Source organism: Taudactylus pleione, unplaced genomic scaffold (assembly GCF_031769625.1).
Source record: "Taudactylus pleione unplaced genomic scaffold, aTauple2 ptg001005l, whole genome shotgun sequence".
NCBI lineage: Eukaryota > Metazoa > Chordata > Amphibia > Anura > Myobatrachidae > Taudactylus > Taudactylus pleione.
The window spans coordinates 1,384,247-1,672,604 of NW_028285406.1; the positions used below are offsets into that span (position 1 = coordinate 1,384,247).

Here is a 288,358-nt window from a genome sequence, read left to right on the forward strand (position 1 = left end):
GGCTCAGACTGAGAATAGTGCACATGGCAGACAGAGGCGGTGCTCAACCATCCATCCATCACCCGAAGTCATGCACATAGTCATTTCCAAGTTATACTTCTGAGGAAACTGTAACTGCAACTTTTAACAAAATCTGGTTCAATGTTTCTGCTGTTTCTGGTCGCCAATATCAAAATATCAGGTAGGTATATTACTGTAGCTTGTTTGGCCAACTTGGTTTGCTGGAGCAGTAACTCTTCTGGGGTATGATCTCTGATATGTGCTTTTGACCTTACTTAAAACTAAATTTGCCGGCATTTGAAAAGCAGGAAACAAAAAATCTAATACAAACTATGTATAATCTATCTATAATTTACAATAACATAACTTATCGAAAAAGATTTCATTAATTCAAAACAATCATTATCATTAAAGAAAGATGAAAAATAAATAAAAGTAATCATAATTTTCATCTTCCTATGTCTTACTAGTCCCCTGTGGTTGCTAGCTGAACTACATATAGTATTTGCATTAGGGATGTGCAGGCTCAGACCCTTCCAATTTGCATATGCTGTGTTGCTGGATCTTCTCTCATATGCCAGCATCATCCCCCACAGTACATTTCCTCCCTCCTCTTAAATACATGAGAAACAAAGTGACATCTGGATTCAATCTTAACTAATTGCTGTAATATAGCAGAGCTAACACAAGAACTAAGTTACAGTACTTTTAAATTCCTGCGGTCTATCACCTTTTAAGTACAATACAATATACAATAAGACCTAAAAATCCTCTCAATTGTTTAAATATCTTTAGTACAGGCACTTTTTGTATGACTTTTTCCCTTCCCCCCCCTTGGGGTCCAGACACACCCTTTTGGTTAGGTTGGGTTGGAGCTTTGAACCAAAAAAATTGTTTCTGTTTATCTTACTTAATCCTAAACTTTAATATTGATCTGAGTATCTTAACCAAATCAGTTAGAAGCATACAAAAAAAACGTCTGGCATGTTTTAAGTACTGTCAGTGTAATTCTAGTTGCATGCCTGTAAACAAAATTAGTTTCAACATCCTGACATTTCCAAGGGTGATAGTACTTATCAATCCATCAATCCCTTTATCTGTGTCTATTTTAACAGTTTCTCATGATATTCTACAACTGAGGATAATTTCTCTTCCATAACGGGTATATTACCACATTCCCTTACACTCCAGAACTTGGAACATCTGGAGTGGATTATTTGATTTTCTTCTCTTTACATTTAAAGCTTACTTGACCTGCGCAACTGTATTGGCAATATGCATTCCTGGGCTGCTTCTAATTAATTCAGTCCAGTCATATCTAAACAGCCCCTATTCTACCTATATTCTAAGATCTGTAATCATACATCATTCAACAGTTTAAAGAAATCATGAACTGATAAAACATTTTGTTAGGGAAATTTTACATCACTTTTACTATTAATCCCTTCTGCAGCAATCAAAAATAATTACTGTTTCTTTTAGAATTACAATATGGCTCTGCAATCTTTTGATCTCACAAGTTACAGAAAAAATATAGAAAATATCAAACAAAGCATTTTGTTACTAATGCATTCAACATCAATCCTTTTTCCAATGAAAAAATGGCAATTCACTCACACTATCACATTAACCCTTTCAATTCCTGCACAACTTCTCCACAATTCCCTAGTACACCTTCACTACGCACAATCATTTACACACGTCACATCTGATCAATACAATTGTTCCCACAACTCTACTTTCTCAAGTTCACTCGACTCTCTTTTATCACATACACATGGGCGCATTTCATTCAAAAGCAAACATTCTGTTACAGCATGGCACCCATTTTCTGTGACATCCTGCATTCCATTGTCATCAGCAAAGCACCTCTATCACAGCATGCCTTCACAATACAAATGAAATATACATTTTGAGAAGAAAAGAAAAACAAAACAAACAAAACACTAGTTATATAAAATACAACATTCCTCTGCAGTGATAATTAAGTAAGTGGGCATCTGGGGGTCATTTATATACTCTTATTCAAGTTTATTACATTTCTCAATCAGAACTTTCAGTATGTCATCTAGGTTATATTTATTACATAACTCACATCTCATTTTGTGATGTTTAAACAAGTCAGTATCTGGGGTGTCAGCCATTTTAAACATTCATCAAATATCCTGCTTTATGATTCCCATAAAGCTTCTTTATCACCTGAATGTCATAACTCTCAGGCACCGGCTTACTATCGCCATCTTCCAATGCTATAACAGTCCCTCGTATAGCTGAGTCAACGTCCCTTATGACTCAAGTATCAGACCAAATGGCCCTGTGATTATTATTCTCAAGCACAAGAATAATATCATCAAATGTTTATCTATAGGCACATCCACGCACTGACTTTTCCTGCCTCAGTTATTAACACTATTGACTGGATGTAACGTTCCTCCTATTTCTGAACACACTGCCTGACAGGGTCTCTCTCCCTTTCTGTTCTTTCATACACTAATACATGAAAACGCATTTCTGTAAATGTATCCAATCCTTCTCTGATGTACCTTTCTAAATCTAATGGAATTTCATTGCATTCTTTTATTTCATAACAAATCACTGTGTTGGGCCCTCTTCTAAAGTTAAATCAGTGACTAAATCAAAGTTACTCTAAAAACACAATTAGGACAGGTTTGTTACATAACAAACATACAAACAAGACTTTAAACATTTACATATCATTCACTGAATATCTAACAGCAGATTATAACATGTTTAAATAACAACACCTTTAGGGTGACCAATAATTACTCAAGGATTGATTCCAGCAGGACAGAACATCAACTGCAATGGGGACACAGCTACCAGGAGACCAGAACATTTTTGTTTACTCACCTGGGATATTGTCCTGGCAACTCTGTCCCCAGAGCATGATCTCTGTGGGAATCTCCATATTGTGAAATCTTCTCACTAGCTATGGCCAGTGAACTAGTCCTTTATTGGTCACCCTCAGAGTCTTGTTTGCTAAAGGCTACATATAATCATGTGTGTAGAGAAGAAGACACGGGACACAACTGTATGCACCACAAGCATGGATCCATTTTGCCTCTTTCTGTAACAGAATGCGGCCTCTATCTCCACCCCTAATACTAGGGGGCACCCAATCGATCATTTTATATCTAATGCTCGACAAATTGTGTTTAAACTGTAGAAAGTGGCGTGCGACCGGCTGGTCACAGCTCTTGCCATCCAGTGCTGCCCTAATGTTGGAATGATGTAACGCATATGTTCTTTTAACTGGCGTGTCGTCTTCCCTATATATAGCAAACTGCAAGGGCACTTAATGTAATAAATTACAAATTTGCTCGAGCAAGTCAGTGGATGCTTAATTTGAAAAACTTTGCCTGATCTAGGATGGGTGAATTTGTCACCTGTTTCTAAAAAGCTGCACGTCATGCAACCTGTGCATCTATAATTGCCTGGCTTGCGAGTAAGGAAATGAATCGGCTTGTCTATTGAAAAATGCCTAATGTCATTATGTACCACCATATCTCTAATGTTTCTCCCCCATTTGAAGGACGGCAGGATAGAGCATCCCATCACTGATGGGATCTGTTTATCAGTGGCTACTATTGGCCACATAGCCTTAGCCATTTGCATAAGGGGTTTGCTATCTTCCGTATACGTTTGTGTCCAAACTATGTTGTTCTTGTCAAATCTGCTCACTAGCTATGGCCAGTGAATGAGTCCCTTATTGGTCACCCTCTGAGTCTTGTTTGCTAAAGGCTACATATGTTCATGTGTGTAGAGAAGAAGACACGTGACACAACTGTATGCACCACAAGCATCTCCATCTCTCTGCTTTATTTTAACAGAACAGCCCACATTTATAAGTTCCATCTAACACATCTGGTATTCATTATCTGCAGTGAGACTATAGCTCTGTTTAAACATTGGAATCGCATACCTTTCCATATATGTACATATGCTTTTCTGTGCACATATAACAGGGTCTGTACAATAAATTAACTCCATCCTGTCCTGTGCACCCACCCTCCATGCATACATGGCATACAAAATGGATTCTTATTCCAAAATGGCTTCTACATTCTCTAATTTCTTTGGTGAAATGGGTACCAGTGCATCATTACTGCTAACCATCAGTGCACGGTCTATAGCCTTGATAAGAGAGGTGCGGTGGTAACCCCTCGACATGAATTTTAACATCATTTTGTGAATTTGAAATCTAACATCATCAGGATCACTGCAAATTCTCACCACCCTTAGAAATTGGGAAAAAGGCAGGATCGTGGAGGTGACAGCACATGGGTGAGTTATCTGTTATATATTGCACTGTTTTTCATTATAGGTATGTCTTGATAAAAGCATTAAGTTGCTGAAACGTTGACAGCATTTCTGGTTTGACCTAATTTATTTACATCTGCTGCATAAGTCCCATTGAGTGCCCTCTCTCTGTTTTTTACTTACATATATATATATATATATATATATATATATACAGTATATATATTTATAAAGTGCAATGTCAATATAAGGTCTGCGTGCATCGAAACAGCGGCATGGTATCAAAAGAAAAGGACGTGATCACATAATATTATTCACGATACAAATAATACATATATATATATATATATATATATATATATTATAATGGCACAGTTGTGCCCTAATATTAAGGCTGAATCTAAAAAAATGGAAATCTCCATAGAATATTTTGGAGGGGGGCATGGTGATAAAGGTGTTTAAATGGCTACATCTCAAAAGCTATAAGAGGTACCGAGCTGAAATTTGGGAAGGGCGGGTAGAACTGTCATTCGGTGCTGCATCCCAAATTTCAGGGCAAAAAACTAAAGAGATTAGGGAGTAATCTCAAGCTACATCTGTCAGTTTTCTCTGGCATTCTCAGTTGGGACAACTTTTCTGCTGTTCTCTATGGGGGATTTTGGGAAGGTATAAATAATTTAAACTTGGGGTTTGTTTTATTTGGTAGCTGTTGTTCAAAATAAGCACTTTTGGGGTTCAGGTAAATTAGAACATTACAGTTTTAAAATTTTACCTCTAGAATCTGCCTTTGTAGAGATAGGAAGTTTTAACTTGTTGTGCATCCTCAGTAGTACTTTGCAGCATGTGTACTCACTGTGGCTTCATTTAGGTGCACAAAGATAGCTGCTCTGCACGTGATCATGGGGGCCATGAACAGTGGGAAGATAGTCAGAGTTTGCTGTTGCCAGGACCCTGGGGGAGGTAGCGGGCCTTATCAGTGGCTAAGACCCAGGGGGAAGAAAGCAGGCAGCTGTGGCAGCGGTGTGGCTGTTAGCAGCTAAGGTGGGATGAGCAGCAGGATGTCGGGCCTGGGGCAGTAGCCAGCATCAACAGTAGATGCAGGTTTGTGAAACCTGCCTCTGTGTGTAAAAAAACAAAAACAAAATGGCATGCTCCTCCCAAAAGAGCAACCAGCATTGGGCTTTTAGTGACCCAGTGCTGATTGTGCAAAATATGGAGGACAAATGACATAGGGGTCCCCCGTATTAAGCACAACCAGCACCAGGCTAATCAAAACCAGATCTGGTTGCCAGAATACAGGGGACAAACAACATAGGGGTCCCCCGTATTCAGCACTTGGCTCTAATCCAGTCTTGGTTCTGGAAATACAGGGAAAAAAATTAGTAGGATCCCATGTATTTTTCAGAAACAGCAGTGGACTTTTTCTAGTGGGTGGCTGATGCCACAGCCAGGGGAGCCCTTTCACTGGGCCCCCCAGCCAAATCATCAACCCTGACCACTAGTCAGCCCAGACTGGGGATCCCTGGGGAGCTGGGGACCCCCCAATAAAGAGGTCCCCCTCTCCAGGGCACTCCAAGCCTAGGAAGTGGGTGCCGGGTTGATAGTGAAAATGTGGTGTACAAAATAGAAGTTCAATATTGTATTTTGCTGTGTAATTACAGCTTCCACTAAGCCTACCCTCCACCACATGCTTATACTTGGAGAACCACAAGTACCAACATGCAGGGCATTACAGGCCCACTGGTACCTGTAGTTCTACAGCAAAAAAATATTAAAATAAATACAGGACACATACCATACAAAGTAAAAGTTTATTAAATATACATGCACACACACATATACACACATGTACACATTCTCACCTATGTTTCCCTGTAGCTATCAGTCCCCTACTCCAGTAGTTTATCCATAGGGTACTTGTAAATTTTTTTTCCATAGTCACCGTCTCCTATGCATTGATTGGTCCTCTTTGGTCCAAATCAGGCATTCCTTGGCTTGGCAAAACAAAAACTGATCAATGCAGACCCTCTTACATTAGTACTGTTCTAAAAGGACAGTACTAGACAAATGAGTGCTTAGTGGTGGGATTTCACTATGGAAACCCCACCACTGAGTGCTCATTGGCTGAGAGAGGCGAGCCTCCCACCTTTCAGCTAATGAGCAGTTCTCACCGTTGACTTCAAAATTAAGAACCATGATCCAATGGTCGGAATATTTTTAATCCGGAAACCTCTTGGGATTTTTTTATCCCTATAATAATCCAAAAGGGTGACACCGTGCAAATAATAATCCACCTCCTGCTTCTTTAGCAGTTGTGCCGTAAGATGTTCAACAGTTTCCTCACCGGTCGTAGTTTCCAGATTATCCTTGAATAATATATTTTCTGCTTCTACATCAGAGAAGCCAAGTACTTCTCCCAAAGGCAATACGATGTTAGATAGTCCCGCTATATCAATGTTATCCTGTGCCTCCGTCATAACCTCCACCAAATATGATGGGTGGGAGACAACAATGTATAATGAGGTAATAGGATAAAAACCACCGTGACTTAATGTGAAAACAAAAATAGGGTACTTGATAAATAGGAGACAGGTGCCTTGGTAGGACCACCTAAACACAATGAAGTGCAGAGGTAAATACAGAAACCAGCATGCACCCGGTACTCAGTCAATGTCAATAATGCTCCAGTGCCCTTCCAGAGGAGGGAAATGTAGTATGTAGAAAGCGGACGGCACTCGTGGAGACTCAATGCAAAAATGACGATGAAGCAACTGTGCTGAAGGTCAATGTTTCAGTGTATTATCACTTTTATCAAGACATACAGAGAACAAACAATATAACATACCTTAAATACTATTCACCCTGTGTGTCAGCATCGTGCGGCTTGATCCCAACGGGAGTCCCCTGATGTCACATGCGGCGCCTCGGCACTGACGTCACCATTATCCCTGGGGGGGCGTGTCCGCATACAAGTGCACCCATCACCAAGACAACCTAAATAAACAACCTAAATAAACAATGAACATAGAATAGCGGAGCATATACTGGCGGTCTAGAGATAGTGATACAGAATGTGCTTCGGTGGTTGGCAACAAATCCACACAGAGACCCCCTTTAGGGGTACACACTCAGGGCAGAACCGACATACAGGCAGATCCAAAACCCGAAGGGGAGACCAGTGGATGAGGTCGATCAAAAAGAGTCTACAAAAAGAAAATGTAGTGTTTAATCTATCTTCTCTGACCTTGACTGAGGATGAAATTTCGGTCCTCAACAAGGGATTATCCTTTGTCCCATCGCATCCCCCGAATAAGTTCAAAGACATCATTAATCTACACAAATTTACAAGAAAAATTAAACTACGGGAGCACTTTGGGGCCTCTGAGTCTTCTATTTAATCGGCTTGTCCAGTAGTCAAGAAATCTACATTTGACCCTATTTCCAACAATGTTGCCATAAAACATTTCACCAACTGTATTGAGAAGCACATTGAAGGTCTCACTGATAATGTTAAGATTAATCCTATGACTTCCAATATATCGAACCTCTCTGGCAGAGAGAGGCAGGCATTACAAAACCTCAGTGACTATAAGGACTTAGTGATCCATCCAGCTGATAAGGGTGGTGCATTCATGGTTCTTAATACTCTGGATTACAAACAGGAAATTTACAATCAGCTGTCAGATTCTATGGTGTACCAGCAGCTCAGCGGTGATCCTACTTCAGCATTCAAAAAATAACTTGATGACATTCTGCATGTAGCATTATCCAACAATGTGATTTTGAAGAAAATGCATGATGCCCTGATACAGGACTGGCCCAAAATTCCGATCCTCTACACAATACCCAAGTTGCACAAGAATGCTACCACCCCTCCGGGAAGGCCGATCATATCGGCTAGAGACTCCCTATACTATATAGTATCCCAGTATCTTTACTTTTTATTACAGCCTGTTGTGCAGGCTCAAACCACCATATTACGGGACACTACATCTTTTATTCTCCATTTACAATGGCTATCCCCTTTGCCGTCCAAACAATTGATGTGTGTTATTGATGTTGTAAGTCTTTACACTTGTATACCTCATCAACGTGGATTAGAGGCTATCAAACGTATTCTTACCAACAATCCAGCATACACAGGCCCAGATATTTCATTTTTTCTTACTCTTCTAGAACTTACATTATCTAGGAAATATTTTTTCTTTGATAATAAGTTTTTTGTGCAGAGATCTGGCTGTGCGATGGGGTCCTGTGTGGCACCCAGCTTCGCGAATTTATTTATGTGCGAGGTAGAGAGGGATTTATTCTTCTCTGGTTCTGCCACACAGGACTCCAGTGCGGCTTACTTTTGGTACATAGATGATATTTTCATTTTTTGGACGGGTTCAGTGGAGAATTTTGTCGACACCATGTCAGACATCAATACCTGTGATGCAGCCGTTAAATTCACCTTTGAGTATAACTATACCTCCATTAATTTTCTGGATGTGGCTATCAACATTGGTGAGGATCTACAAATTAATACCTCTATTTTTTTCAAAGCCACGGACAGAAACACCTTCTTACGGGCTGAGAGCTTTCATCCACCAGCTCTTAAGAAGGGTCTACCATATTCTCAGTTCCTACGGATCATACGTATCTGTAATGATCCTCAGGATGTGAACTTACAAATTGACAAGATGTCCATGAAGTTCCTCGCTAGAGGATACAATCCTAGGGCCCTTAAGCATGCTAAATTGAAAGCGCTAAGAGTGTCCAGAATGGCAGCTCTTCATTCCACTGCCAAAACAGTGGATAAAAATCAAATGATCTGGGTACAAGAGTTTTCACCCAGGTCAGTGATATTATGTGTAAAGCTAAACAAATGTGGCCCCTGGTTACTGAGGACCCTTCATTGGACATGTTGAAAAATGCCAGAATTGTACCTGCCTTTAAAAGGGGCCGTAATATTAAGGATTATGTGGTACACAACGATGTTTCACAGCATACTGATGCGATGCCTGCACATTTCCTCACTAGGAAACCGGGTAACTATAGATGTACAGGATGCATTACCTGTAGCCATTTAGAAACGGGCAATGTATTCCTGCATCCTCATTCGGGTAAAAAGTTTTATATACGTCATGCAGTCACCTGCACTAGCCGTTATGTGGTCTACTACATAAGGTGCCCATGCGGGCTCCTTTATGTAGGCAAAACTACTCATCAGTTGAAGGAGCGTATGGCTCTCCATCGCTCTAGCATTAGAATAGCCTTGGAAGGCAGACCAATGGACCAACCGGTCGCCAAACATTTTAGGGATTTCAAACATGGGCTGGCAACATTACATTGCAAAATTATAGATTGGATTCCGCCCCATAACAGAGGGGGTGATAGGGGACGTACCATTCTACAGCATGAGTCCAGATGGATACACATCCTGCAGACTCTTAAACCTCTAGGCCTTAATTAAATGAATTCCTACTCGTGTTTTTCTAGACTTTTATGTACTACCCAGTTGGTTTCTACTTATACTGCTTCCAGCAGGTTTACACTATGTGTTTGCACACAGCTCAATTTTATCTGTGACAGTTCGTGTCTCTAGACCGCCAGTACATGCGCCACTATTCTATGTTCATTGTTTATTTAGGTTGTTTATTTAGGTTGTCTTGGTGATGGGTGCACTTGTATGCGGACACGCCCCCCCAGGGATAACGGTGACGTCAGTGCCGTGGCACCGCATGTGACATCAGGGGACTCCCATTGGGATCGAGACGCAAGATGCTGACACACTGGGTGAATAGTATCTAAGGTATGTTATATTGTTTGTTCTCTGTATGTCTTGATAAAAGTGATAATACACTGAAACGTTGACCTTCAGCACAGTTGCTTCATCGTCATTTTTGCATTGAGTCTCCACGAGTGCCGTCCGCTTTCTACATACTACATTTCCCTCCTCTGGAAAGGCACCAGAGCATTATTGACATTGACTGAGTGCCAGGTGCATGCTGGTTTCTATATAAATATATATATACAATAAAAAAGTGTGCCACCCATAGCCAGCCCAGCAGCACCACACTTAAAAAAAACCAAAACTTTATTTCACTTACCATACTCGTCACCCTCCTGTCTGCTCACCTCCGTGGGCTTCAGGTAGGGTCCGATCAGATGCGGTTGAAGCCAGGTGGGCTGGAGTGGGGCTGCGCGGCGTGACCTCTGATGTCACGCCCGCACATAGCCTGCCTGCCTGCCACTGGCCGGAGCAGTGGAGCACTCTGAGCCCAAGTGCTCAGCGCTGTGCAGCTGACTTGCCTGCTGAGGAACACCGCAGTGCCGGACTAAGTAGTAGTGGCAGAGGACAGGGTGTGGGGGACCCCTAGATGTGGGGGCCCCTGGACGATCGCCCCTGTCGCCCTGCCTATAATCCAGCCTTGGGCAAATGTACCACCATTATTGAGAGGAAAGCAGATGCTGCGGTGGGGGACATGCACTGTTTCAGTGGCTCACGTCCGTGGATGCAGTGCAGGTGAAACCTGTGCTGCGTGCAGTGGTGTGATGAGCACATGCAGCGCTGTCATTTGGCAGAGGCAGGGGCTGGTGTGAGAGGGGGACCAGCGTCTGGTTAAGCGCAGCTGCTGCCGTTCAGGTGCCCAGATTGGGGTGGATGTAGATGCATGTGAGTTCAAGGTGGGTTCAAGGTGGGTTCAAGATGGGTAGGTATCTTGGGGTCTCCAACGTGTTTCGGCACAGGTGCCTTCTTCAAGGTGGTGTGAGGTGATCAATGCTTCTGAAGTACTTATGTAGTGAACTTCAGGGGGTGGGGGTGTGGTCAGGTGACTCAAGGGGCCAATGGTGTGTTTGAGAGGTAATGCAGTGCAGGTATGTGCAGGGATTAGCTGAATGGTGATGCGGTTCAGGTGTGTGCAAGGACTAGCTGGAGTGATAAGTGTAATCAGATTAGACCAATGGTGTGTTTGAATGGTAATGCGATACAGCTGTGTGCAGGGACTTGCTGAATGATGATGAGGAGCAGGTGTGTGCAGGGGCTGGTTGGAGTAATGAGTGTAATCAGATTAAACCAATGGTGTTTGAATGGTAATGTGGTGCAGGTGTGTGCAGGGACTTGCTGAATGGTGAATGGTGATGAGGTGCAGGTGTGTGCAGGGACTGGCAGTAGTGATGAGTGTTTTTTTTTGTTGTTGGAGTAATAAGTGTAATCAGATTAAACCAATGGTGTGTTTGAATGGTAATGCAGTGCAGGTGTGTGCAGGGACTTGCTGAATGGTGAATGGTGATGAGGTGCAGGTGTGTGCAGGGACTGGCTGGAGTGATGAGTGTTTTTTATTATTTTTTTATTTTTTAATTTTGCAGTGCAGGTGTGTGCAGGAACTTGCTGAATGCTGATGAGGTTCAGGTGTGTACAGGGGCTGATTGCGTGGTGGTTACTAATGTACAGGTTGGGGTTGGGTGTGTCTTGTGTGTGTGATTGGGATGGGTTATAGTTGTGTGTTGTGAAGTATGATGGTTTTTAGTGTATGGTGTCCTCCTATGGAGTAGCAGTGAAGCAATAACTTTAGTCTTATGTTGGGGTGGTGGTTGGTTCGGGTGTGCATTATTTGGAGATGATTGACTGGATCTCATTGTCTATGTTGAGACCGCAGGGTGTGAAAGTGTCCAGAGTGAATGTCCATTTTAATTCTTCTTTATTGAGTCTTTTGGTTATGTCACGCCCTCTCCAGTTGTGAGTGATGGTCTTGATACCTAGGATACCTAGGAATTCAATGTCCTTGGGGTTACTTTGGTGTTTCTCCAGGAAATGTAGGGGAATGTTGTGGTTTTCTGATTTGTTCCAGAACATCCCAGGGGGCCAATTTAAATGCATAAGACGGAACTATACAAATATCACTGATTACTATAAACAAGGAGAAAAACTCAAACAACAATTCACAGAGAAAAAATACAACACCGACTCACTACAACATACATTACAGATGATAGGGAATGAAGAAAGAGGACCACTACTCACAATAAGAACAAAGAAAAACACATGCAAGACACCATCCCATTCATCACACAATACAACAAAAGTGCAGGACTGGTTAAACACTTCATTCAGAAACACTGGAATCTGCTCCTAAAAGACGAATCACTCACAGACACATTCCCACGACACCCCATGATAATATACAGAAAAGCTCTAGACATCAAAAGCAAATTAGTCTCAAACCACATCCCACTACCTACCCTCAAACAAAAGACCCTTACCAAGCAGCCCGACCACAATTGCTTCTATCATTGAGGCACATGCAGCAATTACTGCACTCTAGATTACAGAAACACAAAACCTACTACCACTTTCACCTCTGCCAAAACGGGTAATACATACAAGATAAAGGAACACATTTTCTGCAACACCAGCCACATAATTTACCTATTAAGATGCACATGCAACCTACAGTACGTAGGCAGAACCGTGAGGCCACTTAAAACAAGATTAGCAGAGCACCTCAGAAGCATCAGAAATAAATCAGAAAACCACAACATTCCCCTACATTTCCTGGAGAAACACCAAACTAACCCCAAGGACATTGAATTCCTAGATATCAAGACCATCACTCACAACTGGAGAGGGGGTGACATAACCAAAAGACTCAATAAAGAAGAATTAAAATGGATATTCACTCTGGACACTTTCACACCCCACAGTCCCAACATAGGTAATGAAATCCAGTCAATCATCTCCAAATAATGCATACCCGAACCAACCACCACCCAAACATAAGACTAAAGTTATTGCTCCACTGCAACTCCATAGGATGACACCATACACCAAAACCATCATACTTCACAACACACAACTATAACCCATCCCAATCACACATACAAGACACACCCAACCCCAGCCTGTACATTAGTAACCACCACACAATCAGCCCCTGCACACACCAGCACCTCATCACCATTCAGCAAGTCCCTGCACACACCTGCACCGCAAAATAAAAAACAAACAAACAAAAAAAAACCACTCATCACTCCAGCCAGTCCCTGCACACACCTGCACCTCATCACCATTCACCATTCAGCAAGTCCCTGCACACTCCTGCACCACATGACCATTCAAACACACCATTGGTTTAATCTGATTACACTCATTACTCCAACCAGTCCCTGCACACACCTGCACCTCATCACCATTCAGCAAATCCCTGCACACACCTGCACCGCATTGCCATTCAAACACACCATTGGCCTAATCTGATTACACTTATCACTCCAGCTAGTCCTTGCACACACCTGCACTGCATCACCATTCAGCAAGTCCCTGCACACACCTGCACTGCATTACCTCTCAAACACACCATTGGCCCCTTGAGTCACCTGACCACACCTCCACCCCCAGAAGTGCACTACATAAGTACCTCAGAAGCATTGATCATCTCACACCACCTTGAAGAAGGCACCTGTGCCAAAATGCGTTGGGAACCCCCAGATACCTACCCATCTTGAACCCATCTGCATCTACATCCACCCCAATCTGGGCACCTGAATGGTAGCAGCTGCGCTTAACCGGAAACTGGTCCCCACTCACACCTGCCCCAGCCTCTGCCAAATGACATTGTTGCACACGCTCATCACACCACCGCACGCAGCACAGGTTTCACCTGCACTGCATCTATGGACGTGAGCCACTGAAACAGTGTATGTCCCCCACCACGGCATCATACTGGACTTTGAGAAGAACTGATCCCACACCAGCGGACCTGGGCACCTATCGGTAGGTCAGCACCCATTCTTCTCACCAGTGCGGGACGCCACAAAGTGGGAGCACCCCTGATCACCTCCAACAGGGCATCCCAGTTCAGAAGTATGTAGAATATAGGTCCAGCAGGGAAGCATGCAGTAGTCAGGACCACATGTCAAGGAGCCCCCTAAAAGGGTTGACCCTACTCCGCAAACTGTGGATATGCCCTGTCACCCCAAATCACCAACAACTGGACAATGTGTGCTGCCATGAACTATCTAAAAGACATTTATCTTCCAGGAGCACTGTGCCTTCTACTGAGCAACTACCACCCTCTATGTGCACATACAGATACAAATAAATGTATTTGTTTCTTCCACCATCCATCCAGCCTCCAGTATTTCTGTTCTACCACAACACATCCACCACAACACACAGCCATCTGCTCCCCCCAACCTCCCCCCGTTTTTTTCCCTCCTCCCTCTTCCCACCAAGACACACACACACAACCAAGGAGCGCACGTACCCTCCAATCTTACCATATTTATCCAATTGTAGGATCAGGTACCCCTACTGTACAGTGCAGCACCATCCACACCTGGACCCCCTCTCTCTCTCTCTCTCTCTCTCTCTACCCCCTCCTTTTTATCTCCTCACACCTTCCCCCCTCCATCATCCAACCCCCTATATCCAACAACACCACCACCACCCCAAAGCGCATCCCAAACCCAGTATTACTGACTATTATTAATCAGAGTACCAAGGATTGCAACATCGACAGTGAGTGGAAACACACCACCAGTTTCACAAACATACCAATACACGATTGTGTACCCAACACAATCATGACTAGATACTTAACACATGGGCCTTTTTGATTTCAGGGCCACCAGATTAGATAGGGCACAACACCTCATACAAGAACTAGAACAGAGGGAATCCCTACAACACAGCAGCAACACTTTCTGCCACACATACCTACACCTGGAAAAGTTATTCACTAGAGAAACAAAAATTTGGTAGTACACACACATCCTACAATGGTACCTTGATCATAACATAATTCCCAAAGGACTCATCATACACAAATCACCCTCCCACAACAACGACAACATATCCTTCATGCAACAATGGAACTCCATCCTGCATGAGTGCTCAAAAAAATGTATCTAACTTATTATCGATACACATAAAACAGAACTACAGCATCTTGACACAAACATTCACAAACTCGACCAATCTCTAGAACCATACAAAGAGGAAATAGAGTTCAGGAAACTCGTTTCCATCATTAGAGACAAACTACACAAAACAGAGGCAAACATCATAGAATGGAAGAAATCCAAAATACTGTGCAACAAAAGCGGTAACACCAACACAGCCTCAGCACCCAAGACACACAGAGAACACACAGAGGCAACCCGAACCAAGAAACAAACACACAAACCCAGGATAAACAACACTAACAAGACACAGACACACCCACTTTCACAGAACATAGAATCCAACACATCTCCCAATGACACACCAATATACAGAAAACTAAAACTCACATACCAACAGTATATGTCCAAAATCCACAAAGTTCACAAAACCCCAGAACACTCTACAAACAAAGACACAGACCCCCTACCAGTATCCAACACAAGTTCAGTACCCGACACCTCATTCAGCATACACAAGATTGAAGATAACGACCAAGACACACAATATGAAAACCTAGCGAGACTCACTGGAACAAGGGTGGATCACCACCATCAGGGGTGACCACACAATCCCCAACCCATCAGACCAAGAGGGCCACCAACCACAACAAACACAGACAACATAACCAAAGAAAAACACCCAAACCAAGAACCATGGTCACTCAATTTTTTAGTCATACCTGCCCACCAACAACACGACACCCAACACAAACACCAGTGAGCAAAAAAAGAAAACTAAACCAATTAGATGAGGATGTAGAGGAAACCCACTACAGGGATTTTCAACCTCAGCGAACATCAACTTTCCAAAGAGGACACATCACTATTCAAGAAAGGACTGAAATTTGCCCCACACAAGGCACTCAACAAATTAAAAATTTACCTAGATGTTCACATATTCGTACGACGCCTAACACTGAAAAAATACTTCATGACACACCCCGCCACCAAACCACCACCCGAACCGGACAACTACAAACACACCATATTGAAGCCACCATCCAAGTTCTACTCCAGCCACTTAAAAGGACACTTATACACACATTCGAAAAACTAGTCATGGACGATATCAATAAAATACCAATGCCAAAGAAAAACCACATCAAAAACCTAACCATAAATGAACAGAAAGCCCTCAAAAGACCACAACAAAACCACAACCTTATAATCAAACCAGCAGACAAGGGTGGAGGCATAGTGCTACTCAACAAAACAGACTACATCAGGGAATCACAGAGACTTCTACAAGATAAACAAACATATGAGACATTAAACAAAGACCCAACCCAGGCATTCCACAATTAACTAAACAGCATATGCAGAACAGGACTCAAAGACGGCATCCTCACAAAACATGAACACGATTTCATACACGACCCACACCCCATCATCCCCGTCTTCTACTACCTCCCCAAAATACATAAAGACATCACAAACCCCCCCAGGTAGACCCATCATATCTGGAATCAATTCCATGACTGCAAACCTGTCACAATACATAGACCATCTATTGCAACCGTACATCAAACAACAACCATCCTACATACAGGACACGACACACATACTCCAAATACTGGAAGGAGTCACTTGGGGTGATGACCACTGGCTTGTAACAAGCGACATCACATCACTATACACCATCATCGACCACACACAAGAATTAAACAGTATACACCATTTCCTAGACAAAGACCCAACACTAAAACCCCGACAGACACAGTTCATCTTGGATAGCATCAACTATATACTAACACACAACTATTTCTGGTTTGACGGCGACTATCACTGACAGAAGACAGGGACCAACATGGAGACTCGATTTGCACCCAGTTATGCCAACCTTTTTATGAGCAGTTGGGAGGAATCCAACATCTGGTCGGGGCATAACTGGGGAGCAAATCTAGTGATCTGGACAAGGTACATAGACGACATATTCTGCATTTGGAAAGGACCCCTAGACACCCTCAAAGATTTTCTTACACACATCAACAACAATGACAGGAATCTTCACTTCACATCCCAATACAGCCAATCCAACAACAATTTCCTCGACTTACACATCTTCATCAAAGAACACAAGAACCACACCAAAACCTATCACAAACAAGTTGACGTAAACAGCTACATGTCGGACAGTGGACACCACCACAATTGGCTCCAGAACATACCAGTGGTCCAATTTAAAAGCATAAGACGGAACTGTACAAATATCACAGATTACTATGAACAAGGAGAAAAAGTCAAACAACAATTCACAGAGAAAAAAAACAACACCGACTCACTACAACACACATTACAGATGATAGGGAATGAAGAAAGAGGACCACTACTCACTTACAACAAGAACAAAGAAAAACACATGCAAGACACCATCCCATTCATCACATAATACAAAGAAAGTGCAGGATTGATTAAACACATCATTCAGAAACACTGGAATCTGCTCCTAAAGGACGAATCACTCACAGACACACTCCCACGATGCCCCATGATAATATACAGAAAAGCTCCAGACATCAAAAGCAAATTAGTCTCAAACCACATCCCACCACCTACCCTCAAACAAATGACCCTTATCAAGCAGCCCGTCCACAATGGCTTCTACCATTGCGGCACATGCAGCAAATACCGCACTCTAGATTACAGAAACACAAAACCTACTACCACTTTCACCTCCGCCAAAACAGGTAATACATACAAGATACAGGAAAACATTTCCCGCAACACCAGCCATGTAGTTTATCTATTAAGATGCACATGCAACCTACAATACGTAGGCAGAACCACGAGGCCACTTAAAACAAGATTAGCAGAGCACTTCAGAAGCATCAAAAACAAATCAGAAAACCACAACATTCCCCTACATTTCCTGGAGAAACACCAAAGTAACCCCAAGGACACACACCTGCACCTCATCACCATTCAGCAAGTCCTTGCACACACCTGCACCGCAAAAAAAAAAAAAGCACTCATCACTCCAGCCAGTCCCTGCACACACCTGCACCTCATCACCATTCACCATTCAGCAAGTCCCTGCACACACCTGAACCTCATCACCATTCAGCAAATCCCTGCACACACCTGCACCTCATCACCATTCACCATTCAGCAAGTCTCTTCACACACCTGCACCACATTACCATTCAAACACACCATTGGTTCAATCTGATTACACTCATTACTCCAACTAGCTCGTGCACACACCTGCACCTCATCACCATTCAGCAAGTCCCTGCACACACCTGCACTGCATTGCCATTCAAACACACCATTGGCCTAATCTGATTACACTTATCACTCCAGCTAGTCCTTGCACACACCTGCATCACCATTCAGCATATCCCTGCACACAACTGCACTGCATTACCTCTCAAACACACCATTGGCCCCTTGAGTCACCTGGCCACACCTCCACCCCCAGAAGTGCACTACATACGCACCTCAGAAGCATTGATCATCTCACACCTCCTTGAAGAAGGCACCTGTGCCAAAATGCATTCGCCCCCAGGTACCTACCCATCTTGAACCCACCTGCATCTACATCCGCCCCAATCTGGGCACCTGAACGGCAGCAGCTGCGCTTAACCGGATGCTGGTCCCCACTCAAACCAGCCCCAGCCTCTGCCAAATGACAGCGCTGCACACGCTCACCACACCACCGCACACAGCACAGGTTTCACCTGCACTGCATCCACGGATGTGAGCCACTGAAACAGTGCACGTCCCCCATCGTGGCATCATACTGATCCCACACCAATGGACCTGGGCACCTACTGGTAGGTCAGCACCCATTCTCCTCACCAGTGAGGGACGCCGCAAAGTGGGAGTACCCCTGATCACCTCCAACAGGGCATCCCAGTTCAGAAGTTTGTCGACCATAGGTCCAGCAGGGAAGCATGCAGTAGTCAGGACCACATGTCAAGGAGCCCCCTAAAAGGGTTGACCCTACTCCGCAAACTGTGGATATGCCCTGTCACCCCAAATCACCAACAACTGGACAATGTGTGCTGCCATGAACTATCTAAAAGACATTTATCTTCCAGGAGCACTGTGCCTTCTACTGACCAACTACCACCCTCTATGTGCACATACAGATACAAATAAACGTTTTTGTTTCTTTCACCACCCATCCAGCCTCCAGTATTTCTGTTCTACCACAACACATCCACCACAACACACAGCCATCTGCTCCCCCCAACCTCCCCCCATTTTTTCCCTCCTCCCTCTCCCCACCAATACACACACACATAACCAGGGAGCGCATGTACCCTCCAATCTTACCATATCTATCCAATAGTAGGATCATGTACCCCTACTGTACGGTGCAACACCATCCATACCTGGACCCCCATCTCTCTTTCTCTCTCTCCCCCCTCCCTCCTTTTTCTGTCCTCACACCTTCCCCCCTCCATCATCCAACCCCCTATATCCCACAACACCACCACCACCCCAAAGCGCATCCCAAACCCAGTATTACAGACTATTTGCTCAATGCACATAAATCTTGTTACTCTGATGGTATTGTTTAGCCAGTTATCTTAAACAAAGAAAATGATGTTTTTTGCAGGTACATTCCTGTAGCAGTGTTTCTTAGTGTACATGCATTAGAAGGAGCTATTCCCCTGTTATTATCTACAGCAGTAACGGCTGGCTGCTAATTGCCGAATACTCTTATCCTCAGTGAACTTTGAGAATAGCTTCTATACCAGTGCTGTTAAGGTAGTGTGTATAAATAGACAAATAATATCCATATAGATGCCTTTGTATAGCAGTATTGAATTGTTTTAAAATTGTTATTGCAGTTGTTATATTTGTAACAAGTTCTGATCGTCTGTAACAATTGTGGCTGGAAGGTTAATAGCAATGCCAGCTGCTGTTATAAAACTTATTTACAATAATCTTATTGATCTATTCATCAGTTTAAGGGATAGTTATTAAATTCTACAATTTTTCCAGTGATGTTTTCGGACGTCATCACATCTGATTGTAACCCAAAACTATTTCCTCCTCCACTTCTCCCTTCTGCCACAGGCACGCAGTCGCCCTCGCTACTACACGTGGCAGTTCAGGAGAAAAAGATCAAAATAATAAAAGTTACATTTTAATGATACGACCAGGGCACCCTGATACTATCCTCTGCTCTTTTTTGAAATTTGCTTTTGTTAGTGGGTAGCACCTCTTCAACCTCTCTAATTATTTATAAGATTCAGGTACAATTAGAGGAGAAGGTCATTTCTACTGGTGCGGTTAAATTCTTTACACATAGTACAAAGTAATATATAAGATAGTATGATGGAGCTGACACCTAGATACCCCTTTATATATACTAACCTGATGCACAGAGTAATATGTAAGATACTATGATGGAGCTGACACCTAGATACCCCTTTATATATACTAACCTGATGCACAGAGTAATATGTAAGATAATACTATGATGGAGCTGTCACCAAGATACCCCTTTATGTATATATATACTAACCTGATGCACAGAGTAATATGTAAGATACTATGATGGAGCTGTCACATAGATACCGCTTTATAAATACTAACCTGATGCACAGAGTAATATGTAAGATACTATGATGAAGCTGACACCTAGATACCCCTTTATATATACTAAAATGATGCACAGAGTAATATGTAATATACTATGATGGAGCTGCCACCTAGATACCCCTTTATATATACTAACCTGATGCACAGAGTAATATGTAAGATACTATGATGGAGCTGCCACCTAGATACCCCTTTAAATATACTAACCTGATGCACAGAGTAATATGTAAGATACTATGATAGAGCTACCACCTAGATACCCCTTTATATATACTAAACTGATGCACATAGTAATATGTTAGATATGATGATGGAGCTGTCACCTAGATACCCCTTTATATATACTAACCTGATGCACAGAGTAATATGTTACATATGATGATGGAGCTGTCACCTAGATACCCCTTTATATATACTAACCTGATGCACAGAGTAATATGTAAGATACTATGATGGAGCTGCCATCTAGATACCCCTTTATATATACTAACCTGATGCACGGAGTAATATGTAATATACTATGATGGAGCTGCCACCTAGATACCCCTTTTTTATATAATAACCTGATGCACAGAGTAATACGTAAGATACTATGATGGAGCTGCCACCTAGATACCCCTTTATATATACTAACCTGATGCACAGAGTAATATGTAAGATACTATGATGGAGCTGTCAACTAGATACCCCTTTATATATACTAACCTGATGCACAGAGTAATATGTAAGATACTATGATGGAGCTGCCACCTAGATACCCCTTTATATATATATATACTAACCTGATGCACAGAGTAATATGTAAGATACTATGATGGATCTGCCACCTAGATACCCCTTCATATATACTAACCTGATGCACATAGTTTTATGTAAGATACTATGATAGAGCTGCCACCTAGATACCCCTTTATATATACTAACCTGATGCACAGAGTAATATGTAAGATACTATGATGCAGCTGTCACCTAGATACCCCTTTATATATACTAACCTGATGCACAGAGTAATATGTAAGATACTATGATGGAGCTGCCACCTAGATACCCCTTTATATATGCTAACCTGATGCACAGAGTGATATGTAAGATACTATGATGGAGAGGTCACCTAGGTACCACTTTATATATACTAACCTGATGCACAGAGTAATATGTAAGATACTATGATGGAGCAGCCACCTAGATACCCCTTCATATATACTAACCTGATGCACAGAGTAATATATGTAAGATACTGTGATAGAGCTGCCACCTAGATACCCCTTTATATATACTAACCTGATGCACAGAGTAATATGTAAGGTACTATGATGGAGATGCCACCTAGATACCACTTTATATAAACTAACCTGATGCACAGAGTAATATGTAAGATACTATGATGGAGCTTCCACCTAGATACCCCTTTATATTTACTAACCTGATGCACAGAGTAATATGTAAGATACTTTGATGGAGCTGCCACCTAGATACCTCTTTATATATATAATAACCTGTTGCACAGACTAATATGTAAGGTACTATGAAGAATCTGCATCCTTCGTACCCCTTTATATATATATACTAACCTGTTGCACAGAGTAATACGTAAGATACTATGAAGAATCTGCCTCCTTCGTACCCTTTTATATAAACTAAAGAAAAAGGAAAGAGTGAGCTCACCTCCTATGGGAGATGGTTGAGAAAATTTAAATCAAATATATTGTTATGATTTTTAATTATACAAATAAAAACAAGACTCATTTTGAATACTTTTATCCATACTGATAAAGAACATTTAGTAAGTTTATACTCATGGACCCACCATACTGATAGAGAGTAAATAGATACAGTTCACATGCTACAACATTACTGATAGAGACTATATAGATGTAGAGAAATAGATATATAGATAGATAGATCCCTTATTACAAACAAAAGAAATATATATATATTTATATATATATATATATAAATTTATATATATATATATATATATATATACACAGTATATATTAGAGATGATCCGAACCCACCCGAATTTTTCAGATCCGAGTCGGGGTTTCCCATCTGACTCGGATCTCAAGCCGTGCTTTCGTCTTCATAATCTATGTTGTATATAAGGGACCACACGGTGGATGCCATTTCATTCCAGGTGTGGAGACTGAACAGGGAGGGTGGGTAGTATAGGGCTGGGAGAGGTGCTGGTGCTGTCTGCTGTGTCCTGGGCTGGTGCACTGCTGATCCATCTGGTGCTGTCACTGCTGTGCTGTCTGCTGTGTCCATCTGGGCTGTTGCTGATCCATCTGGGCTAGTGCTGTGCTGTCTGCTGTGTCCATCAGGGCTGCTGCTGTGCTGTCTGCTGTGTCCATCTGGGCTGGTGCTGTGTTTTCTGCTGCGTCCATCTGGGCTGGTGCTGAACCATCTGGGCTGGTGCTGTGATGTCTGCTGTGTCCATCTGGGCTGTTGCTGATCCATCTGGGCTGCTGCTGTGCTGTCTGCTGTGTCCATCTGGGCTGGTGCTGATCCATCTGGGCTGGTGCTGTGCTGTGTGCTGCGTCCATCTGGGCCCAAATTCTGGACTGTCAAAAAAAAAATATATATTGTCAATTTATTTTCGTTGTGTGTGTGCATGTTAGGCTTAGCCTCACAAGATACAGCAACACAACCTAGTGCTGCCCGAGTCCGTCGTCATCAATCGGTGCTCTGTGCCCTTCTTCTGGACCATAAAAAAACAATATATATATATTGTCAATTTATCTTTTGTGTATGTGTGCATGTTAGGCTTAGCTGCACAAGATACAGCAATGCAACCTTGTGCTGCCCGACTCCAGTCATCATCAATCGGTGCTCTGGGCCCAAATTCTGGACCGTCAAAAAAAATATATATATATGTATTTATTGTCAATTTATCTTCTGTGTGTGTCCGTGTTAGGCTTACCACACAAGATACAGCATCGCAACCTAGTGCTGCCCGACTCCAGTCATCATCAATCGGTGCTCTGGACTCAAATTCTGGACCGGCAAAGAAAAAGAAAAATATTTATTGTCAATTTAGTTTCTGTGTGTGCATGACTGCACGTGTTTGAATTTTGTAACCGCACCTTGGCTACACTATTGGTGCTTATGACACTGCTTCAAGACCGCAGAAAATATGGAGGGCTGTCACATGACAGGAGAAGAGAAGCAGAGGTGAAATGTCATATGTGGTGCACTTTAATTAAAACGTAACTTTTATTAATGTCACAGGCTAATATTAGGAAAGAGGAACAGCGAAAATAGTTTAAAAATTAATAAGTGTGATAAAGAAAGAAAATGAGATTAAAAAATAGAATGCGACATGTGTGTCCTGACCTACTGTGTTATAATAAAGATTGACTGTTACTATTTGTGACTGTGTGTCTAATTGCTTCAGTAGGAACATGTGTTTAAATATCCAATTCAAATTCATGAGAGTGGCACACATAAGTCACATATAATACATTCAATGGTGAATATTTCCAAAATTAAGTCAATTAATTATCAAGTGTGTTAAACGTTGTTTCTGAGGGATGTTAGCATATAATATAATCATGTGTCCACATAAAGAACCCTTATACAGGCTCATTAGTTAATTGTCAGTCCACCTAATAGCATGGCTCATTATGTATTAACACATTACAAGATGTTACCATACTATATAATTACTCCTACAGGGAATTCCTATATGGGCTCATAAATGCCCATTCATCAGATATCGCAGTTCGTTTGTATATCAGCATATTGACATGCCCATATTCATTCATACCATTCTGTTATTTACTATTAGATTTAAATCAACATCTGGGAGTAATTATCCTTATACACCATTAAATTCAGGGTGTATAGAATGTCTAATCAGACACTTTCTGCCAGAATATTATGCACAAGAAATTGTTTATTGGTCACGTTATTTGAATGAAATCACCCTTCAATTAAGTTTACTACTATTCTCAAATTATCCATATGCCAAGGATGTCCTTTGTGTAAGTAAGGCAGCAGCTGTTGCCCATTGATTGAAAAAGCCAAAGCCCATTGTTATCATGCCAGGGCAAAAGACAAAAAAATCCACTTCTCATGTGTGGAATTATTTCAGCCCCAATCCGGACAACAGTTGTCAAGCCATATGTAACCATTGCCAAAAAAGAGTGAGTAGACGGAGGGACCAAAACCACCTAAGAACGTCCTCCTTGTTACATCACTTGGAGCGCATTCATCAAATATCAAAGTGTATATCGCCAAGTTTCAAAACTGAAAACGTAACAAGTCCAGTGTCACCTTCCTGCTCCCTCTCTATGGGATCCAAGCACCTTCGATCTACAACACCAACACCTTTATCATCAACATCCTCATTCGTCATCGGGACTAGTACTGCTGCATCCAATGTTGTTATTCGAAGCATGATTGACTCCTCTCCTATCCATGATTCCTCAGAAGGATCCTTGATGACTATGCCTGGTGCTGCTGCTGTTGCTGTGAATGGATCTTCATCCCAGAAGGGAACCAGGTGGAAGACTACTTGTAGTGTATCCTCCATAAAACAATTAACTGTCAAACAATTGTTTGCAAGGGCAAACAAATATGACAGCAATCACCCATTTGCACAGCAGATTACTGATGCCATAAAAGCCATGCTGGTATTACATGTGCATCCAGTATCCGCCATTACTGCAGTGGATTTTCAACAGTTAATTGAGGTCCTGTGTCCTCACTACCTGATCCCTTCTAGATTCCACTTTGTTAGAACAGCAATTCCTAGTCTGTACAAGGACATTAAAAAACCCTTATTAATGTCCTCAGAAATGCTGTTGTACCCACTGTAAACTTGACCACTGATATGTGGACAAGTGGGACAGAGTAAACTAAGGATTACATGACTGTCACAGACCACTGGGTAGGTGTATTGCCTACAACAGCAACAGCAGCAGCAACATCTACCAAAAGACAGCTGATATAGAGCCAGGCTACTCTTTGTATAACTGGTTTTACTAAGAGGCATACCACTGAGAACCTCTTCGAAAAACTCAGGGAAATCATTGCTAAATGGCTTACCCCACTTGGACTCTCCTCGGGATTTGTTATTTCGGACAATGCCACCAATACTGTGAGAGCATTACATGTGGGCGAATTCCAACACATCCCATGTTTTGCTCACACAAATATTTGGTGGTGCAACATTTTTTTAAAAATGACAGGGGTGTGCAGGAGATGCTCTCCGTGGCCCACAAAATATCCAGACATTTTAGACATTCAGCAATTGCTTGTCGAAGATTGCATTACCAGCAGGTACTGTTAAATTTGCCCTGCCATCAGTTGAAGCAAGAGGTAGTAACTCAGTGGAATTCTACCCTCTATATGCTTCAGTGGATGGAGGAACAGCAAAAGGCGATCCAGGGCTATACAATGGCCAATGACATAGGCCGTGGAGGGGGAATGCACCTTACTCAAGTGCAGTGGATAATAATTTCAGTGTTGTGCAAGGTTCTCAAACCCTTTGAACTTGCCACATGTGAAGTTAGTTCAGACACTGCCAGCTTGAGTCAGGTCATTCCCCTCATCAGACTTTTGCAAAAACAACTGGAGAAACTAAAGGAGGAACTGAAACAGAGCGATTGCACAGGTATGTCAGAATGGTGGATCAAGCCCTTGATTCACTTCACCAGGATCCAAGAGTCGTCAATCTATTGAAATCTGAAAAATATATTTTGGCTGCCATTCTGGATCCTAGGTTTAAGTCCTACCTTGTGAGTTTTTTTCCAACAGATCAAAATCTAAAACTATGCAAAGAGCTGTTGGGAAAAAAATTGTCAACTGTAGCCACATGTGAAATGCCATCATCTCCTTCAGTTTCTGCAGCTGCCAGGAAAAAACTACATTTTCCTTACAGAATGCCTGCTTGTAATGCAGATCATTCACCAAAAAAATGACATCTGGTCGGGCCTGAGAGAACTGCCTACTAGTGACATGTCTTCTACCGTGTCTATGTGTGATATGGTCTCCATTCACAGAATGGTGGAGGACTATTTCAGAGATAATATCCTAATAGGAATATCAGACAGTCCCTTTCAGTACTGGCAGGAAAAAGAAGCAATTTGGAGGCCCATACACAAACTGACTTTGCATTACTTAAGTTGCCCACCCTCCAGTGTGTACTCCGAAAGAGTTTTCAGTGCAGCTGGCAACCTTGTCAGTGATCGGCATAGGAGGTTACTTCCTCAAAATGTGGAAAAGATGATGTTCATTAAAATTAATTACAAATTCCATGAGGAAGACCTCTACCAACAATTATATAAAAAAATTACAGAGATGCCTATGGTAGATTCCAGTGGGGATGAATTAATATTGTGTGAAGAAGAGGATGTACACACTGATGGGGATGACGAGGATGACGAGAACTTGTAATGTAAAGCTAGTTTGAGTATGGGATCATTTTCATTTCCATGTCCAATGCACATTGGCAGCTTGTTTTATGGGATTCCAAACAAACCAATTATTTCAGCCACAATTGGCAGTCCTTATCACTGAAATGATTGGTTTGTTAAACTGTGAATGTCCTGTTTCATATACAACATAAGGGTGAGTGGGAGGGCCCAAGGACTATTCCATCCTGCACCTTTTTCCTTTCCATTATGTGCTGGTTGGGGCATTGCTGGCTGACATTTTAAATTCATGTTATGGTTGGTTTAGGAACCAATGATTTGTTTTTAAATTAATTTATTATCAATTTTACAGCCCGGGGCTGCACTAATTAATTTCTTTTTATTATTATTTATTCAGCCAGGTTCTGCACCCAATGAATTGTTTTTTACTTTTTAAATTAAATTATTACTAATTATTTAGCCTGGGGCTGCACCAATTAATTGTTTTTTATTTAATTTATTATCAATTTACAGCTAGGGGCTGCACTAATGAATTTCTTTTTATTATTAATTATTCAGCCTGGGGCTGCACCTTCTAGTATCAACTATCAATTCTTCAATCCTCAAGGGTATCCCAACCATCATCTTTGCACAGTCATCATCTCTATTAATTACCTTTTGGCCCTTTAACTAGATAATAAAATCAATATTGTAAGCTGTGAGGTGGTCAAAATTGTCTGGAAATGAGTGGAAATAAATGTTATTGAGGTTATTAATACTGTAGGAACAAACAAATGCCCATTTTATGTGATTTTAGCTGTTTGTTTGATTTTTTAAGAAAAAATCCAGATCAAAAACATGAAAACAAAACACGGAGGTGAGGTTTTGGCAAAACAAATCCAGATACAAAACCAGGAGAGATCCAGATCCAACACCAAGACACGGGGGTCGGCGCACATCTCTAATATATATACATATATATATGTATATATATATATATATCAGATATCCCCCTGGATGCAGCACTGCACGCATGAAGAAACACACTGTACACCGGGCTGGTATAAATGTTTCAATTCCTATATTGTTGGCATTTTCATCAGGACATAAAGACATTAACAACGTGTCTTACCTTAAGTACTCACACCAAGTGATCACACAGCTGTCTCACCAGAGTTGGACAACTCACCCACCCGGGGGCGCACACTGCTGATGTCATCATGCCCATGCGTGGGGCATCAGCATAATCAAGTGTACCGTCACCATAGAATCATATAACACTGAACACAATACAATATATCCACATATATGTACCCATTGCCATAGCCTGCGATCGTAGCCATCATATGTTCATATTGGTACAAATTTTAGGACACATAAAGCTATACTGACTGCATCGTATGTTGTGCCCTAATTATGATGATATCTTTTATTTATCTGGTTGCAGATGTCCCTTGCTAGCATCATCTGTAGATATGTATTGTGTTCAGTGTTATATGTTTCTATGGTGATGGTACACTTGGTTACGCTGACACCCCACGCATGGGCGTGATGATGTCAGCAGTGTGCACCGCCGGGTGGGTGAGCGGTCCCGCTCCAGTGAGGCAGCTGTGTGATCACTTGGTGTGAGTACTTAAGGTAAGACGCATTGTTAATGTCTTTATGTCCTGATGAAAATGCCAACAATATAGGCATTGAAACATTGATACCAGCTCGCTGTACAGTATGTTTCTTCAAGCGTGGAGTGCCGCATCCAGAGGGATATCTGTGATAAACTTTATGCAGGCAACCACCTAAGTAATCTTATACCTCCAGAGTGTAGGACTAAGGACCTCATTCAGGGGCGGTCGCAAGAAGTGATCGCTCTCTGAAAGAGGGCGGGTGCTGTTTTTTTTTTGGTGTGCCTCCTGGTCGCAAGCTAAGCTGTGGGTTACTACCCACAGCTTAGCTAGCGACCAGGGTAATGGTCATGATGGTGATCACCATCGCGACCATCAGGGCTTGCGATCAGACCCTAAGGTTGGGTCTGGGCACTCGCAAAGCCCCAGGGAGCTTTCTGCTCTGATGGAGCAGGAAGCTCCCCACTGACATCACTGATGATGTCAGTGCAGCTGCCCACAAAATGGTAGGCGTTATGTTTTGGAACCCCCCTCCGGCCTGCCTACAAAAAGGGGCAAGCTGTCGATCAACATCGACAGCCACCCCTTTTGTAGCAAGCTCCGGAGCGAGAGAGTTTCTCTCTTGCTCTGGGGCTTGCACACACGCAGTGCGGATGCTGCGCATGTGCAGGGTTACCCATCGACACAGTTGCGAGCACAGCAGTGCTTGCGACCAGGTCTGAATGACCCCCTATATGCTCTGTATATATGTATATTTATATATATATATATATATATATATAGAAATGCGATGTCTGTTAGAAAACAGCAACAGGCTGCACTCCACGGACTTTGTAAATAAAGAAAGGTGACTTTATTCAAATAAAGTCACCTTTCTTTATTTACAAAGTCCATGGAGTGCCACCTGTTGCTGTTTTCTAACAGACATCTCATTTCTATACCATTTTAAGGAAGACACCCTGGCATTATTATATTGGAACATCGAGTGCCCCTCTACATGTTTTATATATATATATATATATATATACATATGTATATATATATTATAAGGGCACAGTTGTGCCCTTATATTAAGGCTGCATCTAAAAAAATGGATTTCTCCATAGAGAATTCTGGAGGGGGGGCAGGGTGTTCAAGGGGCTACACCTCAAAAGCTATTAGAGGTACGGATCTGAAATTTGGTATGTACAGGTAGAACTGTCACTGGATGCTGCATGCCAAATTCAGGGCATAAGCATAAAAAATGAGGATTTGGGAGTAATCTAAATCTTCAACTGTCACTTTTTTCTGACAGTCTCAATTAGGACCACTTTTCTGCTGTAGTCTATGGAGTTTTTTTTTACTAGGCAAAACTAAGGGTAGGGGTGGAATTTAGACTTGGGGTTTGTTTTATTAGGTAGCTATTGGGCAAGTGTATTTGCTTTAGGGGTCCAGATAAATTCGAAAGTTACAGTCTTTAAACTATTACCTCAAAAATGCGCCATTGTAGGTAGGACTTTTCAACTTGTTGCGCAGCTGCAGTTGGAGCCTCCAGCAGGTGTAATCATAGTGGCTTCACTTGGGTGCAGCAAGATGGCCACAATTTGTGGGCGGTAGCGGGGTCCGGAACCAGGGGGCAGGAAGCCGGCATTTGCTGCAGCCGGAATGCCGGGGTGAGGGGGTAGGGGTTGGCGGGCTTTAGCTGTGGCCATGAACTGGGGACAGTAATGGGCATTAGCAGTGGTGGTACAGCGGATGTGCGGGCGGTGGTAGTGCAGGTGTTAGGACCCGGGGGAGGTAGCAGCACACAGATGAAGGGTCGGATCTTGAAGATCCATGATACCTGCATCTGTGTTTAAAAAAAAGAAACACAGAAGCATGGGTGGGTCAGTGAGACATGTCTGTACTTCTGTGTTTAAAAAAAAAACAGTGTAAAAAAAAAATGGTGTGGCCCTTCCCCAAAAACCAACCAGCCCCGGGCTATTGAGCCCCAGTACTGGTTGTGCTAAATACAGGGGACAAATGATATAGGGGTCCACCGTATTAAACACAACCAGCACCAGGCTATTCAAAACCTGCCCTGGTTGCCAAAATACGGGGGACGAATGATGTAGGTGTCCCCCGTATTTAGCGCAACCAGCACAGGGCTCTGAGCTGGTCCTGCATATGGCCCCCCCTGTATTTCACAGAACTAGCACGGGACCCTTTCTAGTGGGCTCCATCGTGCGCATGCGCGAGACCCGGATAGCGACATGTAAGCCGTCGCTCCGGGTCTCATACCAAAGGGGGCGTGCTGTCGATGTTGAGTGACAGCACGTCCCCTTTGGTGGGTGGGCTGGGGGCGTGGCTGGCCAGACGGAGGTGTTCCCATTGGAATGCCTACCATCTGGGGCCGGCCCCACTGACATCACAAGTGATGTCAGTGGGAGTGCTTTCGGCTCTGGTAGAGCCGAAAGCACTCTAAGGCTTGTGACAACGAGATCCTACTGCAAGGGTCTCGTCACAAGCCCGATGGTCATGATGGTCTTGACCATCACGACCATCTTCCTGGCCTGTCACTAAAGCTGTGGGTGGTCACCTACAGCTATGCGAGCGGCCAGGAGGCCGCTCTAAAAAAACAGAGGGCCAGCCCTGATTTAGAGCAAGCACTCTGTCAGAGTGTCCGGCTCTGAATCAGGCCCTTTTTCTCTATATAAGCAGTGAATCTTATTGGGCTATCAAGTGCATTGAGAATTGCAATTATGTCAAGAAATTTGACTTCTCTGCCCTTCCAAATCAGGAATAGGTCATCAATAAATCTCTTATAACAAATAATTTTGTCACCAAAGGTACCTAGGATATGTTGCTGTTCATAGTGATACATGTACAGGTTGGTATACGATGGGGCCAGATTAGACCCCATCGACATGCCAGACACCTGAACAAAGTACTCATCACCATAACAGAAATGATTGGACATGAGTACAAGTTCAATTAATTCACATACAAAATCAATAGGTGGCCCCACATGTGTGCTATTTGTAAGGATAGTTCTCACTGCCTCAATGCCTGCTTCATGGGGTATCACAGTGTACAAAGAACTGTCGCTCCCGATCTCGTACCAAAGGGGTCGTGCTGTCAATGTTGAGTGACAGCACATCCCCTTTGGTGGGTGGGGGGCGTGGTTGGCCAGATGGAGGTGTTCCCATGGGAATGCCTACCAACTGGGGCCGGCCCCACTGACATCACAAGTGATGTCAGTTGGAGAGCTTTCGGCTCTGGTAGAGCCGAAAGCACTCTAAGGCTTGTGACAACGAGATCCTACCACAAGGGTCTCGTCGCAAGCCCAATGGTCGTGATGGTCTTGACCATCATGACCATCTTCCTGGCCTCTCACTAACGCTGTGGGTGGTCACCTACAGCTATGTGAGTGGCCAGGAGGCCGCTCTACAAAAACAGAGGGCCGGCCCTGATTTAGAGCAAGCGCTCTGTCAGAGCATCCGGCTCTGAATCAGGCCCTCTTTCTCTATACAAGCAGTGAATCTTATTGGGCTATCAAGTGCATTGAGAATTGCAATTATGTCAAGAAATTTGACTTCTCTGCCCTTCCAAATCAGGAATAGGTCATCAATAAATCTCTTATAACAAATAATTTTGTCACCAAAGGTACCTAGGATATGTTGCTGTTCATAGTGATACATGTACACGTTGGTATACGATGGGGCCAGATTAGACCCCATCGCCATGCCAGTCACCATAACAGAAATGATAGGACATGAGTACAAGTTCAATTAATTCACATACAAAATCAATAGGTGGCTCCACATGTGTGCCATTCGTAAGGAAAGTTCTCACTGCCTCAATGCCTGCTTCATGGGGTATCACAGTGTACAAAGATGCCACGTTCATAGTAATGTCCATTATCTTTCTTATATAATGGCATACAAATATATAAGAAGGATGATGGACAAGGAGGGGAGGGGTAATTGCACATACAGTTTATGCTTCATAATCCCCCTCCTATTTTATATCATTATGGGGTATATGTATTAACTAGCAATATGGGGAAGAAGTGGTTGCCCTATTCACCATAGCAGGGACAGAATTGTCCCTTGCAGCAGGGACTGGCGGCTCCGGGGGCTGCACATGGGATCTCGTGATGCTTTCAAGATCCTGCACATGCCCATTGGAGCCAGCTGGGAGTGAGACACAGTGCATCAGCACTAGGCTGCTGTGCTGTGTGCTCAGGCAGGAATCACTGGAGGAGGGAGTATTCACTCTCCCACTCCAGCAGATGAGATATTCTTGCATCTCATCATTAGTGCTTCATACTTTGCCTTGGTAATGAGGCAAAGGTGGAAGAGTTATAGCAGTACGATCTGTGCTGCTATAATAAATCTGCCCTTATACTCCTTATATGTTTTTAAGACCATCATATTCCTTATATGCATGTTTACCATAAAAATATATAAGAAAGATGATGGGCATCAAAATATATAAAATGATGTGCATTTGGGTAAGGGGGTGATGTGTATAAAATGTATGCACATTTAACATCCTTGCCCATTATCTACCTTAGATATTTTTATGCCATAAAAATATATAAGAAAGATGTTGGTCATGAAACAAATAAAGAGAAGATGGACAATGGGGGTAATATGTATACATTTTATACACATCACCTTATTTTAAAATATGACCGTAGTTCTTCATTTTACTTACTATAAAATAAATGTTCTTGCTTTTTAATACTTAAAGCTGCCACTAGCTGGGGCAGCAGAGAACCAGCTCCCTTTACTGTGACTGACATGGGGTGACATCATGATGCTCGAATATCATGACGTCACATGCATGTTAATCACAGAAAAGGTCAGATGGAGGAGCCAGCGGGGGACTGCTTGTGCAAATGCCACTATGGACCATCATAGCAGTGGGCGCCTAGGACTTAGGACCAGTTCAGGATATTTAACTTGGGTGAGTTGCGACCCCTTGCTGAGATGGGCGTGAGCCAGTCTGGGGTCATGACCCACAGTTTGAGAAATGCTGCACTACACCAAGAAAATTCTCTCTTCTGTTTGTTGCTTACTATTGTATTAGTTGTTATTAATAGCAACGCCCAGTGCACCTATTCCAGCCTTACACCCCTGTATCTATTTCTGTGCAGGCCCAAGGTATGTGCGCTTGCTTAAGAAAGTTTGGCCTCATGCTCAAAAAGTGAGGCTCCCAGGTATATGACATTATGGGGGCATGACTGCATGTTATACCCTGTTCACATAACACTGGGGTCTTGCCCAGGCAGCCCTCAGCCTCTCTGGGTACAGTATGGATGACATGAGCATTTGCACATCTATCACCGCTGCTTGGTGTCACCATCTGAGGACGTGACAATAAAATAGCAGAGCAGCTCTACAATTTTGGTGCGACCCTCTCAGATGGTGTCACCTGGTGCACCCCCTCGTGATGCCACTGGCACCGTTTTATGCCATTATAGTAAAAATTTAGTTTTCAAATAAATAATAATTTCACACAATTTTGGGGTGTCACCATACACATTGTTTATTACATTACACTGGTGCAGAGGATAAGATGTAGATATTTCTCCTATCCAGTCTTTAACAAGATTGATTTATATAAAACACTTGTCACATTCTGAAATTAAAAATGTCCTCACTTGTAAAAATATTGAATTGATGCAATTTAACTTACTTAAAAAACACATTAAACATTCAGGATTGTAGAGTGTCTATTCATGTGATTAATAAGTGTTCTTTTACTACTAAAACAGTTGTGACATTCACAGCATTTATATGGTTTCTCTCCTGTGTGACTCCTCTGATGTGTAACAAGATCTGACTTATGGGAAAAACATTGGCTGCATTCAGAGCATGTAAATGGTTTCTCTCCTGTGTGACTCCTCTGATGAGAAACAAGATTTGATGATTTGGAAAAACACTTGCTACATTCAGAACATGTAAATGGTTTCTCTCCTGTGTGACTCCTCTGATGTATAACAAGATGTGACTTACGGGAAAAACACTTGCTGCAATCAGAACATGTAAATGGTTTTTCTCCTGAGTGACTCCTCTGATGTATAACAAGATGTGACTTACGGGAAAAACACTTGCTGCATTCATAACATGTAAATGGTTTCTCTCCTGTGTGAATCCTCTGATGTGTAACAAGATCTGATGAATTGGAAAAACACCTGCTGCATTCAGAACATGTAAATGGCTTCTCTCCTGTGTGACTCCTCTGATGTATAACAAGATGTGACTTACAGGAAAAACACTTGCTGCATTCATAACATGTAAATGGTTTCTCTCCTGTGTGACTCCTCTGATGTCTAACAAGCACTGACTTATGGGAAAAACATTGGCTGCATTCAGAGCATGTAAATGGTTTCTCTCCTGTGTGACTCCTCTGATGTTTAATAAGATTTGATGAATTGGAAAAACACTTGCTACATTCAGAACATGTAAATGGTTTTTCTCCTGTGTGACTCCTCTGATGTGTAACAAGATCTTGTGAATTGGAAAAACACTTGCTACATTCAGAACATGTAAATGGTTTCTATCCTGTGTGACTCCTCTGATGTGTAATAAGATTTGATGAATTGGAAAAACACTTGCTGCATTCAGAACATGTAAATGGTTTCTCTCCTGTGTGTATCCTCTGATGTATAACAAGATGTGACTTACGGGAAAAACACTTGCTGCATTCAGAACATGTAAATGGTTTCTCTCCTGAGTGACTCCTCTGATGTATAACAAGATGTGACTTATACATAAAGCTTTTGTCACACTCAGAGCACAGATTCGGTTTCTCTCCTATGAGACTCATCATGTATTAGATGAGAAACAAATTATCTGTAAAAGGTTTCTCCTATCCAGAAAATGAGAATAGATTTTGGGAATCCTTTAGAGGTGTAAGAAGAAATAGCGTCTTTAGTTGACTTGATCAGAGAACAATGTCCCTTTACCACTATGTCTTCTAATAGTCTTCGTGGTGTCCTGCTCTTTATTTGTCCTGCAATAAAAAAAATTATATTTAAAATCATGAATGTTACTCAAGTAAAATGACTTTTACAGTAATTGTGTAATTTTATATGCAGAACATCAGATATATTTAAATACACTAAAAAACATGACTTAGCTATTTACGCACCTCTGCACTGACCATAGATGGGTAAAACATGCTACCGATACTGTCACACCTACTGTCTGCTGATGCACCAGGACTGGGCAAGATTATAGTTGGGGAGGATGGGGCCACACACAGCCCACTCTGCACAATCCCTGGATTGAGTGACTTCCAGCAGCATTGCACAGAACTTTCAATTATGAAGGCATCCCCCTTACTCTCCTGCCAGTGGTGAGTCAGCTATGTCACCAATCTACTGGTTATTCTGTTTTGTTTCATGGGTTAAACAAATCAGGACTATGCAGAATATCAATGAGTGTTAACTGCAGGAACCTATATATACCTGAGGAGAATGTGAAATACCAAGAATACGATAAATACTACCTCTACATGTGAGTCTAAGGAGTAAATTTACTAACAATCGAGATTGCTCAAGATGACAATCTCAGGTGATTTAGTCCTTTTATCTATTTCTCAAATTTACTTTTGCTCATCTCAGGTGAGATGTCTCGATCAATTTCATTCAAATCGGGTTAGATAGCAAAATCGACTTAAATCACCATTGGGCCAATTCGGAAGTACTTTTCACCTAAAATATACTTCTCTCAAATTTACCAAGAATCAAGATGAGCTGCGAGATGGTCAGAAACATACACAAATCATTGTAAATAGTTAAAATAGGGGTAATTATTTTAAAAAAAGACATAGGGTCCCCCCCAAAAGCCTAACCACATTGTCTGTAACCCACGTAGAACCAGCCAATGAGCGGCAGCTACATGTAAAGCGTCCACTGATTGGCTAGTGGCCCGGGAGCAATTACAGCTGATTTTGGTCAAATGTCATTTCGTGAGGTGTAAGTACATGTAACAACATATACTTACATCTGTTCAGCATGGTTTGGGTAAGTTGCTTTGTTGTTTTCACAAGACCCTGGATGCGATGGAGAGCAGCGCCAGGATGTAGGTGAGTATAGGATCTTTTTTGCAGGTCCATACACAAGGATTTCTCCTTTGAACAAGTGGACCGAATGGCTAGAACAGGTAAGTATGTGTGATTGAGGTATGTGTGTATTAAACTTGTTCTATCGATGGTGTGTGTTGTGTCTTTATTGAACTATTTATTTTAAAGTGGAAATATGGGTGTCGGTCAGCTACTTTCACTAGTAGTTCCAAATGTGCCAAAGGGCAGGCATGCTGGCACCTGTAAATCCACTGTAAAATACACTTTATTACCCTCATACCCACCACTCAACGGGTGCGTGGAAGAGTCCTGGGCATCAGACCAAGCCTGGGGTGCTCAGGAGAGGGAGGAAACCCTCTTTTTGGTGTACCCATCTCCCCTGAGATCCCCAGCTTGGCCTGACCAGCTTGGGGTGAGAATGCTTTGGCCCTGGAGACCCAGTAATAGGGTCTTCTGGCTGTGGCATTACACCCCGGACAGTTTGGGTCCTGTGCTGTTTTTAAATATAGGGGTACCCCTACGCATTTTTTCCCCTATATTTAAAACCAGGACTGGGCCGGCAGCCAGGTGCTGGTTCCTAAATTACAGTTGAACTCTACTTGTTTTGTTCCCCATAATTTTTGGAACCAGGCCTGGCTGACAAGTCCCGCGCTGATTAGGCATTTGGGGGGGACCCTACATAATTTTTTTAAATTTAATTTAACCTGTTTTTTACAGGTACAAGACACAAGCAGCTTACACATATCTCACTGATTTGTACAGGCTGCTTGCTCAGGACAGTTAGGCAGAAAGAAAACTCTGCAATCTAGGGTGAGTAATCTGCAAAATGTGCAAATCGGGAGAGATAACTCACTCGAGCTTGCTTACAAGTTACCCCCAAAAAATCAACCTAATTCACCATCGCCCAAATGAACTTGGAACAAATCGCCTGTTGGTTAATTTGCAAAATAAAAAGTGAATAAATCACCCAGGTGAGGTACAGTACAGCAAGATTAATCTCTTTGCAAATCAGGACCATCTCGATTCTTAGTAAATTTACCCCTTAAAGTTATAATTGGACCATGTTGATTTAAATGAAATGGCCTGCTATATGGTTCAGACATGCATACTCTATACCTACAGCACAGCACCACACAAACATCATATGTATATATATATATATATATATATATATATATATAAATATATATATATTCTTCTCTTTTGGTTGATGCTATGTTTTCGCTTATAAGGTGTTTATGTGATCTTTCCTTTAAAAGGTTGTATTTTTTCAATTATTAAACCAATTAGGAATAATACAGACACACCTTAACCAGGATTATTTTAGTGCATTTTCAAAGATCACGGTAACAGGATGAAATCCTTGAGTCAGAACCAATAGTATAAGAGTTGTTAAGCACCTATCATTATCTAACTCAAAAGGAACTATATACAAGTGCCAATATTTTTTTACATTAATAACTCCCTCACTCAATAAGAGTTATCCTTTTTAATTTTGAGTGGTTTTCTCTGTTTGTCTGTCCTAATTACTTTATCCATTTAACATTTTTTTAAATAAAAGGGACAATTTCACAATTAATCTTCTACAAAAAGAGTCTTTATCTCATACACAATATGAATATACTAACATTAGGGTCTACCACCAATCTAACAAATATTGATTTTAGTGACAATATACTGTAGAAATTGTAGGTTCTAATACTATCACATAATCTAAATTCCTAACGATTGCGGATGTCAATTTGTCTGTATTTACCCAGAGTAATCTATAAAATTCTATGGGCTCAATCCATATACATGAGATGTACTCGCGGGTGTAAGTCATTGTGACAACTGGCGCCCCATAGGGCTCTGAGCAAAATTATGCAAATTTGTGCTTGGATCGAGCCGTGAGGGGTGCGAGGTGTCATTGATGGTGTATTTAGCACAATTACCCCTTTATATATACAAATCTGATGCACAGAGTAATATGTAAGATAATATGATGGATCTGCCACCTAGATAACTCTTTATATATACTAACTAAACCTAACCGCCCCCCGGTGGTGCCTGGCCCTAACCCTCCCTTCCCCTAGCCTAAACCTAACCCTCCCGGTGGGTGTCTAACCCTAAGACCCTCAGGAGACCCTAAACCTAACCCAACTCACCCCCGTGACTATGAGCTCCCGATGCCCAGCTTACCTTTGTTTGGTATGCCGGGTGCTGGGATTTCAGTGTGGGGCTAATGATTAGTCCAATGTGGGGCTTTCACTGGCAGGAAGCTGGCAGATGACATTTCGACTGCCGCCTTCCAGACTACATCCCATAATAACCTGATGTACAGAGTAATATGTTAGATACTATGACAGATCTGCCACCTAGATACCCCTTTATATATACTAACCTGATACACAGGGTAATATGTAATATACTATGATGGAGCTGCCACCTAGATACTCCTTTATATATACTTACCTGATGAACATAGTAATATGTTAGACACTATGATTGGAGCTGCCACCTGGATACTCCTTTATATATACTAACCTGATGCACAGAGTAATATGTAAGATACTATAAAGGAGCTGCAACGTGTATACCTCTTTATATATACTAGCCTCATGCACAGAGTGGTATCAACAGTAGAATGTCGGCTAGGTATTCATGATAGATTTTGAAATACTGACGCCTATCATAATCCCTACACCGGAATCCAGGACGACATGGGCCAGTACTATGTAATTCCAGTGCACCCATCCTCTTAGCTGGGAGGGGGGAGGGTTAGGTTTAGGGCAGTTAGCGACTTAGCATTAGGTTTATTTGGGGGGAGGTTAGGGTTAGGCATCCCTATGGTGGAAAGTTAGGGTTAGGCACTCCCAGGCAGAGGTTAGAGTTAGGCACCCCCTGGGAGGGTTAGGACTAGGGAGCAGTAAGGGGGGTGATAAGGTAGCCTCAGGGGTAGGTTAGGGTTAGGCACCACTAAGGGAGGCTACAGTACTTTCCTGCTTCTGTCTGTATCTTCATCCTGTCGGGGAGCTGCTGTTGGGATTTGAACCTGTGGCTAAACAGCCACCGGCTTTTCAATCCCATTCCACAAAGAGTAATATGTAAGATACTCTGATGGAATGGTCATTTAGATACCCCTTTATATATACTAACCTGATGTACAGAGTAATATGTAAGATACTATGATGGAGCTGTCACCTAGATACCCCTTTATATATACTAGCCTGATGCACAAAATAATATGTAAGATACTATGATGGAGCTGTCACCTAGATACCTCTTTATATATACTAACCTGATGCACATAGTAATATGTAGGATACTATGATAGAGCTATCACCTAGATGCCCCTTTATATATACTTAACTGATGTGCAGATGAAAATGTAAGATACAATGATGGATTTGCCACCTAGATACCCCTTGATATATACTAGCCTGATGCAAAAAATAATATGTAAGATACTATGATGGAGTGGTCACCTAGATACCCCTCATATATATATATATATATATATATATACAGTATATATAGCCAATAAATAAATATAGTTCACACGCTTCAACATTGCTGGTAGATACTATATTGTTGTAGAGAAATAAATAAATATATAGATAAATAGATCACTTAGTACTGACAAAAGTTATGTATATATATATATATATAGAGAGAGAGAGAGAGAGCAATTGTGTCCGGCACTCCTTAGGGCTAAAAAGGATGTCCGGCATCAGGTGCTTTCCTTAATTACCTATCCCAGGGAAGGAAATGATAATATATGCAGCAGTGGGCAGCACTCACGATGACTTCACAAAGGACACAGCACTCGTGTAGTTATTATCAATGTTTCAGAACCTTTAAGTTAGTTCTTTCCTCAGGATACAATAAGAGTAAAATGAGACAATCTTACCTTTCTTATACTCTCACCCTGTGATCAGCATGCTGGAGCCCGACTATTACCACTTCAGATTCTGTACCTGGAAGTGACATGCACTGAGGGCGGAAGTGTAGTTTCCTGCCCATGCAGTCCACCAAAATAAGAAAGTTAACCCCTTGCAGGCTCACTTCGCTTGCCACACTTTGGGCACGGTGGCATGCTACGCTCGCCACATGGTTATATTACCCCTCTATGCCCACTTGGATGGTAGGGAATGATGTTGAACACTGGCTGATGATGTCATGGTCAATCTACGGAAGGGGATATAGCTGCTTCCCTTCCTGGAATGCAGCAGCTGTGACATCATTAGTGAGACTCCCACCACCATAAAAACTACAAGGCTGCAAGTATGGAAGCCTGGAAGGGTTACAATACATATAAAAAACGGATGTTAGAGCAGTATAGTGCTAACCAATGGTAACAGTGCCATCTAGTGGATATAATCCATCATTACAAGTCTGAAAATACTCTTACTTATAATTACCATATATGACAGCTACAAGTTACTATTATAGCAGTATGGTAGCTACAATTGAAGTCAGATTACCTCCATATTAAACAAATTCAGAGATCATGTTAGGAGAATCTGGATGGATAATATTTAAATAGACGACATAGATAATATACAGTATAGTAGAGAAGGACAAGGATACAGTAGGCAAGGGAACAAAAACCATTAGACATCTTGGTGTTGAATAAACCATATTATAGGAAGCATTGCAGATTCAGTTGCTCATTTAACCCAATCGGTGCCATGGTACCCAGCCTGTATATCCACTTTGTTTCATATCTAAGCTACTCCCTTGATCTATTGCCACCCCTGTATTTTGGGGGGAACAAAATCAATTATTCTATATCTCAAGGAGGATAAGGTATGGTTGGCTTCAAGGAAGTGCTTTGCCATAGGTTGATCACTACTGCCTTTGTTTAGAGCACTACATATTGCACTTCTTTGCAATGCCATGTGCTCCTTAAACATGCATTCTTTCTTTCCAATATAATATTTGCTACAAGGGCACGAAAATACTGGAACATGTCACATAATGGCAAATTTTCAATTTAGAACCTGTTAATGGGTGACAAAATGTGTCTCTACTAATCATATAGCAACAGGTTATACACTAACCCTAACTATATAACTTGTGTTAAGGTGAAACTTTTTAAGTATTGATGATAATGCAACATCTACATAATACTATCTCCAAATATCTGTGTATATATCAATATAGTCTTATGTATAATGTAATTACTGTACCTTACTCTGGAGATTCTTCTGTCTGTCTCTTTCTTACTCCTCCATCCATCCAGCTCTCCAACCAGCAACTAAATCAGCAGCTCTTCCATCAGCTATCAGTAGCCTGATACATCCTATTTATAGTCATTCCTCCCCCATCTCTCTCCATAGTTCCCAGGATGACCAGAAGGAATTCTTACACTGAGAGGTGACACATAAACACAGCAGCTTCCCGTGCCTAGCTCCTTGTCTTGTAAATGAGGTGTAAATATTCCTAAGGTCACTTACTACAATGGGAAATGCTAATTACACATTGGCAGGGGTAACACCTTGCATTCTAATTAGATCATAGCAGCCTCTGGGATCCTGTTATGTCACCAAAGGGATCTTTTGTATAGGCATCACCTATTGTCTGAGAGTTTTAGCAGAAAGATCTTTTCAACATATAAGCAGGAACCTCACAATGAGTTTCTATAAATAATGACCTCAATAGATATATGTATAGTATAAGTCAAAAGTTTGTACAAACTTGAATATTGATGACATTATGATATAAACACTTAATATGAGATTCTTAGACTTACATAAATAGTGAAGGTGTGTCTGTGTACACATTTTTTCAAATGCTCCCCAAGAAGTAGTTTTTATTTAGAACATGAGTAAAATTTAGAGGTGGAAAATGTTGGGCCACAATGATTTAATTGTATCTTATGTTCGTAAATATTACATTGATGTAGAAGTCCATAATACTGTATGTCCAGCACAGCTCACATTAGCACAGATAGACAATCCATAATTATTTTAAGAGATTAAGGTCGGACAATCTGGGAAATTGCAACAACTTTGAAAGTTTCATCAAGTGCAGCAACAAACTCCATAAAGCGCAATCATGTTACAAGTTCCCATGAGAATCACCACAGCAGAGGCAGAAGATACATTTATTAGTGTCACCACCCTTAGAAATCACATATTAATAGCATATTAGATTATAGGCCAAACAAATGCTAAACTAATACTTTTCCACCAAAAGCCCAGGTCTGTCCTTGGATTTTTAAATCAGCATTTTGCTGGGTTGTACCCGGCTTAGACCCTGTTTTCACTGAATCCTCATCCTGGTTTTTTCCCGGGTCGCCTCCATTTCCTCTGAAACCTGGGTAACTCCAACTAAACCTGTGGATGTCATTAAAATTGTCCTTTTTACAGGCCATTTTTAATAACATCCACATTTATTGAATTTTTTAATGACATTCTTTATTGTATATAATTTTTATTTATGTTTTTTATTATTTATTTTAATTATTCTTATTATTTATTATATTGACTATTTATTTTTAATTATTATTATTTATTTAATTTAATGAAATTTTTATGACATCCTTTAATCAGGCATCTCTTCAGTTCTCTGTGTGATTATATCAGCAGAGATACAAATCAAAAAGAGGAAAGCACTCTGTGGTAAATAGATATGGAAGTGTGGTTATTATGTGGATAAGTTTATATATGAGTGTGTGCGATTATGAGCTCTATAAGTGTAATGGTGTGCTCATATTCCAATTCTTCAAATAGTCTAGTATATGTACTTCTTGTACACGTGAGGGGGGTGACTACAGGTGGGCAAAAACTTGAGGCTGGATGTTCAATATGCTCTCATTATAAGAGTCTGTTTATTGTAACTAGAATAAATGAGGTGAGTATAGATGGCCAACCAGTTAATGGATGCAGTCTTGTGCCAAGAGAAGTTAGCAATTGAAGTCTATCTAACTGTATCAGGTGGGCAAAAACTTTAGGCTGGATGTTGTATGAGGAAGATGATGATATAAAGCCGATTCAGGATGCTGTCGGTGCCACCTCCGGTGCAGCTAACGCCACCTCAATAACAAGAAACGCAATATCAGGGTACTTATAGGACACTACGTTGCAGTATCAGGTAGGTGAAATGTACTTAACCAATCAAGGTATCTGCTGGTCTCCATCTCCTCCCTGCGTCTAGGTAGGCTGAGTACGTGTCAGTGAGGGGCCCATTAGGTGCAGCATAAACACTGATGGCTGATGATATGGCTTAATATATCTTGTTTATTTTAAGTATAAGTACAAATGCACAAAACCACACAAACAGGGTGGTTGTCAAAAGCATAAAAACGTATGCAAATTTAGGTAATGTACCAACGCATTTCATCCCTCCTTGGGACTTTTTCAAGGGCAAATCATCCATGCTGTGTCCTTACCTTGTATATATACCTGGCTAATCTGCTAATTATCCCTGAATTGCGGGTTCCATGGTGTGCGCATGCGCATTGCGCGCCTGCGTCTGTCTTGTGCTAGGGGTTGAATGGGCTCCAACAGTAACAGCACTCACATGTCTCCTCCAATGTAAGTCCACAGGAGATGTCCTGGGATCATGCGCTGTCCTGTGCATATCACTGACTGCACGTCTGCAGCGGTGGGCACAGCCATGTTTTGTGTGGTTGTTTAGATGCTAAAATCTATGTGGCCTGTCTTATTAGCAACAGTAACGGTGGCCATTTTGGATAGGTTTATATGTTGAACAGTAGTGTGGAAGTGTCACTTATTGTTAAAGATTTTTAACAATGTACAGTTCCTTTAAAATAAGATTATATATGAAAATTAGAATGGGATAGAGGAAAATAGATAAAAAAAATAAAATGGAATAAAATAAAATAAAAGGTGTATTTGAAATAAAATAAAATAAAATTAAAATAAGAATAAAAATAAAAAAATCTAGCAAAACAAAATTATAGTGACTTTTGTCCTATAGTCTTCTTGTGATCATGATAATGAGAGTACATGGAGGATAAGCTAAATACTCAGTCTAAGGATCTATATTAAGACCTTCGGGTCATAGATCCATCGGCTTACTACATTATCTATTTTCTCTGTTCTATTGCCTCCTCTCCAGTTGTAGTGGATTTTGTCTATGCCCACAAATTTAAGACCTTTCGGATTAGAGTTATATGTGGTTTTAAAGTTTTCTGAGACACTGTGATTTTCAAATCTTTTCAAAATGTTTCTACAATGTTCATAGATCCGTGTTTTCAAGGTTCTTGTTGTGTGTCCTGTGTATTGCAGTCCGCATGGACATTCTAAAAGGTAAATCAAGTTATCACTGTCACAGGATAGGGTCCCTCTGATCTTGAACTCTTTTTTGGTCTGATTGGATACTATCTTACAGGCTGGTCTCATGCTTATATAATATAATTTTGTGCAATTCCCTCACCTTCCGCAGTGGTAAAAACCCTCTCTCATGCTGTTTCCTTCAAAAGTACTCTGTGTGGTTCCCTTGTCATTCTTAAGATAGGTACAGACTAATTTTTTCCTAATATCAGGGGCTTTCCGAAAAACTACGTCTGGTCTATCTTGCAAAAATGTATTGAGGCTTCTATCCATTGTCAGAATGTGCCACCTGTGCTCAACCATGGATATCTCAAATTCTGAACTGTTAGGGAGCCTTGAGGATCGCATTTGAGAACCTCTGGTCTAGTGGGTGGGAGTAAACGATAATTATATGTTTGCTCCCACACACCAAAAATGTCCAAAATGTTTTTTCAAACTAGTTGGGTAAATCAAATATGTTTGATTTTTGCCAACTAATTAAACTAGTGTAGGGGGAAAGTTCCCCCCCGACTGAACAATAAGTGAGAAGACACTGGCCATCAGTGTCTGCCTACTTTTGTTACACTCACCTCTTATAGCTCCTCAGAGTGCCACCAGTACCAATGCTACTGCTGCCTCTCTGTATCCTAGCCTAGTAACCACTAGGATTGATAGAGGGCTAGTGATGTTGGCTCCCATTCCCCCAGGCAAGAGCTGTGTGCTAGCTGCAGGGAGAGAGACAGCAGCATTCCAGGCAGTACTGGCAGTACCTGCACCTTTGATTCTCCCCCCAATACCAGCGGCACCTGCACCTCCAATTCCCACCCCAATACTGGCAGCACCTGCACCTCCGATACCCAGTCTAAAATGGTGGTGCATGCACCTCTAATTCCAACCCCAATACCGGCAGCACCAGCACCTTGGTTTTCTCTCCTACACAATACTAATGACATCTGCACCTTTGATCACAGGAGCAGCAGCAGGTGTCAAGACTAGGGGCAGTGTGTCCAAGAGCCCTTCTCTACGCACCAGCATCTGCAGTAGTGTGGGCAGGGGGGCAGCTTACCTCCTGGTCTTCTACACCCTCCCGAATGACATGGAGGATGTGTGGTGCAGAAAAGTGTTTGTGCTGGTGCTGCGGTACGGAAGGATCAAATGCCAGGCACACATAGCAGCATTGCCTACAGTCCTGCTGCACAGTACCTAGAGCCAGAGAGAGCAACTATAAGAGCTGCAGGTAGGTGCTGACCATGGGACCCCCTTAAAGTGCTGACCTGGGACTTAGTTGCAGAACTTCAGGGATCTAGTTGCCAGTGCAGTCATCTATGAGTTTTAAGATCATGGATTGTGACTATGCGGGAGTGAGCAGTTTTGATGAACATTGCACAGTGTCACCATCCTGCTACAGTACATGTGCAACACTCAGTACTGACATATAGAACCCTCCAGGGCAACTTCATAGAAACTTTAAGATTGTCCACCCTGTGCTACAGGATCAGGGGCATCAGTAGCGGGTCCTACAAACTACATATCCTTATCTCCTGATTTATATGAATGAGCTGTGGCCAAACCTGGCAATACCCCTTTATATTACACTGAGATAAATCCTAAATCATGTTGTTTTCATTGGCTATACATATATATATATATATATATATATATATATATATATATAAAAATATAAATATATATTATAATATATATATATATATATATACACAATCCTACAGGTCCACACTCACTCCATTTCCCTGAACATCTGCTGGGGTGCTGTTCTAAATCCTTGTTGCTAAGGGATCCATACAAATTCATAAGAGTAAGGGATGCACTCACCAGACTTAAAAGTATCAAAAAGTGTTTATTCCAACTTCAAAAGTGTGTATTTAGTACATCGATGTTTCAATGCACCCATGGATCTTTGTCAAGATGTAAAGCCAAAGGCTACCTATGCTTCTAATATACCCCAACCATACAAAGATCCCACCCCTAAGTAAGGTATAAAACCCAACTACAATAAAACAACAGATGCCCAGTCACATAACACAATGTTAAACATCCACATACCAGCTCCACTCCACTGCCACGTGCTGTGCCTTGGTTAGAGTACTCATTCAGAAACTTCCAGCAATGAGTATCCCATCTAGAAATCCAGAAAACCCAGCACTCCATGTAATGTACAGCAAATGCTCTGGTGCACTCCAAGGTTGTAAATTACAGCCACATGTGAGAGGCACTCTGGAGACTTTTCAATAGTAAGTAAAAAACGTCCTTTAATCCTACATTTCGGGTGTTACCCCGTTGTCAGGGTCGAGGAGAATGAGCATATACATAAAACAACATACTTAAATATCCCCCACCAATATCATATATATATATATATATATATATTTATATATATATACTGTATGAGTATATATATATTATATTTTCTTGGACCATTCCAACTTCTACTGTGTTCGGCCACCCTCCCCCTGCACCATCATGGCTCCAGTCCAGTTGATCCATTTTGACTCTCCTCCCCTCATTTGGCAGTGTACCCAGTGTCAATTATATGTATGTACAGGTTGAGTCTCCCATATCCAAATATTCGAAATACGGAATATTCCGAAATACAGATTTTTTTGGGCTTGACTGAGATAATGAAACCTTTGATTTTTGATGGTTCAATGTACACAAACTTTGTCTAAAGCACAAATTATTACAAATATTGTATAAAATTACCTGCAGGCTGTGTGTATATGGTGTATATAACATATACATGCATTATGTGTGTATATTGGGGAGCCATTCCCAAGATATTTCATTATGATATGCACATATTCCAAAATGCGGAATATTCTGTTATCCAAAATACCCCTGGTCCCAAGCATTTTGGTTATGGGAGACTCAACCTATATATATAAATGACCCTCTTTCAGCACCAGAGAATCCTTCTTTTTATATCTATCTGCACATAAAGGTCTGGGAAACCCTGTTTTCTCATTAGGCTGCAGTTATAGGGTAACCTATGACCTCGCCTATACCTATTTATTTTATATACTGTTATGGGATACAGGGAATCAGTGGCTTAGTTGCACCTTGTTACAATATAATGCAGAGTACTGATAATACAATAGAAGGAAGGTACAGTAATACAGCAATAGGAAGGTATGAGGGAAAGAATAAGGAGGGATAAGAGAGATCAGAGAGAAGACCTGTAGGGTGAAACAGGGCAGGATGTAAGGTTCCTATAGAAATATCCACTACACAAATCTCATAGGGCTAATTCAATTAGATGTGAGGTTTGTAACCTGTCATTACAATAGCATGTAATCTCTATCAGCTGCCCCATGACACCCCCCTTGTGGCCCAATCTAACCATGGAATCTTGGTTTTCTCTTCCCAGGCCTGAGGGTCTGCAAACATAAATCCATGAGTCCTGTGTTACTGTGAGTGCGGGATATAGCTGCGCTTACTCGTGGAAGAGAGAGTCACATGTAATTGAATAGACCACATAGCAGAAATCCCAGTACTGAGAGGAGCTGCTGGAAATCTTTACTGGATAAAATGTTCTTTCCTCATTTAGTCCCAGCCCCTGTATGAGAAGAGCAGCTGTATATTATAGAGATCAGCTGCATCATCATCACTTAGACCAGCCCCAATGATTTGTATATCACATTATTATACCTATTTGTCACTTTCCTTACTATATTTTATATTTCACTGATATTTTTTTACTTTAGATAATCTTCCTTTTATGAAAATAAAATAAGTTATATATTAAACCAGTGCACTACGCAAATAAAATTCTCCCTCTAATTAGTTTTATACTATTGTATAATTGGTTATTAATACCACCGCCCAGTGCTCCTATTCCAGCCTGACACCCCTGTATCTATTACTGTGCAGGCACAAGGCATGTGCGCTTGCAGAAGGGGGCGTGGCCTAATGCTCACAGAGTAACACTCCCAGTTTTATGACATTATGGGGACATGATTGCATGTTATACCCCCATTCACATTACTATAAGGTTCTGCCCAGGCAGCCCTCAGCCTCTCTGGGTACAGTGTGGATGACAGAAGCATTCACACATCTATTATCGCTGCTTACTGGTACAATCTAAGGGCGTGACACCAACATAGCAGAGCAGCTCTACTAATTTGGTGTCACCCTCTCAGATGGTATCACCTTATGCACCCCCTAGTGATGCCACTGGCACCGATCTATGTCATTATAGTGAAAAAATAATTTTAAAACAAATTAAAATTTCAGAAACTTTTGGGGGTCTCACCATACACAATTTTTATTACATTACACTGGTGCATATGTCACAATCAGAAATTAAAAATTTCCTCATTTGTAAATATATTGAAGTGATACTATTTAAATTACTTAAGAAACAGATTATACATTCAGGACCTTAGAGTGTCTCCTCATGTGATTAATATGTTCTTTTACATCCGAAACAGTTGTGACATTCAGAGCATTCATATGGTTTCTCTCCTATGTGACTCCTCTGATGTGTAACAAGTTGTGACTTTTGGGAAAAACATTGGCTGCATTTAGAACATGTAAATGGCTTCTCTCCTGTGTGAATCCTCTGATGTGAGATAAGATCTGATTTATATGTAAAGCTTTTGTCTCACTCAGAGCACAGATGTGGTTTCTCTTCTGTGAGACTCATCAAGTATTAGATTAGAAACAAATTAGCTGTAAAAGGTTTCTCTTATCCAGAAAATGAGAATATTTTGGGAATCCTTTAGAGGTGTAAGAAGAAATAGCTTCTTTAGTTGACTTTATCAAAGAACAATGGCCCTCATTCAGAGGTGGTCGCAAGAAGTGAGCGCTCACTCAGAATGAGGGCGGCCACTTGACTTTTCAGTGCCTCCTGCTCGCTAGGTAAGCTGTGGGTTACCACCCACAGCTTTAGTGACCAACCAGGTTGATGGTTGCGTTGGTCAAGACCATCGCGGCCATCAGGGCTTGCGACGAGACCCTAAGGTTGGGTCTCGACAACCGCAAGCCCAAGGGAGCTTCCTGCTCTGATCGAGCTGGAAGCTCCCCACTGACATCACTGCTGATGTCAGTGCAGCCGCCCACAAATGGCATGCGTTCCTTAAAGAACACCTTCATTTGATCAGCCACCCCCCCGGGCCCGCCTACCAAATGGGGCGAGCTGTCGATCAACTTGGACAGCCGCCCCGTTTGTAGCAAGCCCCAGAGTGAGAGAATTTCTCTCTCGCTCCGGGGCTTGTGCACGCGCAGTGCAGCCGCTGCGCATGCGCAGTCCTTAAACATCAACCCGCTTGCGAGTGCTCAGCACTTGCGAGCGGGTCTGAATGAGGGCCAATGTCCCTTTACCAAATAGTCTTCATGGGGATCCTGCTCTTTATTTGTCCTGCAAGAAAAATAGATTATATTTAAAATCATAAATGTTATATGAGAAAAATGACTTTTATAGTTAAAGTGTAATTTTATATACAGAAAATGATATATTTATAAATATACTAAAAAACCATAACTTAGCTATTTACTCACCCCCTGCACTGACCATAGATGGGTAACACATGCTACCAATCCTGTCACACCTACTGTCAGCTGATGCACCAGGACATGGCTGGATTATAGGTGGGGAGGATGGGTCCACACATTGGGGGACCCCACAGAGACACAAATATTGTCCTGACCCAGCCCACTCTACACCATCCCTGGAATGGCTGGCTCCCAGCAACATCACACGTAATTATCAACTACAAAGGCATCTCCCTACTCTCCTGCCAGTGGTGAGTCAGCTATGTCACCAATCTACTGTTTATACTGTTTTGGTTCATGGGCTAAACAAATCAAGACTATGCAGAAGACCAATGATTGTTACCTGCATGAACCTGTATATATCTGAGGAGAGTGTGAAATACCAAGAATCGGATAAATACTACCTCTACATGTGAGTCTTACAATTATAAATGGACTATATTGGTTTAAATGAAATAGCCTGTTATTATGGGTGAGTGGGTTCAGATTTCTGAAATCCGAACCCCCCCCGAGCCCCCCCGATCCGAGGCTGATCCGAGTCAGGCTCGACTTTTCCCACCTGACTCGGATCTGAAATTGAGGCAAAACTTCATCATCCCGCCTTCCGGGTCTCGCGGGTTTTGGATTCTATCTAAGGTACCCGCGTTGGTGCCATTTTCTCACTTGGCTGTGGACAGTGAAGAGGGAGGGTGGGAGTTAGGGCTGGCTGGGCTGTGTAGTGTAGTGTAGCGTAGTGTTGTGCTGTGCTCCGCTGTGCTGCTGTTGTCCATAGGGGCTGTGTCCACTCCTCTAAAGTCCATAGGGGCTGGCTGTGTTGTGCTGTGCTGCTGTTGTCCATAGGGCTGTGGGCCTGATTCAGAGCCGCTCGTAAGCGGCCACTCGTTCGCTCTGAGCGATGTCCGCACATCTGCGCATGTGTATGGGTCGTAATGCGCATGTGCCAACCAGTCAGTGCGGTCGGAAATTGTGTGTTCGCAAAATAGCAAGTGCCTACTAATTTGAGTGACAGGATGAGGCGTTTGTGGGTGGTAACAGGGGAAGGTGCTTGAAAATGGGGAGTGGAGATCCGAACGCAGGCGTGCCAAATGGTCAAAATGGTCGTTTAATGGGTGTGCATAATTAACAAAGCAGCGTCATCGACCACGTCACTTGGTTGTCTCTTAGCCTGAACTGTTCACATGATTGCGGTAGGAAAATCCAACCACAAGCACTGCGAGCAGTTCAGACGCCTTTCGATGTACTCGAATAAATCTAATAAATAGTGGAGATGATGTATGATGCAAATGGCCAGGGGGCGTCTTTACAAAATAGCGAGACTCTATGTCGCTCAGACATAGAGGCGTCAACAGACCGCAAAGAGAGAGCGCTCTATTTAAATATCCGGCACCTTTTTCTGAACGAGTGAGTGCAAATAGTGTCCAGCTCTGAATCAGGCCATGTCCACTCCTCCAAAGTCCATAGGGGCTGGCAGGACTGTGTTGTGCAGTCAGATGTCCATAGGGGCTGTGTCCACTCCATAGGCCTGTGCAATGTCCCAGTCCTAAAGGGGTGCTGTAGTGTTGTCCAGGGGGTGCTCTGTCCATCAGGGGTGCTCCCCCCAAGTGCAAAAAAAAGAAATATTTTTTCTGTGTTTGTGAATTGTGTGCACAGTAGCCACACGTGCATCAACAAAGTAGTGCCAAGCATGCGCCTGTGTCATAAGTAAAGGGCTGGCTGGCTTGACCGTTAAAGGGTGCTGTAACCCCCAAAGTGCACTCCAGACCAAATAAAAAAATATTTTCTGTGTTTGTGAATTGTGTGCACTGTGGCTACACGTGCATCAACAAAGGAGCAGCACCAAGCGTGCGCCTGTATCCCTTAAGCAAAGGGCCAGCTGGCTTGTCCAATAAAGGGTGCTGTAACCCCAAAGTGCACTCCAAAAAAAATAAAAAAATATATTTTTTGTGTTTGTGAATTGTGTGCGCAGTAGCTGCACGTGCATCAACAAAGTAGCGCCAAGCGTGCGCCTGTGTCATAGGTAAAGGGCTGGCTGACTTGACCATTATAGGGTGTAGTAACCCCCAAAGTGCACTCCAAAAAAAATAAAAAAATATATTTTTTTGTGTTTGTGGATTGCATGTGCAGTAGCCGCACGTGCATCAACAAAGTAGCGCCAAGCATGCGCCTGTGTCATAGGTAAAGGGCCAGCTGGCTTAACGTTAAAGGCTGCTGTAACCCCCAAAGTGCACTCCAAAAAAAAAATATATATATTTTTTTGTGTTTGTGAATTGTGCGCGCAGTAACTGCACATGCATCAACAAAGTAGCGCCAAGCGTGTGCCTTTGTCATAGGTAAAGGGCCGGCTGGCTTGACCCTTAAAGGGTGCTGTAACCCCCAAAGTTCACTCCAAATCAAATAAAAAAATATTTTCTGTTTGTGAATTGTGTGCACTGTGGCTGCACGTGCATCAACAAAGGAGCAGCACCAAGCATGCACCTGTGTCCCATATGTAAAGGGCCGGCTGGCTTGTCCATTAAAGGGTGGTGTAACCCTCAAAGTGCGCCCCACAAAAATTTTTAAATTCTCCTTTTTTTTCTGTCTTTGTGAATTGTGTGGGCTGTAGCTGCACCTGCATCCTCAAAGCAGCAGCGACAAGCTTGCATCTGTCTGTTAAAGGGTGGTGTAACCCCCAAAGTGCACTCCAACAAAAATAAAATATTTTCTTCTGTGTTTCTGAATTGTCTGCACTGTACGTGCATCCTCAAAGCAGCAGCACCAAGCGAGCGTCTGTCTGTTAAAGGGTGGTGTAACCCTCAAAGTGCGCTCCACAAAGAATAAAAAATTCTTCTTTTTTTTTCTTTTTTGTGAATTGTGTGGGCTGTAGCTGCACCTGCATCCTCAAAGCAGCAGCGACAAGCATGCGTCTGTCTGTTAAAGGGTGGTGTAACCCCCAAAGTGCACTCCAACAAAAATAAAATACTTTCTTCTGTGCTTGTGAATTGTCTGCTCTGTACATGCATCCTCAAAGCAGCAGCGCCAAGCGTGCGTCTGTCTGTTAAAGGGTGGTGTAACCCTTAAAGTGCGCTCCATAAAGAATAAAAAATTATTTTTTTTTTCTGTCTTTGTGAATTGTGTGGGCTGTAGCTGCACCTGCATCCTTAAAGCAGCAGCGACAAGCGTGCATCTCTGTTAAAGGGTGGTGTAACCCCCAAAGTGCACTCCAACAAAAATAAAATATTTTCTTCTGTGTTTGTGAATTGTCTGCACTGTACGTGCATCCTCAGAGCAGCAGCGACAAGCGTGCGTCTGTCTGTTAAAGGGTGGAGTAACCCTCAAAGTGCACTCCAACAAAAATAAAACATTTTCTTCTGTGTTTGTAAATTGTCTGCACTGTACGTGCATCCTCAAAGCAGCAGCGCCAAGCGTGCGTCTGTCTAATAAAGGGTGGTGTAACCCCCAAAGTGCACTCCAACAAAAATAAAATATTTTCTTCTGTGTTGGTGAATTGTCTGCACTGTACATGCATCCTCAAAGCAGCAGTGCCAAGTGTGTAGCTGTCTGTTAAAGGGTGGTGTAACCCTTAAAGTGCGCTCCATAAAGAATAAAAAATTATTATTTTTTCTCTGTCTTTGTGAATTGTGTGGGCTGTAGCTGCACCTGCATTCTTAAAGCAGCAGCGACAAGCGTGCATCTCTGTTAAAGGGTGGTATAACCCCCAAAGTGCACTCCAACAAAAATAAAATATTTTCTTCTGTGTTTGTGAATTGTCTGCACTGTACGTGCATCCTCAGAGCAGCAGCGACAAGTGTGCGTCTGTCTGTTAAAGGGTGGAGTAACCCTCAAAGTGCACTCCAACAAAAATAAAACATTTTCTTCTGTGTTTGTGAATTGTCTGCACTGTACGTGCATCCTCAAAGCAGCAGCACCAAGCGTGCGTCTGTCTGATAAAGGGTGGTGTAACCCTTAAAGTGCACTCCAACAAAAATAAAATATTTTCTTCTGTGTTGGTGAATTGTCTGCACTGTACATGCATCCTCAAAGCAGCAGTGCCAAGCGTGTATCTGTCTGTTAAAGGGTGGTGTAACCCTTAAAGTGCACTCCAACAAAAATAAAATATTTTCTTCTGTGTTGGTGAATTGTCTGCACTGTACATGCATCCTCAAAGCAGCAGTGCCAAGCGTGTATCTGTCTGTTAAAGGGTGGTGTAACCCTTAAAGTGCGCTCCACAAAGAATAAAAAATTATTTTTTTTTTTCTGTCTTTGTGAATTGTGTGGGCTGTAGCTGCACCTGCATCCTTAAAGCAGCAGCGACAAGTGTGCATCTGTCTGTTAAAGGGTAGTGTAACCCCCAAAGTGCACTCCAACAAAAATAAAATATTTTTTTCTTTGTTTGTGAATTGTCTGCACTGTACGTGCATCCTCAAAGCAGCAGTGCCAAGCATGCGTCTGTCTGTTAAAGGGTGGTGTAACCCTCAAAGTGCGCTCCACAAAGAATAAAAAATTCTTCCTTTTTTTTCTGTCTTTGTGAATTGTGTGGGCTGTAGCTGCACATGCATTAACAAAGGAGCAGCGCCAAGTGTGCGCCTGTGTCCCATAAGTAAAGAGCCAGCTGGCTCATTTCTTAAAGGGTGGTGTAACCCACAAAGTGCACTAGTCTCCAACGAAAATAAAAAAATATTTTCTGTGTTTGTGTGCGCCTTAGCCGCACATATATATCAATATAACATAAATGGAGAACCAAACTTTCTCACATAAAAATATAATAGGGAAAGATCAAGAACCACTTCCTCCTAGTGCTGAAGCTGCTGCCACTAGTCATGACATAGACGATAACATGCCATCAATGTCATCTGCCAAGGCCGATGCCCAATGTGATAGTAGAGGGCACATACAATCCCAAATGACAAAGTTCAAGAAAATTACCTTAAAAAAACATTTAAATCATCTGAAGAGAAACGTAAACTTGCCAATATGCCAATTACGACATGGAGTGGCAAGGAACGGCTAAGGTCTTTCCCTATGTTCATGACTAATGGTTCAGCTTCACATGACGATGGAAGCCCTCCTCCCACTAAAAAAATCAAACGAGTGTAACTGGCAAAAGCACAGCGAAGAACTGTGCATTCTAAGAAGATATCACAAATCCCCAAGGAGAGTCCAAGTGTGGTGGCGGTTGCGATGCCTGACCTTCCCAGCACTGGTTGGGAAGAGGTGGCTCTTTCCACCATTTGCATGCCCCCTGCAAGTGCTGAAAGGAGCACCCACAGCCCACTTGCTGATATGCAAATTGAAGATGTCACTGTTGAAGTACAACAGGATGAGGATACTGGTGTAGCTAGCGCTGAGGAGGAAGTTGGCGAGGAGGATTCTGATGGTGATGTGGTTTGTTTAAATCAGGCTCCAGGGGAGACAGTTGTTGTCTGTGGGATGAAAAAGACCATCACGGTCATGCCTGGGCAGAAGACCAAACATTCCACCTCTTTGGTCTGGCAATATTTCTTTCCAAATCCGGACAACAACTGTCTTGCCATATGTACCATATGTAAAGGTGAAATAAGTAGGGGTAGGGACGTTAACCACCTAGGAACATCCTCCCTTATACGGCACCTGCAGCGCATTCATAAAAAGTTACTGTCAAGTTCAGAAACTTTGGCTAAGACCGTAAGCAATCCAGGGACACCTAAATCCCATTGTCCTGTTGTATCCAAGTGCCTGCAAACCACACCATCATCTCCCTCCTCGTCAATTTCCTCCTTAGTCAGGATCGGAAGTAGTCCTGCAGGCCATGTCACTGGCATGCACAAAAACAGACAAATCTTAGGTGCACAACTCCAAATTATTAATAATATATAAATGCAATAAAATTTTGCAATCAATAGAGGTTTTTAGCATAATCTTGGCCAAGGTTATGGGCCTACCCACCATATCCAGGTAACCTCTGTAGGTTAGGTCCCTACCATACTAAGATTCAAATCCAGAGCACAGGACACCTCCAAACCAGCCCAGCTAAGCTTCCCCAGGGCACCGCCATAGTAAGAAAAGTGCAGTGTGAAAGAGATAGTTAGGAGCAGCTACTGCTGCATATAAAGAATGAAAATAAAAAGTGAGTACATATATAATAAACAAACAGTGAAGGGTTAAAATGTGTTATAAAATAAAAATGTGTTATAATGCGGTGCCCTCAAACAGATCAACAAATGCAATCCAGGGGGACCCACGCCCCAAAAATGAACCAAAGTTGCACTACAGTATATAAAACTTGTAGGACTTACCTAAAATTGTGCCTAATACTAATGTGCATATTCATTACAAGACTCCATGCTTTTAATCCAATAAGGTAGGGGTGCTAATCCAGACTGAGGGTGTCTCCTTTCCCTCAGGTGTGCAATGAAGCACATTAAATGGAGTATATGGGAAAGATTTCTGGACTGCACACCCTGAATATATATATAGTGGGAGGTGCTACCTGATGAGACTAATTGCAGGCACAAAAACAGACAAATCTTAGGTGCACAACTCCAAATTATTAATAATATATAAATGCAATAAAATTTTGCAATCAATAGAGGTTTTTAGCATAATCTTGGCCAAGGTTATGGGCCTACCCACCATATCCAGGTAACCTCTGTAGGGTAGATCCCTACCATACTACAATTCAAATCCAGAGCGCAGGACACCCCCAAACCAGCCCAGCTAAGCTGCCCCCGGGCACCGCCATAGTAAGAAAAGTGCAGTGTGAAAGAGATAGTTAGGAGCAGCTACTTTACAAAATCTTGATACTATCATGTTTTTGCTTCTTAATTTACCTGTTACCCTGAGCTTTATCTATAGATATATGCATGAAGATATATAGATATATAATATATTTATATATATATATATATATATATTTAGCACAAAATGGTTTAATGCTTACATATCTATTTTTGGATTTAACTCTCAGACATATAACAGTGTATAAACCTGAATTAATAGGATTATGATGTAAATTGGTGCTCACCAACGCTATCAGCAAAAGGAAAAATCTTTTTCCTGACGTATATAATATCTTGTTTTAATCATTTTGGCCCCCTGTCTGACTACCACGTTTGATTTACCATAATCAGGAACTAAGAGATTAGACAATATTGATCTCCTTGATTCAAGTCAGTCAGTTTTTTTTATCAACTGGACCTAATTGCGGCCAGAGTTAATGTTTGTTTTTTGTTCTATGTTGTCTTTGTACAGATGTTTTGTTGATATAATATGTAAAATTATTTATATCACTATTATTTTAGTGGCATACCATTTAAAGCTAAATTTTATACTGAATAGGTAGGTTGAGTGCCCCGCAAAAAGAGAGTACTTTTCTTTCTCCTTCCATGTACAAGTTCAATATAACTCTCAAGGGTGCACCTCCAAAAAGAGACTATTATACATATATTTCTTTCACAATCAATTATATTTTGGAACACAACTACCTCCAAACCATATTTTGAGTGTTCACCACCAGTGCTTAGGAAATCCCCAACCCCTTTTCCCTACATGCTTCATGTAGTCATCGGTGTAAGTCATCGTGACAACGAGTGCTCCATAGGGTTCTGAGCAAAATTATGCAAATTTGGGCTTGGAACAGGCCATCAGGGGTGCGAGGTGTCGTTGCTGGCATTTTTAATGCAGTGGCAATGGCAACTCATACCCTTCACAATCAATTGGATTGACCCCTAAAAAGGGCCTGTATCTTAGATACCCCTTGATGGAGCTGCCACATACTGTATATACCTCTTTATATATAAGAATCCTAAAATAAAGAGTAATATGTAAGATACTATGATGGAGCTGCCACCTATATATATATATATATATATATATATATATATATATATATATATTTACATATACTAACCTGATGCACAGAGTAATATGTATTATACTGTGATGGAGCTGCCACATATTTACTGTACCTCTTTATATATAAGAATCCTAAAATAAAGAGTATTATGTAAGATACTATGATGGAGCTGAGACCTATATACCTTATATATATATATATATATATATATATATGTTCAATAATAGTCAGACGTTAGCGCCATCTAGTGTAAATTCTTCAAAAGGTGACTTTAAATAATGTCCAGTCAAAAACAAACTCCTTCTGCAACTCTCAAATCAGGATAGCGTGATATTTAGACACAAAGAGAAAAAAAATAAATTAATGCTGTGATGTACATATATATATATATATATATATATATATATAAATATATATATATATAGTGTCTCCAAGCCAAAGTGCATGTGCCACTTAATGATCTATTGCACCCTATTTCAAACAAGTGCAAATAAGCAAGCAGCATCCACAAAAGTGCAAAAATGCTAAATAAAGTGCTTCACCACAAATAAAGTGCACAGTGTTCAGTGCTATTCTTTGCAACAGGTACCAGTCCAGCAATCAAAAAGAATAAAGTGCATATAGGCATACCAGAGGACTTTCACGATTTTGTCCTTATATTCGCCATGTCACTCAAATGGATTTGCAGGTAAGAAAAGAAATAAGGTACCAATGAGTAGTAAATTTAAAACCACATTTAATAAAAAATAATAGTTACATACATCTAAGAACAGAATGATCAGCATATCTGGTTAGGACCAACAGCAAGAAGATATGGACCACCAACACCAGAGATACCTCAACGCATTTCATCAAGACACCAAATGGCTAGACTTCTTCAGGAGGATGTCTAGATGCAACCTATAGCTTAATTAGGGAGAGTCCAGCATCTTCCCCACTGAGTTGAGAATCATGTGTAGAAGGTCAATTATCATGTGGAACTATCATTCCACATGATAAAAAAACAAGGATATACACCATTTATTAGGAGTCCTATTTACAATATGGAGACGGCCATTTTGCATGTGATTACACTACACGTTTAATGGCTGTAATTCTCATATTATTTTTAATCCAATAATTGGCATGTATAAATATATATAGTGGGCTAAAGTGACATCCAGTTACAATAAAATTACAACAATACAACTAAACTATACCTAAAACCATACATATAATCAACCTAAAAGAGATGTATATATTTACTTTCTAACTACCTCTATACACAATTATACAGATGCTATAAAAATGGAGCGATTTCATATTGTTAGTTTAAACCATTTGGGTTTAAAGTGTTTAAGTTAAAGATCCAAAACATCTCCCTTCTGGATAACTTATTATTCAGATCTCCACCTCTATTCCCCATTTGTACATGTTCAATTGCATAGAACCTCAGGCTACTGGGATCCGCATTATGATTATTCAAAAAATGTCTAGGCACCGCATGATTATCTAGTTTGCTCCTAATACTCCTAACATGTTCTTGCATGCAAATTTTCAGTGGGCACTTAGTTTTGCCCACATACTTTCATCCGTATCCGCACTCTAAAAGATAAACAACATAAGTGGTGTTACAATTCATAAAATCTTGAATTTTAAAAATCTTCGTGTTGTCTATATTAGAAAAAGTACATGATGATGGATGTGCAAATTTACAAATAATACAGTGTCCACATTTGTGGAAACCTCGTATTTTTGTACCAAAAATGCCCTTATTCTCTTTCTTTATAAGTGGTAAGGAGCTAGGTGCTAATATATATTTTAAGTTGCGGGCCCTTCTGAAAACCACCTGAGGTTTGTCCGGTAGAAGCCCTGAAAGAATGGGATCATCCTTCAAGAGGCCCCAATGTTTGTGAATAACTTTTTTAAATTTTTTCTCCTGGTCATTAAATTCTGTAATGAAGAGAACCTGGTCTTTGTTAGACTTGTTTCTACTATTATATTCAAGTAGGGTCTTTCTTTCTAGGTTCTGGGTTTTTTCCACAGCTTGCTTAGTAATTTCATCAGGATAACCTCTATCCACATATCTATTTTTATAAATATCTAGCTGACTCATACAAATATCCTCATTGTTACAGTTACGTTTAACTCTGCAAATTTGAGAAAATGGTATATTATCTTTCCAATGTTTCGCATGACCACTTTTATAATATAATAACTGTTAGAATCTACAGTTTTAACAAAATTCATAGTATTAATTTCATTATTATTCGAGGAAATGTTAAATTTAAAAAATCAATAGAGTCCTTATTAAAATTAGAAGTAAAAGAAAGGTTATATGCATTCTGATTTAAATATATCATAAAATCATTAAAATGCTCTGCAGTACCATCCCAAATTATTAATGGTTAGGAATTTAGATTATGTGATAATATTAGAACCTAAAATTTCTGCAGTATATAGTCACTAAACTTTTTATTTGTTAGATTGATGGTAGACCCTAAAGTCAGTATATTTATATTATGTATGAGATAAAAACTGAAGACTATTTTTTGGGCACTCTCGTAGCCATAGAAAATTAGTTGTGAAAATGTCCCTTTTAGTTGTTTTTTTAAATGGATAAGGTAATTAGGATAAACAAACAAGGAAGCACTCTTATCATTAAAAGGGATAACTCTTAATAAGTGAGGGAGTCATTAAGGTAAAAAAAATATTGGCGCTTGTATATAGTTCTTTATGATAATTCTGACACTATCAGTTCTGACTCAAGGATTTCATCCAATTACCATGATCTTTGAAAATTCTATAAAATTATCCTGGTTAAGGTATGTCTGTATTATTCCTAATTGATTAATGATTGAAATAATAAGTTTTCATGGAAAGATCCACATAATCACCGTCTAATGCTGGGCATACACTATACAATTATCTGTCAGATATCTCAATTGGATTGAGTCCATAGAATCTTATAGATTACTCTGTGCAAAAACAGACAAATTGAAATCCACAATGTTTAGGAATTAAGATTATGTGATAGTATTAGAACCTAAAATTCTGTAATATATAGTTGCTAAAATTAATATTTTTTAGATTGGTGGTAGACCCTAAAGTCAGTATGATTATATTATGTATGATATAAAAACTGAAGACTATTTTTTGGGCACTATCATAGCTCGTAGAAAATTAATTGTGAAAATGTTCCTTTTATTTATTTCTTTTTTAAATGGATAAGGTAATTAGGACAAACAAACAAGAAAGCACTCTTATAATTAAAAGGAATAACTCTTAATAAGTGAGGGAGTTATTAATGTAAAAAATATTGGCGCTTGTATATAGTTCTTTTTGAGTCAGATAATGATAGGTGCTTCATAATTCTGACACTATTAGTTCTGACTCAAGTATTTCAACCTGTTACCGTGATCTTTGAAAATTCAATAAAATGACTCTGGTTAAGGTATGTCTGTATTATTCCTAATTGGTTTAATTGGTTTAATGATTGAAAAAATACAATGTTTACCCCACATGCCTACTGCCACTTAAACTTCAAAAAGCAACAAAATTACAATCATTAAGACTGATGCCTTAATGGGTGTGTTCCTTGCGCAATACAGATATGATATGCCATCACACCCTGTGGTTAATGGCAGATTCAGCACTCTCACAGAATGAGATTGCTGTCACTCACAAAATGGTGGTGCTGCTATTTCACAGAATTGTGTGTTCATTGGAATACACACATGCAGTCTATGCAACTGAGGTTTGAGCAGTTATGTGGCTCCCACATCCCAGTTAGTGCCCACAATCTTCCCATTTGATCACCAAAACAATCTCACTGGCTTCCAACATCCTTCTCACTGCAAACATGTATCTCATTTAGAATACACATTCAGCTCCCTTATTTTTAAAAATATCATACTCTGTCTATGCATGTACACTTTCTTCCCCTATATGCTTCCATGCTGCTATATATTCCCCAATCCCTACTGCTTTGTGGTCTCCCAACTGTGATAGTCTGTGTTCCCTCATCCGCACCAATGTTTTTCCCAAGCCGCATCGCCCTTCATCCGTGCTTTCTCCACAGCCACGTTGCTGTCTCTCTCTCATCTGTGGCACTCTTTCTTCCTCCATCTGCACTACCCTGGTCCCCCAACCGTGCAACTCTGTCTCCCCCCACCACCTGCACCACTCTGTCTTACTCCCCATTCACACATAATCTGTCTTCCCCAATCCCTACTGCTGTGTGGTCTCTGAACTATGGTAGTCTGTGTTCTCTCATCTGCACCAATCTGTCTTTCTCCAACAGAGTGTCAAAAAAATTATGGCCCATGATACAAACTGATAATGATCTTGGACTATAACAGGTTAAATTGATGGCAAGCTACAAAAGGGGTCGTAACCTCAGAGATTACTTAGTCAAAACTAACATCAATAAATCTAAAGATAAACATAAAGTAAACTTTTTAGCGGGTAAAAATAGTTGCCACAAGTGCTCCTGCACTACCTGCAGTTTTAGGATTACAGGAGACGTATTTTATCACCCTCATTCTAGCAAAAAATACTATATTAGGTATAGATTAACCTTGCCCCTCTAAATTTATTGTTTATAAGATCATTTGTCTCTGTGGACTTTCATACATAGGAAAGATGGAGCAGTCCTTTAAGGAATGTATGACAGCCCACAGATCGGCCATTAGAGCAGATATTAACAGTGGGGCTAGCGATCAGCCTATAGCTAGGCACTTTGTGACAGCTAAGCATAATTTAGCATCACTACGCTACAGACTGATAGATAATATACCTAATGATATACGTGGTGGCAATCGTGGCCTTAAACTTTTGCAATTAGAAAGTAGATGTATTCATAGATTAGTTAATAATTATATTAGTGGTGCGCTCTGGGTTTCTAAATGCAACTAATTTGTGGTGATAATCTCTAAATAGTGCGCTCTATAATTGATTGCAATGTCTCTAAAAGTACTCCTATCCATGAATGGGAAATGTCTTCTAACGTATCCACAATGTCCAAATAAACTCTCATGGGACTTGAAATAAAAGTGTCTTAAGAAAAATGTCTTATGCAAATCTGTGGGATGGATGTTCTTTATATGAAGCTTTCCTTAATTCTGTAGGATGGGTGTTCGGTATTGCACGTAACCTCTTCTATCTCCTCTCCACCTCAAAATGTAATGCATATGCACAGTATCAGGAACAGGGTATACGCGATCATGCAGGTAGGTAAGTGATGGATGTACTTACCAAGCGTGAAGTCAGTTCCTGCTGGTATCCCTCGTCCCGGTGCTCAGAGGAAGTATGGTGGAAATGGGGTGATGGTACTTAAGGAGACTGTGTACTTCAGTATAATTAAAGGGTTTTATTATAAAATAATAACATAAGACTCACCAGAGTCTAATATAGCAAAAATGGACATGTAGTATAAGTCCCAATATGTGCACAAATGCATGTATTAATATCAAGTTCGTTGCTAATACAAAAAAGTGGCGTGGCCCAACGCGTTTCATCCAGTTATAATGGACACCTTGAAAAAGAGACAGAATATGCTGCGCTATATAAGAAACTGTTAATAAATAAATAAATAAATAAATGATTGTGCGTGACTACTCCGGGGAAAAGCCCTGTGTCCTGATTCAGCATGCACATGTTGGTATGTATTGTATTTAAGGTGTGAGTTATTTGTAATTTTTAAGCCTGATGACAGTGCTTAATTAAATGAGCACTGAAACGTTGCCTATTACATACCGGGATATTGTCATTATTCAAGAGCCAGGAGTGCTGCAACTTGATGTCGATGTGTGTGTATATATATATATATATATATATTATAAGGCTGAATCGAAGAAAACTGAAATTTCCATGGAGAATTCCAGACAGAGGGTCATGGTGTTTAAGGGCTACACCTCAAAAGCTATAGGAGATACTGAGCTGAAATGTGGCATGGGTGCGTAGAACTGTTGCTCGGTGCTGCATGCCAAATTTCAAGGTAAAAACATAAAAAATGGGGTTTTGGGAGTAATCGAAATTTCTGAATATCAGTTTTTTCTGACACTCTCAGTTAGGAATACTTTTCTGCTTTTCTCTATGGGGGATTATTGGGTAGGCATAACTCAGGGTAGGGGGTGAATTTAGACTTGGGGTTTGTATTATTAGATAACTGTTTTTCCAGAGTAGGGCATTTTGGTCTTCAGGTAATTGAAAAAGTTACAGTTTTTAAATATTACCTCACAAATCCACCATTATAATGATAGAAAGTTTCAATTGCTTATGCAGCCTAAGTAGGAGCCTTCAAGCCTTCAGCAGGTGTACTCACTATGGCTTCACTTGGTTGACAAAGATAGCTGTCCTCTGTGGGCAGAAGCTGGGTGTCGGGGGAAGAAAGCCGGCATTTGCTGTTGGCGGGACCCGGGGAGATGTAGCGGGTGTTAGCTGCACCTGACACTCAGGGGAGACATCAGACAGCAGTGTGGCCATTAGCTGCCTAGGCAAATTGTTTGGCATTAGGCATTAACAAACAAAAGATCTGATTAAATCATTGTGGCTCAACATTTTCCACCTCTAAATTTTACTCATGTTCCAAATAAAAACTACTTGTTGGGGTGCATTTGAAAATAAATGTTTTTTTTAATAAATTTATTTTTAAAATAAATTTGTACATAGGCATATCTTCCCTATTTATGTAAGTCTAAGAAACTCATATTAAGTGTTTATATCACAATGTCTTCAAAATTCAGGTTTATACAAAATTTTGACTTATTTTATACATATATCTATTGATGTTATTATTTCCAGAAACTCATTGAGGTTCCTGCTGATATGTAAAACAGGTCTTTCTGCTGAAACTCTGCTCAGACAATAGGTGACTTCTAAACAAAAGGTCCCTGTAGTGACATAACAGGAGGCAATGATTTCATTAGAATACAAGGTGTTACCCTCTCCTAAGGTGTAATTAGCATTTTCCATTGTAGTAAGTGACCTTCATTACACCTCATTAACAAGACAATGAGCTAGGCACGAGAAGATGCTGAGTTTATGTGTCACCTTTCAGTGTAAGAATTTCTTCTGGTCATCCTGGGAACTATGGAGAGAGATGGGGGAGGAATGACTATAAATAGGATGTATCAGGCTACTGATAGCTGATGGAAGAGCTGCTGGTTTAGTTGCTGGTTGGAGAGCTGGATGGATGGAGGAGTAAGAAAGAGACAGACAGTAGAATCTCCAGAGTAAGGTAATTACATTATATATAGGAATATATTGATACATACAAAGATATTTGTAGATATTACTTTGTAGATGTTGTCTTGTTATCAAAACTTAAAAAGTTTCACCTTACCAATGGTTATATAGTTAGTGTTACTATATTTGTATTTTTAAAATGGTACGGTACTATAAGCTTTATATACTATATTTTTCATTATATATTAAAAAATATTGATTTGCAAATAAAACCTTTAAAATATCCAGATATTACACTGTATATTGTATGATGTCACATTATCCTCTGGGTGACTGATGTTAGATATACATTAACTATTATGAATATTAATAAGTGTAACTTCATAATAAATTAGCAAAAATATTGGTGGACACTTATCATCTGTCACATAATTGGTAGAAGCCAGATATGTAGCTGGAGAAATAATTCAGTTGTTCTATAATCTTACATACAATCTATAATCTTACATACAATCTATAATCTTACATACAATCTAAAATCTTACATACAATCTATAATCTTACATACAATCTATAATCTTACATACAATCTAAAATCTTACATACAATCTATAATCTTACATACAATCTATAATCTTACATACAATCTATAATCTTACATACAAACCTTGTGCTGAACAGTTACTTACATGTAGCCCCAAATTGTGGGATCCTTTGTGTAACATAGCTATACATTCTCTATCAGTGCTAATGTATTATTTGTGTATAATTTATCTATATACAGGGGTGCCGAGGAAGGGGGGGATTGTGTACTTATTTCCTGGACTCAGGCTTGTTAGAGGGGCCTGGGTCTGCCACCACCCCCCCTCCCTTTTACCTATCAACAGCTTATCTCCCCAGCCCAGCACATGCTGCTTTGTGCTTTCTTGCAGTGGGGCCGGGAAGACTGCTGGTGCTGAGTACAGCAGTCACCTCTGTCTGTGTGAAGGTGGTGAATAGCAAACACACTGATCGCACCCTCCCAGTATATGGTCCTGGCTGAGGGGTGCATAGCACCCCATTTTTCCCTGCCCAGCAATCCTTGTTTCCCATTTTTTTCTGAAGGGATGCCACCAGCAATTATCACCTCTCCCCACCCAAATTATCAGGTCCTGATTCTCATCACTGTGGGACCCAGTGTGTACTATATCTATATATATATATATATATATATATTTTTTTTGTCAGTACTGAGAGATCTATCTATCTATCTATCTATCTATCTATCTATCTATCTATCTATCTATCTATCTATCTATCTATCTATCTATCTATCTATCTACATGATCTCTATCCGAACAATTGCAGAATGTGAACTATATCTATTTATTCTCTATCAGTATGGTAGGTCCATGGGTGTAAAATTTCTAATTACTCTTTATCAGTATGTACCATAGTAGTCAACATTTTTCCTGTTTTATTTGTATAATTAAAAATCAAATAATATATTTGATTTAATTATTCTCAACCATTTCCCATAGGAGGTGAGCTCACTCTTTCCTTTTTCTTTGGTATATATAAAGGGGTATGTAGGATCCAGATTCTTCAAAGTATCTTACATATTACTCTGTACATCAGGTTAGTATATATAAAGGGGTATCTAGGTGGCAGCTCCATCATAGTATCTTATATATTACTCTGGGCATCAGGTTAGTATATATAAAGTGATATCTAGGTGACAGCTCCATCATAGTATCTTACATATTACTCTGGGCATCAGGTTGGTATATATAAAGGGGTACCTAGGTGACAGCTCCATCATATGGCAGAATTCAATTGATTTTGTGGCCCGCATCTCCCGTATAATGTGACAGGAGATCGCGGGCCGCTATTCAATTGTGTCAGAATTTCACGCTGATCGCGCCCATAGAGGTCAGGTTTAGCCGCGTAAAGCAGCTAAACCCGACCAAAGTGCTGTGTGCGATCGCGAAAAGTGATGTTTGGGTGCCCAAACATGTCACTTTTCGCACATTTCAGCTCTCATCCCCCAGGGGCTGCGAGCTGAAATGTAGCGCTTGGCAGCTGTTCACGCCCGACAGGAGCAAGAATAGAATAGCTCCGTTGGGCGCGATAGGGGCTGAAGAGATTTGAATTCCGCCCATAGTATCTTACATATTACTCTGGGCATCAGGTTAGTATATATAAAGAGGTATTTAGATGACAGCTCCTTCATAGTATATTACATATTACTCTGTACATCAGGTTAGTATATATAAAGGGGTGTCTAGGTGACAGCTCCATCATAGTATCTTACATATTACTCTGTGCATCAGGTTAGTATATATAAAGAGGTATCTAGGTGACAGCTCCATCATAGTATATTACATTTTACTCTGTAGATCAGGTTAGTATATTTAAAGAGGTATATAGTTGTCAGCTCCATCATAGTATGTTACATATTACTCTGTGCATCATGTTAGTATATATAAAGGGGTATCTAAGCTACAGGCCCTTTATAGGCGTCAATCCAATTGATTGTGAAAGGTGCGAGTTGCTGTTGCCACTGTATTAAATACACCAGCAACGACACCTCGCACCCCTCAAAGCCTGTAACAAGCCAAAATTTGCCTAATTTTGCTCAGAGCCCTATGGAGCACACGTTGTCACGATGATTTGCACTCGTGAGTATATCTCATGTATTTGGATTGAGCCCATAGAATCTTTCAGATTACTCTGTGCAAAAACAGACAAATTGACATCCCCAACGGTTAGGACTTTATATTATGTGATAGTATTAGAACCTACAATTTCTGTATTATATAGTCGCTAAAATCAATATTTGTTAGATTGGTGGTAGACCCTAAAGTCAATATATTCATATTGTGTATGAGAGAAAGTCTAGGTTATTCTCATAGTTGTAGGAAATTAATAGTGAAAATGTCCCTTTTATTTTAATTCTTTTTTAAATGGATAAGGTAATTAGGACAAACAAGCAAAGAAAATGAACTCTTATTATTAAAAGGGATAACTCTTAATGAGTTAGGGAGTTATTAATGTAATTACAAAAAATTGGGTATGTGCGCTCTAATTATCAGAACTAGGTAAAAATTTATAGAAGCAGCTAAATGGTCACTTAACCCTATCAACAACATATAAATAAGTAAGCATGAAGCTAGGACCAACAAGCGCTCACAAACAATCAACTAAATGATACTGTATACAATAAATATGCACGTTGCGGTACCCCACATCAATCAATGTAAACCATTGATGAAATGAATAGGATGTATAAACGAGAATCAATGGTCATATAAAAACATAAATGGTATTTTAATGAGTTGCAGACAGATCAGTCCAACTACATGAATTATCTAATTGAATGTAATGGACTAAGCAAAATAAAATGGATTGCGCTGTATCCACATAGATTAGACAATAAAAAAGCTCCTAAAATAGATCACTATAATGTAGTCCACTATCTTAGTGAAACTGTTAATAGTCTGTATAATAGACGAGCGGTCGTAGTGTTGATTATGAACAAATCTTAGAGTAAAGAGATGGTCAATCTTGTGACTTCAAATAAATACTGTAGTGGTGTATTCCAATCGCTTGGCAAGTGGTTGTAGTAGGCAAAATTTATAGCAGAGTCTTGTAAAAATGATAGTGGACCATATACTTGAAAGTTAAAAGGTAAAGTTAATAGTGATGTGCTAATCCTGATGCACCATGGATGTACCGTGTCCTGTATATTGAGATGAATCAAATAGTATATTGCACAGTACAATGTCAGTCTTGAAGGGCATATGTTGTTAAGATGGTTGGATCTGAGGGGTAGGACTAAAGTAAACCCTGGCTCTGCAGTAGCCAAGGCCCGCACAGACTGCTTCACTGCTGTCCAGATCAGCGCTGGAGGTGACCCGGCAGGAGCGCAGCTTGTCAGCCTGTGATAGACGAGCGAGGAACACTCTCCAACACCCGCCCCGGGATGGTAAGCCCGCTGCCGGAGGGTGAGTGCCTAGGCTCGCTATGTCCCCTGTGTAGGTGATGTTACCAGGAGCGCCTGACACCGCTGCGGCTGAGGGTGCAAGCCTCCACGACAGCAGGGCAGGCGGGACACTGGTCACCTAGAGATGGAGGGGGATGATCTTACCGGCTGAAGCGTGGGTACTGCGCCGCTGGCGGGGATCCTCAATAGTTATCTCCGGCAGCTCGTGGCAGTGTGCGTGCGTTGTAAAGTTCCTTCCTTCTTCCAAATCCCGCAAGAGTTCCACAGGAGTAAAAGTGCAGTGGGCGGTCAATGTGCGTGTCTCCAACGCGTTTCGGCCGATAGTGACGGCCTTTTTCAAGGATGTTGTTCAGTAGTCTTCTCTCTGTATTTGTGTAGTTACAAGCTACTCCTCCAGTCGCCTGATTGGAGGGATCTTGTAGCCAAGCCTCCTGATGATGGTTGTCATGGAGGCATAGAAAACATTTTGTTTAAAGCTGTGCGTGCAGTCAATTACAGTGGAGGGACACAAACAGATGGATTGAACACTGGGTCAGACACTGGAAGGCAAATGAATCCTTATGGACATATGAAGTCCCAAGAAGTCCTTTGTTATTAGATTGTAAATAAATATAAGTATATAACGGAAAATTCTCTTTTTTACACATGAGTTCTTGTGCAAACATGTTCTGCTATTGGCAGTGAATCTATTGGTCCTAGTACACAGAAATGAGCTCAGCTAACATGAAGAATCAGGAAATCTATATACTGGACTTGTAGGGGTATCATAAAACATCATAGAATCTGTCTGTATGGTGTAATATAGGGGTAATTTATACACATATATGGTGAGTTGTATATTAAGTATTATATCTATTCACTTAATGGGTAAAGTGCCTTTGATAATAAATTTAATATTCAATATTTAGTAAAAGGTATCAACTGTAGTGAATTGTTGGGTTTTAGTTTAACCAAGATGATGTAACATAGCAGAATATTAGAGGGGGAGGGGGAATGGCTTGTAGCAAGATCCAACATAAATTCATAAAATAGTCTGGATCTCTAGATCTATATTAAGTCCTAGGGGGGATATCATCTTAAGCTTGATCATCCATTTGATCTCTTCCCTACTTAATTTCTTATTGTAGTCTCCTCCTCTCCAGCTGGGTTTTACTACTTTAATACCTATTAATTATAACTTGGAAGCATCCTTTAGATGTTGTGTTTTAAAATGCAATGACACACTGTGATCTTCAAATCCTTTCAGGATGTTCCTTCTATGTTCCCCTATTCTTTGCTTAAGACTTCTCGTGGTCTTCCCAATGTATTGTTTGCAGCACGGACAGGTAAGAAGATATATTAGACCCCTGGTGTCACAAGTGATCATGTCTTGAATCTTGTTAATGGTACCTGTATTGTTTGACTTGAAGGTCAGGGTAGGTTTCATATTCTGATAATGACATGTTCTGCAATTCAGGCACCTTCCACAATGGAAAAAGCCTTTATTCTTCTCCATAAAAATTGTATTTTGGGTGAAACTTGGTGGTGGTTGGTGATTATGAATCAGTTTCTGCCTGAAATCCGGAGCCTTTTTGAATATAACCATTGGTCTATTCGGTAGAATCGGTGCCAGTGTTTTATCTTTTGTAAGGATATTCCAATGTTTGCGTAAAGTGTGTTTGAAAAAATTGGATGAGGAATTGTATTCGGTAATGAAACACTAGTCAAACATGTCTTTGTTATCAGCCTTTTCCGTATTGTAATTGAGAGGTTTCTCTCTATCTCCATCTAGCACTGTCTGGAATGCTTCTTGCACTGATGTCTTGTTGTAATTGTTTTGAAGAAGTTGTTTTTTTAAAACATTGCCTTGAGAGATGTAGTCTTGCTTGTTGCTGCAATTACATCGCAGCCTGGTAAACTGGCCTTTCGGTGTGCTCATGAGCCATGGGGGATAATGTTCACTGCTGCACAAAATAAAACTGTTGACATCCACCTTCTTCCTGTATGTTTTGGTCTCCAGCTTCTGATCTTTAATAAATATTTCCAGATCCAAGAAGTTAACCTTTTCTTTGCTGTAATCAGCCATGAAGACAAGGTTGTATGTGTTGGTATTAAGATGTTTCAAAAAGCTAATTAGTGAGTCTTCAGATCCTTCCCAGATGAAGATGATGTCATCTATGTAGCGCTTCCATAGTACCAAGTTCGCTCCTGTCACTTCATTGTTCCCGACTGACTCCTCCTCCCAAACACTCATAAAGAGGTTGGCGTAACTAGGAGCGAACTTGGTACCCATCACTGTGCCGTGCTGCTGTAGAATGTAATGGCCCCAAAACCAGAAATAGTCTGTGCGGGCCTTTGCTACTGCAGAGCCAGGGTTTACTTCAGTCCTACCCCTCAGATCCAACCATCTTAACAACATATGCCCTTCAAGACTGACATTGTACTGTGCAATATACTATTTGATTCATCTCAATATACAGGACACGGTACATCCATGGTGCATCAGGAATAGCACATCACTATTAACTTTACCTTTTAACTTTCAAGTATATGGTCCACTATCATTTTTACAAGACTCTGCTATAAATTTTGCCTACTACAACCACTTGCCAAACGATTGGAATACACCACTACAGTATTTATTTGAAGTCACAAGATTGACCATCTCTTTACTCTAAGATTTGTTCATAATCAACACTACAACCACTCGTCTATTATACAGACTATTAAACAGTTTCACTAAGATAGTGGACTACATTATAGTGATCTATTTTAGGAGCTTTTTTATTGTCTAATCTATGTGGATACAGCGCAATCCATTTTATTTTGCTTAGTCCATTACATTCAATTAGATAATTCATGTAGTTGGACTGATCTGTCTGCAACTCATTAAAATACCATTTATGACCATTGATTCTCGTTTATACATCCTATTCATTTCATCAATGGTTTACATTGATTGATGTGGGATACCGCAACGTGCATATTTATTGTATACAGTATCATTTAGTTGATTGTTTGTGAGCGCTTGTTGGTCCTAGCTTCATGCTTACTTATTTATAAGTTATTAATGTAAGAACATATTGGCACTGGTGTATAGTTTCTTTTGAGTCAGATAATGATAGGTGCTTAATAATTCTGACACTATTGGTACTGACACAAGAATTTTATCCTGTTACCGTGATCTTTAAAAATGCAATAACATTATCTTAGTTAAGGTGTGTCTGTAATATTATTATTATAATTGGTTTAATGATTGAAAAAATACAACCTATTAAAGGAAAGATCAACATAAACACCTTCTAAGCGACAATATAGACAGCATCAAATTACATGAGATATAATTGATGCTAGGTGCTGTCACTGGGTGGAGCTGTTTCACAATTTGCAGGAGCATAGAGTCTGCATGTCAGAATCATATAACAGGCTATTTCATTTAAACCAATATAGTCCATTTATAATGATAAGACTCAAAAGTAGAGGTAGTATTTATCCGATTCTTGGTATTTCACATTCTTCTCAGATATATAAAGGTTCATGCAGGTAACAATCACTAGTATTCTGCATAGTCTTGATTTGTTTACCCCCTGAACCAAAACAGTATAACCAGTAAATTGGTGACTCAGCACTGGCAGGAGAGTAGCGGGATGCCTTTTAAGTTTCAAATTCTGGGCGATGTTGCTGGGAGCCAGTCAATCCATTGAAGATGCAGTGTGGGCTGGGTCAGGGCAATATTTGTGTCTGTGTGGGGGCCCCCTATGTGTGGACCCATCCTCCCCAACTATAATATAGCCTCATTCTGATGCATCACCTAACAGAATCAGTAGCATGTGTTACCCATCTATGGTCAGTACAGGCGGTGAGTAAATATCTAAGTTATGTTTTTTAGTGTATTTAAATATATATCATGTTCTGTATATAAAATTACACTATTTCTGTAAAAGTCATTTTACTCGGATAACATTTATGCTTTTAAATATATTTTTTTCTTGCAGAACAAATAAGGAGCAGGATCCCTATGAAGACTATTTGATAAAGGGACATTGTTCTCTCATAAAGCCAACTAAAGATGCTATTTCTTCTTACACCTCTAAAGGATTCCCAAAATCTATTCTCATTTTCTGGATAGGAGAAATCTTTTCCAGCTAATTTGTTTCTCATCTAATACATGATGAGTCTCATAGGAGAGAAAACGCATCTGTGCTCTGAGTGTGACAAAAGCTTTACATATAAATCACATCTTATCTCACATCAGAGGATTCACACAGGAGAGAAACCATTTACATGTTCTGAATGCAGCCAATGTTTTTCCCATATATCATCTCTTGTTACACATCAGAGGATTCACACAGGAGAGAAACCATTTACATGTTCTGAATGCAGCAAGTGTTTTTCCCGTAAGTCATCTCTTATTGTACATCAGAGGAGTCACACAGGAGAGAAACCATTTACATGTTATGAGTGCAGCAAGTGTTTTTCTCAAAAGTCAGATCTTGTTACACATCAGAAGAGTCACACAGGAGAGAAGCCATTTACATGTTCTGAGTGCAGCAAATGTTTTTCCAGTCAGTCAAAGCTTGTTAAACATCAAAGGATTCACACAGGAGAGAAGCCATTTACATGTTCTGAATGCAGCAAATGTTTTTCCCGTAAGTCAGTGCTTGTTGTACATCAAAGGATTCACACTGGAGAGAAACCATTTACATGTTCTGAATGCAGCAAATGTTTTTCCCGTAAGTTAGAGCTTGTTATACATCAGAGGAGTCACACAGTAGAGAAACCACTTACATGTTCTGAATGCAGCAAATGTTTTTCCCATAAGTCAGATCTTGTTATACATCAGAGGAGTCACACAGGAGAGAAACCGCTTACATGTTCTTAATGCAGCAAATGTTTTTCCCGTAAGTCAGAACTTGTTAATATTGGCATATAGCGGTGCCAGTGGCATCCCTAGGGGGGTGCACCAGATGATACCATCTAAGACGGTGACACCAAAATAGCAGTGCTGCTCTGCTATTTTGGTGTCACGGCCTTCGATGGTGTCACAAAGCAGTGATAATAAATGTGTGAATGCTCATGTCTTCCACACTGTACCCATAGAGGCTGAGGGCTGCCTGGGCAAGACCCCAGTGTGATGTGAATGGGGACATAACACACAGTCATGCCCTCATAATGTCATACAACTGAGAGTTTTGCTCTGTGAGCATGAGGCCACGCCCCCTTCTGCAAGCGAACATGCCATGGGCCTGCACAGAAATAGATACAGGGGTGTTAGACTGGAATAAGCACACTGGGCAGAGCTATTAATATCAACTAATACAATAGTATACAATAAACAAGTGAGAGACTTTTCATGGTGTACTGCACTGGTTTAATATAGGGATGTGCAGGCTCGGATAGGTTCGAGTTTGCACGTGGAGTTCGGATTTTTCCCTCCAAAAAAACGTAACTCAGAAAGAGGCAAAACGTCATCTTACATGGACGAACATCATCATTCCTGGACAAAAGTCCAGTCAAAGACTCAAACGTGTGTCCAGTCGTCATCACACCAATGTGTTCCGGCTTTAACTCCGTTTATCACACCTTGATAAACCATCTACCCTTCTAAGTGACATTTTGACATTCTATTATATATATTCCCTGACAAGAGGAGCACTTATCCCTATTCTTTGTTCTGACTATCATGATTTTTTAGGTGTTTGTGTGGTTTACAACGTTGGGAGTTCAGCTGCTTCACACTGGTTTCAGGCACAAATTGGACTTACATATTGTTGTTTAGTGTATATAATGTGTATCACTGGGATGGTCTAATACAATAAAATATAAATACACATACAGTGTATATAATGTGTATATATATATATATATATATATACATAGTGTGTATATATATATATATATATATATACACTAACATAAATATATATGAGTCCATATACTCGACACTAGTACCTAAATAATTGAAAATGTGCCGTTGCCTTCCTCCAAATATATAGAAGTATAGAAGTACTCTAAGGTATAGGCAGCACTCAGGCGTTAAACAGAAATAAAGACATGGAGTCTTTGCGAATTACGGTCAATGTTTCAACTCCTTATTAGAATTTTCATCAGGACAAATAATCAAAAACATTCACTTACCTATATACCCTTCACCAACACCCAGTTGTGCAGTACAACCCCTTTCTCTAGTTCGCCAATCATACTAGAAAAAGGGAACATCTCAGACTCTGAAGAACCTTCCTTTGCTACTACATCAGTAACTTTCTCAAATGGGTCAGGGTGATTTACCTCTGTGCAAAATCGGCTTTCCCACAACTTCCAGAAGTGAGCAAAGTCTCTCCCCAATATTGCATCATACATTAAGCCATGTACCAAACCCACAGACACTATCACGGAACCACATGGTGTTTTGATGTTCACTTCAGCAGTAACATAATACCGAGTATCCCCATGTATGCAGGTCACACCAACAGTTTTCCCCTTATGCTTCAAGGAGTTCAACAGTTCAGCTTTCATAAGTGTAACCAGGCTACCAGAATCTAGCAGAGCCTCTACTTGGTTGCCTTCTACAGTGAGTACACACATGTGCTTATCTGTCTCAGCCTGCCGATCATCAGTACAGGATGGCTGTGCAAAGAAAGACACCCTGCGGTTGACATGAGCAGTATCACAATGCATAGATTCAGAGGTAAGTGAACAATTAGCCGCAATATGGCCAAAACCACCACACAGGAAACATTGAACCACATTAATATCTAGTCTTTTATGGGGTAGGAACCATCCTGACCTGGCTGGCCCATCTCCAGGTTCCACACCCCCAGTCTTGCGTACATTCCACCGCCCATCACCCTTCTCCCCTGGAACAGTCTTACCAGTGTCAATGGGAGTTTGCCAATGCACCATCAGGGCTTGGTGGGGCACACTCATCAGCTCCTCAGCTGCCACATACCTCTCCACCAGTTCGACTAACTGGACTGCGGACTTAGGGTCTGCATGGCTCACCCACTAGCGCAAAGATGCAGGTAGCAATCACAGATACCAGTCCATCATGACTCTTTCCAAGATCTGTGGTCCTGTCAGTGTCTCGGGCTGTAGCCATTTGGTGGTTAGACAGACGAGGTCATGCATCTGTGAGCGTGGAGGCCTTTCCATTTGGAACTCCCAGCAGTGGACTCTTTGGGCACAAACAAATACGGTGACTCTCAAGCAAGTTAGGATCTCCTGTTTAAACTTTACATAGCCCTTTGCATCAGCCAGGTGCAGATCATAGTAGGCCTTTTGTGGTTCTCCAGACAGGAAGGGTGCCGCAAGACTTGCCCACTGTTCCCTGGGTCAACTGTCCCTTTCTGCGATTCTCTCAAATGCCATGAGATAGGCCTCCACATCATCACCCGTGGTCATCTTCTTTAGAAAGTGATTGGCACAGATGGAGTGAGTGTAGGTATGAGGGTCAGTGGAAGCATCTCCAGACCAGGCTACTAGGTGTTGTACTACCTCTTTTAAGGCCTGGCAGGTTTCCTCGAATGTGACTTGTTGTTACCTCTGGGCTGTCTCCAAGGCCAACAGTTTCAGATTGGTGGATTCCTGCTGAGCTCTGGTAGCTTCCTGCTGAAGTCTGTTCGTTTCCTGCTGAGTGGCCGTTGCTTGGAGCAAGACATTAACAATGTCCTCCATGTTGTCTTTAGTTGTGGGTTGGAAGCTGAATCTGGCTTCTCTAAGCATCTGCTGATGCCACCTTTATGGATTTCACAGAACATGAGTTGATACTCCACACAACAAATTGGTGTCTGTCACTTTAAATTTTAAACATATAGCTTTTCCTTTTGCTGCATTCTCCACCAAATGTGATATGGTCGGGATAGGGGTCCCTCTCCTGGGGTAAACAGACTCCCTCTCTACACATGCAGCAGAGGGGAAAACAGTACACCAGTCCGAGGTTCTTGTGTAAGCTGGTCAGAGCCAGACTTTATTGTGCCAGAAAAATATAACAAAACATAAACAAAAGTCCTAGCCCATCTGGGCAATAACTAAACAGTAGGTACCCTCACTACCAGAATGGTAGAGCCTACTGCCCACACCATCAATAACAGCACATGCACAGTACTTACTGGGTTATCATACAGTGTCTCTGGACATGTTATCTTGCATGCCTACTTCCACAGGTGTGAGACACTCTGCCACAAAGAAACCCAGCATATATTAGCCACTTCCAGGTGCAAGCCCTGCTGAGCCTGCTATGAGGCTGAAAGGCCCAAGACCTGGAGTGGCCTGTGGATGGAGCCGTCCCTCTCCACACATCCACACCCCCAGGTCCCAATACGGCTTTTATCAAAAGCCAACACTCAAACCTGTTTGTAAAACAGACTTCTCCTGTAGGCTAAAACACATAGGACAAAAACCTGGGACACACATAGAAACCATTCCACACTTCTCCAGTGCTTCTATTACAATACACATACAGTGCCATCAATGGTAGTGCCTCTTATGCAGACCCAACAGTAGTGGTGCCCATTATGCAGAGCCCCCAGGAGTGGTGCCACTTATGCAGTGCCCCATATGCAATACTCCTTTAGAAATTCCTTTGTAATAGTGACCCCAATAGTAGTGCCCCCAATTTTAATACCGCTAGCAGTATTGCCACCTGAGTATTGCCCCCCAGTAGTAGTGCCCATTGTAATGTCCCCTGAGTAGTGCCCCTAATAGTAATGTCCCCTGAGTAGTGCCCCCAATAGTAATGTCCCCTGAGTAATGCAGAACTTAAAGTGTTAGTAAAGAAGTGGTGGAACTCGCCACCCCCCTCAGTGCAATGTCAATAAATGAAAAGTGTGCTTTGTCTTAATAGAAAGGGGTGTGGTCACATAATAGTATTCCCAATACAAATGATGCCACACAGTAGCACATTACATCACATAGTACTGTCTCTTATTCATGTATGACACACAGCAGTGCACCTTTCATACAATGCCCAAATTTGTGCCCCTTATATAAAATGCCCACAGTATTAGTGCCCCTTATACAATGACACAATAGTAGTACCCCTTATACAATGCCCACAGTAGTATTGCCCCTTATACAATTCCCACAGCAGTAAAGCTCCTTACATATAATGCCCACTGTAGTGTTGCCTCTTACACATAATGCCCACTGTAGTAGCCCCCCTTATGCAGCTCCCTCAGTAGGGGTAGTGCCCCTTATGCAGTTCCCACAGTGGTAGTGCCACCTGTGCAGTGCCCACAGTGGTAGTGCCCTTCATGCAGAGCCCACAGTAGTGGTAGTGCCCCTTATGCAGTGCCCTATTTGTGGTAGTGCCCTTTATGCAGTGCCCACAGTGGTAGAGCCCTTTAAGCAGAGCCTACAGAAGTGGTAGAGCCCCTTAAGCAGTGCCTTTATTAGTGGTGCCCCTTATGCAGTACCCCTAGCAGTGCTAGTGCCCCTTATGCAGAGCCCACAGTAGTGGTGCCCCTTATGCAGAACCCCCCTTATGCAGTATCCCAAGTAGTGGTGTCCCTTATGATGTGCACATATGCAATGTTCCCATTAGTAATCCCTGTGTAATAGTGCCCCCAAATAGTAGTGCCCCTTCTAGTAATGCCCCCTGTAGTAGAGGCCCCCAGTAGTAGTGCCCCCAATAGTAATGCCCTTCTTTATTAAAAACCCCAATAGTAGTGCTGCCTGACTAATGCCCCCAATAGTAATGCCCCCAGTAGTATTGACCCTAGTAATACCCCTTGAGTCAGGGCTAGACTGGGACTCAAAATCAGCCCAGGCATTTGAAGCACACAGGCCCACTTGCTGTGAACTTTATGCACAAAAAACATGTTGGTGGTAGTAAAATGTGGGCTATCACTTTTGGACCCATATATGGTGTACATGGTAGCAATATTCAGTAAAAGTTTACAAGGTTATCTGGTACACATCTAGATTTTATAGCACAAAACAAATGCTGCTTTTTCTTTGACTCTTGCTGCCCAAACAACTCCTACCCCACAATTACAGATGAAGCAGTGTAAGTATGCTGTCACTTGGATGCATTACAGAAAAATCTGCAACAACAATAACAACATTAGCATATCCTTGTTGAGAGATTGATACTTGCGTCATACTAACAGTAGAATTCTGCTGGAATGAAGCACAGAAAATAAAGTCAAGATAAACTGGTCAGGAATTTCCTCTTTTTCTTTTAAATATGAAAACCCCCAACATGTAACAGCTGCCAGTAACTATAAACGGGCCCAATTATCATTGCATATTTGAAGCAAAAACACCAGTTTGAGGGGTTAATTGAAAATATTACGTTTCCCCCAGATGTATGAAGAAGGGACTGCAGCAGATATCTCAGATACCTGCTGTGATCCCTCCATTTCCACTGGCAGCCACTCCCCCCTTAAGTTTCTATGGAGGATGCAATGCTGCCAGAATGCAATGCATTCCAGAGATTTGACCCCGCAGCTATTGCCATCTGAAGATGGTGTTAGCCGCTGTTGCCTATGGGCAATGGTGGCCGCACATTTGCTGTCAGCCGGACTGCACGTTCGCAGAAGCCCCGACAGCACTCCAGGCACATCGCAGGGATGGGCTCCTTTTGGAACCCTTGGCCCTGCAGGTGCCATAAAATACATTCCACCAATATGGTCACATTTTGCAATGCGATCATGGGCAGTAATGTCATGCCCAGATTGCATTGCAAATGTGATCATTCATAATTGGGCCCCTAAGTGATTTGAACCACAGAAAATCAGTGAGAAATATAAAGCACCCAGCTGAGTGATCCAAAGTTCTAAAATCCCAGGGTCTTGGGCATTCCTGTATATAATACCATCGGACCATCTGCCCTGTCAGGAGAGAGTGATTTAACTACCTTCTGAATGCAGACCTGCCACCGATAAGGCAGGCTGATATCTTTGTGAACCCCACTGTGGATCACAGAGGTTTGACTTTGAAGGGAAATCAAACTCATCCTGACTTGCTCTAATATCACAAAACCAGTTAAAAAAAGAGGAGGCTGAGTATGCATGGGTGATCAACATTCCCCAGAAGTGTTATTCCAATTATTAAGTGTTCTACAATGCAGACATAATCACCATCTGCAGAGGTAGTGGGTGGTACTGCGCACCTCTCTCCAGTGTCACCCGCTTCATGTCACCCACTGCCACTAGTGGGTGAAACTAAGCGGATGACATGGGGGAGAGGCAGTGTTTGATAGGCAGTGGGTGATGCTGCTGAGTGGCAGTAGTTGACACAGGAAAGTGGTAGTGGGTGACACTTGGGGGAGGCAGTGGGAGATGCAGGGGACAGGAAGAGTTTGACTGGGAGAGGCAACTGGGTGACAGAGTATGATGGGGAGAGGCAGTGGGTGACAGAGGACAATGGGGGCACCTCCTCCATTGTCACCCAGCCATTCCATGCCCTACCTGGCCTGCTTCTAAAACAGAGGTGCCGCTGAGCTGAGCACCAATCACGTGCTCACTGTGCCGTGGAGGATGGGAACCAGCGGCAGCTATCACTGTGGTGAGAGTGGGCGGGAGGAGAGAATCCAGAGCCAGCCCAGCATATAAATGTGGCACTGGCTGTGGCAGACTAGTAGTAAAAAACATTATAGTACAGAAATGTAATGTAATTTCATTATGGCTGGTGCTAAATGTTGGCTGTTCTCATTTGTGAAGATCAGCTATTTGTGAAGATCAGCTCCCTCTATGATGATCATTGGGTGTCGCTTGGCACTGGTTTGATGATCCATTTGCCCTGTACTCCCTCTTTTTCTAGATGTAGGAAACAATTAGCAAGATATTTTAGTATGTTAATGCCTTTTTCTTGTGTCCTTTTTTTTTGAACAAGGTGGGAGATTTTTCTTTCATATTAAGGGGCATATGTATCAAATCTTGATGTGAGATACAATTGTGAAATATATATCACCAAAAAATCAGCTCCAAACTATCATTTCACATCAATCTTTGATACATATGCCCCCAAATACATTGATCTGTGTTGGTGGAGCTGTGGTGCTCTTAACCAATTCTATATGTCAGTTACACTTAGGAGAAATGGAGAGAGGTGGGGCAAGTCTTGATCTGATCTGGGTGCATATTATGCTAGAACTATGTCATTTTGTAACAATGCAGGTGCTGCATTGCAATGGGGATGCAGTGCAGATGGTAATAGACCAAAGTTTTGCTGTCTTATTTATCCCTTCATGGTATAATAATCCATAACCTAAAGCTGATCGACATTTTCTTTTTAATCAATGTCAGGAATAATAACTATTACAGTCCATTTTCTAGTGTCAAGCCCTAGGCTATGAGTGTGGGGGGGAGGCTGGGCAGTGTGCGTGTGTTTTATTTAAAGAGCACATACAGTATTGTATTACTCATATTATTAGTCATGTTAGGGGGGTGTTATATTTAAAGAGCATATATTTTATCACTCAGCCAGAGTGATAAGACAGGGGCAGGAGGAATATGGGAGACAATGAAGGTGCTGGGTGCAAGCACTGTAGGGGCTCCTCCTCAATTGCCCACAATATATTCACCCCACCAAGGGCTGTAAATATGGAGGATGGGGGGCACCAAATGATAACTTGCCTCTGGGCGTCTGTGGTGAATTTACGCCACTGTTGGGAGATGCAGGGGACAGGAAGAGGCTAACAGGGAGAGGCAGTGGGTGCCATAGAGGATGACAGGGAGAGGCAGTGGGTGACATAGAGGACGACAGGGAGAGGCAGTGGGTGACAGAGGATGATGGGGAGAGACAGAGGAGAGGCAGTGGGTGACAGAGGATGAAGGGGAGAGACAGAGAATGACAGATGATGATGGGAAGTCGCAGTGGGTGACAGAGGATGATGTGAAGAGGAAGTGGGTGACAGGGAGTGAGAGAGAGGCAGTGGGCAATGTCAGGTAGAGGGTGACAGGTAGAGGGTGACAGGGAGAGTGTGACACCGAGAAGAGGCAGAGGGTTACAGGCAAAGGGTGAGTCAGTGGGTGACAGAAAAAGCTAGTGGAAGGTGGTGAGGCAGTGGGTGACAGGGAGAAGGTAACTGGTAGAGGCAGTGGTTGATAAAGGGAGAGGCAAAGGTTGACAGGGAGAAGGTAATGATGAGTGGCAATAAGTGATGGAGGGAGGCAATGGGTGACACCAGGGAGAGGCAGTGAGTGACACCATGAAATGGGTGACAGAGGGGCGGCAGTAGGTAACAGAGAATGATGGTGAAAGGCAGTGTGTGACAGGGAGAGATAGTGGGTGATGCCTGGTAGAGGGTGAAAGGCAGTGGGTGATGGGGAGAGTCTGTGGGTGGTATATAGGAGGGCACTGAGCTAGATGGAAAGGTGGCAGTGAGATGGTGGTGGTAGGGGGACACTATGCTGGAAAAGGCGGTACACTGAACTGAATGAGAGGGGGCACTGACTGGACTGTCTGGGTATTCTTGCTAAGGGGCAGTTAGATGGGACAGTGGGCTGATTGGGGAGCAAAGCGGAGAGACACTGGGCTGGCAGGGTGGGAGTCACTGCAGTGAGGGGTCAGTGAGATAGTGGGGAACACTGGGTTGGATGGGGGGGTCACTGTGGATAGGGAGACTGGGCAGGATGGGAAAGGGCAGAGAGATAAGGTTAGTAGGTGGGAACACTAGGCTGAAAAAGGGGGGTCACTGTGACTGGCTTGGGAGTCCTATGTGGGGGAAGTGAGATGGGTGCAGTGGGATGGTTGGGAGGAAAGGTGGGAGACACTGGGCTTGCAGGATTGGAGACACTGGGATTGGGGGTCAGTAATGGTGGGGAACACTTGGTTGGAGAAGGAGTATACACTGGGATGGGAGCACTAACCTGCTGCTGTTCCATTTCCCCACACTCTGCAGCACCGAGCACTCACATGGAAGCTTCCTGAGCAGCCCTTCTGCTCCAGCCACTGCTGCTGGGATGTGGGAGACTGGATCTCATCTGGTGCGCCCATGGCTTCCTTTCCCTTGTGGTGTGGTACACAGGTTTGTGAAACCCTGCCTACCAATTACAGTGACAGAGGGGAGCTAATGGCATTGATAACCCCTGAGACCCACCCCCGCCGCACATCCACACAATTGGCAGCATCTCATAACGTCATGATGATGCTGCATAATGATGTACCCACACAAAACACTGGGCAGTGTAGCAAGTTGCCAGCTCACAGGAGCTGGCTAAATAGCCTCCAGCTGCACAGATTCACATGACCGCCTGCCGCATCATGACGTAATTACGCAGTGATGCAGCTGTGGTGAATGTAAAAAAACAGGATGGACACCGCAGTGCCAGCGGTAAGCCTCTACTCAGCTGCATCGGACCAATCTGCCCATCGGCCCTTCTGGCATTTTCCAGAAGTGCCCGATGACCAGTCTGGCCCTGCCCCCAATAGTATTGTCCCCCGAGTAATACCCCCAATAGTAGTGCCCCCTGAGTAATGTACCCAGTAGTAGCACCCCCTAAATAATTCCCCCTGTAGTAGTGCCCATGAGTAATGCCCTCAGTAGCAGTGCCCCCTGAGTAATGCCCCCTGTAGTAATGTCCCCTACTGTGAAGCTGCTCACACACAAAAAAACTTACCTTAAGCCCAGCTCCCATGTCCACTGCCATCTGGTCCATCTCACTGCTCCTCAATCTGAACTATGGGAGAGACATCATGATGTCTCTCCCATAGTGCACTGCACACAGCGGGACCTGGAGGCTGGAGCTCATGTGTGAACTACAGCTTTCTGCTGTCACTGGCATTGTGGGGAGGGAGCCGGGTGCCCACTGGTAAAAAAAAATCTAAGGAGAAGTCCAGCAAATGGAGCCCCCCTGTGGCACCGGGGTTGGCTGGGTCCGAGAAGGTGAAACTGGTTCCATCTCCAAATGGAAGTGATGGACCTATTCTGGGCTACTTTAGCCCAGTTTATATATATATATATATATATATATATATTTATATATATATATATATACACACACACACACAGTCTTGAGCTTATGCACATATTTTTACTTGTCATCGCAGGGGAGCTCTTCAATGGAAGTACCAATTCGTAATACTTCTATCAATGTATCCCAATGGAATGAAGGTACTACTCCTTAAATTTGATTTATCTTGCTGTATTCATTTAATGTTCACCACCCAGTATAAAACACCACCGCTGTATAATTTATCCAGCCATCAAAGGTAAATATGGACAGTTCATGTACACATCATGCTACTTATATTGTCTGTCAACTTCGGTCCAAAACAGGTGATTTATGATTTATGGTTCGCCACCTTGGATTTCACATGGTAATACGCATACACAAGGAGTAGAGGCTGTAAGGGAAATTTTTGTTAAACTCCAATTATGAACGTCCACCAATTGATATTGTTTGTGACATCATTTATTGTGTGTTGGAGAACACTCATTTTCAATATGGCGAGTCCTTCTTTGTTCATAATGCTGGGACCATTATGGGTTCAAATTTGGCATCTGTGTACACTAACCTGTACATGACACAATATGAGCGCAAACATATATACACAAAGTATGGACCCAGCAGTCTGGACTACTTCCACTTTATAGATGACATATTGGTCCACTAGCATGGCACTAAGGACCTCTTTCATTAGATGGTTAAGAAGTTAAATATGCTTCAGAGTCCAATCAGGTTCACTAGTAACATACAATCAAAGAATATAGAATTTCTAGATGTTTCTATATTAAATGTCATAAGAAATTAGGGACTACATGATTTTAGAAAGCAACAGATAGAAATACTATCTTATATATGACGAGTCACCACCCCAAGGCCTTAAAGGAAGTTCTTCCTGTGTCACAATTTATCAGAGTCCTGAATAATAACACTAAGAAGGAATTGGCAGAGGTACAGATAAGTGACATGGTACAAAGATTTTTGGCACGTGGTTACTCCAAGAAAGTGACTAATAGATGCTTGAGAAGAGCCCACCATATCCATCAATAGACAAATTGAAAGAGAAAACCTATAGTGGAAGGATAATAATGAGGACCCAGTATAACACCAGGGTCACAAGATTTGCCAAAGCAGTGAAGAAACACTGGCCAATAGTTGGCACTGATGTGGCATTAAATAGTGTGGCAAAGAATCTAATAGTGATTTTCAGAAGGGGTCCAAATTCAAAACAGCTTATATTGAAACCAACTAAAAATTTTCATAAGAAGATGGAAGGTACATGGCTACAAAGGAATACATTAGGATATTTCCGATGTTTAGGTTGTACAAACTGTAGTTGTATGATCCCAGGCAAGGAGTTTGCCCACACACATACAGGGGTCAGAATTAGTATTAAACATTTGCTTACATGTACATCCACCTTTGACATTTATATATTGATGTGCCCATGTGGCCTCAACTATGTGGGTAAGACAGTGAGAAGCTTTCGCGAACGTATGGCCAATAACCTAATGTCCATCAGGCAGGCCATCAGAGATGGCAGAAGTGATAAACCAGTGGCCCGTGACTTTATGCAGATGGAATACCAGACATCAATGTTTAAAAGCATGTTAATTGATCATGTCCAATGCCTAAGAGGGGTGGGGTCTGAGAGACGTTTTTGTTGCAAAAAGAGGCATGATGGATTTTTAATCTGAACACTATTGCCCCAAAGGGGTTGAATGAAAACATAAATTATCAATGCTTTTTGTGATGGGGTTTTCTATCTGGACTGTGCGAATATCGTTTATGCATCTAGTATTTTTGAATTCAATGATGACTTGTATTTGTATTTACATTGTTGAAGTGGTCTTATTAGATCTCTGAAAAATGGTGAATTGATAATTGGGTAATTATCTGTTGCATTTGTGGTTCAGGTTTCTGGGTTTGCAAATATGTGTCTTTTACTATAGTGAATGCTTAATATTTGTTTTTTCATTTTTCATTTATTATGATTGTATTTTTGATGATTCTAGGGATGGGGTTTTGGTCTTTAGTATAGCTCTCCATCTTTCACCAAGAAGTAATTTTTTAGATAAGTCATTTGGGCTTAGTGAATAGCACTTTAAACATAGCTAAGTTGATTGATAGGTGTGTTGACGAAGAACACACGGTTAATACAGAAGGTTGCCATGAACCTGGTGGAACCCAAATTGAGCCACAAGGTCCCAGAAGTAGGCACTGGGGCACATGAAGTAAAAGGAGAGACTGTTCCTGCAAGAATGGTGCTATGCTGGTATATCAATAAATACAAATATATATATATTTATATATATATATATATATATATATATATATATTATATAAATACACAACATGTTCCTTTTTCAAGTGAACAGTATCCCCAAGAAATTTTTCTCCTCCTATTGATGATGAATCGCTCCACTCCCGATACGGTTTACATAGAAGAAATAATACAAACAAACAAAATCCAATGTGTTGTAATTTCTACATATATTAAATAAAGTCCCATATGAAGTGTGGTTTGGTGTATTGGTACTAAACATGTGCGTACCCCACTCACAGTGTAACACAGATTATGCGTATATATAAAGGTTTCTTTGTAGCTCCTGTAATTAGTCATGTGCCTGCACCATCACCCAGCCTTTTGAAAACCAAATCTCGTACTTCACTCACATAAGGGGAGGTCAAAGGAAAGTGTGTAAAGGTATCTTTTAGGGATATGGTGACCTCAATATTGACTGATTCAGCGTACCCCACTCACAATTAGTCGAGCGTTTTCTTTCACATCAAGGTATCTTTACTGGTAGAGACATTTTATAAGCTCCACCGAATATTCCTTGGTGCTCAGGAGCCCTATTCGGAGATAGCCAGGCTGACTGCAGAGGGGGACTGTGGAACCAGTGGTTAACCCTATTGGTCCCTTCCACCGCGGCGATTGGAATATTTCCGGCACCTCACATGACAGGAGCAGTCTCAGGAGACCCTAACGGAGACTATATTTAAAGAAACTGTCTTAGGCTGAGGTGAGCTGGTTGGACCAGACTGGAAATGACACCACGGCCACTCCTGGCCAATTATACACTCTATTCACCTGCATCTTTAATAATACCTGTGCCGCACAGATAGTGAATTATTGGAACATTCCATCTTGACAAAGTCTGATTTGCTGATTTTGTGCATACTGGGTGAGATCATTCCATTTTTATCTTCTAATTTCATTCGGACTAACATATGTTGTATTGAAGGAACTTTCATACCACCCCTATCTTTTTAGCAGCTGGTACCTTAATATAATTATCAGGCTCATTATTACATGTTTGTGTGCACGTATGTTAATCTGTGTTTAATAAATTGTTTTTTGTTGTCTACCAGCGCTAAACTTTCCTTTTTTTTGTACATTGCTTATTTTAGTGGGTTGCAGGTACCAGTTAGGTTGGCAGCTCAGTAGCACAACTTAATTCTCACACTGACTACATTGCGCACCAGTTTTCCATTATTCATGGTGTAGTACTTACCTTAGGTGTCGAGAGGAGGTCAACTTTAGAATTCTGTGGATGAGGTAAAGAAGATATTGCAAAGTGTAATTTATACTATACTGCTAGTTGCATGTTTCATGATGTTTCATGATAAGAGGTCAACGACACATTTAACCTTTCACCATTACTTTAACAAGGGCATTCCAAGGCTGGCCTTATTAAATATACAGTTTAGGTGGAGGCACTTAATTGATATATTAATTATTTAGTAACTAGGGGTTACAAATATATTTGATTTAATGCTCAACCACCTCCCATATGAGGTGAGCTCACTCTTACCATTTTATTTAGTATATATAAAGGGGTACGTAGGAGGCAGATTCTTCATAGTATCTTACATATTACTCTCTGCATCAGGTTAGTATATATAAAGGGTATCTAGGTGGCAGCTCCATCATAGTATATTAAATATTACTCTGTGCATCAGGTTAGTATATATAAAGGGGTATCTAGGTGGCAGCTCCATCATCCATTACATATTACTGTGTGCAGCAGGTTAGATTATATAAAGAGGTATATAGAAGGCAGATCCATCATACTATCTTACATATTACTCTGTACAAAAGGGTAATATATATAAAGAGGTATCTTGGTGGCAGCTCTATCATTGTATCTTACATATTACTCTATACATCAGGTTAGTATATATAAAGGGGTATCTAGGTTGCAGATCCATCACAGTATCTTACATATTACTCTGTGCATCAGGGTAGTATATATCTAGATGACAGCTCCATCATATTACAAATATAATTGATTTAATTCTCAACCACCTCCCATATGAGGTGAGCTCACTCTTTCCATTTCTTTAGTATATATAAAGGGGTAAGTAGGAGGCAGATTCTTCATAGTATCTTACATATTACTCTGTGCATCAGGTTAGTATATATAAAGGGGTATCAAGGTGGCAGCTCCAACATAGTATATTAAATATTACTCTGTGTTTCAGGTTAGTATATCTAAAAGGGTATCTAGGTGGTAGCTCGATCATAGTATATTACATATTACTCTGTGCATCAAGTTAGTATATATAAAGGGGTATCTAGGTGGCAGCTCCATCATAGTATATTACATATTACTGTGTGCAGCAGGTTAGTTTATATAAAGAGGTGTATAGATGGCAGATCCATCATACTGTCTTACATATTGCTCTGTACAAAAGGGTAATATATATAAAGAGGTATCTTGGCGTTGGCTCTATCATTGTATCTTACATATTACTCTATACACCAGGTTAGTATATATAAAGGGGTATCTAGGTGGCAGCTCCATCATAGTTTCTTACATATTACTCTGTGCATCAGGTTAGTATATATAAAGGGGTATCTAAGTGGCAGATTCATCACAATATCTTACATATTACTATGCGCATCAGGTTAGTATATATAAAGGGATATCTAGATGACAGCTCCATCATATTATCTTACATATTACTCTGTGCATCAGGTTAGTATATATAAAGAGGTATTTAGATGACAGCTCCTTCATAGTATATTACATATTACTCTGTACATCAGGTTAGTATATATAAAGGGGTATGTAGATGACAGCTCCATCATAGTATATTACATATTACTCTGTACATCAGGTTAGTATATATAAAGAGGTATCTAGATGACAGCTCCATCATAGTATATTACATATTACTCTGTGCATCAGGTTAGTATATATAAAGGGGTATCTAAGTGGCAGATTCATCACAATATCTTACATATTACTATGCGCATCAGGTTAGTATATATAAAGGGATATCTAGATGACAGCTCCATCATATTATCTTACATATTACTCTGTACATCAGGTTAGTATATATAAAGAGGTATCTAGATGACAGCTCCTTCATAGTATATTACATATTACTGTGTACATCAGGTTAGTATATATAAAGGGGTATCTAGATGACAGCTCCATCATATTATCTTACATATTACTCTGTACATCAGGTTAGTATATATAAAGAGGTATCTAGATGACAGCTCCATCATAGTATATTACATATTACTCTGTACATCAGATTAGTAGTGTATATATAAAGGGATATCTAGGTGGCAGCTCCATCATAGTATATTGAATATTACTCTGTGCATCAGGTTAGTATATCTAAAACGGTGTCTAGGTGGCAGCTCCATCATAGAATATTACATATTACTGTGTGCAGCAGGCTAGTTTATATAAAGAGCTATATAGATGGCAGATCCATCATACTATCTAACATATTACTTTGTACAATAGGGTAATGTATTTAAAGGCGTATCTAGGTGGCAGCTCTATCATTGTATCTTACATATTATTCTGTGCATCAGGTTCGTATATATAAATGAGTAACTAAGCTACAGGCCCATTATAGGGGTCAATAGAATTGATTGTGAAGGGTACATTTTGCCATTGGCAATGCATTAAAAACAACGGCAACAATACCTTGCACCACTCACAGCCCACTGCAAGCCCAAATTTGTATAATTTTGCTTTAAGCCCTATGGGGCGCCCATTGTCATGATGACTTGCACCTGTAAGTACATCTCAATTGGATTGAGCCCATAGAATCTTATAATCAAAAACAGAAAAATTGAAATTCGCAATGGTTAGGAATTATAGGATAATATTAGAACCTAAAATTCTGCAGTATATAGTCACTAAAATTAATATTTGTTAGATTGGTGGTAGACTCTAAAGTTCGTATATTTATATTATGTATGAGATAAAAACTGAAGACTCTTTTTTGGGCACTATCGTAGCTGTAGAAAATTAATTGTGAAAATGTTCCTTTTATTTATTTATTTTTTTAAATGGATAAGGTAATTAGGATAAACAAACAAGAATGCACTTTTATAATTAAAAGAGATAACTCTTAATAAGTGAGGTAGTTATTAATGTAAAAAAATATTGGCGCTTGTATATAGTTCTTTTTGAGTCAGATAATGATAGATGCTTCATAATTCTGACACTATCAGTTCTGACTCAAGGATTTCATCCCGTTACCATGATCTTTGAAAATTCAATAAAATGATCCTGGTTAAGGTATGTCTGTATTATTCCTAATAGGTTTAATGATTGAAAAAATACAATGTTTTCAAGGAAAGATCCACATAATCACCTTCTAATGCTGGGCATACACTATACAATTATCTGTCAGATATCTGTCCTATCTGGCTGGTTGAAAGTAAAACCTGGTAATGTATGTGTGCAAATGAAAATAGACGATTTGCTCACAAACACTTATGAATCTTTGGTGTGGCATAAAATCCCGGCACCACAGGATGTGAGGGTATTAGAGCATCATGCAACTTTTCGGTAATTTGTCCCTTCTCTTTGGCATGGTTAAGAACCTCTTTGAGCTCATTCATAAATATCTTTCTTGGATCTGATGGTAGAGTATGATATACATTGTTTATGTTGCACAGAACTTACTCCTTGGAATATACGTTGTGAGATTATAACTGTGCCATACAATATGTTATAATGTAGTAACATTTGCTCATAGATTAGATAGTAATTGATTATCTTATTATAGATCTTTAAATTAGAGAATTAGCTATTATTATATTATATACATCAGGTTTATGTGTATGTTTGTATTGTCAGATTCTCCTGTTACTATTCATACTGTGGATATTAGAGTAGTCTGTAGTTTTTACTACATGTTGCATTCTATTATAGCTGTCACTATGGTGATGAGTACACTGTGTCATAACTGCGAGTCTTACAGTGATGACCTCATCAAGCTGTGTCTGATCTGAGAGGCAGGTCCCACTCTGGCAGTCAGCATGCTTTCACTGGGTGTAACACAAAAATATAAGGTAATTTGTTCATTGTATTCACTTAATCCTGAAGAAAATGCCTAAATAATGGCATTGAAACATTGATTCACCTGATGCTGCTAGTGTGAGAACTTATTATACCTTGCCTGGAGTGCCACACCAAGAGGGGTATTTATTGACTGTGAGCACCCCGGCCCAGCAAAATTAGTAAGAGAGGGCCGAACACCTATGTATTGTCTCTCTCTCTCTCTCTCTCTCTATATATATATATATATATATATATATATATATATAAAAATGAGATATTACTATTGAACAAATGTCATGAGTTCCTTATGTTCTAGTAAAAGAGTACGTTGTGAAAAATACTTTCTGAAAAATACTTCCTGGAAGTAACATTTGGCTGCAATTTTCCAAAATTCCGTGCGGCAATTGGTTAATTTTGTGCTCAAAATAAGTAATGTGCGTACCAAATATAAATATAAATAAGATTATCTGCTGTCCAACTGATGTTCCGATGGCAACACTTCAGGGGTTTTCCCAGGGGTAAGCTCTCTGTAGTAACCTTAAAATAGGGCTCGAAATTTTTTGACCATAGAAAGTGATATAGTGTAGTAGTTTTCATACAGGGTAGTAGCAACAATGGACAAACATAAATCTGCGTACCAGAAGGTGCATAAAACAATGCATATATGGTGTCACTCCTATGTGTTACAGGTCACAAATGATCCAGCTCCAGATAACACCAAATGGTGGACCTGGGTTCAGTTTAAACAAGGGTGACAGGGCCGAATGATGTTTTTTCTGAGCATATACTATAATCTATATAAATTCTTTGCTAATCTAATTTTCTTTTATATTTTCATCCATTATTGTGTATCTGATGATTTAACATTTTCTAACATTTTTCTATTCTTTAGCGCAGGGGTCTTCAAACTTGGCCCTCCAGCTGCTGTGGAACTACACATCCCAGCATGCACAGCCATAGTTTTAGCATGCTGTTATATAAAAAAGGTGGCAGTGCATGCTGGGATGTGTAGTTCCACAGCAGCTGGAGGGCCAAGTTTGAAGACCCCTGCTTTAGCGGTTCACATTACTATTATTTTTTTTTTTTCATTATGTTTGTTATTTTGAATATTTATATTTCAGGTGACATTCATTTCATGTTTGTTTTTATTTATATTTATTTTTGTTTTGTACATGATTCTCTGTATTTCTGTTTGATTAGTATTTGTTGCTGCTTTAGTATTTACAGAGATTTCTGGCATAGATCCTTTATTATTCTCTGTTTGCTGATGACTACCTGGCTATTTCAGACATAGGGCCTGATTCAGACCCGGTCACAAGAGCTGTGCACTCACAACCGGGTCGATGGTGGGCCAGTGCGCATGCGCATGACGGAGCCTGCTCCATTGTGTGCATGCGCGAGACCTGAATAGCGACGGGCAAGCCGTCACTCCGGGTTTCGCACCAAAGGGGGCATGCTGTCGATGTTGAGTGACAGCACGCCCCCTTTGGTGGGTGGGCCGGAGGGGTGGCTGCCCAGATGGAGGCATTCCCATGTGAACGCCTCCATTTGGGGACAGCCCCACTGACATCACTGTTAGAGCCGAAATCTCTCTGGGGCTTGCAGCAACGAGACCCTACCACAAGGGTCTTGTCGCAAGCCCGATGGTCATGATGGTCTTGACCATCGCGACCATCTTCCTGGATGCTCGCTATAGCTTTGGGTGGTCACCCACAGCTATGCAAGCGGCCAGGAGGCCGTTCTAAATAACCAGAAGGCCGGCCCTGGTTCAGAGCGAGCACTCTATCAGAGCGTCCAGCTATGAATCAGGGCCATAGATCATTGTTTATTTAGGTATCCTAGCAACAAGCTTTGATTAGTTAATTGTATGCACATTCTCTATGTCTCCACATGCTTTCTGACCCTGTTAGGCTTCCTTTATTCTAGTTTCTTGGTGGAGGGTGTCTCACTATTCATTGGGCAGGATCCGGACGTCTGTGCACTCTGGTGTTAGTTCGTATAAAGGTAAGACTGTATTGTATTAATCCAGAGCCAGCCCTAGCCAATTTGGTGCCTTAGGCAATATTTTGGCTGGTGCCCCCTAGCGTATGAATCTATATATATATATATATATTAGGGGTGTGCACCGGCCACTTTTCGTGTTTTGTGTTTTGGTTTTGGATCTGGATCTTTCTTCGTGTTTTGGATCTGGATTGGTTTTGCCAAAACCACCCTTCCGTGTTTTGGGTTCTGGGTTTTGTGTTTTGGATCTGTATTTTTTTGAAAAAAAGCATAAAAACAGCTAAAATCACAGAATTTGTAGGTTTTTCTGCTCCTATGCTATTATTAACCTCAATAATCTTAATTTCCACTCATTTCCAGTCTATTCTGAGCACCTCACACCTCACAATAGTGTTTTTATGTCCAAAAGGTTGCACCGAGGTAGCTGGATGACTATGCTAAGCGACACGAGTGGGCGGCACAAACACGTGACCCATCTAGGCGTGAAACTGCAGTGGCAGACAGGATGGCAGTTTGAAAAACTAGGCCCCAAACTGTACATAATGCAAAGAAAAAAATGAGGTGCAAGATGGAATTGTCCTTGGGCCCTCCCACCCACCCTTATGTTGTATAAACAGGACATGCACACTTTAACAAACCAATCATTTCAGCGCCAGGGTCTGCCACACAACTGTGGCTGAAATGATTGGTTCGTTTGGGCCCCCACAAAACAAGCTGGCAATTAATGTGTCCCTGCACAAACTGGCTCTACGGAGGCAAGATGTCATCCTCATCCTCCTCATCCACCGATTCCTCACCCTCTCCAGTGTGTACATCCTCATCCTCACAAAGTATTAACTCGTCCCCACTTGAATCCACCACCACAGGTCCCTCTGTACCTTCTGGAGGCTGGTCTCCCTGGAAGAGCTGATAATTCATTTTGATGAACATCATCTTCTCCACATTCTGTGGAAGCAACCTCCTACGCCTTTCGCTGACAAGGTTCCCGGCTGCACTAAACACTCTTTCGGAGTACACACTGGAGGGGGGGCAACTCAGGTAAAATAGAGCCAGTTTGTACAGGGGCCTCCAAATTGCCTCTTTTGTCCTGCCAGTACAGGTATGGACTTTCTGACATGCCTACTTGGATGTTGTCACCGATGTAATCCTTCACCATTCTGTCAATGGTGACAGTATCATATGCAGAGACAGTAGACATGTCAGGAATCGTTGCCAGGTCCTTCAGTCCGGACCAGATGTCCAAACTTGGTCCTGCCTGCCCTGCATGACCGCCAGTGGGTTGCTTAGGATACCTAAGTTTTTTCCTGGCAGCCCCAGTTGCGGGAGAAAATGAAGAAGGAGCCATTGACGTGTCACGTTCCTCTTCAGCTGACAGTGTGTTCACCAGCAGGTCTTTTCACCTCTGCAGGCTTGTGTCAGCCGGAAAGAGAGACACCACATAGGCTTTAAACCTAGGATCGAGCACGGTGGGCAAAATGTAGTGGTCTGATTTCAACAGATTGACCTCCCTGGAATCCTGGCAAAGCGAATGAAGGGCTTCATCCACAAGTCCCACATGCCGAGCGGAATCGCTCCATCTTAGCTCCTCCTTCACTTTCTCCAGCTGCTTCTGCAAAAGCCTGATGAGGGGAATGACCTGACTCAAGCTGGCAGTGTCTGAACTGACTTCACGTGTGGCAAGTTCGAAGGGCTGGAGAACCTTGCACAACACGGAAATCATTCTCCACTGCACTTGAGTCAGGTGCATACCCCCTCCTTTGCCTATGTCATAGGTGGATGTATAGGCTTGTATGGCCTTTTGCTGCTCCTCCATCCTCTGAAGCATATAGAGGGTTGAGTTCCACCGCGTCACAACCTCTTGCTTCAGGTGATGGCGGGGCAGGTTCAAGAGTGTTTGCTGGCGCTCCAGTCTTCGGCACGCAGTCGCTGAATGGCAAAAGTGGCCAGAAATTTTTCGGGCCACCCAAAGCATCTCCTGCACGCCCCTGTCGCTTTTCAGAAAATTCTGCACCACCAAGTTTATTGTGTGAGCAAAACATGGGACGTGCTGGAATTTGCCCAGATGTAATGCCCACACAATATTGGTGGCGTTGTCAGATATCACAAATCCCCAGGAGAGTCTAAGTGGGGTAAGCCACTGGGCGATGATTTCCCTCAGTTTCTCTAAGAGGTTGTCGGCGGTGTGCCTCTTACTGAAACCGGTGATACACAGTGTAGCCTGCCTTGTAATGAGCTGGCATTTCTGAGATGCTGCTACTGGTGACGCTGCTGCTGTTGCTGCGTAAGGTGATACATCTACCCAGTGGGCTGTCACAGTCATATAGTCCTTAGTCTGCCCTGTTCCACTTGTCCACATGTCCGTGGTTAAGTGGACATTGTGTATAACGGCATTTTTCAGGACACTGAGGACACCTTTTCTGACGTTTCTGTACAGTCTCGGTATCGCCTGCCTAGTGAAGTGGAATCTAGACGGGATTTGGAACCGGGGACACACTACCTCCATCAATTGTCTAAATCCCACTGCACTAATGGCGGATACCGGACGCATGTCTAACACCAACATAGCAGTCAAGGCCTCAGTTATACGTTTTGCTTCAGGATGACTGCTGTCGTACTTCATCCTCCTCGCTAAGAACTGTTGGAGGGTCAATTGTTTAGTAAAAGTAGTGGTGTTCCTACTTCCTCTCTTGGATGATGAACGACTCCCAGCAGCAGCATCAGCAGCAGCAGCAGCAGGAGGCGTAGCAATGCAGGATCCTCCGAAGGAATCCCGGATAGGAGAGTCAGTCATGTCAGTGACATGGCCTGTAGGACTACTTCCGATCCTGACTAAGGAGGAAATTGATGAGGAGGGAGTTGATGGTGTGGTTTGCAGGTGCTTGGATACAACAGGAGAACTGGATTTAGGTGTCCCTGGACTGCTTACGGTCTTAGCCAAAGTTTCAGAACTTGACAGTAACTTTTTATGAACGCGCTGCAGGTGCCGTATAAGGGAGGATGTTCCTAGGTGGTTAACGTCCCTACCCCTACACCCCTACTTATTTCACCTTTACATATGGTACATATGGCAAGTCAGTTGTTGACCGGATTTGGATAGAAATATTGCCAGACCAAAGAGGTGGAATGTTTGGTCTTCTGCCCAGGCATGACCATGATGGGCTTTTTCATCCCACGGACAACAACTGTCTCCCCCGGAGCCTGATTTAAACAAACCACATCACCATCAGAATCCTCCTCGCCAACTTCCTCCTCAGCGCCAGCTACACCAGTATCCTCATCCTGTTGTACTTCAACAGTGACATCTTCAATTTGCATATCAGCAAGTGGACTGAGGGGGCTCCTTTCAGCACTTGCAGGGGGCGTGCAAATGGTGGAAAGAGCCACCTCTTCCCATCCAGTGCTGGGAAGGTCAGGCATCGCAAACCGCCACCACACTTGGACTCTCGTTGGGGATTTGTGATATCTTCTTAGAATGCACAGTTCTTCACTGTGCTTTTGCCAGCTTAACTCATTTGATTTTTTTAGCGGGAGGAGGGCTTCCATCGTCATGTGAAGCTGAACCACTAGTCATGAACATAGGGAAAGACCTTAGCCGTTCCTTGCCACTCCGTGTCGTAAATGGCATATTGGCAAGTTTACGTTTCTCCTCAGATGATTTAAATGTTTTTTTCAAGGTAATTTTCCTGAACTTTGTCATTTGGGATTGTATGTGCCCTCTACTATGACATTGGGCATCGGCCTTGGCAGACGACGTTGATGGCATGTTATCGTCTATGTTATGACTAGTGGCAGCAGCTTCAGCACTAGGAGGAAGTGGTTCTTGACCTTTCCCTATTTTATTTTTATCGGAGAAAGTTTGGTCCTCCATTTATGTTATATTGATATATACGTGCGGGTAATGCGCACACAAACACAGAAAATAATTTTTTATTTTTGTTGGAGACTAGTGCACTTTGTGGGTTACACCACCCTTTAAGAAATGAGCCAGCCAGCTCTTTACTTATGGGACACAGGCGCACGCTTGGCGCTGCTCCTTTGTTGATGCACGTGCAGCTACAGCCCACACAATTCACAAAGACAGAAAAAAAAAGAATTTTTTATTCTTTGTGGAGCGCACTTTGGGGGTTACACCACCTTTTAACAGACAGAAGCATGCTTGGTGCTGCTGCTTTGAGGATGCACGTACAGTGCAGACAATTCACAAACAGAAGAAAATGTTTTATTTTTGTTGGAGTGCACTTTGGGGGTTACAGTACCCTTTAACGGACAAGCCAGCCGGCCCTTTACTTATGGGACACAGGCGCATGCTTGGCGCTGCTCCTTTGTTGATGCACGTGTAGCCACAGTGCACACAATTCACAAACACAGAAAATATTTTTTTATTTTGTTTGGAGTGCACTTTGAGGGTTACAGCACCATTTAATGGTCAAGCCAGCCGGCCCTTTACTTATGACACAGGCGCACACTTGGCACTACTTTGTTGATGCACGTGCTGCTATAGCGCACACAATTCACAAACACAAAAAAATATTTTTTTATTTTGTTTGGAGTGCCCTTTGGGGGTTACAGCACCCTTTAACGGACAAGCCAGCTGGCCCTTTACTTATGGGACACAGGCGCATGCTTGGCGCTGCTCCTTTGTTGATGCACGTGCAGCCACAGTGCACACAATTCACAAACACAGAAAATATTTTTTTATTTTGTTTGGAGTGCACTTTGGGGGTTACAGCACCCTTTAACGGTCAAGCCAGCCAGCCCTTTACTTATGACACAGGCGCACGCTTGGCACTACTTTGTTGATGCACATGCGGCTACTGTGCACAAAATTCACAAACACAGAAAAAATATATATATTTTTTGTACTTGGGGGGAGCACCCCTGATGGACAGAGCACCCCCTGGACAACACTACAGCACCCCTTTAGGACTGGAACATTGCACAGGACTTTGGAGTGGACACAGCCCCTCTGGACAACTGACGGCACAACACAGTCCAGCCAGCCCCTATGGACTTTGGAGGAGTGGACAGAGCCCCTATGGACAACAGTAGCACAGCACAACACAGCCAGCCCCTATGGACTTTGGAGGAGTGGACACAGCCTCTATGGACAACAGCAGCACAGCACAACACAGCCAGCCCCTATGGACTTTGGAGGCGTGGATACAGCCCTTATGGACAACAGCAGCACAGCACAGCCAGCCCCTATGGACTTTGGAGAAGTGGACACAGCCCCTATGGAAAACAGCAACACAGCACAGCATAGCACAGCATAACACTACACTATACAGCCCAGCCAGCCCTAACTCCCACCCTCCCTCTTCACTGTCCACAGCCGAGTGAGAAAAAGGTGCCAACGCAGGAACCTTATATAGAATCCAAAACCCGCGAGACCTGGAAGGCAGGATGATGACGTTTTGCCTCAATTTCAGTTCCGAGTCAGGCGGGAAAAGTTGAGCCTGACTCGGATCGGCCTCGGATCAGGGGGGCTCGGATTTCAGAAATCCAAACCCGCTCACCCCTAATATAAAGGGGTATCTAGGTGGCAGCTCCATCATAGTATCTTGCATATTACTCTGTGCAGCAGGTTAGTATATATAAAGGGGTATCTAGGTGGCAGCTCCATCATAGTATCTCGCATATTACTCTGTACATCAGGTTAGTATATATAAAGGGGCATCTAGGTGGCAGCTCCATCATAGTATCTTACATATTACTTTGTACATCAGGTTAGTATATATAAAGGGGTATCTAGGTGGCATCTAGGTGGCAGCTCCATCATAGTATCTTACATATTACTCTGTACATCAGGTTAGTATACCTAAAAGGGTATCTAGGAGGCAGCTCCATCATAGTATCTCGCATATTACTCTGTGCAGCAGGTTAGTAAAATCAACTGAAAACTGGCCTATTTGGCCTTGGCGAGATATATAAACACACTGATTCCACAGTTCTTGCAAAATCAGTGTGTTCATGCACGCGAGACCCGAATTAAAGGTGCGGGAACACAAACTTAACGCATCTGTAGGCAGTGCTGCGCATGCGCTGGTTTTACAGATGTAACAGCGCATGCGCAGCACTGTTTCCAGATGCGATAAGGTAGTGTAGGCAGGGAAAAGTATGTATTTCCCGAAAAGCTGTCATCGCAAAAATGACAGCTTTTCGGAATAGATACTTATGGAGAGGTGGAATGATGAATTCCACCTATAATTAGATGGAACTCCATGCGAGTTCTAAACCTAATTATCTCTAGAGAATTTTTAGGTTTAATGAATAGGCCCCTAAGACTCTTTTTGGGCACTCTTGTAGTCGTAGAAAATTATTTGTGAAAATGTGCCTTTATTTAAATAATTTTAAATGGATAAAGTAATTAGGACAAACAAACCGAGGAAAGCACTCTCAAAATTAAAGAGGATAACTCTTATTGAGTGAGGGAGTTATTAATGTAAAAAAATATTGGCGCTTGTATATAGTTCCTGTTGAGTTAGATAATGATAGGTGCTTATAATTCTGACACTATTGTTTCTGACTCACGGATATCATCCTGTTATTGTGATCTTTGACAATTCAATAAAATTATCCTGGTCAAGCGTGTCTATATTATTCCTAATTGGATTAATAATTGAAAAAATACAACCTTTTAAAGGAAAGACACACATAAACACCTTCTAAGCAAAAACATAGATAGCATACACCAAAAGAGAAGAAAATAAATATATATTTATATATGTTAAATAGCATGAGATATAATTGATGCTTGTTCTGTGCTGTGAGTAAAGAGTCTGCATCAGGGGCATTTCTAGAGAGGATGTGGCCCATGTTCAGTCTCCGACATGGGCCCCGTCCTCTCCGTCTGTTGGCCAGCTGCGGACTGAGTGGTGTGCGGCCAGCGCCGCATTTATAGACTGAGGGCACTAGAGTGTGGCCAGAGTCTATAGTGCATACACAGGTCACCGAGAAAATGGTCACACGGCCATTTTCTCTGTACGGTGCATGAGCAAATGATGGGAAATTGGCCAATGCGGCCATTTTCAGTGATTTTTACAGGTGCAGACACCTGAGATTGCAGAGTTTTCTCTCTGCCTAACTCTCCTGAGCAAGCAGCTTGCACAAATCAGAGCGATATTTATAAACTGTGTCTTGTACCAGTAAAGATTGGGTTAAATTAAATTAAAAAAATGACGAAGGATCCCCCCCAAAAGCCTAACCACCCCCGGACTTGTCAGCCAGGCCTGGTTCCAAAAATTTTGGGGGGTTCCACTGTAATTTAGGAACCAATCCTGGTTTTAAATATAGGGAGAATACTGCATAGGGGTACCCCTATATTTAAATCCAGCACCAGACCCAAACCATCCGGGGTATAATGCCACAGCCAAGAAACCCGATTACTGGTTCTCCAGGGCCAAAGCATTCTCACCCCAAGCTGGTCAGGCCAAGGCAGGGATCTCAGGGGTGATGGGGACCCCCACAAGAAGGTGTCTTCCCTCTCCTGAGCACCCCAGGCTTTGTCTGAAGCCCAGGGCTATTCCCGCACCCCTGGAGTGGTGGGTATGGGGGGTAATGAAGTGTAAAATAGAAGGAAACTATTGTATTTTACAGTGGAACTACAAGTGCCAGCGTGCCTGCCCTTTGACACTTGTGGAACTACAAGTGAAACAGGTGTCCAGCACCTGTATCTCCACTGTAAAATAAATAGTTAAAAAAAAGACACAACACACAACATTGATAGTACAATTTTAATACACACATACTTCAATCACACATACTTACCTATACCAGCCATTACGTCTACTTGTCCAAAGTAGAAATCCATGTGTATGGACCTGCAAATAAGATCCTTTACTCACCTACATCCTGACGCTGCTCTCCATAGGATCCAGGGTCTTGTTAAAGCTACAAAGTGACTTATGCAAACCATGCCAAACAGAGGTAAGTATATGTTGTTACATATACTTACGCCTCGCGAAATGACAATTGACCAAAATCAGCTGTAAATTCTTATGGGCAGTTAGCCAATCAGCGGCCGCTTTATGTGTAGTGGCCACTCATTGGCTGGTTCAACATGAGTTCCAGCCAATGTGGTTAGGCTTTTGGGGGTACCCTATGTCTATTTTTTATCAAAAATAGCCCTACTTTAACTATTTACAGGCAGAAACATATACAAATCACAAAGATTTGTGTATGTTTCTGACCATCTCACAGCTTATCTTGATTCCTGGTAAATTTGAGAGATGTATATTTTAGGTGAAAAGTACTTTCAAATTGGCCCAATGGTGATTTAAGTTGATTTTGCTATGTCACCCGATTTGAATGCAATCGATCGAGACATCTCACCTGAGATGGGCAAAAGTAAATATGAGAGATGGAAAAAAAGGACTAAATCACCCGAGATTGTCACCTTGAGCAATCTCGATTGTTAGTAAATGTACTTCTTAGACTAACATGTAGAGGTAGTATTTATTTTATTTTTGGTATTTCATAATCTTTTTTGTTATATATAGGTTCATGCAGGTAACAATCATTGGTATTCTGCATAGTCCTGATTTGCTTAACCCATTAACCAAAACAGTATAACCAGTAGATTGGTGACATAGCTGACTCACCACTGACAGGAGAGTAGGGGGATGCCTTGGTTATTGAAAATTCTGTGCGATGCTTCTGGGAGTCAGTCAATCCTGGGATGGTGCAGAGTGGGCTGGGTCAGGTCAATATTTGTGTCTGTGTGGGGCCCCCCAATATGTGGCTCCATCCTCCGAACCAATAATCCAGCCCTGTCCTGGTAGATCATCTGACAGTAGGTGTGACAGTATCGGTAGCATGTGTTACCCATCTATGGTCAGTGCAGGGTGTTAGTAAATAGCTATGTCATGTTTTTAGTTTATTTAAATATATATCATGTTCTACATATATTATTACACTATTACTGAAAAAAGTCGTTTTATTTGAGTAACATTCATGATTTTAAACATAATCTTGTTTTCTTGCAGGACAAATAAAGAGCACAATTCTCACAAAGACTATTAAAAAACATAGTGGTAAAGGAACATTGTTCTCTGATCAAGCCAACTAAAGACACTATTTCTTCTTACACCTCTAAAGGATTCCCAACATCTATTCTCATTTTCTGAATAGGAGAAACCTTTTACAGTTAATTTGTTGTTCATCAAACACATGATGAGTCTCACAGGAGAGAAACCAAATCTGTGCTCTGAGTGTGACAAATGCTTTACATATAAATCACATCTTATCACACATCAGAGGAGTCACACAGGAGAGAAACCATTTACATGCTGTGAATGCAGCATGTTTTTCCCATAAGAAACATCTTGTTTTACATCAGAGGATTCACACAGGAGAGAAACTGATGACATGTTCTGAATGCAGCCAATGTTTTTCCCGTAAGTCACATCTTGTTATACATCAGAGGAGACACACAGGAGAGAAACCATTTACATGTTCTGAATGTAGCAAGTGTTTTTCCAATTCGTCAGATCTTGTTAAACATCAGAGGAGTCACACTGGAGAGAAACCATTTACATGCTCTGAATGCAGCAAATATTTTCCCCAAAAGTGAAAACTTGTTATATATCAGAGGAGTCACATAGGAGAGAAACCATGTAAATGTTGTGAATGTTGATTCTGTTTTAGTAGTAAAAAATCACTTATTAATCACATGAGGAGACACTCCAAAGCCCTGAATGTATAATTTATTTCTTAAGTAAGTTAAATTGCATCACTACAACATATATACAAGTGAGAACATATTTGTTTTCTGAATGTGTCAATCAGTCCTGTTAAATACTGGATAAGAGAATTATCTACATCTTATCCTCTTCACCAGTGTAATGTAATAAACAATGTGTATGGTTACACCCCCAAAATTGTCTGAAATTATTATTTATTTGAAAAATAATTTTTTACTATATTGGCATAAAGCGGTGCCAGTGGTATCACTAGGGGGTGCGCCAGGTGACACCATCTGAGGGGGTGACACAACAATAGCAGAGCTGCTCTGATGTTTAGCTGTCATGCCCTCAGATGGTGTCACCAAGCAGCAATGATAGATGTGTGAATGCTCATGTCATCCACACTGTTCCCAGAGAGCTGCAAGCAGAAACAGACAAATGCAAATGCACACTCTACCTTGCTGAACCTAAGAATAATAATACTGCTAAATTTCATAAGAGGTTCTTGGTATAATAATGGCCATAATTATGTGCTTGCCCCCCAATTCCAGGTGACCTCTATCAGGCATGACCCTAACACTCCTCCTATGGAACAAATACAAGGCACAGGACCCCCCAGGCCAACAAAGCAAAAGCACCCCATAGCTTGTTTTTAATTAGCAAGGAGTCCTTGCACTCCAGACTGCACATCTAATGAGTTACACTGAGGGTAAGACCTAATATATATATATATATATATATATATATATATGTATATATATGCTGTATGTTAGTTTTGGGACTGGTATTGGGGTGTGGGGCTCTCTGGGCTGGTCTGGCTGGACTGCTTCATGGCGTCACTTATTTCACTTATTTATTTTGTTTTTTATATTTGTAGCACTTTATACACCATTTTTTATAACCTTCTACTTATGTAGGACTTAACACATAGGCTGTCTTAATTATTCTTTAACCCTCACTTCAAATCTCATTCTATTGTGATGCCATGGGTTGGTTCTGCTGGGTTGGCCTGGGGGGTCCCGTGCCCTGTATTTGTTCCGTAGGAGTATTAGGGACCTGCCTCATAGAGGTCACCTGGACGCGGTGGGCAGCCCCATAATTTTGGCCATTATTAAGCCAAGATCCACTTATGCAATTTAGCAGTATTATTATTATTAGGTTCAGCATGTTAGAGTGTGCACTTGCATTTGTCTGTTTCTGCTTGCAGTACTACAAGTCTTAGCAGGTTCCACCTCACATTTTGCTTAGGGTGTGCAATCTAGGGCCCCTCCCCCTATGTGTTCTGTTCCCAGAGAGGCTGTGCAAGACCCCAGTGTGATGTGAATGGGGGTATAACACACTGTCATGCCCCCATAATGTCATACAACTGGGAGCGTCACTTTATGAGCATAAGGTCACACCCCTTCTGCAAGTGCACATGCCTTGGGCCAGCACAGAAAAAGATACAGGTGTGTCAGGCTGGCATAGGCGGACTTGGTGGTGCTAATAATAACAACTAATACAATAGTATACAACAAACAAGAGAGATTTTTCTTGGTTTAGTGCAGCGTTTCTCAAACTGTTGGTCATGGACCATCTAAGCATGGGGTCACAACTCTCCTAAGTTTAATACCCCGGAACAGTCCTGAGTCCTTGGCACCCACTCCTATGATGATCCGCAGCAGTGTTTGCACCAGAAGTCCCCCGCTGGCTCCTCCTACCAACCTACACTGTGATTTTCATGCATGTGACATCACGACATCCAAATGTCATGATGTCCGAGCGTCATGATGTCACCCCGTCTCAGTCCCAGTAAAGGAGCCTTAGTACAGTCTGTGTTACTGTAGTAGTAGGACAAGAACTGGTTCTCTGCTGCCCCAGCTAGTGGCAGCTTTAAGTATTAAAAAACAAGAACATTTATTTTATATTAAATAAAATGGAGAACTATGGTCATAATTTTAAGTAAGGTGATGTGTATAAAATGTCTACATATTACCCCCATTGTCCATTTTCCCTTTATTTGTTTAATGACCAACATCTTTCTTACATATTTTTATTCCATAAAAATATCTAAGGAAGATGATGGGCAAGGAGGGGTAATGTGCATACATTTTATAAACATCACCCCCTTACCTCCATGCCTATAATTTTAAAAATTTTGATGCCCATCATCTTTCTTATATATTTTTATGGCATACAAGCATATAAGAAATATGATGGTCTTAAAAATATATAAGGAGTATAATTGCAGATATATTATAGCAGCACAGATCGTACTGCTATAACTCTTCCTGTTTTGCCTCATTACCGATGTTAATCAGGAAGCACTAATGATGAGATGCAAGAACATCTCATCTCCTGGAGTGGTGGCGTGAAAACTCCCCCCTCCAGTGTTTCTTTCCTGAGTACACAGCACAGCAGCCTAGAGCTGATAGACTGTGTCTCACTCCTGGCTGGCTCCAATGGGTATGTGCAGGATCTTGAAAGCATTCTGTGATCCCATGTGCAGCCCCCGGAGCTGCCAGCCCCCACTGCAAGGGACAGTGCTGTCCCTGCTAAGGTGATAGGGCAACCACTTCTTCCCCATATTGTCAGTTAATCCATGTACCCCATAATGGCATAAAATAGGAGGGGGATTATGAAGCATAAACTGTATGTGTGTATTACCCCCTTCTTGTCCATCATCCTTCTTAGATATATGTATGCCATTATATAAGAAATATAATGGACATAAATAAATATATTGAAGATGATGGGCAATGGGGGGTGATGTACACATACATTTTATGCCTCACCCCCCTTTGCCCATTATCCTTCTTATATATTTGTATGCCATAAAACTACAGAAGGGTGGTACAATAAGTTAGGTAACAAGACCTCTTACATGTGTTATGTTCACTAATTCATTCTAATTTACCACCAGGCCAGAGCAGGTAGGCCACTGTTTCCCTTTATATCCATTAGACTGCTCCTGATATCAATCATACTGTTCCAACATTAGTTGCAAGATGGCAGGGCTGAAGGAACATGGTCAAACATTAAGGTGCATAGTGTGATTAGATTTCTGATTTCTCTAAAAGTCACATCAGAAGCTGAAACTCATCTCCAACTTGTGCACCGTGATAACGTCATGTCACAGAAACAGGTATGGGTTTGGTGCACTACCTTTTATAATGGCAGGACAGATGTTAAAGATGAGCAATGCTGCCGTTGAGAAGTACTGGACCATTCTCCCTAAAGCCCTGACCTTGCACCAAGTGATTTCCATCTCTATGGACCATTGAATAAGCACCTGGGTGGAAGGCACTTTGCAACCAATGGTGAAGTTCTTTAAGCCGTCATGTCCTGGTTTTAGGCATTTTACACTGATTTCTTCTATACCGGGATACAAGCATTGGTACAATTGGAACAAATGCTTAGACAAGTATGGGGACTATGTGGAAAAATAATCTGTACCAAAGCCATATTATTGATTGTATGTATATGAACGAGTTGAATGAATTTATACAATGACAGGTTGTTACCTTATTTACTAACCCACCCTTGTATAAGGAAACATAATATATATATATATATATATATATATATATGTATCAGGAATATGATGTGAAGTCATCCCCCCCATGCCCATCGTCTTCCTTATAAGATGATGGGCGGGGATGAGGTGACACAAAAAAAGGCCAGTGAAATAAAGAGCATTAAATCCAGTTTTTTCTTTGCCAGTTGCACATCAGTGGGTGAAATGGACCATTTTCTTCAAAAGAGAAAGCAGAGCAATGGTGGCGAGTTGGTTGCCAGTAGCAGCAAAATATATGATGCCAGTGATGATTCAAGTAGTAATACAAAGGCAAGAAACCAGAAATATGATCCAAAATATTTGGAATATGGTTTTACTTGGGCTGGCTTGGAGGAAGCACCATGTCCACAGTGTATGGTGTGTGGTGAAGTTCTTGCTAAATAGAGCTTAAAATCATCCAAAATGATCATACACCTACAGACTAAACACAGTTCTCTGCAAATCAAACCGCTTGATTATTTTAAAAGTAAATTAAGGGAACTACACAGCCAAAAAACTGTACTTAAAACAGCAGCTACAGTCAATAAGAAATCACTTGAGGCCTCATTTGTGGTGTCATACTGGATAGCCAAAATGGTTAAATCACAGAACTTTGGAAAAAAAAAATTTCTACTTTGTGCCAAAGAAATGGTTTCTATTATGCTTGGGCAAAGTGCTGCTACTCAGCTTGATTTGATCCCCCTTTCTAATGACACTATTGCTGGGCACATTCACAGCATGGAAATAGACGTGACAGAGCAAATTACCACCAAAATTAAGCAAAGTGCTTTTTTTGCCATTCAGATTGATGAAATGACAGATGTGTTGGGGGCTGCTCAGATGCTGACCTACATAAAATTTTAGAATGATGAAAAACTACATGAGGAATTTCTGTTCTGCCAGCCAACAACAACAACAACAACAACAACAACAACAACAGGGAACAACTTTTTTTCACTTTTGGATGCTTTTGTCACTAGTTCTGGTATGGAATGGCTGCACTGTATTGGAATTTGCAGTGATCGTGCTCGGGCAATGACTGGAAACAACAGCGGGTTAGTGACCAGAGTGCAAGCTGTTGCACCAGAAGCAGCCTGGACTCACTGCATTATACATAAACAAGCCCTAGTTGCAAAAACAAAAATGCCACCTGCTCTAAAACAAGTTCTTGATGAAGCTGTACACACAGTCATTTTCACTAAGAGCAGTTCAACAAGTCTGTTTAGAGTTTTGTGTGAGGAGATGGGAGCTGAGCACCATCAGTTACCTTATCATACAGAAGTACACTGGTTATCACATGGGAAAGGTGGTCATCCATTTGTTTGAGCTTAGGGATGAAGTAAATTTTTTTCTTTCAGACAGAGATTCTCTGCTGGCTGAAAATGTTTTAGATGTCAAGTGGCTTGCTATGCTAGCTTACCTAGCAGACATTTTTCTATGGTTAAATGCACTAAATACCTCCCTCCAAGGATAAAAAATGACAGTTTTTTCATCCACTGACAGGTTGAAAGTTGGATCTAGGAGCTGTCCTTGTGGTTCACTCATGTGGAAAGTGGCAATTGTGAAACATTTCCTTTGTTGGATGACTTTTTGCATGACAATGATCTTCCAAAACATCAGCCATTTCGAGAGCCTTAACCAGCAATTTCATCAGTACTTTCCTTAGAAGGATGGAAAAGCAGAAGGGTGGATTAGGAATCCATTCAGTGCTAAAGCAACTGCAAGTGTTTGTTTGCCACTTTCACTGGATGAAAAATTAATTGACCTCTTCTACGAGACATTGAAGCTGAGATACTCTGAACAACCACTTGCAAACTTCTGGATATCGGTTCAACAGGAATTCCCAGAGCTTTCATCTGCTGCTCTGTAGGTGCTGATGCCCTTCATGTCTACTTACCTTTGTGAAGCTGGATTTTCAGCTTTGACTTTACTGAAAAATACTTACAGATCCCGTCTTGCTGTTAAAGATGACATCTGCCTTTATCTCAGTCACAAAAAGCCCTATTTCAAGGATTTGTGTTCAACACTACAAGTTCACCTATCTCATTAACTAAAACATATATTTTTTTATTATTATATAAATATGTTCTAGTTTTTGAAAAGTGTCATGTTGTTACACATAGACACACCATGCTATTTTATAATTATTTTGTCTGCATTGATCTCTTTATCTTACAGCCTTGATGTTTTTTCTTCATGTATAATTGCCTGATCATTCAAAATAAATAATTATTAGAAAACAGAAAAGTGTCATGTTCTCTCCATATTTCATTATGCCTGGTGTGAAAAATTACAATATCTTCAAAAAAGTCTGCTACTTATAAATATATAGGTGCATTGTTTGGCAATAACTTTCTGGGGTCCTGTAAAAAAATGTTTTGTCAGATGGGGTCCCAGAGCAAAATAGGTTGAGAACCCCTGGTGTACTGCACTGGTTTAATATATAACTTATTGAATTTTCATATACGGAAGATTATCCAAATAAAAAAATATCAGTGAAATATAAAATATAGTAAGGTAAGTGACAAATAGGTTTAAAAATGTGATAGAAAAATCATTGGGGCTGGTACAAGTGATGATGATGCAGCTGATCTCTATAATATACAGCTGCTCTGCTCATGCAGGGGCTGGGACTAGTTGAGGAAAGAACATTTTAACCAGTAAAGATTTCAAGCAGCTCCTCTCAGCACTGGGATTTCTACTCTGTGGTCAATACAATTACATGTGACTCTCTCTTCCATGAGTAAGCGCAGCTACAGTCAGGTGCATAAATATTGGGACATTGACAGAATTTTCTTATTTTGGCCTCTATTCACCACCACAATGGCTTTGAAATGAAACAAACAAGATCTGCTTTAACTGCAGACTTTCAGATTTAATTTGAGGGTAATTACATCCAAATCAGGTGAACGGTGTAGGAATTACAACGGTTTCTATATGTGCCTCAAACTTTTTAACGGGTCAAAAGTAATGGGACAATCTAAACAATCCTAAATCTAACTTTCACTTTTTAATACTTTGTTGCAAATCCATTGCAGGCAATTATAGCCTGAAGTCTGGAACGCATAGACATCACCAGATGCTGGGTTTCATCCCTGGTGATGCTCTGCCAGGCCTCTACTGCAAATGTCTTCAGTTCCTGTTTGTTCTTGGGGCATTTTCCCTTCAGTTTTGTCTTCATCAAGTGAAATGCATGCTCAATCAGATTCAGGTCAGGGGATTGACTTGGCCATTGCATAACATTCCACTTTTTAGCCTTAAAAAACTCCTTGGTTGCTTTTGCAGTATGCTTTGGGTTATTGTCCATCTGCACTGTGAAGCGCCATCCAATGAGTTCTGAAGCATTTGACTGAATATGAGCATATAATATTGCCCGAAACATTTCAGAATTCATTCTGCTGCTTTTGTCAGCAGTCACATTATCAATAAATACAAGGGAACCAGTTCCATTGGCAGCCATACATGCCCATGCCATGACACTACCACCACCATGCTTCACTGATGAGGTGGCATGTTTTGGATCATGAGCAGTTCCTTTCCTTCTCCATACTCTTCTCTTCCCATCACTCTGGTACAAGTTGATCTTTGTCTCATCTGTCCATAGGATGTTGTTCCAGAACTGTAATGGCTTTTTTAGATGTTGTTTGGCAAACTCTAATCTGGTCTTCCTGTTTTTACATCTTGTGGTGAAACCTCTATATTCACTCTTGTGAAGTCTTCTCTTGATTGTTGACTTTGACACATATACTTCTACCTCCTGGAGAGTGTTCTTGATTTGGCCAACTGTTGTGAAGGGGTTTTTCTTCACCAGGGAAATAATTCTTCTGTCATCCACCACAGTTGTTTTCCGTGGTCTTTTGGGTCTTTTAGTGTTGCTGAGCTCTCCGGTGCGTTCTTTCTTTTTTAAGAATGTTCCAAACAGTTGATTTGGCCACACCTAATGTTTTTGCTATCTCTCTGGTGGGTTTGTTTTGATTTTTCAGCCTAATGATGGCTTGCTTCACTGATAGTGACAGCTCTTTGGATCTCATATTAAGAGTCGACAGCAACTGATTCCAAATGCAAATGTCACACCTAGGATCAACTCCAGACCTTTTACCTGCTTAATTGATAATGAAATAATGAGGGAATAGACCTCACCTGTCCATTGTAATTCCTACACCGTTCACCTGATTTGGATGTAATTACCCTCAAATTAAATCTGAAAGTCTGCAGTTAAAGCACATATTTTTTGTTTCATTTCAAAGCCATTGTGGTGGTGAATAGAGGCCAAAATATGAAAATTCTGTCAATGTCCCAATATTTATGCACCTGACTGTATGTGCCACACTCACAGTAACACAAGACTCATGGATTTTGTTTGCATGCACTCAGGTCTGCTTAGATAAATCCAAGAGTCCAGGGTGAAATTGGGCTGTGAGGGGGGTGTTGTGGGGCAGTTGATAGAGATTACATGCTTTTGTAATGGTAGTTCACAAACCTCACATCTAATTAAATTGGCCCTATGTGATTTGTGTTCTTGATATTTCAACAGGAACCTTTACATGCTGCTTTGCATCAGCCTACAGGTCTCCTCTCTGATCTCTCTTATCCCTCCTTTTCCTCATACCTTCCTATTGCTGTCTTACTGTACCTTCCTTCTACTGTATTATGAGTACTCTGCATTATATTGTAAAATGGTGCAACTAAGCCACTGGTTGCCTGTATCCCATAACAGCATATAAAATAAATAGGTATAGGCAGGACCAGAGGTTACCCTATAACTGCAGCCTAAAGAGAAAACAGGGTTTCCCAAACCACTATGTGCAAATCCTTGTGGAGCTGTGTTTTTTTTAAGTCCAGTTGAGTGCCAAGACATGGGATATATATATATATAAATATATATATATATATATATATATATATACATATAAATAAACATACAAATAATTGACACTGGGTGCACTGCCAAATGAGGAGATTTGAAATGGTTCAGCTAGACTGGAGCAGTGATGGTGCAGGGGGAGGGTGGCCAAATGCAGTAGAAGTGAAGAAGTGAAGATGGTCCAATAAAATATAATATATGTACATATATGTATATATGTAAGAATAATAGTCCGGCACTCTCCTATAAAATATCAACAGCCCTGGTGCCACAGTCAACCATGGGTTAAATAAGTAAAAAACAGAGAGAGGGCACTCAATGGGACTTATGCAGCAGATGTAAATAAATTAGGTCAAACCAGAAATGCTGTCAACGTTTCAGCAACTTAATGCTTTTATCAAGACATACCTATAATAAAAAACAGTGCAATATATAACAGATAACTCACCCATGTGCTGTCACCTCCACGATCCCTAGCTGTGGCTCAAGCTGATGACGTCATCTGAGAGGGCCTGGGGGCGTGGTCAGAAAACACCCAGTGCCATCACCATAGCAACCTGACAACAGAGAAGGGAAACTGACTCACAGGATTAACTATGCGATGAACAATCACTGCAATAGTGCTGCTGTAACATAGCTATAAACAATATAGAGCAGACAGTACACAGGGGTGAAGTGTCTATAGATAGTCATCCCCCAGCTGCATATATACAATGTTACACGCATGCTAAAGCATAATGGAAGATAGCCAAAATTGTAAAATACAGTAATAGCATCATTTAAAGTAAACAGCATAATTACAAAAAACATGTCAGAGATAGATTTTCATTCAGACCCAAAGGCTGTACAGTCTGCAAAATATGGATCCATTTTGCCTCTTTCTGTAACAGAATGTGGCCTCTATCTCCACCCCTAATACTAGGGGGCACCCAATCGATCATTTTATATCTAATGCTCGACAAATTGTGTTTAAACTGTAGAAAGTGGCGTGCGACAGGCTGGTCACAGCTCTTGCCATCCAGTGCTGCCCTAATGTTGGAACGATGTAACGCCATACGTTATTTTAACTGGCGTGTCGTCTTCCCTATATATAGCAAACTGCAAGGGCACTTAATGTAATAAATTACAAATTTGCTCGAGCAAGTCAGTGGATGCTTAATTTGAAAAACTTTGCCTGATCTAGGATGGGTGAATTTGTCACCTGTTTCTAAAAAGCTGCACGTCGTGCAACCCGTGCATCTACAATTGCCTGGCTTGCGAGTAAGGAAGTGATTGGTCTATTGAAAAATGACTGTCATTATGTACCACCCTATCTCTAATGTTTCTCCCCCATTTGAAGGACGGCAGGATAGAGCATCCCATCACTGATGGGATCTGTTTATCAGTGACTACTATTGGCCACATAGCCTTAGCCATTTGCATAAGGGGTTTGCTATCATCCGTATACATTTGTGTTCAAACTAAGTTGATCTTGTCAAATCTGCTCACTAGCTATGGCCAGTGAATGAGTCCCTTATTGGTCATCCTCTGAGTCTTGTTTTCTAAAGGCTACATATGTTCATGTGTGTAGAGAAGAAGACACGGGACACAACTGTATGCACCACAAGCATCTCCATCTACCTGCTTTATTTTAACAGAACAGCCCACATTTATAAGTTCCGTCTAACACATCTGGTATTCATTATCTGCAGTGAGACTATAGCTCTGTTTAAACATTGGAATCGCATACCTTACCATATATGTACATATGCTTTTCTGTGCACATATAACAGGGTCTGTACAATGAATTAACTCCATCCTGACCTGTGCACCCACCCTCCATGCATACATGGCATACAAAATGGATTCTTATTCCAAAATGGCTTCTACATATTCCCCCCTTTCGATTCAAATTTTACATACTATTGTCTATCTTGCTTACCTAGCCATAGCCCACCCCCTATGTAGCTGGTCCCTACTTCACACAACAAGTTATCCCTCCTAACGAGGTAGCTGCATGGGGCAGTGCCCATTCAAGACCACATAGGCGATGAGTCCCTCAGTTCCTATAGTCCTGTATCTTCTTTTCATCCGTATTCTTGTAAAAGCCTGCAATTATTTCCATACATTGTTCACATAAGTCTCTGCAAAGCAATGGTTCTCTTGTCTTTCAAATTGCACAAAAGTTCTGGGTATGTCCATGTAGCAGGATCATAGTTGTCTTTGACATTTCTTTAGATGCTTTAAACCTAGAACAGTAATCAAGTGTAAGTATTTTCCTTATTAGTCATATATCTAGCCTGACAATCATGTAGATGACTAGTAATTTCAATCCTTTAGCTATTAACATGAAAATACCTGAAAACTATTCTTCTGTTCCCTTGAACCAACTTGACATATTCAACCATGTAAACTATCCATTACTATCAATATTATACTCTGGATCATTATGTATCTTCCTAAACTGGTCATTCAATTTCTTAACTTTCTCTAAGTGTTCATATATTGGGTCAGATAAATTATCAGCTATATAATTACAGCAAACAGGTCTCACTATTTTACACATACTTCCCTGTGTAGCTGTGAGATACTCAAGGATCAGCCTAAACTGTCCCAAAACCTTCACCTGGAATTTCAATTCATTAGTAATTATTTCAAACACATCAAATATTTCATCTATAACAGTATTAAATAGTCTGGCTAAAGCTTCTATAATGTGACCATTCTTTATACTAGGTCTGGATATTGATAAAACTAGAAACAAAACTATAACAAGAACGAACCATAGTATACAGCACATCCTCACAAGCCTTTGTCTGGCTTAGGGCCTAGTAACATATATAAATTCATAACTTCAAATTACTCCAACTCCCCTTATGTAATGATCTTGCAGTGTGAGGCGAATCCAAATTTTCTTTTTTTGCCACCTTTACAGCCATCGGAGTAGTTAGGAGAACTTGATAAGGACCTTGTAACTGGGTCCTAGGACTTTTCCTTAGATGCTTCTTTATCACGACCCAATAACCTGGTTGCAGTTTGTAGGTGCTGCAATTGAATTGGGATCTAGAACATAAGAAAACACCTGGTGGTTGACTTTGGTTAGTTTCTATTATATATGCATCACATATTGAATCAAGTTACTATGCTCATATTGTAACACTTGTAGGAAATCACATCTTGTTCTAACAGTTTTACTAAATAGTATTCCATAAGCTATCATCCTACGTTTAACACTGGGAAAGTTCTTGACTATCAACCATATTAAAAAATAAACATTCTAACAAACTTTTCATAGTTCAATTTGACGGTATAATTCAGTCTTTACACTCTCATTGCTTTGGGTTCTATTTATTCTCAGATTCTCCAAGATACATTCTAAAAATGTTTTTAATGAAATGTGTACCTTTGTCACTCTCTATTACCTCAAGTACTTTACATGTACGAATTACTTCTGTCATTTATTTTCCTTTTTTCCTATTGTTCCTATTGTTTCTATTGTTTCTATTGTGTTTGCTACCTTGCAAGACCATAGTCAATTTGACAATAGGTCTGAGCACAGAACATACCCAACACTTAACCAACTGTATAAAATTAATCTTTCATTTCTGGAAGGAATAACATCTGTGAGATACTCCTTTCTTTCTTATGCAGCCTAACTGAAGCCTGGGGCTATCCAGTGCTTCTTGGCTATTTTTACCATAGCATCTCTAAACTCATGAGTGCTTCCATGAAGTATTTGGGCTCAGACTGAGATTAGTGCACGTGGCAGACAGAGATGGTGCTCAACCATCCATCCATCACCCGAAGTCATGCACATAGTCATTTCCAAGTTATACTTCTGAGGAACCTGTAACTGCAACTTTTACCAAAATCAGGTTCAAAGTTTCTGCTGTTTCTGGTCGCCAATATCAAAATATCAGGTAGGTATATTACTGTAGCCTGTTTGGCCAACTTGGTTTGCTGGAGCAGTAACTCTTCTGGGGTATGTTCTCTGATATGTGCTTTTGACCTTACTTAAAACTAAATTTGCCGGCATTTGAAAAGCAGCAAACAAAAAATCTAATACAAACTATGTATAATCTATCTAAAATTTACAATAACATAACTTATCGAAAAAGATTTCATTAATTCAAAACAATCATTATCATTAAAGAAAGATGAAAAATAAAAAAAAGTAATCATAATTTTCATCTTCCTGTGTCTCACTTTTCCCCTGTGGTTGCTAGCTGAACTACATATAGTATTTGCATTAGGGATGTGCAGGCTCAGACCCTTCCAATTTGCATATGCTGTGCTGCTGGATCTTCTCTCATATGCCAGCATCATCCCCCACAGTACATTTCCTCCCTCCTCTTGAATACATGAGAAACAAAGTGACATCTGGATTCAATCTTAACTAATTGCTGTAATATAGCAGAGCTAACACAAGAACTAAGTTACAGTACTTTTAAATTCCTGCTGTCTATCAACTTTTAAGTACAATACAACAAGGCTGCTAGGTTTTATATCAAAGTGGGTTTTTTTCTAAGTGGGACTACATGTACAGCATAACTTAAAGAGTTAGTCAGGAGTTCCAACTAGCTATATCCTCTGCGATCAGTGAGGGATGATGATTTGATGGATTTTTCCATTCTTTCATTGCAGGTAATCATATATTTGCACCAGGCATTTATTATAGAAAAACCATTGCTGTCTGGAATTCTCTAACTTGCTAGGTAATCATATATTTGCACCAGGCATCTATTATAGAAAAACCAATGCTGTCTGGAATGCTCTAACTTGCTAGGTAATCATATATTTGCACCAGGCATCTATTATAGAAAAACCAATGCTGTCTGGAATGCTCTAACTTGCTAGGTAATCATATATTTGCACCAGGCATCTATTATAGAAAAACCAATGCTGTCTGGAATTCTCTAACTTGCTAGGTAATCATATATTTGCACCAGGCATCTATTATAGAAAAACCAATGCTGTCTGGAATTCTCTAACTTGCTAGGTAATCATATATTTGCACCAGGCATCTATTATAGAAAAACCAATGCTGTCTGGAATGCTCTAACTTGCTAGGTAATCATATATTTGCACCAGGCATCTATTATAGAAAAACCAATGCTGTCTGGAATTCTCTAACTTGCTAGGTAATCATATATTTGCACCAGGCATCTATTATAGAATAACCAATGCTGTCTGGAATTCTCTAACTTGCTAGGTAATCATATATTAGCACCAGGCATCTATTATAGAAAAACCAATGCTGTCTGGAATTCTCTAACTTGCTAGGTAATGATATATTTGCACCAGGCATCTATTATAGAAAAACCAATGCTGTCTGGAATTCTCTAACTTGCTAGGTAATCATATATTTGCACCAGGCATCTATTATAGAAAAACCAATGCTGTCTGGAATTCTCTAACTTGCTAGGTAAGCATATATTTGTACCAGGCATCTATTATAGAAAAACCAATGCTGTCTGGAATGCTCTAACTTGCTAGGTAATCATATATTTGCACCAGGCATCTATTATAGAAAAACCAATGCTGTCTGGAATGCTCTAACTTGCTAGGTAATCATATATTTGCACCAGGCATCTATTATAGAAAAACCAATGCTGTCTGGAATTCTCTAACTTGCTAGGTAATCATATATTTGCACCAGGCATCTATTATAGAAAAACCAATGCTGTCTGGAATTCTCTAACTTGCTAGGTAATCATATATTTGCACCAGGCATCTATTATAGAAAAACCAATGCTGTCTGGAATTCTCTAACTTGCTAGGTATACTGTCTTTAATTAATATCTGTAAACTCCAGAATAACTTTAAATTTAATTATATAGTCAGATCTTATCTACTAGCTTCATGGGATGCTGTTTTGGCTCTGCTTGTTTGAATTAGACTTTTATGACTTGTATCTGGTGTGGGTGAGGGTATTGAGGGTGGGTGTAATCAGTGACTTCACATGTTATGCTTAACTATATAATCAGTAGGTCACAAGGCTTTAGGCTTGAACAAGGCTGCTAGGTTTTATATCAAAGTGTTTTTTTTTCTAAGTGGGACTACATGTACAGCATAAGTTAAAGAGTTAATCAGGAGTTAAGCAGGAGGAAGACAGGAGGACGACATTTTAAAAGAACTCTCTATAACTTGAAAAAAAACAAAAGATCTTCTGAGCTTCTGGAAACCCTGTTACTCAGCAACCAGCTTCCATTATAACCTGGACACACCTTTTGCCAACACCCTGCTTCAGCATTGCAAGCAACTACCTGCTTACTGAACATTTAATACTATGTTTGCGTTTCTTCTCTGCATTGTTTAAATCATTCCAATACCACTGTCAGTTTATCTTTATACCACTGTAGTGTCTACCATTGTTTCACACCTATACCTTTTTTTTTTAAATATATATATATATATAAATATTCATACTTTATACTAATTCTCAAATCTTGCTACTTTAACAGCTCTATACTCCTTTTTTGGTTATAATATACTATTGTAGTTGTGCCTTTACATCTCCCAGCACTGTTCTTCCTTTTATCTGATTTTGACCTGTGACCTGTACTGCTCCCTCATCTCACACGCATTACTACCACTGACTTTTCCCCCCCCCAACTGCCTCATCTACACGATGTCTCTTTTCTTCTACTCCTCCCTCACTCAGCTGCTACATTATTTTCTCCTCTACCACCAGTTTTCACCTCTTTTCTCCATCCATAGTCCCCTCTACATTCTCCCCCTCCTTCCCCTCCTCTGTCTCTCTTCATCACATATCAGTCTCTCCACTGCATCTCCCACAACTCCAGTATTGTTCACTTCTTTTCCACCATGGTCCTGCTGCACCACCACTAAACCCTGCACCCTCTCTTTTCTCAAAGTTACCTATCCTTTCCCCCCCACACCACACTGAACCTCCACCTTACCCACCACCTGCTGTCATCCTTCCTCATTCAGAAGCCAGCCACATAACCCCACACTCCTTATCCCCCTGCTCTATATCAATATCACCTCCACACTACATCAACCCTAATCATTTCATTCTTCTCTCACCTCTTAACTCTGTCCCTCTCTCCTGTTCCCTCTGGACAGCCAGTTTTGTCTATAATAAACTGGTCCCCGTTCATGAGCACTTCATCTGCAATGCCTTGATTCTCCTTGCCATCACCAAACCCTTGATTTACCCCTCTGACACCACTGCTCCTGCAAAATTCCTCCACCACTTGGCTTCCTGGCTCTTAATCTTCAAATGGGCCCTCAAGACCCATTTCTTCCTCAATGCTTTCCAACACTCATCCTAACCCACTACTCCATGCTCCTTCCTCACTATCTAGCCCATCTGTGTCACACCCTGTTTGTCTGACCCTCCCCTCAGAATGTAAGCTCTCGCGAGCAGGGCCCTCTTTCCTCACGTGCGTCTTCTTGCCTTACTTTTACTTTCATTTAAAATGGCACCTAAAATTGCTTACTGACACCCTGCTGCTTATTTAGGTGTTATGCAGCATTGTTTATAAATCGTGTACTTGTCCTGCATTGTCTGTACTGTTAATAACTGTTGTCTTGTGTGCTCATTTGTTTATGTACTTTGTAAGGCGCTGCGGAACCCTTGTGGCGCCATATAAATAAAGGATAATAATAATAATAATAATAATAATAATACAATATACAATAAGACCTAAAAATCCTCTCAATTGTTTAAATATCTTTAGTACAGGCACTTTTTGTATGTCTTTTTCCCTCCCCCCCTTGGGGTACAGACACACCCTTTTGGTTAGGTTGGGTTGGAGCTTTGAACCAAAAAAATTGTTTCTGTTTATCTTACTCAATCCTAAACTTTAATATTGATCTGAGTATCTTAACCAAATCAGTTAGAAGCATACAAAAAAACGTCTGGCATGTTTTAAGTAGTGTCAGTGTAATTCTAGTTGCATGCCTGTAAGCAAAATTAGTTTCAACATCCTGACATTTCCAAGGGTGATAGTACCTATCAATCCGTGAATCCCTTTATCTGTGTCTATTTTAACAGTTTCTCATGATATTCTACAACTGAGGATAATTTCTCTTCTATAACGGGTATATTACCACATTCCCTTACACTCCAGAACTTGGAACATCTGGAGTGGATTAATTGATTTTCTTCTCTTTACATTTAAAGCTTACTTGACCTGCGCAACTGTATTGGCAATATGCATTCCTGGGCTGCTTGTAATTAATTCAGTCCAGTCATATCTAAACAGCCCCTATTCTACCTATATTCTTAGATCTGTAATCATACATCATTCAACAGTTTAAAGAAATCATGAACTGATAAAACATTTTGTTAGGGAAATTTTACATCACTTCTACTATTAATCCCTTCTGCAGCAATCAAAAATAATTACTGTTTCTTTTAGAATTACAATATGGCTCTGCAATCTTTTAATCTCACAAGTTACAGAAAAAATATAGAAAATATCAAACAAAGCATTTTGTTACTAATGCATTCAACATCAATCCTTTTTCCAATGAAAAAATGTCAATTCACTCACACTATCACATTAACCCTTTCAATTCCTGCACAACTTCTCCACAATTCCCTAGTACACCTTCACTACACACAATCATTTACACACGTCACATCTGATCAACACAATTGTTCCACACAACTCTACTTTCTCAAGTTCACTCAACTCTCTTTTATCACATACACATGGGCCCATTTCATTCACAAGCAAACATTCAGTTACAGCACGGCACCCATTTTCTGTGACATCCTGCATTCCATTGTCATCAGCAAAGCACCTCTATCACAGCATGCCTTCACAATACAAATGAAATATACATTTTGAGAAGAAAAGAAACACAAAACAAACAAAACACTAGTTATATAAAACGCAACATTCCTCTGCAGTGATAATTAAATAAGTGGGCATCTGGGGGTCATTTCTATACTCTTATTCACGTTTATTACATTTCTCAATCAGAACTTTCAGTATGTCATCTAGGTTATATTTATTACATAAATCACATCTCATTTTGTGATGTTTAAACAAGTCAGTATTTGGGGTGTCAGTCATTTTAAACATTCATCAAATATCCTGCTTTATGATTCCCATAAAGCTTCTTTATCACCTGAATGTCATAACTCTCAGGCACCGGCTTACTATCGCCATTTTCCAATGCTATAACAGTCCCTCGTATAGCTGAGTCAAAGTCCCTTATGACTCAAGTATCAGACCAAATGGCCCTGTGATTATTATTCTCATGCACAAGAATAATATCATCAAATGTTTATCTATAGGCACATCCATGCACTGACTTTTCCTGCCTCAGTTATTAACACTATTGAATGGATGTAATGTTCCTCCTATTTCTGAACACACTGCCTGACAGGGTCTCTCTCCCTTTCTGTTCTTTCATACACTAATACATGAAAACACATTTCTGTAAATGTATCCAATCCTTCTCTGATGTACCTTTCTAAATCTAATGGAATTTCATGTCATTCTTTTATTTCATAACAAATCACTGTGTGGGGCCCTCTTCTAAAGTTAAATCAGTGACAAAATCAAAGTTACTCTAAAAACACAATTAGGACAGGTTTGTTACATAACAAACATACAAACAAGACTTTAAACATTTACCTATCATTCACTGAATATATAACAGCAGATTATAACATGTTTAAATAACAACACCTTTAGGGTGACCAATAATTACCCAAGGATTGATTCTAGCAGGACAGAACATCAACTGCAATGGGGACACAGCTACCAGGAGACCAGAACATTTGTGTTTACTCACCCGGGATATTGTCCTGGCAACTCTGTCCCCAGAGCACGATCTCAGTGGGAATCTCCATGTTGTGAAATCTCCTCACTAGCTATGCCCAGTGAACTAGTCCTTTATTGGTCACCATCAGAGTCTTGTTTGCTAAAGGCTACATATAATCATGTGTGTAGAGAAGAAGACATGGGACACAACTGTATGCACCACAAGCATCTCCATCTCTCTGCTTTATTTTAACAAAACAGCCCACATTTATAAGTTCCGTCTAACACATCTGGTATTCATTATCTGCAGTGAGACTATAGCTCTGTTTAAACATTGGAATCGCATACCTTTCCATATATGTACATATGCTTTTCTGTGCACATATAACAGGGTCTGTAGAATGAATTAACTCCATCCTGTCCTGTGCACCCACCCTCCATGCATACATGGCATACAAAATGGATTCTTATTCCAAAATGGCTTCTACATTCTCTAATTTTTTTGGTGAAACGGGTACCAGTGCATCATTATGGCTAACCGTCAGTGCACGGTCTCTAGCCTTGATAAGAGAGGTGCGGTGGTAACCCCTCGACATGAATTTTAACATCATTTTGTGAATTTGAAATCTAACATCATCAGGATCACTGCAAATTCTCACCACCCTTAGAAATTGGGAAAAAGGCAGGATCATAGAGGTGACAGCACATGGGTGAGTTATCTGCTATATATTGCACTGTTTTTTATTATAGGTATGTCTTGATAAAAGCATTAAGTTGCTGAAACATTGACAGCATTTCTGGTTTGACCTAATTTATTTACATCTGCTGCATAAGTCTCATTGAGTGCCCTCTCTCTGTTTTTTACTTACATATATATATATATATATATATATATATATATATACAATATATATAATTATAAAGTGCAATGTCAATAAAAGGACTGCGCACATTGAAACAGCGGTGTGGTATCAAAAGAAAAGGACGTGATCACATAATATTATTCACAATACAAATAATGCATATATATATATATATATAAATATATATATTATAATGGCACAGTTGTGCCCTTATATTAAGGCTGAATCTAAAAAAATGGAAATCTCCATAGAGAATTTTGGAGGGGGGCATGGTGATAAAGGTGCTTAAATGGCTACATATCAAAAGCTATAAGAGGCACCGAGCTGAAATTTGGCAAGGGCGGGTAGAAATGTCATTCGGTGCTGCATCCCAAATTTCAGGGCAAAAAACTAAAGAGATTAGGGAGTAATCTCAAGCTCCATCTGTCAGTTTTCTCTGGCATTCTCAGTTGGGACAACTTTTCTGCTGTTCTCTATTGGGGATTTTGGGAAGGCATAACTCAGGTTAGGGGGCAAACTTAAATTTGGGGTTTGTTTTATTTGGTAGCTGTTGTTCAAAATAAGCACTTTTGGGGTTCAGGTAAATTAGAACATTACAGTTTTAAACTATTACCTCTAGAATCTGCCTTTGTAGAGATAGGAAGTTTTAACTTGTTGTGGAGCCTTAGTTGTACTTTACAGCAGGTGTACTCACTGTGGCTTCATTTGGGTGCACAAAGATAGCTGCTCTGCACATAGTCATGGGGGCCATGAACAGTGGGAAGATAGCCAGAGTTTGCTGTTGCCAGGACCCTGGGGGAGGTAGCGGGCCTTCGCAGTGGCTAAGACCCAGGGGGAAGAAAGCAGGCAGCTGTGGCAGCGGTGTGGCTGTTAGCAGCTAAGGTGGGATGAGCTGCAGGTAGTCGGGCCTGGGGGGGTAGCCAGCATCAACAGCAGATGCAGGTTTGTGAAACCTGCCTCTGTGTTTAAAAAAACAAAAACAAAATGACATGCTCCTCCCAAAAGAGCAACCAGCACCGGGCTTTTAGTGACCCAGTGCTGATTGTGCAAAATATGGAGGAAAAATGACATAGGGGTCCCCCGTATTAAGCACAACCAGCACCAGGCTAATCAAAACCAGATCTGGTTGCCAGAATACGGGGGCCAAACAACATAGGGGTCCCCCGTATTCAGAGCAAACAGCACTTGGCTCTAATCCAGTCTTGGTTCTGTAAATACAGGGAAAAAAATTAGTAGGATCCCATGTTTTTTCAGAAACAGCAGTGGATTTTTTCAAGTGGGTGGCTGATGCCACAGCCAGGGGAGCCCTTTCACTGGGCCCCCCAGCCAAATCATCAACCCTGACCACTAGTCAGCCAAGACTGGGGATCCCTGGGGAGCTGGAGACCCCCCTAATAAAGAGGTCCCCCTCTCCAAGGCACTCCAAGCCTAGGAAGTGGGTGCTGGGTTGATAGTGTAAATGTGTTGTACAAAATAGAAGTTCAATATTGTATTTTGCTGTGTAATTACAGCTTCCAGTAAGCCTACCCTCCACCACATGCTCATACTTGGAGAGCCATAAGTACCAACATGCAGGGCATTACAGGCCCACTGGTACCTGTACTTCTACAGCAAAAAAAATATTAAAATAAATACAGGACACACACCATACAAAGTAAAAGTTTATTAAATATACGTGCACACACATGTACACATTCTCACCTTTGTTTCCCTGTAGCTATTGGTCCCCTTCTCCAGTAGTTTATCCATAGGGTACTTGTAAAAAAATATCCACAGTCACCATCTCCTATGCATTGATTGGTCCTCTTTGGTCCAAATCAGGCATTCCTTGGCTTGGCAAAACAAAAATTGATCAATGCAGACCCTCTTACATTAGTACTGTTCTACAAGGACAGTACTAGATGAATGAGAGCTTAGTGGTGGGATTTCACTATGGAAACCCCACCACTGAGTGCTGATTGGCTGATAGAGGCGAGCCTTCCACCTTTAAGCTAATGAGCAGTTCTCACCGTTGACTTCAAAATTAAGTACCATGATGCACATTTCAAAAATGGCACATTGGTACCATTTTTAAAATTTAAAGATGGCCACCACAAGCCAATCACAGCTCATGACAACATAGCCCTGCCCCCTGAACTGGCATATAAAAAGCCAGCATGAGGCAATGTCAAGCTAGTCCATCAACGGTAATGCAGTGATGAAAAGCAGCGCCTTCCAGGTGAAGTCGCCTTTGAAGTCCTGGGGCAGGCGGCAGTTTTGAAAAACAGCTTTAAGGATGCCGCCCCCAGGTGAAGGTGAAGCATAACTAAACAATAATACAAATGGTGTCTGTTGTTTTATTTTAAATATTTCTTTAACAGAAGTACTATAAGTACCAGCGGGCTATTAATGCCCAACTTGCTGGTACTTGTGGTTCTCCAGGTACCAGCATGTGGGGGAGGCTTGCTGGGACCTGTAGTTCTACTGCAAAAGATAATATTAAACAATTTTTTTTACAACACAGTATACTATCAACCCAGCACCCACTGCCCCAGGGGTGCTAGGGATAGCCTTGGGCTATCAGCCTAAGCCTGGGGTGCCCTGGAGAGGGTGACTCCTTTTTTGGGTGGGACCCCAGCTCTCAAGAGATTCCCAGCCTAGGCTTGGGGGCCCCGGTGAAAGGACTCCCCTGGCTGTGGCATCAGCTCCCTGCTAGAAAAAGTACAGTGCTGGTTCTGGAAAATACAGGTAGACCCTACTCATTTTTTCCCTGTATTTCGAGGACCGGATAAGAGCCCAGTGCTGGTTGCATTGAATACAGGGGATACCTACATCATTTGCTCCCCATATTCTGGCAACCAGGACTGGTTCGGCTTAGCTTGGAGCTGGTTGTACTTAAAACAGAGGACCCCTACGTCATTTGTCCTCTGTATTTTGTACAACCAGCACTGGGTCACTAAAATTCCAGTGCTTGTTGCTCTTTTGTGGTGGGACCATGCCATTTTATTTTATGATACAATATTTTACACACAGATGCAGGCTTCACAAGATTGCATCTGATGCAGGATTTCTCCCCAGGGTCCTACACCATGCCACTCACCCTGCGTTGACCACTAATGGTGGAACAGCTGCCATCTCCACCTGCTTTTTCCCCCTTTGGTCTCAGCCACCTCTAATGCCAGCTACCTCCCCCAGCACAACAAGTTAAAACTTCCTTTCTCTACAATGGCAGATTCTTGAGGTAATATTGTAAAAACTGTAACTTTCTAGGGATACATAGGTGAGTATGTGTACATGTGTGTGCATGTGTGTTTAATAAACTTTTACATTGTATGGTGTGTGTTGTGTGCTTATTTTATTATTTACTTTGCTGCAGAACTACAGGTACCAGTGGGCCCATAATGCCCCACATGCTGGTACTTGTGGTTCTCCATGTACCAGCATGTGGGGAAGGGGAGCCTAGTCCTTTGGTACCCTGAATAGGGGGACTTCTATATTAGGGGGGGTCCCAAGCTTCCCAGGGATCCTCATTCTGGGCTGACTAGCAGTCAGGGTTGATGCTTCAGCTGGGGGGCCTGGTAAAAAAGCTCCCCTTGCTGTGGCATCAAACTTCCACAAGAAAAAGTCTGGTGCTGGTTCTGGAAAATACTGGAGAACCCTACAATAAATTTTTCCCTGTATTTCCAGAACCAGGACCAGCTCAGAGCCCATGAATACATGGGACACCTTCATCATTTGTCCCCCATAATCTGAACCAAGACTGGTTCTGATTAGCCTGGTGCAGATTGTGCTTAAATTGGGGGACCCCTATGTCATTTGTCCTCCATATTTTGCACAATCAGCACTGGGTTACTAAAATCCTAGGGCTGGTTGCTCATTTGGGGGGGCATGCCATTTTGTGTTTGTTATTTTATATATATATATATATATATATATATGTACAGCCAATAAAAACAACATGATTTAAGATTTATCATATTATTATGTAATATCAGGGTTGTATCGCCAGGCTTGGCACCAGCTCATGCATATAAATCAGGAGATAGAGACATGGGGTTTGTAAGACCCACTACTGATTCCCATGATCCTGCAGAACAGGGTGGAGAAGCATAAAGTTGCTATGAAGTTGTCCTGCAGGGTGCTATATGTCAGTACTGAATGTTGCACATGTAGCAGGATGGTGACACTGACACTGTGCAATGTGCTTAAAACCTGCTTACTCCTGCAAAAATTCATGTTCCCATAGGTGACTGCACCAGCAACTAGGTCCCTGGAGTGCTGCAACTCCCGGGTCAGCACTTTAAGAGGGTACCATATTCAGCACCTACCTGCAGCTCTTATAGTTGCTCTCTCAGGATTTAAACACTGTGCAGAAGGATAGGGGACAATGCTGCTGTGGGTGCCTGGTAATTGAACTTTACTACCAGCAGCAACAGCACACATACCTTTCTTCTCCATACATCCTCTATGTCACCTGGGATATTGTAGAAGATCTGGAAGTGAGCTGCCCCACTGCCTACATTATTGCAGATGCTTGTGCCTGGAGAAGGGCTCCAGGACACACGGCGCCTTGTCCTGACACCCGGTGTTGCTCCCATGATTGGACATGCAGGTGCCACTGGTATTTGGTGGGAGAGAAAATGGAGTTGCTGGTGCTGACTATATATACAGAGAGAGAGAGAGAGAGAGAGAGAGTGTTTAGCGGAGAAGGAGGGCACTCACCAAGTAAGGTAGTAGAATAAAATCACATCTTTATTACTTATCTTGATTAAAACATTAGAGTTGTCGTTTCAATCCACCTAGGGACCGTCATCAGGACACAAACATACAGGTCTCTCCACAGTAAATATTTCTACACATGCACACACACTGTATAATATATATATATATATATATATATACATAAATATATATAATAAAATAGTGTGCCACCCACAGCCAGCCCAGCAGCACCACACTTAAAAAAAACCAAAACATTATTTCACTTATCATACTCGTCACCCTCCTGTCTGCTCACCTCCGTGGGCTTCAGGCAGGGTCCGATCAGATGCGGTTGAGGCCAGGTGGGCTGGAGTGGGGCTGCGCGGTGTGACCTCTGATGTCACGCCCGCACATAGCCTGCCTGCCACTGGCCGGAGTAGTGGAGCACTCTGAGCCCTAGTGCTCAGCACTGTGCGGCTGACTTGCCTGCTGAGGAACACCGCAGTGCCGGTCTAAGTAGTAGGGGCAGGGGAAAGGGTGTGGGGGCCCCTGGACGATCGCCCCTGTCGCCCTGCCTATAATCCGGCCTTGGGCAAATGTACCACCAGTATTGAGAGGAAAGCAGATGCTGCGGGGGGGGGACGTGCACTGTTTCAGTGGCTCACGTCCGTGGATGCAGTGCAGGTGAAACCTGTGCTGCATGCGGTGGTGTGATGAGCACATGTAGTGCTGTCATTTGGTAGAGGCTGGGGCTGGGGCTGGTGTGAGAGGGGGACCAGCGTCCGGTTAAGCGTAGCTGCTGCCGTTCAGGTGCCAAGATTGGGGCGGATGTAGATGCAGGTGGGTTCAAGATGGGTAGGTATCTGGGGGTCTCCAATGCATTTCGGCACAGGTGCCTTCTTCATGGTGGTGTGAGATGATCAATGCTTCTGAAGTACCACAACCCACGGTCTCAACATAGACAATGAAATCCAGTCTATCATCTCCAAAAATAATGCACACCCAAACCAACCACCACCCCAACATAAGACTAAAGTTATTGCTCCACTGCAACTCCATAGGATGACACCATACACTAAAAACCATCATACTTCACAACACACAACTATAACCCATCCCAATCACACACATAAGACACACCCAACCCCAACCTGTACATTAGTAACCACCACGCAATCAGCCCCTGCACACACCTGAACCTCATCACCATTCAGCAAGTCCCTGCACACACCTGCACTGCAAAATGAAAAAATAAAAAAATAATAAAAAACACTCATCACTCCAGCCAGTTCCTGCACACACCTGCACCTCATCAGCATTCACCATTCAGCAAGTCCCTGCACACACCTGCACCTCATCACCATTCACCATTCAGCAAGTCCCTGCACACACCTGCACCACATTACCATTCAAACACCATTGGTTTAATCTGATTACACTCATTACTCCAACCAGCCCCTGCACAAACCTGCACCTCATCACCATTCAGCAAGTCCCTGCACACACCTGCACCACATTACCATTCAAACACCATTGGTTTAATCTGATTACACTCATTACTCCAACCAGTCCCTGCACACACCTGCACCTCATCACCATTCAGCAAGTCCCTGCACACACCTGTACCTTATTACCATTCAAACACACCATTGGTCTAATCTGATTACACTTATCACTCCAGCTAGTCCTTGCACACACCTGCACCGCATCACCATTCAGCAAATCCCTGCACACACCTGCACTGCATTACCTCTCAAACACACCATTGGCCCCTTCAGTCACCTGACCACACCTCCACCCCCAGAAGGGCACTACATAAGTACCTCAGAAGCATTGATCATCTCACACCTCCTTGAAGAAGGCACCTGTGCTGAAATGCATTGGGAACCCCCAGATACCTACCCATCTTGAACCCACCTGCATCTACATCCGCCCCAATCTGGGCACCTGAACGGCAGCAGCTGCGCTTAACCGGACACTGGTCCCCACTCACACCAGCCCCAGCCTCTGCCAAACAACATCATTGCACACGCTTATCACACCACCGCATGCAGCACAGGTTTCACCTGCACTGCATCTATGGACATGAGCCACTGAAACAGTGCATGTCCCCCACCACGGCATCATACTGGACTTTGAGAAAAACTGATCCCACACCAGTGGACCTGGGCACCTACCGGTAAGTCAGCACCCATTCTCCTCACCAGTGCAGGACGCCACAAAGTGGGAGCACCCCATATCACCTCCAACAGGGCATCCCATTTCAGAAGTCTATCGAATATAGGTCCAGCAGGGAAGCATGCAGTAGTCAGGACCGCATGTCAAGGAGCCCCCTAAAAGGGTTGACCCTACTCCCCAAACTGTGGATATGCCCTGTCACCTGAAATCACCAACAACTGGGCAGTGTGTGCTGCCATGAACTATCTAAGAGACATTTATCTTCCAGGAGCACTGTGCCTTCTACTGAGCAACTACCACCCTCTATGTGCACATACAGATACAAATAAATGTATTTGTTTCTTCCACCATCCATCCAGCCTCCAGTATTTCTGTTCTACCACAACACATCCACCACAACACACAGCCATCTGCTCCCCCCAACCTCCCCCCGGTTTTTTCCCTCCTCCCTCTCCCCACCAAGACACACACACACAACCAAGGAGCGCACGTACCCTCCAATATTACCATATTTATCCAATAGTAGGATCAGGTACCCCTACTGTACGGTGCAGCACCATCCACACCTGGACCCCCTCTCTCTCTCTCCCCCCTCCCTCCTTTTTATCTCCTCACACCTTCCCCCCTCCATCATCCAACCCCCTATATCCAACAACACCACCACCACCCTGAAGTGCATCCCAAACCCAGTATTACTGACTATTATTAATCAGAGTACCGAGGATTGCAACATCGACAGTGAGTGGAAACACACCACCAGTTACACAAACATACCAATACACGATTGTGTACCCAACACAATCATCACTAGATACTTAACACATGGGCCTTTTTGATTTCAGGGCCACCAGATTAGATAGGGCACAACACCTCATACAAGAACTAGAACAGAGGGAATCCCTACAACACAGCAGCGACACTTTCTGCCACACATACCTACACCTGGAAAAGTTATTCACTTGAGAAACAAAAATTTGGTGGTACACACACATCCTACAATGGTACCTTGATCATAACATAATTCCCAAAGGACTCAACATACACAAATCACCCTCCCACAGCAACGACAACATATCCTTCATGCAACAATGGAACTCCATCCTGCATGAGTGCTCAAAATTTTTTATCTAACTTATTATCGATACACATAAAACAGAACTACAGCATCTCAACACAAACATTCACAAACTCGACCAATCTCTAGAACCATACAAAGAGGAAATAGAGTTCAGGAAACTCGTTTCAATCACTAAAGATAAACTACACAAAACAGAGGCAAACATCATAGAATGGAAGAAATCCAAAATACTGTGCAACAACACAGCCTCAGCACCCAAGACACACAGAGAACACACAGAGGCAACCCGAACCAAGAAACAAACACACAAACCCAGGATAAACAACACTAACAAGACACAGACACACCCACTTTCACAGAACATAGAATCCAACACATCTCCCAATGACACACCAATATACAGAAAACTAAAACTCACATACCAACAGTATATGTCCAAAATCCACAAAGTTCACAAAACACTGGAACACTCTACAAACAAAGACACAGACACCCTACCAGCATCCGACACAAGTTCAGTACCCGACACCTCATTCAGCATATACGAGATTGAAGATAACGACCAAGACACACAATACGAAAACCTAGCGAGACTCACTGGAATAAGGGTGGATCACCACCATCAGGGGCGACCACACAATCCCCAACCCATCAGACCAAGAGGGCCACCAACCACAACAAACACAGACAGCAGACAACATAACCAAAGAAAAACACCCAAACCAAGAACAATGGTCACTCAATTTTTTAGTCATACCTGTCCATCAACAACACGACACCCAACACAAACACCAATGAGCCAAAAAAGAAAACTAAACCAATTAGATGAGGATGTAGAGGAGGACAAAGAGGAAAACCACACCACACACCCCAAATACCCACAATGACACCCACTACAGGGATTTTCAACCTCAGCGAACATCAACTTTCCAAAGAGGACACATCACTATCCAAGAAAGGACTGAAATTTGCCCCACAGAAGCACTCAACAAATTAGAAATTTATCTAGATGTTCACAAATTCGTACGACGCCTAACACTGAAAAAATACTTCATGACACACCCCGCCACCAAACCACCACCCGAACCAGACAACTACAAACACACCATATTGAAGCCACCATCCAAGTTCTACTCCAGCCACTTAAAAGGACACTTATACACACATTCGAAAAACTAGTCATGGACGATATCAATAGAATACCAACACCAAAGAAAAACCACATCAAAAACCTAACCATAAACGAACAGAAAGCCCTCAAAAGACCACAACAAAACCACAACCTTATAATCAAACCAGCAGACAAGGGTGGAGGCACAGTGCTACTCAACAAAACAGACTACATCAGGGAATCACAGAGACTTCTACAAGATAAACATACATATGAAACATTAAACAAAGACCCAACCCAGGCATTCCACAATGAACTAAACAGCATACTCAGAACAGGACTCAAAGACGACATCCTCACAAAACATGAACACGATTTCATACACAACCCACACCCCATCATCCCCGTCTTCTACTACCTCCCCAAAATACATAAAGACATCACAAACCCCCCAGGTAGACCCATCATATCTGGAATCAATTCCATGACTGCAAACCTGTCACAATACATAGACCATCTATTGCAACCGTACATCAAACAACAACCATCCTACATACAGGACATGGCACACATACTCCAAATACTGGAAGGAGTCACTTGGGGTGATGACCACTGTCTTGTAACAAGCAATGTCACATCACTATACACCATCATCGACCACACACAAGGATTAAACAGTATACACCATTTCCTAGACAAAGACCCAACACTAGACCCCCGACAGACACAGGTCATCTTGGATAGCATCAACTATATACTAACACACAACTATTTCTGGTTTGACGGCAACTATCACTGACAGAAGACGGGGACCAACATGGAGACCCGATTTGCACCCAGTTATGCCAACCTTTTTATGAGCAGTTGGGAGGAATCCAACATCTGGTCGGGGCATAACTGGGGAGCAAATCTAGTCCTCTAGACAAGGTACATAGACAACATATTCTGCATTTGGAAAGGACCCCTAGACACCCTCAAAGATTGTCTTACACACATCAACAACAATGACAGGAATCTTCACTCCACATCCCAATACAGCCAATCCAACAACAATTTCCTTAACTTACACATCTTCATCAAAGAACACAAGAACCACACCAAAACCTATCTCAAACAAGTTGACGTAAACAGCTACATTCTGTCATACAGTGGTCACCACCCCAATTGGCTCCAGAACATACCAGTGGTCCAATTTAAATGCATAAGACGGAACTGTACAAATATCACCGATTACTATGAACAAGGAGAAAAAGTCAAACAACAATTCACAGAGAAAAAAACACAACACAGACTCACTACAACATACATTACAGATGATAGGGAATGAAGAAAGAGGACCACTACTCACTTACAACAAGAACAAAGAAAAACACATGCAAGACACCATCCCATTCATCACACAATACAACGAAAGTGCAGGACTGATTAAACACATCATTCAGAAACACTGGAATCTGCTCCTAAAAGACGAATCACTCACAGACACACTCCCACGACGCCCCATGATAATATACAGAAAAGCTCCAGACATCAAAAGCAAATTAGTCTCAAACCACATCCCACCACCTACCCTCAAACAAATGACCCTTACCAAGCAGCCCGTCCGCAATGGCTTCTATCATTGCGGCACATGCAGCAATTACAGCACTCTAGATTACAGAAGCACAAAACCTACTACCACTTTCACCTCCGCCAAAACAGGTAATACATACAAGATACAGGAACACATATCCTGCAACACCAGCCACGTAGTTTACCTATTAAGATGCACATTCAACCTACAGTATGTAGGCAGAACCGTGAGTCCCTGCACACACCTGCACCTCATCACCATTCAGCAAATCCCTACACACACCTGCACCTCATCACCATTCACCATTCAGCAAGTCCCTGCACACACCTGCACCTCATCACCATTCAGCAAGTCCCTGCACACACCTGCACTGCATTACCTCTCAAACACACCATTGGCTCCTTCAGTCACCTGACCACACCTCCACCCCCAGAAGTGCACTACATAAGTACCTCAGAAGCATTGATCATCTCACACCTCCTTGAAGAAGGCACCTGTGCCGAAATGCATTGGGAACCCCCAGATACCTACCCATCTTGAACCCACCTGCATCTACATCCGCCCCAATCTGGGCACCTGAACGGCAGCAGCTGCGCTTAACTGGACACTGGTCCCCACTCACACCAGCCCCAGCCTCTTCCATATGACAGCGCTGCACATGCTCATCACACCACCGCACACACCACAGGTTTCACCTGCACTGCATCCACAGACGTGAGCCACTGAAGCAGTGCACATCCCCCATCGTGGCATCATACTGGACTTTAGAAGAACTGATCCCACACCAATGGACCTGGGCACCTACCGGTAGGTCAGCACCCATTTTCCTCACCAGTGTGGGACGATGCAAAGTGGGAGTACCCCTGATCACCTCCAACAGGGCATCCCAGTTCAGAAGTCTGTCGGCCATAGGTCCAGCAGGGAAGCATGCAGTAGTCAGGACCGCATGTCAAGGAGCCCCCTGAAAGGGTTGACCCTACTCCCCACACTGTGGATACGCCCTGTCACCCAATATCACCAAAAACTGGGCAGTGTGTGCTGCCACGAACCATCTAAGAGCCATTTATCCTCCAGGAGCACTGTGCCTCCTACTGAGCAACTACCACCCTCTATGTGCACACACAGATACAAATAAATGTATTTGTTTCTTCCACCATCCATCCAGCCTCCAGTATTTATGTTCTACCACAACAAATCCACCACAATACACAGCCATCTGCTCCCCCCAACCTCCCCCCATTTTTTCCCTCCTCCCTCTTCCCACCAATACACACACACACAACCAGGGAGCGCACGTACCCTCCAATCTTACCATATCTATCCAATAGTAGGATCAGGTACCCCTACTGTACGGTGCAGCACCATCCACACCTGGACCCCCATCTCTTTCTCTCTCTCTCCCCCCTCCCTCCTTTTTCTGTCCTCACACCTTCCCCCCTCCATCATCCAATCCCCTATATCCCACAACACCACCACCACCACCACCCCGAAGCGAATCCCAAACCCAGTATTACAGACTATTTGCTCAATGCACATAAATCTTGTTACTCTGATGGTATTGTTTAACCAGTTATCTTAAACAAAGAAAATTATGTTTTTTGCAGGTACATTCCTGTAGCAGTGTTCCTTAGTGTACATGCATTAGAAGGAGCTATTCCCCTGTTCTTATCTACAGCAGTCACGGCTGGCTGCTAATTGCCGAAAACTCTTATCCTCAGTGAACTTTGAGAATAGCTTCTATACTAGTGCTGTTAAGGTAGTGTGTATAAAATATAAATAGACAAATAGTATCCATATAGATGCCTTTGTATAGCAGTATTGAATTGTTTTAAAATTGTTATTGCAGTTGTTATATTTGTAACAAGTACTGATCATCTGCTGCTGCAGTGGCTGCTGTTATAAAACTTATTTACAATAATCTTATTGATCTATTCATCAGTTTAAGGGATAGTTATTAAATTCTACAATTTTTCCAGTGATGTTTTCGGACGTCATCACATCTGATTGTTACCCAACACTATATCCTCCTCCACTTCTCCATTCTGCCACAGGCACACAGTCGGACTCGCTACTACACCTGGCAGTTCAGGAGAAAAAGATCAAAATAATAAAAGTTACATTTTAATGATATGACCAGTGCACCCTGATACTATCCTCTGCTCTTTTTTGAAATTTGCTTTTGTTAGTGGGTAGCACCTCTTCAACATCTCTAATTATTTATAAGATTCAGGTACAATTAGAGGAGAAGGTCATTTCTACTGGTGCGGTTATATTCTTTACACATAGTACAGAGAAATATGCAAGATACTATGATGGAGCTGACACCTAGATACCCCTTTATATATACTAACCTGATGCACAGAGAAATATGTAAGATACTATGATGGAGCTGACACATAGATACCCCTTTATATATACTAACCTGATGCACAGAGTAATATGTAAGATACTATGATGGAGCTGACACCTAGGTACACCTTTATATATACTAACCTGATGCACAGAGTAATATGTAAGATACTATGATGGAGCTGACACCTAGATACCACTTTATATATACTAACCTGATGCCCAGAGTAATATGTAAGATACTATGGAGCTGCCACCTAGATACCCCTTTATATACTAACCTGATGCACAGAGTAATATGTAAGATACTATGATGGAGCTGAAACCTAGGTACACCTTTATATATACTAACCTGATGCACAGAGTAATATGTAAGATACTATGACAGAGCTGACACCTAGATACCCCTTTATATATACTAAACTGATGCCCAGAGTAATATGTAAGATAATATGGAGCTGCCACCAAGATACCCCTTTATATATTCTAACCTGATGCACAGAGTAATATGTAAGATACTGTGACGGAGCTGACACCTAGATACCCCTTTATATATACTAACCTGATGCCCAGAGTAATATGTAAGATACTATGGAGCTGCCACCTAGATACCCCTTTATATATTCTAACCTGATGCACAGAGTAATATGTAAGATACTATGATAGAGCTACCACCTAGATACCACTTTAAATATACTAACCTGATGCACACAGTAATAAGTTAGATATGATGATGCAGCTGTCACCTAGATTCCCCTTTATATATACTAACCTGATGCACAGAGTAATATGTAAGATACTATGATGGAGCTGCCATCTAGATACCCCTTTATATATACTAACCTGATGCACAGAGTAATATGTAATATACTATGATGGAGCTGCCACCTAGATACCCCTTTTTTATATAATAACCTGATGCACAGAGCATATGTAAGATACTATGATGGAGCTGTCACCTAGATACCCCTTTATATATACTAACCTGATGCACAGAGTAATATGTAAGATACTATGATGGAGCTGTCACCTAGATACCCCTTTATATATACAACCTGATGCAGAGAGTAATTTGTAAGATACTATGATGGAGAGGTCACCTAGATAACCCTTTATATATACTAACCTGATGCACAGAGTAATATGTAAGATACTATGATGGAGCAGCCACCTAGATACCCTTTCATATATACTAACCTGATGCACAAATATGTAAGATACTATGATGGAGCTGTCACCTAGATACCCCTTTATATATACTAACCTGATGCACAGAGTAATATGTAAGGTACTATGATGGAAAGGTCACCTAGATACCCCTTTATATATACTAACCTGATGCACAGAGTAATATGTAAGATACTATGATGGTGCTGCCACCTAGATACCCCTTCATATATTCTAACCTGATGCACAGAGTAATATGTAAGATACTATGATGGAGCTGCCACCTAGATACCCCTTCATATATACTAACCTGATGCCCAGAGTAATATGTAAGATACTATGATAGAGCTGCCACCTAGATACCCCTTTATATATACTAACCTGATGCCCAGAGTAATATGTAAGATACTATGGAGCTGCCACCTAGATACCCCTTTATATATTCTAACCTGATGCACAGAGTAATATGTAAGATACTATGATAGAGCTACCACCTAGATACCACTTTAAATATACTAACCTGATGCACACAGTAATATGTTAGATATGATGATGGAGCTGTCACCTAGATTCCCCTTTATATATACTAACCTGATGCACAGAGTAATATGTAAGATACTATGATGGTGCTGCCATCTAGATAACCCTTTATATATACTAACCTGATGCACAGAGTAATATGTAATATACTATGATGGAGCTGCCACCTAGATACCCCTTTTTTATATAATAACCTGATGCACAGAGTATATGTAAGATACTATGATGGAGCTGTCACCTAGATACCCGTTTATATATACTAACCTGATGCACAGAGTAATATGTAAGATACTATGATGGAGCTGTCACCTAGATAGCCCTTTATATATACAACCTGATGCAGAGAGTAATTTGTAAGATACTATGATGGAGAGGTCACCTAGATAACCCTTTATATATACTAACCTGATGCACAGAGTAATATGTAAGATACTATGATGGAGCAGCCACCTAGATACCCTTTCATATATACTAACCTGATGCACAGAGTAATATGTAAGATACTATGATAGAGCTGCCACCTAGATACCCCTTTATATATACTAACCTGATGCACAGAGTAATATGTAAGATACTATGATGGAGCTGCCATCTAGATACCCCTTTATATATACTAACCAGATGCACAGAGTAATATGTAATATACTCTGATGGAGCTGCCACCTAGATACCCCTTTTTTATATAATAACCTGATGCACAGAGTAATATGTAAGATACTATGATGGAGCTGTCACCTAGTTACCCTTTTATATATACTAACCTGATGCACAGAGTAATATGTAAGATACTATGATGGAGCTGTCACCTAGATACCCCTTTATATATACTAACCTGATGCACAGAGTAATATGTAAGATACTATGATGGAGCTGCCACCTAGATACCCCTTCATATATTCTAACCTGATGCACAGAGTAATATGTAAGATACTATGATGGAGCTGCCACCTAGATACCCCTTCATATATACTAACCTGATGCACAGAGTAATATGTAAGATACTATGATAGAGCTGCCACCTAGATACCCCTTTATTTATACTAACCTGATGCCCAGAGTAATATGTAAGATACTATGATGGAGCTTGCACCTAGATACCCCTTTATATAAACTAACCTGATGCACAGAGTAATATGTAAGATACTATGATGGAGCTTGCACCTAGATACCCCTTTATATAAACTAACCTGATTCACAGAGTAATATGTAAGATACAATGATAGAGCTGCCACCTAGATACCCCTTTATATATACTAACCTGTTGCACAGAGTAATATGTAAGATACTATGAAGAATCTGCCTCCTACGTACCCTTTTATATATATACTAAAGAAAAAGGAAAAAGTCAGCTCACCTCCTATGGGAGACGGTTGAGAAAATTTAAATCAAATATATTGTTATGATTTTTAATTATACAAATAAAAACAAGACTCATTTTGAATACTTTTATCCATACTGATAAAGAACATTTAGTAAGTTTATACTCATGGACCCACCATACTGATAGAGAGTAAATAGATACAGTTCACATGCTACAACATTACTGATAGAGACTATATAGATGTAGAGAAATAGATATATAGATAGATAGGTAGATCCCTTATTACAAACAAAAGAAAAAAAAAAAAAATATATATATATATACATTTATTTATATATATATATATATATATTTATATATATATATATATATACAGTATATATTAGAGATGATCCGAACCCACCCAAATTTTTCAGATCCGAGTCGGGGTTTCCCATCTGACTCGGATCTCAAGAAGTGCTTTCATCTTTATAATCTATGTTGTATATAAGGGACCACACGGTGGATGCCATTTCATTCTAGGTGTGGAGACTGAACAGGGAGGGTGGGTAGTATAGGGCTTGGAGAGGTGCTGGTGCTGTCTGCTGTGTCCTGGGCTGGTGCACTGCTGATCCATCTGGTGCTGTCACTGCTGTGCTGTCTGCTGTGTCCATCTGGGCTGTTGCTGATCCATGTGGGCTAGTGCTGTGCTGTCTGCTGTGTCCATCTGGGCTGGTGCTGTGCTGTCTGCTGTGTCCATCTGGGCTGGTGCTCTGTTTTCTGCTGCATCCATCTGGCTGGTGCTGAACCATCTGGGCTGGTGCTGTGATGTCTGCTGTGTCCATCTGGGCTGTTGCTGATCCATCTGGGCTGCTGCTGTGCTGTCTGCTGTGTCCATCTGGGCTGGTGCTGATCCATCTGGGCTGGTGCTGTGCTGTCTGCTGCGTCCATCTGGGCCCAAATTCTGGACTGTCAAAAAATATATATATATTGTCAATTTATCTTCGTTGTGTGTGTGCATGTTAGGCTTAGCCTCACAAGATACAGCAACACAACCTAGTGCTGCCTGAGTCCAGTCGTCATCAATCGGTGCTCTGTGCCCAACTTCTGGACCATAAAAAAACAATATATATATATATATTGTCAATTTATCTTTTGTGTCTGTGTGCATGTTAGGCTAAGCTGCGCAAGATACAGCAATGCAACCTAGTGCTGCCCGACTCCAGTCATCATCAATCGGTGCTCTGGGCCCAAATTCTGGACCGTCAAAAAAAAAAAATATATAAGTATTTATTGTCAATTTATCTTCTGTGTGTGTGTCCGTGTTAGGCTTACCACACAAGATACAGCAATGCATCCTAGTGCTTCCCGACTCCAGTCATCATCAATCGGTGCTCTGGACTCAAATTCTGGACCGGCAAATAAAAAGAAAAATATTTATTGTCAATTTAGTTTCTGTGTGTGCACGACTGCACGTGTTTGAATTTTGTAACCGCACCTTGGCTACACTATTGGTGCTTATGACACTGCTTCAAGTCTGTAGAAAATATGGAGGGCTGTCACATGACAGGAGAAGAGAAGCAGAGGTGAAATGTCATATGTGGTGCACTGTAATTAAAACGTAACTTTTATTAATGTCACAGGCTAATACCCTATTAGGAAAGAGGAACAGCGAAAATAGTTTAAAAATTAATAAGTGTGATAAAGAAAGAAAATGAGATTAAAAAATAGAATGCGACATGTGTGTCCTGACCTACTGTGTTATAATAAAGATTGACTGTTACTATTTGTGACTGTGTGTCTAATTGCTTCAGTAGGAACATGTGTTTAAATATCCAATTTAAATTCATGAGAGTGGCACACATAAGTCACATATAATAGATTCAATGGTGAATATTTCCAAAATTAAGTCAATTAATTATCAAGTGTGTTAAACGTTGTTTCTGAGGGATGTTAGCATAAAATATAATCATGTGTCCACATAAAGAACCCTTATATAGGCTCATTAGTTAATTGTCAGTCCACCTAATAGCTTGGCTCATTATGTATTAACACATTACAAGATGTTACCATACTATATAATTACTCCTATAGGGAATTCCTATATGGGCTCATAAATGCCCATTCATCAGATAGCGCAGTTCTTTTGTATATCAGCATATTGACATGCCCATATTCATTCATACAATTCTGTTATTTACTATTAGATTTAAATCAACATCTGGGAGTAATTATCCTTATACACCATTAAATTCAGGGTGTATAGAATGTCTAATCAGACACTTTCTGCCAGAATATTATGCACAAGAAATTGTTTATTGGTCATGTTATTTGAATGAAATCACCCTTCAATTAAGTTTACTACTATTTTCAAATTATCCATATGCCAAGGATGTCCTTTGTGTAAGTAAGGCAACAGCTGTTGCCCATTGATTGAAAAAGCCAAAGCCCATTGTTATCATGCCAGGGCAAAAGACAAAAAAATCCACTTCTCATGTGTGGAATTATTTCAGCCCCAATCCGGACAACAGTTGTCAAGCCATATGTAACCATTGCCAAAAAAGAGTGAGTAGACGGAGGGACCAAAACCACCTAAGAACGTCCTCCTTGTTACATCACTTGGAGCGCATTCATCAAATATCAAAGTGTATATCGCCAAGTTTCAAAACTGAAAATGTAACAAGTCCAGTGTCACCTTCCTGCTCCCTCTCTATGGGATCCAAGCACCTTCGATCTACAACACCAACACCTTTATCATCAACATCCTCATTCGTCATCGGGACTAGTACTGCTGCATCCAATGTTGTTATGCGAAGCATGATTGACTCCTCTCCTATCCATGATTCCTCAGAAGGATCCTTGATGACTATGCCTGGTGCTGCTGCTGTTGCTGTGAATGGATCTTCATCCCAGAAGGGAACCAGGAGGAAGACTAGTAGTGTATCCTCCATAAAACAATTAACTGTCAAACAATTGTTTGCAAGGGCAAACAAATATGACAGCAATCACCCATTTGCACAGCAGATTACTGATGCCATAAAAGCTATGCTGGTATTACATGTGCATCCAGTATCCGCCATTACTGCAGTGGATTTTCAACAGTTAATTGAGGTCATGTGTCCTCACTACCAGATCCCTTCTAGATTCCACTTTGTTAGAACAGCAATTCCTAGTCTGTACAAGGACATTAAAAAACCCTTATTAATGTCCTCAGAAATGCTGTTGTACCCACTGTAAACTTGACCACTGATATGTGGACAAGTGGGACAGAGTAAACTAAGGATTACATGACTGTCACAGACCACTGGGTAGGTGTATTGCCTACAACAGCAACAGCAGCAGCAACATCTACCAAAAGACAGCTGATATAGAGCCAGGCTACTCTTTGTATAACTGGTTTTACTAAGAGGCATACCACTGAGAACCTCTTCGAAAAACTCAGGGAAATCATTGCTAAATGGCTTACCCCACTTGGACTCTCCTCGGGATTTGTTATTTCGGACAATGCCACCAATACTGTGAAAGCATTACATGTGGGCGAATTCCAACACATCCCATGTTTTGCTCACACAAATATTTGGTGGTGCAACATTTTTTTAAAAATGACAGGGGTGTGCAGGAGATGCTCTCCGTGGCCCACAAAATATCCAGACATTTTAGACATTCAGCAATTGCTTGTCGAAGATTGCATTACCAGCAGGTACTGTTAAATTTGCCCTGCCATCAGTTGAAGCAAGAGGTAGTAACTCAGTGGAATTCTACCCTCTATATGCTTCAGTGGATGGAGGAACAGCAAAAGGCGATCCAGGGCTATACAATGGCCAATGACATAGGCCGTGGAGGGGGAATGCACCTTACTCAAGTGCAGTGGATAATAATTTCAGTGTTGTGCAAGGTTCTCAAACCCTTTGAACTTGCCACATGTGAAGTTAGTTCAGACACTGCCAGCTTGAGTCAGGTCATTCCCCTCATCAGACTTTTGCAAAAACAACTGGAGAAACTAAAGGAGGAACTGAAACAGAGCGATTGCACAGGTATGTCAGAATGGTGGATCAAGCCCTTGATTCACTTCACCAGGATCCAAGAGTCGTCAATCTATTGAAATCTGAAAAATATATTTTGGCTGCCATTCTGGATCCTAGGTTTAAGTCCTACCTTGTGAGTTTTTTTCCAACAGATCAAAATCTAAAACTATGCAAAGAGCTGTTGGGAAAAAAATTGTCAACTGTAGCCACATGTGAAATGCCATCATCTCCTTCAGTTTCTGCAGCTGCCAGGAAAAAACTACATTTTCCTTACAGAATGCCTGCTTGTAATGCAGATCATTCACCAAAAAAATGACATCTGGTCGGGCCTGAGAGAACTGCCTACTAGTGACATGTCTTCTACCGTGTCTATGTGTGATATGGTCTCCATTCACAGAATGGTGGAGGACTATTTCAGAGATAATATCCTAATAGGAATATCAGACAGTCCCTTTCAGTACTGGCAGGAAAAAGAAGCAATTTGGAGGCCCATACACAAACTGACTTTGCATTACTTAAGTTGCCCACCCTCCAGTGTGTACTCCGAAAGAGTTTTCAGTGCAGCTGGCAACCTTGTCAGTGATCGGCATAGGAGGTTACTTCCTCAAAATGTGGAAAAGATGATGTTCATTAAAATTAATTACAAATTCCACGAGGAAGACCTCTACCAACAATTATATAAAAAAATTACAGAGATGCCTATGGTAGATTCCAGTGGGGATGAATTAATATTGTGTGAAGAAGAGGATGTACACACTGATGGGGATGACGAGGATGACGAGAACTTGTAATGTAAAGCTAGTTTGAGTATGGGATCATTTTCATTTCCATGTCCAATGCACATTGGCAGCTTGTTTTATGGGATTCCAAACAAACCAATTATTTCAGCCACAATTGGCAGTCCTTGTCACTGAAATGATTGGTTTGTTAAACTGTGAATGTCCTGTTTCATATACAACATAAGGGTGAGTGGGAGGGCCCAAGGACTATTCCATCCTGCACCTTTTTCCTTTCCATTATGTGCTGGTTGGGGCATTGCTGGCTGACATTTTAAATTCATGTTATGGTTGGTTTAGGAACCAATGATTTGTTTTTAAATTAATTTATGATCAATTTTACAGCCCGGGGCTGCACTAATTAATTTCTTTTTATTATTATTTATTCAGCCAGGTTCTGCACCCAATGAATTGTTTTTTACTTTTTAAATTAAATTATTACTAATTATTCAGCCTGGGGCTGCACCAATTAATTGTTTTTTATTTAATTTATTATCGATTTACAGCTAGGGGCTGCACTAATGAATTTCTTTTTATTATTAATTATTCAGCCTGGGGCTGCACCTTCTAGTATCAACTATCAATTCTTCAATCCTCAAGGGTATCCCAACCATCATCTTTGCACAGTCATCATCTCTATTAATTATTACATCAATCAGTTTTGAGCCAGCAAGCTGGATGCAACCTTTTGGCCCTTTAACTAGATAATAAAATCAATATTGTAAGCTGTGAGGTGGTCAAAATTGTCTGGAAATGAGTGGAAATAAATGTTATTGAGGTTATTAATACTGTAGGAACAAACAAATGCCCATTTTATGTGATTTTAGCTGTTTGTTTGATTTTTTAAGAAAAAATCCAGATCAAAAACATGAAAACAAAACACGGAGGTGAGGTTTTGGCAAAACAAATCCAGATGCAAAACCAGGAGAGATCCAGATCCAACACCAAGACACGGGGGTCGGCGCACATCTCTAATATATATTCATATATATGTATATATATATATATATCAGATATCCCCCTGGATGCAGCACTGCACGCATGAAGAAGCACACTGTAAACCGGGCTGGTATAAATGTTTCAATTCCTATATTGTTGGCATTTTCATCAGGACATAAAGACATTAACAACGTGTCTTACCTTAAGTACTCACACCAAGTGATCACACAGCTGTCTCACCAGAGTTGGACAACTCACCCACCCGGGGGCGCACACTGCTGATGTCATCATGCCCATGCGTGGGGCATCAGCATAATCAAGTGTACCGTCACCATAGAATCATATAACACTGAACACAATACAATATATCCACATATATGTACCCATTGCCATAGCCTGCGATCGTAGCCATCATATGTTCATATTGGTACAAATTTTAGGACACATAAAGCTATACTGACTGCATTGTATGTTGTGCCCTAATTATGATGATATCTTTTATTTATCTGGTTGCAGATGTCCCTTGCTAGCACCATCTGTAGATATGTATTGTGTTCAGTGTTATATGTTTCTATGGTGATGGTACACTTGGTTACGCTGACACCCCACGCATGGTCGTGATGATGTCAGCAGTGTGCACCGCCAGGTGGGTGAGCGGTCCCGCTCCAGTGAGGCAGCTGTGTGATCACTTGGTGTGAGTACTTAAGGTAAGATGCATTGTTAATGTCTTTATGTCCTGATGAAAATGCCAACAATATAGGCATTGAAACATTGATATCAGCTCGCTGTACAGTATGTTTCTTCAAGCGTGGAGTGCCGCATCCAGAGGGATATCTGTGATAAACTTTAAGCAGGCAACCACCTAAGTAATCTTATATCTCCAGAGTGTAGGACTAAGGACCTCATTCAGGGGCGGTCGCAAGAAGTGATCGCTCTCTGAAAGAGGGCGGGTGCTGTTTTTTTTTGGTGTGGCCTCCTGGTCACAAGCTAAGCTGTGGGTTACTACCCACAGCTTAGCTAGCGACCAGGGTAATGGTCATGATGGTGATCACCATCGCGACCATCATGGCTTGCGATCAGACCCTAAGGTTGGGTCTGGGAACTCGCAAAGCCCCAGGGAGCTTTCTGCTCTGATGGAGCAGGAAGCTCCCCACTGACATCACTGATGATGTCAGTGCAGCTGCCCACAAAATGGTAGGCGTTAAGTTTTGGAACCCCCCTCCGGCCTGCCTACAAAAAGGGGCAAGCTGTCGATCAACATCGACAGCCACCCCTTTTGTAGCAAGCTCCGGAGCGAGAGAGTTTCTCTCTTGCTCTGGGGCTTGCACACGCGCAGTGCGGACGCTGCGCATGTGCAGGGTTACCCATCGACACAGTTGCGAGCACAGCAGTGCTTGCGACCAGGTCTGAATGACCCCCTATATGCTCTGTATATATGTATATTTATATATATATATATATATATCTATATATATATAGAAATGCGATGTCTGTTAGAAAACAGCAACAGGCTGCACTCCACGGACTTTGTAAATAAAGAAAGGTGACTTTATTCAAATAAAGTCACCTTTCTTTATTTACAAAGTCCGTGGAGTGCCGCCTGTTGCTGTTTTCTAACAGACATCTAATTTCTATACCATTTTAAGGAAGACACCCTGGCATTATTATATTGGAACATTGAGTGCCCCTCTACATGTTTTATATATATATATATATATATATATATATATATATATATACATATGTATATATATATATTATAAGGGCACAGTTGTGCCCTTATATTAAGGCTGCATCTAAAAAAATGGATTTCTCCATAGAGAATTCTGGAGGGGGGGCAGGGTGTTCAAGGGGCTACACCTCAAAAGCTATTAGAGGTACGGATCTGAAATTTGTTATGTACAGGTAGAACTGTCACTGGATGCTGCATGCCAAATTCAGGGCATAAGCATAAAAAATGAGGATTTGGGAGTAATCTAAATCTTCAACTGTCACTTTTTTCTGACAGTCTCAATTAGGACCACTTTTCTGCTGTAGTCTATGGAGTTTTTTTTGGCTAGGCAAAACTAAGGGTAGGGGTGGAATTTAGACTTGGGGTTTGTTTTATTAGGTAGCTATTGTGCAAGTGTATTTGCTTTAGGGGTCCAGGTAAATTCGAAAGTTACAGTCTTTAAACTATTACCTCAAAAATACGCCATTGTAGGTAGGACTTTTCAACTTGTTGCGCAGCCGCAGTTGGAGCCTCCAGCAGGTGTAATCATAGTGGCTTCACTTGGGTGCAGCAAGATGGCCACCATTTGTGGGCGGTAGCGGGGTCCGGAACCAGGGGGCAGGAAGCCGGCATTTGCTGCGGCCGGAATGCCGGGGTGAGGGGGTAGGGGTTGGCGGGCTTTAGCTTTGGCCATGAACTGGGGACAGTAATGGGCATTAGCAGTGGTGGTACAGCGGATGTGCGGGCGGTGGTAGTGCAGGTGTTAGGACCCGGGGGAGGTAGCAGCACACAGATGAAGGGTCGGATCTTGAAGATCCATGATACCTGCATCTGTGTTTAAAAAAAAGAAACACAGAAGCATGGGTGGGTCAGTGAGACATGTCTGTACTTCTGTGTTTAAAAAAAAAACAGTGTAAAAAAAAAATGGTGTGGCCCTTCCCCAAAAACCAACCAGCCCCAGGCTATTGAGCCCCAGTACTGGTTGTGCTAAATACAGGGGACAAATGATATAGGGGTCCACCGTATTAAACACAACCAGCACCAGGCTATTCAAAACCTGCCCTGGTTGCCAAAATACAGGGGACGAATGATGTAGGTGTCCCCCGTATTTAGCGCAACCAGCACAGGGCTCTGAGCTGGTCCTGCATATGGCCCCCCCTGTATTTCACAGAACTAGCACGGGACCCTTTCTAGTGGGCTCCATCGTGCGCATGCGCGAGACCCGGATAGCGACATGTAAGCCGTCGCTCCGGGTCTCATACCAAAGGGGGCGTGCTGTCGATGTTGAGTGACAGCACGTCCCCTTTGGTGGGTGGGCTGGGGGCGTGGCTGGCCAGACGGAGGTGTTCCCATTGGAATGCCTACCGTCTGGGGCCGGCCCCACTGACATCACAAGTGATGTCAGTGGGAGTGCTTTCGGCTCTGGTAGAGCCGAAAGCACTCTAAGGCTTGTGACAACGAGATTCTACCGCAAGGGTCTCGTCACAAGCCCGATGGTCATGATGGTCTTGACCATCACGACCATCTTCCTGGCCTGTCACTAAAGCTGTGGGTGGTCACCTACAGCTATGCGAGCGGCCAGGAGGCCGCTCTAAAAAAACAGAGGGCCGGCCCTGATTTAGAGCAAGTGCTCTGTCAGAGCATCCGGCTCTGAATCAGGCCCTTTTTCTCTATATAAGCAGTGAATCTTATTGGGCTATCAAGTGCATTGAGAATTGCAATTATGTCAAGAAATTTGACTTCTCTGCCCTTCCAAATCAGGAATAGGTCATCAATAAATCTCTTATAACAAATAATTTTGTCACCAAAGGTACCTAGGATATGTTGCTGTTCATAGTGATACATGTACAGGTTGGTATATGATGGGGCCAGATTAGACCCCATCGACATGCCAGACACCTGAACAAAGTACTCATCACCATAACAGAAATGATTGGACATGAGTACAAGTTCAATTAATTCACATACAAAATCAATAGGTGGCCCCACATGTGTGCTATTTGTAAGGATAGTTCTCACTGCCTCAATGCCTGCTTCATGGGGTATCACAGTGTACAAAGAACTGTCGCTCCAGATCTCGTACCAAAGGGGTCGTGCTGTCAATGTTGAGTGACAGCACATCCCCTCTGGTGGGTGGGCGGGGGGCGTGGTTGGCCAGATGGAGGTGTTCCCATGGGAATGCCTACCAACTGGGGCCGGCCCCACTGACATCACAAGTGATGTCAGTTGGAGAGCTTTTGGCTCTGGTAGAGCCGAAAGCACTCTAAGGCTTGTGACAACGAGATCCTACCACAAGGGTCTCGTCACAAGCCCAATGGTCGTGATGGTCTTGACCATCATGACCATCTTCCTGGCCTCTCACTAACGCTGTGGGTGGTCACCTACAGCTATGTGAGTGGCCAGGAGGCCGCTCTACAAAAACAGAGGGCCGGCCCTGATTTAGAGCAAGCGCTCTGTCAGAGCATCCGGCTCTGAATCAGGCCCTCTTTCTCTATACAAGCAGTGAATCTTATTGGGCTATCAAGTGCATTGAGAATTGCAATTATGTCAAGAAATTTGACTTCTCTGCCCTTCCAAATCAGGAATAGGTCATCAATAAATCTCTTATAACAAATAATTTTGTCACCAAAGGTACCTAGGATATGTTGCTGTTCATAGTGATACATGTACAGGTTGGTATACGATGGGGCCAGATTAGACCAGATCGCCATGCCAGTCACCATAACAGAAATGATAGGACATGAGTAGAAGTTCAATTAATTCACATACAAAATCAATAGGTGGCTCCACATGTGTGCCATTCGTAAGGAAAGTTCTCACTGCCTCAATGCCTGCTTCATGGGGTATCACAGTGTACAAAGATGCCATGTTCATAGTAATGTCCATTATCTTTCTTATATAATGGCATACAAATATATAAGAAGGATGATGGACAAGGAGGGGAGGGGTAATTGCACATACAGTTTATGCTTCATAATCCCCCTCCTATTTTATATCATTATGGAGTATATGTATTAACTAGCAATATGGGGAAGAAGTGGTTGCCCTATTCACCATAGCAGGGACAGAATTGTCCCTTGCAGCAGGGACTGGCGGCTCCGGGGGCTGCACATGGGATCTTGTGATGCTTTCAAGATCCTGCACATGCCCATTGGAGCCAGCTGGGAGTGAGACACAGTGCATCAGCACTAGGCTGCTGTGCTGTGTGCTCAGGCAGGAATCACAGGAGGAGGGAGTATTCACTCTCCCACTCCAGCAGATGAGATATTCTTGCATCTCATCATTAGTGCTTCATACTTTGCCTTGGTAATGAGGCAAAGGTGGAAGAGTTATAGCAGTACGATCTGTGCTGCTATAATAAATCTGCCCTTATACTCCTTATATATTTTTAAGACCATCATATTCCTTATATGCATGTTTACCATAAAAATATATAAGAAAGATGATGGGCATCAAAATATATAAAATGATGTGCATTTGGGTAAGGGGGTGATGTGTATAAAATGTATGCACATTTAACATCCTTGCCCATTATCTACCTTAGATATTTTTATGCCATAAAAATATATAAGAAAGATGTTGGTCATGAAACAAATAAAGAGAAGATGGACAATGGGGGTAATATGTATACATTTTATACACATCACCTTATTTTAAAATATGACCGTAGTTCTTCATTTTACTTACTATAAAATAAATGTTCTTGCTTTTTAATACTTAAAGCTGCCACTAGCTGGGGCAGCAGAGAACCAGCTCCCTTTACTGTGACTGACATGGGGTGACATCATGATGCTCGAATATCGTGACGTCACATGCATGTTAATCACAGAAAAGGTCAGATGGAGGAGCCAGCGGGGGACTGCTTGTGCAAATGCCACTATGGACCATCATAGCAGTGGGCGCCTAGGACTTAGGACCAGTTCAGGATATTTAACTTGGGTGAGTTGCGACCCCTTGCTGAGATGGGCGTGAGCCAGTCTGGGGTCATGACCCACAGTTTGAGAAATGCTGCACTACACCAAGAAAATTCTCTCTTCTGTTTGTTGCTTACTATTGTATTAGTTGTTATTAATAGCAACGCCCAGTGCACCTATTCCAGCCTTACACCCCTGTATCTATTTCTGTGCAGGCCCAAGGTATGTGCGCTTGCTTAAGAAAGTTTGGCCTCATGCTCAAAAAGTGAGGCTCCCAGGTATATGACATTATGGGGGCATGACTGCATGTTATACCCTGTTCACATAACACTGGGGTCTTGCCCAGGCAGCCCTCAGCCTCTCTGGGTACAGTATGGATGACATGAGCATTTGCACATCTATCACCGCTGCTTGGTGTCACCATCTGAGGACGTGACAATAAAATAGCAGAGCAGCTCTACAATTTTGGTGTGACCCTCTCAGATGGTGTCACCTGGTGCACCCCCTCGTGATGCCACTGGCACCGTTTTATGCCATTATAGTAAAAATTTAGTTTTCAAATAAATAATAATTTCACACAATTTTGGGGTGTCACCATACACATTGTTTATTACATTACACTGGTGCAGAGGATAAGATGTAGATATTTCTCCTATCCAGTCTTTAACAAGATTGATTTATATAAAACACTTGTCACATTCTGAAATTAAAAATGTCCTCACTTGTAAAAATATTGAATTGATGCAATTTAACTTACTTAAAAAACACATTAAACATTAAGGATTGTAGAGTGTCTATTCATGTGATTAATAAGTGTTCTTTTACTACTAAAACACTTGTGACATTCACAGCATTTATATGATTTCTCTCCTGTGTGACTCCTCTGATGTGTAACAAGATCTGACTTATGGGAAAAACATTGGCTGCATTCAGAGCATGTAAATGGTTTCTCTCCTGTGTGACTCCTCTGATGAGAAACAAGATTTGATGATTTGGAAAAACACTTGCTACATTCAGAACATGTAAATGGTTTCTCTCCTGTGTGACTCCTCTGATGTATAACAAGATGTGACTTACGGGAAAAACACTTGCTGCAATCAGAACATGTAAATGGTTTTTCTCCTGAGTGACTCCTCTGATGTATAACAAGATGTGACTTACGGGAAAAACACTTGCTGCATTCATAACATGTAAATGGTTTCTCTCCTGTGTGAATCCTCTGATGTGTAACAAGATCTGATGAATTGGAAAAACACCTGCTGCATTCAGAACATGTAAATGGCTTCTCTCCTGTGTGACTCCTCTGATGTATAACAAGATGTGACTTACAGGAAAAACACTTGCTGCATTCATAACATGTAAATGGTTTCTCTCCTGTGTGACTCCTCTGATGTCTAACAAGCACTGACTTATGGGAAAAACATTGGCTGCATTCAGAGCATGTAAATGGTTTCTCTCCTGTGTGACTCCTCTGATGAGAAACAAGACTTGATGAATCGGAAAAACACTTGTGACATTCAGAACATGTAAATGGTTTCTCTCCTGTGTGACTCCTCTGATGTTTAATAAGATTTGATGAATTGGAAAAACACTTGCTACATTCAGAACATGTAAATGGTTTTTCTCCTGTGTGACTCCTCTGATGTGTAACAAGATCTTGTGAATTGGAAAAACACTTGCTACATTCAGAACATGTAAATGGTTTCTCTCCTGTGTGACTCCTCTGATGTGTAATAAGATTTGATGAATTGGAAAAACACTTGCTGCATTCAGAACATGTAAATGGTTTCTCTCCTGTGTGTATCCTCTGATGTATAACAAGATGTGACTTACGGGAAAAACACTTGCTGCATTCAGAACATGTAAATGGTTTCTCTCCTGTGTGACTCCTCTGATGTATAACAAGATGTGACTTATACATAAAGCTTTTGTCACACTCAGAGCACAGATTCGGTTTCTCTCCTATGAGACTCATCATGTATTAGATGAGAAACAAATTATCTGTAAAAGGTTTCTCCTATCCAGAAAATGAGAATAGATTTTGGGAATCCTTTAGAGGTGTAAGAAGAAATAGCGTCTTTAGTTGACTTGATCAGAGAACAATGTCCCTTTACCACTATGTCTTCTAATAGTCTTCGTGGTGTCCTGCTCTTTATTTGTCCTGCAATAAAAAAAATTATATTTAAAATCATGAATGTTACTCAAGTAAAATGACTTTTACAGTAATAGTGTAATTTTATATGCAGAACATCAGATATATTTAAATACACTAAAAAACATGACTTAGCTATTTACGCACCTCTGCACTGACCATAGATGGGTAAAACATGCTACCGATACTGTCACACCTACTGTCAGCTGATGCACCAGGACTGGGCAAGATTATAGTTGGGGAGGATGGGGCCACACATTGGGGGCCCCCACACAAACACAAATATTGCCCTGACCCAGCCCACTCTGCACAATCCCTGGATTGAGTGACTTCCAGCAGCATTGCACAGAACTTTCAATTATGAAGGCATCCCCCTTACTCTCCTGCCAGTGGTGAGTCAGCTATGTCACCAATCTACTGGTTATACTGTTTTGGTTCATGTGTTAAACAAATCAATACTATACAGAATATCAATAATTGTTAACTGCATGAACCTATATATATATCTGAGGAGAATGTGAAATACCAAGAAAAGGATAAATACTACCTCTACATGTGAGTCTAATGAGTAAATTTACTAACAATCGAGATTGCTCAAGATGACAATCTCGGGTGATTTAGTTATTTGTTTCCATTTCTCAAATTTACTTTTGCCCATCTCAGGTGAGATGTCTCAATCAATTTCATTCAAATCGGGTGAGATAGCAAAATCGACTTAAATCACCATTGGGCCAATTCGGATGTACTTTTCACCTAAAATATACATCTCTCAAATTTACCAAGAATCAAGATGAGCTGCGAGATGGTCAGAAACATACACAAATCATTGTAAATAGTTAAAATAGGGGTAATTATTTAAAAAAAAGACATAGGGTCCCCCCCAAAAGCCTAACCACATTGTCTGTAACCCACGTAGAACCAGCCAATGAGCGGCAGCTACATGTAAAGCGTCCACTGATTGGCTAGTGGCCCGGGAGCAATTACAGCTGATTTTGGTCAAATGTCATTTCGTGAGGTGTAAGTACATGTAACAACATATACTTACATCTGTTCAGCATGGTTTGGGTAAGTTGCTTTGTTGTTTTCACAAGACCCTGGATGCGACGGAGAGCAGCGCCAGGATGTAGGTGAGTATAGGATCTTTTTAGCAGGTCCATACACAAGGATTTCTCCTTTGAACAAGTGGACCGAATGGCTAGAACAGGTAAGTATGTGTGATTGAGGTATGTGTGTATTAAACTTGTTCTATCGATGGTGTGTGTTGTGTCTTTATTGAACTATTTATTTTAAAGTGGAAATATGGGTGTCGGTCAGCTACTTTCACTAGTAGTTCCAAATGTGCCAAAGGGCAGGCATGCTGGCACCTGTAAATCCACTGTAAAATACACTTTATTACCCTCATACCCACCACTCAACGGGTGCGTGGAAGAGTCCTGGGCATCAGACCAAGCCTGGGGTGCTCAGGAGAGGGAGGAAACCCTCTTTTTGGTGTACCCATCTCCCCTGAGATCCCCAGCTTGGCCTGACCAGCTTGGGGTGAGAATGCTTTGGCCCTGGAGACCCAGTAATAGGGTCTTCTGGCTGTGGCATTACACCCCGGACAGTTTGGGTCCTGTGCTGTTTTTAAATATAGGGGTACCCCTACGCATTTTTTCCAATATATTTAAAACCAGGACTGGGCCGGCAGCCAGGTGCTGGTTCCTAAATTACGGTTGAACTCTACTTGTTTTGTTCCCCATAATTTTTGGAACCAGGCCTGGCTGACAAGTCCCGGGCTGATTAGGCATTTGGGGGGGACCCTACATAATTTTTTTAAATTTAATTTAACCTGTTTTTTACAGGTACAAGACACAAGCAGCTTACACATATCTCACTGATTTGTGCAGGCTGCTTGCTCAGGACAGTTAGGCAGAAAGAAAACTCTGCAATCTAGGGTGAGTAATCTGCAAAATGTGCAAATCGGGAGAGATAACTCACTCGAGCTTGCTTACAAGTTACCCCCAAAAAATCAACCTAATTCACCATCGCCCAAATGAACTTGGAACAAATCGCCTGTTGGTTAATTTGCAAAATAAAAAGTGAATAAATCACCCAGGTGAGGTACAGTACAGCAAGATTAATCTCTTTGCAAATCAGGACCATCTCGATTCTTAGTAAATTTACCCCTTAAAGTTATAATTGGACCATGTTGATTTAAATGAAATGGCCTGCTATATGGTTCAGACATGCATACTCTATACCTACAGCACAGCACCACACAAACATCATATGTATATATATATATATATATATATATATATAAATATATATATATTCTTCTCTTTTGGTTGATGCTATGTTTTCGCTTATAAGGTGTTTATGTGATCTTTCCTTTAAAAGGTTGTATTTTTTCAATTATTAAACCAATTAGGAATAATACAGACACACCTTAACCAGGATTATTTTAGTGCATTTTCAAAGATCACGGTAACAGGATGAAATCCTTGAGTCAGAACCAATAGTATAAGAGTTGTTAAGCACCTATCATTATTTAACTCAAAAGGAACTATATACAAGTGCCAATATTTTTTTACATTAATAACTCCCTCACTCAATAAGAGTTATCCTTTTTAATTTTGAGTGGTTTTCTCTGTTTGTCTGTCCTAATTACTTTATCCATTTAAAAATTTTTTAAATAAAAGGGACAATTTCACAATTAATCTTCTACAAAAAGAGTCTTTATCTCATACACAATATGAATATACTAACATTAGGGTCTACCACCAATCTAACAAATATTGATTTTAGTGACAATATACTGTAGAAATTGTAGGTTCTAATACTATCACATAATCTAAATTCCTAACGATTGCGGATGTCAATTTGTACCCAGAGTAATCTATAAAATTCTATGGGCTCAATCCATATACATGAGATGTACTCGCGGGTGTAAGTCATTGTGACAACTGGCGCCCCATAGGGCTCTGAGCAAAATTATGCAAATTTGTGCTTGGATCGAGCCGTGAGGGGTGCGAGGTGTCATTGATGGTGTATTTAGCACAATTACCCCTTTATATATACAAATCTGATGCACAGAGTAATATGTAAGATAATATGATGGATCTGCCACCTAGATAACTCTTTATATATACTAACTAAACCTAACCTCCCCCCGGTGGTGCCTGGCCCTAACCCTCCCTTCCCCAAGCCTAAACCTAACCCTCCCGGTGGGTGTCTAACCCTAAGACCCTCAGGAGACCCTAAACCTAACCCAACTCACCCCCGTGACTATGAGCTCCCGATGCCCAGCTTACCTTTGTTTGGTATGCCGGGTGCTGGGATTTCAGTGTGGGGCTAATGATTAGTCCCATGTGGGGCTTTCACTGGCAGGAAGCTGGCAGATGACATTTCGACTGCCGCCTTCCAGACTACATCCCATAATAACCTGATGTACAGAGTAATATGTTAGATACTATGACAGATCTGCCACCTAGATACCCCTTTATATATACTAACCTGATACACAGGGTAATATGTAATATACTATGATGGAGCTGCCACCTAGATACTCCTTTATATATACTTACCTGATGAACATAGTAATATGTTAGACACTATGATTGGAGCTGCCACCTGGATACTCCTTTATATATACTAACCTGATGCACAGAGTAATATGTAAGATACTATAAAGGAGCTGCAACGTGTATACCTCTTTATATATACTAGCCTCATGCACAGAGTGGTATCAACAGTAGAATGTCGGCTAGGTATTCATGATAGATTTTGAAATACTGACGCCTATCATAATCCCTACACCGGAATCCAGGACGACATGGGCCAGTACTATGTAATTCCAGTGCACCCATCCTCTTAGCTGGGAGGGGGGAGGGTTAGGTTTAGGGCAGTTAGCGACTTAGCATTAGGTTTATTTGGGGGGAGGTTAGGGTTAGGCATCCCTATGGTGGAAAGTTAGGGTTAGGCACTCCCAGGCAGAGGTTAGAGTTAGGCACCCCCTGGGAGGGTTAGGACTAGGGAGCAGTAAGGGGGGTGATAAGGTAGCCTCAGGGGTAGGTTAGGGTTAGGCACCACTAAGGGAGGCTACAGTACTTTCCTGCTTCTGTCTGTATCTTCATCCTGTCGGGGAGCTGCTGTTGGGATTTGAACCTGTGGCTAAACAGCCACCGGCTTTTCAATCCCATTCCACAAAGAGTAATATGTAAGATACTCTGATGGAATGGTCATTTAGATACCCCTTTATATATACTAACCTGATGTACAGAGTAATATGTAAGATACTATGATGGAGCTGTCACCTAGATACCCCTTTATATATACTAGCCTGATGCACAAAATAATATGTAAGATACTATGATGGAGCTGTCACCTAGATACCTCTTTATATATACTAACCTGATGCACATAGTAATATGTAGGATACTATGATAGAGCTATCACCTAGATGCCCCTTTATATATACTTAACTGATGTGCAGATGAAAATGTAAGATACAATGATGGATCTGCCACCTAGATACCCCTTGATATATACTAACCTGATGCAAAAAATAATATGTAAGATACTATGATGGAGTGGTCACCTAGATACCCCTCATATATATATATATATATATATACAGTATATATAGCCAATAAATAAATATAGTTCACACGCTTCAACATTGCTGGTAGATACTATATTGTTGTAGAGAAATAAATAAATATATAGATAAATAGATCACTTAGTACTGACAAAAGTTATGTATATATATATATATATATATATATATATATATATATATATAGAGAGAGAGAGCAATTGTGTCCGGCACTCCTTAGGGCTAAAAAGGATGTCCGGCATCAGGTGCTTTCCTTAATTACCTATCCCAGGGAAGGAAATGATAATATATGCAGCAGTGGGCAGCACTCACGATGACTTCACAAAGGACACAGCACTCGTGTAGTTATTATCAATGTTTCAGAACCTTTAAGTTAGTTCTTTCCTCAGGATACAATAAGAGTAAAATGAGACAATCTTACCTTTCTTATACTCTCACCCTGTGATCAGCATGCTGGAGCCCGACTATTACCACTTCAGATTCTGTACCTGGAAGTGACATGCACTGAGGGCGGAAGTGTAGTTTCCTGCCCATGCAGTCCACCAAAATAAGAAAGTTAACCCCTTGCGGGCTCACTTCGCTTGCCACACTTTGGGCACGGTGGCATGCTACGCTCGCCACATGGTTATATTACCCCTCTATGCCCACTTGGATGGTAGGGAATGATGTTGAACACTGGCTGATGACGTCATGGTCAATCTACGGAAGGGGATATAGCTGCTTCCCTTCCGGGAATGCAGCAGCTGTGACATCATTAGTGAGACTCCCACCACCATAAAAACTACAAGGCTGCAAGTATGGAAGCCTGGAAGGGTTACAATACATATAAAAAACGGATGTTAGAGCAGTATAGTGCTAACCAATGGTAACAGTGCCATCTAGTGGATATAATCCATCATTACAAGTCTGAAAATACTCTTACTTATAATTACCATATATGACAGCTACAAGTTACTATTATAGCAGTATGGTAGCTACAATTGAAGTCAGATTACCTCCATATTAAACAAATTCAGAGATCATGTTAGGAGAATCTGGATGGATAATATTTAAATAGACGACATAGATAATATACAGTATAGTAGAGAAGGACAAGGATACAGTAGGCAAGGGAACAAAAACCATTAGACATCTTGGTGTTGAATAAACCATATTATAGGAAGCATTGCAGATTCAGTTGCTCATTTAACCCAATTGGTGCCATGGTACCCAGCCTGTATATCCACTTTGTTTCACATCTAAGCTACTCCCTTGATCTATTGCCACCCCTGTATTTTGGGGGGAACAAAATCAATTATTCTATATCTCAAGGAGGTTAAGGTATGGTTGGCTTCAAGGAAGTGCTTTGCCATAGGTTGATCACTACTGCCTTTGTTTAGAGCACTACATATTGCACTTCTTTGCAATGCCATGTGCTCCTTAAACATGCATTCTTTCTTTCCAATATAATATTTGCTACAAGGGCACGAAAATACTGGAACATGTCACATAATGGCAAATTTTCAATTTAGAACCTGTTAATGGGTGACAAAATGTGTCTCTACTAATCATATAGCAACAGGTTATACACTAACCCTAACTATATAACTTGTGTTAAGGTGAAACTTTTTAAGTATTGATGATAATGCAACATCTACATAATACTATCTCCAAATATCTGTGTATATATCAATATAGTCTTATGTATAATGTAATTACTGTACCTTACTCTGGAGATTCTTCTGTCTGTCTCTTTCTTACTCCTCCATCCATCCAGCTCTCCAACCAGCAACTAAATCAGCAGCTCTTCCATCAGCTATCAGTAGCCTGATACATCCTATTTATAGTCATTCCTCCCCCATCTCTCTCCATAGTTCCCAGGATGACCAGAAGGAATTCTTACACTGAGAGGTGACACATAAACACAGCAGCTTCCCGTGCCTAGCTCCTTGTCTTGTAAATGAGGTGTAAATATTCCTAAGGTCACTTACTACAATGGGAAATGCTAATTACACATTGGCAGGGGTAACACCTTGCATTCTAATTAGATCATAGCAGCCTCTGGGATCCTGTTATGTCACCAAAGGGATCTTTTGTATAGGCATCACCTATTGTCTGAGAGTTTTAGCAGAAAGATCTTTTCAACATATAAGCAGGAACCTCACAATGAGTTTCTATAAATAATGACCTCAATAGATATATGTATAGTATAAGTCAAAAGTTTGTACAAACTTGAATATTGATGACATTATGATATAAACACTTAATATGAGATTCTTAGACTTACATAAATAGTGAAGGTGTGTCTGTGTACACATTTTTTCAAATGCTCCCCAACAAGTAGTTTTTATTTAGAACATGAGTAAAATTTAGAGGTGGAAAATGTTGGGCCACAATGATTTAATTGTATCTTATGTTCGTAAATATTACATTGATGTAGAAGTCCATAATACTGTATGTCCAGCACAGCTCACATTAGCACAGATAGACAATCCATAATTATTTTAAGAGATTAAGGTCGGACAATCTGGGAAATTGCAACAACTTTGAAAGTTTCATCAAGTGCAGCAACAAACTCCATAAAGCGCTATCATGTTACAAGTTCCCATGAGAATCACCACAGCAGAGGCAGAAGATACATTTATTAGTGTCACCACCCTTAGAAATCACATATTAATAGCATATTAGATTATAGGCCAAACAAATGCTAAACTAATACTTTTCCACCAAAAGCCCAGGTCTGTCCTTGGATTTTTAAATCAGCATTTTGCTGGGTTGTACCCGGCTTAGACCCTGTTTTCACTGAATCCTCATCCTGGTTTTTTCCCGGGTCGCCTCCATTTCCTCTGAAACCTGGGTAACTCCAACTAAACCTGTGGATGTCATTAAAATTGTCATTTTTACAGGCCATTTTTAATAACATCCACATTTATTGAATTTTTTAATGACATTCTTTATTGTATATAATTTTTATTTATGTTTTTTATTATTTATTTTAATTATTCTTATTATTATTTATTATATTGACTATTTATTTTTAATTATTATTATTTATTTAATTTAATGAAATTTTTATGACATCCTTTAATCAGGCATCTCTTCAGTTCTCTGTGTGATTATATCAGCAGAGATACAAATCAAAAAGAGGAAAGCACTCTGTGGTAAATAGATATGGAAGTGTGGTTATTATGTGGATAAGTTTATATATGAGTGTGTGCGATTATGAGCTCTATAAGTGTAATGGTGTGCTCATATTCCAATTCTTCAAATAGTCTAGTATATGTCCTTCTTGTACACGTGAGGGGGGTGACTACAGGTGGGCAAAAACTTGAGGCTGGATGTTCAATATGCTCTCATTATAAGAGTCTGTTTATTGTAACTAGAATAAATGAGGTGAGTATAGATGGCCAACCAGTTAATGGATGCAGTCTTGTGCCAAGAGAAGTTAGCAATTGAAGTCTATCTAACTGTATCAGGTGGGCAAAAACTTTAGGCTGGATGTTGTATGAGGAAGATGATGATATAAAGCCGATTCAGGATGCTGTCGGTGCCACCTCCGGTGCAGCTAACGCCACCTCAATAACAAGAAACGCAATATCAGGGTACTTATAGGACACTACGTTGCAGTATCAGGTAGGTGAAATGTACTTAACCAATCAAGGTATCTGCTGGTCTCCATCTCCTCCCTGCGTCTAGGTAGGCTGAGTACGTGTCAGTGAGGGGCCCATTAGGTGCAGCATAAACACTGATGGCTGATGATATGGCTTAATATATCTTGTTTATTTTAAGTATAAGTACAAATGCACAAAACCACACAAACAGGGTGGTTGTCAAAAGCATAAAAACGTATGCAAATTTAGGTAATGTACCAACGCATTTCATCCCTCCTTGGGACTTTTTCAAGGGCAAATCATCCATGCTGTGTCCTTACCTTGTATATATACCTGGCTAATCTGCTAATTATCCCTGAATTGCGGGTTCCATGGTGTGCGCATGCGCATTGCGCGCCTGCATCTGTCTTGTGCTAGGGGTTGAATGGGCTCCAACAGTAACAGCACTCACATGTCTCCTCCAATGTAAGTCCACAGGAGATGTCCTGGGATCATGCGCTGTCCTGTGCATATCACTGACTGCACGTCTGCAGCGGTGGGCACAGCCATGTTTTGTGTGGTTGTTTAGATGCTAAAATCTATGTGGCCTGTCTTATTAGCAACAGTAACGGTGGCCATTTTGGATAGGTTTATATGTTGAACTGTAGTGTGGAAGTGTCACTTATTGTTAAAGATTTTTAACAATGTACAGTTCCTTTAAAATAAGATTATATATGAAAATTAGAATGGGATAGAGGAAAATAGATAAAAAAAATAAAATGGAATAAAATAAAATAAAAGGTGTATTTGAAATAAAATAAAATAAAATTAAAATAAGAATAAAAATAAAAAAATCTAGCAAAACAAAATTATAGTGACTTTTGTCCTATAGTCTTCTTGTGATCATGATAATGAGAGTACATGGAGGATAAGCTAAATACTCAGTCTAAGGATCTATATTAAGACCTTCGGGTCATAGATCCATCGGCTTACTACATTATCTATTTTCTCTGTTCTATTGCCTCCTCTCCAGTTGTAGTGGATTTTGTCTATGCCCACAAATTTAAGACCTTTCGGATTAGAGTTATATGTGGTTTTAAAGTTTTCTGAGACACTGTGATTTTCAAATCTTTTCAAAATGTTTCTACAATGTTCATAGATCCGTGTTTTCAAGGTTCTTGTTGTGTGTCCTGTGTATTGCAGTCCGCATGGACATTCTAAAAGGTAAATCAAGTTATCACTGTCACAGGATAGGGTCCCTCTGATCTTGAACTCTTTTTTGGTCTGATTGGATACTATCTTACAGGCTGGTCTCATGCTTATATAATATAATTTTGTGCAATTCCCTCACCTTCCGCAGTGGTAAAAACCCTCTCTCATGCTGTTTCCTTCAAAAGTACTCTGTGTGGTTCCCTTGTCATTCTTAAGATAGGTACAGACTAATTTTTTCCTAATATCAGGGGCTTTCCGAAAAACTACGTCTGGTCTATCTTGCAAAAATGTATTGAGGCTTCTATCCATTGTCAGAATGTGCCACCTGTGCTCAACCATGGATATCTCAAATTCTGAACTGTTAGGGAGCCTTGAGGATCGCATTTGAGAACCTCTGGTCTAGTGGGTGGGAGTAAACGATAATTATATGTTTGCTCCCACACACCAAAAATGTCCAAAATGTTTTTTCAAACTAGTTGGGTAAATCAAATATGTTTGATTTTTGCCAACTAATTAAACTAGTGTAGGGGGAAAGTTCCCCCCCGACTGAACAATAAGTGAGAAGACACTGGCCATCAGTGTCTGCCTACTTTTGTTACACTCACCTCTTATAGCTCCTCAGAGTGCCACCAGTACCAATGCTACTGCTGCCTCTCTGTATCCTAGCCTAGTAACCACTAGGATTGATAGAGGGCTAGTGATGTTGGCTCCCATTCCCCCAGGCAAGAGCTGTGTGCTAGCTGCAGGGAGAGAGACAGCAGCATTCCAGGCAGTACTGGCAGTACCTGCACCTTTGATTCTCCCCCCAATACCAGCGGCACCTGCACCTCCAATTCCCACCCCAATACTGGCAGCACCTGCACCTCCGATACCCAGTCTAAAATGGTGGTGCATGCACCTCTAATTCCAACCCCAATACCGGCAGCACCAGCACCTTGGTTTTCTCTCCTACACAATACTAATGACATCTGCACCTCTGATCACAGGAGCAGCAGCAGGTGTCAAGACTAGGGGCAGTGTGTCCAAGAGCCCTTCTCTACGCACCAGCATCTGCAGTAGTGTGGGCAGGGGGGCAGCTTACCTCCTGGTCTTCTACACCCTCCCGAATGACATGGAGGATGTGTGGTGCAGAAAAGTGTTTGTGCTGGTGCTGCGGTACGGAAGGATCAAATGCCAGGCACACATAGCAGCATTGCCTACAGTCCTGCTGCACAGTACCTAGAGCCAGAGAGAGCAACTATAAGAGCTGCAGGTAGGTGCTGACCATGGGACCCCCTTAAAGTGCTGACCTGGGACTTAGTTGCAGAACTTCAGGGATCTAGTTGCCAGTGCAGTCATCTATGAGTTTTAAGATCATGGATTGTGACTATGCGGGAGTGAGCAGTTTTGATGAACATTGCACAGTGTCACCATCCTGCTACAGTACATGTGCAACACTCAGTACTGACATATAGAACCCTCCAGGGCAACTTCATAGAAACTTTAAGATTGTCCACCCTGTGCTACAGGATCAGGGGCATCAGTAGCGGGTCCTACAAACTACATATCCTTATCTCCTGATTTATATGAATGAGCTGTGGCCAAACCTGGCAATACCCCTTTATATTACACTGAGATAAATCCTAAATCATGTTGTTTTCATTGGCTATACATATATATATATATATATATATAAAAATATAAATATATATTATAATATATATATATATATATATATATATACACAATCCTACAGGTCCACACTCACTCCATTTCCCTGAACATCTGCTGGGGTGCTGTTCTAAATCCTTGTTGCTAAGGGATCCATACAAATTCATAAGAGTAAGGGATGCACTCACCAGACTTAAAAGTATCAAAAAGTGTTTATTCCAACTTCAAAAGTGTGTATTTAGTACATCGATGTTTCAATGCACCCATGGATCTTTGTCAAGATGTAAAGCCAAAGGCTACCTATGCTTCTAATATACCCCAACCATACAAAGATCCCACCCCTAAGTAAGGTATAAAACCCAACTACAATAAAACAACAGATGCCCAGTCACATAACACAATGTTAAACATCCACATACCAGCTCCACTCCACTGCCACGTGCTGTGCCTTGGTTAGAGTACTCATTCAGAAACTTCCAGCAATGAGTATCCCATCTAGAAATCCAGAAAACCCAGCACTCCATGTAATGTACAGCAAATGCTCTGGTGCACTCCAAGGTTGTAAATTACAGCCACATGTGAGAGGCACTCTGGAGACTTTTCAATAGTAAGTAAAAAACGTCCTTTAATCCTACATTTCGGGTGTTACCCCGTTGTCAGGGTCGAGGAGAATGAGCATATACATAAAACAACATACTTAAATATCCCCCACCAATATCATATATATATATATATATATATATATATATATATATTTATATATATATACTGTATGAGTATATATATATTATATTTTCTTGGACCATTCCAACTTCTACTGTGTTCGGCCACCCTCCCCCTGCACCATCATGGCTCCAGTTCAGCTGATCCATTTTGACTCTCCTCCCCTCATTTGGCAGTGTACCCAGTGTCAATTATATGTATGTACAGGTTGAGTCTCCCATATCCAAATATTCGAAATACGGAATATTCCGAAATACGGATTTTTTTGGGCTTGACTGAGATAATGAAACCTTTGATTTTTGATGGTTCAATGTACACAAACTTTGTCTAAAGCACAAATTATTACAAATATTGTATAAAATTACCTGCAGGCTGTGTGTATAAGGTGTATGTAACATATACATGCATTATGTGTGTATATTGGGGAGCCATTCCCAAGATATTTCATTATGATATGCACATATTCCAAAATGCGGAATATTCTGTTATCCAAAATACCCCTGGTCCCAAGCATTTTGGTTATGGGAGACTCAACCTATATATATAAATGACCCTCGTTCAGCACCAGAGAATCCTTCTTTTTATATCTATCTGCACATAAAGGTCTGGGAAACCCTGTTTTCTCATTAGGCTGCAGTTATAGGGTAACCTATGACCTCGCCTATACCTATTTATTTTATATACTGTTATGGGATACAGGGAATCAGTGGCTTAGTTGCACCTTGTTACAATATAATGCAGAGTACTGATAATACAATAGAAGGAAGGTACAGTAATACAGCAATAGGAAGGTATGAGGGAAAGAATAAGGAGGGATAAGAGAGATCAGAGAGGAGACCTGTAGGGTGAAACAGGGCAGGATGTAAGGTTCCTATAGAAAAATCCACTACACAAATCTCATAGGGCTAATTCAATTAGATGTGAGGTTTGTAACCTGTCATTACAATAGCATGTAATCTCTATCAGCTGCCCCATGACACCCCCCTTGTGGCCCAATCTAACCATGGAATCTTGGTTTTCTCTTCCCAGGCCTGAGGGTCTGCAAACATAAATCCATGAGTCCTGTGTTACTGTGAGTGCGGGATATAGCTGCGCTTACTCGTGGAAGAGAGAGTCACATGTAATTGAATAGACCACATAGCAGAAATCCCAGTACTGAGAGGAGCTGCTGGAAATCTTTACTGGATAAAATGTTCTTTCCTCATTTAGTCCCAGCCCCTGTATGAGAAGAGCAGCTGTATATTATAGAGATCAGCTGCATCATCATCACTTAGACCAGCCCCAATGATTTGTATATCACATTATTATACCTATTTGTCACTTTCCTTACTATATTTTATATTTCACTGATATTTTTTTACTTTAGATAATTTTCCTTTTATGAAAATAAAATAAGTTATATATTAAACCAGTGCACTACGCAAATAAAATTCTCCCTCTAATTAGTTTTATACTATTGTATAATTGGTTATTAATACCACCGCCCAGTGCTCCTATTCCAGCCTGACACCCCTGTATCTATTACTGTGCAGGCACAAGGCATGTGCGCTTGCAGAAGGGGGCGTGGCCTAATGCTCACAGAGTAACACTCCCAGTTTTATGACATTATGGGGACATGATTGCATGTTATACCCCCATTCACATTACTATAAGGTTCTGCCCAGGCAGCCCTCAGCCTCTCTGGGTACAGTGTGGATGACAGAAGCATTCACACATCTATTATCGCTGCTTACTGGTACAATCTAAGGGCGTGACACCAACATAGCAGAGCAGCTCTACTAATTTGGTGTCACCCTCTCAGATGGTATCACCTTATGCACCCCCTAGTGATGCCACTGGCACCGATCTATGTCATTATAGTGAAAAAATAATTTTAAAACAAATTAAAATTTCAGAAACTTTTGGGGGTCTCACCATACACAATTTTTATTACATTACACTGGTGCATATGTCACAATCAGAAATTAAAAATTTCCTCATTTGTAAATATATTGAAGTGATACTATTTAAATTACTTAAGAAACAGATTATACATTCAGGACCTTAGAGTGTCTCCTCATGTGATTAATATGTTCTTTTACATCCGAAACAGTTGTGACATTCAGAGCATTCATATGGCTTCTCTCCTATGTGACTCCTCTGATGTGTAACAAGTTGTGACTTTTGGGAAAAACATTGGCTGCATTTAGAACATGTAAATGGCTTCTCTCCTGTGTGAATCCTCTGATGATTAGCAAGATTTGAGATATGGGAAAAACATTGGCTGCATTCAGAACATGTAAATGGTTTCTCTCCTGTGTGAATCCTCTGATGTGAGATAAGATCTGATTTATATGTAAAGCTTTTGTCTCACTCAGAGCACAGATGTGGTTTCTCTTCTGTGAGACTCATCAAGTATTAGATTAGAAACAAATTAGCTGTAAAAGGTTTCTCTTATCCAGAAAATGAGAATATTTTGGGAATCCTTTAGAGGTGTAAGAAGAAATAGCATCTTTAGTTGACTTTATCAAAGAACAATGGCCCTCATTCAGAGGTGGTCGCAAGAAGTGAGCGCTCACTCAGAATGAGGGCGGCCACTTGACTTTTCAGTGCCTCCTGCTCGCTAGGTAAGCTGTGGGTTACCACCCACAGCTTTAGTGACCAACCAGGTTGATGGTTGCGTTGGTCAAGACCATCGCGGCCATCAGGGCTTGCGACGAGACCCTAAGGTTGGGTCTCGACAACCGCAAGCCCAAGGGAGCTTCCTGCTCTGATCGAGCTGGAAGCTCCCCACTGACATCACTGCTGATGTCAGTGCAGCCGCCCACAAATGGCATGCATTCCTTAAGGAACACCTCCAGTTGGTCAGCTACCCCCTCGGGCCCACCTACCAAATGGGGTGAGCCATCGATCAACAAAGACAGCTGGGACGTTTGTAGCGAGCCCCGGAGTGAGAGAATTTCTCTCGCTCCGGGGCTTGCGCATGCGCAGACCTTAAACATCAACCCACTTGCGAGTGCTCAGCACTTGCGAGCGGGTCTGAATGAGGGCCAATGTCCCTTTACCAAATAGTCTTCGTGGGGATCCTGCTCTTTATTTCTCCTGCAAGAAAAATAGATTATATTTAAAATCATAAATGTTATATGAGTAAAATGACTTTTATAGTTATAGTGTAATTTTATATACAGAAAATGATATATTTATAAATATACTAAAAAACCATAACTTAGCTATTTACTCACCCCCTGCACTGACCATAGATGGGTAACACATGCTACCAATCCTGTCACACCTACTGTCAGCTGATGCACCAGGACATGGCTGGATTATAGGTGGGGAGGATGGGTCCACACATTGGGGGACCCCACAGAGACACAAATATTGTCCTGACCCAGCCCACTCTGCACCATCCCTGGAATGGCTGGCTCCCAGCAACATCACACGTAATTATCAACTACAAAGGCATCTCCCTACTCTCCTGCCAGTGGTGAGTCAGCTATGTCACCAATCTACTGTTTATACTGTTTTGGTTCATGGGCTAAACAAATCAAGACTATGCAGAAGACCAATGATTGTTACCTGCATGAACCTGTATATATCTGAGGAGAGTGTGAAATACCAAGAATCGGATAAATACTACCTCTACATGTGAGTCTTACAATTATAAATGGACTATATTGGTTTAAATGAACTAGCCTGTTATTATGGGTGAGTGGGTTCAGATTTCTGAAATCCGAACCCCCCCCGAGCCCCCCCGATCCGAGGCTGATCCGAGTCAGGCTCGACTTTTCCCACCTGACTCGGATCTGAAATTGAGGCAAAACTTCATCATCCCGCCTTCCGGGTCTTGCGGGTTTTGGATTCTATCTAAGGTACCCGCGTTAGTGCCATTTTCTCACTTGGCTGTGGACAGTGAAGAGGGAGGGTGGGAGTTAGGGCTGGCTGGGCTGTGTAGTGTAGTGTAGCGTAGTGTTGTGCTGTGCTCCGCTGTGCTGCTGTTGTCCATAGGGGCTGTGTCCACTCCTCTAAAGTCCATAGGGGCTGGCTGTGTTGTGCTGTGCTGCTGTTGTCCATAGGGCTGTGGGCCTGATTCAGAGCCGCTCGTAAGCGGCCACTCGTTCGCTCTGAGCGATGTCCGCACATTTGCGCATGTGTATGGGTCGTAATGCGCATGTGCCAACCAGTCAGTGCGGTCGGAAATTGTGTGTTCGCAAAATAGCAAGTGCCTACTAATTTGAGTGACAGGATGAGGCGTTTGTGGGTGGTAACAGGGGAAGGTGCTTGAAAATGGGGAGTGGAGATCCGAACGCAGGCGTGCCAAATGGTCAAAATGGTCGTTTAATGGGTGTGCATAATTAACAAAGCAGTGTCATCGACCACGTCACTTGGTTGTCTCTTAGCCTGAACTGTTCGCATGATTGCGGTAGGAAAATCCAACCACAAGCACTGCGAGCAGTTCAGACGCCTTTCGATGTACTCGAATAAATCTAATAAATAGTGGAGATGATGTATGATGCAAATGGCCAGGGGGCGTCTTTACAAAATAGCGAGACTCTATGTCGCTCAGACATAGAGGCGTCAACAGACCGCAAAGAGAGAGCGCTCTATTTAAATATCCGGCACCTTTTTCTGAACGAGCGAGTGCAAATAGTGTCCAACTCTGAATCAGGCCATGTCCACTCCTCCAAAGTCCATAGGGGCTGGCAGGACTGTGTTGTGCAGTCAGATGTCCATAGGGGCTGTGTCCACTCCATAGGCCTGTGCAATGTCCCAGTCCTAAAGGGGTGCTGTAGTGTTGTCCAGGGGGTGCTCTGTCCATCAGGGGTGCTCCCCCCAAGTGCAAAAAAAAGAAATATTTTTTCTGTGTTTGTGAATTGTGTGCACAGTAGCCACACGTGCATCAACAAAGTAGTGCCAAGCATGCGCCTGTGTCATAAGTAAAGGGCCGGCTGGCTTGACCGTTAAAGGGTGCTGTAACCTCCAAAGTGCACTCCAAACCAAATAAAAAAATATTTTCTGTGTTTGTGAATTGTGTGCACTGTGGCTACACGTGCATCAACAAAGGAGCAGCACCAAGCGTGCGCCTGTATCCCTTAAGCAAAGGGCCGGCTGGCTTGTCCAATAAAGGGTGCTGTAACCCCAAAGTGCACTCCAAAAAAAATAAAAAAATATATTTTTTGTGTTTGTGAATTGTGTGCGCAGTAGCTGCACGTGCATCAACAAAGTAGCGCCAAGCATGCGCCTGTGTCATAGGTAAAGGGCCGGCTGACTTGACCATTATAGGGTGTAGTAACCCCCAAAGTGCACTCCAAAAAAAATAAAAAAATATATATTTTTTGTGTTTGTGGATTGCATGTGCAGTAGCCGCACGTGCATCAACAAAGTAGCGCCAAGCATGCGCCTGTGTCATAGGTAAAGGGCCAGCTGGCTTAACGTTAAAGGCTGCTGTAACCCCCAAAGTGCACTCCAAAAAAAAAAAATATATATTTTTTTGTGTTTGTGAATTGTGCGCGCAGTAACTGCACATGCATCAACAAAGTAGCGCCAAGCGTGTGCCTGTGTCATAGGTAAAGGGCCAGCTGGCTTGACCCTTAAAGGGTGCTGTAACCCCCAAAGTTCACTCCAAATCAAATAAAAAAATATTTTCTGTTTGTGAATTGTGTGCACTGTGGCTGCACGTGCATCAACAAAGGAGCAGCGCCAAGCATGCACCTGTGTCCCATATGTAAAGGGCCGGCTGGCTTGTCCATTAAAGGGTGGTGTAACCCTCAAAGTGCGCCCCACAAAAAATTTTAAATTCTCCTTTTTTTTCTGTCTTTGTGAATTGTGTGGGCTGTAGCTGCACCTGCATCCTCAAAGCAGCAGCGACAAGCATGCGTCTGTCTGTTAAAGGGTGGTGTAACCCCCAAAGTGCACTCCAACAAAAATAAAATACTTTCTTCTGTGTTTGTGAATTGTCTGCTCTGTACATGCATCCTCAAAGCAGCAGCGCCAAGCGTGCGTCTGTCTAATAAAGGGTGGTGTAACCCCCAAAGTGCACTCCAACAAAAATAAAATATTTTCTTCTGTGTTGGTGAATTGTCTGCACTGTACATGCATCCTCAAAGCAGCAGTGCCAAGTGTGTATCTGTCTGTTAAAGGGTGGTGTAACCCTTAAAGTGCGCTCCATAAAGAATAAAAAATTATTATTTTTTTTCTGTCTTTGTGAATTGTGTGGGCTGTAGCTGCACCTGCATCCTTAAAGCAGCAGCGACAAGCGTGCATCTCTGTTAAAGGGTGGTGTAACCCCCAAAGTGCACTCCAACAAAAATAAAATATTTTCTTCTGTGTTTGTGAATTGTCTGCACTGTACGTGCATCCTCAGAGCAGCAGCGACAAGCGTGCGTCTGTCTGTTAAAGGGTGGAGTAACCCTCAAAGTGCACTCCAACAAAAATAAAACATTTTCTTCTGTGTTTGTAAATTGTCTGCACTGTACGTGCATCCTCAAAGCAGCAGCGCCAAGCGTGCGTCTGTCTAATAAAGGGTGGTGTAACCCCCAAAGTGCACTCCAACAAAAATAAAATATTTTCTTCTGTGTTGGTGAATTGTCTGCACTGTACATGAATCCTCAAAGCAGCAGTGCCAAGTGTGTATCTGTCTGTTAAAGGGTGGTGTAACCCTTAAAGTGCGCTCCATAAAGAATAAAAAATTATTATTTTTTCTCTGTCTTTGTGAATTGTGTGGGCTGTAGCTGCACCTGCATCCTTAAAGCAGCAGCGACAAGCGTGCATCTCTGTTAAAGGGTGGTATAACCCCCAAAGTGCACTCCAACAAAAATAAAATATTTTCTTCTGTGTTTGTGAATTGTCTGCACTGTACGTGCATCCTCAGAGCAGCAGCGACAAGTGTGCGTCTGTCTGTTAAAGGGTGGAGTAACCCTCAAAGTGCACTCCAACAAAAATAAAACATTTTCTTCTGTGTTTGCGAATTGTCTGCACTGTACGTGCATCCTCAAAGCAGCAGCGCCAAGCGTGCGTCTGTCTGATAAAGGGTGGTGTAACCCTTAAAGTGCACTCCAACAAAAATAAAATATTTTCTTCTGTGTTGGTGAATTGTCTGCACTGTACATGCATCCTCAAAGCAGCAGTGCCAAGCGTGTATCTGTCTGTTAAAGGGTGGTGTAACCCTTAAAGTGCGCTCCACAAAGAATAAAAAATTATTATTTTTTTTCTGTCTTTGTGAATTGTGTGGGCTGTAGCTGCACCTGCATCCTTAAAGCAGCAGCGACAAGTGTGCATCTGTCTGTTAAAGGGTAGTGTAACCCCCAAAGTGCACTCCAACAAAAATAAAATATTTTTTTCTTTGTTTGTGAATTGTCTGCACTGTACGTGCATCCTCAAAGCAGCAGTGCCAAGCATGCGTCTGTCTGTTAAAGGTTGGTGTAACCCTCAAAGTGCGCTCCACAAAGAATAAAAAATTCTTCCTTTTTTTTCTGTCTTTGTGAATTGTGTGGGCTGTAGCTGCACGTGCATTAACAAAGGAGCAGCGCCAAGTGTGCGCCTGTGTCCCATAAGTAAAGAGCCAGCTGGCTCTTTCTTAAAGGGTGGTGTAACCCACAAAGTGCACTAGTCTCCAACGAAAATAAAAAAATATTTTCTGTGTTTGTGTGCTCCTTAGCCGCACATATATATCAATATAACATAAATGGAGAACCAAACTTTCTCACATAAAAATATAATAGGGAAAGATCAAGAACCACTTCCTCCTAGTGCTGAAGCTGCTGCCACTAGTCATGACATAGACGATAACATGCCATCAATGTCATCTGCCAAGGCCGATGCCCAATGTGATAGTAGAGGGCACATACAATCCCAAATGACAAAGTTCAAGAAAATTACCTTAAAAAAACATTTAAATCATCTGAAGAGAAACGTAAACTTGCCAATATGCCAATTACGACATGGAGTGGCAAGGAACGGCTAAGGTCTTTCCCTATGTTCATGACTAGTGGTTCAGCTTCACATGACGATGGAAGCCCTCCTCCCACTAAAAAAATCAAACAAGTGTAACTGGCAAAAGCACAGCGAAGAACTGTGCATTCTAAGAAGATATCACAAATCCCCAAGGAGAGTCCAAGTGTGGTGGCGGTTGCGATGCCTGACCTTCCCAGCACTGGTTGGGAAGAGGTGGCTCTTTCCACCATTTGCACGCCCCCTGCAAGTGCTGAAAGGAGCACCCACAGCCCACTTGCTGATATGCAAATTGAAGATGTCACTGTTGAAGTACAACAGGATGAGGATACTGGTGTAGCTAGCGCTGAGGAGGAAGTTGGCGAGGAGGATTCTGATGGTGATGTGGTTTGTTTAAATCAGGCTCCAGGGGAGACAGTTGTTGTCTGTGGGATGAAAAAGACCATCACGGTCATGCCTGGGCAGAAGACCAAACATTCCACCTCTTTGGTCTGGCAATATTTCTATCCAAATCCGGACAACAACTGTCTTGCCATATGTACCATATGTAAAGGTGAAATAAGTAGGGGTAGGGACGTTAACCACCTAGGAACATCCTCCCTTATACGGCACCTGCAGCGCATTCATAAAAAGTTACTGTCAAGTTCAGAAACTTTGGCTAAGACCGTAAGCAATCCAGGGACACCTAAATCCCATTGTCCTGTTGTATCCAAGTGCCTGCAAACCACACCATCATCTCCCTCCTCGTCAATTTCCTCCTTAGTCAGGATCGGAAGTAGTCCTGCAGGCCATGTCACTGGCATGCACAAAAACAGACAAATCTTAGGTGCACAACTCCAAATTATTAATAATATATAAATGCAATAAAATTTTGCAATCAATAGAGGTTTTTAGCATAATCTTGGCCAAGGTTATGGGCCTACCCACCATATCCAGGTAACCTCTGTAGGTTAGGTCCCTACCATACTAAGATTCAAATCCAGAGCACAGGACACCTCCAAACCAGCCCAGCTAAGCTTCCCCAGGGCACCGCCATAGTAAGAAAAGTGCAGTGTGAAAGAGATAGTTAGGAGCAGCTACTGCTGCATATAAAGAATGAAAATAAAAAGTGAGGTACATATATAATAAACAAACAGTGAAGGGTTAAAATGTGTTATAAAATAAAAATGTGTTATAATGCGGTGCCCTCAAACAGATCAACAAATGCAATCCAGGGGGACCCACGCCCCAAAAATGAACCAAAGTTGCACTACAGTATATAAAACTTGTAGGACTTACCTAAAATTGTGCCTAATACTAATGTGCATATTCATTACAAGACTCCATGCTTTTAATCCAATAAGGTAGGGGTGCTAATCCAGACTGAGGGTGTCTCCTTTCCCTCAGGTGTGCAATGAAGCACATTAAATGGAGTATATGGGAAAGATTTCTGGACTGCACACCCTGAATATATATATAGTGGGAGGTGCTACCTGATGAGACTAATTGCAGGCACAAAAACAGACAAATCTTAGGTGCACAACTCCAAATTATTAATAATATATAAATGCAATAAAATTTTGCAATCAATAGAGGTTTTTAGCATAATCTTGGCCAAGGTTATGGGCCTACCCACCATATCCAGGTAACCTCTGTAGGGTAGATCCCTACCATACTACAATTCAAATCCAGAGCGCAGGACACCCCCAAACCAGCCCAGCTAAGCTGCCCCAGGGCACCGCCATAGTAAGAAAAGTGCAGTGTGAAAGAGATAGTTAGGAGCAGCTACTTTACAAAATCTTGATACTATCATGTTTTTGCTTCTTAATTTACCTGTTACCCTGAGCTTTATCTATAGATATATGCATGAAGATATATAGATATATAATATATATATATATATATATATATATATACATTTAGCACAAAATGGTTTAATGCTTACATATCTATTTTTGGATTTAACTCTCAGACATATAACAGTGTATAAACCTGAATTAATAGGATTATGAAGTAAATTGGTGCTCACCAACGCTATCAGCAAAAGGAAAAATCTTTTTCCTGACGTATATAATATCTTGTTTTAATCATTTTGGCCCCCTGTCTGACTACCACGTTTGATTTACCATAATCAGGAACTAAGAGATTAGACAATATTGATCTCCTTGATTCAAGTCAGTCAGTTTTTTTTATCAACTGGACCTAATTGCGGCCAGAGTTAATGTTTGTTTTTTGTTCTATGTTGTCTTTGTACAGATGTTTTGTTGATATAATATGTAAAATTATTTATATCACTATTATTTTAGTGGCATACCATTTAAAGCTAAATTTTATACTGAATAGGTAGGTTGAGTGCCCCGCAAAAAGAGAGTACTTTTCTTTCTCCTTCCATGTACAAGTTCAATATAACTCTCAAGGGTGCACCTCCAAAAAGAGACTATTATACATATATTTCTTTCACAATCAATTATATTTTGGAACACAACTACCTCCAAACCATATTTTGAGTGTTCACCACCAGTGCTTAGGAAATCCCCAACCCCTTTTCCCTACATGCTTCATGTAGTCATAGGTGTAAGTCATCGTGACAACGAGTGCTCCATAGGGTTCTGAGCAAAATTATGCAAATTTGGGCTTGGAACAGGCCATCAGGGGTGCGAGGTGTCGTTGCTGGCATTTTTAATGCAGTGGCAATGGCAACTCATACCCTTCACAATCAATTGGATTGACCCCTAAAAAGGGCCTGTATCTTAGATACCCCTTTATATATACTAACATGATGCACATATAATATACCATGATGGAGCTGCCACCTATATATATATATATATATATATATATATATACATATACTAACCTGATGCACAGAGTAATATATATATTATGCTATGATGGAGCTGCCACATACTGTATATACCTCTTTATATATAAGAATCCTAAAATAAACAGTAATATGTAAGATACTATGATGGAGCTGCCACCTATATATATATATATATATATATATATATATATTTACATATACTAACCTGATGCACAGAGTAATATGTATTATACTGTGATGGAGCTGCCACATATTTACTGTACCTCTTTATATATAAGAATCCTAAAATAAAGAGTATTATGTAAGATACTATGATGGAGCTGAGACCTATATACCTTATATATATATATATATATATATATATATATATATATGTTCAATAATAGTCAGACGTTAGCGCCATCTAGTGTAAATTCTTCAAAAGGTGACTTTAAATAATGTCCAGTCAAAAACAAACTCCTTCTGCAACTCTCAAATCAGGATAGCGTGATATTTAGACACAAAGAGAAAAAAAATAAATTAATGCTGTGATGTACATATATATATATATATATATATAAATATATATATATAGTGTCTCCAAGCCAAAGTGCATGTGCCACTTGATGATCTATTGCACCCTATTTCAAACAAGTGCAAATAAGCAAGCAGCATCCACAAAAGTGCAAAAATGCAAAATAAAGTGCTTCACCACAAATAAAGTGCACAGTGTTCAGTGCTATTCTTTGCAACAGGTACCAGTCCAGCAATCAAAAAGAATAAAGTGCATATAGGCATACCAGAGGACTTTCACGATTTTGTCCTTATATTCGCCATGTCACTCAAATGGATTTGCAGGTAAGAAAAGAAATAAGGTACCAATGAGTAGTAAATTTAAAATCACATTTAATAAAAAATAATAGTTACATACATCTAAGAACAGAATGATCAGCATATCTGGTTAGGACCAACAGCAAGAGGATATGGACCACCAACACCAGAGATACCTCAACGCATTTCATCAAGACACCAAATGGCCAGACTTCTTCAGGAGGATGTCTAGATGCAACCTATAGCTTAATTAGGGAGAGTCCAGCATCTTCCCCACTGAGTTGAGAATCATGTGTAGAAGGTCAATTATCATGTGGAACTATCATTCCACATGATAAAAAAACAAGGATATACACCATTTATTAGGAGTCCTATTTACAATATGGAGACGGCCATTTTGCATGTGATTACACTACACGTTTAATGGCTGTAATTCTCATATTATTTTTAATCCAATAATTGGCATGTATAAATATATATAGTGGGCTAAAGTGACATCCAGTTACAATAAAATTACAACAATACAACTAAACTATACCTAAAACCATACATATAATCAACCTAAAAGAGATGTATATATTTACTTTCTAACTACCTCTATACACAATTATACAGATGCTATAAAAATGGAGCGATTTCATATTGTTAGTTTAAACCATTTGGGTTTAAAGTGTTTAAGTTAAAGATCCAAAACATCTCCCTTCTGGATAACTTATTATTCAGATCTCCACCTCTATTCCCCATTTGTACATGTTCAATTGCATAGAACCTCAGGCTACTGGGATCCGCATTATGATTATTCAAAAAATGTCTAGGCACCGCATGATTATCTAGTTTGCTCCTAATACTCCTAACATGTTCTTGCATGCAAATTTTCAGTGGGCACTTAGTTTTGCCCACATACTTTCATCCGTATCCGCACTCTAAAAGATAAACAACATAAGTGGTGTTACAATTCATAAAATCTTGAATTTTAAAAATCTTCGTGTTGTCTATATTAGAAAAAGTACATGATGATGGATGTGCAAATTTACAAATAATACAGTGTCCACATTTGTGGAAACCTCGTATTTTTGTACCAAAAATGCCCTTATTCTCTTTCTTTATAATTGGTAAGGAGCTAGGTGCTAATATATATTTTAAGTTGCGGGCCCTTCTGAAAACCACCTGAGGTTTGTCCGGTAGAAGCCCTGAAAGAATGGGATCATCCTTCAAGAGGCCCCAATGTTTGTGAATAACTTTTTTAAATTTTTTCTCCTGGTCATTAAATTCTGTACTGAAGAGAACCTGGTCTTTGTTAGACTTGTTTCTACTATTATATTCAAGTAGGGTCTTTCTTTCTAGGTTCTGGGTTTTTTCCACAGCTTGCTTAGTAATTTCATCAGGATAACCTCTATCCACATATCTATTTTTATAAATATCTAGCTGACTCATACAAATATCCTCATTGTTACAGTTACGTTTAACTCTGCAAATTTGAGAAAATGGTATATTATCTTTCCAATGTTTCGCATGACCACTTTTATAATATAATAACTGTTAGAATCTACAGTTTTAACAAAATTCATAGTATTAATTTCATTATTATTCGAGGAAATGTTAAATCTAAAAAATCAATAGAGTCCTTATTAAAATTAGAAGTAAAAGAAAGGTTATATGCATTCTGATTTAAATATATCATAAAATCATTAAAATGCTCTGCAGTACCATCCCAAATTATTAATGGTTAGGAATTTAGATTATGTGATAATATTAGAACCTAAAATTTCTGCAGTATATAGTCACTAAACTTTTTATTTGTTAGATTGATGGTAGACCCTAAAGTCAGTATATTTATATTATGTATGAGATAAAAACTGAAGACTATTTTTTGGGCACTCTCGTAGCCATAGAAAATTAGTTGTGAAAATGTCCCTTTTAGTTGTTTTTTTAAATGGATAAGGTAATTAGGATAAACAAACAAGGAAGCACTCTTATCATTAAAAGGGATAACTCTTAATAAGTGAGGGAGTCATTAAGGTAAAAAAAATATTGGCGCTTGTATATAGTTCTTTATGATAATTCTGACACTATCAGTTCTGACTCAAGGATTTCATCCAATTACCATGATCTTTGAAAATTCAATAAAATTATCCTGGTTAAGGTATGTCTGTATTATTCCTAATTGATTAATGATTGAAATAATAAGTTTTCATGGAAAGATCCACATAATCACCGTCTAATGCTGGGCATACACTATACAATTATCTGTCAGATATCTCAATTAGATTGAGTCCATAGAATCTTATAGATTACTCTGTGCAAAAACAGACAAATTGAAATCCACAATGTTTAGGAATTAAGATTATGTGATAGTATTAGAACCTAAAATTCTGTAATATATAGTTGCTAAAATTAATATTTTTTAGATTGGTGGTAGACCCTAAAGTCAGTATGATTATATTATGTATGATATAAAAACTGAAGACTATTTTTTGGGCACTATCATAGCTCGTAGAAAATTAATTGTGAAAATGTTCCTTTTATTTATTTATTTTTTAAATGGATAAGGTAATTAGGACAAACAAACAAGAAAGCACTCTTATAATTAAAAGGAATAACTCTTAATAAGTGAGGGAGTTATTAATGTAAAAAATATTGGCGCTTGTATATAGTTCTTTTTGAGTCAGATAATGATAGGTGCTTCATAATTCTGACACTATTAGTTCTGACTCAAGTATTTCAACCTGTTACCGTGATCTTTGAAAATTCAATAAAATGACCCTGGTTAAGGTATGTCTGTATTATTCCTAATTGGTTTAATTGGTTTAATGATTGAAAAAATACAATGTTTACCCCACATGCCTACTGCCACTCAAACTTCAAAAAGCAACAAAATTACAATCATTAAGACTGATGCCTTAATGGGTGTGTTCCTTGCGCAATACAGATATGATATGCCATCACACCCTGTGGTTAATGGCAGATTCAGCACTCTCACAGAATGAGATTGCTGTCACTCACAAAATGGTGGTGCTGCTATTTCACAGAATTGTGTGTTCATTGGAATACACACATGCAGTCTATGCAACTGAGGTTTGAGCAGTTATGTGGCTCCCACATCCCAGTTAGTGCCCACAATCTTCCCATTTGATCACCAAAACAATCTCACTGGCTTCCAACATCCTTCTCACTGCAAACATGTATCTCATTTAGAATACACATTCAGCTCCCTTATTTTTAAAAATATCATACTCTGTCTATGCATGTACACTTTCTTCCCCTATATGCTTCCATGCTGCTATATATTCCCCAATCCCTACTGCTTTGTGGTCTCCCAACTGTGATAGTCTGTGTTCCCTCATCCGCACCAATGTTTTTCCCAAGCCGCATCGCCCTGCATCCGTGCTTTCTCCACAGCCACGTTGCTGTCTCTCTCTCAACTGTGGCACTCTTTCTTCCTCCATCTGCACTACTCTGGTCCCCCAACCGTGCAACTCTGTCTCCCCCCACCACCTGCACCACTCTGTCTTACTCCCCATTCACACATAATCTGTCTTCCCCAATCCCTACTGCTGTGTGGTCTCTGAACTATGGTAGTCTGTGTTCTCTCATCTGCACCAATCTGTCTTTCTCCAACAGAGTGTCAAAAAAATTATGGCCCATGATACAAACTGATAATGATCTTGGACTATAACAGGTTAAATTGATGGCAAGCTACAAAAGGGGTCGTAACCTCAGAGATTACTTAGTCAAAACTAACATCAATAAATCTAAAGATAAACATAAAGTAAACTTTTTAGCGGGTAAAAATAGTTGCCACAAGTGCTCCTGCACTACCTGCAGTTTTAGGATTACAGGAGACGTATTTTATCACCCTCATTCTGGCAAAAAATACTATATTAGGTATAGATTAACCTTGCCCCTCTAAATTTATTGTTTATAAGATCATTTGTCTCTGTGGACTTTCATACATAGGAAAGATGGAGCAGTCCTTTAAGGAATGTATGACAGCCCACAGATCGGCCATTAGAGCAGATATTAACAGTGGGGCTAGCGATCAGCCTATAGCTAGGCACTTTGTGATAGCTAAGCATAATTTAGCATCACTACGCTACAGACTGATAGATAATATACCTAATGATATACGTGGTGGCAATCGTGGCCTTAAACTTTTGCAATTAGAAAGTAGATGTATTCATAGATTAGTTAATAATTATATTAGTGGTGCGCTCTGGGTTTCTAAATGCAACTAATTTGTGGTGATAATCTCTAAATAGTGCGCTCTATAATTGATTGCAATGTCTCTAAAAGTACTCCTATCCCTGAATGGGAAATGTCTTCTAACGTATCCACAATGTCCAAATAAACTCTCGTGGGACTTGAAATAAAAGTGTCTTAAGAAAAATGTCTTATGCAAATCTGTGGGATGGATGTTCTTTATATGATGCTTTCCTTAATTCTGTAGGATGGGTGTTCGGTATTGCACGTAACCTCTTCTATCTCCTCTCCACCTCAAAATGTAATGCATATGCACAGTATCAGGAACAGGGTATACGCGATCATGCAGGTAGGTAAGTGATGGATGTACTTACCAAGGGTGAAGTCAGTTCCTGCTGGTATCCCTCGTCCCGGTGCTCAGAGGAAGTATGGTGGAAATGGGGTGATGGTACTTAAGGAGACTGTGTACTTCAGTATAATTAAAGGGTTTTATTATAAAATAATAACATAAGACTCACCAGAGTCTAATATAGCAAAAATGGACATGTAGTATAAGTCCCAATATGTGCACAAATGCATGTATTAATATCAAGTTCGTTGCTAATACAAAAAAGTGGCGTGGCCCAACGTGTTTCATCCAGTTATAATGGACACCTTGAAAGGCACCGTTGTAATTCCGTTGTAACACCATTGTAATTCCTACACCGTTCACCTGATTTGGATGTAATTACCCTCAAATTAAATCTGAAAGTCTGCAGTTAAAGCACATCTTGTTTGTTTCATTTCAAAGCCATTGTGGTCGTGAATAGAGGCCAAAATATGAAAATTCTGTCAATGTCCCAATATTTATGCACCTGACTGTATATGCCACACTCACAGTAACACAGGACTCATGGATTTTGTTTGCATGCACTCAGGTCTGCTTAGATAAATCCAAGAGTCCATGGTGAAATTGGGCTGTGAGGGGGGTGTTGTGGGGCAGTTGATAGAGATTACATGCTTTTATAATGGTAGTTCACAAACCTCACATCTAATTAAATTGGCCCTTTGAGATTTGTGTTCTGGATATTTCAACAGGAACCTTTACATGCTGCTTTGCATCAGCCTACAGGTTTCCTCTCTGATCTCTCTTATCCCTCCTTATTCTTTCCCTCATACCTTCCTATTGCTGTCTTACTGTACCTTCCTTCTACTGTATTATGAGTACTCTGCATTATATTGTAAAATGGTGCAACTAAGCCACTGGTTGCCTGTATCCCATAACAGCATATAAAATAAATAGGTATAGGCAGGACCAGAGGTTACCCTATAACTGCAGCCTAAAGAGAAAACAGGGTTTCCCAAACCCCTATGTGCAAATCCTTGTGGAGCTGTGCTTTTTTTCAGTCCAGTTGAGTGCCAAGACATGGGATATATATATATATATATATAAACATACAAATAATTGACACTGGGTGCACTGCCAAATGAGGAGATTTGAAATGGTTCAGCTAGACTGGAGCAGTGATGGTGCAGGGGGAGGGTGGCCAAATGCAGTAGAAGTGAAGAAGTGAAGATGGTCCAATAAAATATAATATATGTACATATATAAATATATGTAAGAATAATAGTCCGGCACTCTCCTATAAAATATCAACAGCCCTGGTGACACAGTCAACCATGGGTTAAATAAGTAAAAAACAGAGAGAGGGCACTCAATGGGACTTATGCAGCAGATGTAAATAAATTAGGTCAAACCAGAAATGCTGTCAAAGTTTCAGCAACTTAATGCTTTTATCAAGACATACCTATAATAAAAATAGTGCAATATATAACAGATAACTCACCCATGTGCTGTCACCTCCATGATCCCTAGCTGTGGCTCAAGCTGATGACGTCATCAGAGAGGGCCTGGGGGAATGGTCAGAAAACACCCAGTGCCATCACCATAGCAACCTGACAACAGAGAAGGGAAACTGACTCACAGGATTAACTATGCGATGAACAATCACTGCAATAGTGCTGCTGTAACATAGCTATAAACAATATAGAGCAGACAGTACACAGGGGTGAAGTGTCTATAGATGGTCATCCCCCAGCTGCATATATACAATGTTACACGCATGCTAAAGCATAATGGAAGATAGCCAAAACTTGTAAAATACAGTAAGAGCATAATTTAAAGTAAACAGCATAATTACAAAAAACATGTCAGAGATAGATTTTTATTCAGACCCAAAGGCTGTACAGTCTGCAAAATATGGATCCATTTTGCCTCTTTCTGTAAAAGAATGTGGCCTCTATCTCCACCCCTAATACTAGGGGGCACCCAATCGATCATTTTATATCTAATGCTCGACAAATTGTGTTTAAACTGTAGAAAGTGGTGTGCGACAGGCTGGTCACAGCTCTTGCCATCCAGTGCTGCCCTAATGTTGAAATGATGTAACGCCATACATTATTTTAACTGGCATGTCGTCTTCCCTATATATAGCAAACTGCAAGGGCACTTAATGTAATAAATTACAAATTTGCTCGAGCAAGTCAGTGGATGCTTAATTTGAAAAACTTTGCCTGATCTAGGATGGGTGAATTTGTCATCTGTTTCTAAAAAGCTGCACGTCGTGCAACCCGTGCATCTACAATTGCCTGGCTTGCGAGTAAAGAAATGATTGGTCTATTGAAAAATGACTGTCATTGTGTTCCACCCTATCTCTAATGTTTCTCCCCCATTTGAAGGACGGCAGGATAGAGCATCCCATCACTGATGGGATCTGTTTATCAGTGGCTACTATTGGCCACATAGCCTTAGCCATTTGCATAAGGGGTTTGCTATCATCCGTATACATTTGTGTTCAAACTAAGTTGTTCTTGTCAAATCTGCTCACTAGCTATGGCCAGTGAATGAGTCCCTTATTGGTCACCATCTGAGTCTTGTTTGCTAAAGGCTACATATGTTCATGTGTGTAGAGAAGAAGACATGGGACACAACTGTATGCACCACAAGCATCTCCATCTACCTGCTTTATTTTAACAGAACAGCCCACATTTATAAGTTCCGTCTAACACATCTGGTATTCATTATCTGCATGAGACTATAGCTCTGTTTAAACATTGGAATCGCATATCTTACCATATATGTACATATGCTTTTCTGTGCACATATAACAGGGTCTGTAGAATGAATTAACTCCATCCTGTCCTGTGCACCCACCCTCCATGCATACATGGCATACAAAATGGATTCTTATTCCAAAATGGCTTCTACATATTCCCCCCTTTCGATTCAAATTTTACATACTATTGTCTTTCTAGCTTACCTAGCCATGGCCCACCCCCTATGTAGCTGGTCCCTACTTCACACAACAAGTTATCCCTCCTAACAAGGTAGCTGCATGGGGCAGTGCCCATTCAAGTCCACATAGGCGATGAGTCCCTCAGTTCCTACAGTCCTGTATCTTCTTTTCATCCATATTCTTGTAAAAGCCTGCAAATATTTCCATACATTGTTCACATAAGTGTCTGCAAAGCAATGGTTCTCTTGTCTTTCAAATTGCACAAAAGTTCTGGGTATGTCCGTGTAGCAGGATCATAGTTGTCTTTGACATTTCTTTAGATGCTTTAAACCTAGAACAGTAATCAAGTGTAAGTATTTTCCTTATTAGTCATATATCTAGCCTGACAATCATGTAGATGACTAGTAATTTCAATCCTTTAGCTATTAACATGAAAATACCTGAAAACTATTCTTCTGTTCCCTTGAACCAACTTGACATATTCAACCATGTAAACTATCCATTACTATCAATATTATACTCGATCATTATGTATCTTCCTAAACTGGTCATTCAATTTCTTAACTTTCTCTAAGTGTACATATATTGGGTCAGATAAATTATCAGCTATATAATTACAGCAAACAGGTCTCACTATTTTACACATACTTCCCTGTGTAGCTGTGAGATACTCAAGGATCAGCCTAAACTGTCCCAAAACCTTCACCTGGAATTTCAATTCATTAGTAATTATTTCAAACACATCAAATATTTCATCTATAACAGTATTAAATAGTCTGGCTAAAGCTTCTATAATGTGACCATTCTTTATACTAGGTCTGGATATTGATAAAACTAGAAACAAAACTATAACAAGAATGAACCATAGTATACAGCACATCCTCACAAGCCTTTGTCTGGTTTTGGGCCTAGTAACATATATCAATTCATAACTTCAAATTACTCCAACTCCCCTTATGTAATGATCTTGCAGTGTGAGGCGAATCCAAATTTTCTTTTTTTATTTTGCCACCTTTACTGCCATCGGCGTAGTTAGGAGAACTTGATAAGGACCTTGTAACTGGGTCCTAGGACTTTTCCTTAGATGCTTCTTTATCACGACCCAATCACCTGGTTGCAGTTTGTAGGTGCTGCAATTGAATTGGGATCTAGAACATAAGAAAACACCTGGTGGTTGACTGTGGTTAGTTTCTATTATATATGCATCACATATTGAATCAAGTTACTATGCTCATATTGTAACACTTGTAGGAAAGCACATCTTGTTCTAACAGTTTTACTAAATAGTATTCCATAAGCTATCATCCTACGTTTCATACTGGGAAAGTTCTTGACTAACAACCATATTAAAAAATAAACATTATAACAAACTTTTCATAGTTCAATTTGACTGTATAATTCAGTTTTTACACTCTATCATTGCTTTGGGTCCTATTTATTCTCAGATTCTCCAAGATACATTCTAAAAATGTTTTTAACAAAATGTTTACCTTTGTCATTCTCTATTACCTCAAGTACTTCACATGTATGAATTACTTCTGTCATTTTTTTTCCTTTTTTCGTATTGTTCCTATTGTTTCTATTGTTTCTATTGTGTTTGCTACCTTGCAAGACCATAGTCAATTTGACAACAGGTCTGAGCATAGAACATACCCAACACTTTACCAACTATATAAAATTAATCTTTCATTTCTGTAAGGAATAACATCTGTGAGGTACTCCTTTCTTTCTTCTTCTAGTACTGTGATCACTTTTCCTGGGCTGTGCAACGATTAGGGGTAGGCTTATGCAGCCTAACTGAAGCCTGGGGCTATCCAGTGCTTCTTGGCTATTTTTACCATAGCATCTCTAAACTCATGAGTGCTTCCATGAAGTATTTGGGCTCAGACTGAGAATAGTGCACATGGCAGACAGAGGCGGTGCTCAACCATCCATCCATCACCCGAAGTCATGCACATAGTCATTTCCAAGTTATACTTCTGAGGAAACTGTAACTGCAACTTTTAACAAAATCTGGTTCAATGTTTCTGCTGTTTCTGGTCGCCAATATCAAAATATCAGGTAGGTATATTACTGTAGCTTGTTTGGCCAACTTGGTTTGCTGGAGCAGTAACTCTTCTGGGGTATGATCTCTGATATGTGCTTTTGACCTTACTTAAAACTAAATTTGCCGGCATTTGAAAAGCAGGAAACAAAAAATCTAATACAAACTATGTATAATCTATCTATAATTTACAATAACATAACTTATCGAAAAAGATTTCATTAATTCAAAACAATCATTATCATTAAAGAAAGATGAAAAATAAATAAAAGTAATCATAATTTTCATCTTCCTATGTCTTACTAGTCCCCTGTGGTTGCTAGCTGAACTACATATAGTATTTGCATTAGGGATGTGCAGGCTCAGACCCTTCCAATTTGCATATGCTGTGTTGCTGGATCTTCTCTCATATGCCAGCATCATCCCCCACAGTACATTTCCTCCCTCCTCTTAAATACATGAGAAACAAAGTGACATCTGGATTCAATCTTAACTAATTGCTGTAATATAGCAGAGCTAACACAAGAACTAAGTTACAGTACTTTTAAATTCCTGCGGTCTATCACCTTTTAAGTACAATACAATATACAATAAGACCTAAAAATCCTCTCAATTGTTTAAATATCTTTAGTACAGGCACTTTTTGTATGACTTTTTCCCTTCCCCCCCCTTGGGGTCCAGACACACCCTTTTGGTTAGGTTGGGTTGGAGCTTTGAACCAAAAAAATTGTTTCTGTTTATCTTACTTAATCCTAAACTTTAATATTGATCTGAGTATCTTAACCAAATCAGTTAGAAGCATACAAAAAAAACGTCTGGCATGTTTTAAGTACTGTCAGTGTAATTCTAGTTGCATGCCTGTAAACAAAATTAGTTTCAACATCCTGACATTTCCAAGGGTGATAGTACTTATCAATCCATCAATCCCTTTATCTGTGTCTATTTTAACAGTTTCTCATGATATTCTACAACTGAGGATAATTTCTCTTCCATAACGGGTATATTACCACATTCCCTTACACTCCAGAACTTGGAACATCTGGAGTGGATTATTTGATTTTCTTCTCTTTACATTTAAAGCTTACTTGACCTGCGCAACTGTATTGGCAATATGCATTCCTGGGCTGCTTCTAATTAATTCAGTCCAGTCATATCTAAACAGCCCCTATTCTACCTATATTCTAAGATCTGTAATCATACATCATTCAACAGTTTAAAGAAATCATGAACTGATAAAACATTTTGTTAGGGAAATTTTACATCACTTTTACTATTAATCCCTTCTGCAGCAATCAAAAATAATTACTGTTTCTTTTAGAATTACAATATGGCTCTGCAATCTTTTGATCTCACAAGTTACAGAAAAAATATAGAAAATATCAAACAAAGCATTTTGTTACTAATGCATTCAACATCAATCCTTTTTCCAATGAAAAAATGGCAATTCACTCACACTATCACATTAACCCTTTCAATTCCTGCACAACTTCTCCACAATTCCCTAGTACACCTTCACTACGCACAATCATTTACACACGTCACATCTGATCAATACAATTGTTCCCACAACTCTACTTTCTCAAGTTCACTCGACTCTCTTTTATCACATACACATGGGCGCATTTCATTCAAAAGCAAACATTCTGTTACAGCATGGCACCCATTTTCTGTGACATCCTGCATTCCATTGTCATCAGCAAAGCACCTCTATCACAGCATGCCTTCACAATACAAATGAAATATACATTTTGAGAAGAAAAGAAAAACAAAACAAACAAAACACTAGTTATATAAAAAACAACATTCCTCTGCAGTGATAATTAAGTAAGTGGGCATCTGGGGGTCATTTATATACTCTTATTCAAGTTTATTACATTTCTCAATCAGAACTTTCAGTATGTCATCTAGGTTATATTTATTACATAACTCACATCTCATTTTGTGATGTTTAAACAAGTCAGTATCTGGGGTGTCAGCCATTTTAAACATTCATCAAATATCCTGCTTTATGATTCCCATAAAGCTTCTTTATCACCTGAATGTCATAACTCTCAGGCACCGGCTTACTATCGCCATCTTCCAATGCTATAACAGTCCCTCGTATAGCTGAGTCAACGTCCCTTATGACTCAAGTATCAGACCAAATGGCCCTGTGATTATTATTCTCAAGCACAAGAATAATATCATCAAATGTTTATCTATAGGCACATCCACGCACTGACTTTTCCTGCCTCAGTTATTAACACTATTGACTGGATGTAACGTTCCTCCTATTTCTGAACACACTGCCTGACAGGGTCTCTCTCCCTTTCTGTTCTTTCATACACTAATACATGAAAACGCATTTCTGTAAATGTATCCAATCCTTCTCTGATGTACCTTTCTAAATCTAATGGAATTTCATTGCATTCTTTTATTTCATAACAAATCACTGTGTTGGGCCCTCTTCTAAAGTTAAATCAGTGACTAAATCAAAGTTACTCTAAAAACACAATTAGGACAGGTTTGTTACATAACAAACATACAAACAAGACTTTAAACATTTACATATCATTCACTGAATATCTAACAGCAGATTATAACATGTTTAAATAACAACACCTTTAGGGTGACCAATAATTACTCAAGGATTGATTCCAGCAGGACAGAACATCAACTGCAATGGGGACACAGCTACCAGGAGACCAGAACATTTTTGTTTACTCACCTGGGATATTGTCCTGGCAACTCTGTCCCCAGAGCATGATCTCTGTGGGAATCTCCATATTGTGAAATCTTCTCACTAGCTATGGCCAGTGAACTAGTCCTTTATTGGTCACCCTCAGAGTCTTGTTTGCTAAAGGCTACATATAATCATGTGTGTAGAGAAGAAGACACGGGACACAACTGTATGCACCACAAGCATGGATCCATTTTGCCTCTTTCTGTAACAGAATGCGGCCTCTATCTCCACCCCTAATACTAGGGGGCACCCAATCGATCATTTTATATCTAATGCTCGACAAATTGTGTTTAAACTGTAGAAAGTGGCGTGCGACCGGCTGGTCACAGCTCTTGCCATCCAGTGCTGCCCTAATGTTGGAATGATGTAACGCATATGTTCTTTTAACTGGCGTGTCGTCTTCCCTATATATAGCAAACTGCAAGGGCACTTAATGTAATAAATTACAAATTTGCTCGAGCAAGTCAGTGGATGCTTAATTTGAAAAACTTTGCCTGATCTAGGATGGGTGAATTTGTCACCTGTTTCTAAAAAGCTGCACGTCATGCAACCTGTGCATCTATAATTGCCTGGCTTGCGAGTAAGGAAATGAATCGGCTTGTCTATTGAAAAATGCCTAATGTCATTATGTACCACCATATCTCTAATGTTTCTCCCCCATTTGAAGGACGGCAGGATAGAGCATCCCATCACTGATGGGATCTGTTTATCAGTGGCTACTATTGGCCACATAGCCTTAGCCATTTGCATAAGGGGTTTGCTATCTTCCGTATACGTTTGTGTCCAAACTATGTTGTTCTTGTCAAATCTGCTCACTAGCTATGGCCAGTGAATGAGTCCCTTATTGGTCACCCTCTGAGTCTTGTTTGCTAAAGGCTACATATGTTCATGTGTGTAGAGAAGAAGACACGTGACACAACTGTATGCACCACAAGCATCTCCATCTCTCTGCTTTATTTTAACAGAACAGCCCACATTTATAAGTTCCATCTAACACATCTGGTATTCATTATCTGCAGTGAGACTATAGCTCTGTTTAAACATTGGAATCGCATACCTTTCCATATATGTACATATGCTTTTCTGTGCACATATAACAGGGTCTGTACAATAAATTAACTCCATCCTGTCCTGTGCACCCACCCTCCATGCATACATGGCATACAAAATGGATTCTTATTCCAAAATGGCTTCTACATTCTCTAATTTCTTTGGTGAAATGGGTACCAGTGCATCATTACTGCTAACCATCAGTGCACGGTCTATAGCCTTGATAAGAGAGGTGCGGTGGTAACCCCTCGACATGAATTTTAACATCATTTTGTGAATTTGAAATCTAACATCATCAGGATCACTGCAAATTCTCACCACCCTTAGAAATTGGGAAAAAGGCAGGATCGTGGAGGTGACAGCACATGGGTGAGTTATCTGTTATATATTGCACTGTTTTTCATTATAGGTATGTCTTGATAAAAGCATTAAGTTGCTGAAACGTTGACAGCATTTCTGGTTTGACCTAATTTATTTACATCTGCTGCATAAGTCCCATTGAGTGCCCTCTCTCTGTTTTTTACTTACATATATATATATATATATATATATATATATATATACAGTATATATATTTATAAAGTGCAATGTCAATATAAGGTCTGCGTGCATCGAAACAGCGGCATGGTATCAAAAGAAAAGGACGTGATCACATAATATTATTCACGATACAAATAATACATATATATATATATATATATATATATATATATATATATATATATTATAATGGCACAGTTGTGCCCTAATATTAAGGCTGAATCTAAAAAAATGGAAATCTCCATAGAATATTTTGGAGGGGGGCATGGTGATAAAGGTGTTTAAATGGCTACATCTCAAAAGCTATAAGAGGTACCGAGCTGAAATTTGGGAAGGGCGGGTAGAACTGTCATTCGGTGCTGCATCCCAAATTTCAGGGCAAAAAACTAAAGAGATTAGGGAGTAATCTCAAGCTACATCTGTCAGTTTTCTCTGGCATTCTCAGTTGGGACAACTTTTCTGCTGTTCTCTATGGGGGATTTTGGGAAGGTATAAATAATTTAAACTTGGGGTTTGTTTTATTTGGTAGCTGTTGTTCAAAATAAGCACTTTTGGGGTTCAGGTAAATTAGAACATTACAGTTTTAAAATTTTACCTCTAGAATCTGCCTTTGTAGAGATAGGAAGTTTTAACTTGTTGTGCATCCTCAGTAGTACTTTGCAGCATGTGTACTCACTGTGGCTTCATTTAGGTGCACAAAGATAGCTGCTCTGCACGTGATCATGGGGGCCATGAACAGTGGGAAGATAGTCAGAGTTTGCTGTTGCCAGGACCCTGGGGGAGGTAGCGGGCCTTATCAGTGGCTAAGACCCAGGGGGAAGAAAGCAGGCAGCTGTGGCAGCGGTGTGGCTGTTAGCAGCTAAGGTGGGATGAGCAGCAGGATGTCGGGCCTGGGGCAGTAGCCAGCATCAACAGTAGATGCAGGTTTGTGAAACCTGCCTCTGTGTGTAAAAAAACAAAACAAAATGGCATGCTCCTCCCAAAAGAGCAACCAGCATTGGGCTTTTAGTGACCCAGTGCTGATTGTGCAAAATATGGAGGACAAATGACATAGGGGTCCCCTGTATTAAGCACAACCAGCACCAGGCTAATCAAAACCAGATCTGGTTGCCAGAATACAGGGGACAAACAACATAGGGGTCCCCCGTATTCAGCACTTGGCTCTAATCCAGTCTTGGTTCTGGAAATACAGGGAAAAAAATTAGTAGGATCCCATGTATTTTTCAGAAACAGCAGTGGACTTTTTCTAGTGGGTGGCTGATGCCACAGCCAGGGGAGCCCTTTCACTGGGCCCCCCAGCCAAATCATCAACCCTGACCACTAGTCAGCCCAGACTGGGGATCCCTGGGGAGCTGGGGACCCCCCAATAAAGAGGTCCCCCTCTCCAGGGCACTCCAAGCCTAGGAAGTGGGTGCCGGGTTGATAGTGAAAATGTGGTGTACAAAATAGAAGTTCAATATTGTATTTTGCTGTGTAATTACAGCTTCCACTAAGCCTACCCTCCACCACATGCTTATACTTGGAGAACCACAAGTACCAACATGCAGGGCATTACAGGCCCACTGGTACCTGTAGTTCTACAGCAAAAAAATATTAAAATAAATACAGGACACATACCATACAAAGTAAAAGTTTATTAAATATACATGCACACACACATATACACACATGTACACATTCTCACCTATGTTTCCCTGTAGCTATCAGTCCCCTACTCCAGTAGTTTATCCATAGGGTACTTGTAAATTTTTTTTCCATAGTCACCGTCTCCTATGCATTGATTGGTCCTCTTTGGTCCAAATCAGGCATTCCTTGGCTTGGCAAAACAAAAACTGATCAATGCAGACCCTCTTACATTAGTACTGTTCTAAAAGGACAGTACTAGACAAATGAGTGCTTAGTGGTGGGATTTCACTATGGAAACCCCACCACTGAGTGCTCATTGGCTGAGAGAGGCGAGCCTCCCACCTTTCAGCTAATGAGCAGTTCTCACCGTTGACTTCAAAATTAAGAACCATGATCCAATGGTCGGAATATTTTTAATCCGGAAACCTCTTGGGATTTTTTTATCCCTATAATAATCCAAAAGGGTGACACCGTGCAAATAATAATCCACCTCCTGCTTCTTTAGCAGTTGTGCCGTAAGATGTTCAACAGTTTCCTCACCGGTCGTAGTTTCCAGATTATCCTTGAATAATATATTTTCTGCTTCTACATCAGAGAAGCCAAGTACTTCTCCCAAAGGCAATACGATGTTAGATAGTCCCGCTATATCAATGTTATCCTGTGCCTCCGTCATAACCTCCACCAAATATGATGGGTGGGAGACAACAATGTATAATGAGGTAATAGGATAAAAACCACCGTGACTTAATGTGAAAACAAAAATAGGGTACTTGATAAATAGGAGACAGGTGCCTTGGTAGGACCACCTAAACACAATGAAGTGCAGAGGTAAATACAGAAACCAGCATGCACCCGGTACTCAGTCAATGTCAATAATGCTCCAGTGCCCTTCCAGAGGAGGGAAATGTAGTATGTAGAAAGCGGACGGCACTCGTGGAGACTCAATGCAAAAATGACGATGAAGCAACTGTGCTGAAGGTCAATGTTTCAGTGTATTATCACTTTTATCAAGACATACAGAGAACAAACAATATAACATACCTTAAATACTATTCACCCTGTGTGTCAGCATCGTGCGGCTTGATCCCAACGGGAGTCCCCTGATGTCACATGCGGCGCCTCGGCACTGACGTCACCATTATCCCTGGGGGGGCGTGTCCGCATACAAGTGCACCCATCACCAAGACAACCTAAATAAACAACCTAAATAAACAATGAACATAGAATAGCGGAGCATATACTGGCGGTCTAGAGATAGTGATACAGAATGTGCTTCGGTGGTTGGCAACAAATCCACACAGAGACCCCCTTTAGGGGTACACACTCAGGGCAGAACCGACATACAGGCAGATCCAAAACCCGAAGGGGAGACCAGTGGATGAGGTCGATCAAAAAGAGTCTACAAAAAGAAAATGTAGTGTTTAATCTATCTTCTCTGACCTTGACTGAGGATGAAATTTCGGTCCTCAACAAGGGATTATCCTTTGTCCCATCGCATCCCCCGAATAAGTTCAAAGACATCATTAATCTACACAAATTTACAAGAAAAATTAAACTACGGGAGCACTTTGGGGCCTCTGAGTCTTCTATTTAATCGGCTTGTCCAGTAGTCAAGAAATCTACATTTGACCCTATTTCCAACAATGTTGCCATAAAACATTTCACCAACTGTATTGAGAAGCACATTGAAGGTCTCACTGATAATGTTAAGATTAATCCTATGACTTCCAATATATCGAACCTCTCTGGCAGAGAGAGGCAGGCATTACAAAACCTCAGTGACTATAAGGACTTAGTGATCCATCCAGCTGATAAGGGTGGTGCATTCATGGTTCTTAATACTCTGGATTACAAACAGGAAATTTACAATCAGCTGTCAGATTCTATGGTGTACCAGCAGCTCAGCGGTGATCCTACTTCAGCATTCAAAAAATAACTTGATGACATTCTGCATGTAGCATTATCCAACAATGTGATTTTGAAGAAAATGCATGATGCCCTGATACAGGACTGGCCCAAAATTCCGATCCTCTACACAATACCCAAGTTGCACAAGAATGCTACCACCCCTCCGGGAAGGCCGATCATATCGGCTAGAGACTCCCTATACTATATAGTATCCCAGTATCTTTACTTTTTATTACAGCCTGTTGTGCAGGCTCAAACCACCATATTACGGGACACTACATCTTTTATTCTCCATTTACAACGGCTATCCCCTTTGCCGTCCAAACAATTGATGTGTGTTATTGATGTTGTAAGTCTTTACACTTGTATACCTCATCAACGTGGATTAGAGGCTATCAAACGTATTCTTACCAACAATCCAGCATACACAGGCCCAGATATTTCATTTTTTCTTACTCTTCTAGAACTTACATTATCTAGGAAATATTTTTTCTTTGATAATAAGTTTTTTGTGCAGAGATCTGGCTGTGCGATGGGGTCCTGTGTGGCACCCAGCTTCGCGAATTTATTTATGTGCGAGGTAGAGAGGGATTTATTCTTCTCTGGTTCTGCCACACAGGACTCCAGTGCGGCTTACTTTCGGTACATAGATGATATTTTCATTTTTTGGACGGGTTCAGTGGAGAATTTTGTCGACACCATGTCAGACATCAATACCTGTGATGCAGCCGTTAAATTCACCTTTGAGTATAACTATACCTCCATTAATTTTCTGGATGTGGCTATCAACATTGGTGAGGATCTACAAATTAATACCTCTATTTTTTTCAAAGCCACGGACAGAAACACCTTCTTACGGGCTGAGAGCTTTCATCCACCAGCTCTTAAGAAGGGTCTACCATATTCTCAGTTCCTACGGATCATACGTATCTGTAATGATCCTCAGGATGTGAACTTACAAATTGACAAGATGTCCATGAAGTTCCTCGCTAGAGGATACAATCCTAGGGCCCTTAAGCATGCTAAATTGAAAGCGCTAAGAGTGTCCAGAATGGCAGCTCTTCATTCCACTGCCAAAACAGTGGATAAAAATCAAATGATCTGGGTACAAGAGTTTTCACCCAGGTCAGTGATATTATGTGTAAAGCTAAACAAATGTGGCCCCTGGTTACTGAGGACCCTTCATTGGACATGTTGAAAAATGCCAGAATTGTACCTGCCTTTAAAAGGGGCCGTAATATTAAGGATTATGTGGTACACAACGATGTTTCACAGCATACTGATGCGATGCCTGCACATTTCCTCACTAGGAAACCGGGTAACTATAGATGTACAGGATGCATTACCTGTAGCCATTTAGAAACGGGCAATGTATTCCTGCATCCTCATTCGGGTAAAAAGTTTTATATACGTCATGCAGTCACCTGCACTAGCCGTTATGTGGTCTACTACATAAGGTGCCCATGCGGGCTCCTTTATGTAGGCAAAACTACTCATCAGTTGAAGGAGCGTATGGCTCTCCATCGCTCTAGCATTAGAATAGCCTTGGAAGGCAGACCAATGGACCAACCGGTCGCCAAACATTTTAGGGATTTCAAACATGGGCTGGCAACATTACATTGCAAAATTATAGATTGGATTCCGCCCCATAACAGAGGGGGTGATAGGGGACGTACCATTCTACAGCATGAGTCCAGATGGATACACATCCTGCAGACTCTTAAACCTCTAGGCCTTAATTAAATGAATTCCTACTCGTGTTTTTCTAGACTTTTATGTACTACCCAGTTGGTTTCTACTTATACTGCTTCCAGCAGGTTTACACTATGTGTTTGCACACAGCTCAATTTTATCTGTGACAGTTCGTGTCTCTAGACCGCCAGTACATGCGCCACTATTCTATGTTCATTGTTTATTTAGGTTGTTTATTTAGGTTGTCTTGGTGATGGGTGCACTTGTATGCGGACACACCCCCCCAGGGATAACGGTGACGTCAGTGCCGTGGCACCGCATGTGACATCAGGGGACTCCCATTGGGATCGAGACGCAAGATGCTGACACACTGGGTGAATAGTATCTAAGGTATGTTATATTGTTTGTTCTCTGTATGTCTTGATAAAAGTGATAATACACTGAAACGTTGACCTTCAGCACAGTTGCTTCATCGTCATTTTTGCATTGAGTCTCCACGAGTGCCGTCCGCTTTCTACATACTACATTTCCCTCCTCTGGAAGGGCACCAGAGCATTATTGACATTGACTGAGTGCCAGGTGCATGCTGGTTTCTATATAAATATATATATACAATAAAAAAGTGTGCCACCCATAGCCAGCCCAGCAGCACCACACTTAAAAAAACCCAAAACTTTATTTCACTTACCATACTCGTCACCCTCCTGTCTACTCACCTCCGTGGGCTTCAGGTAGGGTCCGATCAGATGCGGTTGAAGCCAGGTGGGCTGGAGTGGGGCTGCGCGGCGTGACCTCTGATGTCACGCCCGCACATAGCCTGCCTGCCTGCCACTGGCCGGAGCAGTGGAGCACTCTGAGCCCAAGTGCTCAGCTCTGTGCAGCTGACTTGCCTGCTGAGGAACACCGCAGTGCCGGACTAAGTAGTAGTGGCAGAGGACAGGGTGTGGGGGACCCCTAGATGTGGGGGCCCCTGGACGATCGCCCCTGTCGCCCTGCCTATAATCCAGCCTTGGGCAAATGTACCACCATTATTGAGAGGAAAGCAGATGCTGCGGTGGGGGACATGCACTGTTTCAGTGGCTCACGTCCGTGGATGCAGTGCAGGTGAAACCTGTGCTGCGTGCAGTGGTGTGATGAGCACATGCAGCGCTGTCATTTGGCAGAGGCAGGGGCTGGTGTGAGAGGGGGACCAGCGTCTGGTTAAGCGCAGCTGCTGCCGTTCAGGTGCCCAGATTGGGGCGGATGTAGATGCATGTGAGTTCAAGGTGGGTTCAAGGTGGGTTCAAGATGGGTAGGTATCTTGGGGTCTCCAACGTGTTTCGGCACAGGTGCCTTCTTCAAGGTGGTGTGAGGTGATCAATGCTTCTGAAGTACTTATGTAGTGAACTTCAGGGGGTGGGGGTGTGGTCAGGTGACTCAAGGGGCCAATGGTGTGTTTGAGAGGTAATGCAGTGCAGGTATGTGCAGGGATTAGCTGAATGGTGATGCGGTTCAGGTGTGTGCAAGGACTAGCTGGAGTGATAAGTGTAATCAGATTAGACCAATGGTGTGTTTGAATGGTAATGCGATACAGCTGTGTGCAGGGACTTGCTGAATGATGATGAGGAGCAGGTGTGTGCAGGGGCTGGTTGGAGTAATGAGTGTAATCAGATTAAACCAATGGTGTTTGAATGGTAATGTGGTGCAGGTGTGTGCAGGGACTTGCTGAATGGTGAATGGTGATGAGGTGCAGGTGTGTGCAGGGACTGGCAGTAGTGATGAGTGTTTTTTTTTGTTGTTGGAGTAATAAGTGTAATCAGATTAAACCAATGGTGTGTTTGAATGGTAATGCAGTGCAGGTGTGTGCAGGGACTTGCTGAATGGTGAATGGTGATGAGGTGCAGGTGTGTGCAGGGACTGGCTGGAGTGATGAGTGTTTTTTATTATTTTTTTATTTTTTAATTTTGCAGTGCAGGTGTGTGCAGGAACTTGCTGAATGCTGATGAGGTTCAGGTGTGTACAGGGGCTGATTGCGTGGTGGTTACTAATGTACAGGTTGGGGTTGGGTGTGTCTTGTGTGTGTGATTGGGATGGGTTATAGTTGTGTGTTGTGAAGTATGATGGTTTTTAGTGTATGGTGTCCTCCTATGGAGTAGCAGTGAAGCAATAACTTTAGTCTTATGTTGGGGTGGTGGTTGGTTCGGGTGTGCATTATTTGGAGATGATTGACTGGATCTCATTGTCTATGTTGAGACCGCAGGGTGTGAAAGTGTCCAGAGTGAATGTCCATTTTAATTCTTCTTTATTGAGTCTTTTGGTTATGTCACGCCCTCTCCAGTTGTGAGTGATGGTCTTGATACCTAGGATACCTAGGAATTCAATGTCCTTGGGGTTACTTTGGTGTTTCTCCAGGAAATGTAGGGGAATGTTGTGGTTTTCTGATTTGTTCCAGAACATCCCAGGGGGCCAATTTAAATGCATAAGACGGAACTATACAAATATCACTGATTACTATAAACAAGGAGAAAAACTCAAACAACAATTCACAGAGAAAAAATACAACACCGACTCACTACAACATACATTACAGATGATAGGGAATGAAGAAAGAGGACCACTACTCACAATAAGAACAAAGAAAAACACATGCAAGACACCATCCCATTCATCACACAATACAACAAAAGTGCAGGACTGGTTAAACACTTCATTCAGAAACACTGGAATCTGCTCCTAAAAGACGAATCACTCACAGACACATTCCCACGACACCCCATGATAATATACAGAAAAGCTCTAGACATCAAAAGCAAATTAGTCTCAAACCACATCCCACTACCTACCCTCAAACAAAAGACCCTTACCAAGCAGCCCGACCACAATTGCTTCTATCATTGAGGCACATGCAGCAATTACTGCACTCTAGATTACAGAAACACAAAACCTACTACCACTTTCACCTCTGCCAAAACGGGTAATACATACAAGATAAAGGAACACATTTTCTGCAACACCAGCCACATAATTTACCTATTAAGATGCACATGCAACCTACAGTACGTAGGCAGAACCGTGAGGCCACTTAAAACAAGATTAGCAGAGCACCTCAGAAGCATCAGAAATAAATCAGAAAACCACAACATTCCCCTACATTTCCTGGAGAAACACCAAACTAACCCCAAGGACATTGAATTCCTAGATATCAAGACCATCACTCTCAACTGGAGAGGGGGTGACATAACCAAAAGACTCAATAAAGAAGAATTAAAATGGATATTCACTCTGGACACTTTCACACCCCACAGTCCCAACATAGGTAATGAAATCCAGTCAATCATCTCCAAATAATGCATACCCGAACCAACCACCACCCAAACATAAGACTAAAGTTATTGCTCCACTGCAACTCCATAGGATGACACCATACACCAAAACCATCATACTTCACAACACACAACTATAACCCATCCCAATCACACATACAAGACACACCCAACCCAAGCCTGTACATTAGTAACCACCACACAATCAGCCCCTGCACACACCAGCACCTCATCACCATTCAGCAAGTCCCTGCACACACCTGCACCGCAAAATAAAAAACAAACAAACAAAAAAAAACCACTCATCACTCCAGCCAGTCCCTGCACACACCTGCACCTCATCACCATTCACCATTCAGCAAGTCCCTGCACACTCCTGCACCACATGACCATTCAAACACACCATTGGTTTAATCTGATTACACTCATTACTCCAACCAGTCCCTGCACACACCTGCACCTCATCACCATTCAGCAAATCCCTGCACACACCTGCACCGCATTGCCATTCAAACACACCATTGGCCTAATCTGATTACACTTATCACTCCAGCTAGTCCTTGCACACACCTGCACTGCATCACCATTCAGCAAGTCCCTGCACACACCTGCACTGCATTACCTCTCAAACACACCATTGGCCCCTTGAGTCACCTGACCACACCTCCACCCCCAGAAGTGCACTACATAAGTACCTCAGAAGCATTGATCATCTCACACCACCTTGAAGAAGGCACCTGTGCCAAAATGCGTTGGGAACCCCCAGATACCTACCCATCTTGAACCCACCTGCATCTACATCCACCCCAATCTGGGCACCTGAATGGTAGCAGCTGCGCTTAACCGGAAACTGGTCCCCACTCACACCTGCCCCAGCCTCTGCCAAATGACATTGTTGCACACGCTCATCACACCACCGCACGCAGCACAGGTTTCACCTGCACTGCATCTATGGACGTGAGCCACTGAAACAGTGTATGTCCCCCACCACGGCATCATACTGGACTTTGAGAAGAACTGATCCCACACCAGCGGACCTGGGCACCTATCGGTAGGTCAGCACCCATTCTCCTCACCAGTGCGGGACGCCACAAAGTGGGAGCACCCCTGATCACCTCCAACAGGGCATCCCAGTTCAGAAGTATGTAGAATATAGGTCCAGCAGGGAAGCATGCAGTAGTCAGGACCACATGTCAAGGAGCCCCCTAAAAGGGTTGACCCTACTCCGCAAACTGTGGATATGCCCTGTCACCCCAAATCACCAACAACTGGACAATGTGTGCTGCCATGAACTATCTAAAAGACATTTATCTTCCAGGAGCACTGTGCCTTCTACTGAGCAACTACCACCCTCTATGTGCACATACAGATACAAATAAATGTATTTGTTTCTTCCACCATCCATCCAGCCTCCAGTATTTCTGTTCTACCACAACACATCCACCACAACACACAGCCATCTGCTCCCCCCAACCTCCCCCCGTTTTTTTCCCTCCTCCCTCTTCCCACCAAGACACACACACACAACCAAGGAGCGCACGTACCCTCCAATCTTACCATATTTATCCAATTGTAGGATCAGGTACCCCTACTGTACAGTGCAGCACCATCCACACCTGGACCCCCTCTCTCTCTCTCTCTCTCTCTCTCTCTCTACCCCCTCCTTTTTATCTCCTCACACCTTCCCCCCTCCATCATCCAACCCCCTATATCCAACAACACCACCACCACCCCAAAGCGCATCCCAAACCCAGTATTACTGACTATTATTAATCAGAGTACCAAGGATTGCAACATCGACAGTGAGTGGAAACACACCACCAGTTTCACAAACATACCAATACACGATTGTGTACCCAACACAATCATGACTAGATACTTAACACATGGGCCTTTTTGATTTCAGGGCCACCAGATTAGATAGGGCACAACACCTCATACAAGAACTAGAACAGAGGGAATCCCTACAACACAGCAGCAACACTTTCTGCCACACATACCTACACCTGGAAAAGTTATTCACTAGAGAAACAAAAATTTGGTAGTACACACACATCCTACAATGGTACCTTGATCATAACATAATTCCCAAAGGACTCATCATACACAAATCACCCTCCCACAACAACGACAACATATCCTTCATGCAACAATGGAACTCCATCCTGCATGAGTGCTCAAAAAAATGTATCTAACTTATTATCGATACACATAAAACAGAACTACAGCATCTTGACACAAACATTCACAAACTCGACCAATCTCTAGAACCATACAAAGAGGAAATAGAGTTCAGGAAACTCGTTTCCATCATTAGAGACAAACTACACAAAACAGAGGCAAACATCATAGAATGGAAGAAATCCAAAATACTGTGCAACAAAAGCGGTAACACCAACACAGCCTCAGCACCCAAGACACACAGAGAACACACAGAGGCAACCCGAACCAAGAAACAAACACACAAACCCAGGATAAACAACACTAACAAGACACAGACACACCCACTTTCACAGAACATAGAATCCAACACATCTCCCAATGACACACCAATATACAGAAAACTAAAACTCACATACCAACAGTATATGTCCAAAATCCACAAAGTTCACAAAACCCCAGAACACTCTACAAACAAAGACACAGACCCCCTACCAGTATCCAACACAAGTTCAGTACCCGACACCTCATTCAGCATACACAAGATTGAAGATAACGACCAAGACACACAATATGAAAACCTAGCGAGACTCACTGGAACAAGGGTGGATCACCACCATCAGGGGCGACCACACAATCCCCAACCCATCAGACCAAGAGGGCCACCAACCACAACAAACACAGACAACATAACCAAAGAAAAACACCCAAACCAAGAACCATGGTCACTCAATTTTTTAGTCATACCTGCCCACCAACAACACGACACCCAACACAAACACCAGTGAGCCAAAAAAGAAAACTAAACCAATTAGATGAGGATGTAGAGGAAACCCACTACAGGGATTTTCAACCTCAGCGAACATCAACTTTCCAAAGAGGACACATCACTATTCAAGAAAGGACTGAAATTTGCCCCACACAAGGCACTCAACAAATTAAAAATTTACCTAGATGTTCACATATTCGTACGACGCCTAACACTGAAAAAATACTTCATGACACACCCCGCCACCAAACCACCACCCGAACCGGACAACTACAAACACACCATATTGAAGCCACCATCCAAGTTCTACTCCAGCCACTTAAAAGGACACTTATACACACATTCGAAAAACTAGTCATGGACGATATCAATAAAATACCAATGCCAAAGAAAAACCACATCAAAAACCTAACCATAAATGAACAGAAAGCCCTCAAAAGACCACAACAAAACCACAACCTTATAATCAAACCAGCAGACAAGGGTGGAGGCATAGTGCTACTCAACAAAACAGACTACATCAGGGAATCACAGAGACTTCTACAAGATAAACAAACATATGAGACATTAAACAAAGACCCAACCCAGGCATTCCACAATTAACTAAACAGCATATGCAGAACAGGACTCAAAGACGGCATCCTCACAAAACATGAACACGATTTCATACACGACCCACACCCCATCATCCCCGTCTTCTACTACCTCCCCAAAATACATAAAGACATCACAAACCCCCCCAGGTAGACCCATCATATCTGGAATCAATTCCATGACTGCAAACCTGTCACAATACATAGACCATCTATTGCAACCGTACATCAAACAACAACCATCCTACATACAGGACACGACACACATACTCCAAATACTGGAAGGAGTCACTTGGGGTGATGACCACTGGCTTGTAACAAGCGACATCACATCACTATACACCATCATCGACCACACACAAGAATTAAACAGTATACACCATTTCCTAGACAAAGACCCAACACTAAAACCCCGACAGACACAGTTCATCTTGGATAGCATCAACTATATACTAACACACAACTATTTCTGGTTTGACGGTGACTATCACTGACAGAAGACAGGGACCAACATGGAGACTCGATTTGCACCCAGTTATGCCAACCTTTTTATGAGCAGTTGGGAGGAATCCAACATCTGGTTGGGGCATAACTGGGGAGCAAATCTAGTGATCTGGACAAGGTACATAGACGACATATTCTGCATTTGGAAAGGACCCCTAGACACCCTCAAAGATTTTCTTACACACATCAACAACAATGACAGGAATCTTCACTTCACATCCCAATACAGCCAATCCAACAACAATTTCCTCGACTTACACATCTTCATCAAAGAACACAAGAACCACACCAAAACCTATCACAAACAAGTTGACGTAAACAGCTACATGTCGGACAGTGGACACCACCACAATTGGCTCCAGAACATACCAGTGGTCCAATTTAAAAGCATAAGACGGAACTGTACAAATATCACAGATTACTATGAACAAGGAGAAAAAGTCAAACAACAATTCACAGAGAAAAAAAACAACACCGACTCACTACAACACACATTACAGATGATAGGGAATGAAGAAAGAGGACCACTACTCACTTACAACAAGAACAAAGAAAAACACATGCAAGACACCATCCCATTCATCACATAATACAAAGAAAGTGCAGGATTGATTAAACACATCATTCAGAAACACTGGAATCTGCTCCTAAAGGACGAATCACTCACAGACACACTCCCACGATGCCCCATGATAATATACAGAAAAGCTCCAGACATCAAAAGCAAATTAGTCTCAAACCACATCCCACCACCTACCCTCAAACAAATGACCCTTATCAAGCAGCCCGTCCACAATGGCTTCTACCATTGCGGCACATGCAGCAAATACCGCACTCTAGATTACAGAAACACAAAACCTACTACCACTTTCACCTCCGCCAAAACAGGTAATACATACAAGATACAGGAAAACATTTCCCGCAACACCAGCCATGTAGTTTATCTATTAAGATGCACATGCAACCTACAATACGTAGGCAGAACCACGAGGCCACTTAAAACAAGATTAGCAGAGCACTTCAGAAGCATCAAAAACAAATCAGAAAACCACAACATTCCCCTACATTTCCTGGAGAAACACCAAAGTAACCCCAAGGACACACACCTGCACCTCATCACCATTCAGCAAGTCCTTGCACACACCTGCACCGCAAAAAAAAAAAAAGCACTCATCACTCCAGCCAGTCCCTGCACACACCTGCACCTCATCACCATTCACCATTCAGCAAGTCCCTGCACACACCTGAACCTCATCACCATTCAGCAAATCCCTGCACACACCTGCACCTCATCACCATTCACCATTCAGCAAGTCCCTTCACACACCTGCACCACATTACCATTCAAACACACCATTGGTTCAATCTGATTACACTCATTACTCCAACTAGCCCGTGCACACACCTGCACCTCATCACCATTCAGCAAGTCCCTGCACACACCTGCACTGCATTGCCATTCAAACACACCATTGGCCTAATCTGATTACACTTATCACTCCAGCTAGTCCTTGCACACACCTGCATCACCATTCAGCATATCCCTGCACACAACTGCACTGCATTACCTCTCAAACACACCATTGGCCCCTTGAGTCACCTGGCCACACCTCCACCCCCAGAAGTGCACTACATACGCACCTCAGAAGCATTGATCATCTCACACCTCCTTGAAGAAGGCACCTGTGCCAAAATGCATTCGCCCCCAGGTACCTACCCATCTTGAACCCACCTGCATCTACATCCGCCCCAATCTGGGCACCTGAACGGCAGCAGCTGCGCTTAACCGGATGCTGGTCCCCACTCAAACCAGCCCCAGCCTCTGCCAAATGACAGCGCTGCACACGCTCACCACACCACCGCACACAGCACAGGTTTCACCTGCACTGCATCCACGGATGTGAGCCACTGAAACAGTGCACGTCCCCCATTGTGGCATCATACTGATCCCACACCAATGGACCTGGGCACCTACTGGTAGGTCAGCACCCATTCTCCTCACCAGTGTGGGACGCCGCAAAGTGGGAGTACCCCTGATCACCTCCAACAGGGCATCCCAGTTCAGAAGTTTGTCGACCATAGGTCCAGCAGGGAAGCATGCAGTAGTCAGGACCACATGTCAAGGAGCCCCCTAAAAGGGTTGACACTACTCCGCAAACTGTGGATATGCCCTGTCACCCCAAATCACCAACAACTGGACAATGTGTGCTGCCATGAACTATCTAAAAGACATTTATCTTCCAGGAGCACTGTGCCTTCTACTGACCAACTACCACCCTCTATGTGCACATACAGATACAAATAAACGTTTTTGTTTCTTTCACCACCCATCCAGCCTCCAGTATTTCTGTTCTACCACAACACATCCACCACAACACACAGCCATCTGCTCCCCCCAACCTCCCCCCATTTTTTCCCTCCTCCCTCTCCCCACCAATACACACACACATAACCAGGGAGCGCATGTACCCTCCAATCTTACCATATCTATCCAATAGTAGGATCATGTACCCCTACTGTACGGTGCAACACCATCCATACCTGGACCCCCATCTCTCTTTCTCTCTCTCCCCCCTCCCTCCTTTTTCTGTCCTCACACCTTCCCCCCTCCATCATCCAACCCCCTATATCCCACAACACCACCACCACCCCAAAGCGCATCCCAAACCCAGTATTACAGACTATTTGCTCAATGCACATAAATCTTGTTACTCTGATGGTATTGTTTAGCCAGTTATCTTAAACAAAGAAAATGATGTTTTTTGCAGGTACATTCCTGTAGCAGTGTTTCTTAGTGTACATGCATTAGAAGGAGCTATTCCCCTGTTATTATCTACAGCAGTAACGGCTGGCTGCTAATTGCCGAATACTCTTATCCTCAGTGAACTTTGAGAATAGCTTCTATACCAGTGCTGTTAAGGTAGTGTGTATAAATAGACAAATAATATCCATATAGATGCCTTTGTATAGCAGTATTGAATTGTTTTAAAATTGTTATTGCAGTTGTTATATTTGTAACAAGTTCTGATCGTCTGTAACAATTGTGGCTGGAAGGTTAATAGCAATGCCAGCTGCTGTTATAAAACTTATTTACAATAATCTTATTGATCTATTCATCAGTTTAAGGGATAGTTATTAAATTCTACAATTTTTCCAGTGATGTTTTCGGACGTCATCACATCTGATTGTAACCCAAAACTATTTCCTCCTCCACTTCTCCCTTCTGCCACAGGCACGCAGTCGCCCTCGCTACTACACGTGGCAGTTCAGGAGAAAAAGATCAAAATAATAAAAGTTACATTTTAATGATACGACCAGGGCACCCTGATACTATCCTCTGCTCTTTTTTGAAATTTGCTTTTGTTAGTGGGTAGCACCTCTTCAACCTCTCTAATTATTTATAAGATTCAGGTACAATTAGAGGAGAAGGTCATTTCTACTGGTGCGGTTAAATTCTTTACACATAGTACAAAGTAATATATAAGATAGTATGATGGAGCTGACACCTAGATACCCCTTTATATATACTAACCTGATGCACAGAGTAATATGTAAGATACTATGATGGAGCTGACACCTAGATACCCCTTTATATATACTAACCTGATGCACAGAGTAATATGTAAGATAATACTATGATGGAGCTGTCACCAAGATACCCCTTTATGTATATATATACTAACCTGATGCACAGAGTAATATGTAAGATACTATGATGGAGCTGTCACATAGATACCGCTTTATAAATACTAACCTGATGCACAGAGTAATATGTAAGATACTATGATGAAGCTGACACCTAGATACCCCTTTATATATACTAAAATGATGCACAGAGTAATATGTAATATACTATGATGGAGCTGCCACCTAGATACCCCTTTATATATACTAACCTGATGCACAGAGTAATATGTAAGATACTATGATGGAGCTGCCACCTAGATACCCCTTTAAATATACTAACCTGATGCACAGAGTAATATGTAAGATACTATGATAGAGCTACCACCTAGATACCCCTTTATATATACTAAACTGATGCACATAGTAATATGTTAGATATGATGATGGAGCTGTCACCTAGATACCCCTTTATATATACTAACCTGATGCACAGAGTAATATGTTACATATGATGATGGAGCTGTCACCTAGATACCCCTTTATATATACTAACCTGATGCACAGAGTAATATGTAAGATACTATGATGGAGCTGCCATCTAGATACCCCTTTATATATACTAACCTGATGCACGGAGTAATATGTAATATACTATGATGGAGCTGCCACCTAGATACCCCTTTTTTATATAATAACCTGATGCACAGAGTAATACGTAAGATACTATGATGGAGCTGCCACCTAGATACCCCTTTATATATACTAACCTGATGCACAGAGTAATATGTAAGATACTATGATGGAGCTGTCAACTAGATACCCCTTTATATATACTAACCTGATGCACAGAGTAATATGTAAGATACTATGATGGAGCTGCCACCTAGATACCCCTTTATATATATATATACTAACCTGATGCACAGAGTAATATGTAAGATACTATGATGGATCTGCCACCTAGATACCCCTTCATATATACTAACCTGATGCACATAGTTTTATGTAAGATACTATGATAGAGCTGCCACCTAGATACCCCTTTATATATACTAACCTGATGCACAGAGTAATATGTAAGATACTATGATGGAGCTGTCACCTAGATACCCCTTTATATATACTAACCTGATGCACAGAGTAATATGTAAGATACTATGATGGAGCTGCCACCTAGATACCCCTTTATATATGCTAACCTGATGCACAGAGTGATATGTAAGATACTATGATGGAGAGGTCACCTAGGTACCACTTTATATATACTAACCTGATGCACAGAGTAATATGTAAGATACTATGATGGAGCAGCCACCTAGATACCCCTTCATATATACTAACCTGATGCACAGAGTAATATATGTAAGATACTGTGATAGAGCTGCCACCTAGATACCCCTTTATATATACTAACCTGATGCACAGAGTAATATGTAAGGTACTATGATGGAGATGCCACCTAGATACCACTTTATATAAACTAACCTGATGCACAGAGTAATATGTAAGATACTATGATGGAGCTTCCACCTAGATACCCCTTTATATTTACTAACCTGATGCACAGAGTAATATGTAAGATACTTTGATGGAGCTGCCACCTAGATACCTCTTTATATATATAATAACCTGTTGCACAGACTAATATGTAAGGTACTATGAAGAATCTGCATCCTTCGTACCCCTTTATATATATATACTAACCTGTTGCACAGAGTAATACGTAAGATACTATGAAGAATCTGCCTCCTTCGTACCCTTTTATATAAACTAAAGAAAAAGGAAAGAGTGAGCTCACCTCCTATGGGAGATGGTTGAGAAAATTTAAATCAAATATATTGTTATGATTTTTAATTATACAAATAAAAACAAGACTCATTTTGAATACTTTTATCCATACTGATAAAGAACATTTAGTAAGTTTATACTCATGGACCCACCATACTGATAGAGAGTAAATAGATACAGTTCACATGCTACAACATTACTGATAGAGACTATATAGATGTAGAGAAATAGATATATAGATAGATAGATCCCTTATTACAAACAAAAGAAATATATATATATTTATATATATATATATATATAAATTTATATATATATATATATATATATATACACAGTATATATTAGAGATGATCCGAACCCACCCGAATTTTTCAGATCCGAGTCGGGGTTTCCCATCTGACTCGGATCTCAAGCCGTGCTTTCGTCTTCATAATCTATGTTGTATATAAGGGACCACACGGTGGATGCCATTTCATTCCAGGTGTGGAGACTGAACAGGGAGGGTGGGTAGTATAGGGCTGGGAGAGGTGCTGGTGCTGTCTGCTGTGTCCTGGGCTGGTGCACTGCTGATCCATCTGGTGCTGTCACTGCTGTGCTGTCTGCTGTGTCCATCTGGGCTGTTGCTGATCCATCTGGGCTAGTGCTGTGCTGTCTGCTGTGTCCATCAGGGCTGCTGCTGTGCTGTCTGCTGTGTCCATCTGGGCTGGTGCTGTGTTTTCTGCTGCGTCCATCTGGGCTGGTGCTGAACCATCTGGGCTGGTGCTGTGATGTCTGCTGTGTCCATCTGGGCTGTTGCTGATCCATCTGGGCTGCTGCTGTGCTGTCTGCTGTGTCCATCTGGGCTGGTGCTGATCCATCTGGGCTGGTTCTGTGCTGTGTGCTGCGTCCATCTGGGCCCAAATTCTGGACTGTCAAAAAAAAAATATATATTGTCAATTTATTTTCGTTGTGTGTGTGCATGTTAGGCTTAGCCTCACAAGATACAGCAACACAACCTAGTGCTGCCCGAGTCCGTCGTCATCAATCGGTGCTCTGTGCCCTTCTTCTGGACCATAAAAAAACAATATATATATATTGTCAATTTATCTTTTGTGTATGTGTGCATGTTAGGCTTAGCTGCACAAGATACAGCAATGCAACCTTGTGCTGCCCGACTCCAGTCATCATCAATTGGTGCTCTGGGCCCAAATTCTGGACCGTCAAAAAAAAAATATATATATGTATTTATTGTCAATTTATCTTCTGTGTGTGTCCGTGTTAGGCTTACCACACAAGATACAGCATCGCAACCTAGTGCTGCCCGACTCCAGTCATCATCAATCGGTGCTCTGGACTCAAATTCTGGACCGGCAAAGAAAAAGAAAAATATTTATTGTCAATTTAGTTTCTGTGTGTGCATGACTGCACGTGTTTGAATTTTGTAACCGCACCTTGGCTACACTATTGGTGCTTATGACACTGCTTCAAGACCGCAGAAAATATGGAGGGCTGTCACATGACAGGAGAAGAGAAGCAGAGGTGAAATGTCATATGTGGTGCACTTTAATTAAAACGTAACTTTTATTAATGTCACAGGCTAATATTAGGAAAGAGGAACAGCGAAAATAGTTTAAAAATTAATAAGTGTGATAAAGAAAGAAAATGAGATTAAAAAATAGAATGCGACATGTGTGTCCTGACCTACTGTGTTATAATAAAGATTGACTGTTACTATTTGTGACTGTGTGTCTAATTGCTTCAGTAGGAACATGTGTTTAAATATCCAATTCAAATTCATGAGAGTGGCACACATAAGTCACATATAATACATTCAATGGTGAATATTTCCAAAATTAAGTCAATTAATTATCAAGTGTGTTAAACGTTGTTTCTGAGGGATGTTAGCATATAATATAATCATGTGTCCACATAAAGAACCCTTATACAGGCTCATTAGTTAATTGTCAGTCCACCTAATAGCATGGCTCATTATGTATTAACACATTACAAGATGTTACCATACTATATAATTACTCCTATAGGGAATTCCTATATGGGCTCATAAATGCCCATTCATCAGATATCGCAGTTCGTTTGTATATCAGCATATTGACATGCCCATATTCATTCATACCATTCTGTTATTTACTATTAGATTTAAATCAACATCTGGGAGTAATTATCCTTATACACCATTAAATTCAGGGTGTATAGAATGTCTAATCAGACACTTTCTGCCAGAATATTATGCACAAGAAATTGTTTATTGGTCACGTTATTTGAATGAAATCACCCTTCAATTAAGTTTACTACTATTCTCAAATTATCCATATGCCAAGGATGTCCTTTGTGTAAGTAAGGCAGCAGCTGTTGCCCATTGATTGAAAAAGCCAAAGCCCATTGTTATCATGCCAGGGCAAAAGACAAAAAAATCCACTTCTCATGTGTGGAATTATTTCAGCCCCAATCCGGACAACAGTTGTCAAGCCATATGTAACCATTGCCAAAAAAGAGTGAGTAGACGGAGGGACCAAAACCACCTAAGAACGTCCTCCTTGTTACATCACTTGGAGCGCATTCATCAAATATCAAAGTGTATATCGCCAAGTTTCAAAACTGAAAACGTAACAAGTCCAGTGTCACCTTCCTGCTCCCTCTCTATGGGATCCAAGCACCTTCGATCTACAACACCAACACCTTTATCATCAACATCCTCATTCGTCATCGGGACTAGTACTGCTGCATCCAATGTTGTTATTCGAAGCATGATTGACTCCTCTCCTATCCATGATTCCTCAGAAGGATCCTTGATGACTATGCCTGGTGCTGCTGCTGTTGCTGTGAATGGATCTTCATCCCAGAAGGGAACCAGGTGGAAGACTACTTGTAGTGTATCCTCCATAAAACAATTAACTGTCAAACAATTGTTTGCAAGGGCAAACAAATATGACAGCAATCACCCATTTGCACAGCAGATTACTGATGCCATAAAAGCTATGCTGGTATTACATGTGCATCCAGTATCCGCCATTACTGCAGTGGATTTTCAACAGTTAATTGAGGTCCTGTGTCCTCACTACCTGATCCCTTCTAGATTCCACTTTGTTAGAACAGCAATTCCTAGTCTGTACAAGGACATTAAAAAACCCTTATTAATGTCCTCAGAAATGCTGTTGTACCCACTGTAAACTTGACCACTGATATGTGGACAAGTGGGACAGAGTAAACTAAGGATTACATGACTGTCACAGACCACTGGGTAGGTGTATTGCCTACAACAGCAACAGCAGCAGCAACATCTACCAAAAGACAGCTGATATAGAGCCAGGCTACTCTTTGTATAACTGGTTTTACTAAGAGGCATACCACTGAGAACCTCTTCGAAAAACTCAGGGAAATCATTGCTAAATGGCTTACCCCACTTGGACTCTCCTCGGGATTTGTTATTTCGGACAATGCCACCAATACTGTGAGAGCATTACATGTGGGCGAATTCCAACACATCCCATGTTTTGCTCACACAAATATTTGGTGGTGCAACATTTTTTTAAAAATGACAGGGGTGTGCAGGAGATGCTCTCCGTGGCCCACAAAATATCCAGACATTTTAGACATTCAGCAATTGCTTGTCGAAGATTGCATTACCAGCAGGTACTGTTAAATTTGCCCTGCCATCAGTTGAAGCAAGAGGTAGTAACTCAGTGGAATTCTACCCTCTATATGCTTCAGTGGATGGAGGAACAGCAAAAGGCGATCCAGGGCTATACAATGGCCAATGACATAGGCCGTGGAGGGGGAATGCACCTTACTCAAGTGCAGTGGATAATAATTTCAGTGTTGTGCAAGGTTCTCAAACCCTTTGAACTTGCCACATGTGAAGTTAGTTCAGACACTGCCAGCTTGAGTCAGGTCATTCCCCTCATCAGACTTTTGCAAAAACAACTGGAGAAACTAAAGGAGGAACTGAAACAGAGCGATTGCACAGGTATGTCAGAATGGTGGATCAAGCCCTTGATTCACTTCACCAGGATCCAAGAGTCGTCAATCTATTGAAATCTGAAAAATATATTTTGGCTGCCATTCTGGATCCTAGGTTTAAGTCCTACCTTGTGAGTTTTTTTCCAACAGATCAAAATCTAAAACTATGCAAAGAGCTGTTGGGAAAAAAATTGTCAACTGTAGCCACATGTGAAATGCCATCATCTCCTTCAGTTTCTGCAGCTGCCAGGAAAAAACTACATTTTCCTTACAGAATGCCTGCTTGTAATGCAGATCATTCACCAAAAAAATGACATCTGGTCGGGCCTGAGAGAACTGCCTACTAGTGACATGTCTTCTACCGTGTCTATGTGTGATATGGTCTCCATTCACAGAATGGTGGAGGACTATTTCAGAGATAATATCCTAATAGGAATATCAGACAGTCCCTTTCAGTACTGGCAGGAAAAAGAAGCAATTTGGAGGCCCATACACAAACTGACTTTGCATTACTTAAGTTGCCCACCCTCCAGTGTGTACTCCGAAAGAGTTTTCAGTGCAGCTGGCAACCTTGTCAGTGATCGGCATAGGAGGTTACTTCCTCAAAATGTGGAAAAGATGATGTTCATTAAAATTAATTACAAATTCCACGAGGAAGACCTCTACCAACAATTATATAAAAAAATTACAGAGATGCCTATGGTAGATTCCAGTGGGGATGAATTAATATTGTGTGAAGAAGAGGATGTACACACTGATGGGGATGACGAGGATGACGAGAACTTGTAATGTAAAGCTAGTTTGAGTATGGGATCATTTTCATTTCCATGTCCAATGCACATTGGCAGCTTGTTTTATGGGATTCCAAACAAACCAATTATTTCAGCCACAATTGGCAGTCCTTATCACTGAAATGATTGGTTTGTTAAACTGTGAATGTCCTGTTTCATATACAACATAAGGGTGAGTGGGAGGGCCCAAGGACTATTCCATCCTGCACCTTTTTCCTTTCCATTATGTGCTGGTTGGGGCATTGCTGGCTGACATTTTAAATTCATGTTATGGTTGGTTTAGGAACCAATGATTTGTTTTTAAATTAATTTATTATCAATTTTACAGCCCGGGGCTGCACTAATTAATTTCTTTTTATTATTATTTATTCAGCCAGGTTCTGCACCCAATGAATTGTTTTTTACTTTTTAAATTAAATTATTACTAATTATTCAGCCTGGGGCTGCACCAATTAATTGTTTTTTATTTAATTTATTATCAATTTACAGCTAGGGGCTGCACTAATGAATTTCTTTTTATTATTAATTATTCAGCCTGGGGCTGCACCTTCTAGTATCAACTATCAATTCTTCAATCCTCAAGGGTATCCCAACCATCATCTTTGCACAGTCATCATCTCTATTAATTACCTTTTGGCCCTTTAACTAGATAATAAAATCAATATTGTAAGCTGTGAGGTGGTCAAAATTGTCTGGAAATGAGTGGAAATAAATGTTATTGAGGTTATTAATACTGTAGGAACAAACAAATGCCCATTTTATGTGATTTTAGCTGTTTGTTTGATTTTTTAAGAAAAAATCCAGATCAAAAACATGAAAACAAAACACGGAGGTGAGGTTTTGGCAAAACAAATCCAGATACAAAACCAGGAGAGATCCAGATCCAACACCAAGACACGGGGGTCGGCGCACATCTCTAATATATATACATATATATATGTATATATATATATATATCAGATATCCCCCTGGATGCAGCACTGCACGCATGAAGAAACACACTGTACACCGGGCTGGTATAAATGTTTCAATTCCTATATTGTTGGCATTTTCATCAGGACATAAAGACATTAACAACGTGTCTTACCTTAAGTACTCACACCAAGTGATCACACAGCTGTCTCACCAGAGTTGGACAACTCACCCACCCGGGGGCGCACACTGCTGATGTCATCATGCCCATGCGTGGGGCATCAGCATAATCAAGTGTACCGTCACCATAGAATCATATAACACTGAACACAATACAATATATCCACATATATGTACCCATTGCCATAGCCTGCGATCGTAGCCATCATATGTTCATATTGGTACAAATTTTAGGACACATAAAGCTATACTGACTGCATCGTATGTTGTGCCCTAATTATGATGATATCTTTTATTTATCTGGTTGCAGATGTCCCTTGCTAGCACCATCTGTAGATATGTATTGTGTTCAGTGTTATATGTTTCTATGGTGATGGTACACTTGGTTACGCTGACACCCCACGCATGGGCGTGATGATGTCAGCAGTGTGCACCGCCGGGTGGGTGAGCGGTCCCGCTCCAGTGAGGCAGCTGTGTGATCACTTGGTGTGAGTACTTAAGGTAAGACGCATTGTTAATGTCTTTATGTCCTGATGAAAATGCCAACAATATAGGCATTGAAACATTGATACCAGCTCGCTGTACAGTATGTTTCTTCAAGCGTGGAGTGCCGCATCCAGAGGGATATCTGTGATAAACTTTATGCAGGCAACCACCTAAGTAATCTTATACCTCCAGAGTGTAGGACTAAGGACCTCATTCAGGGGCGGTCGCAAGAAGTGATCGCTCTCTGAAAGAGGGCGGGTGCTGTTTTTTTTTTGGTGTGGCCTCCTGGTCGCAAGCTAAGCTGTGGGTTACTACCCACAGCTTAGCTAGCGACCAGGGTAATGGTCATGATGGTGATCACCATCGCGACCATCAGGGCTTGCGATCAGACCCTAAGGTTGGGTCTGGGCACTCGCAAAGCCCCAGGGAGCTTTCTGCTCTGATGGAGCAGGAAGCTCCCCACTGACATCACTGATGATGTCAGTGCAGCTGCCCACAAAATGGTAGGCGTTATGTTTTGGAACCCCCCTCCGGCCTGCCTACAAAAAGGGGCAAGCTGTCGATCAACATCGACAGCCACCCCTTTTGTAGCAAGCTCCGGAGCGAGAGAGTTTCTCTCTTGCTCTGGGGCTTGCACACACGCAGTGCGGATGCTGCGCATGTGCAGGGTTACCCATCGACACAGTTGCGAGCACAGCAGTGCTTGCGACCAGGTCTGAATGACCCCCTATATGCTCTGTATATATGTATATTTATATATATATATATATATATATATATATATAGAAATGCGATGTCTGTTAGAAAACAGCAACAGGCTGCACTCCACGGACTTTGTAAATAAAGAAAGGTGACTTTATTCAAATAAAGTCACCTTTCTTTATTTACAAAGTCCATGGAGTGCCACCTGTTGCTGTTTTCTAACAGACATCTCATTTCTATACCATTTTAAGGAAGACACCCTGGCATTATTATATTGGAACATCGAGTGCCCCTCTACATGTTTATATATATATATATATATATATATATATATACATATGTATATATATATTATAAGGGCACAGTTGTGCCCTTATATTAAGGCTGCATCTAAAAAAATGGATTTCTCCATAGAGAATTCTGGAGGGGGGGCAGGGTGTTCAAGGGGCTACACCTCAAAAGCTATTAGAGGTACGGATCTGAAATTTGGTATGTACAGGTAGAACTGTCACTGGATGCTGCATGCCAAATTCAGGGCATAAGCATAAAAAATGAGGATTTGGGAGTAATCTAAATCTTCAACTGTCACTTTTTTCTGACAGTCTCAATTAGGACCACTTTTCTGCTGTAGTCTATGGAGTTTTTTTTTACTAGGCAAAACTAAGGGTAGGGGTGGAATTTAGACTTGGGGTTTGTTTTATTAGGTAGCTATTGGGCAAGTGTATTTGCTTTAGGGGTCCAGATAAATTCGAAAGTTACAGTCTTTAAACTATTACCTCAAAAATGCGCCATTGTAGGTAGGACTTTTCAACTTGTTGCGCAGCCGCAGTTGGAGCCTCCAGCAGGTGTAATCATAGTGGCTTCACTTGGGTGCAGCAAGATGGCCACAATTTGTGGGCGGTAGCGGGGTCCGGAACCAGGGGGCAGGAAGCCGGCATTTGCTGCAGCCGGAATGCCGGGGTGAGGGGGTAGGGGTTGGCGGGCTTTAGCTGTGGCCATGAACTGGGGACAGTAATGGGCATTAGCAGTGGTGGTACAGCGGATGTGCGGGCGGTGGTAGTGCAGGTGTTAGGACCCGGGGGAGGTAGCAGCACACAGATGAAGGGTCGGATCTTGAAGATCCATGATACCTGCATCTGTGTTTAAAAAAAAGAAACACAGAAGCATGGGTGGGTCAGTGAGACATGTCTGTACTTCTGTGTTTAAAAAAAAAACAGTGTAAAAAAAAAATGGTGTGGCCCTTCCCCAAAAACCAACCAGCCCCGGGCTATTGAGCCCCAGTACTGGTTGTGCTAAATACAGGGGACAAATGATATAGGGGTCCACCGTATTAAACACAACCAGCACCAGGCTATTCAAAACCTGCCCTGGTTGCCAAAATACGGGGGACGAATGATGTAGGTGTCCCCCGTATTTAGCGCAACCAGCACAGGGCTCTGAGCTGGTCCTGCATATGGCCCCCCCTGTATTTCACAGAACTAGCACGGGACCCTTTCTAGTGGGCTCCATCGTGCGCATGCGCGAGACCCGGATAGCGACATGTAAGCCGTCGCTCCGGGTCTCATACCAAAGGGGGCGTGCTGTCGATGTTGAGTGACAGCACGTCCCCTTTGGTGGGTGGGCTGGGGGCGTGGCTGGCCAGACGGAGGTGTTCCCATTGGAATGCCTACCGTCTGGGGCCGGCCCCACTGACATCACAAGTGATGTCAGTGGGAGTGCTTTCAGCTCTGGTAGAGCCGAAAGCACTCTAAGGCTTGTGACAACGAGATCCTACTGCAAGGGTCTCGTCACAAGCCCGATGGTCATGATGGTCTTGACCATCACGACCATCTTCCTGGCCTGTCACTAAAGCTGTGGGTGGTCCCCTACAGCTATGCGAGCGGCCAGGAGGCCGCTCTAAAAAAACAGAGGGCCAGCCCTGATTTAGAGCAAGCACTCTGTCAGAGCGTCCGGCTCTGAATCAGGCCCTTTTTCTCTATATAAGCAGTGAATCTTATTGGGCTATCAAGTGCATTGAGAATTGCAATTATGTCAAGAAATTTGACTTCTCTGCCCTTCCAAATCAGGAATAGGTCATCAATAAATCTCTTATAACAAATAATTTTGTCACCAAAGGTACCTAGGATATGTTGCTGTTCATAGTGATACATGTACAGGTTGGTATACGATGGGGCCAGATTAGACCCCATCGACATGCCAGACACCTGAACAAAGTACTCATCACCATAACAGAAATGATTGGACATGAGTACAAGTTCAATTAATTCACATACAAAATCAATAGGTGGCCCCACATGTGTGCTATTTGTAAGGATAGTTCTCACTGCCTCAATGCCTGCTTCATGGGGTATCACAGTGTACAAAGAACTGTCGCTCCCGATCTCGTACCAAAGGGGTCATGCTGTCAATGTTGAGTGACAGCACATCCCCTTTGGTGGGTGGGTGGGGGGCGTGGTTGGCCAGATGGAGGTGTTCCCATGGGAATGCCTACCAACTGGGGCCGACCCCACTGACATCACAAGTGATGTCAGTTGGAGAGCTTTCGGCTCTGGTAGAGCTGAAAGCACTCTAAGGCTTGTGACAACGAGATCCTACCACAAGGGTCTCGTCGCAAGCCCAATGGTCGTGATGGTCTTGACCATCATGACCATCTTCCTGGCCTCTCACTAACGCTGTGGGTGGTCACCTACAGCTATGTGAGTGGCCAGGAGGCCGCTCTACAAAAACAGAGGGCCGGCCCTGATTTAGAGCAAGCGCTCTGTCAGAGCATCCGGCTCTGAATCAGGCCCTCTTTCTCTATACAAGCAGTGAATCTTATTGGGCTATCAAGTGCATTGAGAATTGCAATTATGTCAAGAAATTTGACTTCTCTGCCCTTCCAAATCAGGAATAGGTCATCAATAAATCTCTTATAACAAATAATTTTGTCACCAAAGGTACCTAGGATATGTTGCTGTTCATAGTGATACATGTACAGGTTGGTATACGATGGGGCCAGATTAGACCAGATCGCCATGCCAGTCACCATAACAGAAATGATAGGACATGAGTACAAGTTCAATTAATTCACATACAAAATCAATAGGTGGCTCCACATGTGTGCCATTCGTAAGGAAAGTTCTCACTGCCTCAATGCCTGCTTCATGGGGTATCACAGTGTACAAAGATGCCACGTTCATAGTAATGTCCATTATCTTTCTTATATAATGGCATACAAATATATAAGAAGGATGATGGACAAGGAGGGGAGGGGTAATTGCACATACAGTTTATGCTTCATAATCCCCCTCCTATTTTATATCATTATGGGGTATATGTATTAACTAGCAATATGGGGAAGAAGTGGTTGCCCTATTCACCATAGCAGGGACAGAATTGTCCCTTGCAGCAGGGACTGGCAGCTCCGGGGGCTGCACATGGGATCTCGTGATGCTTTCAAGATCCTGCACATGCCCATTGGAGCCAGCTGGGAGTGAGACACAGTGCATCAGCACTAGGCTGCTGTGCTGTGTGCTCAGGCAGGAATCACTGGAGGAGGGAGTATTCACTCTCCCACTCCAGCAGATGAGATATTCTTGCATCTCATCATTAGTGCTTCATACTTTGCCTTGGTAATGAGGCAAAGGTGGAAGAGTTATAGCAGTACGATCTGTGCTGCTATAATAAATCTGCCCTTATACTCCTTATATGTTTTTAAGACCATCATATTCCTTATATGCATGTTTACCATAAAAATATATAAGAAAGATGATGGGCATCAAAATATATAAAATGATGTGCATTTGGGTAAGGGGGTGATGTGTATAAAATGTATGCACATTTAACATCCTTGCCCATTATCTACCTTAGATATTTTTATGCCATAAAAATATATAAGAAAGATGTTGGTCATGAAACAAATAAAGAGAAGATGGACAATGGGGGTAATATGTATACATTTTATACACATCACCTTATTTTAAAATATGACCGTAGTTCTTCATTTTACTTACTATAAAATAAATGTTCTTGCTTTTTAATACTTAAAGCTGCCACTAGCTGGGGCAGCAGAGAACCAGCTCCCTTTACTGTGACTGACATGGGGTGACATCATGATGCTCGAATATCATGACGTCACATGCATGTTAATCACAGAAAAGGTCAGATGGAGGAGCCAGCGGGGGACTGCTTGTGCAAATGCCACTATGGACCATCATAGCAGTGGGCGCCTAGGACTTAGGACCAGTTCAGAATATTTAACTTGGGTGAGTTGCGACCCCTTGCTGAGATGGGCGTGAGCCAGTCTGGGGTCATGACCCACAGTTTGAGAAATGCTGCACTACACCAAGAAAATTCTCTCTTCTGTTTGTTGCTTACTATTGTATTAGTTGTTATTAATAGCAACGCCCAGTGCACCTATTCCAGCCTTACACCCCTGTATCTATTTCTGTGCAGGCCCAAGGTATGTGCGCTTGCTTAAGAAAGTTTGGCCTCATGCTCAAAAAGTGAGGCTCCCAGGTATATGACATTATGGGGGCATGACTGCATGTTATACCCTGTTCACATAACACTGGGGTCTTGCCCAGGCAGCCCTCAGCCTCTCTGGGTACAGTATGGATGACATGAGCATTTGCACATCTATCACCGCTGCTTGGTGTCACCATCTGAGGACGTGACAATAAAATAGCAGAGCAGCTCTACAATTTTGGTGCGACCCTCTCAGATGGTGTCACCTGGTGCACCCCCTCGTGATGCCACTGGCACCGTTTTATGCCATTATAGTAAAAATTTAGTTTTCAAATAAATAATAATTTCACACAATTTTGGGGTGTCACCATACACATTGTTTATTACATTACACTGGTGCAGAGGATAAGATGTAGATATTTCTCCTATCCAGTCTTTAACAAGATTGATTTATATAAAACACTTGTCACATTCTGAAATTAAAAATGTCCTCACTTGTAAAAATATTGAATTGATGCAATTTAACTTACTTAAAAAACACATTAAACATTCAGGATTGTAGAGTGTCTATTCATGTGATTAATAAGTGTTCTTTTACTACTAAAACAGTTGTGACATTCACAGCATTTATATGGTTTCTCTCCTGTGTGACTCCTCTGATGTGTAACAAGATCTGACTTATGGGAAAAACATTGGCTGCATTCAGAGCATGTAAATGGTTTCTCTCCTGTGTGACTCCTCTGATGAGAAACAAGATTTGATGATTTGGAAAAACACTTGCTACATTTAGAACATGTAAATGGTTTCTCTCCTGTGTGACTCCTCTGATGTATAACAAGATGTGACTTACGGGAAAAACACTTGCTGCAATCAGAACATGTAAATGGTTTTTCTCCTGAGTGACTCCTCTGATGTATAACAAGATGTGACTTACGGGAAAAACACTTGCTGCATTCATAACATGTAAATGGTTTCTCTCCTGTGTGAATCCTCTGATGTGTAACAAGATCTGATGAATTGGAAAAACACCTGCTGCATTCAGAACATGTAAATGGCTTCTCTCCTGTGTGACTCCTCTGATGTATAACAAGATGTGACTTACAGGAAAAACACTTGCTGCATTCATAACATGTAAATGGTTTCTCTCCTGTGTGACTCCTCTGATGTCTAACAAGCACTGACTTATGGGAAAAACATTGGCTGCATTCAGAGCATGTAAATGGTTTCTCTCCTGTGTGACTCCTCTGATGTTTAATAAGATTTGATGAATTGGAAAAACACTTGCTACATTCAGAACATGTAAATGGTTTTTCTCCTGTGTGACTCCTCTGATGTGTAACAAGATCTTGTGAATTGGAAAAACACTTGCTACATTCAGAACATGTAAATGGTTTCTCTCCTGTGTGACTCCTCTGATGTGTAATAAGATTTGATGAATTGGAAAAACACTTGCTGCATTCAGAACATGTAAATGGTTTCTCTCCTGTGTGTATCCTCTGATGTATAACAAGATGTGACTTACGGGAAAAACACTTGCTGCATTCAGAACATGTAAATGGTTTCTCTCCTGAGTGACTCCTCTGATGTATAACAAGATGTGACTTATACATAAAGCTTTTGTCACACTCAGAGCACAGATTCGGTTTCTCTCCTATGAGACTCATCATGTATTAGATGAGAAACAAATTATCTGTAAAAGGTTTCTCCTATCCAGAAAATGAGAATAGATTTTGGGAATCCTTTAGAGGTGTAAGAAGAAATAGCGTCTTTAGTTGACTTGATCAGAGAACAATGTCCCTTTACCACTATGTCTTCTAATAGTCTTCGTGGTGTCCTGCTCTTTATTTGTCCTGCAATAAAAAAAATTATATTTAAAATCATGAATGTTACTCAAGTAAAATGACTTTTACAGTAATTGTGTAATTTTATATGCAGAACATCAGATATATTTAAATACACTAAAAAACATGACTTAGCTATTTACGCACCTCTGCACTGACCATAGATGGGTAAAACATGCTACCGATACTGTCACACCTACTGTCAGCTGATGCACCAGGACTGGGCAAGATTATAGTTGGGGAGGATGGGGCCACACACAGCCCACTCTGCACAATCCCTGGATTGAGTGACTTCCAGCAGCATTGCACAGAACTTTCAATTATGAAGGCATCCCCCTTACTCTCCTGCCAGTGGTGAGTCAGCTATGTCACCAATCTACTGGTTATTCTGTTTTGTTTCATGGGTTAAACAAATCAGGACTATGCAGAATATCAATGAGTGTTAACTGCAGGAACCTATATATACCTGAGGAGAATGTGAAATACCAAGAATACGATAAATACTACCTCTACATGTGAGTCTAAGGAGTAAATTTACTAACAATCGAGATTGCTCAAGATGACAATCTCAGGTGATTTAGTCCTTTTATCTATTTCTCAAATTTACTTTTGCTCATCTCAGGTGAGATGTCTTGATCAATTTCATTCAAATCGGGTTAGATAGCAAAATCGACTTAAATCACCATTGGGCCAATTCGGAAGTACTTTTCACCTAAAATATACTTCTCTCAAATTTACCAAGAATCAAGATGAGCTGCGAGATGGTCAGAAACATACACAAATCATTGTAAATAGTTAAAATAGGGGTAATTATTTTAAAAAAAGACATAGGGTCCCCCCCAAAAGCCTAACCACATTGTCTGTAACCCACGTAGAACCAGCCAATGAGCGGCAGCTACATGTAAAGCGTCCACTGATTGGCTAGTGGCCCGGGAGCAATTACAGCTGATTTTGGTCAAATGTCATTTCGTGAGGTGTAAGTACATGTAACAACATATACTTACATCTGTTCAGCATGGTTTGGGTAAGTTGCTTTGTTGTTTTCACAAGACCCTGGATGCGATGGAGAGCAGCGCCAGGATGTAGGTGAGTATAGGATCTTTTTTGCAGGTCCATACACATGGATTTCTCCTTTGAACAAGTGGACCGAATGGCTAGAACAGGTAAGTATGTGTGATTGAGGTATGTGTGTATTAAACTTGTTCTATCGATGGTGTGTGTTGTGTCTTTATTGAACTATTTATTTTAAAGTGGAAATATGGGTGTCGGTCACCTACTTTCACTAGTAGTTCCAAATGTGCCAAAGGGCAGGCATGCTGGCACCTGTAAATCCACTGTAAAATACACTTTATTACCCTCATACCCACCACTCAACGGGTGCGTGGAGGAGTCCTGGGCATCAGACCAAGCCTGGGGTGCTCAGGAGAGGGAGGAAACCCTCTTTTTGGTGTACCCATCTCCCCTGAGATCCCCAGCTTGGCCTGACCAGCTTGGGGTGAGAATGCTTTGGCCCTGGAGACCACCAGGGAAAGCAGAAGTGGGTATGCATTTGCAGTACCACAGTTCTTGCTTTTTTCATCTCTGATCCCTACATTTGTCATATCTCTGGCACACACCATTATAATTTCCATGTGATATGGATTCTTATCCTATGCAATCACTTTGATTTTTTCCATAACAGTGTATCAGCGAAAACTTATAAACCACATAACAAACATTACCTTTTATTTCTCCTATACAGATATACCATTTGTGGTCTTATTGTATGAGTGTAATGCTATATCATTATCATTTTGAGATTATGAATACATATTACATCAATATCGATATGACCATTGTATGACAACTCATACTTACCTGTTAATTGGCTATTTTCTTCTATTACTGGAATTTTCATTGGACCAAAATTAATTGGATGTACTTATTGTCTATAGAAGTCTTGAAATATGCTGCATGAATAACTACTTTATATTTGACCAATAGATATGATCATGAAATAATTCTCGTTTTCTATTGCACAATTTATTGATATATTGATCACTCTTTCTATTTATTATGTGTGTTATATTTTTATTTGTACGCAAATAGATATTTATCGAGTGGGTGACTAAATAGGACCCTAGACATCTTCATATTTTTTGCCTATCCATATTGATTTAATCATCAGTACATGGTAATATAATCTATGTTATCCCTAAAGGTAGATCAAGTACTATAGATTATGTAATTTAATGAGATTTATTAATCTCGTATATACACTGGTACAGATCTTACGACAGTAATTACGATCTACCTAACACAGGACATATCAACCTCATGTACATGCCACCACAGATCATACGATCCTGATAGTGATCTGTCTATTATGAGTATCTATGTGTTATATATTTAGTGTATATGTTTGTCTTTAACTCAATTAGTTGTGAATTAGATTTTTTAGCCAAGGCAATTAATTAAAAGTTTATATTTTTTAACATTCTCATTACTGACATTTGTTTTCAAGAGTGCCCCAAAAAAGGCTTATTTGTCTTTTTTCAGTCTTTGCTCTTCTTTGCAAATTCTGTTTCCTATGGTATATGTGTATAGCACAAATTGTTTTGGGTGCACCACCAATAAGAAGTCATCCAGAGTAAAAATCCTTTTTAACTTTGGTGATAGACTTGAATTTGGTTCTATAATTGAGACACCATTATTATCCTTATTACATTAACACCAGTGCGGACTCCATTCCCCCCTTTTTTTGTCCAGTTTATTCTCTGAGTTCCCTCAGATCTGGAGACCAGCACGGTGAAAAAAATAGATTTAATTTGATAATTAATTCTCATTTTGTCTTCTTTACAACCTGTTGTTAAGGTTCTTGCTTCCTTATTTTGCTACCTTTTCAATTTGTGATTTATCTTCTTTGGATTCTGTTTGACTGATCATAACATGACCAGTTTTAACCTAAAAACAGAATTGACCAATAGACGTCGTTTGGAGGATCTAGAAGGAATATTCTCCAAAGAAACTAGTCATATTGAATCCAATTCAGGATGTGAGGATGAGCTAATGCTACTTAGACGTATGCTACAAAAGCAGACTAGGATCAACTGGGATATTGTTAGTCTGGAGAATTATTGTAATCAAAAAATAACCCCAAGAGGTCTCCGTCCTAAGCTCTTTCCAACTTTTGAACTATGCACGGATAACCTACGTAGAGAATGGGAAAATTGCTTACTAAAATGTTCCCATGAATTGATGGGCATTTTAGTCAAACATGATCATCTAGTTTTAGATGAGTGTACAAGGGAGATTGAGAGATTGGGTCAGACTCTAGAGCAATGGGAAAAGAATCCCACCTTTCAGGATTCCTTTAATAAGATCAAGAAGGAACTAGAGGAATATGATAAGACCATAATTGAACGCAAACGTAATAAATTTAATAGGGATAAATGGGACTTCTCATCTGGTAATTTCTTCCGGTGGAATAGATCTTCACGGAGGAAGGACCTTGGTCCCCTTGAACATAGTCCATCCTCTTCAGAAACTGACATCTCAGATGTAGAGGAACACGCTGAATTTAACCCTCACTCTAAAAACTTTCTAGGTCAGAGAAGTGATAGTTTGCTACATTACTCCAATTTTTTAGAGGAAGCCAGGGGTACTCGCGGACGCCCCGCAAATCCAAAAAGAGGCGGGGGTCCAAAAAGAAGAGAAAGATGGGAAACTCAATCACCAAGTCATTATTCGACAAGGATCAACAAGAGATAGGGTCTCCCCCATTATCCCTTAAGATTATTAACCTGTCTGATCACACTCTCAATGACTCCCAAATTGAAGTTCTAAGTAAGGGTCTTTCCTTCTCACCTACCAAACACTTTAATAGATTCAAGTGGGAAACCAATCTCAAATTGTTTGGCAGGAAACTTCTACTAACCAAATTCCACAAGTCCAAATGCGATACCTCAGAAGAAATTGATACCAATACTGTCATTGAGGACACCTCACAATTGGAACAGGAAGCACTTGCAGCTCTAGAAGAACTAGCTCAACAAACTGATCTACCACCAATTTCTGGTAGACCCATATGTAAAAAACGTTCCACCTTTTTCCCTTCAGAGAATATATGTCCGGAGGTGGGTGTCTTTCTTAAATGTGTATCTCGGGACTTTGATAATATTTACAAACAACAGAAATACCAGAAACCACACAATAATCTCAGTCTACAACACCGTCTGGCCCTGGAACAAATTAAGAACTGGAACGATGTGATAATAAAACCGTCTGATAAAGGTGGGAATATCGTTATTTGGCCATTAAAACTTTATTTGAAAGAGGCCAACAAACAACTACAGGATGTTTCCTGTTACACAACCACGTTATTTGATTCCACTGAAAACGTCAAAATTTTATATTCCAGAATCATAGACAAGGCCTTCTACAATGGCATAATTACAAAAATGGAATACGATTACTTGTGGGTTTCACATCCAAAAACTCCAACGTTTTATCTACTCCCCAAAATACACAAAAATTTGGAAAATCCACCGGGTAGACCCATTATGTCAGTTAATGGAGGTCTTCTTGAAAAGGCCAGTTGCTTTCTTGATGTCCATCTGAGACAGCATGTTGTTAGTCTCCCATCCTACACTAGAGACACTACGGATGTCTTACGTAAGATACATGATACGATCTTGGATGACACTCACCTACTTGTTAGCCTGGATGTGGAATCCCTATACACATCCATTATCCATGACTTAGGGATCCATGCAGTGAGGTATTTCCTCAGTATGGAAGGTTTAGGGGACTTCCAGGATTTTCTGTTGGAACTCCTTGAATTCGTACTCCATCATAACTATTTTACCTTTAACAACCGCTTCCATATACAGGTAAGAGGCACCGCTATGGGGGCAGCTTGCGCACCCACGTATGCAAATCTCTTTTTAGGGTGGTGGGAGAGAGAACATGTTTTCCAAGACTGTAATGACACCCATACAAAACATATCATCAATTGGATGCGATACATTGATGACATCCTGATGATTTGGGATGGGACACAGAGTGAACTAGACATGTTTGTCAAGCAGTTGAACACCAATAATATCAATCTGAAATTAACTTACATCAGTAACAGCAACAGTATCGCTTTCTTAGATTTCAGAATTTTTAGAGGAGAGAATGGAAAAATCTGTACTGAACTCTTTAGGAAGGAAACATCTACTAATAGCCTACTTCACAACAGTAGCTCTCATTTCCCTCCCACTATAAAAAACATTCCTAAAGGAGAATTTCTGAGATTGAGACGAAACTGTTTGGATGATAATTCTTTTCAGATTCAGAGTAAAGATCTCATTCTAAGACTTGGCGAACGTGGCTACAGCAAGAGATCCATTAAAAGAGCCAATTTTGAAGTATCCCAGACCAATAGAGAAACCTTGATTTTCGGCAATAAACCCCAGAAAGATGGCACTAAAGCTATCAGATTCATAGGTGACTACTGTAACAGTTGGAAGGAGGCTAGAAATGCACTTCAGAAACATTGGGATATATTATTATCAGATACGGATCTTGCGACAAGTCTAGATACAAAAGTCAACATGAGCTGGCGGAGAGCTCCCAATCTCAAAGATAAACTGGTCAGAAGTCATTTTAATATGTTTCCTAAAAAGATGCCCATGATAGTCGGTAGCCACCCATGTGGCTCCTGTAAAGTATGCTCACACATACTTAACATTGATGCAATCACTGATAAGTTTGGCCACAGCACTAAAATTAAGGATTTCTTTAACTGTAAGACTACCAATGTCATCTATTGCATCACATGCCCTTGCGATATGAAGTACATTGGTATGACCTCGAGAATGATCAAAGTTAGGATCTTAGAGCATTTAGGCAATGTGAGGAATGCTGAAAGGGATATCAGAAAGATGAAGCAACTCACAACAGTGGCCAAGCATTTCTATACTAAACATTCTGGTCGATCGCAGGATTTGAAATTTTTCTGTCTTGAGAGAGTCAAATTAGGCTTGAGAGGTGGAGACCTTAATAAAGCCCTGCAAATGAAGGAAAGTGAATGGATCTTCCGATTGGGATCTCTGATACCGAATGGTCTTAATGAACATATTAATTTTGGAGTATTTCTATCAGAATAACTATTATGTCTACATACCATTTGTCCTCTTCTCTCTTTAAATTTCACTTTCTATTTTTCTCCGAGTATCAACTTTAGACACAATATTATGTACATTTTCAATTCCATATGTTGTATTCATCGCTTGAATGATAAACATTCTCTTTTTCACTCTGTACCCTTTGGTATAGTAATATTACGTGAATTATCAAACTTAAATATAATTTTTCTTCTCGATATTGATTCCATTCTAATATGCATTATGAATACAATTTACAATTTTGTCTTTCCATTTTTTATCTATATCCATTTCATCCTTATTGTTTGTTTGTTTTTTCTTTTCCCGTTTTTCCGTTTTGTGTATGGTGATTTTTTGTGTTGGTTGTTTTGTATATTTTTGTCTTCCCATCGTCTTTGTCTTTTGCCGCTATCTCTTTGATGATGGTCAATTAATTAAATAAAATAATAGTTAAATTTTTTTACCTTTATCTCTTTCGTTGGAGAGGTGGTGGTGGGGGACGGGGATGGTGGGAGGATGGGGATGTGTGGAATGACCGGCATGGAGGTTGTTGCATGTGGGACGGAGGAGCGGGAGAGGAGAGGGTAGGTTAATGATGGGGATGTTAACATTAGAATCGTTTTCTAAATCCACCTTTTTCACCACTATTTCACTTTCCTATTTGTTCACTCATGCTTTTCACACATTGTGAATTTACACCTCCCTATTATATTCGAGGTCAGAATTTCACTTCAGTCGATCCCTCACACACTTTATTTAATCTATAGAATTTATGACTTATTTGTCATTGTATATCTTTCATATTTTTCTATCATAGGATTTCACATCTCCTCCTTACATCTTTATTTCACCTCATCGCACACATGCGATTATATTTTCTTTTCTTTTTCTCTTTCTTTTTCTAATTATACTTACACTTGCTCCGGGGATCCGTTTGTCCCTCTGCCCTGTTACAATTACACTAATGTCACTTTCACTTTCACTATGTTTTTATACTCTGCATTCTTATATCCTATTGCACCTATGATTATCTCCTTATTTATTAATATATCTGTTTGAACCTCTCCATTTTATATCTTGTAATTATATAGACCATATCCCACCATTAGTACTAAATAACCTGCTACTATGATTCCTTCACTCCGCTTTGTTTAATTATGCAAATCGACCCATTTGCCACACCCACTGATCCCTCCAACTATGATGATTGGTATAACACTCGTTTCACTAGGATTGGCTATACCAGCACTCAATCTCCAATACAGCCCGCTGATTGGGCATCCTCCCTTTAACTACCAGGAAGCAAGTACACCATAACGCGATCAGGTGACCAAGCTATACCAGCGAAACGCACGTCCTGAACAGTGCATTAGCACCAGGGTCCTCACACACAGCACATGTAGCTGTGGTTCTTCCTCTACTTCAAGACAGGTACTTCACTATCCATTCAAAGCACTCTCTCATTTGAGTTCCCTGCATGCGACTCCCCCTGCAATGCCCCATGGTAACAGGGGAGAGACACAGCTTTTCCTCAAACAGCAGAAGTGCATAACTTTTATTTCATCTGTGTGTCACACTGTCCCACTCTCTCATCTCTTGTCAGAACTGGACCAGGGAAAGCAGAAGTGGGTATGCGTTTCCAGTACCACAGTTCTTGCTTTTTTCATCTCTGATCCCTACATTTGTCATATCTCTGGCACACACCATTATAATTTCCATGTGATATGGATTTTTATCCTATGCGATCACTTTGATTTTTTCCATAACAGTGTATCAGCGAACACTTATAAACCACATAACAAACGTTACCTTTTATTTCTCCTATACAGATATACCATTTGTGGTCTTATTGTATGAGTGTAATGCTATATCGTTATCATTTTGAGATTATGAATACATATTACATCAATATCGATATGACCATTGTATGACAACTCATACTTACCTGTTAATTGGTTATTTTCTTCTATTACTGGAATTTTCATTGGACCAAAATTAATTGGATGTACTTATTGTCTATAGAAGTCTTGAAATATGCTGCATGAATAACTACTTTATATTTGACCAATAGATATGATCATGAAATAATTCTCGTTTTCTATTGCACAATTTATTGATATATTGATCACTCTTTCTATTTATTATGTGTGTTATATTTTTATTTGTACCCAAATAGATATTTATCGAGTGGGTGACTAAATAGGACCCTAGACATCTTCATATTTTTTGCCTATCCATATTGATTTAATCATCAGTACATGGTAATATAATCTATGTTATCCCTAAAGGTAGATCAAGTACTATAGATTATGTAATTTAATGAGATTTATTAATCTCGTATATACACTGGTACAGATCTTACGACAGTAATTACGATCTACCTAACACAGGACATATCAACCTCATGTACATGCCACCACAGATCATACGATCCTGATTGTGATCTGTCTATTATGAGTATCTATGTGTTATATATTTAGTGTATATGTTTGTCTTTAACTCAATTAGTTGTGAATTAGATTTTTTAGCCAAGGCAATTAATTAAAAGTTTATATTTTTTAACATTCTCATTACTGACATTTGTTTTCAAGAGTGCCCCAAAAAAGGCTTATTTGTCTTTTTTCAGTCTTTGCTCTTCTTTGCAAATTCTGTTTCCTATGGTATATGTGTATAGCACAAATTGTTTTGGGTGCACCACCAATAAGAAGTCATCCAGAGTAAAAATCCTTTTTAACTTTGGTGATAGACTTGAATTTGGTTCTATAATTGAGACACCATTATTATCCTTATTACATTAACACCAGTGCGGACTCCATTCCCCCCTTTTTTTGCCCTGGAGACCCAGTAATAGGGTCTTCTGGCTGTGGCATTACACCCCGGACGGTTTGGGTCCTGTGCTGTTTTTAAATATAGGGGCACCCCTACGCATTTTTTCCAATATATTTAAAACCAGGACTGGGCCGGCAGCCAGGTGCTGGTTCCTAAATTACGGTTGAACTCTACTTGTTTTGTTCCCCATAATTTTTGGAACCAGGCCTGGCTGACAAGTCCCGGGCTGATTAGGCATTTGGGGGGGGACCCTACATAATTTTTTTAAATTTAATTTAACCTGTTTTTTACAGGTACAAGACACAAGCAGCTTACACATATCTCACTGATTTGTACAGGCTGCTTGCTCTGGACAGTTAGGCAGAAAGAAAACTCTGCAATCTAGGGTGAGTAATCTGCAAAATGTGCAAATCGGGAGAGATAACTCACTCGAGCTTGCTTACAAGTTACCCCAAAAAAATCAACCTAATTCACCATCGCCCAAATGAATTTGGAACAAATCGCCTGCTGGTTAATTTGCAAAATAAAAAGTGAATAAATCACCCAGGTGATTAATCTCTTTGCAAATCAGGACCATCTCGATTCTTAGTAAATTTACCCCTTAAAGTTATAATTGAACCATGTTGATTTAAATGAAATGGCCTGCTATATGGTTCAGACAAGCAGACTCTATACCTACAGCACAGCACCACACAAACATCATATGTATATATATATATATATATATATATATATATTCTTCTCTTTTGGTTGATGCTATGTTTTCGCTTATAAGGTGTTTATGTGATCTTTCCTTTAAAAGGTTGTATTTTTTCAATTATTAAACCAATTAGGAATAATACAGACACACCTTAACCAGGATTATTTTAGTGCATTTTCAAAGATCACGGTAACAGGATGAAATCCTTGAGTCAGAACCAATAGTATAAGAGTTGTTAAGCACCTATCATTATCTAACTCAAAAGGAACTATATACTAGCGCCAATATTTTTTTACATTAATAACTCCCACACTCAATAAGAGTTATCCTTTTTAATTTTGAGTGGTTTTCTCTGTTTGTCTGTCCTAATTACTTTATCCATTTAAAAAAATGTTAAATAAAAGGGACAATTTCACAATTAATCTTCAACAAAAAGAGTCTTTATCTCATACACAATATGAATATACTAACAGTAGGGTCTACCACCAATCTAACAAATATTGATTTTAGTGACAATATACTGTAGAAATTGTAGGTTCTAATACTATCACATAATCTAAATTCCTAACGATTGCGGATGTCAATTTGTCTGTATTTACCCAGAGTAATCTATAAAATTCTATGGGCTCAATCCATATACATGAGATGTACTCGCGGGTGTAAGTCATTGTGACAACTGGCGCCCCATAGGGCTCTGAGCAAAATTATGCAAATTTGTGCTTGGATCGAGCCGTGAGGGGTGCGAGGTGTCATTGATGGTGTATTTAGCGCAATTACCCCTTTATATATACAAATCTGATGCACAGAGTAATATGTAAGATAATATGACGGATCTGCCAACTAGATAACTCTTTATATATACTAACTAAACCTAACCTCCCCCCGGTGGTGCCTGGCCCTAACCCTCCCTTCCCTTAGCCTAAACCTAACCCTCCCGGTGGGTGTCTAACCCTAAGACCCTCAGGAGCCCCTAAACCTAACCCAACTCACCCCCGTGACTATGAGCTCCCGATGCCCAGCTTACCTTTGTTTGGTATGCCGGGTGCCGGGATTTCAGTGTGGGGCTAATGATTAGTCCCATGTGGGGCTTTCACTGGCAGGAAGCTGGCAGATGACATTTCGACTGCCGCCTTCCAGACTACATCCCATAATAACCTGATGTACAGAGTAATATGTTAGATACTATGACAGATCTGCCACCTAGATACCCCTTTATATACACTAAACTGATACACAGGGTAATATGTAATATACTATGATGGAGCTGCCACCTAGATACTCCTTTATATATACTTACCTGATGAACATAGTAATATGTTAGACACTATGATGGAGCTGCCACCTGGATACTCCTTTATATTTACTAACCTGATGCACAGAGTAATATGTAAGATACTATAAAGGAGCTGCAACTTGTATACCTCTTTATATATACTAGCCTCATGCACAGAGTGGTATCAACAGTAGAATGTCGGCTAGGGATTCATGATAGACGTTGAAATACTGACGCCTATCATAATCCCAACACCGGAATCCAGGACGACATGGGCCAGTTCTATGTAGTTCCAGTGCACCCATCCTCTTAGCTGGATGGGGGGAGGGTTAGGTTTAGGGCAGTTAGCGGCTTAGCATTAGGTTTATTTGGGGGGAGGTTAGGGTTAGGCATCCCTACGGTGGATAGTTAGGGTTAGGCACCCCCAGGCAGAGGTTAGCATTAGGCACCCCCTGGGAGGGTTAGGACTAGGGAGCAGAAAGGGGGGTGATAAGGTAGCCTCAGGGGTAGGTTAGGGTTAGGCACCACTAAGGAAGGCTACAGTACTTTCCTGCTTCTGTCTGTTTCTTCATCCTGTCGGGGAGCTGCTGTTGGGATTTGAACCTGCGGCTAAACAGCCACTGGCTTTTCAATCCCATTCCACAAAGAGTAATATGTAAGATACTCTGATGGAATGGTCACCTAGATACCCCTTTATATATACTAACCTGATGTACAGAGTAATATGTAAGATACTATGATGGAGCTGTCACCTAGATACCCCTTTATATATACTAACCTGATGCACAAAATAATATGTAAGATACTATGATGGAGCTGTCACCTAGATACCTCTTTATATATACTAACCTGATGCACATAGTAAAATGTAGGAAACTATGATAGAGCTATCACCTAGATGCCCCTTTATATATACTTAACTGATGTGCAGATGAAAATGTAAGATACAATGATGGATCTGCCACCTAGATACCCCTTGATATATACTAACCTGATGCAAAAAATAATATGTAAGATACTATGATGGAGTGGTCACCTAGATACCCCTCATATATATATATATATATATATATATATATATATATATAGTATATATAGCCAATAAATAAATATAGTTCACACGCTTCAACATTGCTGGTAGATACTATATTGTTGTAGAGAAATAAATAAATATATAGATAAATAGATCACTTAGTACTGACAAAAGTTATATATATATATATATATATATATATATATATATATAGAGCAATTGTGTCCGGCACTCCTTAGGGCTAAAAAGGATGTCCGGCATCAGGTGCTTTCCTTAATTACCTATCCCAGGGAAGGAAATGATAATATATGCAGCAGTGGGCAGCACTCACGATGACTTCACAAAGGACACAGCACTCGTGTAGTTATTATCAATGTTTCAGAACCTTTAAGTTAGTTCTTTCCTCAGGATACAATAAGAGTAAAATGAGACAATCTTACCTTTCTTATACTCTCACCCTGTGATCAGCATGCTGGAGCCCGACTATTACCACTTCAGATTCTGTACCTGGAAGTGACATGCACTGAGGGCGGAAGTGTAGTTTCCTGCCCATGCAGTCCACCAAAAAAAGAAAGTTAACCCCTTGCGGGCTCACTTCGCTTGCCACACTTTGGGCACGGTGGCATGCTAGGCTCGCCACATTGTTATATTACCCCTCTATGCCCACTTGGATGGTAGGGAATGATGTTGAACACTGGCTGATGATGTCATGGTCAATCTACAGAAAGGGATATAGCTGCTTCCCTTCCGGGAATGCAGCAGCTGTGACATCATTAGTGAGACACCCACCACCATAAAAACTACAAGGCTGCAAGTATGGAAGCCTGGAAGGGTTACAATACATATAAAAAATGGATGTTAGAGCAGTATAGTGCTAACCAATGGTAACAGTGCCATCTAGTGGATATAATCCATCATTACAAGTCTGAAAATACTCTTACTTATAATTACCATATATGACAGCTACAAGTTACTATTATAGCAGTATGGTAGCTACAATTGAAGTCAGATTACCTCCATATTAAACAAATTCAGAGATCATGTTAGGAGAATCTGGATGGATAATATTTAAATAGACGACATAGATAATATACAGTATAGTAGAGAAGGACAAGGATACAGAAGGCAAGGGAACAAAAACCATTAGACATCTTGGTGTTGAATAAACCATATTATAGGAAGCATTGCAGATTCAGTTGCTCATTTAACCCAATTGGTGCCATGGTACCCAGCCTGTATATCCACTTTGTTTCACATCTAAGCTACTCCCTTGATCTATTGCCACCCCTGTATTTTGGGGGGAACAAAATCAATTATTCTATATCTCAAGGAGGATAAGGTATGGTTGGCTTCAAGGAAGTGCTTTGCCATAGGTTGATCACTACTGCCTTTGTTTAGAGCACTACATATTGCACTTCTTTGCAATGCCATGTGCTCCTTAAACATGCATTCTTTCTTTCCAATATAATATTTGCTACAAGGGCACGAAAATACTGGAACATGTCACATAATGGCAAATTTTCAATTTAGAACCTGTTAATGGGTGATAAAATGTGTCTCTACTAATCATATAGCTACAGGTTATACACTAACCCTAACTATATAACTATTGTTAAGGTGAAACTTTTTAAGTATTGATGATAATGCAACATCTACATAATACTATCTCCAAATATCCGTGTATATATCAATATAGTCTTATGTATAATGTAATTACTGTACCTTACTCTGGAGATTCTTCTGTCTGTCTCTTTCTTACTCCTCCATCCATCCAGCTCTCCAACCAGCAACTAAATCAGCAGCTCTTCCATCAGCTATCAGTAGCCTGATACATCCTATTTATAGTCATTCCTCCCCCATCTCTCTCCATAGTTCCCAGGATGACCAGAAGGAATTCTTACACTGAGAGGTGACACATAAACACAGCAGCTTCCCGTGCCTAGCTCCTTGTCTTGTAAATGAGGTGTAAATATTCCTAAGGTCACTTACTACAATGGGAAATGCTAATTACACATTGGCAGGGGTAACACCTTGCATTCTAATTAGATCATAGCAGCCTCTGGGATCCTGTTATGTCACCAAAGGGATCTTTTGTATAGGCATCACCTATTGTCTGGGAGTTTTAGCAGAAAGATCTTTTCACAATGATTTTCTATAAATAATCACCTCAATAGATATATGTATAGTATAAGTCAAAAGTTTGTACAAACTTGAATATTGATGACATTATGATATAAACACTTAATATGAGATTCTTAGACTTACATAAATAGTGAAGGTGTGTCTGTGTACACATTTTTTCAAATGCTCCCCAACAAGTAGTTTTTATTTAGAACATGAGTAAAATTTAGAGGTGGAAAATGTTGGGCCACAATGATTTAATTGTATCTTATGTTCGTAAATATTACATTGATGTAGAAGTCCATAATACTGTATGTCCAGCACAGCTCACATTAGCACAGATAGACAATCCATAATTATTTTAAGAGATTAAGGTCGGACAATCTGGGAAATTGCAACAACTTTGAAAGTTTCATCAAGTGCAGCAACAAACTCCATAAAGCGCAATCATGTTACAAGTTCCCATGAGAATCACCACAGCAGAGGCAGAATATACATTTATTAGTGTCACCACCCTTAGAAATCACATATTAATTGCATATTAGATTATAGGCCAAACAAATGCTAAACTAATACTTTTCCACCAAAAGCCCAGGTCTGTCCTTGGATTTTTAAATCAGCATTTTGCTGGGTTGTACCCGGCTTAGACCCTGTTTTCACTGAATCCTCATCCTGGTTTTTTCCCGGGTCGCCTCCATTTCCTCTGAAACCTGGGTAACTCCAACTAAACCTGTGGATGTCATTAAAATTGTCCTTTTTACAGGCCATTTTTAATAACATCCACATTTATTGAATTTTTTAATGACATTCTTTATTGTATATAATTTTTATTTATGTTTTTTATTATTTATTTTAATTATTCTTATTATTATTTATTATATTGACTATTTATTTTTAATTATTATTATTTATTTAATTTAATGACATTTTTATGACATCCTTTAATCAGGCATCTCCTCAGTTCTCTGTGTGATTATATCAGCAGAGATACAAATCAAAAAGAGGAAAGCGCTCTGTGGTAAATAGATATGGAAGTGTGGTTATTATGTGGATAAGTTTATATATGAGTGTGTGCGATTATGAGCTCTATAAGTGTAATGGTGTGCTCATATTCCAATTCTTCAAATAGTCTAGTATATGTCCTTCTTGTACACGTGAGGGGGGTGACTACAGGTGGGCAAAAACTTGAGGCTGGATGTTCAATATGCTCTCATTATAAGAGTCTGTTTATTGTAACTAGAATAAATGAGGTGAGTATAGATGGCCAACCAGTTAATGGATGCAGTCTTGTGCCAAGAGAAGTTAGCAATTGAAGTCTATCTAACTGTATCAGGTGGGCAAAAACTTTAGGCTGGATGTTGTATGAGGAAGATGATGATATAAAGCCGATTCAGGATGCTGTCGGTGCCACCTCCGGTGCAGCTAACGCCACCTCAATAACAAGAAACGCAATATCAGGGTACTTATAGGACACTACGTTGCAGTATCAGGTAGGTGAAATGTACTTAACCAATCAAGGTATCTGCTGGTCCATCTCCTCCCTGCGTCTATGTAGGCTGAGTACGTGTCAGTGAGGGGCCCATTAGGTGCAGCATAAACACTGATGGCTGATGATATGGCTTAATATATCTTGTTTATTTTAAGTATAAGTACAAATGCACAAAACCACACAAACAGGGTGGTTGTCAAAAGCATAAAAACATATGCAAATTTAGGTAATGTACCAACGCATTTCATCCCTCCTTGGGACTTTTTCAAGGGCAAATCATCCATGCTGTGTCCTTACCTTGTATATATACCTGGGTAATCTGCTAATTATCCCTGAATTGCGGGTTCCATGGTGTGCGCATGCACATTGCGCGCCTGCGTCTGTCTTGTGCTAGGGGTTGAATGGGCTCCAACAGTAACAGCACTCACATGTCTCCTCCAATGTAAGTCCACAGGAGATGTCCTGGGATCATGCGCTGTCCTGTGCATATCACTGACTGCACGTCTGCAGCGGTGGGCACGGCCATGTTTTGTGTGGTTGTTTAGATGCTAAAATCTATGTGGCCTGTCTTATTAGCAACAGTAACGGTGGCCATTTTGGATAGGTTTATATGTTGAACTGTAGTGTGGAAGTGTCACTTATTGTTAAAGATTTTTAACAATGTACAGTTCCTTTAAAATAAGATTATATATGAAAATTAGAATGGGATAGAGGAAAATAGATAAAAAATATAAAATGGAATAAAATAAAATAAAAGGTGTATTTGAAATAAAATAAAATAAAATTAAAATAAGAATAAAAATAAAAAAATCTAGCAAAACAAAATTATAGTGACTTTTGTCTTATAGTCTTCTTGTGATCATGATAATGAGATAACATGGAGGATAAGCTAAATACTCAGTCTAAGGATCTATATTAAGACCTTCGGGTCATAGATCCATCGGCTTACTACATTATCTATTTTCTCTGTTTTATTGCCTCCTCTCCAGTTGTAGTGGATTTTGTCTATGCCCACAAATTTAAGACCTTTCGGATTAGAGTTATATGTGGTTTTAAAGTTTTCTGAGACACTGTGATTTTCAAATCTTTTCAAAATGTTTCTACAATGTTCATAGATCTGTTTTCAAGGTTCTTGTTGTGTGTCCTGTGTATTGCAGTCCGTATGGACATTCTAAAAGATAAATCAAGTTATCACTGTCACAGGATAGGGTCCCTCTGATCTTGAACTCTTTTTTGGTCTGATTGGATACTATCTTACAGGCTGGTCTCATGCTTATATAATGTAATTTTGTGCAATTCCCTCACCTTCCGCAGTGGTAAAAACCCTCTCTCATGCTGTTTCCTTCAAAAGTACTCTGTGTGGTTCCCTTGTCATTCTAAAGATAGGTACAGACTAATTTTTTCCTAATATCAGGGGCTTTCCGAAAAACTACGTCTGGTCTATCTTGCAAAAATGTATTGAGGCTTCTATCCATTGTCAGAATGTGCCACCTGTGCTCAACCATGGATATCTCAAATTCTGAACTGTTAGGGAGCCTTGAGGATCGCATTTGAGAACCTCTGGTCTAGTGGGTGGGAGTAAACGATAATTATATGTTTGCTCCCACACACACCAAAAATGTCCAAAATGTTTTTTCAAACTAGTTGGGTAAATCAAATATGTTTGATTTTTGCCAACTAATTAAACTAGTGTAGGGGGAAAGTTCCCCCCCGACTGAACAATAAGTGAGAAGACACTGGCCATCAGTGTCTGCCTACTTTTGTTACACTCACCTCTTATAGCTCCTCAGAGTGCCACCAGTACCAATGCTACTGCTGCCTCTCTGTATCCTAGCCTAGTAACCACTAGGATTGATAGAGGGCTAGTGATGTTGGCTCCCATTCCCCCAGGCAAGAGCTGTGTGCTAGCTGCAGGGAGAGAGACAGCAGCATTCCAGGCAGTACTGGCAGTACCTGCACCTTTGATTCTCCCCCCAATACCAGCGGCACCTGCACCTCCAATTCCCACCCCAATACTGGCAGCACCTGCACCTCCGATACCCAGTCTAAAATGGTGGTGCATGCACCTCTAATTCCAACCCCAATACCGGCAGCACCAGCACCTTGGTTTTCTCTCCTACACAATACTAATGACAACTGCACCTCTGATCACAGGAGCAGCAGCAGGTGTCAAGACTAGGGGCAGTGTGTCCAAGAGCCCTTCTCTAGGCACCAGCATCTGCAGTAGTGTGGGCAGGGGGGCAGCTTACCTCCAGGTCATCTACACCCTCCCGAATGACATGGAGGATGTGTGGTGCAGAAAAGTGTTTGTGCTGGTGCTGTGGTACGGAAGGATCAAATGCCAGGCACACATAGCAGCATTGCCTACAGTCCTGCTGCACAGTACCTAGAGACAGAGAGAGCAACTATAAGAGCTGCAGGTAGGTGCTGACCATGGGAGCTCCTTAAAGTGCTGACCTGGGATTTAGTTGCAGAACTTCAGGGATCTAGTTGCCGGTGCAGTCATCTATGAGTTTTAAGATCATGGATTGTGACTATGCGGGAGTGAGCAGTTTTGATGAACATTGCACAGTGTCACCATCCTGCTACAGTACATGTGCAACACTCAGTACTGACATATAGAACCATCCAGGGCAACTTCATAGAAACTTTAAGATTGTCCACCCTGTGCTACAGGATCAGGGGCATCAGTAGCGGGTCCTACAAACTACATATCCTTATCTCCTGATTTATATGAATGAGCTATGGCCAAACCTGGCAATACCCCTTTATATTACACTGATATAAATCCTAAATCATGTTGTTTTTATTGGCTATATATATATATATATATATATATATATATATATATATATATATATAAAAATATAAATATATATTATATTATATATACATATATATATATATATATATATACACACACAATCCTACAGGTCCACACTCACTCCATTTCCCTGAACATCTGCTGGGGTGCTGTTCTAAATCCTTGTTGCTAAGGGATCCATACAAATTCATAAGAGTATTGGATGCACTCACCAGACTTAAAAGTATCAAAAAGTGTTTATTCCAACTTAAAAAGTGTGTATTTAGTACATCGATGTTTCAATGCACCCATGGATCTTTGTCAAGATGTAAAGCCAAAGGCTCCCTATGCTTCTAATATACCCCACCCATACAAAGATCCCACCCCTAAGTAAGGTATAAAACCCACCTACAATAAAACAACAGATGCCCAGTCACATAACACAATGTTAAACATCCACATACCAGCTCCACTCCACTGCCACGTGCTGTGCCTTGGTTAGAGTACTCATTCAGAAACTTCCAGCAATGAGTATCCCATCTAGAAATCCAGAAAACCCAGCACTCCATGTAATGTACAGCAAATGCCCTGGTGCACTCCAAGGTTGTAAATTACAGCCACATGTGAGAGGCACTCTTGAGACTTTTCAATAGTAAGTAAAAAACGTCCTTTAATCCTACATTTCGGGTGTTACCCCGTTGTCAGGGTCGAGGAGAATGAGCATATACATAAAACAACATACTTAAATATCCCCCACCAATATCATATATATATATATATATATTTATATATATATATACTGTATGAGTATATATATATTATATTTTCTTGGACCATCCCAACTTCTACTGTGTTCGGCCACCCTCCCCCTGCACCATCATGGCTCCAGTCCAGCTGATCCATTTTGACTCTCCTCCCCTCATTCGGCAGTGTACCCAGTGTCAATTATATGTATGTACAGGTTGAGTCTCCCATATCCAAATATTCGAAATACGGAATATTCCGAAATACGGATTTTTTTTGGCTTGACTGAGATAATGAAACCTTTGATTTTTGATGGTTCAATGTACACAAACTTTGTCTAAAGCACAAATTATTACAAATATTGTATAAAATTACCTGCAGGCTGTGTGTATAAGGTGTATATAACATATACATGCATTATGTGTGTATATTGGGGAGCCATTCCCAAGATATTTCATTATGATATGCACATATTCCAAAATGCGGAATATTCTGTTATCCAAAATACCCCTGGTCCCAAGCATTTTGGTTATGGGAGACTCAACCTATATATATAAATGACCCTCTTTCAGCACCAGAGAATCCTTCTTTTTATATCTATCTGCACATAAAGGTCTGGGAAACCCTGTTTTCTCATTAGGCTGCAGTTATAGGGTAACCTATGACCTTGCCTATACCTATTTATTTTATATACTGTTATGGGATACAGGGAATCAGTGGCTTAGTTGCACCATGTTACAATATAATGCAGAATACTGATAATACAATAGAAGGAAGGTACAGTAATACAGCAATAGGAAGGTATGAGGGAAAGAATAAGAAGGGATAAGAGAGATCAGAGAGGAGACCTGTAGGGTGAAACAGGGCAGGATGTAAGGTTCCTATAGAAATATCCACTACACAAATCTCATAGGGCTAATTCAATTAGATGTGAGGTTTGTGACCTGTCATTACAATAGCATGTAATCTCTATCAGCTGCCCCATGACACCCCCCTTGTGGCCCAATCTAACCATGGAATCTTGGTTTTCTCTTCCCAGGCCTGAGGGTCTGCAAACATAAATCCATGAGTCCTGTGTTACTGTGAGTGCGGGATATAGCTGCGCTTACTCGTGGATGAGAGAGTCACATGTAATTGAATAGACCACATAGCAGAAATCCCAGTACTGAGAGGAGCTGCTGGAAATCTTTACTGGATAAAATGTTCTTTCCTCATTTAGTCCCAGCCTCTGTATGAGAAGAGCAGCTGTATATTATAGAGATCAGCTGCATCATCATCACTTAGACCAGCCCCAATGATTTGTATATTACATTATTATACCTATTTGTCACTTTCCTTACTATATTTTATATTTCACTGATATTTTTTTACTTTAGATAATCTTCCTTTTATGAAAATAAAATAAGTTATATATTAAACCAGTGCACTACGCAAATAAAATTCTCCCTCTAATTAGTTTTATACTATTGTATAATTGGTTATTAATACCACCGCCCAGTGCTCCTATTCCAGCCTGACACCCCTGTATCTATTCCTGTGCAGGCCAAAGGCATGTGCGCTTGCAGAAGGGGTGTGGCCTAATGCTCACAGAGTAACACTCCCAGTTTTATGACATTATGGGGACATGATTGCATGTTATACCACCATTCACATTACTATAAGGTTCTGGCCAGGCAGCCCTCAGCCTCTCTGGGTGTACAGTGAGGATGACACAAGCATTCGCACATCTATTATCGCTGCTTACTGGTACAATCTAAGGGCATGACACCAAAATAGCAGAGCAGCTCTACTATTTTGGTGTCACCCTCTCAGATGGTATCACCTTATGCACCCCCCCAGAGATGCCACTGGCACCGATCTATGTCATTATAGTGAAAAAATAATTTTCAAACATTAAAATTTCAGAAACTTTTGGGGGTGTCACCATACACAATTTTTATTACATTACACTGGTGCATATGTCACAATCAGAAATTAAAAATTTCCTCATTTGTAAATATATTGAAGTGATACAATTTAAATGACTTAAGAAACACATTATACATTCAGGACCTTAGAGTGTCTCCTCATGTGATTAATATGTTCTTTTACATCTGAAACAGTTGTGACATTCACAGCATTCATATGGCTTCTCTCCTATGTGACTCCTCTGATGTATAATAAGATGTGACTTACAGGAAAAACATCTGCTGCATTCAGAACATGTAAATGGTTTCTCTCCTATGTGACTCCTCTGATGTATAATAAGATATGACTTCTGGGAAAAACACTTGTTGCATTCAGAACATGTAAATGGTTTCTCTCCTGTGTGATTCCTCTGATGTGAGATAAAATGTGATTTATATGTAAAGCTTTTGTCTCACTCAGAGCACAGATGTGGTTTCTCTTCTGTGAGACTCATCAAGTATTAGATTAGAAACAAATTAGCTGTAAAAGGTTTCTCTTATCCAGAAAATTAGAATATTTTGGGAATCCTTTAGAAGTGTAAGAAGAAATAGCGTCTTTAGTTTACTTTATCAAAGAACAATGGCCCTCATTCAGAGGCGGTCGCAAGAAGCGAGTGCTCGCTCAGAATGAGGGCGGCCACTTGACTTTTCAGTGCGGCCTCCTGCTCGCTAGCTAAGCTGTGGGTTACCACCCACAGCTTTATTGACCAACCAGGTTGATGGTTGCGTTGGTCAAGACCATTGCGGCCATCAGGGCTTGCGACGAGACCCTAAGGTTGGGTCTCGACAACCGCAAGCCCAAGGGAGCTTCCTGCTCTGATCGAGCTGGAAGCTCCCCACTGACATCACTGCTGATGTCAGTGCAACCGCCCACAAATGGCATGCATTCCTTAAGGATTACCTCCAGTTGGACAGCCACCCCCCCGGCCCACCTACCAAAGGGGACGAGCCGTCGATCAACATGGACAGCCGGGGCGTTTGTAGCGAGCCCCTGAGTGAGAGAATTTCTCTCGCTCCGGGGCTTGCGCATGCGCAGACCTTAAACATCAACCCGCTTGCGAGTGCTCAGCACTTGCGAGCGGGTCTGAATGAGGGCCAATGTCCCTTTACCAAATAGTCTTCATGGGGATCCTGCTCTTTATTTGTCCTGCAAGAAAAATAGATTATATTTAAAATCATAAATGTTATATGAGTAAAATGACTTTTATAGTTATAGTGTAATTTTTATATACAGAAATGATATATTTTTAAATATACTAAAAAACCATAACTTAGCTATTTACTCACCCCCTGCACTGACCATAGATGGGTAACACATGCTACCAATCCTATCACACCTACTGTCAGCTGATGCACCAGGACATGGCTGGATTAAAGGTGGGGAGGATGGGTCCACACATTGGGGGACCCCACACAGACACAAATATTGTCCTGACCCAGCCCACTCTGCACCATCCCTGGAATGACTGGCTCCCAGCAACATCACACATAATTATCAACTACAAAGGCATCTCCCTACTCTCCTGCCAGTGGTGAGTCAGCTATGTCACCAATCTACTGTTTATACTGTTTTGGTTCATGGGTTAAACAAATCAAGACTATGCAGAATACCAATGATTGTTACCTACATGAACCTGTATATATCTGAGGAGAGTGTGAAATACCAAGAATCGGATAAATACTACCTCTACATGTGAGTCTTACAATTATAAATGGACTATATTGGTTTAAATGAAATAGCCTGTTATTAGGGGTGAGCGGGTTCAGATTTCTGAAATCCGAACCCCCCGAGCCCCCCCGATCCGAGGCCGATCCGAGTCAGGCTCGACTTTTCCCACCTGACTCGGATCTGAAATTGAGGCAAAACATCATCTTCCCGCCTTCCGGATCTCGCGGGTTTTGGAATCTATATAAGGTACCCGCGTCGGAGCCATTTTCTCACTCGGCTGTGGACAGTGAAGAAGGAGGGTGGGAGTTAGGGCTGGCTGGGCTGTGTAGTGTAGTGTAGTGCAGTGTAGTGTTGTGCTCCGCTGTGTTGCTGTTGTTCATAGGGGCTGTGTCCACTCCTCCAAAGTCCATAGGGGCTGGCTGTGTTGTGCTGTGCTGCTGTTGTCCATAGGGCTGTGGGCCTGATTCAGAGCCACTCGTAAGCGGCCGCTCGTTCACTCAGAGCGATGTTCACACATCTGCGCATGTGTATGGGTCATAATGCGCATGTGCCAACCAGTCAGTGCGGTCAGAAATCGTGTGTTCGCAATATAGCGAGTGCCTGCTAATTTGAGAGACAGGATGAGGCGTTTGTGGGTGGTAACAGGGGAAGGTGCTTGAAAATGGGGAGTGGAGATCAGAACGCAGGCATGCCAAACGGTCAAAACAGGCGTTTAATGGGTGTGCATAATTAACAAAGCAGCATCATCGACCACGTCACTTGGTTGTCTCTTAGCCTGAACTGTTCGCATGATTGCGGTAGGAAAATCCAACCACAAGCACTGCGAGCAGTTCAGACGCCTTTCGATGTACTTGATTAATTTAATAAATAGCGGAGATGATGTATGATGCGAATGGCCAGGGGGCATCTTTACAAAATAGCGAACCTCTATGTTGTTCGCTCGCTCAGACATAGAGGCGTCAAAAGACCGCAAAGAGCGAGCGCTCTATTTAAATATCCGGCCCCTTTTTCAGAACGAGTGAATGCAAATAGCGTCCGGCTCTGAATCAGGCAGTGTCCACTCCTCCAAAGTCCATAGGGGCTGGCTGGACTGTGTTGTGCAGTCAGATGTCCATAGGGGCTGTGTCCACTCCAAAGTCCTGTGCAGTGTCCCAGTCCTAAAGGGGTGCTGTAGTGTTGTCCAGGGGGTGCTCTGTCCATCAGGGGTGCTCCCCTCAAGTGCAAAAAAAATTAATATTTTTTCTGTGTTTGTGAATTGTGTGCACAGTAGCCACACGTGCATCAACAAATTAGTGCCAAGCGTGCGCCTGTGTCATAAGTAAAGGGCTGGCTGGCTTGACCGTTAAAGGGTGCTGTAACCCCCAAAGTGCACTTCACCCCAATTAAAAAAATATTTTCTGTGTTTGTGAATTGTGTGAACTGTGGCTACACGTGCATCAACAAAGGAGCAGCACCAAGCGTGCGCCTGTATCCCATAAGCAGAGGGCCTATCCAATAAAGGGTGCAGTAACCCCCAAAGGGCACTCCAAAAAAATAAAAAATTTTTTTTGTGTTTGTGAATTGTGTGCGCAGTAGCCGCACGTGCATCAACAAAGTAGCGCCAAGCATGCACCTGTGTCATAGGTAAAGGGCCAGCTGGCTTGACCGTTAAAGGGTGCTGTAACCCCCAAAGTGCACTCCAAAAAAAATAAAAAAATATATATTTTTGTTTGTGAATTGTGTGCGCAGTAGCTGCACGTGCATCAACAAAGTAACACCAAGCATGCGCCTGTGTCATAGGTAAAGGGCCAGTTGGCTTGACCGTTAAAGGGTGCTGTAACCCCAAAAGTGCACTCCAAACCAAATAAAAAAATATTTTCTGTGTTTGTGAATTGTGTGCACTGTGGCTACACGTTCATCAACAAAGGAGCAGCACCAAGCATGCACCTGTGTCCCATAAGTTAAGAGCCGGCTGGCTTTTCCATTAAATGGTGGTGTAACCCTCAAAGTGCGCTCCACAAAAAATTAAAAATTCTCAATTTTTTTCTGTCTTTGTGAATTGTGTGGGCTGTAGCTGCACCTGCATCCTCAAAGCAGCAGCGACAAGCGTGCATCTGTCTGTTAAAGGGTGGTGTAACCCCCAAAGTGCACTCCAACAAAAATAAAATATTTTCTTCTGTGTTTGTGAATTGTCTGCACTGTACATGCATCCTCAGAGCAGCAGTGCCAAGCGTGCGTCTGTCTGTTAAAGGGTGGTGTAACCCTCAAAGTGCACTCCAACAAAAATAAAACATTTTCTTCTGTGTTTATGAATTGTCTGCACTGTACGTGCATCCTCAAAGCAGCAGTGCCAAGCATGCGTCTGTCTGTTACAGGGTGGTGTAACCCACAAAGTGCACTCCAACAAAAATAAAACATTTTCTTCTGGGTTTGTGAATTGTCTGCTCTGTACGTGCATCCTCAAAGCAGCATGGACATGTGTGCATCTGTCTGTTAAAGGGTGGTGTAACCCCCAAAGTGCACTCCAACAAAAATAAAATATTTTCTTCTGTGTTTGTGAATTGTCTGCACTGTACGTGCATCCTCAAAGCAGCAGCGCCAAGCATGCATCTGTCTGTTAAAGGGTGGTGTAACCCTCAAAGTGCACTCCACAAAGAATAAAAAATTCTTTTTTTTTCTGTCTTTGTGAATTGTGTGGGCTGTAGCTGAACGTGCATCAACAAAGGAGCAGCGCCAAGTGTGCGCCTGTGTCCAAATAAGTAAAGAGCCAACTGGCTCATTTCTTAAAGGGTGGTGTAACCCACAAAGTGCACTAGTCTCCAACAAAAATAAAAAAACATTTTTTGTGTTTGTGTGCGCCTTAGCCGCACATATATATCAATATAACATAAATGGAGGACCAAACTTTCTCACATAAAAATATAATAAGGGAAAGATCAAGAACCACTTCCTCCTAGTGCTGAAGCTGCTTCCACTAGTCATGACATAGACGATAACATGCCATCAATGTCATCTGCCATGGCCGATGCACATACAATCCCAAATGACAAAGTTCAGGAAAATGACCTTAAAAAAACATTTAAATCATCTGAAGAGAAACGTAAACTTGCCAAAATGCCATTTACGACATGGAGTGGCAAGAAACGGCTAAGGTCTTTCCCTATGTTCATGACTAGTGGTTCAGCTTCACATGACGATGGAAGCCCTCCTCCCACTAAAAAAATCAAGAGTGTAACTGGCAAAAGCACAGCGTAGAACTGTGCATTCTAAGAAGATATCACAAATCCCCAAGGAGAGTCCAAGTGTGGTGGCGGTTGCGATGCCTGACCTTCCAAGCACTGGACGGGAAGAGGTGGCTCTTTCCACCATTTGCATGCCCCCTGCAAGTGCTGAAAGGAGCACCCACAGCCCACTTGCTGATATGCAAATTGAAGATGTCACTGTTGAAGTACAACAGGATGAGGATACTTTTGTAGCTAGCGCTGAGGAGGAAGTTGGCGAGGAGGATTCTGATGGTGATGTGGTTTGTTTAAATCAGGCTCCGGGGGAGACAGTTGTTGTCTGTGGGATGAAAAAGCCCATCACGGTCATTCCTGGGCAGAAGACCAAACATTCCACCTCTTTGGTCTGGCAATATTTCTATCCAAATCCGGACAACTGTCTTGCCATATGTACCATATGTAAAGGTGAAATAAGTAGGGGTAGGGACAGTAACCACCTAGGAACATCCTCCCTTATACGGCACCTGCAGCGAGTTCATAAAAAGTTACTATCAATTTCAGAAACTTTGGCTAAGACCATAAGCTGTCCAGGGACACCTAAATCCCATTGTCCTGTTGTATCCAAGTGCCTGCAAACCACACCGTCAAAACCCTCCTCGTCAATTTCCTCCTTAGTCAGGATCGGAAGTAGTCCTGCAGGCCATGCACAAAAACAGACAAATCTTAGGTGCACAACTCCAAATTATTAATAATATATAAATGCAATAAAATTTTGCAATCAATAGAGGTTTTTAGCATAATCTTGGCCAAGGTTATGGGCCTACCCACCATATCCAGGTAACCTCTGTAGGGTAGGTACCTACCATACTATGATTCAAATCCAGAGCACAGGACACCTCCAAACAAGCCCAGCTAAGCTGCCCCAGGGCACCGCCATAGTAAGAAAAGTGCAGTGTGAAAGAGATAGTTAGGAGCAGCTACTTTACAAAATCTTGATACTATCATGTTTTTTGCTTCTTAATTTACCCGTTACCCTGAGATTTATCTATAGATATATGCATGTAGATATATATATATATATATATATATATATATATACACATTTAGCACAAAATGGTTTAATGCTTACATATCTCTATTTTTGGATTTAACTCTCAGACATATAACAGTGTATAAACCTGAATTAGTAGGATTATGATGTAAATTGGTGCTCACCAACGCTATCAGCAAAAGGAAAAATCTTTTTCCTGACGTATATAATATCTTGTTTTAATAATTTTGGCCACCTGTCTGACTACCACGTTTGATTTACCATAATCAGGAACTAAGAGATTAGACAATATTGATCTCCTTGATTCAAGTCAGTCAGTTTTTTTTATCAACTGGACCTAATTGCGGCCAGAGTTAAAGTTTGTTTTTTGTTCTATGTTGTCTTTGTACAGATGTTTTGTTGATATAATATGTAAAATTATTTATATCACTATTATTTTAGTGGCATACCATTTAAAGCTAAATTTTATACTGAATAGGTAGATTGAGTGCGCCGCAAACAGAGAGTACTTTTCTTTCTCCTTCCATGTACAAGTTCAATATAACTCTCAAGGGTGCACCTCCAAAAAGAGACTATTATACATATATTTCTTTCACAATCAATTATATTTTGGAACAAACCTACCTCCAAACCATATTTTGAGTGTTCACCACCAGTGCTTAGGAAATCCCCAACCCCTTTTCTCTACATGCTTCATGTAGTCATAGGTGTAAGTCATCGTGACAACGAGTGCTCCATAGGGTTCTGAGCAAAATTATGCAAATTTGGGCTTGGAACAGGCCATCAGGGGTGCGAGGTGTCGTTGCTGGCATTTTTAATGCAGTGGCAATGGCAACTCGTACCCTTCACAATCAATTGGATTGACCCCTAAAAAGGGCCCGTATCTTAGATACCCCTTTATATATACTAACATGATGCACATGTAATATACCATGATGGAGCTGCCACATATATATATATATATATATATATATATACATATAATAACCTGATGTACAAAGTGATATATATTATACTATGATGGAGCTGCCATATACTGTATATACCTCTTTATATATAAGAATCCTAAAATAAAGAGTAATATGTAAGATACTATGATGGAGCTGCCACCTAAATATATATATATATATATATATATATATATAGATATATATTTACATATACTAACCTGATGCACAGAGTAATATGTATTATACTGTGATGGAGCTGCCACATATTTACTGTACCTCTTTATATATAAGAATCCTAAAATAAAGAGTAATATGTAAGATACTATGATGGAGCTGAGACCTATATACCATATATATATATATTTATATATATATATGTTCAATAATAGTCAGACGTTTGCGCCATCTAGTGTAAATTCTTCAAAAGGTGACTTTAAATAATGTCCAGTCAAAAACAAGCTCCTTCTGCAACTCTCAAATCAGGATAGCGTGATATTTAGACACAAAGAGAAAAAAACATAAATTAATGCTGTGATGTACATATATATATATATATATATATATATATATATATATATAGTGTCTCCAAGCCAAAGTGCATGTGCCACTTGATGATCTATTGCACCCTATTTAAAACACGTGCAATTAAGCAAGCAGCATCCACAAAAGTGCAAAAATGCAAAATAAAGTGCTTCACCACAAATAAAGTGCACAGTGTTCAGTGCAATTCTTTGCAAAAGGTACCAATCCAGCAATCAAAAAGAATAAAGTGCATATAGGCATACCAGAGGACTTTCACGATTTTGTCCTTATATTCGCCATGTCACTCAAATGGATTTGCAGGTAAGAAAAGAAATAAGGTACCAATGAGTAGTAAATTTAAAACCACATTTAATAAAAAATAATAGTTACATACATCTAAGAACAGAATGATCAGCATATCTGGTTAGGACCAACAGCAAGAGGATATGGACCACCAACACCAGAGATACCTGAACGCATTTCATCAAGACACCAAATGGCCAGACTTCTTCAGGAGGATGTCTAGATGCAACCTATAGCCCCCTTATATGCCTGATCAAATTGTACCAATTACCTTAATTAGGGAGAGTCCAGCATCTTCCCCACTGAGTTGAGAATCATGTGTAGAAGGTCAATTATCATGTGGAACTATCATTCCACATGATAAAAAACAAGCATATACACCATTTACTTGGAGTCCTATATACAATATGGAGACAGCCATTTTGCGTGTGATTACACTACACGTTTAAGGGCTGTAATTCTCATATTATTTTTAATCCAATAATTGGCATGTATAAATATATATAGTGGGCTAAAGTGACATCCAGTTACAATAAAATTACAACAATAAACTAAACTATACCTAAAACCATACATATAAGCAACCTAAAAGAGATATATATATATTTACTTTCTAACTACCTTTATACATAATTATACAGATGCTATAAAAATGGAGCGATTTCATATTGTTCATTTAAACTATTTGGGTTTAAAGTGTTTAAGTTAAAGATCCAAAACATCTCCCTTCTGGATAACTTATTATCCAGATCTCCACCTCTATTCCCCATTTGTACATGTTCAATTGCATAGAACCTCAGGCTACTGGGATCTGCATTCTGATTATTTAAAAAAATGTCTAGGCACCGCATGATTATCTAGTTTGCTCCTAATACTCCTAACATGTTCTTCCGTGCAAATTTTCAGTGGGCACTTAGTTTTGCCCACATACTTTCGTCCGTATCCGCACTCTAAAAGATAAACAACATAAGTGGAGTTACAATTCATAAAATCTTGAATTTTAAAAATCTTTGTGTTGTCTATATTAGAAAAAGTACATGATGATGGATGTGCAAATTTACAAATAATACAGTGTCCACATTTGTGGAAACCTCGTATTTTTGTACCAAAAATGCCCTTATTCTCTTTCTTTATAAGTGGTAAGGAGCTAGGTGCTAATATATCTTTTAAGTTGCGGGCCCTTCTGAAAACCACCTGAGGTTTGTCCGGTAGAAGCCCTGAAAGGATGGGATCATCCTTCAAGAGGCCCCAATGTTTGTGAATAACTTTTTAAATTTTTTTCTCCTGGTCATTAAATTCTGTAATGAAGAGAACCTGGTCTTTGTTAGACTTGTTTCTACTATTATATTCAAGTAGGGTCTTTCTTTCTAGGTTCTGAGTTTTTCCCATAGCTTGCTTAGTAATTTCATCAGGATAACCTCTATCCACAAATCTATTTTTATAAATATCTAGCTGACTCATACAAATATCCTCATTGTTACAGTTACGTTTCACTCTGCAAAATTGAGAAAATGGTATATTATCTTTCCAATGTTTCGCATGACCACTTTTATAATATAATAACTGTTAGAATCTACAGTTTTAACAAAATTCATAGTATTAATTTCATTATTATTCGAGGAAATGTTAAATCTAAAAAATCAATAGAGTCCTTATTAAAATTAGAAGTAAAAGAAAGGTTATATTCATTCTGACTTAAATATATCATAAAATCATTAAAATGCTCTGCAGTACCATCCCAAATTATTAATGGTTAGGAATTTAGATTATGTGATAATTTTAGAACCTAAAATTTCTGCAGTATATAGTCGCTAAACTTTTTATTTGTTAGATTGGTGGTAGACCCTAAAGTCAGTATATTTATATTATGTATGAGATAAAAACTGAAGACTATTTTTTGGGCACTCTCGTAGCCATAGAAAATTAATTGTGAAAATGTCCCTTTTAGTTGTTTTTTAAAATGGATAAGGTAATTAGGATAAACAAACAGGGAAGCACTCATATCATTAAAAGGGATAACTCTTAATAAGTGAGGGAGTTATTAATGTAAAAAAAATATTGGTGCTTGTATATAGTTCTTTATGATAATTCTGACACTATCAGTTCTGACTCAAGGATTTCATCCCATTACCATGATTTTTGAAAATTCAATAAAATTATCCTGGTTAAGGTATGTCTGTATTATTCCTAATTGATTTTTGATTGAAAAAATACATTTTCATGGAGAGATCCACATAATCACCATCTAATGCTGGGCATATACTATACAATTATCTGTCAGATATCTCAATTGGATTGGTCCATAGAATCTTATAGATTACTCTGTGCAAAAACACACAAATTGAAATCCGCAATGCTTAGGAATTAAGATTATGTGATAGAATTAGAACCTAAAATTCTGCAATATATAGTTGCTAAAATTAATTTTTGTTAGATTGGTGGTAGACCCTAAAGTCAGTATATTTATATTATGTATGAGATAAAAACTGAAGACTCTTTTTTGGGCACTATCGTAGCTCGTAGAAAATTAATTGTGAAAATGTTCCTTTTATTTATTTATTTTTTAAACGGATAAGGTAATTAGGACAAACAAACAAGAAAGCACTCTTACAATTAAAAGGGATAACTCTTAATAAGTGAGGGAGTTATTAATGTAAAAAATATTGGCGCTTGTATATAGTTCTTTTTGGGTCAGATAATGATAGGTGCTTCATAATTCTGACACTATTAGTTCTGACTCAAGTATTTCAACCTGTTACCGTGATCTTTGAAAATTCAATAAAATGACCCTGGTTAAGGTATGTCTGTATTATTCCTAATTGGTTTAATGATTGAATAAATACAATGTTTACCCCACACGCCTACTGTAATGTAATGTTTACCCCACACTCAAACTTCAAAAAGCAACAAAATTACAATCATTAAGACTGATGCCTTAATGGGTGTGTTCCTTGCGCAATACAGATATGATATGCCATCACACCCTGTGGTTAATGGCAGATTCAGCACTCTCACAGAATGAGATTGCTGTCACTCACAAAATGGTGGTGCTGCTAATTCACAGAATTGTGTGTTCATTGGAATACACACATGCAGTCTATGCAACTGAGGTTTGAGCAGTTATGTGGCTCCCACATCCCAGTCAGTGCCCACAATCTTCCCATTTGATCACCAAAACAATTTCACTGGCTTCCAACATCCTTTTCACTGCATACATTTATCTCATTTAGAATACACATTCAGCTCCCTTATTTTTAAAAATATCATACTCTGTCTATGCATGTACACTTTCTTCCCCTATATGCTTCCATGCTGCTTTATATTCCCCAATCCCTACTGCTTTGTGGTCTCCCAACTGTGATAGTCTGTGTTCCCTCATCCACCCCAATGTATTTCCCAAGCCGCACCGCCCTGCATCTGTGCTTTCTCCACAGCCACGTTGCTGTCTCTCTCTCATCTGTGGAACTCTTTCTTCCTCCATCTGCACTACTCTGGTCCCCCAACCGTGCAACTCTGTCTCCCCCCACCACCTGCACAACTCTGTTTTACTCCCCATTCACACATAATCTGTCTTCCCCAATCCCTACTGCTGTGTGGTCTCTGAACTATGGTAGTCTGTGTTCTCTCATCTGCACCAATCTGTCTTTCTCCAATAGAGTGTCAAAAAAATTATGGTCCATGATACAAACTGATAATGATCTTGGACTATAACAGGTTAAATTGATGGCAAGCTACAAAAGGGGTTGTAACCTCAGAGATTACTTAGTCTAAACTAACATCAATAAACCTAAAGATAAACATAAAGTAAATTTTTTAGCGGGTAAAAATAGTTGCCACAAGTGCTCCTGCACTACCTGCAGTTTTAGGATTACAGGAGACGTATTTTATCACCCTCATTCTGGCAAAAAATACTATATTAGGTATAGATTAACTTGCACCTCTAAATTTATTGTTTATAAGATCATTTGTCTCTGTGGACTTTCATACATAGGAAAGAGAGAGCAGTCCTTTAAGGAACGTATGACAGCCCACAGATCGGCCATTAGCGCAGCTATTAACAGTGGGGCTAGCGATCAGCCTATAGCTAGGCACTTTGTGACAGCTAAGCATAATTTAGCATCACTGCACTACAGACTGATAGATCATATACCTAATGATATACGTGGTGGCAAAACTTTTGCAAGCAGAAAGTAGATGTATTCATAGATTAGGCACCCTTGTTCCCAAGGGCCTGAATGAACAAACAGGTCTTCATCATTTTATATGATATACAGTACTTGCTCATGTTTTGGGCATATACTGTGTTAATCCTTATAGGTTAATATACAACAATGTTCAGTTTATTTGTTTATTTGTATACTTCAAGTGGGTGTGGTGTATATATACCTGGTCATTTCGTATTATAATTATAATTTAGATGATATTACAGAAATAGATGTTATATTGCTATACATACATGCTGTTTGGATATTGTTATGAGTATTTATAATAGCTAATTGTATAGGTTGTGCCTTTTGGTTTAAAATAAATTTGATTATCTATTTAATATAATCATATAATGAGTGTATTTCAACCATATTATCAGTGGCAGTATAGTAATGTTCATATGTGTGATGCTGCTTTGTGTATTATTGTTTTATGTGTTGTCATGGTGATGGGATATTTACATGTGATACATCTCTAGGGATGACGTCACATATTTCCAATCTCTTATCTTTGCTCAAGCCTCTAACCCCAAGCGACTTTTTAATACATTTAAACTGCTTCTTACCCCTCCCTCACCCAAGCCACCTGCTACTATTTGTGCACAAGATCTTGCTTCCTATTTCAAGGACAAGATTGATAATATCTGAAATGAAATGTTATGCTCTTCCTCAGCTAGTGACCTACTCAATTCCCTACCTGAACCCTCTGGCACATTCTCTTCATTTGACCCCACAAATGAAGCTGAAGTATCTACACTCTTCTCATCCTCCTACTCTATTACCTCTCCTCTAGATCCTATACCCTCACAAATTAGTAAAGCTCTGTCTCTTGTGCTCATCCCAACCCTAACTAAAATCTGTAATCTCTCTCTTTCTACTGGCATCTTTCCATTACTGTTCAAGCGTGCAGTGATTACTCCCATTCTGATAAAACAAAATTCTGACCCTAACACTCTCTCAAATTACCGTCCTATCTCCCAGCTCCCATGCCCCTCCAAGCTACTGGAGAGACTTGTCAACACCCACCTCACACACTTTCTTAACACCCACAACTTATTGGACCCACTTCAGTCTGGCTTTCGTTAGCAGCACTCCACAGAGACAGCACTGACTAAGTTAGTAAATGATTTGGTCACTGCCAAGGCTAAAGGTCATTACTCACTCCTAATTCTTCTAGATCTCTCTGCTGCTTATGACACTGTTGACAACTCTCTTCTCATACAAACATTACAATCCCTAGGTCTTAAGGACACAGCTCTTTCTTGGTTCTCTTCCTACCTATCTGATTGCTCTTTTTCTGTTCGTTTTTCTGATTCTGCCTCCTCTTCGCAACCTCTATCAGTTGGAGTACCGCAAGGCTCTATCTTAGGTCCTTTGCTATTCTCAATCTATACCAACTCTCTTGGCAAACTAATCCGCTCTTTTGGATTTTAGTACCATCTGTATGTGGATGATACTCAAATCTACCTATCCTCTCCAGATTTATCACCATCTGTATTGGTCCGTGTCACAGAATGTATTTCTGCCATTTCATCTTGGATGTCATCTCGCTACCTGAAACTTAATATTTCTAAAACAGAATTAATTATATTTCCACCAGCCAATAACAGTTACCAATCTGATCTCTTTATCACTGTTGATAACTCAACAATCCACCCCACCCCACAAGCTCGCTGCCTTGGTCTCATCCTTGATTCTGAACTGTCCTTTGTTCCCCACATTCAATCTGTCTCAAAATCATGTTACATACATCTAAAAAACATATACAAAATTTGACCATATCTCACACAAGACACTGCAAAAACTTTAATCCATGCACTCATTATTTCCCGCATTGACTATTGGAATAGTCTCCTTACTGGTCTTCCCAAAAACAGGCTATCGCCATTACAATCCATTATGAATGCAGCTGAGAGGCTTATCTTCCTTGCCAAACATTCATTGTCTGCTGCCCTGCTCTGTCAGTCCCTCCATTGGTTGCCGGATTTCTACTGTATTCAATACAAAATTCTGGTAATTACACATAAGGTCATTAACCAAATTACACCAACATACATCTCTTCACTCATCTCAAAATATCTCCCAACCCGACCTCTCCGCTCAGCACAAGATCTGCGTCTCTCATCCCTGGGCATTACTTGTTCCCATTTATGGTTACAGGACTTTCTTCGGGCTGCACCCACTCTATGGAATGCCTTACCATGCACAATAAGACTTACCTCTAGTTTTCAATCCTTCAAGCGTTCCCTGAAAACTCACCTCTTCAGACAAGCTTATCAGATTCCAGAACTGACCACATAACCTTCATAGCTTCCATGTCTTATTACATACCCTCTCATAGTCCACACATAACCTCACATATTGTCTTTCTTTCACATACTCCTGACATTTGGCCGACATTCCTGTGTGACTGGATCATGCAGCCCACCAAGAAGCTCTGCATTCTGGCTGGACCAAATTGCAATATATAGCACCTATCCTTGTGTATCAATGCCTATTTCCCTATAGATTGTAAGCTTGAAAGCAGGGCCCTCTTACCTCTATGTCTATCTGTTATTACCCTGTTTTGTTCTATCAATGTTTCCAATTGTAAAGCGCAACAGAATATGCTGCGCTGTATAAGAAACTGTTACTTAATAAATAAATAAATAAATTATTGTGCGTGACTACTCCGGGGAAAAGCCCTGTGTCCTGATTCAGCATGCACATGGTGTTGGTATGTATTGTATTTAAGGTGTGAGTTATTTGTAATTTTTAAGCCTGATGACAGTGCTTAATTAAATGAGCACTGAAATGTTGCCTATTACATACCGGGATATTGTCATTATTCAAGAGCCAGGAGTGCTGCACCTTGTTGTTGATGTGTGTGTATATATATATATATATATATATATATATATATATTATAAGGCTGAATCAAAGAAAACTGAAATTTCCAAAGAGAATTCCAGATGGAGGATCATGGTGTTTAAGGGCTACACCTCAAAAGCTATAGGAGATACTGAGCTGAAATGTGGCATGGGTGTGTAGAACTGTTGCTCGGTGCTGCATGCCACATTTCATGGTAAAAACATAAAAAAATGGGGTTTTGGGAGTAATCTAAATTTCTGACTATCAGTTTTTTCTGACAGAAATACCTTTCTGCTTTTCTCTATGGGGGATTATTGGGTAGGCATAACTCAGGGTAGGGGGTGAATTTAGACTTGGGGTTTGTTTTATTAGATAACTGTTTTTCCAGAGTAGGGCATTTTGGTGTTCAGGTAATTGAAAAAGTTACAGTTTTTTAAATATTACCTCACAAATCCACCATTATAATGATAGAAAGTTTTAATTGCTTGTGCAGCCTAAGTATGAGCCTTCAAGCCTTCAGCAGGTGTACTCACTATGGCTTCACTTGGTTGACAAAGATGGCTGTCCTCTGTGGGCAGAAGCTGGGTGTGGGGGGCAGAAAGCCGGCATTTGCTGTGGCCGGGACCCGGGGAGATGTAGCGGGTGTTAGCTGCACCTGACACCCAGGGGAGACATCAGACAGCAGTGTGGCCATTAGCTGCCTAGGCAAGATGGGCAGCAAGCAATAGGACCCAGGGGGAGGTAGTTGGCATCAGCGGCAGAATCAGGCTTCAAGCCTGCATCTGTGTGTAAAAAATGTTAAAGTGTAAAAAAAAATGGTGTGCCCCCCCCAAACCAGTGACCCAGTGCTGGTGTTGCAAAATACAGAGGATAAATGACATAGGGGTCCCCTGTATTAAACACAACCAGCACCAGGCTAATCAGAACCAGTCCTGGTTGCCAAACTACAGGGGACAAATGATATAGGGATCCCCAATTTTCAGCGCAACCAGCACTGGGCTCTGAGTGAGTCCTAGTTCTTGAAATACAGGGGAAAAAAATGAGTAGAACTCCCCTGAATATTCCAGAAACAGCATCGGCCCCTTTCTAGCAGGCGGCTAATGCTACAGGGTTCTTTCTGCTGATGTAATCACAGAGAAACAAGAGGAGATGCCTGAATAAAGGATGTCATTAAAAACGTCATTAAATGAAATAAATAATAATAATTAAATAGTAAATATGATAAATAATAATAACAATAATTACATTAAATAAAAACCTATATAATAATTATATACAACAAAGAATGTAATTAAATATAGCAATGTTTATTATCCATGTCCTGTATTGTATTGTATGTCACTGGTTACTTTTTTGTCTTTGTACTTTGTAAGGCATTGTGGAACACTTGTGGCACCATATAAATAAATGATAATGATAATAATAATAATAATAATAATAATAATAATCATAAATGTGGGTGTTATTAAAAATTGCCTGATTAAAGGCCATTTTTATTGACATCTACAGGTTTTGCTGGACTTACCTGGGTTCAGGAGAAATGGAGGTGACCCGGGAAAAACCTAGGATGAGGGTGCAGTGGAAAAAGGGTTTAAGCCGGTTACGACCCAGCAAAATGATGCTTAAAAAATCACAGGACAGACCTGGGATTTTAGTGGAAAAGGGGGTATCAGTTTAGCATTTGTTTAACCTATAATCTAAGCTGCTATTAATATGTGATTTCTAAGCGTGGTGACATATACAAATTTAGACCCACCAAACCCTTTCATAGCACAATTGTTTGGCATTAGGCATTAACAAACAAAAGATCTGATTAAATCATTGTGGCTCAACATTTTACACCTCTAAATTTTACTCATGTTCCAAATAAAAACTACTTGTTGGGGTGCATTTGAAAAAAAACGTTTTTTTAAATTTATTTATTTTTAAAATAAATTTGTACATAGGCATATCTTCCCTATTTATGTAAGTCTAAGAAACTCATATTAAGTGTTTATATCACAATGTCTTCAAAATTCAGGTTTATACAAAATTTTGACTTATTTTATACATATATCTATTGATGTTATTATTTCCAGAAACTCATTGAGGTTCCTGCTGATATGTAAAACAGGTCTTTCTGCTGAAACTCTGCTCAGACAATAGGTGACTTCTAAACAAAAGGTCCCTGTAGTGACATAACAGGAGGCAATGATTTCATTAGAATACAAGGTGTTACCCTCTCCTAAGGTGTAATTAGCATTTTCCATTGTAGTAAGTGACCTTCATTACACCTCATTAACAAGACAAGGAGCTAGGCACGAGAAGATGCTGAGTTTATGTGTCACCTTTCAGTGTAAGAATTTCTTCTGGTCATCCTGGGAACTATGGAGAGAGATGGGGGAGGAATGACTATAAATAGGCTGTATCAGGCTACTGATAGCTGATGGAAGAGCTGCTGGTTTAGTTGCTGGTTGGAGAACTGGATGGATGGAGGAGTAAGAAAGAGACAGGCAGTAGAATCTCCAGAGTAAGGTAATTACATTATATATAGGAATATATAGATACATACAAAGATATTTGTAGATATTATTTTGTAGATGTTGTCTTGTTATCAAAACTTAAAAAGTTTCACCTTACCAATGGTTATATAGTTAGTGTTACTATATTTGTATTTTTAAAATGGTATATTACTATAAGCTTTATATACTATATTTTTCATTATATATTAAAAAATATTGATTTGGAAATAAAACCTTTAAAATATCCAGATATTACACTGTATATTGTATGATGTCACATTATCCTCTGGGTGACTGATATTAGATATACATGAACTATTATGAATATTAATAAGTGTAACTTCATAATAAATGAGCAAAAATTTTGGTGGGCACTTATCATCTGTCACATAATTGGTAGAAGCCAGATATGTAGCTGGAGAAATAATTCAGTTGTTCTATAATCTTACATACAATCTATAATCTTACATACAATCTATAATCTTACATACAATCTATAATCTTACATACAATCTATAATCTTACATATAATCTATAATATTACATACAAACCTTGTGCTGAACAGTTACTTACATGTAGCCCCAAATTGTGGGATCCTTTGTGTAACATAGCTATACATTCTCTATCAGTGCTAATGTATTATTTGTGTATAATTTATCTATATACTGGGGTGCCGAGGAAGGGGGGAATTGTGTACTTATTACCTGGACTCAGGCTTGTTAGAGGGGCCTGGGTCTGCCACCACCCCCCTCCCTTTTACCTATCAACAGCTTATCTCCCCAGCCCGGCACATGCTGCTTTGTGCTTTCTTGCAGTGGGGCCGGGAAGACTGCTGGTGCTGAGTACAGCAGTCACCTCTGTCTGTGTGAAGGTGGTGAATAGCAAACACACTGATCGCATCCTCCCAGTATATGGTCCTGGCTGAGGGGTGCATAGCACCCCATTTTTCCCTGCCCAGCAATCCTTGTTTCCTATATTTTTTCTGAAGGGATACCACCAGCAATTATCACCTCTCCCCACCCAAATTATCAGGTCCTGATTCTCATCACTGTGGGACCCAGTGTGTACTATATCTATATATATTTTGTCAGGGGCTGCGAGCTGAAATGTATCGCTTGGCAGCTGTTCACGCCCGACAGGAGCAAGAATAGAATAGCTCCGTCGGGCGCGATAGGGGCTAAAGAGAATTGAATTCCACCCATAGTATCTCACATATTACTCTGGGCATCAGGTTAGTATATATAAAGGGGTATCTAGGTGACAGCTCCATCATAGTATCTTACATATTACTCTGTGCATCAGGTTAGTATATATAAAGAGGTATCTAGGTGACAGCTCCATCATAGTATGTTACATATTACTCTGTGCATCATGTTAGTATATATAAAGGGGTATCTAAGCTACAGGCCCTTTATAGGGGTCAATCCAATTGATTGTGAAAGGTGCGAGTTGCTGTTGCCACTGTATTAAAAACACCAGCAACGACACCTCGCACCCCTCAAAGCCTGTTACAAGCCCAAATTTGCCTAATTTTGCTCAGAGCCCTATGGAGCACACGTTGTCATGATGATTTGCACTCATGAGTATATCTCATGTATTTGGATTGAGCCCATAGAATCTTACAGATTACTCTGTGCAAAAACAGACAAATTGACATCCCCAACGGTTAGGACTTTATATTATGTGATAGTATTAGAACCTACAATTTCTGTATTATATAGTCGTTAAATCAATATTTGTTAGATTGGTGGTAGACCCTAAAGTCAATATATTCATATTGTGTATGAGAGAAAGTCTGGGATATTCTCATAGTTGTAGGAAATTAATAGTGAAAATGTCCCTTTTATTTTAATTCTTTTTTAAATGGATAAGGTAATTAGGACAAACAAGCAAAGAAAAAGAACTCTTAATTTTAAAAGTTATAACTCTTAATGAGTTAGGGAGTTATTAATGTAATTACAAAAAATTGGGTATGTGCGCTCTAATTATCAGAACTAGGTAAAAATGTATAGAAGCAGCTAAATGGTCAGGTCACCACTTAACCCTATCAACAACATATAAATAAGTCAGCATGAAGCTAGGACCAACAAGCGCTCACAAATAATCAACTAAATGATACTGTATACAATAAATATGCATGTTGCGGTACCCCACATCAATCAATGTAAACCATTGATGAAATGAATAGGATGTATAAACGAGAATCAATGGTCATATAAAAACATAAATGGTATTTTAATGAGTTGCAGACAGATCAGTCCAACTACGTGAATTATCTAATTGAATGTAATGGACTAAGCAAAATAAAATGGATTGCGCTGTATCCACATAGATTAGACAATAAAAAAGCTCCTAAAATAGATCACTATAATGTAGTCCACTATCTTAGTGAAACTGTTTAATAGTCTGTATAATAGACGAGCGGTCGTAGTGTTGATTATGAACAAATCTTAGAGTAAAGAGATGGTCAATCTTGTGACTTCAAATAAATACTGTAGTGGTGTATTCCAATCGCTTGGCAAGTGGTTGTAGTAGGCAAAATTTATAGCAGAGTCTTGTAAAAATGATAGTGGACCATATACTTGAAAGTTAAAAGGTAAAGTTAATAGTGATGTGCTAATCCTGATGCACCATGGATATACCGTGTCCTGTATATTGAGATGAATCAAATAGTATATTGCACAGTACAATGTCAGTCTTGAAGGGCATATGTTGTTAAGATGGTTGGATCTGAGGGGTAGGACTGAAGTAAACCCTGGCTCTGCAGTAGCCAAGGCCCGCACAGACTGCTTCACTGCTGTCCAGATCAGCGCTGGAGGTGACCCGGCAGGAGCGCAGCTTGTCAGCCTGTGATAGACGAGCGAGGAACACTCTCCAACACCCGCCCCGGGATGGTAAGCCCGCTGCCGGAGGGTGAGTGCCTAGGCTCGCTATGTCCCCTGTGTAGGTGATGTTACCAGGTGCACCTGACACCGCCGCGGCCAAGGGTGCAAGCCTCCACGACAGCAGGGCAGGCGGGACACTGGTCACCTAGAGATGGAGGGGAGGATGATCTTACCGGCTGAAGCGTGGGTACTGCGCCGCTGGCGGGGATCCTCAATAGTTATCTCCGGCAGCTCGTGGCAGTGTGCGTGCGTTGTAAAGTTCCTTCCTTCTTCCAAATTCCGCAAGAGTTCCACAGGAGTAAAAGTGCAGTGGGCGGTCAATGTGCATGTCTCCAACGCGTTTCGGCCGATAGTGACGGCCTTTTTCAAGGATGTTGTTCAGTGGTCTTCTCTCTGTATTTGTGTAGTTACAAGCCACTCCTCCAGTCGCCTGATTGGAGGGATCTTGTAGCCAAGCCTCCTGATGATGGTTGTCATGGAGGCATAGAAAACATTTTGTTTAAAGCTGTGCGTGCAGTCAATTACAGTGGAGGGACACAAACAGATGGATTGAACACTGGGTCAGACACTGGAAGGCAAATGAATCCTTATGGACATATGAAGTCCCAAGAAGTCCTTTGTTATTAGATTGTAAATAAATATAAGTATATAACGGAAAATTCTCTTTTTTACACATGAGTTCTTGTGCAAACATGTTCTGCTATTGGCAGTGAATCTATTGGTCCTAGTACACAGAAATGAGCTCAGCTAACATGAAGAATCAGGAAATCTATATACTGGACTTGTAGGGGTATCATAAAACATCATAGAATCTGTCTGTATGGTGTAATATAGGGGTAATTTATACACAAATATGGTGAGTTGTATATTAAGTATTATATCTATTCACTTAATGGGTAAAGTGCCTTTGATAATAAATTTAATATTCAATATTTAGTTAAAGGTATCAACTGTAGTGAATTGTTGGGTTTTAGTTTAACCAAGATGATGTAACATAGCAGAATATTAGAGGGGGAGGGGGAATGGCTTGTACCAAGATCCTACATAAATTCATAAAATAGTCTGGATCTCTAGATCTATATTAAGTCCTAGGGGGGATATCATCTTAAGCTTGATCATCCATTTGATCTCTTCCCTACTTAATTTCTTATTGTAGTCTCCTCCTCTCCAGCTGGGTTTTACTACTTTAATACCTATGAATTATAACTTGGAAGCATCCTTTAGATGTTGTGTTTTAAAATGCAATGACACACTGTGATCTTCAAATCCTTTCAGGATGTTCCTTCTATGTTCCCCTATTCTTTGCTTAAGACTTCTCGTGGTCTTCCCAATGTATTGTTTGCAGCACGGACAGGTAAGAAGATATATTAGACCCCTGGTGTCACAAGTGATCATGTCTTGAATCTTGTTAATGGTACCTGTATTGTTTGACTTGAAGGTCAGGGTAGGTTTCATATTCTGATAATGACATGTTCTGCAATTCAGGCACCTTCCACAATGGAAAAAGCCTTTATTCTTCTCCATAAAAATTGTATTTTGGGTGAAACTTGGTGGTGGTTGGTGATTATGAACCAGTTTCTGCCTGAAATCTGGAGCCTTTTTGAATATAACCATTGGTCTATTCGGTAGAATCGGTGCCAGTGTTTTATCTTTTGTAAGGATATTCCAATGTTTGCGTAAAGTGTGTTTGAAAAAATTGGATGAGGAATTGTATTTGGTAATGAAACACAAGTCAAACATGTCTTTGTTATCAGCCTTTTCCGTATTGTAATTGAGAGGTTTCTCTCTATCTCCATCTAGCACTGTCTGGAATGCTTCTTGCACTGATGTCTTGTTGTAATTGTTTTGAAGAAGTTGTTTTTTTAAAACATTGCCTTGAGAGATGTAGTCTTGCTTGTTGCTGCAATTACATCGCAGCCTGGTAAACTGGCATTTCGGTGTGCTCGTGAACCATGGGGGATAATGTTCACTGCTGCACAAAATAAAACTGTTGACATCCACCTTCTTCCTGTATGTTTTGGTCTCCAGCTTCTGATCTTTAATAAATATTTCCAGATCCAAGAAGTTAACCTTTTCTTTGCTGTAATCAGCCATGAAGACAAGGTTGTATGTGTTGGTATTAAGATGTTTCAAAAAGCTAATTAGTGAGTCTTCAGATCCTTCCCAGATGAAGATGATGTCATCTATGTAGCGCTTCCATAGTACCAAGTTCGCTCCTGTCACTTCATTGTTCCCGACCGACTCCTCCTCCCAAACACTCATAAAGAGGTTGGCATAACTAGGAGCGAACTTGGTACCCATCGCTGTGCCGTGCTGCTGTAGAATGTAATGGCCCCCAAACCAGAAATAGTCTGTGCGGGTCTTGGCTACTGCAGAGCCAGGGTTTACTTCAGTCCTACCCCTCAGATCCAACCATCTTAACAACATATGCCCTTCAAGACTGACATTGTACTGTGCAATATACTATTTGATTCATCTCAATATACAGGACACGGTACATCCATGGTGCATCAGGATTAGCACATCACTATTAACTTTACCTTTTAACTTTCAAGTATATGGTCCACTATCATTTTTACAAGACTCTGCTATAAATTTTGCCTACTACAACCACTTGCCAAGCGATTGGAATACACCACTACAGTATTTATTTGAAGTCACAAGATTGACCATCTCTTTACTCTAAGATTTGTTCATAATCAACACTACAACCACTCGTCTATTATACAGACTATTAACAGTTTCACTAAGATAGTGGACTACATTATAGTGATCTATTTTAGGAGCTTTTTTATTGTCTAATCTATGTGGATACAGCGCAATCCATTTTATTTTGCTTAGTCCATTACATTCAATTAGATAATTCATGTAGTTGGACTGATCTGTCTGCAACTCATTAAAATACCATTTATGACCATTGATTCTCGTTTATACATTCTATTCATTTCATCAATGGTTTACATTGATTGATGTGGGATACCGCAACGTGCATATTTATTGTATACAGTATCATTTAGTTGATTGTTTGTGAGCGCTTGTTGGTCCTAGCTTCATGCTTACTTATTTATAAGTTATTAATGTAAGAACATATTGGCACTGGTGTATAGTTTCTTTTGAGTCAGATAATGATAGGTGCTTAATAATTCTGACACTATTGGTACTGACACAAGAATTTTATCCTGTTACCGTGATCTTTAAAAATGCAATAACATTATCCTAGTTAAGGTGTGTCTGTAATATTATTATTATAATTGGTTTAATGATTGAAAAAATACAACCTATTAAAGGAAAGATCAACATAAACACCTTCTAAGCGACAATATAGACAGCATCAAATTACATGAGATATAATTGATGCTAGGTGCTGTCACTGGGTGGAGCTGTTTCACAATTTGCAGGAGCATAGAGTCTGCATGTCAGAATCATATAACAGGCTATTTCATTTAAACCAATATAGTCCATTTATAATGATAAGACTCAAAAGTAGAGGTAGTATTTATCCGATTCTTGGTATTTCACATTCTTCTCAGATATATAAAGGTTCATGCAGGTAACAATCACTGGTATTCTGCATAGTCCTGATTTGTTTACCCCCTGAACCAAAACAGTATAACCAGTAAATTGGTGACTTAGCACTGGCAGGAGAGTAGCGGGATGCCTTTTAAGTTTCAAATTCTGGGCGATGTTGCTGGGAGCCAGTCAATCCATTGAAGATGCAGTGTGGGCTGGGTCAGGGCAATATTTGTGTCTGTGTGGGGGCCCCCTATGTGTGGACCCATCCTCCCCAACTATAATATAGCCTCATTCTGATGCATCACCTAACAGAATTAGTAGCATGTGTTACCCATCTATGGTCAGTACAGGCGGTGAGTAAATATCTAAGTTATGTTTTTTAGTGTATTTAAATATATATCATGTTCTGTATATAAAATTACACTATTTCTGTAAAAGTCATTTTACTCGGATAACATTTATGCTTTTAAATATATTTTTTTCTTGCAGAACAAATAAGGAGCAGGATCCCTATGAAGACTATTTGATAAAGGGACATTGTTCTCTCCTAAAGCCAACTAAAGACGCTATTTCTTCTTACACCTCTAAAGGATTCCCAAAATCTATTCTCATTTTCTGGATAGGAGAAATCTTTTCCAGCTAATTTGTTTCTCATCTAATACATGATGAGTCTCACAGGAGAGAAAACGCATCTGTGCTCTGAGTGTGACAAAAGCTTTACATATAAATCACATCTTATCTCACATCAGAGGATTCACACAGGAGAGAAACCATTTACATGTTCTGAATGCAGCCAATGTTTTTCCCATATATCATCTCTTGTTACACATCAGAGGATTCACACAGGAGAGAAACCATTTACATGTTCTGAATGCAGCAAGTGTTTTTCCCGTAAGTCATCTCTTATTGTACATCAGAGGAGTCACACAGGAGAGAAACCATTTAAATGTTATGAGTGCAGCAAGTGTTTTTCTCAAAAGTCAGATCTTGTTACACATCAGAGGAGTCACACAGGAGAGAAGCCATTTACATGTTCTGAGTGCAGCAAATGTTTTTCCAGTCAGTCAAAGCTTGTTAAACATCAAAGGATTCACACAGGAGAGAAGCCATTTACATGTTCTGAATGCAGCAAATGTTTTTCCCGTAAGTCAGTGCTTGTTGTACATCAAAGGATTCACACTGGAGAGAAACCATTTACATGTTCTGAATGCAGCAAATGTTTTTCCCGTAAGTCAGAGCTTGTTATACATCAGAGGAGTCACACAGTAGAGAAACCACTTACATGTTCTGAATGCAGCAAATGTTTTTCCCATAAGTCAGAGCTTGTTATACATCAGAGGAGTCACACAGGAGAGAAACCGCTTACATGTTCTTAATGCAGCAAATGTTTTTCCCGTAAGTCAGAACTTGTTAATATTGGCATATAGCGGTGCCAGTGGCATCCCTAGGGGGGTGCACCAGATGATACCATCTAAGAGGGTGACACCAAAATAGCAGTGCTGCTCTGCTATTTTGGTGTCACGGCCTTCGATGGTGTCACAAAGCAGTGATAATAGATGTGTGAATGCTCATGTCTTCCACACTGTACCCATAGAGGCTGAGGGCTGCCTGGGCAAGACCCCAGTGTGATGTGAATGGGGACATAACACACAGTCATGCCCTCATAATGTCATACAACTGAGAGTTTTGCTCTGTGAGCATGAGGCCACGCCCCCTTCTGCAAGCGAACATGCCATGGGCCTGCACAGAAATAGATACAGGGGTGTTAGACTGGAATAAACACACTGGGCAGAGCTATTAATATCAACTAATAAAATAGTATACAATAAACAAGTGAGAGACTTTTCATGGTGTACTGCACTGGTTTAATATATAACTTATTGTATTTTCATAAAAGAGTATCCAAATTAAAAATTGTGAAATATAAAATATAGTAAGGAAAGTGACAAATAGGTATAAAAATGTAATAGAAAAATCATTGGGGCTGGTGCAAGTGATGATGATGCAGCTGATCTCTATAATATACAGCTGCTTTGCTCATGCAGGTGCTGGGACTAGATAAGGAAAGAACATTTTAGCCAGTAAAGATTTCCAGCAGCTCCTCTCAGTACTGGGATTTCTGCTATGTGGCCTATTCAATTACATGTGACTCTCTCTTCCATGAGTAAGAGCAGCTATATGCTGCACTCACAGTAACACAAGACTCATGGATTTATGTTTGCAGACCCTCAGGCCTGCGTAGAGAAATCCAAATGTCCAGGGTGAGATTGGGCTATGATGGGGGTGTCATGGGGCAGCTGATAGAGATTACATGTTGTTGTAATAGCAGTTCACAAACCTCACATCTAATAGAATTGGCCCTATGAGATTTGTGTTCTGGATATTTCTATAGGAACCTTACATGCTGCCCAGTTTCACCCTACAGGTCTCCTCTCTGATCTCTCTTATCCCTCCTTATTCTTTCCCTCATACCTTCCTATTGCTGTCTTACTGTACCTTCCTTCTACTGTATTATCAGTACTCTGCATTATATTGTATAATGGTGCAACTAAGCCACTGGTTCTCTGTATCCGATTATAGTATGTAAAATAAATAGGTATAGGTGGGATCACTGGTTACCCTATAACTGCAGTCTAAAGAGAAAACAGCAGAGCAGATAGATATAAAAAGAAGGATTCTCTGGTTCTGAAAGAGGGTAATTTATATTTACATACATATAATTGATACTGGGATGGTCTACTAAAGTAAAATATATATACACATACAATGTACTTAATGTCAGAACAATGAATAGAGATAAGCGCTTCTCTTGTCAGGGAATATATATAATAGAATGTCAAAATGTCACTTTCGGTTTACTCGTTACCACAGTCTCCAGGCCATGAATGTTAAATCCTCCAAATTCCACTTTTGGACACATGGTGTTCAGATGCACTTTGGCCACTTCTTATATAAGGTGAAAACCTCAAAGAAATAATAGAAGCTCCATATAGTGCAACACAGTAAAGAATTTATTGATAAGCAAAGAGACAAACAATGACAATAAAAATTTCCAAATACAGGGGTTCCTGCGTACCGTATGGGGCCTTTTTGAGTGAGGCACACTGTGAGGGTATTCGAAGTGTAGACGGTATACCCGGGTGGACTCTCAAAGACTCAAACGTGTGTCCAGTCGTCATCACACCAATGTGTTCCGGCTTTAACTCCGTTTATCACACCTTGATAAACCATCTACCCTTCTAAGTGACATTTTGACATTCTATTATATATATTCCCTGACAAGAGGAGCACTTATCGCTATTCTTTGTTCTGACTATCCTGATTTTTTAAGTGTTTGTGTGGTTTACAACGTTGGGAGTTCAGCTGCTTCACACTGGTTTCAGGCACAAATTGGACTTACATATTGTTGTTTAGTGTATATAATGTATATCACTGGGATGGTCTAATACAATAAAATATAAATACACATACAGTGTATATAATGTGTATATATATATATATATATATATATATATACATAGTGTGTATATATATATATATACACTAACATAAATATATATGAGTCCATATACTCGACACTAGTACCTAAATAATTGAAAATGTGCCGTTGCCTTCCTCCAAATATATAGAAGAATAGAAGTACTCTAAGGTATAGGCAGCACTCAGGCGTTAAACAGAAATAAAGACATGGAGTCTTTGCGAATTACGGTCAATGTTTCAACTCCTTATTAGAATTTTCATCAGTACAAATAATCAAAAACATTCACTTACCTATATACCCTTCACCAACACCCAGTTGTGCAGTACAACCCCTTTCTCTAGTTCGCCAATCATACTAGAAAAAGGGAACATCTCAGACTCTGAAGAACCTTCCTTTGCTACTACATCAGTAACTTTCTCAAATGGGTCAGGGTGATTTACCTCTGTGCAAAATCGGCTTTCCCACAACTTCCAGAAGTGAGCAAAGTCTCTCCCCAATATTGCATCATACATTAAGCCATGTACCAAACCCACAGACACTATCACGGAACCACATGGTGTTTTGATGTTCACTTCAGCAGTAACATAATACCAAGTATCCCCATGTATGCAGGTCACACCAACAGTTTTCCCCTTACGCTTCAAGGAGTTCAACAGTTCAGCTTTCATAAGTGTAACCAGGCTACCAGAATCTAGCAGAGCCTCTACTTGGTTGCCTTCTACAGTGAGTACACACATGTGCTTATCTGTCTCAGCCTGCCGATCATCAGTACAGGATGGCTGTGCAAAGGTAGACACCCTGCGGTTGACATGAGCAGTATCACAATGCATAGATTCAGAGGTAAGTGAACAATTAGCCGCAATATGGCCAAAACCACCACACAGGAAACATTGAACCACATTAATATCTAGTCTTTTATGGGGTAGGAACCATCCTGACCTGGCTGGCCCATCTCCAGGTTCCACACCCCCAGTCTTGCGTACATTCCACCGCCCATCACCCTTCTCCCCTGGAACAGTCTTACCAGTGTCAATGGGAGTTTGCCAATGCACCATCAGGGCTTGGTGGGGCACACTCATCAGCTCCTCAGCTGCCACATACCTCTCCACCAGTTCGACTAACTGGACTGCAGACTTAGGGTCTGCATGGCTCACCCACTAGCGCAAAGATGCAGGTAGCAATCACAGATACCAGTCCATCACGACTCTTTCCAAGATCTGTGGTCCTGTCAGTGTCTCGGGCTGTAGCCATTTGGTGGTTAGACAGACGAGGTCATGCATCTGTGAGCGTGGAGGCCTTTCCATTTGGAACTCCCAGCAGTGGACTCTTTGGGCACAAACAAATACGGTGACTCTCAAGCAAGTTAGGATCTCCTGTTTAAACTTTACATAGTCCTTTGCATCAGCCAGGTGCAGATCATAGTAGGCCTTTTGTGGTACTCCAGACAGGAAGGGTGCCGCAAGACTTGCCCACTGTTCCCTGGGTCAACTGTCCCTTTCTGCGATTCTCTCAAATGCCATGAGATAGGCCTCCACATCATCACCCGTGGTCATCTTCTTTAGAAAGTGATTGGCACAGATGGAGCGAGTGTAGGTTGGAGGGTCAGTGGAAGCATCTCCAGACCAGGCTACTAGGTGTTGTACTACCTCTTTTAAGGCCTGGCAGGTTTCCTCGAGTGTGACTTGTTGTTACCTCTGGGCTGTCTCCAAGGCCAACAGTTTCAGATTGGTGGATTCCTGCTGAGCTCTGGTAGCTTCCTGCTGAAGTCTGTTCGTTTCCTGCTGAGTGGCCGTTGCTTGGAGCAAGACATTAACAATGTCCTCCATGTTGTCTTTAGTTGCGGGTTGGAAGCTGAATCTGGCTTCTCTAAGCATCTGCTGATGCCACCTTTATGGATTTCACAGAACATGAGTTGATGTCTGTCACTTTAAATTTTAAACATATAGCTTTTCCTCTTGCTGCAATTTTTGGTGCGCATTACCCGCATTCTCCACCAAATGTGATATGGTCGGGATAGGGGTCCCTCTCCTGGGGTAAACAGACTCCCTCTCTACACATGCAGCAGAGGGGAAAACAGTACACCAGTCCGAGGTTCTTGTGTAAGCTGGTCAGAGCCAGACTTTATTGTGCCAGAAAAATATAACAAAACATAAACAAAAGTCCTAGCCCATCTGGGCAATAACTAAACAGTAGGTACCCTCACTACCAGAATGGTAGAGCCTACTGCCCTCACCATCAATAACAGCACATGCACAGTACTTACTGGGTTATCATACAGTGTCTCTGGACATGTTATCCTGCATGCCTACTTCCACAGGTGTGAGACACTAAGCCACAAAGAAACCCAGCATATATTAGCCACTTCCAGGTGCAAGCCCTGCTGAGCCTGCTATGAGGCTGAAAGGCCCAAGACCTGGAGTGGCCTGTGGATGGAGCCGTCCCTCTCCTCACATCCACACCCCCAGGTCCCAATACAGCTTTTATCAAAAGCCAACACTCAAACCTGTTTGTAAAACAGACTTCTCCTGGAGGCTAAAACACATAGGACAAAAACCTGGGACACACATAGAAACCATTCCACACTTCTCCAGTGCTTCTATTACAATACACATACAGTGCCATCAATGGTAGTGCCTCTTATGCAGACCCAACAGTAGTGGTGCCCATTATGCAGAGCCCCCAGGAGTGGTGCCACTTATGCAGTGCCCCATATGCAATACTCCTTTAGAAATCCCCTTGTAATAGTGACCCCAATAGTAGTGCCCCCAATTTTAATACCGCTAGCAGTATTGCCACCTGAGTATTGCCCCCCAGTAGTAGTGCCCATTGTAATGTCCCCTGAGTAGTGCCCCTAATAGTAATGTCCCCTGAGTAGTGCCCCCAATAGTAATGTCCCCTGAGTAATGCAGAACTTAAAGTGTTAGTAAAGAAGTGGTGGAACTCGCCACCCCCCTCAGTGCAATGTCAATAAATGAAAAGTGTGCTTTGTCTTAATAGAAAGGGGTGTGGTCACATAATAGTATTCCCAATACAAATGATGCCACACAGTAGCACATTACACCACATAGTACTGTCTCTTATTCATGTATGACACACAGCAGTGCACCTTTCATACAATGCCCAAATTTGTGCCCCTTATATAAAATGCCCACAGTATTAGTGCCCCTTATACAATGACACAATAGTAGTACCCCTTATACAATGCCCACAGTAGTATTGCCCCTTATACAATTCCCACAGCAGTAAAGCTCCTTACATATAATGCCCACTGTAGTGTTGCCTCTTACACATAATGCCCACTGTAGTAGCCCCGCTTATGCAGCTCCCTCAGTAGGGGTAGTGCCCCTTATGCAGTTCCCACAGTGGTAGTGCCACCTGTGCAGTGCCCACAGTGGTAGTGCCCTTCATGCAGAGCCCACAGTAGTGGTAGTGCCCCTTATGCAGTGCCCTATTTGTGGTAGTGCCCTTTATGCAGTGCCCACAGTGGTAGAGCCCTTTAAGCAGAGCTCACAGAAGTGGTAGAGCCCCTTAAGCAGTGCCTTTATTAGTGGTGCCCCTTATGCAGTACCCCTAGTAGTGCTAGTGCCCCTTATGCAGAGCCCACAGTAGTGGTGCCCCTTATGCAGAACCCCCCTTATGCAGTATCCCAAGTAGTGGTGTCCCTTATGAAGTGCACATATGCAATGTTCCCATTAGTAATCCCTGTGTAATAGTGCCCCCAAATAGTAGTGCCCCTTCTAGTAATGCCCCCTGTAGTAGAGGCCCCCAGTAGTAGTGCCCCCAATAGTAATGCCCTTCTTTATTAAAAACCCCAATAGTAGTGCTGCCTGACTAATGCCCCCAATAGTAATGCCCCCATTAGTATTGACCCTAGTAATACCCCTTGAGTCAGGGCTAGACTGGGACTCAAAATCAGCCCAGGCATTTGAAGCACACAGGCCCACTTGCTGTGAACTTTATGCACAAAAAACATGTTGGTGGTAGTAAAATGTGGGCTATCACTTTTGGGCCCATATATGGTGTACATGGTAGCAATATTCAGTAAAAGTTTACAAGGTTATCTGGTACACATCTAGATTTTATAGCACAAAACAAATGCTGCTTTTTCTTTGACTCTTGCTGCCCAAACAACTCCTACCCCACAATTACAGATGAAGCAGTGTAAGTATGCTGTCACTTGGATGCATTACAGAAAAATCTGCAACAACAATAACAACATTAGCATATCCATGTTGAGAGATTGATACTTGCTTCATACTAACAGTAGAATTCTGCTGGAATGAAGCACAGAAAATAAAGTCAAGATAAACTGGTCAGGATTTTCCTCTTTTTCTTTTAAATATGAAAACCCCCAACATGTAACAGCTGCCAGTAACTATAAACGGGCCCAATTATCATTGCATATTTGCAGCAAAAACACCAGTTTGAGGGGTTAATTGAAAATATTACGTTTCCCCCAGATGTATGAAGAAGGGACTGCAGCAGATATCTCAGATACCTGCTGTGATCCCTCCATTTCCACTGGCAGCCACTCCCCCCGTAAGTTTCTATGGAGGATGCAATGCTGCCAGAATGCAATGCGTTCCAGAGATTTGACCCCGCAGCTATTGCCATCTGAAGATGGTGTTAGCCGCTGTTGCCTATGGGCAATGGTGGCCGCACATTTGCAGTCAGCCGGACTGCACGTTCGCAGAAGCCCCGACAGCACTCCAGGCACATCGCAGGGATGGGCTCCTTTTGGAACCCTTGGCCCTGCAGGTGCCATAAAATACATTCCACCAATATGGTCACATTTTGCAATGCGATCATGGGCAGTAATGTCATGCCCAGATTGCATTGCAAATGTGATCATTCATAATTGGGCCCTTAAGTGATTTGAACCACAGAAAATCAGTGAGAAATATAAAGCACCCAGCTGAGTGATCCAAAGTTCTAAAATCCCAGGGTCTTGGGCATTCCTGTATATAATACCACCGGACCATCTGCCCTGTCAGGAGAGAGTGATTTAACTACCTTCTGAATGCAGACCTGCCACCGATAAGGCAGGCTGATATCTTTGTAAACCCCACTGTGGATCACAGAGGTTTGACTTTGAAGGGAAATCAAACTCATCCTGACTTGCTCTAATATCACAAAACCAGTTAAAAAAAGAGGAGGCTGAGTATGCATGGGTGATCAACATTCCCCAGAAGTGTAGGCCAATTATTAAGTGTTCTACAATGCAGACATAATCACCATCTGCAGAGGTAGTGGATGGTACTGCGCACCTCTCTCCAGTGTCACCCGCTTCATGTCACCTACTGCCACTAGTGGGTGAAACTAAGCGGATGACATGGGGGAGAGGCAGTGTTTGATAGGCAGTGGGTGATGCTGTTGAGTGGCAGTAGTTGACACAGGAAAGTGGTAGTGGGTGACACTTGGGGGAGGCAGTGGGAGATGCAGGGGACAGGAAGAGTTTGACTGGGAGAGGCAACTGGGTGACAGAGGATGATGGGGAGAGGCAGTGGGTGACAGAGGACAATGGGGGCACCTCCTCCATTGTCACCCAGCCATTCCATGCCCTACCTGGCCTGCTTCTAAAACAGAGGTGCCGCTGAGCTGAGCGCCAATCACGTGCTCACTGTGCCGTGGAGGATGGGAACCAGCGGCAGCTATCACTGTGGTGAGAGTGGGTGGGAGGAGAGAATCCAGAGCCTGCCCAGCATATAAATGTGGCACTGGCTGTGGCAGACTAGTAGTAAAAAACATTATAGTACAGAAATGTAATGTAATTTCATTATGGCTGGTGCTAAATGTTGGCTGTTCTCATTTGTGAAGATCAGCTATTTGTGAAGATCAGCTCCCTCTATGATGATCATTGGGTGTCGCTTGGCACTGGTTTGATGATCCATTTGCCCTGTACTCCCTCTTTTTCTAGATGTAGGAAACAATTAGCAAGATATTTTAGTATGTTAATGCCTTTTTCTTGTGTCCTTTTTTTTTGAACATGGTGGGAGATTTTTCTTTCATATTAAGGGGCATATGTATCAAATCTTGATGTGAGATACAATTGTGAAATATATATCACCAACCAATCAGCTCCAAACTATCATTTCACATCAATCTTTGATACATATGCCCCCAAATACATTGATCTGTGTTGGTGGAGCTGTGGTGCTCTTAACCAATTCTATATGTCAGTTACACTTAGGAGAAATGGAGAGAGGTGGGGCAAGTCTTGATCTGATCTGGGTGCATATTATGCTAGAACTATGTCATTTTGTAACAATGCAGGTGCTGCATTGCAATGGGGATGCAGTGCAGATGGTAATAGACCAAAGTTTTGCTGTCTTATTTATCCCTTCATGGTATAATAATCCATAACCTAAAGCTGATCGACATTTTCTTTTTAATCAATGTCAGGAATAATAACTATTACAGTCCATTTTCTAGTGTCAAGCCCTAGGCTATGAGTGTGGGGGGGAGGCTGGGCAGTGTGCGTGTGTTTTATTTAAAGAGCACATACAGTATTGTATTACTCATATTATTAGTCATGTTAGGGGGGTGTTATATTTAAAGAGCATATATTTTATCACTCAGCCAGAGTGATAAGACAGGGGCAGGAGGAATATGGGAGACAATGAAGGTGCTGGGTGCAAGCACTGTAGGGGCTCCTCCTCAATTGCCCACAATATATTCACCCCACCAAGGGCTGTAAATATGGAGGATGGGGGGCACCAAATGATAACTTGCCTCTGGGCGTCTGTGGTGAATTTACGCCACTGTTGGGAGATGCAGGGGACAGGAAGAGGCTAACAGGGAGAGGCAGTGGGTGACATAGAGGATGACAGGGAGAGGCAGTGGGTGACATAGAGGATGACAGGGAGAGGCAGTGGGTGACAGAGGATGATGGGGAGAGACAGAGGAGAGGCAGTGGGTGACAGAGGATGAAGGGGAGAGACAGAGAATGACAGATGATGATGGGAAGTCGCAGTGGGTGACAGAGGATGATGTGAAGAGGAAGTGGGTGACAGGGAGTGAGAGAGAGGCAGTGGGCAATGTCAGGTAGAGGGTGACAGGTAGAGGGTGACAGGGAGAGTGTGACACCGAGAAGAGGCAGAGGGTTACAGGCAAAGGGTGAGTCAGTGGGTGACAGAAAAAGCTAGTGGAAGGTGGTGAGGCAGTGGGTGACAGGGAGAAGGTAACTGGTAGAGGCAGTGGTTGATAAAGGGAGAGGCAAAGGTTGACAGGGAGAAGGTAATGATGAGTGGCAATAAGTGATGGAGGGAGGCAATGGGTGACACCAGGGAGAGGCAGTGAGTGACACCATGAAATGGGTGACAGAGGGGCGGCAGTAGGTAACAGAGAATGATGGTGAAAGGCAGTGTGTGACAGGGAGAGATAGTGGGTGATGCCTGGTAGAGGGTGAAAGGCAGTGGGTGATGGGGAGAGTCTGTGGGTGGTATATAGGAGGGCACTGAGCTAGATGGAAAGGTGGCAGTGAGATGGTGGTGGTAGGGGGACACTATGCTGGAAAAGGCGGTACACTGAACTGAATGAGGGGGGCACTGACTGGACTGTCTGGGTATTCTTGCTAAGGGGCAGTTAGATGGGACAGTGGGCTGATTGGGGAGCAAAGCGGAGAGACACTGGGCTGGCAGGGTGGGAGTCACTGCAGTGAGGGGTCAGTGAGATAGTGGGGAACACTGGGCTGGATGGGGGGGTCACTGTGGATAGGGGGACTGGGCAGGATGGGAAAGGGCAGAGAGATAAGGTTAGTAGGTGGGAACACTAGGCTGAAAAAGGGGGGTCACTGTGACTGGCTTGGGAGTCCTATGTGGGGGAAGTGAGATGGGTGCAGTGGGATGGTTGGGAGGAAAGGTGGGAGACACTGGGCTTGCAGGATTGGAGACACTGGGATTGGGGGTCAGTAATGGTGGGGAACACTTGGTTGGAGAAGGAGTATACACTGGGATGGGAGCACTAACCTGCTGCTGTTCCATTTCCCCACACTCTGCAGCACCGAGCACTCACATGGAAGCTTCCTGAGCAGCCCTTCTGCTCCAGCCACTGCTGCTGGGATGTGGGAGACTGGATCTCATCTGGTGCGCCCATGGCTTCCTTTCCCTTGTGGTGTGGTACACAGGTTTGTGAAACCCTGCCTACCAATTACAGTGACAGAGGGGAGCTAATGGCATTGATAACCCCTGAGACCCACCCCCGCCGCACATCCACAAAATTGGCAGCATCTCATAACGTCATGATGATGCTGCATAATGATGTACCCACACAAAACACTGGGCAGTGTAGCAAGTTGCCAGCTCACAGGAGCTGGCTAAATAGCCTCCAGCTGCACAGATTCACATGATGTAATTACGCAGTGATGCAGCTGTGGTGAATGTAAAAAAACAGGATGGACACCGCAGTGCCAGCGGTAAGCCTCTACTCAGCTGCATCGGACCAATCTGCCCATCAGCCCTTCTGGCATTTTCCAGAAGTGCCCGATGACCAGTCTGGCCCTGCCCCCAATAGTATTGTCCCCCGAGTAATACCCCCAATAGTAGTGCCCCCTGAGTAATGTACCCAGTAGTAGCGCCCCCTAAATAATTCCCCCTGTAGTAGTGCCCATGAGTAATGCCCTCAGTAGCAGTGCCCCCTGAGTAATGCCCCCTGTAGTAATGTCCCCTACTGTGAAGCTGCTCACACACAAAAAAACTTACCTTAAGCCCAGCTCCCATGTCCACTGCCATCTGGTCCATCTCACTGCTCCTCAATCTGAACTATGGGAGAGACATCATGATGTCTCTCCCATAGTGCACTGCACACAGCGGGACCTGGAGGCTGGAGCTCATGTGTGAACTACAGCTTTCTGCTGTCACTGGCATTGTGGGGAGGGAGCCGGGTGCCCACTGGTAAAAAAAAATCTAAGGAGAAGTTCAATCAAATGGAGCCCCCCTGTGGCACCGGGGTTGGCTGGGTCCGAGAAGGTGAAATTGGTTCCATCTCCAAATGGAAGTGATGGACCTATTCTGGGCTACTTTAGCCCAGTTTATATATTTATATATATATATATATATATATACACACACACACAGTCTTGAGCTTATGCACATATTTTTACTTGTCATCGCAGGGGAGCTCTTCAATGGAAGTACCAATTCGTAATACTTCTATCAATGTATCCCAATGGAATGAAGGTACTACTCCTTAAATTTGATTTATCTTGCTGTATTCATTTAATGTTCACCACCCAGTATAAAACACCACCGCTGTATAATTTATCCAGCCATCAAAGGTAAATATGGACAGTTCATGTACACATCATGATACTTATATTGTCTGTCAACTTCGGTCCAAAACAGGTGATTTATGATTTATGGTTCGCCACCTTGGATTTCACATCCCTCTACATGGTAATACGCATACACAAGGAGTAGAGGCTGTAAGGGAAATTTTGTTAAACTCCAATTATGAACATCCACCAATTGATATTGTTTGTGACATCATTTATTGTGTGTTGGAGAACACTCATTTTCAATATGGCGAGTCCTTCTTTGCTCATAATGCTGGGACCATTATGGGTTCAAATTTGGCATCTGTGTACACTAACCTGTACATGACACAATATGAGCGCAAACATATATACACAAAGTATGGACCCAGCAGTCTGGACTACTTCCACTTTATAGATGACATATTGGTCCACTAGCATGGCACTAAGGACCTCTTTCATTAGATGGTTAAGAAGTTAAATATGCTTCAGAGTCCAATCAGGTTCACTAGTAACATACAATCAAAGAATATAGAATTTCTAGATGTTTCTATATTAAATGTCATAAGAAATTAGGGACTACATGATTTTAGAAAGCAACAGATAGAAATACTATCTTATATATGACGAGTCACCACCCCAAGGCCTTAAAGGAAGATCTTCCTGTGTCACAATTTATCAGAGTCCTGAATAATAACACTAAGAAGGAATTGGCAGAGGTACAGATAAGTGACACGGTACAAAGATTTTTGGCACGTGGTTACTACAAGAAAGTGACTAATAGATGCTTGAGAAGAGCCCACCATATCCATCAATAGACAAATTGAAAGAGAAAACCTATAGTGGAAGGATAATAATGAGGACCCAGTATAACACCAGGGTCACAAGATTTGCCAAAGCAGTGAAGAAACACTGGCCAATAGTTGGCACTGATGTGGCATTAAATAGTGTGGCAAAGAATCTAATAGTGATTTTCAGAAGGGGTCCAAATTTAAAACAGCTTATATTGAAACCAACTAAAAATTTTCATAAGAAGATGGAAGGTACATGGCTACAAAGGAATACATTAGGATATTTCCGATGTTTAGGTTGTACAAACTGTAGTTGTATGATCCCAGGCAAGGAGTTTGCCCACACACATACAGGGGTCAGAATTGGTATTAAACATTTGCTTACATGTACATCCACCTTTGACATTTATATATTGAAGTGCCCATGTGGCCTCAACTATGTGGGTAAGACAGTGAGAAGCTTTCGCGAACGTATGGCCAATAACCTAATGTCCATCAGGCAGGCCATCAGAGATGGCAGAAGTGATAAACCAGTGGCCCGTGACTTTATGCAGATGGAATACCAGACATCAATGTTTAAAAGCATGTTAATTGATCATGTCCAATGCCTAAGAGGGGTGGGGTCTGAGAGACGTTTATGTTGCAAAAAGAGGCATGATGGATTTTTAATCTGAACACTATTGCCCCAAAGGGGTTGAATGAAAACATAAATTATCAATGCTTTTTGTGATGGGGTTTTCTATCTAGACTGTGCGAATATCGTTTATGCATCTAGTATTTTTGAATTCAATGATGACTTGTATTTGTATTTATATTGTTGAAGTGGTCTTATTAGATCTCTGAAAAATGGTGAATTGATAATTGGGTAATTATCTGTTGCATTTGTGGTTCAGGTTTCTGGGTTTGCAAATATGTGTCTTTTACTATAGTGAATGCTTAATATTTGTTTTTTCATTTTTCATTTATTATGATTGTATTTTTGATGATTCTAGGGATGGGGTTTTGGTCTTTAGTATAGCTCTCCATCTTTCACCAAGAAGTAATTTTTTAGATAAGTCATTTGGGCTTAGTGAATAGCACTTTAAACATAGCTAAGTTGATTGATACGTGTGTTGACGAAGAACACACGGTTAATACAGAAGGTTGCCATGAACCTGGTGGAACCCAAATTGAGCCACAAGGTCCCAGAAGTAGGCACTGGGGCACATGAAGTAAAAGGAGAGACTGTTCCTGCAAGAATGGTGCTATGCTGGTATATCAATAAATACAATTATATATATTTATATATATATATATATATATATTTATATAAATACACAACATGTTCCTTTTTCAAGTGAACAGTATCCCCAAGAAATTTTTCTCCTCCTATTGATGATGAATCGCTCCACTCCCGATACGGTTTACATAGAAGAAATAATACAAACAAACAAAATCCAATGTGTTGTAATTTCTACATATATTAAATAAAGTCCCATATGAAGTGTGGTTTGGTGTATTGGTACTAAACATGTGCGTACCCCACTCACAGTGTAACACCGATTATGCGTATATATAAAGGTTTCTTTGTAGCTCCTGTAGTTAGTCATGTGCCTGCACCATCACCCAGCCTTTTGAAAACCAAATCTCGTACTTCACTCACATAAGGGGAGGTCAAAGGAAAGTGTGTAAAGGTATCTTTTAGGGATATGGTGACCTCAATATTGACTGATTCAGCGTACCCCACTCACAATTAGTCGAGCGTTTTCTTTCACATCAAGGTATCTTTACTGGTAGAGACATTTTATAAGCTCCACCGAATATTCCTTGGTGCTCAGGAGCCCTATTCGGAGATAGCCAGGCTGACTGCAGAGGGGGACTGTGGAACCAGTGGTTAACCCTATTGGTCCCTTCCACCGCGGCGATTGGAATATTGCCGGCACCTCACATGACAGGAGCAGTCTCAGGAGACCCTAACGGATACTATATTTAAAGAAACTGTCTTAGGCTGAGGTGAGCTGGTTGGACCAGACTGGAAATGACACCACGGCCACTCCAGGCCAATTATACACTCTATTCACCTGCATCTTTAATAATCTCCTGTGCCGCACGGATAGTGAATTATTGGAACATTCCATCTTGACAAAGACTGATTTGCTGATTTTGTGCATACTGGGTGAGATCATTCCATTTTTATCTTCTAATTTCATTCGGACTAACATATGTTGTATTGAAGGAACTTTCATACCACCCCTATCTTTTTAGCAGCTGGTACCTTAATATAATTATCAGGCTCATTATTACATGTTTGTGTGCACGTATGTTAATCTGTGTTTAATAAATTGTTTTTTGTTGTCTACCAGTGCTAAACTTTCCTTTTTTTTGTACATTGCTTATTTTAGTGGGTTGCAGGTAGCAGTTAGGTTGGCAGCTCAGTAGCACAACTTAATTCTCACACAGACTACATTGCGCACCAGTTTTCCATTATTCATGGTGTAGTACTTACCTTAGGTGTCGAGAGGAGGTCAACTTTAGAATTCTGTGGATGAGGAAAAGAAGATATTGCAAAGTGTAATATATAATATACTGCTAGTTGCATGTTTCATGATAAGAGGTCAACGACACATTTAACCTTTCACCATTACTTTAACAAGGGCATTCCAAGGCTGGCCTTATTAAATATACAGTTTAGGTGGAGGCACTTAATTGATATATTAATTATTTAGTAACTAGGGGTTACAAATATAATTGATTTAATTCTCAACCACCTCCCATATGAGGTGAGCTCACTCTTTCCATTTCTTTAGTATATATAAAGGGGTAAGTAGGAGGCAGATTCTTCATAGTACCTTACATATTACTCTGTGCATCAGGTTAGTATATATAAAGGGGTATCAAGGTGGCAGCTCCAACATAGTATATTAAATATTACTCTGTGTTTCAGGTTAGTATATCTAAAAGGGTATCTAGGTGGTAGCTCGATCATAGTATATTACATATTACTCTGTGCATCAAGTTAGTATATATAAAGGGGTATCTAGGTGGCAGCTCCATCATAGTATATTACATATTACTGTGTGCAGCAGGTTAGTTTATATAAAGAGGTGTATAGATGGCAGATCCATCATACTGTCTTACATATTGCTCTGTACAAAAGGGTAATATATATAAAGAGGTATCTTGGTGTTGGCTCTATCATTGTATCTTACATATTACTCTATACACCAGGTTAGTATATATAAAGGGGTATCTAGGTGGCAGCTCCATCATAGTTTCTTACATATTACTCTGTGCATCAGGTTAGTATATATAAAGAGGTATCTTGGTGTTGGCTCTATCATTGTATCTTACATATTACTCTATACATCAGGTTAGTATATAAAAGGGGTATCTAGGTGGCAGCTCCATCATAGTTTCTTACATATTACTCTGTGCATCAGGTTAGTATATATAAAGGGGTATCTAAGTGGCAGATTCATCACAATATCTTACATATTACTATGCGCATCAGGTTAGTATATATAAAGGGATATCTAGATGTGTGCTCCATCATATTATCTTACATATTACTCTGTACATCAGGTTAGTATATATAAAGAGGTATCTAGGTGGCAGCTCCATCATAGTATATTGAATATTACTCTGTGCATCAGCTTAGTATATCTAAAAAGGTGTCTAGGTGGCAGTTCCATCATAGAATATTACATATTACTGTGTGCAGCAGGCTAGTTTATATAAAGAGGTATATAGATGGCAGATCCATCATACTATCTAACATATTACTTTGTACAATAGGGTAATGTATTTAAAGGCGTATCTACGTGGCAGCTCTATCATTGTATCTTACATATTATTCTGTGCATCAGGTTCGTATATATAATTGAGTAACTAAGCTACAGGCCCATTATAGGGGTCAATAGAATTGATTGTGAAGGGTACGTTTTGCCATTGGCAATGCATTAAAAACAACGGCAACAACACCTTGCACCACTCACAGCCAACTGTAAGCCCAAATTTGTATAATTTTGCTTTAAGCCCTATGGGGCGCCCATTGTCATGATGACTTGCACCTGTAAGTACATCTCAATTGGATTGAGCCCATAGAATCTTATAATCAAAAACAGAAAAATTGAAATTCGCAATGGTTAGGAATTATAGGATAATATTAGAACCTAAAATTCTGCAGTATATAGTCACTAAAATTAATATTTGTTAGATTGGTGGTAGACTCTAAAGTTAGTATATTTATATTATGTATGAGATAAAAACTGAAGACTCTTTTTTGGGCACTATCGTAGCTGTAGAAAATTAATTGTGAAAATGTTCCTTTTATTTATTTATTTTTTTAAATGGATAAGGTAATTAGGATAAACAAACAAGAAAGCACTCTTATAATTAAAAGAGATAACTCTTAATAAGTGAGGTAGTTATTAATGTAAAAAAATATTGGCGCTTGTATATAGTTCTTTTTGAGTCAGATAATGATAGCTGCTTCATAATTCTGACACTATCAGTTCTGACTCAAGGATTTCATCCCGTTACCATGATCTTTGAAAATTCAATAAAATGATCCTGGTTAAGGTGTGTCTGTATTATTCCTAATTGGTTTAATGATTGAAAAAATACAACGTTTTCATGGAAAGATCCACATAATCACCTTCTAATGCTGGGCATACACTATACAATTATCTGTCAGATATCTGTTCAATCTGGCTGGTTGAAATTAAAACCTGGTAATGTATGTGAGCAAATGACAATAGACAATTTGCTCACAAACACTTATGAATCTTTGGTGTGGCATAAAATCCCGGCACCACAGGATGTGAGGGTATTAGAGCATCATGCAACTTTTTGGTAATTTGTCCCTTCTCTTTGGCATGGTTAAGAACCTCTTTGAGCTCATTCATAAATATCTTTCTTGGATCTGATGGTAGAGTATGATATACATTGTTTATGTTGCACAGAACTTACTCCTTGGAATATACGTTGTGAGATTATAACTGTGCCATACAATATGTTATAATGTAGTAACATTTGCTCATAGATTAGATAGTAATTGATTATCTTATTATAGATCTTTAAATTAGAGAATTAGCTATTATTATATTATATACATCAGGTTTATGTGTATGTTTGTATTGTCAGATTCTCCTGTTACTATTCATACTGTGGATATTAGAGTAGTCTGTAGTTTTTACTACATGTTGCATTCTATTATAGCTGTCACTATGGTGATGAGTACACTGTGTCATAACTGCGAGTCTTACAGTGATGACCTCATCAAGCTGTGTCTGATCTGAGAGGCAGGTCCCACTCTGGCAGTCAGCATGCTTTCACTGGGTGTAACACAAAAATATAAGGTAATTTGTTCATTGTATTCACTTAATCCTGAAGAAAATGCCTAAATAATGGCATTGAAACATTGATTCACCTGATGCTGCTAGTGTGAGAACTTATTATACCTTGCCTGGAGTGCCACACCAAGAGGGGTATTTATTGACTGTGAGCACCCCGGCCCAGCAAAATTAGTAAGAGAGGGCCGAACACCTATGTATTGTCTCACTCTCTCTCTCTCTCTCTCTCTCTCTCTCTATATATAAAAATGAGATATTACTATTGAACAAATGTCATGAGTTCTTTATGTTCTAGTAAAAGAGTATGTTGTGAAAAATACTTTCTGAAAAATACTTCCTGGAAGTAACATTTGGCTGCAATTTTCCAAAATTCCGTGCGGCAATTGGTTAATTTTGTGCTCAAAATAAGTAATGTGCGTACCAAATATAAATATAAATAAGATTATCTGCTGTCCAACTGATGTTCCGATGGCAACACTTCAGGGGTTTTCCCAGGGGTAAGCTCTCTGTAGTAACCTTAAAATAGGGCTCGAAATTTTTTGACCATAGAAAGTGATATAGTGTAGTAGTTTTCATACAGGGTAGTAGCAACAATGGACAAACATAAATCTGCGTACCAGAAGGTGCATAAAACAATGCATATATGGTGTCACTCCTATGTGTTACAGGTCACAAATGATCCAGCTCCAGATAACACCAAATGGTGGACCTGGGTTCAGTTTAAACAAGGGTGACAGGGCCGAATGATGTTTTTTCTGAGCATATACTATAATCTATATAAATTCTTTGCTAATCTAATTTTCTTTTATATTTTCATCCATTATTGTGTATCTGATGATTTAACATTTTCTAACATTTTTCTATTCTTTAGCGCAGGGGTCTTCAAACTTGGCCCTCCAGCTGCTGTGGAACTACACATCCCAGCATGCACTGCCATAGTTTTAGCATGCTGTTATATAAAAAAAGGTGGAAGTGCATGCTGGGATGTGTAGTTCCACAGCAGCTGGAGGGCCAAGTTTGAAGACCCCTGCTTTAGCGGTTCACATTACTATTATTATTATTTTTTTTTCTTTATATTTGTTATTTTGAATATTTATATTTCGGGTGACATTCATTTCATGTTTGTTTTTATTTATATTTATTTTTGTTTTGTACATGATTCTCTGTATTTCTGTTTGATTAGTATTTGTTGCTGCTTTAGTATTTACAGAGATTTCTGGCATAGAGGCTTTATTATTTTCTGTTTGCTGATGACTACCTGGCTATTTCAGACATAGGGCCTAATTCAGACCCGGTCACAAGAGCTGTGCACTCGCAACCGGGTCGATGGTGGGCCAGTGCGCATGCGCATGACGGAGCCGGCTCCGTCGTGTGCATGCGCGAGACCTGAATAGCGACGGGCAAGCCGTCGCTCCGGGTTTCGCACCAAAGGGGGCATGCTGTCGATGTTGAGTGACAGCACGCCCCCTTTGGTGGGCGGGCTGGAGGGGTGGCTGCCCAGATGGAGGCATTCCCATGTGAACGCCTCCATTTGGGGACAGCCCCACTGACATCACGAGTGATGTCAGTGGGAGAGATTTCGGCTCTGTTAGAGCCGAAATCTCTCTAGGGCTTGCGGCAACGAGACCCTACCACAAGGGTCTTGTCACAAGCCCGATGGTCATGATGGTCTTGACCATCGCGACCATCTTCCTGGATGCTCGCTATAGCTTTGGGTGGTCACCCACAGCTATGCAAGTGGCCAGGAGGCCGTTCTAAATAACCAGAAGGCCGGCCCTGGTTCAGAGCGAGCGCTCTATCAGAGCGTCCAGCTATGAATCAGGGCCATAGATCATTGTTTATTTAGGTATCCTAGCAACAAGCTTTGATTAGTTAATCGTATGCACATTCTCTATGTCTCCACATGCTTTCTGACCCTGTTAGGCTTCCTTTATTCTAGTTTCTTGGTGGAGGGTGTCTCACTATTCTGATGTCATTGGGCAGGATCCGGACGTCTGTGCACTCTGGTGTTAGTTCGTATAAAGGTAAGACTGTATTGTATTAATCCAGAGCCAGCCCTAGCCAATTTGGTGCCTTAGGCAATATTTTGGCTGGTGCCCCCTAGCGTATGTATCTATATATATATATATATATATATATATATACACACACACACACACACACACACATGTATATATACAATTTATTTATATTTTTTTTCCTTAAAGCCGGTCTTATATTATATTTTTAATCTATACATATATATATATATATATATTAGGGGTGAGCGGGTTCGGATTTCTGAAATCCGAACCCCCCCGAGCCCCCCCGATCCGAGTCCGATCCGAGTCAGGCTCGACTTTTCCCGCCTGACTCGGATCTGAAATCGAGGCAAAACGTCATCATCCCGCCTTCCGAGTCTCGCGGGTTTTGGATCCTATATAAGGTACACACGTCGGCGCCATTTTCTCACTCGGCTGTGGACAGTGAAGAGGGAGGGTGGGAGTTAGGGCTGTGTAGTGTAGTGTAGTGTAGTGCTGCTGTTGTCCACTACTTCAAAGTCCATAGGGGCTGGCTGTGTTGTGCTGTGCTGCTGTTGTTAATAGGGGCTGTGTCCACTACTTCAAAGTCCATAGGGGCTGGCTGGACTGTGTTGTGCAGTCAGTTCTCCATAGGGGCTGTGTCCACTCCAAAGTCCTGTGCAGTGTCCCAGTCCTAAAGGAGTGCTGTAGTGTTGTCCAGGGGGTGCTCTGTCCATCAGGGGTGCTCCCCCCAAGTGCTAAAAAAATAATATATTTTCTGTGTTTGTGAATTGTGTGCGCAGTAGCCGCACGTGCATCAACAAAGTAGTGCCAAGCGTGCGCCTGTGTCATAAGTAAAGGGCCGGCTGGCTTGACCGTTAAGGGTGCTGTAACCCCCGAAAGTACACTCCAGTCCAAACCAAAAAAAAATTATTTTCTGTGTTTGTGAATTGTGTGCGCAGTAGCCGCACGTGCATCAACAAAGTAGTGCCAAGCGTGCGCCTGTGTCATAAGTAAAGGGCCGGCTGGCTTGACCGTTAAGGGTGCTGTAACCACCGAAAGTACACTCCAGTCCAAACCCAAAAAAAAATTATTTTCTGTGTTTGTGAATTGTGTGCGCAGTAGCCGCACGTGCATCAACAAAGTAGTGCCAAGCGTGCGCCTGTGTCATAAGTAAAGGGCCGGCTGGCTTGACCGTTAAGGGTGCTGTAACCCCCGAAAGTACACTCCAGTCCAAACCAAAAAAAATATTATTTTCTGTGTTTGTGAATTGTGTGCGCAGTAGTCGCACGTGCATCAACAAAGTAGTGCCAAGCGTGCGCCTGTGTCATAAGTAAAGGGCCGGCTGGCTTGACCGTTAAAGGGTGCTGTAACCCCCAAAGTACACTCCAGTCCAAACCAAAAAAAAAATTATTTTCTGTGTTTGTGAATTGTGTGCGCAGTAGCCGCACGTGCATCAACAAAGTAGTGCCAAGCGTGCGCCTGTGTCATAAGTAAAGGGCCGGCTGGCTTGACCGTTAAGGGTGCTGTAACCCCCGAAAGTACACTCCAGTCCAAACCAAAAAAAAAATTATTTTCTGTGTTTGTGAATTGTGTGCGCAGTAGCCGCACGTGCATCAACAAAGTAGTGCCAAGCGTGCGCCTGTGTCATAAGTAAAGGGCCGGCTGGCTTGACCGTTAAAGGGTGCTGTAACCCCCGAAAGTACACTCCAGTCCTAACCAAAAAAAAATTATTTTCTGTGTTTGTGAATTGTGTGCGCAGTAGCCGCACGTGCATCAACAAAGTAGTGCCAAGAGTGCGCCTGTGTCATAAGTAAAGGGCCGGCTGGCTTGACCGTTAAGGGTGCTGTAACCCCCGAAAGTACACTCCAGTCCAAACCAAAAAAAAAATTATTTTCAGTGTTTGTGAATTGTGTGCGCAGTAGCCGCACGTGCATCAACAAAGTAGTGCCAAGCGTGCGCCTGTGTCATAAGTAAAGGGCCGGCTGGCTTGACCGTTAAGGGTGCTGTAACCCCCGAAAGTACACTCCAGTCCAAACCAAAAAAAAAATTATTTTCTGTGTTTGTGAATTGTGTGCGCAGTAGCCGCACGTGCATCAACAAAGTAGTGCCAAGCGTGCGCCTGTGTCATAAGTAAAGGGCCGGCTGGCTTGACCATTAAGGGTGCTGTAACCCCCGAAAGTACACTCCAGTCCAAACCAAAAAAAAAATTATTTTCTGTGTTTGTGAATTGTGTGCGCAGTAGCCGCACGTGCATCAACAAAGTAGTGCCAAGCGTGCGCCTGTGTCATAAGTAAAGGGCCGGCTGGCTTGACCGTTAAAGGGTGCTGTAACCCCCGAAAGTACACTCCAGTCCTAACCAAAAAAAAATTATTTTCTGTGTTTGTGAATTGTGTGCGCAGTAGCCGCACGTGCATCAACAAAGTAGTGCCAAGCGTGCGCCTGTGTCATAAGTAAAGGGCCGGCTGG

General features: G+C 41.0%; 2 pseudogenes; one reads left to right on the forward strand and one right to left on the reverse strand.

Moving 5' to 3' along the window:
- Positions 1 to 34,324: 34,324 nt before the first annotated feature.
- LOC148454334 (uncharacterized) lies at positions 34,325 to 241,839 on the reverse strand (annotated as a pseudogene).
- Positions 73,690 to 103,372, forward strand: LOC148454335 (uncharacterized; annotated as a pseudogene).
- Positions 241,840 to 288,358: the final 46,519 nt, after the last annotated feature.